This window comes from Melopsittacus undulatus, chromosome 4, assembly GCF_012275295.1.
Source record: "Melopsittacus undulatus isolate bMelUnd1 chromosome 4, bMelUnd1.mat.Z, whole genome shotgun sequence".
NCBI classification, from domain to species: Eukaryota; Metazoa; Chordata; class Aves; order Psittaciformes; family Psittaculidae; genus Melopsittacus; species Melopsittacus undulatus.
The window spans coordinates 80,722,576-81,010,933 of NC_047530.1; the positions used below are offsets into that span (position 1 = coordinate 80,722,576).

The following is a 288,358-nucleotide window of genomic DNA, read 5'->3' on the forward strand; positions in this document are numbered from 1 at the left end:
GCTATCTTTAGTTTTTGTGTACATGAGTACTTTTGAGTCTTAAGATAATCACATCTTGCCAGAACATCAATATTCTCCTTAATTCTCCTAGTGTTTCTGCTAGACTGGAAAAAGAGTACAGTATTTTTACTTCTGAAACTTTGTTAGAAACTAGCTGTGAAAGATTGTGAATATAAGATGAAAAGGTTTCACAGCTTCAAAATACTGAGTCTCAATGAAGTTGCTGCAAAAGTTCTCCATGACATTATACTTCTTCATAGAAGTCTTACATTCAACTCAGCTCCCCAAAGCCAAAGGAATTCCCTTGACTGATGTAGTTTGTCTCTACATCATGACTGTTTTTTATTTCAAATATTAACCAGTTTGTTATTTTATCCAAGTCTCCCTCTGCCCCAGCTACTCAACTGTCCTTGTGGCAGTATTTTCCATGACCTGCATTTTACATATTTTTTCATTATTTTATACCATGGTAGTCTGATTTTTTTTTTCCCCCCGCTTTGCTTTCCTATGCTGGAAATGTGAATATTATTGTATTTGTAAAAAAGGTGGATGGCCAGATATTTTGACTTGTGCATGTGCCATGCTGTTTTGATCTGTTGTGCCGATTCCTGCTTCTGTGTTTACTACATGTATAAGCAATGACCAAAATATTAAACTAATCTACCGTGATTAGACCTTGAACAGGAATTTTGCTTTAGTAGTTAGGCTTTTACTTGTTTGTCTAGTGTAATAGCTAGCTCATTGTGTTTGAGTAATGTTATAAGGTATGCTGCAAAAGGTTTGGAAGATGTGAAATGCATCCTAATGATAGCCATAATACATTAAATAGGGTCCATAAATTTATCTGATCCTTTTTTTGTGAGTAGTTGGAACTAAGGGTGTTGACAAAACTTTTCTAAAATACTAAGAATTACCAAAATTCGGTTCATGAATGGCACTTGCAGGTCCAGGAAAAAATGCTCAAATCTGAATGAAGGCACAATGTGTTTTACAGGGTTAAGAAAATACATAACTAGTGTGGGTGATTAACACTTCTCAGAATGATTTGTTATATATATGCACATTTATTCTTTTAGTTTCTTTTTACTGAGACAGGGGTGGGTTTTCGTTTATTTGTTTTGGATTGGCTGTTTTTTTTTTCTTTTTTTTTTTTTTTTCAGTTTGGCTCTTTAAAAGAATGGCTTTCTCTTACCAGCACAGCCCAGGGAAATAAAAATATTAAGACAGATTGGTCCCATATCCAAATCCAAATCCCGCACCTGTTCTAAGCAGGATAATTGCTAACAAGCTGCTCTCTTTTTAAAATGCCTGTTACCCACAGAGCTGACTGAGATTCATGCATTCCCATGGAAGTGGCATTTTATAAGGACTCTGAAAAGAAGCACCAACATTTTGATGAATAGAGATGTTGACCAGGAAAAGTAATTGTATGACCATAATCATTCAGACAAGGACTGGAGCAAAAGGATCTTATAACATGGCATATTTTAAAGAGAGTATGAGGGATGAAAATGATGGGTACTTATGCAAATTGCAAATGGATTATAACTGTCCTGTGCCACTTTGTGGATCAGTCTTTTAGTATCTCTGATATCTAGGCCATGGGATTACTCAAAAACAGCTGGGAAGGAATGGACACAGTCATTTAATCACAAATTGTAAATACTTGATGCAGTAATTTTCCTGCAAATAGTACACAACATAATCAAGGCAGTTAGTATTTAATACTAGTTGGAGGATGAGCTGTGTAACAAACTCTGGAAAGACTGCATTGTTTTTATTATAAGTATTCTCGGCCTGTCTTTTAAAACACCTGAAATACAACATGAAACTGTTTGTCTTTTTATGTTTATCACCTTCATGTTTGAGGAATGCAAATGGTAGAGTTTAATGGAGTAGACGCTGGAGGAGTCATTAAGTGATATTGTCTTGATTACATCTTAGCTACAGAGTGATTCTCATTCTCATTCCTATTGCAGAGCAGATTGCATTTGCTTTTCCTACACAAATGCACTTTGCCCCTGAAATTCTTGCCAAAATGAGGGGAGGATGTGATTCTTCATAGAGCTTTCCTGTAGGTTTTGTGCTGGTGACAGTACAGGAACAGTTTAAAAAAACAAAACAAAACAACCCCAAAACTAGCCAAAAGAAAAAAGGCAATTCATTCGAGGTTCAGAAGATGCTGTCAGAAACTGCTGCAGACCATGTCTCCTCTAGCTAAGATCCTTCATCTGCCCTTAATGCCTCAACACAAAACCAGGCAATCCACAGTCACTGCTGTGACTCAGTGCTGATGGGTTTCAGTTATAGATACTCACAGTCTAGGTATACACACCAATGTGTCTCTGCATGCTTGTAACAGTGAGCATGTCAGACTGGTAAAGTTTACTCTGGACGGCAGAAAGAATGGCAGCATCTCTGCTTTTGCTTTACCCAGCTTTACCCAGCAGAAAGAGTCAAGACCAGTGGAGTTTGTGTTCTTAATTTTTACAGATAAATGGATATTTTCTATATTTGGCTCATTGCAGCATTTATCAGCTAGGTTGATTGCAGTATGGGGAGGTATTTCTATGAGAAAAAGAAGTTTTAATTAAATGCCAGCTCACAGGGTTAGTTTGTCTTTAAAAGTCTGGCTTTAATTTCTTGGCCCAAAGGGAATGATACATTTTAGCTAACCCACCTCCTCTAGAAGAACCTGGCAGAGGCACTTTTTAGGCCTCAGGCTGTATCCAGTGCTCTTCAGTATGCCTGCTTGCACCAGGCTTCTCTTATTATTTCCATGGTAGAAATTGCATTGTCATTTACATAAATAATTTTCCAAGACATAAGAAAAATGCTATTAAGATGATTCAGGTCCCTGACTTATGAATGCAGCACATCACAGCAGTATTTTCTGACCTTTGGTTGTCTCTTTAGTTGCACACACTTGCTGAAATAAATATGTCTTAAGGGCTTTATATCCTCATTGATTAACAATAAAACTGTGATAAAACACTGCAACTTGATAAATTTTAGGAAGGAAGCTGTGAGGTTTGTTTTGTGGTTTTTTGTTGTTTTTTGTTGTTTTGTTTTTTTTATTTGCTTTTTGTTTTCCTGCTTTTGCTTCTTACAGGAAAGATTGTAAGTTTATTCAGGTAAAAATATGGAAATATTTGAGGGGTTTTATTTTTTTTTAAGGTACTACATCTATTACTTTTAAGTGATTCTTTTCCCCAAATTGATGTCACCAATATCTTAAATATATATACTTATATATTACAATCTATAAAAGCAATGCAATACTTAAATATTACAATACTTAAAAGGAATACAGTACTTAAAGCCATCACTCTTAAATTGAAGCAGTTGCATTTCAATGTCAAGGGATAAAAGATTTTTCTATATGAAATAAATTTAATGGAAATCAGTTTAATGTTATTTCTATTGTAATAGGAACTTGGGTTATATCTTGTTACATTCAGGTGTAACACAGCCATTATGGAGGTAATTTTATAGGTTTGTTTATTTTCAAAATGAAACATCCACATTAGACTCTGCATTTCATTCAAAAATAGAGAAAAGCTCCTCAGAACTGCTGGATGAGTTTACACACTGTAGACTGTGAAATTCAAAGCCATGTCCTACTAGTGCTTTAAAAATTTTCATGCTTGTAGTGAATCAATTCATCATAGGTCTGTAAATTGTGCTTGGAGGGGGCATATATATTTAGAAATCAGCCTAGAAAAGGAGAGAGGAAAATGCTTCAGCATATTTGATTTGTATTTGCTTGTGTATTTGCTGGGTATAGTTTTTTGGCATCTCCATCTAAAATTTCTTGTTTTGCAGTGGTGAATGAGATTTAGCATAGAGGGATGCAGAAGGGTGGAAATGACTCATGTTCCCCTTTGACAGCCTCAAGCTGTATTTTTTTTATGTCCAGTTTCTCCAGAATTTTGTTTTAGCCTTTATTTTCATTACTATTGCAAAATTTTGGTGTGATCACTTAAGTACCCCATTTGGAACCTCTGTAATGCCATATAATGCCTTGTAATACCATATAAAACTAGGAAAGCCAGACTTGACAGCAAGTTATGCTTTTTTTTAAATTTATTTAGGGGACTTTTCAACAAAGACTAAATTCAGACAATCACAGAGCAGAAAGTCTCTAGCTTCTAGGCTAGAATCTCCCTTTAATTGCATACATTGTGTTCACTGATGGTAGTGATTAAACACTCATGGTAAATGTGGTCTTTAACATTTGGCAGGAGAGGCCAAAAGCATTAGGTTCTATAACATTGGTGCACCGTTTTTTGTGTATGCAGTATAATGATTTTTTCTCTTTGTAGTTGTGTTTTAGGTATTACTCAATCACAAATTCTCTTCAAAAATATATATTACTTAAGATCTGGTTTTGGCAGTGATGCAGATAAATGATTTGTGAAAAGGTACTTTAAATAATGAGAAAACTTGGGATTGTTATGCTTTGAGCAGCCATTTTCTGATTCATTACAGCTAGACTGTAAAATCTAAAATAACATTATAGGTAGTATTAAATGTATCAAAAGTTTATATTCTTTCAAACCACATTAATAGAAAAACCTACTTTGAAGATTAGATCCTTAAATCTCTATCTGCGTGTTCCTTGTTATATAGAATCATAGAATCGTAGAATAGTTAGGGTTGGAAAGGACTTTAAGATCATCTACTTCCGACCCCCCTGCATGGGCAGGGACACCTCACACTAAACCATGCCACACAAGGCTTCATCCAACCTGGCTTTGAACACTACCATGGATGGAGCATTCACAACTCCCTTGGGCAACCCATTCCAGTACCTCACCAACCTTACAGTAAAGAACTTCTTCCTTATATCCAATCTGAACTTCCCCTGTTTAACATTTTATCCATTCCCCTTGTCCTATCACTACAGTCCTTAATGAATAGTCCCTCCCCAGCATCCTTATAGGCCCCCTTCAGATACTGGAAGGCTGCTGTGAGGTCTCCACGCAGTCTTCTCCAGGCTGAACAGCCCCAACTTTCTCAGCCTGTCTTCATATGGAAGGTGCTCCAGTCCCCTGAACATCCTCGTGGCCTCCTCTGGACTTGTTCCAACAGTTCCATGTCCTTTTTATGTTGAGGACACCAGAACTGCACACAATACTCCAAGTGAGGTCACACGAGAGCAGAATAGAGGGGCAGGATCACCTCCTTTGACCTGCTGGTCACGCTCCTTTTGATGCAGCCCAGGATACGGTTGGCTTTCTGGGCTGTGAGAGCACACTGAAGCTGGTTCATGTTCATTTTCTCATTGACCAACGACCCCAAGTCCTTTTCCACAGGGCTGCTCTGAATCTCTTCTCTGCCCAACCTGTAGCTGTGCCTGGGATTGCTCTGACCCAGGTGTAGGACCTTGCACTTGGCCTGGTTAAACTTCATGAGGTTGGCATCAGCCCACCTCACAAGCGTGTCAAGGTCCCTCTGGATGGCATTCCTTCCCTCCAGCGTACCAACCAAACCACACAGCTTGGTGTCATCAGCAAACTTGCTGAGGGCGCACTCAATCCCACTGTTTGTGACACCAACAAAGATGTTGAACAAGACCGGTCCCAACACCAATCCCTGAGGCACAGCACTCATTACTGGTCTCCAGCTGGATATTGAACCGTTGACCACAACTCTTTGCGTGTGGCCATCCAGCCAGTTTTTTATCCACATATGCTAGTTATCAGTTAGATACGGGGAAACTATAGGATGTCAAAAGTTTCTTATTGTACTGCTGTCTATGATGTTTCCTCTTGAATGCCCCAAAAGTGACAGCTTCTGTCTTGATAGTGATATATGGTCTAAAAACCTGTTTAACTGCCTTTTGCTTATTACCATTTTGAAAAGCAGTGCAAGACTAAAAATGTTATTGTGAATGAACAGCAGCTTACTCTATTCTAAAATTTGTAAGTTATAGTCCAAGATTTGCATTGATTAGCATCACAAAAGTTAATTTGAGATGTCCTTGACAATACTGATTGTGCTATGAATTCACCTTATTATAGGAATTTTCTAATATTTCATCAAATCTTTTTCATTACTGCATATTAAGTCCACAAATGTCTTAACAGAATGTTGTCACTCAATATCAGAACATCCTAATGACCTTTGAATAATTTCTAATCTATTAATTTGGAGCAACTCTTAAATTTTATCAAAATATTAAAACCAAATACTTTATTCTAAGTCAGAGACCAGTCCTCCTTTTTATGCCAGTCTTCCAAGATTTTCAGCTATCTGGAAGCCTGCATCTTTCTCACTATGGGTACCAGTGAGCTCTGTATGCTCAGAGCTCACGTTCATCCTTTTGATATTCTTCTTGCAGAAATTTGCAGAAGTGTTTAAAATGGAATTTTATTTTTAGAAATTGAACAATATTCATGTCTGCAGAGAATAACCTTCTGAATAACGAGAACCTGCTAGTTTTTTAGTATATTCATCAAGTTATTCAGCTTTTGTCATTTGAAGTCAATTCTTTGAAATTAGGGTTTCATGATTTTCTGAGTGTAACTAACTGTTTTCTCACTGCCACTTGCTTGTATGAGCTGCTAGGTCTTCTATTACAATTGAACTCAGTTAAGTGTCATATGAGTAAGACTTACACTGTTATGTTTAGAATATGTTTATATTTTCTAATCTGTGCTTTTAATATTAAAAGAATTCTTACTTAAGGGAAAATAATAGCGTGGACCTTAGTTTATGTGGAGGATGTGAAAGTTTTGTATTTCTGTGAAAAGGCTGGGGATCCTTGCAATATCACTAGCCAGGGCTGTCCAGAAAGAATTGAACTACACAATCCTCATGTCCTAGGGAGCACCAAAGGGGCTTGTGAAGTTGTTATGCAGACCAACTGTCTCTAAGGATAATCATGAAGTTGCTATGGTAATTAGTATTTAATGAGGTGGGAGTCAGCCACAAGGAGCTGAAGGAAATGAGGAGAGCAGTCAAGTTTGCAAGGCATTGGGAAATATGGGTGGTGAGATGGGAAAGGAAGGTGGATATAGGAGTTTCTGCTTAGACCATGTTTTTTCACCCTGCCTGTGGCAGACAGGAGCCCTGAAGTTTAGTAAAAATAATATGGGCATCAAAGATGTATTGTTGGTTATGGTAATCAGGCTTCTCCTACATGGTGATGCCTAGAAAAGCTGCACAGGTTTCAGTCTGAAAGGGTCTGTCTGCTAACACTGAGCTGCAGCTGTCTTTAGTAATTTCCTTCTGTGTGCTATAATTGAACATCATTCATTATCTGCTGTTCAATCAGTATCAACACCAGAGAGGAGATTTGTGTAATAATAGAAAAGTACAATTACTCTTACAGCCAGCAGTGCTGAGAGCAGTCCAGGCTGGCTGGTGCCCATTTACCACTAATGGCTGGCCTCAGCTGTGGGGAGGGGAACGCTAACACTGATCAGGTGAGGGAGCTGATCCTGTGAAGACCAGCTATGGTCTAGGGTTTAAACTGAGTAAATAAAGCCGGTGCTTCTCCCATCTGGTGAGGCTAAAAACCTCTGAAATGAGCAAGCTCGGGCAGGCCCAGGCCAGGCAGGAGGATGGGGCCCAGTGGGCAGCAGCTATGTTAGGGCAATGTGTGTCTCCTTGCTGGGAGCTGTGATTGACTGACTTCTCTTGTGGGATTGCTTAGTGACTCTGTAGCGGAATTCCTCTTATGTTTCCTGGAAAAAGAGTACTGGGAAGAGAAACTGGCTTTCATGGGTAGAAACGAACAAGTGAGGTGTCAAAAAAAAAGTTAAAAATTGAAGGCACTGTTAGACATGCTTGTTTGGGTAATGTATGGTATTGTTGTGGTGTACACTAGCCAATTCGACATAAGAACATTGTCATTTTCTGTTGTTAAGGCGTCTCCATTTTGTACTCATTTGTAATTCAGAAAACTTAAAATGAAGGAACGTGTATGTGAAGAAATACTAATATGCCTTTGGAAACTTATAAGACATAGCAGGAGGTACCTTCCTGCACCTGCTGAGGTGGCAGATCTGTCATGTCTCTCTGCCTTTTTGTCCAGCAGAAAGGGGAAAGATAAAAGAATATTCTTGCTGTGTACATGCAAGATAAACAAACTCAGGATCTCAGATCAAATAGGAAAGACTTCAACTAATCTCTCCTGTCACATTTGCTCATTCGCTGGAGAAGCAGCCTTGTAGTGCTCTGCTCGTGCATGTTGTGGCGTCAGGTCCTGGGGAGGGGAAGTTTTTGGGTGGTATTGTCTTAAAGTGCAAGTTTTTTGCCTCACCTGCTATTTAGTTGAAGCTTAGTGGGAGCTTGTGTTCTTTGCTCTGAAGCTGTACACAGATGATGTATTGCTGCTATCTGAATGGCATCTGGCTGTAGTCAATAGGAGTTAAACATGTAACTACAGAGCACGTAACTGGTAGTTACAGAAGCATTCATTTAACATTTGTTATAGACCACTGTTTTTTTATTCATAAATAATATGGGAGCAGTTTACAGTTGAAGTACTGTATAGACAAGAAGAACTGTGTAGCCTCAGATGGAATACTTGGAGCTTCAGGCAGTTTTGTAAATGTATTCTGTTACAAATAAGTTTAATAGTGTGCATTAGAAAGGAAGTGTATTTAAAACTTTATGATCCATACCATGTTAGGTGGAATTACAGTGAATTGCTACATTTCATTTCTGTGATTGTCTCATAATCTGCTAGTTGGCATTGTCCTGAAATCTGTGTTCAGCACATTTTAACACGAGTTGTATTTTGGACAGCTTGTATAAGCTCTTTTGATTATCTCTTATGGGTATATGTACATATATGTGTTTAAAATAAAAAGAGAGTTCTCTATTAAAAAAATTCAACACCTTTGGGATGACTCTGTGTACACTTGAGAGGGTTGAGAGGGGAGGGATCACGATCACCTCCCATGCAGTGATTATGAGTATACACAGAGTAATTTTCCTATTGCTAATAGTTCTAGAAATATATGATTATGAAACATGGTCTTTTCCTTTTATTTTATTTTATTTTTTTCCATTCCTGTAGGAACTTGGAAGTAACAGCCCTCCACAGAGGAACTGGAAGGGAATTGCGATTGCGCTCCTGGTGATTCTAGTTGTTTGTTCACTCATCACTATGTCTGTCATTCTTTTAACCCCAGGTAACCTGCTTCTTTATTTATCTTACTGAAAGTGTATGATTCATAATGCAGTTATTTAAATTGCATATAAATGTTAAAGTATCCTTAAGTGTGTTTAACTTCTGGCTACTATAAATTTGGTTCCTGTAGGGACTTGAATTACAGGAGGCCTTGTGGAGCAGAAGCATTTGACTTTGGCAGCAAGGTCCTCAGGATTGTTGCAGTCTCGAAATGGCTACAAGCAATCCTTATTAGCCTTAGCAGGTGTAACCTGACTTTAAGATGTTGTCACTTGGTGCAATTTCAAATTCACAGATGATCTAAGAGAAAGCTGTATGTCATGGAAAACTAATGCTGAGAATGCAACTTTTCACTGAATCAGAAGCATGCATCTTCCATATGTACTCGCACAAGCTTCTTATCTTTTTCTTCTCTCAAAAACAAAGAGGAGTTACTTAATGGTTCAGTTACAGAAAAAAGCAGGATGAAAGGCAAGTAGTAGACAAAAAAACATAAAATAGTTAAGCTTTTTTTTTTTTTTTTTGTTGTTGTCTGATTTGATCCAGGTTATTTTTCTAAAGGTTTTCTTTTTACTGTTGGGGCAGCAACCATTTAGCTGTGGCTAGAAACCTAAGAGAAGGCAAAACTACACAAGTTTAAAAGAAAAATACCTTCGATTTTTTTTCTCAGATTTAAAGTTATTATTTAAAGTACTTGATTGGATGTGTAGATAGTCAATATTGCTGTGCAGATATTCTGCCATGCAAATGCCCAGTTTGTGTAACTAAAAAGGTTAATGAAGTGGTTTTTAGTTGAGTAATGGTTCCAGACAATTTGGCCACTGGATGAAATCATCAAGTGAAGCTGCTTGGGTCTGTGCATAAGGAAGTATAGTGTTTGACTGCTGCTGCTTGAAAGGAAGGTGGTGAGACTGAATACAAAAGCATCAGAAAGCTTTGCTTGTTAGAGGGAATGAGGCAGCTGGAGAGAGTATGTAGGAATACTATGGAATATTCTGTTTTCTGTTTTGTATAAGTATCTATTATATATGCATGGTGCCATCCAAGGAATGATAAAGAGATGACTGTGCTTATTTCTACTTAGAACATTTTGAGAACAATGAAAGCAAAGCTACATTGCTGTGTAGACTCATCATATCAGAGCTTCTTCATGGAATCATAAAAATGGATGTTGAGGGCAAATGATGGCCTTGTGGTCCTGATACATTTTAAGACAGAAAACTGTTTTTCTTTTCAGGGAGAGGTAACATTTTTTTTTAAAGCTTGTAAAATCTCAAAAGTGTTATGCTGGAATCCAGAATAATAAAAACCAGTTCTGCCTCTAATTTCTATATATAATTATTAATGATGTAAAAACATAAATCAAAGTCTTTGAAGGCACTTGTGAAAAAAAGAATAAACAGCCTAGGGAGATTTAATTTATTTTATTTTATTTTTTTTATTCTATGTTAAAAAAGCTCAGAGAATTACAACATCTCAAAATCCAGAGAGCGTGCTTGAAAATTGAATGTAAGCTGGGACCTACATTTCAGTTCAAGTCATGCGAGTGAAACTAGTTCTGTCAGCTCAGATGTTCTGAGATATCCTATAGGGACTCTAAAGCTTTATATAAATAAAAACCTTTTTCCTAAGATGGTCTAGGTCTGTAAAACTGAAGTTTCTTGCAGATCAGAAATGCTTTCCAAAAAAAACTGTGGAGCTGTCTTGATTCTAGTCAGTGCTGTTCCCCTTCACTTTTCATGATTAATTAGTTGTTTTTTTTTTTAATTTTAAAAATATTCTGGTACCCTGCCGGTTTGCTGACAGGTACTAGGCACTGTAGCTGAGGTTACATGGTCTTCAATATATGTAAGTTCACCTTGGGATGTCTAGCATTCAAGGGGCGGGAAAACTTTCTTGCAGGTCTGGCTATTGTGAGGTGCTCAGTTCTAAGGTGCAACCAATCTGTTGTTATAAGTACTTGGTTTTGAAAACTCTTCTCATAAAATATAATATTTGTGAATTAGGATGTTCAGTGCAATAATGTGAATTGTCCTATACTACCTTGGGATAGTTCAGAGGGCATTGCTTATTATTTCTAATACTGTTTTGAGCATCAGAGACTTCTTTCCCAGTTTAGTTCTGCCTGTACTGATGGATCCCTTTTAGATTTCATGTAAATTCCCCTAAAGACTGTACATCATGCTATTTCTTTTTGTGGAGATGATAAGAATTTCAGATGGTGGTTGCTCAGAAGTCTAATTGTTTTGTTGAAAGTTTTGCAGAGTAAAAAGTGTATTTACTGATATGCCAAATCCAATGGAAATTCTCTTTTTTGCCTGCAATTATTTATACATTGTCCACAATATAAGAAACTCTCAGGTCCCTGTGGACTTTAATAATTGTCATTTGACCTCACTCAAACTCTGAACAATAGCTTTCATGCCTCTTATGATGAAGGGATCAAGGCTTCCATATAGAATAACAAGCTTTTAAAGGAAAACCTGAGTTACATGCAGAAGGCATCAAAGAAGCTTTAGGTTCTACTAAAGTTACAAGTGAAATTAAAAGCAAACAGAAATTCTTTATTTCCATTTTTAGTGGTTTTCATTAGGTGAAATACAGCATGAGTATACAACACTAAGCTGGAACTGTTTTGAAATAAGAGATGTATTTTCACCCACTAATATTTTAGCTTAAGATATGGAATATCTGTATGGCAATTCTGTTTGCGGGTTTAGTAAGTTGTGCCAACAATATTAATAATATTTTGGTCCCTTTATATTGCTTTCTTGTCTTTGATAATACTCAGAAACTTTATAAATGTATTAGTGTTATGAACAAAGAGATGTAAAAATGGAAGACTAAACCATTCAGCAATGGAAGGGATTAGTGGCAGAGTCTCAATGGACTCCCAGTCCTGTAACCTCTTACTGTGGCTCAACAGCTGTCTGTGAACCTCTGTGGACTAAGTAGTAAAATAAAAAAAACAAACATTGCACCCACTGAGTACAAAATACTATGCTGCTCTGTAGCCAGAAGTAGAAGGCTTGCAGGCAAATATCCTTGCTAGTTTTGTGCAATGATAAACTGCATGAAGATACCGAATAATGAGGTTACTCTTGTTAATGAAATAGACTAGAGCATGGAAAAACTTTAGGGGATTCAGGAGCCTGTTTGTTCTCTGGGAAAATTTAATTATGCATCTAGTGATTTTTGGGTATTAATAGATGGTTACTGGAGAAGTATTAAAGAGAGAACAAAAGAAGAAAATACTGTGGAATAAATACATAAAGTTTCTTTATATTGGGAAATATAAATTTTTGAGATGCCATCATTTGGATTATATGTCAGCATAACATGGGTATCTTTCTTGTTCTGCTTTTATTCTATTTAATGTTTTTGAAATTTCATCACATAACAGCACATAGTGAAATATTCATAGATAGATTTTCTGAGATCAGTGCCTCACTCCTGTCTTTAAATCAGCATAGTTTTGTGCTTTGCATCATGACAGTGCATTCCACATTGTAGGAATTACCTGAAGACTTACCTGATCGACACTGCTGATCTGTATTTCAAAACTGAGAAATGCTCAATTGGAAGTACTAGCAGCTGAAAGCCTGTATATGAAAAATGACCTAAGAACAGCCTAAGAATTGTACAGACATTGCCACCCCTGTACAGGTATTTTACTGCCACCCTTGAGGCTGTTTTTCATTTTGGAATGACGGCAGTTCTACTTCCGTGTTAACTTACAGTTTCTGAAAGTGAGAGAGGCAGACTCCAATGCTCTATGTGAAACTCCTTTACTAGGATGTTGATATTAACATTTAAACCATGCATGCTGATATACAGTAATTACCATTGAGCAAAATGGCATGTAACTATAATCATAGGCTCAGAGCAAATTCAGAGTTTACTATCTTGATGAGAGGAAAAAAAAAAAAAAGGACAGTTCTGCAGAAAAAAAAATGCTTCAAGGAATATTTATGTCATCCAAACTGACAGAAACTGCTTTTTTGTAATTGTTTTGAGTAAAATCAGGCTCGAGAAAATGGGTCCATTTGGATCATATCCAGCAGATAAATCTGTTTAGAACAGGGTTGGGATTGACCCCTCCCCACCATCTCTCATGCTATTCTTACAGTCATAGAGAGCAAACTAAAAAATATTTTTTCTGAAGTGGAGATTCATTACCAGAAGATTCAGGGTTCTGTTAAATGCTGCATAGGCTCCCTATACCTACTATAAATTGGCAAAAAGGGTTTGATATCTGAATACTTTATGGCAAGTTGGTTTTCTATTTTGATGCAAATATAATACAAACTATACTAATAGTTCATATACTAATTCCTGATTTCTGATAGAGCTGTTACCTTGCATACAGTTTACTACTGTTTTGTTTGGGTTTTTTTCCCCATTTAATTTAATTTCCAGATTGTTAAATGCCATGTCAGATGGCATTTAACATCAAGCTTTTATTGTAATTTCCAATGTTTGTTCCACAGAAAAGCCAGTAAGGAGTTTGAGTTTGTAATATGCTACACTACATCATTATTAGTTTTATTTGCTAAGGTAGAAGGTAAATTTTATGAGGTGTATAGACTACATTTAACCTGAAAAAATAATATCCTATAAACTCATGAAAGGTAATGAGGCTATTAATTTCTAGTTTTGCAGTCTTACAGTTTCAGAAGCACAAACAGGTCTGTCATTTTGAATAAATACACAACAGTTGTTGAACTGTTGTTAGTTTCATGTATAGTTCAGAAGTATCAATTCAGGTTTTAATATTTGATTTTGTTTATATCTTCTGTTATCTGTGTTCACTTTCTATACGTAATATATATAATTTCACACCAGTGTCTATAAATCTGTGGGAAATAGTGTGAAGACAGGGGAAATATGGTTCCTTCAAGGAAACATTCAGCAAATTTAAAATGGAAATGAAAAAAAAGATAGTAGATGATTTGGTAATTTGGGAATAAAGTGCATTATTTAAAATAGAACAAGTTCTTCATAGAATCATAGAATGTTTTGGCTTCGAAGGAACCTTAAAGATCATATAGCTTCAACCCCCCTGCCCTGGACAGGGATACCTTCCACTAGAGCAGGTTGCTCAAAGTCCCATCCAGCCTGCCCTTGAAAACTGCCAGGGACTGAGCAGTTACAACTTCCCTGGGCAACCTTTTCAGTGCCTCACCACCCTTAAAGGGAGGGATTTCTTTCAATGTCCAATCTAAATCTATTATCTTCCAGTTTAAGGCCATGTCCCCTTTTCCTGTAGCTACAAGCCCTTGTAAAAAATCCCTCTCCAGCTTTCTTGTAAGCCCCTTTAGGTACTAGAAGGCTGTTCTAAGGTCTCCCTGGAGACTTCTCCAGGCTGAACAAACCCAGCACTCAGCCTGTCTTCATATGAGATGTGCTCAAGCCCCCTGATCATCCTCGTGTCTCTCCTCTGGACTTCTTCCAACAGTTCCACATCTTTTATGTTGAGGACACCAGAACTGCACACAGTACTCCAAGTGGGGTCTCACAAGAGCCAAGTAGAGGGGCAGGATCACCTCCTTCGACCTGCTGGTCACGCTGCTTTTGATGCAGCCCAGCATACGGTTGGCTTTCTAGGCTGCAAGCACACACTGCTGGGTCATTTTGAGCTTCTCATCAACCATCACACCCAAGTTTTTCCCTTGAGGTCTAGTCTCACTCCATTTTCTGCCCAGCCTGTATTTTTGCTTCTGATTGTGCCTACCCAAATGCAAGACCTTGCAGTTGGCCTTGTTAATCTTCAGTAGGTTTGCATTGGCCCACCTCTCCAGCCTGTCAAGGTCCCTCTGGATGGCATTCGTTCCCTCCAGCAGGTTGACTGCCCCACACAGCTTGGTGTCATCAGCAAACCTGCTGAAGGTTCACTCAGCCCCACTGTCCACGTTGCTGACAAATATGTTAAACAGTGCCAGTCCCAGTACTGACCCCTGAGGAACACCAGTTGTCACGGGTCTCCACTTGGACATTGAGCTGTTGTTCACAGCTCTTTGCATGCAACCAATTCCTTATATAGCAAATGGTCCATGTGTCAAATCTATGCCTCTCTACTTTACAGACAAGGATGTCATGAGGGACAATTTCAAATCAGAATGGTTTGGGTTGGAAAGGACCTTAACATCATCTAGTTCCAAGCCCCTGCACAGGGAGGGACACCTCAGACTAGACCATGTCACCCAGGGCTCTGTCCAACGCAGCCTTGAAAACTGCCAGGTATGGAGAATTTACCACTTCTTTGGGCAACCCATTCCAGTGCCTCACCACCCTAACAGTAAAGAACTTCTTCCTTTCATCTAACAACTGCACCTTCTTCAGTTTAAACCCATTATCCATTGTCCTATCACTACAGTCCCCTATGAAAAGCCCCTCTCCAGCATCACTGTAGGCTCCCTTCAGATACTGGAAGACTGCTATGAGGTCTACGTGCTTCTCTTCTCCAGATTGAATGGCCCTAATTTTTTTCAGCCTGTCTTCATATGAGAGATGCTCAATCCCCCTGATCATCCTCGTGTCTCTCCTCTGGACTTCTTCCAACAGTTCCACATCTTTTTTTTATGTTGAGGACACCAGAACTGCACACAGTACTCCAAGTGGAGTCTCACAAGAGCCAAGTAGAGGGGCAGGATCACCTCCTTCGACTTGCTGGTCACGCTGCTTTTGATGCAGCCCTAGAACAATAGTTGCTTTCTGGGCTGTGAGTGCTCATGTTAATTTTCTCATAGTCCAACACCCTCAAGTCCTTCTCTGCAGGGCTGCTTTGAATAACTTCTCTGCCCAACTTGTAGCAGTGCCTAGGATTACCCCAACTCAGGTGTAGGACCTTGCACTTGGCATGGTTAAACTTCATGAGGTTGGCATCAGCTCACCTCACAAGCATGTCAAGGTTCCTCTGGATGGCATTCCTTCCCTCCAGCGTATCAACCAAACTGCACAGCTTGGTGTCATTGGCAAACTTGCTGAGGGTGAATAAATACCACTGTCCATGTCACCGAGAAAGATGTTAAACAGATTTGTCCCAACACTGATCCCTGAGGGACACCACTTGTCACCAATCTCCATTTGGACATTGAGCCATTGACTGCAACTCTGTGTGTAGCCATCCAGACAGTTCTTTATCCACTGAGTGATCCATCCATCAAGTTTTATGTCTCTCCAGTTTAGAGACAAGGATGTCATGTGGGACAGTGTTGAATGCTTTGCACAAGTCCAGGTAGATGACGTCAACTTCTTTCCACCTATGCAACATTTCCTGCTATATATATAGCCCTGCTATAGAATGCCACCAAATTGATCAGTCAGGATTTCCCCTTAGTGAAGCCATGCTGGCTGTCACCAATCACCTAGTTGCTTTTCATGTGCCTTAGCATGCTTTCCAGGATTATATTCTCCATGATTCATTCTTGAAAATGGGTGTTATATTTCCCTTTTCCCCATTGTCAAATGTTTTGCACATGTCCAGGTAGATGATGAGAGTCATCCCTTAGCCACCAGGCAGCAAGGTGAGACAGACTGGCCTGTAGTTCCCTGGGTCTTGTTTTTTGTGTTAGTTTTTTTTTTCTTTTTAAAAATGGGGTTATATTTCCCCTTTTCCAGTCAGCAGGAACTTCACTGGACTGCCAGAGTTTCACAAGTATGACGGATAATAGCTTGACAACTTCATGAGCGAGTTCCCTTGGGGCTCATGAATGCATCTGCTCAGGTCCCATGGGCTTGCACAACTTCAGGTTCCATAAATGGCCTTGAACCTGGTCTACTCTTACATCAGTTCTTCATTCTCCCACTGGCTGCTTTTCCCTGCCACAACTTGGGCAGTGTGGCTGGAATAGTTGGTGGTGAAGATTGAGGCAAAAGAGTTGTTGAGTAACACAGCCTTTTCCTTATCCCAGTAACCAGGTCTCCTGTTTCCTTCCAAAGAGGTCCTGTATTTTTCCTTAGTCTACCTTTCATGGCCAGCATACCTAGAGAAGTTTTAATTGTTGCCCTTGACATCCCTGAACAGATTTAATTTTATCAGGGCAATAGCTTTCCTAACCTGATCCCTGGCTGCTCAGATAATTTCTCTGTGTTCCTCCTAGGTGACCTCTCCGTGCTGCCGCCTTCCGTAGGCTTCTTTTGTACTGGAGTTTCTCCAGGAGCTCCTTGTGATTTAGATAAAAGGCAGAGAGCAGAGCTGGTATAACTTACTATTTTGACAGCCTTTCTGTACGCAGTTGATATATTTAGTGATTTTTATTAAAACGGTTAATAAAAAAACAAACAAAACCTGTGAAAACTAAACTGGTTTTGACAAGACAATTTTTGGCAACATAACTGTTTGTGTTAGCCTGATTGATAGTGGCAAACTGACAGAATATAAGGGGTCACAATAAACAGAGATAGACTTAGTAGAAGTTAGAAGCAGAATCTTTTTGAGATCATAAACTGCATCAGGAGCAAGGTGTGTTGAATCAAAATAGATGATGGCAAGCAGCTTGTTGAGGGTCAGTAGTCAGCAAGGTTATGGAGGAAGGGGAAAATGACTATATGAAGAGCCCAGTATTTGGTGCTGTTAGCTGTTCTGAAGACAGAGAATGTATTTGTGGAGCTGAGTAGAGCATATGTAACAACATGTGCTTACATTGAAGATAAAAACAGTGTGTGGCAGGAGCAAGAGCTAATAAGGTCTCATGATGTGTGAACACAGGGATTAAGTATAAATCAAGAGAGATAATGTTACTCTGCTGTAAATCTCTAGAAAGATTGGCATATTGTGTCCTGTTGGCATACTGTGTCCTGTGCTGGACTTGGAGACTAAAAAAAATCAACCCAAACAGGTTAGTTTGATTCCTGAAACGTAGGAAGAGGGAAAGCAGATTATTTAAGGATTAGGATGTTTGTCCTATGTGAGAATATTTGAACAATTTTGCATGCTTAACCTCATAGGATGTCAAGTGAAGGGACAGTTGATTATAGTCAGTAAATGCTTATTGGGGCCCTGCTGAGACCTGTAAGTGAGGTACACGCAAAAAAGCAGCAGCTGTGTGGAATGAGCAGCTGTGAGGGCCTTGTGTCTATCATAAATTTACAATGTGCATTAAAAAGGCGTTTCTCTTCAATACAGTAAGGATGCACCTTATTAATAGTAGCTGAAGAACTGAAATGTCTGCACCAGGCAGTGCTGACATAGAATCATAGAACAGCTGGGGTTGGAAAGGACCTTAAGATCATCTAGTTCCAACCCCCCTGCCATGGGCAGAGACACCTCACACTAAAGCATGCCACGCAAGGCTCTGTCCAAGCTGACCTTGAACACTGCCAGGGATGGAGCATTCACAACCTCCCTGAGAAAACCATTCCAGTACCTCACCACCATAACAGTAAAGAATTTCTTCCTTATACCCAATCTAAACCTCCCCTGTTTAAGTTTTAACCCATTACCCCTTGTCCTGTCACTACAGTTCCTAATGAAGAGTCCCTCCCCAACACCCCTGTAAGCCCCCTTCAAACACCGGAAGGTTGCTATGAGGTCTCCATGCAGCCTTCTCTTCTTCAGGCTGAACAGCCCCAACTTTCTTGGCCTGTCTTCATATGGGAGGTGCTCCAGTCCCCTGATCATCCTTGTGGCCCTCTTCTGGACTTGTTCCAACAGTTCCATATCCTTTTTATGTTGAGGACACCAGAACTGCACACAATACTCCAAGTGAGGTCTCACAAGAGCAGAGGGGCAGGATCACCTCCTTCAACCTGCTGGTCATGCACCTTTTGATGCAGCCCTGCATACAGTTGGCTTTCTGAGCTGTGAGTGCACACTGAAATGGCCTATGTTCATTTTCTCATCAATCAACACCCCCAAGTCCTTTTCCACAGGGTTGCTCTGAATTTCCTTTTTGCCCAACCTGTAGCTGTGCCTGGGATTGCTCCGACCCATGTGTAGGACCTTGCACTTGTCATAGTTAAACTTCATAAGGTTGGCATCAGCCCACCTCCCAAGCGTGTCAAGGTCCCTCTGGATGGCATTCCTTCCCTCCAGCGTATCATCCGAACCACACAGCTTGGTGTCATTGGCAAACTTGCTGAGGGCGCACTCAATCCCACTGTTTGTGTCACCAACAAAGATGTTGAACAAGACCGGTCCCAACACCAATCCCTGAGGCACACCACTCATTACTGGTCTCCAGCTGGACATTGAACCGTTGACCACAACTCTCTGCGTGTGGCCATCCAGACAGTTTTGTATCCACTGAGTGGTCCACCTATCTAACTGATGTCTCTCCAATTTAGACAAGGATGTCATGTGGGGCAGTGTCAAACGCTTTGCACAAGTCCAGGCCGATGACATTGACTGCTCTACCCCTGTCCATCAGTTCCGTAGCCCTATCATAGAAGGCCACCAAATTGATCAGGCAGGATTTCCCCTTAGTGAAGCCATGCTGGCTCTCACCAAGCACCTTGTTGTTTTTCATGTGCCCTAGAATGCCTTCCAGGAGAATCTGCTCCAAGGTTTTGCCAGGCACAGTGGTGAGACTGACTGCTCTGTGATTCCCTGGGTCTTCCATTTTCCCCTTCTTGAAAATGGGGGTTATATTTCCCTTTTTGCAGTCATTGGGAACTTCACCTGGCTGCCATGATTTTTCAAATATGATGGCCAGTGGCTTAGCAGTTTCATTCGCCAGCTCCTTCAGGACCTGTGGATGGATTTCATCAGGTTCCATGGACTTGTGTACGTTCAGGTTCTTAAGACGGTCTCGAACCAGATCCTTTCGTACAGTGGGCCTAAGGTCTTAATTCTCGCAGTCCCTGCATCCGCCTTCCAAGCCATATGAAAGCAAAAAATATCATATTGTTGTTTATTCCAGTAAGCTTTCAGCTGAGCCTGTAAATGAGAAATTTGGCTGAATAAAGACCTATAAAGAAACTATGATGGACTTTATTCACTGTGAAGGAGTCACATTTTCATCTGAAATGTATTACAGGATATGACATTTACAAAGCACATTTCTTTGTTAAAAATATGCTCATAGTTTATTGGGTTGACATAAAGATAACAACATTACTTCTTAACTGCTGTGATTCTAGATAGTCGTTTTCTATAGGTCATCAGCAGCACTATTTAATATCAGCAATCTTTAAGGACAAACTGACTAACAAAAAGATCCTCTTGTAGAGAAGAAGGATGCCTAGAACACTGTAAGGGAAAGCTCATAGAGCAGAGAGATACTGCAGTAATCCGTGGCAAACCTGCCCAATAACAGTAAAATGATTAAAAGATCTGACTGGGCATCTCTCTCTTTAATTATGTTAGAAAGTTCATAGGTGCATATTTTTGCTAGCGCATAGTCAACATGTACTGCAGCTTTTGTCAGCTGCTGTTCCAAATAGCCTAAAACAGGTGCAGCGCATAGCTGCCATCAGTGAATGTTCATTGGAAGCCTTCTGTTTTGACAGCAGAACTTTTGCTTTAAAAGTATTTCTGATTTCACATGTTAGTGTGACTGTTCACTATTGAATCTCAGTTACTTATGATTTCTTTAACCTACAGAACAAGTATAATTTAGCAGAGCTTCTTTTTCCTTTCCTGAACCATGGAAATTATTTTAGGAGCTGACAACTTACTATTTTGTTTAGAAAATCAGTGTTGGCTAGTGTTCAGAAGCGCAATATTCCTGGGTTCTATCATGTTTGGGAAAACACAAGGCTTTTAGCCAATATTATGTTGTGCTTGTCACTAGAGAGTAAGTGCAGATTAGTAAATGTGCACATAAATATATATAAACATTTTAATTTATAGAATAGAGTGAAATTGGTTCCAAATTTACTTACAGGAGTATCTTACTTAGTTTCTGTCTGTGTAAGGTGATCAATTCACCTACATTCTTTGAGTGTTAGGAAATTTTTGTACTGGTTTGTAATAGAACTTCTCTTCTGTTATAAGGCTGTGGGAGGAAGGACCTTTGCCACTTAGAGTTCTGGTATAATATAGTGCCAAGCACATTCTTCAGATGTCCCAGTCTGAGGTATCAATGCTTTGTTCTCTGAAGCTCTACTAAAGAAAAATAAAATGTTTTCTTGAAGTGAAAAAAAACAAAAAACAAGGAAGGTGTTGGTTATTGATTTTATCAGGACATTGTGTTCTGTTTCTATAATTCCAGTGTTTTCGAAATTACACTGGATATATTGGTTTTAATAACTATCTAAAATGATGTTGTTACGTTTATTTTAGATGAACTTGCAAATTCATCAGAAACCCGATTGTCCTTGGAAGATCTCTTCAGAAAAGAGTTCATTGTTCATAATCCAGAAGCTAAATGGATTAATGGTAGGTGTATAATCTTTCACGTAATTTGCAACTAGGTAATAGTTTTGAGTGTTGAATATCCTGGCTCTGAGATAGAGTCAGTTAAAATTTCAAACTCTCTTGAAATTGGCCAGTGTCCCAGTTTTCCTTGTAGTTCTAAATCGTATCTACTTCATTAATTTTTGAAGTAGCTTTCTAATTTTAGAGCTCCATCTAGTAGAAACTCACTAAAGTTTTCTGTTTATGCTACTGACTCACTTTGAACCAGAGTTGAATTGTTTTTAAGAACTGGGTCTTGTTTGTGGATTCACAAAAAGATCTATTCATAAAATAAAATTGTTGTACTAGTATCAGAGCTTTGTGGTTCTTTGCATCTGGTGTGGATTCTTAAATATTTATGTGTATTTGTGCAGCTGTATTTTATTTACTTTATGTAATTGTATTTAATATTCTACTTTATTCAGTGATTTATAAATGGTATGCAGATTACCAAAGAATTTGTGTAACAGTTTTAATATAAGAAAAGAAAACAAATTTGAAGTACTTGTTTCAACTGATTGAGCTTTTCTCTTGATCACATGGGTTGTTCACATTCTTTCTTTTTGCAAGAAATGCAGAAGTAACATAACAGCAACCATCTGTTTTCTGTCCTTATAGTTGGATCCTTTGTATTACTCCAGGTGTTAATAAAAGGAATAACAACAGGCTTTGTGCAAAATAGAGTATTGTTAAGAGGTGCTGTATGGAAGGTAGGAGTTTGGAAATTTGGTGACTGCATATGTAAATCCAGAATAACTTTACACAGGAAGTAAAAATTCAGCTGTGGTCTTAAGTGATAACTAGGTGGTTTTCATTTGTAGGAAGCTATATGATTAATTCAATTATTGCTTTCTGAAATAAATTTCAAAGAATGAAATGGTTCTAACAAGAGTAAGTGCATTTAAAAAAAAAGGCTAAAAGGGAGAAAAGTAAATAAAACATGGAGTTTATTGTATTTTTAACTCTATTCTACAGCTTGTAATAAGATAAAAGCTTCCTTTAAGAATTTTCCAGGTGTGGTAAAAAGAAATGTGGAATTTGGTGCTAAACTCCTGCATGGATACAGGTTTCTTTTGTACTCTTCAAAATCCGTGTTAGGAAACTCATACTGGGGAAGATAATTTTACCTGTATCATGCAAAAAACAGAGGTCATAAGCAGTCTACTCTAAAACCTGTGGGACTGTGCAGTTATGACCTTTTCCATTTATTGAAAATAATATTAGAAATGCTGTTTAATAAGGAAAGGCGTTGTGTTATATTGACAGTACAGTTGTACTAATATCCAGGCTTTCTGCAGAGCTGTTTTTCTCAGCCAATATGAAAACTCTTAAGCTTGCAGTTGCGTGTTTTCCTGTGTTTATTTGTGAAAGAAGCAATAAAGTCCAGGGGTACAAAAAAAAAGGAAGAATGGACATTTCCCAATTAGAGTGTGTGTGTGGAGACTGAGAAAAAAGTGGTGATAATGGAGGATTTTACTAATCATTTAGTATGTTTGATAAACATAGAAAAATATGTATAAATATTTTGGTGGTGGGTTTTTGGTATTTTTTTCTTTCTGCATTTATTTTGAAAATTCCCAGTGTGGTCAATGAAAACAGTATCTTGGATAGTAAACAAAATGAGGGGGAGTCTTGCAAAGCAACATTTCTGCTTCCTCCTTCTAGTTTTATTTTTAAGATCTAGGATTAAGATTATTTTTTTTTCCTGTCATGGTAACATTTCAGTGGTGGCATTATATGCATGGAGAATGAAATATATAACTTAGGATTTAGCATTAAATATTGTGGTGCTGCAGGGAAGCATTTGGCACTTTCTTTGGATATTGGCAGAGTAAATGGATGCTACTCTGTACAGGAAGATTTTAGCCAAAAATAAGTAGCTACTTACTACTACTTTTTGCTCCTCTTGGGATAGCATAATTTGTATCCAGCTTAAAGTTTTATCATCTTGACTTCCTGGTAAGGGAGGGGAATAGAGACTGAGAAAGTGAGTCATGCTGTAAGCACTTTCTTCAGGGTCTAGAGAATAGTTTGTGGAAAAAATCACTGATTTAAGGATTTCAAGTGCTAAATGAATCACTGTGTTCTTAGGTAAGGTGTAGTGTTCAACCTCTGCCATTTAATTAAATTTTCTATGCTGATGCTTGAATTTCTTAGACATTTCTCAAACACAATCTTTTTTCTTCCTTGTTTGCAGGTTCCTCCACCACAAAAATTGTCCCCACATAGTTATTTCTAGTCTACTCTTTAATAAGAAAAGCTCTTACATACAGATGTCTTTACAGTCCATTTCCTTTTCTGCTTGAAACTGAGTCCACAATATTATGTGCTTGCCACCAAAGTTAATAACTGCTGAGGAAATATTGTCCTTTATCTGAGATAATCAGCTGTTTCCAAAGAAAATAAAATAAAAATGTTGAGCTAATTTTAAAAGTGACAAAATGTATTCACAATTAATGTAATTGGAAGATGTATCTACACAGCTATCTTTCAGATTTCTTTTCCCCTTTTTTTCTTTTTTTTTTGTGGGGATTTTTTTGCTTTGTTTTTTGTTTTATTTCAAAGATAGGTTTGTGGGTTTGTTCTTGTTTGGTTGGGCTTTTTTGTGTTTTTTATTTAAACCTTGGATTTTTTACTTTATTTTTTTGTAAAATTTGCAAAGAAAAGAAAATACAGATGATGGCTAGTATATTTCGTGAAAATAATAACTTTGTAGCTTACTAAACTTTTTCAATTATAAATCTGAGCACTTCAACTGTATTTAAATGTCATGGTGGAGACTATACACAACCATTAATTATTTTAATCCATGTCAGTCTGAAAGTGGTTTCAGGATGCCTTCCAGTTCCTTGGCATAGTTTTGAAGATGTTAAATGAGAGAACATCTTCCCTTAGCATTATTGATCTTCAGGTTTTCTAACAGGAGGTGGGAATTTAAAATGCTGCTAGTGAACAATAAAAGTACTTAAATCTGACAGCACATTACTACTGATAAGGGCTTTGCATTAGGTGGTAAAATGGCTTGGTTTACTTAAGTACAAAACTACAATGTATTTTAACATATCCAGAGTAATTAAGCTTAACAGAGTTAAACTTCCCCTATGCTTTCCTTTGCCAAAAAAACTTTTTAAGAGACTTAACATATCTCATATTGTTCCTGTCTTGGATTCTGGCCATTTTTCAACAAGGACCAATCTCTGCTTCAGGTCGAGCACAACATCTCATGTCATGATCACACTTTGCTTTAGGACCATGTTGCATGCATGCTAGTACAGTGCATTTAATGGAAGATGACAATAAATGTATCATTGTATTAGTTGTTCATAAACAGTGACAATATGAGCAGTCTGAAGCTGGATCTTTGAATCATACTGAAGCATTTTTTCAGGATGTTTTCTTAATTTCTATTAAATTACTTGAAAATATGTATGCTGGCCTGTGAGAAATGCTGAGGGCTCAGAAGGTTTGTAAATCTAATCCCTAGATCTTTGGTAGTGTGCTTGTGTGTCTTATTACCAGGGACTCTGGCTGTTAACGACAATGAAATTCAGAATCTTTGCCTATATTCCTTTGGTGAATATGGCTGTTACTGTTGGAAAATCTTTGCTAACCTTTACTATATGTGTAGAGTGTATTGACTCCTTGTTTGTATTCTGTTAGATAGGTATATAGTCAATACAATTATAAAAATTTTCACAGATTTGAATGAAAAGGTATTGGAGAATGACCTGAAGTCTGAATGATGGCCTGCAGCAGGCTGTGCCCTGGTATCCTGTCTTGTGCTAAAGCGCAGCAAATCACCGGAGTAGGTATATGTGTTCTTCATGGGACCATGAAGGATGTAGGCATCTGCTGAGGGTTGTAAAGTGCTTTCCTGAGATTGTGAGAAAATTAAATATTTCTCTCTGTCTTGCGTGCCACTTGTTTGTTACTGTATTCAGTTACCCTTGCAACACCATGTCACAGGAAAAGTGTAGGGTAACATGTATGGCTAGGCAGAATCACATCTCTTCAGGCAAACACAGTCCTGCTGATGCAATAGCTAAAGATTTTGGAGCAGTGAGGGAGACTGGGAAGGTGGCAGGTGCCAGTGCAGGGTAAAAGGCTTCCAGTAGCACTTTAGGGAGGAGAGTGATCTTTGAGAGGGCAAGAGTGGATAGCAGAGATTTTCTTATCCCGTATGAATCTACAAAACAAGCTCATCTCACAAGCAACAGCCTTGTCTGCCTTTTGGAGGAAGAGAGAAAATAAGGAAGTCATTGGGAAGTCAGAAGCAGGAGGGAAGGAAGACTTTGACCTTTGTGTCAAGGGGAAGGGCTTGGAGGGGATAAGGTGGAAACTTGTGTTTCGAGAAGGGTTTCCTGTCTCATACGGAAGCTGCATTTTCTCTAAATATCAGTCCTTTTCCTGCCTCCCTGTGACATGTCAGACAAGAGCTGCTAATCCATACTCTGTGTCTCGAGCAGGTGGCTGCTGGGGCAGGCTGCTGTCCCTGGCAAACTGCCACCCTGCCGCCTGCCAAACTGGTGGCTGCTGCTGGAGGTGGATGTCTGCTGCCCTGCCCATGGAGGAATTGCAGCTCCCTGCTAAAGCAGGACTGTGTATGTGTGTGGAGGGAAGGCAGATGCAGGGAGGCAATTGGCAATCTGCATCCTCTGCTGCAGATGGCACAGAGAACCCTCAAATAGTTGGGGGTAGGTTTGTCCCTTGAAGTCACCCTGGTGCGCACAATTCTATTCTTTGATTAATCAGAGGAAGTATAAATGCACCATTTTGATGAGAGAATTCTGGAGAAAATGTACATTTGTGCCTATTTCTTTTGTAGAAGCCTATTTTTGGAATGAGGTTTATAAACTTATGCAGCAAAAAATCTTAGATTGTGCTGGCAGTCTCAGCAGGTATAACATTTTAGGATTTAATTTCTAAAAGCAAATAATTTTTCATGCAGGTATGTTTTCAAGCCAAAAACTTCAATACCTTTTATTTTCCCCCTTTTTACAGTTTTAATGTGTTTTTTTTTTTTTTTGTAGATCATAATAAAATACTCTATCTCAAGTCAGAAATATTTTCACTCTTGAGAGTGGCACCTTGAGAACAGCATCAAAGCAAAAGATGTCTGGTTTCATTTTAACTCAGGTTGTTGTATTTACTTGTTTTATTTTTGTTCTTATATTGCACCTAGATTTCCTGTATTAGCTTCAGCTTTTGTTTTCTGAGTAATATTTACTAGTTCTGATGTGAGCATCTTTATTTCATATTTAGATTCACGCGTCAGTTTTATCGGCATGGATTTAAAAAGAATGGGTGATGCCTGCCCTTTTGAAAATCAGTGAAACCAAGGCACTGGTTTATGGAGAAAATCCCTCTTCCCCCTTCACATTTTATTTTTCAAACATTTATTGTGTTTAGTAGTGTAGTGGGGTTTTGTGGTTTTCTTTTTTCTTTCATTATATTATATATATTATATTTTATTATTTTACTTTTTTATTAAGGAAATATTAAACCATTTTTGCTTTGCAGTTGAACAGTCAGTCACTTCACTGCAATAGACTATGTATTAGCTTGGAAAATATTACCTGGCTGAAAAAGTATTATTAGTTCTCACGACATGTTTGGTTTCCTTAAAGAGCAAATGAGATGGTTTGCTCTTTAAGACAAAAAGAGACAGTGGCTTCACGTAGATTTAATTGTGGTTGTCCCTAGCACCTTTCACACACTGTACACTTCCTTTACCACCTGAAATGTGTAAACAGTGGCCTTTTCTTGAGCTTATGTTTTCCTTGAGTCTGTGTTGCCTCTTGTCTATTCTGAAAATTAAATAAAAAACCAAAAAGATTCTGGGAAACCTGGATTAAAGATGTTAGAAAGTGGTTTAAAAATTGTGGATGATAAAAATGGAACTGGTTTGGAAGCACAGCACACAGCACCACATGTGCCCATTTCGTGCACGAAACCATTGTTTAAAACATTTGACAGTTTTTAAAGGAAGCTTTTCCTGTGCAAATGTGGCAAATACGAACTTTATTTATCAAAGCTGAACATATAATGTTTGCCAGAAGATATGGGCCAAGTTTAAGAAGTCAGTCCATCACTGATATAAAAGAAAGCAGATTCTGCTCCAGAAAGTTGTTGCTGAGTTGGAATCAATAAACAGGGAAATATCTCTATTTGAATTGCATACCTATATATGTTGGCATTACTCGTGACATTTATGGTGGATATTAAGAGTGAAGTCTTTTTTTTTTTTTCCCCATCCCTTAATGAGATGAGAGTCTGAAGTGGTAAGACTGGAGTGCAGCCATTGTGTACAAGTGCATTTTCAGTGTACCAGGACTTACTTGTATGTATATGGTGCTCAGAATTTAGGTTGTAATAAGATGCATTAATGCTCTGTCAGGGACTTGGTAAGAAGTGAAGAGAGGTGTATTCAATGGTGCTCTTGCCATCTCTGCATATAGCTTTCATTATTTATCTGAATCTGTAGCTCTGCAGAGCCTGAAGCTGAAAGCCAGTCCAGGGAGTATTTTTGTTGCCAGTGGTTCAGTGTGACGGGCTCATTTCTGAAGGGCAACAGAGGGTGGTTGAACTTTGATTCCCTGTGCAGGGAAAAACAGCACATAGAATAGCAAGTAAAAAATCCTAGATAGTGCTCTAATTTTTGGAGGCTTTTAGCTAAAAATCATCTATCATAAAAGTCTAGCAGTGCTGTGAATTACACACCCAGTTTTTGCCAAGTCTAAAGACTGCATTTTGGAAAATCCCCAGAACATTTGGAAAGATATATTGAGTGTCTCTAGGCTGGCTGAAATTTCTCTCACAAACTGCTAAAAAGGGAAATAAAAGTTTTGATTGGTACTGTTCCACTGATTTATTAAATAATTTGTTAAATAATTTAATGTTGTGGAATGGATGGAATGATTTAATTCTCTCATTAGGGAATTGCAAGTATAGGAGTTTGAGGCTGTACCTGCAATGATTCTGAAGACTTCCCTACAAGCCAGCTGGGTAATTGGTCATTCAGGCTAAGGTTGTGAGGTAGCCAGGTTTGATACCAGGCATGATGTGACTTCTTGGGTCTTTTGGTGCAGGAACTGTGGCTTCTCAAACAATGGCCAAACTTTTTGGTTTAGGAAGAATTTTGATTTTCTTGTTTGGTTTGTTTTGGTTTGTGTTTTTTGTTTTTTTTTCTGTGTTTTTTTTTTTTTTGGGGGGGTTTTTTTTGGTTGCTTGGTTGGTTGGTTTTGGTTTTGGGTGCTTTTTTTTGGGGGGGAGAGGGCGTTAAGTTTAAGTACAGTAGGTCTCTGGTTTTGTTTTCTTTGCATTTCTCTTGTTAAATAATGATTTTTTTTAAATATTGCATATGAAGAATGCATATAAAGCAGAAGATAAATACTGTGAGGTGCATAAAGCTACAAAAGTGTTAGATTGAACATGAAAGAGAAACTGAAGAAAAAATTTTTATGAAGCATTTTAACTAGGATTGCAAATAAGAAAACATGAAATAATTTGGGTTGCAGCTGTGCATGAATGTATACACACCCTTAAAAACCAGGATGGGAAAAAGCCTGCATTTTTTGTCTGCATGAAAGTGGAGATTTCATCCAAGTTCTCTGAAGGATTTATCAGGAAAAAAAAGATGGTCTTTTTCATCAATAATCATTATCACAAAGCAATGCTAACGTTCTTCCATGGAGCAGAGGTTGTGCCTCAGAGTGCCTCAGATTCAGAGACTTGTTCGGATGAGTGGATCTCACCAGTACAAGTGTTGTGTCCTAGCCTCTGTGGGACACTTACTAGGATTGCTGTGGAGCTCTCCCCTGTGAGCAGAAGGCCAGAGGATTACTGTTCCTTTGATCCTCTGACTCTCCACCCTGGTGGAATGAGCAGTTAGATAGCCTGCCACTCAGGAAGGTGTTTTGTTCTCCTCATTAAAATTCTTTGTTTCGTCGGCTGTAACACAGTAGAATTTTTCCCTCAGTTATTTTTTCTTCTAGACTGTATGCAGACTAGCCTTTAAATAATGCTACTTAGTGGCTATTTTAACTGATGTACCCTGCTTGTCCACACTATTAGAATAAGCTGCATGCATTATACTTTCTGCTCTAATATTGATGTCTCTAAGGTACCACATGACTTGCTTAGAAGTAGTCTTGGGTAATTTCTTCTCAGATCAACTATGTTAAGGCCCCATTGCCGCATCGACACTGGTGCCAGTGTTAATGACTCTTAACAAGTACTAAATTAACTTGTGTCACCACAGTATTTTGTAAGTTACTTCCTAATGCACATTCACCAATATCCTTTGTACATTAATACAATATTGAATTAGTTGTGACCTCTACACTGTCTTGTGCATTACCATTATTGGTTGCAGAACTTTTGGGTCTGGTGTTTTTGGTGTTTTTCACTAGACATTTTGTACTTCCTCCATAGAGTACCTGATTTTTTATTTTTTTTTTTTTTGTGTAGGATGAAATCCACATATTAGTATATAAGTTAAAAAAAAATCAAGTATTCTAACCTAGTGGAAGATCGAACTACCTATTGCTACCTTTAGTCAAAAATACAGCTAATTATTGCAATGCTTCTTAAAATATGTCCATATTGATTTTTTTTTACTTATTCCACATTCCAAAACATTAAGATTTAACAAAGATAACAATATACTTACACTCTGTCTGTGTAAATATTGTCTATGTATCTGTTGCATAAGGTGTTGTATTTTGAAAGAGGTTGGTAGAATGTTTTGCATTTTCCAAGCCATATTTATAGATACTAGCCTAATGCTGAAGGGTTAAGTACACCAGTTCAGTATGCAAACCTCTGGGAAAGTGGACCAGACAATAAATCTTAGCTCTCCCTGTTTGTTGAAGCAGACGTCTCCTGAGTGTAGTGCATGTACTAAGGTTATTATGCCGGTTACCATAGCAATGTCCATGAAGGAGTGAGACCTTTTCTCAGTAATACGTTTTTGACTAAGAAAGCAATCCCTTAATATGATGAACAAGTGTAAACTGCACATGCTACATCATTACTCTTAGGATGCTATCCTACTACATAAGCAAATCTGAACAGTGGATTGTGAGTTTTCGAACGGTAATGGATGGTGGGTGCTATACAACAGATTTGTGAGTTCACCTCCAGAATGCCACACTTTTTCGTGTTATACATAAAGACTTCAGAGATGTAAGTGTTCATGCATCACCAAGTTTATATATGCATCAAAACTATGCTTTTCATCCTGTGTCTCCTTGTTTTGTTTTCCCTACGTATCAGCACTGCTCCTGAGCAGAAGGGCACCTGTTGCCCAGCTGGAGCTGTAGTCCTTTCATCATGGGTTGGATTTGTAGACCTGTTAACTTTTCCTTTGGAAGCTGTTGTTTATACTTGCAGCTGGTTTTATGGTCCTTCTTACAGGCTCATTTAAGTCAACTCTGATTTGCTCATCAGCAATTTCATTCTCTTCAAAGGAGTGCTGTGCAGGAGGGGGATATACTTTCAGTTGTATCTGTATGCAGCAGTGTTGTAGGACGATTCTGCCTGGTTTCCATTTACCTAAACCAAATCCTTTTAATTTCCTTCAGTTTTCTTACTTATTTGTCTAAATACACAGTCCTTTAACAAATGCTCAGTTGTGTTTTGTGGCAGATTAGTAAACTGTATGGTGTTTAAAACAGTAATCTTTAAACCCCAAACCTTTACATTTCTTATCTTTTGTTGTCTGTTAGGGGTTTTTTATCCTGAATTAATAGGTAGTAAAAGCAGTGCTTTTCTGTATTGCTCAAATGCTTATGTAATGGATCCATAAAAATTGCATTTTTAAAGCATACATGTATCTGTGGGCATACTTTTATGTTTATTTCCTTTTACTCTTTTTTTTTGACTCTTGAATTTATTCCATTGTGTATTCTCTGATTTTTCTTTTCTTTTTCAAATGGCAGATTTCAGAAACACTCACTCTTATTTGCCGTTCATTAGTTTGTTTCCCTGGTTTATTTTGTTTTCCGTGCCATGTGTTATTTTTATTGAACGTATGAACTGATCCGCTGCCTCTGGAGTGTCAAGACAGTTCAGACACACAGAAATGAGTACCAGGCCAAGATTATTCTTCATGTGAAAATGTAGTTGGTACTTCAGCAAATCTGCTTGATATCTCTCTCAGTGTGATGCAAAAGGACTTTTGGTTTTAGTATGTTTGGGAAAGTGGATATTTCTATCTATACTTAGGTCATATGTTTAGAATTGTGTTCAGTGTATCAGTTCTGTTAAATTCTCCCACGAACTGCTTGTGTTGAGCAGGAGGAGATGACCCAGGTATTACAGTTTTGATTCAAATGGCAACCCGTTGAGTTTTAGACCTATTCCTTTTATGTATGTCAGGATTAGTGGGGAAAAGCAGTGGAGGGAGAAGTCTATAGAGTAAAAGCATAAAACAAGTAACAAGAAAAATTTAATGAGAATAAAAGAAAACAATTGGGTACAGAGAAAGAAGGGGCAGGAGCAGGAAAGAGAAATGAAGGGACAGTCCAGTAGTGAGCACAGAGGCCTGTGTTAGTGCTCTGTCAATGCCACAGGACATATGTGTTTCCCATTAAGGACATCTTTATTCTGTAACTCCAGGTAGCTTCTGGGAGGTGTCCTGGGTTCAGCAGTAGCAGTCATTTTTCTCCTTCTTAGTAGCTGGTGCAATGCTGTGTTTTTGACTTTTGGCCTGGGAACAGCACTGATAATACCAATGGTTTTCATTCCTGCTCCAATGTTTAGTCTGACCAAGGACTTTGTGAGTCTCATGTTCTTCCAGGGAGGAGGGGAAGCCAGAAGGAAGCAGAGACAGGACCCCTGACCCAAAATAGCCAAAGATGTATTCCATACCACAGCATGTCATGCCCAGGATGTAACTGAGAGTTACCCAGAAGGGTTGGATCACTGCCAGGGTTGGGCTGGGTATTATCGGTCAGCGGGTGGTATTGTATTCTGTTGCCTTGTTATTTCCTTTATCATTATCATTATTGATGGTAGCAGTAGTGGTTTGTGTTATACCTTAGTTAGTGGACTGTTCTTATCTCAACCCATGGGAGTTACATTCTTTCAATTCTCCTTCCCGTCCCTCTGGGACCAGGGGGAGAAAGGGTGAGGGGGAGTAGACTGCATGGTTCTGATTTATGGCCTGGGTTTAAACCATGACAGAGGACAAGCAGAGGCAGTGAAAATTTCCACTTAGTCATAGTGTTTTGGATCTTTGAGAGACAACAGCTGGCCTTAGTGATGAGCAGGAGATGTGAAGCTGGTTCTAAAGGCACTCATGTGACGTCACTCATGTGGGTAGTCCCAGAACTGGACAAAAGCCAGACTGTTGTTCTAACCTTGCTCATACAGTGGTTGAAGAGCAGCCGGTGGCATGACCTGCCTGGCCATTTTGACCATTCTGTCTGGCCAGAAGTTATGCTTTACAATTTTACCTATGTCTTTAGAATCATAGAAACATAGAATAGTTTGGGTTAGAAGGGACCTTCAAAGGTCATCTAATCCAACCCCCCTTGCAATGATCAGGGAGATCCTCAACTAGATCTTGTTGCCCAGAACCACATCTAGCCTGGTTTTGATATGTCCTAGAATATCCTGGAAAGGATGGCACATCTGACACCTCTCTGGGCGACTTGTTCCAGTATTTTACGACCCTAATTGTAAAATTTCTTTCCTCACATTGATGTGTAAACTTTGGTGAGAAGAAAAGTGCTGTTAACTTTAAATTACTATATTTTTTTCAGTCTGATTTAATTGCAATTTTAATTTATTGTTGCAGAAATCAAATGTGGCCCCACACTGTCTGTACGAGACTGTAGAATTGAAATGAACCAGAGGCAACTTGATATTTGCTTGTTTATCCAATCTGACAAAGTTTCTAGGCAATTAGTGTGAGATATTTGCCAACTAGTAAGCATCATAGCAACCATGTATTGTTTTGCCAAGTCAGTAAAAGTAGATTGATTTTGATCTGTTAATAGGCTATACAAACCCATAGCCTCACTAGTGGTATAATTAAATCCAGAAATTTTTGTTAAAATAAGATTAACACAGGACTGGGAGAAGCAATCAGGTTTTTGAAAGAATTTAGATATTGGCCTCCAATGTTCAGAGTGATTTAACTTTAATGCAGTTTTTGCTGAGATTTTCCATGATATTTTTATTCTCGGGGGGGGAAAAATCACCTCTTCAGTTTTGAGAGGGTTTTTTATACATAGCTGAGAGCTTACTCATAAATGAAGACTACCTAATTTAACAAGTACTTCAAAGGGACATGTGGAGTGTGCTTTCTGTACTGGCAGCCTACCCTAGGCATATGACTGATAAAATTTCTGCATATGGAATATTGATTGTTTTGTTCAGCCTGCAGATCTGTGAATTGCAATTTCAAAGTGAAAATTGAAAGTTCTTGAAAAACTTTAAAAATGAGGCCATGAAAACTCAGGAGTTTATAGTCCTCCTTTTAAGTAATAACAAAATAAACATTAGGCAGGTAATCAAATCTCTTTTGTTACAGGACAGACACTACATGAGGATTATTTGTAATAGCTTCAAAAGTAATAGTTATTGACCCCATCCTAGAGCACCCACCTCTAGGATAAGAAAGCATCTCCTTTTATTTTAATTCTTAGGTACGGAGTTTTGTCTAAAATCTTGTCTTCCAACATGGATCTGTTAATTCTGTAATGATGATTCAGATATTTATGTATTTGTTCCTGGGATCTCAATTGAGACAGCTCATCTGGTCACTGAGCTGCTCTCAGGTCATGATGAACTTTTCAGGTACTGTGGGCAAAAGTTAAATTCGGAGTGACAGTTATGGTTGGCTGAAGATATTTTTGTCAGATCTGACGATTTCTTTTTTATAGTCCTCACTTGCAAGTTTTGTATGAAGCAGTGTTTCTATAGAAGTTTTGTGAGAAAGGTTTAAATAGTTTACTTCAGCTTTTGGATAATGTGATTTTATTTCATTCTTATTTTTTTAGCTTAAATGTTGAAATATTTAGGGTAATAATTTCATGTTGACATTTTGCTATTTTTTTAATGGATTCTCTATTAGTTGTGCACACTATTTGGTGTTATCAGAATAAACAGTTTAGCATTTAAAACCAAGTATTTACATGTAATATATTTGAAATTCTGAGGAATCTTTTCTTAAAAACGAAAAAACCCCAAATAAATAAAATGACAAAGAAACACAAAACATCCTCCACCCACTCTCCCCCCCCCCCCCCCAGTAACAAACAAAACCAATTCCAGATAAGTTTTTCTCTTTAACTTGGAATAAAAATTCTTGCAGTCTCAAATATTTTGTTTTCTGGTAATCTGTGTGGGCAATTTAGAGCAGGAGGCTCTAAGCCATATTACTGATTACAGCTCCAAACCACCATATAAATTACCCAAACTTTGGTGTCATGTTCCATTCATGGAAATCAATTGCATAGTGAAAATTACAACCTGCAGCATTTCCATTGATTTCTGATGGATTCCAGATGTATATAGTTGTGGAAATTACTCCTGTTACAAGATATTACAATGGCAGATGCTAGTTATGTGTTTTCTGGGTAACTGCACTTGTAATGAAATTTATATAAGTTTTGAATTCTTATCTTTTCTTCCGTTTTCATATACAGTATTGTACCTTGTCCTCCTAGAGGCAAGGACTTACTGTTCTTGCAAGTTAGTCCTTTTTTTTAGCAGTTTGAAATGATCATAGAAATTTAGAACATTACATAAATGGTCCTCTCTGTTTTAATACTCTGTTCTGTTTTCCAGCCATTTCTTGTGCTCCCATTGTGGTAAATTGTTAGCTGAAAACAATTTGGCTTCAAAGCTCTAATTTTGAAGACCTTAATTAGCCCCACGCCTGTTACTGTAATGGAAATAATAACAATAGTTCTCCCATATTATTTCAGTAGAAGATATAAGCTTAAATTATATTTTTAACTCCTTAGCTAATGTCTGAGGGCAAAAAGTATTGAGAAATTGCTGAAAGTGAAGATGCACAATTTTTTACTTCAGGTACTGTTATATAGTCATCTCCACTTCCTCCCACTGTTTGGAATATTGCATATGGAAGCAGAGGCAGACAATCATAGAATCATAGAATAGTTGGGGTTGGAAAGGACCTTAAGATCATCTAGTTCCAAACCCCCTGCATGGGCAGGGACACCTCACACTAAACCATGTCACTCAAGGCTCTATCCAAACTGGCCTTCAACACCACCAGGGATAGAGCATTCACAAATTCCCTGGGCTACCCATTCCGATACCTCACCACCTTTACAGTAAAAAACTTCTTCCTAATATCCAATCTAAACCTCCCCTGTTTAAGTTTTAATCCATTACCCCTTGTCCTATCACTACAATCCCTAGTGAAGAGTCCCTCTCCAGCATCCTTATAGGCACCCTTCAGATACTGGAAGGCTTCTATGAGGTCTCCACACAGCCTTCTCCTCCTGGGGCCAAACAGCCCCAACTTTCTTGGCCTGTCTTCATATGGAAGGTGCTCCAGCCCCCTGATCATCCTTGTGGCCCTCCTGTGGACTTGTTCCAACAGTTCCATGTCCTTTCTATGTTGAGGACACCAGAACTGCACACAATACTCCAGGTTAGGTCTCACGAGAGCAGAGTAGAGGGGCAGGATCACCTCCTTCGACCTGCTGGTCATGCACCTTTTGATGCAGCCCTGCATACAGTTGGCTTTCTGGGCTGTGAGAGCACACTGAAGCTGGTTCATGTTCATTTTCTCATTGACCAACGACCCCAAGTCCTTTTCCACAGGGCTGCTCTGAATCTCTTCTCTGCCCAACCTGTAGCTGTGCCTCGGATTGCTCCTACCCAGGTGTAGGACTTTGCACTTGTCATGGTTAAACTTCATGAGGTTGGCATCAGCCCACCTCACAGGTGTGTCAAGGTCCCTCTGGATGGCATTCCTTCCCTCCAGCGTATCATCCGAACCACACAGCTTGGTGTCATTGGCAAACTTGCTGAGGGTGCACTCAATCCCACTGTTTGTGTCACCAACAAAGATGTTGAACAAGACCGGTCCCAACACCGATCCCTGAGGGACACCACTTGTTACTGGTCTCCAGCCCAACATTGAGCCATTGACCACAACTCCTTGCGTGCGGCCATTCAGCCAGTTCTTTATCCACTGCGTGGTCCACCTATCTAACTGATGTCTCTCCAATTTAGAGACAAGTATGTCATGTGGGACAGTGTCAAACTTATGTTTTTCAGGACTATGTGCTTTCGGAGTTTTTTTACTATCCTCAGAACAATCTTTTGCTAATTTCAGCTAAATATTTTTTGTAGTATAGGATGTGTCTCTCCTTAGTACTGCAACACACAGCTGTCTAATGCCTTGTACCAGCTTAAAATATGCTCTGAATTAACAGTGTCTAATATTCTGTTCCTTGTTATGAAAATGAACAAGTCTTAGATTACAGTAAATTACATTTTTTGTTGTGAATGCTTGGTGTTTGGTTTCGGTTGTTGTTTGGGGTTGGGTTTTTTTTTGTTTGTTTTTTTTAAATTAGCTAAGTCTGAACTCTGAGGAAATAAAATTACATTTGAAATATAGTTTGTTTGTATCTGAGTGCAAGATGTTCCAGAGATGAGAGCAAGAAAACAGTATTGTTAATAGCCTGACTTCTGGCTGGTTTGTGGGAGTTTCTGCATGCTATTGAAAACCATGGAATTTCCTAATTCCCAACACTGATAATGTGTTGGATGAAAATATTTTTTAATTTAGTTCTAGGATATTTGTGGAGATTGATTTAGTATTTTGTACTCTGCTTCTTCTTTTTGTTTGATGAGGATGGAAAGCTCAGAGCAAAACTTCTCAAACAGTTGTAGTCAGGACTTGAACTGTAGCTACTCCGTGAATACCTATTCTTTTAGTACCTGGGTTATTGAATATCAATACGTATAATATTTTTAAATTATTATGGAGATTCAGAAAAGGATATTTCAGTTTAAATAAAGTAGGATTATATGGATATTAATTTTGTATTAATATTTCAAAAAGGCTTGGGAGTTTTTGGTGTTTCTGTTTAATGCTTCTGAATAACAGAACATGTTCTATTTGTGAATAGAAAAAATAAATACTTCTATAGTAACGTAAAACTTGATTTTTTGTCAGCGCTGAGCACCCACAGCTTACTGTGATGCTCTCATGTATGCTAATTTAAACATAAGACTTTGCAAAATAGCATTTTTTGTTTTTTGGGTATAAAAGAATTTGGGTAGTTCCTTGTTTGGGAGTTACCTAAGTATGTGTTAGATGATGTTTAAACAAGTGTGAAGAGTTCTAGGAAATGGTCAATCTGATATGGAGAAAGTAACAGCCACTGACCAACAGTGGTACTGAGTGTACAGTGCTGAGCCCAGGGAGACTCTGGTTTGATACGTCAGGCAAAGACGGTTTATTGCATGCCTTTTCAGGAAGGTTTTTTTGCTACGTTTTGTTGTGTTCTTTTTCTTAAACAGTGTCGAAGCTTGTGTGTTATTAAGGACTGGATTCTAATCTTTTTTGGGGTGGTTGGTCTTAATGAACAAATGGCCTCAGAAGAGAGATAGGTATCTATGACTTCTTGTGTTTTCCTTGAGAGTATATCATGGTGTCCCTCTTCCTCACTCCTCAAGAAGGGATAATGTTTACTGCTTTGTCAGTGCATTTACAGAATAAAAAAAAAAGAAACAACTTGTTTTTTATTGTAGAAATGCCATGAGTTCACCATCTTTATGAAGACATGAGTAACTGCGTGTTCGTATAATCATAGCATGGTTTGGGCTGGAAGGGACCTATAAAGGTCATCTAGACCAACCCCACTGCAATGAGGGGCATCTTCAGTTAGATCAGGTTGCTTGGTGCCCTGTCCAACCTGACCATGAATGCTTCCAGGGATGGGGATTCTGCCTCCTCTCTGGGCAACCTGTGGCAGTGCCTCATCAGCCTTATACTAAAAAATTTCTTCCTTATCTGTATACTGAATCTACAAAGTCATTATCACCTGTCCTATTGCTGCAGGGTCTACTAAGAAGTCTGTCTCCAAATAGATAATTTAGATATACCAAACCAGTTTCCTGATGGACAAAATCATAGCAATTTCTTGGGAGAATATTAAATAAAGGACAATAGAAATGAATCACTTGATTACATCTTTACCAGAACAACAGTGAAAAGTTGCTTCAATAATGGGATTTTTAAGAGCATTTTACAATGACAACCTTTAATTATAAGGGTAGTTATTTTTATTGCATTTGCAATTTATTTTTTTAACATAATAGCAAACTGATTTCCTGTATTCAGTCCTACCAGTGAAGGAAAAATCTTTTCTAAGTGCATAATTTGAATTTATATGAATGCAAACCTTTGTGCCCAGTTTGCATAGCATGCGAGTGATAAGTAAAGAAAAATACAGCTTTGTGACACACTGATTACTTTAGTAAAGGTAGAAGTGTATTCTTCCTTTGATTAGTATGTCTAACTTCCAGTAATGCTAATGGGAGTTATGCATTTATGCTTTGAAGAGTCTACACTCCAATTAATTCTAACACTTTAGAGAAAATGTGAGATGCTATTGAGAGATTCTTCGGTGTTGAAAAGTTTTTTTCTGAATTTCTATCCTGCTCCTTCTCCTGTGAATGCTTTGCCATTGACTGATATATTGTAATGAAATCTTGTATATACTAGTATCATGTTTAGCTGAAATTACATTGTGACATATTGACAATTAAAGTCATCTCGCATCTAGTTCTTAAATATCTAACCTACCTCCTGTCAGTCTCTTTCCCCCCCACTTACCTTTAGCTAACAGATGAATGAGTGTTCCATTAAGTTACCAGTTCCAAGGTTAACATCACATCAGACTTTACCCAATTAAAGGAGAGAGTGATGAGTGAGTGGTGTTCCTTGTGCCTTTCCTTAATTTTCCTGTTGTGAGCAGAAACCAGTGAGCAGTGGAAGACGGATAAATTATCCCTAGATCAGACTGTGCTTCAAATCTGATTGCAAACAGGAAACAGAACTTGAGAAAAACTGAATAGCTTTAAGGAAAAATAAGGGTAAGTTGTTGCTAGCAGTCACTCATATTGAAGGTGATGCAGATGCAATAGGCTCATCTGAAAACTAAAGCAGTTAAGCAATTTACTCTTTAAACAGATAGGTAAATGTAGGAGATTAGGACAAAGTGAAAGATGTGTCAGTCTGACCTCAGAGTACTATTTTTTTCTTTTTCCCCAAAGTAGCTTATTAATATTAGTCTCTGTTGCTTCTCCCAAGTGTATGACTTTTAGAGCTGCCCAGCCATCTGACAAATCCACTGTAAGACTGAACTCTCCCTATGAACCACAGAAATTACATGGGGTGGAGGAATAAAAATTGCATTCAAGCTCTGATTCATGGATCTCAGAGCTGAGCAAGATCTGTGTAACGATACCTTTTGTATGTATTCTTATTCACCCACAATATAAAATTTGCAGCTGAATTTTGTCATAAGCTGGAGTTGAGTTCTCAGAAGTCTTTTTACTCTTGGCCTGAGAGACTTGGTGGCAGATGCATCACCTAGAGTATCTGCTGGAAAGAGAGAGCAGGTTTATGGTGTCTGCGCAGCAGAAGGCTAACTGTTGAGTCCAGAATATAAAAATAGACAGAGGATGTACAAAGAGATGCAGAGAAGAAAGTAGACCTTCTCCTATGGTGAGAGAAAGAGATATAAGGCTTTGTTGGCAAAGCCATAGCAGCTTCAAATCAAACCACACCAAACCCACAACTCTAAAATGTGCAGGAGACCGGAAGTTCAAAACCAGAAAAACCCACATACTTCTCATGCTTTCTTTTGGTGGAGAATACACATTACCATCCACCTTCTAGTTGTTGTAGTTGTTTCAATGCAGCTTTCATTGAGCAGTGAAACAAAATTTATGGGTCTAGACTACTCAAAGGCTGTCAGAATTCAGCTTATTTGCTAGCTACTAGAGGGAGCAGTCACTGCTTCCACTGATATGTGAAAGGAAAAGAAGAAAATGCACACACCAGAAGCATCTAACAGCAGTCTTGGGAAAAGAGTGCACCACTAAGGTTAGATGGGACATATACATCATTATTTCTTTATGCGAAGTACATGAAACAAGAAAGTTACTGGTTGCACAGGAGGTATTTACTCTGTGTATAGTTTCCTACCTACTTTTCATTGTGAATATGGCAGCTCACAGCAGGTAAATGAGGAGTCATCATAGACAGACTTGGGTATGAGGATTATGAAACTGCCAGACTGTAAAGGCATTTTTTGATGCAAGGGCAAAAATCCTCAACCTGTAGAAATGCAACTGCAAGGAGCCACCAGAATAATCTCCATGTCTGACCAAACCTCTGACCAAAACCGGCAGGTCTGATGTTTATCTTAGTTGTATTACATGTCTAGAACCACAGTATTTTATATGTGCTGCTGTTGACTGTTGTTTATGCTTGCTTTATATTTAATGCTTAATACTTCTACAAGGGTAGAAGGGGTACAACGGGTAGAGCAGTTGATGTCATCTACCTGTACTTGTGCAAAATGTTTGACACTGTCCCACATGACATCCTTATCTCTAAATTGGAGAGACATCAGTTAGATAGGTGGACCACTCAGTGGATAAAGAACTGGCTGAATGGCCGCACGCAAGGAGTTGCGATCAATGGCTCAATGTTGGGCTGGAGACCAGTAACAAGTGGTGTCCCTCAGGGATCGGTGTTGGGACCGGTCTTGTTCAACATCTTTGTTGGTGACATGGACAGTGGGATTGAGTGCGCCCTCAGCAAGTTTGCCAATGACACCAAGCTTTGTGTTTTGGTTGATACGCTGGAGGGAAGGAATGCCATCCAGAGGGACCTTGACACACCTGTGAGGTGGGCTGATGCCAACCTCATGAAGTTTAACCATGTCAAGTGCAAGGTCCTACACCTGGGTAGGAGCAATCGCAGGCACAAGTTGGGCAGAGAAGAGATTCAGAGCAGCCCTGTGGAGAAGGACTTGAGGATGTTAGTCAATGAGAAAATGAACATGAGTCGGATTCAGTGTGCACTCACATCCCAGAAAGCCAACTGTATGCAGGGCTGCATCAAAAGGAGCGTGACCAGGAGGTCAAAGGAGGTGATCCTGCCCCTCTACTCTGCTCTCGTGAGACCTAACCTGGAGCATTGTGTGCAGTTCTGGTGTCCTCAACATAAAAAGGACACGGAACTGCTGGAACAAGTGCAGAGGAGGGCCACGAGGACGATCAGGGGGCTGGAGTGCCTTCCATATGAAGACAGGCCAAGAAAGTTGGGGCTGTTGAGCCTGGAGAAGAGAAGGCTGTGTGGAGACCTCATAGCAACCTTCCGGTGTTTGAAGGGGGCTTACAGGGGTGCTGGGGAGGGACTCTTCATTAGGAACTGTAGTGATAGGACAAGGGGTAATGGCTTAAAACTTAAACACGGGAAGTTTAGACTAGATATAAGGAAGCAGTTTTTTACTGTAAAGGTGGTGAGGTATCAGAATGGGTAGCCCAGGGAATTTGTGAATGCTCTATCCCTGGTGGTGTTGAAGGCCAGTTTGGATAGAGCCTTGAGTGACATGGTTTAGTGTGAAGTGTCCCTGCGCATGGCAAGGGGTTTGGAACTAGATGATCTTAAGGTCCTTTCCAACCCTGACTATTCTATGATTCTACAATACCAGTTTTCTAAGGAGAGTTTGGGCTGAATTCATGACACTTCACAGTTAAATTAATTCCAGTTGTTTATTCTAACACTGAATGAAGACTACATTTAGTATGAGATGTTTTGTCTTTTCCTGACATTTTGAACTCCATTTATGGATAACTATTCTATGATTCTATGATACTGTTTCTTTTTGTTTCTAGTTTCTTATTATCTACTACCTGTTTGTTTTTTTTTTTTTTTTTTACATTTAGAGAGATGTCTTTTACATGTGTGTATTGAGTTTCATGAGAGAAATATTTTCTTTTTCTGGCTTATGTCGGCCTTTTGCTTGACTATAGAGTTGGTGAAAATCCTGACATCCTTAACCACACAGAATGAATATGCTGATATGATAGTTTAGTTTGAAAACCTGTAATTGTGGTAATGGCAAAAGTGCAAGTCTCTATGGGGATTTAGATTTCCTTGCATAATGCAAACAAAAGACACTCTCAAAATGTAAGTTCTGTTGTTTCATCTGTTCTAGTGGGCAATTAATCAAGATGCAGTAAGAAAACTGTGCTGATAATGGTAAAAGCTGGCACATACTTTTCTAATTTGTATTACAACAAATTGAGGGATGTAATCACAACAGAGGAGGATGTTTAAATAAAATTAGAGCTGCAATATGAAATGACAAAGGGAAGAAACTGAGAGTTGAAGATGACAGTTTGTCTTATTTTAAAGCAGCCGTTAAATGGAAAGTGACCATCTCAGTTGCATGAGTTCTGAAACAGATGAGCTGTCAGCCCTAACTACATATTTCTGGCTTGGTATTTGATTATAACTTATCAATTGCAGTAACAGGATATAGTTTGGTCTGTGATTTTCTTGCTTTATATTGCTTCAACAGAACTGGAGAATGGATTAAAATGTTTTTATTTAAAATGGGAACAAGTTGGCAAAGCTTATTTTCTAACCTGCATTGAGATTGATTTATTTAATATACATTTTTGGGTTTTGTAGCAGAATCCAAAATTACTGCCTATGGTTACGGGTCTATTAGAGCTATAACATAAACAGAAATAACCTTTTCTTCTGAAAAATTGAGTGTCATACCTGAGTTTAGAGATGACAGCTTTTTTTCCTGTGCATATAAACTAAAACTTTCTGTTAAAAGAATGAAGTGTGATGTAAACCTTTGTCTCTTCATTGAGTACCATATGCTACTATAATCCCTAGTCTTTAAAGAGCGTTTGGGTATTATAGTGCATGTTTTCATTTAAAAAAAAATTCCTTTGTGAAGCAAAATTTGTGTGAACTAGTGAGGTATTACCTAGTAGTAGGCTGTAGTTCTTCCTTTTGCATCAGTGTAAGAAGAGCTGCTTCCATTGAGCAGGAGTCTCTTATTTCTGGAACCATGGAAATAATGACCTCAGTGAAGAGATGCATCATCCCAGTAGCACATTTTCCTCCATAGATACTCATGATATTCATGTGCTTTATCAGTAAGAAGGGCAATCACTATCCCTGGTCTGACATGAGGGAATTAAGGCATAGCACTGAAGAAGTGAAAATGGTTGTTGAAGAACAAGAAAATCATATACTCTCTTTCCAGGGTTGAGATGGCAAGAGATGGTCTATTCAGGCTGTGTTTGTGTTAGCAGGTAGCCTGGGCCTGTAGGTGAAGATTTTCAAAGTGAGCCAGCTTCCACTGTTTATGCTAATAGGGATGTTTTATTTCTGACCAGCTGTGGTTTGGTCCCATAAATGGAAGGGAACTGCTGCTGAAATGCAGCAGGTGCACTTCTGCAGATGTTTTGTTTAACTGTGCAGGGCTCTTGTGTGCTCCCAAGATTGTGATGTGAAACAAAGTATGGTTGAAGGGAGAAAAATCAGGTGATGAGATCTCTGCAGGCTGGTTCTAAGCAGGACAGGAGAAGTTGCAGGAGTTGGGTATCAGGGGATTGAACTTTGAGGGAGGGGAATAAATGCTTTCATGATGTCTTTTCTGGTCTATCTTCACTGGTTTTTAAGTTCAAAGGTTTTTCCTAGTATCACAGGTGAAGAGAGCATTCCTGGGAAGTGAACGCAGCCTTCTTCACTCCTTTTCCTGTGTTTTCATTATTTTGGGACATACCTCTTGCATATGACAGTGATGACAAACTTGCAGTACAGAACTCCGAGAGATATTCCTGATACCCTGATATTCTGATATTCCATGGTTTAGAAACTTTCCCACAAAAATAATAGGATGACTAAAGCTCTTGGGTAGCAATTAAAGGTAAAGTTTAATTAAAACAAACAAAAAAAAATCTGCTGATGTACTTTACATAATATGTATATTAAATCCCAAAGGATATGCCTGCACTGCCGGTTTGTTTTAATTGGATTTAATTGATTACCAAGAGTAACTCACAAATGTTTGTGGTACTTGTAGACTAACCTTTACAGTTGTGTGCTTAACTAATTGTAATGGCTACTTAATTAATTGGAATGAAAAGGAGAACTTGTGCTGAATTGTCTCTTCCCATTTCATCTCATGATGGCTCCATGGTGCTAAGGTCTATAATCTGAAGCCATGCAGTTAATCACACAGCCACTCAGGATGGATGACTTTCATAAAGTGAGATGAAAACTCTGTGCTGTATAACTTCCCTGATAATGCCCAAATATTTTGAATTGCATTACATACTGCAAAACATATTACTCTCTGCTGTTTTATTCAGGATTGGATGCAAATGGCTTAATGTCAATTGTATGCTTTCAGGTTTTATTTTTTAGGAACTAAACACTATGTACTTTTTTAATGCATGTAACCAACACTGCCCATGAAACTGATTTTTATTTAATAAGGTTATTGATTTAAGCCAACAATTAAGTTATATTTTAAAGTACATAGTAACTGATAGACATTTTAAACTTGAATTTCTTGAAGAGTGCTGATTATCATGATGCTTTTACAAAGAAGGTATGCGTGCACTCATGTCTCTATAGACATTAAATACACATTACTGGAACAGAGGCACTTCTTACCCTAGCCTCAATACATAGTAATTTCATTGTTATATGGCATGTTTAAATAAGCAGTACCAAAAAAAAACTAAAAGGAAAAAATTCAAGTCACTATTAAGAAAAAAAATAAATAATGGCATCTTTGAATAATAATATTTTACAGCCCTTTCTAGACCTACAGTTCTTTTCTGGTATGAAAATATCTTTTCAAATGCATGTCAGTGTCTAAATGCTAGTATTTAGCACTTGATGCAAAAAAAAAAGTGACTGTGCTCTAACCAATAGCAAAAATCCTGAGGGAATTCAAATCAAGCTGCTTGAAGGGAGTTGCTGTAAAAAATGAATTTCAGTAGCTTTATTGAGCCTCCATATTTTTCCCTGCCCCAGTGTGCTGCCTTGTAAGTGAATGGTGAAGTTTAGATCAAGCATAAAGAAATATGCCAAAGCTGGGCAAATCTATAAAAGCCACAGGAGTTTGGAATCCTTGTGTGTTATTCAAGAAAGGGGGTTTCTTTGTGAAATCTTGATGTTTCCATACACATCAGCACCCAGTGTTTCAGAACAGCTGCTAAAACAAACCAAAAAATATGTAGAATCATGTCAGATTCCTCAGTCCATGTGCCCTGCTCCCTACTGCACTTGCCAAGGAAAGCACTGTTTCCATGAAATGTGTTAAATCTTGAAATGATTCTGTAAAATAATTCCAAGATAATTGCTCTGCAGAAAATGCCACTTGCCCACAAAGACCTAGTACGAGGTAAACTCCCTTACTCTGTAGCTGGTAAGGGATCACAAATTTAAAGCAATCTGATTTTAGATAACAGTGCTTACAGAAACAACAGCAAATTTGAAACCCAGGGGTAAAATATTTGAAATTGGAGTTTCTTCTATTTTAAAACTCTGTTAAACAACTCTGTTGACAGATTTTGGGGATGTGTATGTTTTGAGTCACTCATGCTTGTTTAAGCAGTCTTCAGGGATTTCAGGTGTTACTTTGTTGTTTTCTGTAGCAGTAAACTTGGACTGAAATAACTCTTGGTCTACAGGCTCCCTCTTGCCTGTTGGTGTAACAGTGAGCCTAACCAAGGCAGACTAGCATTTTTTAATTACAAACCTATGTGAAGACGTTAAAAACTCAGGACAGAGTCCTTTATTCCACCATGCAGTTGAATTTCCTTTCTCCAGCAGCGTAAGTGTTAAGAATTTAGATTCTTAGAAACTGTTACCTTATGAAATGGGAAGAAAAGCACAGTTTCATGAATACTGACTTCTTCAAGCACACAGTAATTATGGAAATGACCAAAATCCTATTTTCTGCAAAGAGAATCCAATTTCTTTTCTTCTAGGAAGCTTGTGTGACGTCTAACTGAAACTTGTGTATAAATCTTCTTCCTTAGTTTTGGCTTTTGTTAAGTTTTCTGTAGGGAAAAGCCTCTTCTGCTTTGCTCAAGGGTACCCAAAATGTGGTAGATGAAAATTCTTGTTAGTTGTGTAGAGCTGCAGTGTAAGAACTGTGTTTTAGTGCAAGCAGGTCAAAGAGATGAGAGAGGTCAGCCCTTATAGCTCTTGTGACTCATTCCGAGAAGCTTGACTCTTTTCCTCAAAGCATAATAAGACATGGTATATGCTTGCCTCTTGAAAAGTACTGCCTTGACAGCCTCACTCCATCATATTTAATGTGGCAGGGATAAGTGCAGAAAACCCTTAGGTGAGTATCCTGTTCAGATAAAGGATTAGTGATGTTTTTCATGGTAGGTGATTCTCCCAGAGGTTATTTGGTTTTTAGGCTTACTCTTTACAATGGGAATCTTTAAATATTAGTTTGCTAGGGAAGTAATATTATTTTCTGAGAGAAGTCAGAAAAGTCGTTGATTAAATGGCTAGAGTAAAACTGTTAGTAGTAAATTTTTTATTCAGAAATTCATGTGTGCCGCATATGGCATGGCACTGTAGAGGTTTTGGACTCTGATACTCAGGTAAGCCATCTTATTTATGTGTCAGTGTTGTAGGCTGTTGGTCATAGCTGGAAAAGAAATTATCGTAAATCAAATTACAAAAATGCATTTATATTGATTAACTTACTTTTCCCCATCAGATGAAGTAAAAAGAGGTGGGTGTAATCTTTGGTTTGTAATAATCTGAGAACAAAGGATGAGCACCTCCTTATGAAACTGGAAAATTTGTGGACTTGAATGTTCATATAGTGTAATTAACATCAGCTACATGATTGAATCCAAAACCAGTAGGCACCTTACCAATCAGGGGTTTAAAAAAAAAGCAATTTCTTTTTTTCTTCCTGCAGGGTAGTTTTTAGTGAAAATGTCTAATGCTAATGCTTATTTTTATAGGACCTGTAATGGGTAGTGCCTTGTAGGGATACGTGCAAAACCAGACTTTTCATGAAAGCTTTGCAGCCTAAATTTAGGTGAAGGTCAGAAGTGATTGATCTCAGGAGCACTAATGAATACGACACATGGTTACTTAGGCAGTTGGAATTAGGAGGGAGAATATTAGGTTGTGCAAAGAAAAATAGCAGTAAACAAGTCTACACTTGTGAGTTACATCAGTCTGAGCATAGGTAGAAATTTGGCAGTTTGTACATGTTGTTTTTCTGAACATACTGCTCAATTTTCTGTGGAAGTGCAGCTTTCCTTATTAAGAACAGGTCCTCTGTGATGTGAGGTGTAGCAAATGACTGATAGTGTTTCTTTGCAGATTTTAAAGTAGTATTTCAGCTCTCCATGAACAGGTTATTGAAGGACTTCCAGGCAAGCATATTTCTATTTCCTCTAAAAGTCTGATGATTATCTAATAAGGCATTTGTTAGAATCCACTCATAAGTCAGAGTCCTACAAAAGCATTTCTAGCTTTTGTCAGGATACCTCAGACTTAAAAGTTATTGGTTTTAGTCCACACTAAAATCTTCAGTGAAACCTAAGGAGAACTTAGTTCTAGACACTCAAAGCACATTGTTTTGCATGAACAGTCAATACTGTAAAAGCCATTATTAAGCAGTTACATTTTATTTGGTTAAAAATGGATATACATAGTACATGGTAGTAGGTAAGAAGTGCATGTGTAATATATAGTATAAATTATTATATAATGCATCATATAAGTAGGTTCATGGATTCTGTTGCGTCACTGGTACTCCCAATACAAAAGATTGACGGTTGTAAGAAGGAAAAGCAGGAGTCTTTGTCCTTTCCCCCCTAGATACAGACTTACTGTATTTATTCCCAGTTGAGTAGAGGATGCTGACAATGAAGCTAGTGGGTGTCCTGCCTCATTTCACCGTACAGGTGTAACGGAAGGATGAGCTTTTCCAGAGCTGGATCGTGTAATCTTTGTCATTATGGCCTTTCCAAAAGACAAATATTTAAAAAATGTTCAAAGTGCATGCCAGCTTAAAACAAACAAATGAGCAAACTGAAAACCCCCATAATTAAATTTATAGACAGTATGAAGGTAGGTGTCTAGTAGTCTGACCTACCAGAAATCCAAAACTAGGTAAGCTTCCCTGTTCCTGGGATATACAGTTTCAGTCTAATCCTGTGATTGTGAGACTATTAGGATAGTATGTTTACAATTGGCGGGACTTCTGCCATTTTACTTGGGATTGTGCTTCAACCATAAATCTAACTTTGTGCTGTCAAAGCTTTGCTCAGTCTAATTGCCAGTTGCCTCAAGATCTCCCATGACAGCAAGATCAAAATGTTCATGATATGTTCTGAGAAAATCTTTAATCTATCCATATTATGTCTCCATTTTAATGTAATCAAGGAAGCACTTCTTTTACAGAGAAGTAAACCAATATAAATGTTGTTTGTTATTGTACTTATTCTATCAACTTTTATTTCTGAATTGTGTATATTGTTTGTAAATGTTTTTAGAAATGGAAATTTGTATTTCTAATGGTATTCTTCTGCTTTCCATGGATTCTTTTGCACCATGGTTATAGAAAATTAATTGAAGATGTACCTTTATGAAATGGATATGTTTTTAATATGTCTTTTTAGCACCTCTCTTTTCCTTATGTGGTTTGATTGTTACAGTCAGATCCTGTACTACATTGAAAACACAATATATCTCTTTTTTTTCTGTTTAATTTTCGTAAGAAATTGCAGTTAATTAAAAACTCACTTTTTAAAACAAATTCTTTAAAATGTTCTTCCCAGTGTATGCTCACTTGTTTTTGTCTCTGCCAATAGCATTTTATTCCTCTTTTTGTGGGCTATTGTGCCTTACAGGAAAGTAGTAGGGGGAAGTGTTGAAAGACACTGTGAATGTTGTAACATAATCTGTGGTCTGGACAGAAGTGTCAGGTGGTGGGGTATAAAGTTCATCTTCTCAACACAAGCTTGGACTCATATCTGTGGTTCTTCCTGAAGATCAAGCCCAAGCCCACTTCTGGAATGGTCCCCATTTAAAACAGAAAGATGCTGTGATTTTTCCAAAGCTGCTGTAAGAATTGTAGGCAGCAGCAGTTGTGAACTGAAATTGTCTACTTACTGCCTGGTACCTACTTATTTTCTCATACATTCCCTTCAACTATAGATTAGTTCCAACACTATTTTGGAGGCACCCATACTTCTTTGTTTGTCTCTACTTTGCTCATTTTTTTCTCCAAGCTGTTGAACTGTTCTTCCAGTCACGCTGGGGGAAGAGGCTTACTCTAGTGTAGTCAATTAAATGATGTATTGTTTTCATGCTAAATGCCCTTCTGATTTTCCTGATGCTTTCCTGGTAGGCCTCTTGCTGGTGGGGTGACAAACGATCTAATATTGCCTCCTTGGCTCCGCTGCCACTGATGCTTCTGGCAAACACATCTTTTATTGGTACACATGAACTTCAGTTAAGGCATCACAGAGGCTTATCATCTCCAAAGCATACACTTTTGGCTGTGTGGGAAGGAACCGCACTTACGATGGAGTTTGGGGAGTGGATTCAGGCAACTTCTATCTTACAGCAGAAGAAATAGTTGAGAAATGGGGGTTGAGATAAGGGTAGTAAACAGAGAAGTAAAGTGAGGTAAGTCTTCATGTCATCATCTGTAGACAGCCACTTCCCCTGTGCATAACACTTAGATGATCTGGCACTAAGAAGGAAAACCTTTTATTATTAAAAAATCCAAATGAAATGCAGTCAGCCCTGTGGATACTGCTGATTGTCTTAAATCCCGAGTGAACAAAGACAAGGGAATTCTGAAAGCCTGATAGGATTTTCCTTATGCTAAACTAATTCAGATTGATACTAAACATTGCAGTGATGAGCAGAGATGCAAAACTCATAAACACCTGAATTAAAATTTCACAAATTATATATCTGGGTAAAAAAACAAGATTCAAGAAATCTAGGCTCTGTTCTTGAACTTAATGTTGATTTTATTTAATTACTAAAATAATCAATATTACAGGTGGTGAAGTGCTGTAATGGTGATGATGGACTATCACCTTGGTTCATCCATCATTAGTCCTTGGAGTTTGACTTTTAAAAATGAACTGTTGTCAGTGGTTAAGTCTGCATAAATATAGTTTGCTAAAGATTGTAGTCCTAAAAGACCTGAATTAACAAATATAGGATGGTCACTTCACTATGGTTGTGAAGGTCAGTCCCATCTTTTTCATTATATTAACTTTTATATCTATGTGCTACTGTAGCTGCTTCATTATTTTGTTTTGGCAATGTCAGATCTATAACTCTTCCCAAATACTTTGGATAAATAATTATTATGCTGCAGAATTCAAGAAAAAAAGCAGAGAGTCCTGAATCGTTCAGCATCCTGTGTCCAAGACCTTGCAAATAATTTCCATTCATTGTCATTAACGTTAAAACTCTGAATTTCTTCCAATCTTTCTCAGCCCTTACTTCCAGCCATTTGTGAGGAGGAAGTAGCAGGAGCTTTTGATTAACATTCAGATGACTCCGCTTTTGTTTTATTGATAGCCTTTACAGTCATTCACCCTCATCACTTTTGCATAGGCCCAATATCTTGCCCTTCTTTAGGGACTGTAAAATCAATTTGATTCAAAGCTGCATCTAGCGCTATGCTGTCCGGAGGTGGAACACTTGCTCAGCATGCAATATTTAATGAAAATTTCAACCTCTAAAATTTCATAGAGTTTCTTTTGAATAATCAGATAGCCAAGGAACATCAGTTTTTCCTGGGATTTGAAACTGACTTTTGTTTCCCAGGTAATTGATGAAAGTACCACCCTCTGGTATGTTCTGGAGCAGAGATTTTTCAGTCCTTTATGCTGCAGTGGCTTCATTTTGGATAGAATAATTAAATATTCATTGGTTATGGCTGCTGCACAGATTATAGCAAAGTACTTGGCTAGGAGTAGGGTATTTGACTCCCAAATTGGATGTCAAAAGTCTGCAGTACATTTTATGCAATCTGCTGCTGGATAGCCCACAGTTATGTAACTACAGAATTTCAGCAGGGATCCCAAGACCATTTATTTGGTCATCTGAAATAACAATTCAGTAAGAATGGATAAGAAGGGATCTTTGAGAGTTTTTGAATATATTGAGAATGATAATGAAGGCGAGCCCAAGTTCCTGTTTGTTTCCACATTTCAGACAAGTGACATAACAAAATGCTGTTGATCTGAAAGGAAAACAGGAGGAAAAAAAAAAGTAATACAAAAATATTGAAAAAACCATCTTCATGACTGAGGTTCTGAAAAATACTCTTTTCTAGTTTCCCTAGTTTCTAGTTAGGTAAGTGCCTGCATGCTGGAGTAGGAAGTGATAAGTAAGAAGCTTTTATGGTATTTTATAAAAAAGACAGCAGTACAGTGCTGAAGTAGAAAAAGCTTCCAAGGTTTCTTTTTGCAGGAATGTCTGATTGCAGAACTATTGTATAGTATAATCACACTGTTATTACAGGTACGTGAAATGCCCTGTGTGTGATAATACAGTTCTTTCATACAACTTAATTTCTGTTCTAAAATGGCTTCTGTTTTGTAAAGCTCTTTAATACCTATTCTGTTTTCAGACTAAAAGTTTCAAAGGTGGGCTGCTTGACTTACTGCATGGTTCCCACTGAATTCATTTTTTTTCCAAGGCAAATGCCGACATCTAGTCATAAGAACTTAAAACTTATTTTTAATGTTGCTGATAGATGAATGGTGAGTAGCTGCAGTTGTTAGTTCTTTTCAGTTAGCTATTTCTATAAATTTATGGGATGCATGTCGTAAATTGATGACAAGAATGTTATTTCAGTTTCTTCATGTAGACAAGGTTGTGCTAGATGCTCCCAAAATAGTCTTAAGAGGTGGCTTTTATTGCTTTCAGTGTTAAAGTATCACAATATGGTATGTCAGGGAGTTGTACAAAGGAGAAAGAAGGATTGTCTTAGAAACTGATGTTGAAAGTGTTGAGATTAATTGCTTTAGCTTTGTGCTTTCTGCTCACATGAAAAAAAGGAGGCTAGTCCTATGATCTGGGATACTCTGAGCTGGCTACTGAAGGAGCTCATTTGGTTTTCATTTCACATGGTGTCTTGGGACATAAACACTCGTGCATTAAAAATATGGTTTTAGATAGCTTCTTAAATCTTTTGGTGTGTCTCTGATTCATAAGCACAAATTTTAAGTTTTTAGCTTTTCCAGTCTGATGCTAGGAAAAGGAGGCATAGCAAATCTGAGTTAGTGTGCTTTGGAGAGAGGCTTTGTGCCTGATTTGTATTGAATATAGCCGGAGCTGAGAGAACCTGTGAGAGATCAATCTACTTTCTGCTTTTCAACAGACCACTTGCAGCACTAATGTATCAGAATCCCAAGACTGAACTGTGAGAGGAAGTTGCAACACCAAAGTGTAATGTCTTGATTTCCTTTGGCAGATCTCCACAACTGCAGGGTATCTAATGGCAAAAAAAAAAAAGCTGTACACCCCAATCAGCCTAGTCCCAGACTATTTTTCATTTGTATCTACTTATTTGCAACAGCTGAGAGTCTGTATGCTTTTTTTTAGTCTAATTTGGTATTTTTATTTTATCCCTTTATCAGCTATATTCTTTGAATGGTTGCACGTAAGCCAATGTGAGCAGTAGTAAAATTAATAAAAGTATTCAGTGGGGGAAAATATTCTACAGGTTGAAACACCTCTAAAACTTTGCTTAGGGAATATGTTTCTCAGTGTCTGCTGTACTGTTTGAGTCCTGAATAATCTAATGTAGTCAAATGTTAACTAACTGTACATCAAGATGTACAAGTAAGATCTACAGGCAAGATGGGCCGATAAGCAGAGAGCAGTGGATGTTATCTACTTTGTCTTCAGCAAAGCTTTTGACACTTGTCTCCCGTAACATCCTCATAGATAAGCTTAGGAAATGTGGATTAGACAAATGGACAATGAGGTGCATATATACCTCGCTGAATGGCAGAGATCAGAGGGTCTTGATCAGTGGAGTAGAATTCAGTGAGAAGCCTGTCTTACTCAACTTGTTTATCAGTGACCTGGATGAAGGGCTAGAGTGTACCCTCAGCAAGTTTACTGATGATACAAAGCTGGGAGAGTGGATGATACACCTGAAGACTGTGCTGTCATCAGTGGGACCTTGATAGGCTGGAGAATCAGCTGGAGAGAAACCTAATGAGGTTAATTAAAGGCAAGTGCAGGGGGCCTGGGGAGGAAGAACTCAAGTACCAGTAGAGGTTGGGGACTGACCTACTAGAGAGCAGTTTGGCTGAGAAGGACCAGAGATCATTGGTGGATTGCAAGTGGATTACGAGCCAGTGGTGCGCCCTTTCAGTCAGGAGGGCAAGTAGTATCCTGAAGTGCATCTGGAGAAGTGCAGCCAGCACGTCAAGTAAGGTGATTCTTCCCCTCTTTTTGACCCTGGTGAGGCCATATCTTGAGTACTGTGTCCAGTTCTGAGCTCCTCAGTACACGAAGGGCAAGGAGCTACTGGAAAGGGTCCAGCAGAGGGCCACAAAGATGATCAGGGATCTGGACCATCTGTTTTATGAGGAGAGATGGTGGGAGCTGGGTCTGTTTAGTCTAGAGAAGACTGAGAGGGGATCTCATGAATGCATATAAATATCTCAAAGGCAGGTGCAAAGAGGAAGGTGCTGGACTCTTTTCAGTGGTGACCAACAACAGGACAAGGGTCATAAACTAAAACACAAGAGATTCCACCTCAACTTGAGGAAGAAATTATTTATGTTTAGGGTGGCAGAGCACTGGAATAGGCTGCCCAGGGAGGTGGTGGAGTCTTCCTCTCTGGAGACATTCAAAACCCGCCTGGGTGCGTTCCTGTGTAACCTGCTCTAGGAGCCCTGCCTTGGCAGGGGAGGTTGGACAAGCTGATCTCCAGAGAATCTTTCCAACCCTAACAGTTCTCTGATTCTGTGATTTTGGTGTACAAAAATTTTATTACTTTAGTTCATCAGAATTTTTCTCTAAGGTTGTATGGCAATTTCTTAGTAGTTGGAAGAATAAATGATTCTGTGTCATGGTTTAAGCCCAGCCAGTAACTCAGAAACACACAGCCGCTCATTCACTCACATCTCTTCTTACCTCCTGCTCCCAAAGGGATGGGAGGAGACTTTAAAGCATGTGAATCCCTTAGGTTGAGATAAGAACAGTCCAGTAACTAAAGTATAATACAAAACTACTACTACTGCTACTAATAATAATAGTGATAAGGGAAATAACAAGGGGAGAGAATACAATTGTTCATCACACACTGACTGACACCCAGCCCAACCTGAGCAGGGATCTGGTCCTTCTAGGTAACTCCCCCCAGTTTATATGCTAGGCATGATGTGCTGTGGTATGGAATATTCCTTTGGTTAGTTTGGGTCAGGTGTCCTGTCTCTTCTTCCTCCCAGCTTCCCCTCCTCCCTGCCAGAACATGAGACTGAAAAGTCCTTAATCAGAGTAAGCATTACTTAGCAACAACTAAAAACATTGATGTGTTATCAGCATTGTTCTCAGGCTAAAGTGAAACTGTGTCCTGGATTCAGCAGTAGCAGTCATTTTTCCTCTTCCCTGTAGCTGGTGCAGTGCTAACATGTGAGATTTATTGGGAAAAAAGTGATGGTCCTAAGGCATCAGTTCAGATTTTACACAGGAGTTTTGGTATTGGAATGTTTATTTTGGCTCTGAATTAAAGACTTGATCATGTTGTGTTGTAATACTTTAGTTGTGGCTTGTAATTCAACTGATAGAATCCTCCTTAGATTTTTCTTAGGATTTAAAAGCGTTTATTATCTATTAATCTAGCAATTTAACTTATTTGCTTATTTGACTAAAACACATTATTCAAGCCAGTTTTCTGGTTGGATCTTGATTTCATTCCCATGCTGCTTTATTAATGTACAGTTATTGATAGTAGTTCTTGTTTTTTTTTTTTTTTTTGTGGTCCTCTACTGGTTTGTTGTTTTTTTTTTTTTTCTCAAAAGAAAATTACTGAAGAGAAAATGAATAATATTCATGTATTTATATATGATAATGGTTACCTGTACCATAGAAGTATACAGGAATTTAATGTCAAAGATTAAGAGAAAACTAACTGTAGCAAAGAAACATGTTATAAATATAAACTTATTTTTAATGTAAAAAAAGAAAAAGTTCAATTTTCCTTCCTGAAACAAATAAAAGATTGCAAAGTGCTCTGGTTACTTCCTTTTAGATCTGTTTTATTTTCACCAATTACAATTTAGAGAAATTATACTTCATGAGCATCCTTCCTTTCTGACCTTTTTCCCTTTTTTTTTTTTAAAGTTTTTCCCTGTCCCAGAAAGTGTGACTGAAATAACCCAGATTTTGTGATTTTAAGCATCTATTGTGCTTTCTACTAGCAACCTTTTGTTTGCCTTTAGTAAAATAGCACCTTTGCACATGGTCACCAGCATGGAAATAGTACACTTGTTAAAAGAAAAGTCTAGCCTTTTGGTCAGAACAAAAATATAAAGAACAGATCCTTTTGGTAACATTTAAAATATTATTCATTGTAAAATTATTCATGTTTAGCTTGAAAAAGCCCTTACCCTTTCAAATTCCACACCCCCAAGTATTTTTCTAGCCTGAATTTGTCCTTGTTGTACATTATCATGGCAAAAATTAAAAAGTAATTTCATTTTTTTCCTCCTCTGATTCTAACAATCGCCATAAATTTATTAGGCAAATACTGGAGAGTTCTGTATCAGGCTATCTTTGTATATATCTAATGGGATCTGGTTAATTTCCTCATCCTACAGGAATTCTAGGAAGTATCAGACAGTGTAGCATTGCATCATTGGCATTTTGACTAAGAAGGAGTTACAATGAAGGAATTTACCTGTATCCATGGGATCAGAAGCACAGAATGGCCTTGGGATGCATTAATTGCTGCAGAAGCTAAAGTAATACTTGTTTTACACTATCCTTTCTAATAATCTAACACTGTTAACCTGACAGTGCTTGGATATCTAATTTCCATATAATCTTGCTGTGTTCAGTTGTGTTTGTGACTCTGTTGCTGCACCATGTCTGTGTTCATTCCAAGAGGGCAGGATTTTGCTCAAAAAATACGATTGTGGTGCAGCCCTGTTCATAAAGGGGGGAAATAATCTACTGTTTCTTACATCATGCTGTTAAGCTTTTCTGAGCATTTTAGTATTCACTATGGCATTGAAAATGGATGAGGAATACTCGGGTCAAGAGGAGAAATTTTACAGCCAACTCTGTTCCTAAATCCAGAAGAATCCAGCAAAAGGAATAATTTGCTGAACAGTTTTCTGCATTGAGTATCTGTAATACAACGTTTCTTCCCTCTGCCCCACAGAGGAAGGTTTAGAGGAGTGTGATCCTAGCTGAAATGGCATTATGTCAATGACTTCCTTCCTATTGCTTGTGCAGTGGATCTTAGAAGAGATTGGATAGAGACTTGGGTGACACACTTTAGTGTGAGGTGTCCCTGCAATTGGCAGGCAGTTGGAACTAGATGATCTTAAGGTCCTTTCCAACCTTAACTATTCTATGATTCTGTGATTCTAAATTATACGCAGCCCTCACTGAAATGGCCCAGAATAAATAACTGCTTCACCAAAGAAAACATTTTAGGGTTGAATATTTGAGTGTGTGATGCTAAAATCTCGTCAATGTTTTTTCTTTGAGAGACAGTATTTGTTTACAACTGCTAATGACAATGAGTTATAAATACTTTTTAGTCATAGCTCAGTCTTTGGCTGGAGGTGTGGACTTCTTTGATGTGTTGGGAGCTTCATGATTGTTAGCTTGAAGATCACATGTCCTAACAGCAGTAGAAAAATATTGACATATAGATTGAGAGAATTTTGGAAGGCTTGGATGAAATGTTTTGTTCTCAGGTTCTTCTTCATCCTAGTAATGATTATTTTCTGAGTGAAACAAGCATTTATGATTAAGTAGTGTTTTGTACTACTGTATTTTATTATGTGGCTTCTTTGCAAGCAAGGCAGCTGAAAATTGAACTTTTGTTAAAGGAGGGTATCTGAAGGGTAATGGAGATTTTGTTCTCTTAAAGCTTGTCTTTTTCTTTCTTTTGTTTTTTGTTGTTGGTTTTTTGTTTGTTTTTTTTTTTTATTTTGTTTTGTTTTTTCCAGCTGTAACAAAGGTCTAATGAAAGATGCTCTTTCTTGGTATAGAAATTGTTTTATACTCTTTCACTATTATGCCTACAGCTATAGGACACTGACTTCAACACAAAAAATAACACTGTGATTGAGTTTATTTAGTACTTTTAGAGGTTCAGGCAACCTAGGCAGACAGAAGGGACTAAAAAGTTTGTAAGAGCCATCTCTAGGGTGTAATTGTGTTGAATATCATGGCTATAGAGGGGTTTAATCCAGGGGTGAAAGACCAGGCTGGCTGTTCTGTTTTTTTTGTGCTTTAGCCTTCCCACAGAGCTTGCACAGGGAGAACCGTAGCAAAATTTTTATCATGTTTTTTCTGCCTAGAAAGAACATGGCTCCTCTACACTGATCTGTGGAGTTGTGCCTATCTGGAGGAGTAGTTAAGGGGGTGTCAGGAAGTGTCACTTTTTGTTTTGCATGTGTGAGAAGACGCCAGTTGCACAGATTTTCCTTTGTTTCTGTTTCCTGATTCAATGAAGTACAGTACCACAAATAAATATTTTTAGATTTCATTTTTCTTGTTCACTTTTTTCCAGATTACAAGTGATTTAAATTAATTAAAGAAACCTTCAAAAAAGACCTCCAGGATAAAGAAAAAATAACGAAAAAACACTCTTGGAGCCCATCAGTAACAATAGGAAATACAAACTGCATGCATTTGGAGGCATATTTTATGGTTAATTTGTTTCTAAGCATACATTTTCTAAGAAATTACAAGTATTGCCTTCCCAGTCCTTACATAAAATCATTTATGCAATAGTACACAAGGCAGCTCCTTAGAGGTCAGGAGAAAATCAGCCTGCCTTATCTTCATAGAGCTTTTGAGTGTCCAGTATTTCATGTTCAGGGCTATTGAAGCCTCCAGGAGCACAGTTTCTTCTCAGCCTCTCTGTCAAGGATGTCTAATTCTGGGCTGCCATTTGGCCACATACTGTTATTTTTCATTTCAAAGAGCTTTTCCAACCATCCTGTTTTGCTCTGTTTCACACATTTCTGTAACCTTGTACTTGAGATGGAGGATTTTGACTTAGAGTTTACTTCCAAGGAAGGAAGACACAAACTTTTGTTAGCTTTAAAGGCTTGTTGTCTTCTAAGACATGTTTTTAAAAGCTTCAATTCCACTTATTTTCTGGATGCTAGTCTGTTCTGTAGTGGAAAAAGATGCGAATGGGAGACTTGGGACTGTGACTACTTTTCAATAAAATATTGTAGTTTAGAATTGTGCAAGTTATTTTACCTAACACATTAAATATAATGGAAGTAGAGGATAGCAGTAGGGTGCATTTTAAATGGATTAAGAATTGGCTGATTGACAGATTGAAAATGTGGGAAGTTGTGATGTCATGAGGATGGTTTGAATCAAGTTCCCCATGGTGACCTGTGGGTTTCACACTAGCAGGTATGTTCATTAGTGAACTCAAAGTAAATCAGTGCTGCTAAAATTTTCTGTAAATAATGCTAAGATACTCACAAGAGTAAGCTGTATGTCTTATGTCATATACAGCGACAGTATGAGCCCATGTGAACTCAAGATTACTTATGTTTCTTTTAAGACAACAAGATACATGAAAGAAAAAAAAAATCCCAATCCATGTACTCCTAGGGAAAAAAATACTGTGGTAATCATACCACTGTTGTGTTACAGTTGTATTTTAAATAAGGGGACCCTGAGAAGCTTTTAGCTGTCATGATAAGCAAGGATGTGTGAGTTCCGAGTGTGATGTTCTAGTATAAATATGGTTGGGTGAAGTGGTACTGTCACACAGTTCCCACAACTGTTAAAGCAGGAGTAGAAGCAGAGATGACTTTTAGCTAAGGACATAGAATTGGCAGAATCAGTACAGGAATACTGTTTCTGGTTAGAGTTCCCAAGTTTTGAAAGCATGCTGCAAAATTTTAGATGATGAAGGCAGAAGCCACACATACATTTGAAAGACTTGAGAAAATGCTTCGGGTAGTTAGAGATGTAGAGGAACCTGTGTTGGGCAGCTTTTGGTTAAAAAACATTATCTTTGCTTCAGTCTCTTCTCTGAGGAATCTCACATTCTTAGGTGAAAGTCTGAACTAAGCTGCAGAACTGGTCCCCTGTTAGTCCTGCTCACTTATGTAATGAATCATTATTTATTTTATCTGATTTCAGTAAAGAAGGAGGAATGTACTTCCTAAATAAAAATAATCTGAAGCCTGATGTATTGACAGCATTTTTGAGGGGGAGATAGGTGATGGAATGTAACAATTTTTAGAAGAAGACGGGTTAAAAAAAGGTTTTTTCATATCCTGGCTGAATATCTATCAGTCAGTTGCTAGATACAAAATGTTTCCACCAAACTAATGTGAACAAAAGCACCTGCTACTCAATTTGGAAGGATCCCAGTACTGATCCTGTTTGTTTTCAAATGCCTCGATTGAGACCCATGGAGAACTTCAGTTGTGGGACAAATCTATTGATTTGGACTGGGGCTTGAACGCAGATAGGCACCATGGTGCTTACTTCTGGTTGTGTAACGAATTCATAGAAGCAGAAGTTAAAGCACCTGGAGAAAGGTGACATTAAAAGGTAAAGTTCTTTGCTGTCTAGTAGTCCTTGTGTTTAGGTAGTAACTGTGGGCTTTCAGGATCACAGTTTTGGCTTCAGGCCCTCAGGAACTTAGCACATTTCATCTGGAAGACTGAAGACTCAGTGCTTCATTCTGATGACCCAGACAAGTTGATTATATGCTCCTGATTATTACAGAATCACAGAATCCCGAGGGTTGGAAGGGACCTCAAAAGAACATCTAGTCCAACCCCCCTGCAGAGCAGGGAAACCTAGAGTACATCACACAGGAACTTGTCCAGGCGGGCCTTGAATATCTCCAACGTAGGAGACTCCACAACCTCCCTGGGCAACCTGTTCCAGTGCTCTGTTACTCTCACAGTAAAGAAGTTCTTCCTGATGTTAACGTGGAACCTCCTATGCTCCAGTTTACACCCATTGCCTCTTGTCCTATCACTGGATATCACTAAAAAAAGCCTAGCTCCATCATCCTGGCACTCACCCTTTACATATTTGTAAACACTGATGAGGTCACCCCTCAGTCTCCTCTTCTCCAAGCTAAAGAGACCCAGCTCCCTCAGCCTCTCCTCAGAAGGGAGGTGTTCCACTCCCTTCATCATCTTTGTGGCTCTGCGCTGGACTCTTTCAAGCAATTCTCTGTCCTTCTTGAACTGAGAGGCCCAGAACTGGATGCAATATTCCAGATGCGGCCTCACCAAGGCAGAGTAGAGGGGGAGGAGAACCTCTCTTGCCCTACTAACCACACCCCTTGTAATGCACCCTAGGATGCCATTTGCCTTCTTGGCCACAAGGGCACATTGTGGGCTCATGGTCATCCTCCTGTCCACCAGGATGCCCAGGTCCCTTTCCCCTTCCCTCCTTTCCAGCAGGTCAACCCCCAACCTGTACTGGTACATGGGGTTGTTCTTCCCCAGGTGCAAGACTCTACACTTGCCCTTGTTGAATTTCATCAAGTTTCTCCCTGCCCAACTCTCCAGCCTGTCCAGGTCTTGCTGAATGGCAACACAGCCTTCTGGTGTGTCAGCCACTCCTCCCAGTTTAGTGTCATCAGCGAACTTGCTGAGGGTACGCTCAGTTCCCTCATCATTTATTCATCCATATCTGTCTTTTTTATTGCATTATTGTGTCACATTTTGACAACTAAATAATTGTGAACGCTGTTCTCCCAGAGAAGTAGAAAGTGTTTCAGAATGTTTGGCACCTCTCTATCTGGTAATTGTAGAGCATATTTAAAATGATAGATGACTTTTCCACAAGCTGCAGAAAGTGGGAGGTTCATTCAAGGAATTTGGCCAGTAGCTCAATGCGGTGAAAGACCAAAGTCTTATATGTGCTTTGCAGCTAGTCAAGCTGTTCAGGACCTCAGATACCTAGCCTATGTGATCTGCCACAGACTTCGTATTCTTGAAGGGTGGGAGGGGGAAAAAAAAAGAGCAAGCAATTGTGTATGTGAATTGTGTGGTCATTATTGATATCATTCACATGCTGTTTGTTTCTTCAAATTCACTAAAAGAATCATAGGTTAGCATGGAATGTGTAAGTACCGAGATGCATTGTGGGGTTGTCAGAATACGTTTCATTCATTTTACATGTTTATTGTGCCCATGCTTATGCAAGGCTCATGCAGTAAATGTATCTTCTCTGAAGAGTCCACGTGAATGAATGAAGGAGAATGAGAAGCTTGTAATCGGAGTTTATATTCAGGTTCTTCAGAGAATCATAGAATAGTTAGAGTTGGAAAGGACCTTAAGATCATCTAGTTCCAACATACCTGTGAACGTTATTTTTAAGGCAAGTAACAGTTGAGTTGTTTATATTTTCTTTGAACCTTGGCTACTTTTAGCCGAAAATTTAAACTTGTTTTTTTTTGTTACTGAAAGATCTGTGCTGTTGAATAGCTGTCAGGCTTGCTTGTATCCTATTACATGTTCTTAGGGAGTTGAAGGTGCAATTTGACATTTGCCTGGGGGAAGCCTTAAACTTCACTCTCAAGTGTTTTTCTTTCTCTTTAATATTTCCAGAATGACTTTTTTTTTTTTTCTTAAACTATAGCAGCTATATAAAGTGTATTTCTGTTTAGGCCCAATCTCTATTATATTTGTGTGCTGAAGTATTGCAGTGATAGTAAGCAGTCAGTCTAAAGGTGGCTGTGGACACCAGTGAAACCACAAAAAAAAAAGTGTGGTCATTGGAACTCTTTCAGTGAGCACACTGGAACTCTTTTGTCTTGTTGGCTGAGAGATCATGTGATTGCTCCTAACACTGCTGGGGGAAACTAACTTTTCTTCTTGCATTTTTGCAGACATTATGTTTATCCTCATGGGTCTTTTCATTTTGTCAATTAACCTTTCAAGCCAGTGCACTGCTGAGAGCTGGAAATGCAGCAGGACTTAGCAGTACTTTCTTGAAGACTGTAGGTTTCTAAAGAAATTAGAAAAGAAACCCAAACACATCTGCAGCAGACTGTGGTGTTATACTGGCACATAGAAATATTCCTTCAAACTAACCTTAGTGCTGGACTTTAAAGATGAGAGTGGACAATTTAGCAGAGATCAAGAATTCCCACAGATGGTATAATAAGTCATTTAAAATCACAACTGAGTTCTAATATCAGACTGCAATATACAGAGATCAGGCTGAAATGTTACTATTAGAAATTTCCTGGTTGCAGAACTATAGACAGGGCTATATAGGCTTGCCTCTTGGAAGGAATTAACACTTGTCAAAGACAAGCAATACCGATAGGTATGACCAAGCTAAGACATAAGTAAGCAGCACTGCTTAGAAAACGTTCTGCTCTAAAGAATAAAATTCACTTTTAGGGAAGTTAGGCAGCCAACAAAAACATTGCTTCAGCTGTATTTAAAAGATGCTTATAAATTCTGCATGGCATTTCTGCCAGCACTTAGCATACAGGTAAACATCACCTGTATTCCAAAGGAAAGTACTGGCAATTTTTCACCAGTTTCTTTTTTTAAAGTACATTTTGTAGTTTTGATAAATTAAACACACTCAAACTGCAGAATTTATTCTGGCATGGTTGCTCTTTGTATCTTTGAAATAAAAAGCCTATAAATAAAAGGTATTTCCAGAGGTAATGTAAATTTGCATAGTGTCAAGTTAATGATAGCATTATAATGAATTATCTCATTGATCTAATTCTGTAATTTATTTTTATCTTTGTACCTTTTTTAAGTTGTCAGAGGGAGGGATTTTTTTTTTAAACTATGATTGGAAAAGTTCTTAAATGTCATTGGAACTAATAACATCAGCTAATCATCACAGACTTTTATATATGACAAAATCTAGAGCCCTAAACATGCCAGATATGGAAATCTTGGAAGCAAACATGTTCAGACTTAGCATTTAAAAATCCAGTCAAATCAATAGTTACATTGAGCTTCAGTTTGAATCAGTCTTTGTTGATTTATTGAAATTACCATAGCACTGAAACCAATTCCAAATGCCAAAAACTTGTTTCATTCTTCTGTTGGTTGCTGTTATAAGTCTGTTTCAATGACTTCTGTCAGAATCGAAGAATATCACCACTAGTGATGATAAAGTAGATTTCACTGCCAGTGAGAGACCAAGTGATTAATATTTAGTAGTGAAGCATGCTCTGATAGATCATGCCTTTTCCCTTTTCAAGCTTGGAATGCATCATCTGGGGGGGAACTGAAACAGAATGAGGCATAAAATTGCAGGAGAGATACATATTGAGAAGAAATGAATTTGCTGTACATTTTTTTTTTTGAGCCTCTGGAGCTGATAACAAAATTATTTATTATTCATGACAATTCTGCAAACAAAACTGACAGCAATAAAATATGTGATTAATAGACTGTTCTTTAAGAAGATTACTAATACAAACAGATAATGCCTAGGTAGTATTCCCTATCTGCTCATATGTATTAAATATTATTGAAAATTACTATTTTCTTTGTCTGTGCTTTGATTGCATCTCAAATAATAAAATTTAGCCCTCAGCTTGAGTTTCCTCCTCAAATTTTCCTATTTCTATATGTACACTTGATCACTAATACTGATGATATTGCTTGATACTGAGCTTTGTGTAATTGACCTCAGCCCACTTACTCCTATTGATCAGAGTGAAGAGGGTTTTAATTGTGATCAGAATACTTGTATTTCCTCTCAGTTTAGGATTTTATGCACATTTGACTTACATAGTTGCATTATGCAATCACACTGTGATTCATTCATGGATGGATCATAATGAGTTTGCATCTTAGTTTTGTAACATAGAACTAGTAGGGAGAAACATAACAAGAGTAGTCATTGTGAGCAACTACTGTGCTCTTCTGGAAACAAATAGCATGGTTCCTTACTCTTACATGTTACAACACGAGAATAAATCACTGCAGTGATTGGGATAATTGCTGGTATTCATGATGGTCCAAACCTACTCCCATTATGAGTACCTGAGGTTTCAAGTCTCCTGCTGCATTTTAGAAGATAAAGATAACTCTGCACATAACTCAGAAAATGTATTGTTCCCTGCTTGTTCTGGTAGCTGAACCTGCTTGTGATAATTATACTTAAGAATGCATGCGTAAAGCTATGTTACCTTTTTTATGTCCTAAAATTGTCTGTTTTCATAACTATGAGCTTGTAACAGTTTTTTGCAGCTCTATTGCAGCTAGCATGCTGTAGGATACAACAGAACTGTATTATCTCATATAGGAAAATCTTTTTTCAGGATTGAAGTATGTCCTGGGTTCAGCTGTAGCAGTTATTTTTCTTTTTCCTAGTAGCTGGTGCAGTGCTATGTTTTTGACTTTAGTCTTAGAACAATGCTGATAACACACCAGTGTTTTTAGTTCTTGCTAACTAATGCTTACTCTGACCAAGGACTTTCCAGTCTCATACTCTGCCAGTGAGGAGGGGCATGGAAGCCAGGAGGAAGCAGGGACAGGACACCTGACCCAAACTAGCCAAAGGGGTATTCCATGCCATAGCACGTCATGCCCAGTATATAAACTGGGGGGAGATACCCAGAAGGTCCAGATTGCAGATTGGGCTGGGTATCAGTTGGTGGGTGGTGAGAATTCTATTGCACATCACTTGTGTTTATTGTTTTCTTCTCCTTTTCCCCTTGTAGTTTTATATTCTCTCCCCTTGTTATTTCCCTTATCATTATTATTATTGGTGGTAGTAGTAGTAATTTAGTATTTGAGAAGAGCATCAGTGCTTCTAAACTGTATCCTTGCAGAATATAAGAGGTAAGTGTATATACAGGAGACTATTCTTAACAAAACATCAGTTCAAATCTTTATGTGCTCTTCATTATAGCAGGACTGTCCTTGGAACTACTGAGTGTTCAGTTTTCACTCTCCACTCAAAGACATATTCCATCATTTGTGGTGATTGTGTATCTAAAACAGTTACTAACTTTACTTTTCAAAGCTCATGGCCTTTTTTATACATTATAGCTGAAACTATGTCTGAAAAGCTCTGTCATTATGAATTCTTTCTTATTTATACTCAAAAAAGGTAATGATCACTACTAGTAGTGGAATTAAGGGCTGTACTTTCAGATGGCAGAGCCTGAAAGTCCAGGGAAAGAGCCCACCCTCCCATGCAGCCAGCATTTCTGAGAATGCACTATTGCTAGAAACATAAGTAGCATGAATTATTTACTGAGAAATATTATACTAGCTTGAGAACACTGCTGGAAGTAGAGGGAATTCTGGGCCTTGTGAATCATTCATGAAGCTTTATTCAAGACAGATTTTTTTTTTTGCCTTCACAGACCAGCAAATTGTATATTATAACTTTTAGAATGTTTCTGTGTGTTTCATCCTGTTCATTAATAGGTGGGTTTTTTCAATGCCTTCTAAGGAACTGCTGATCAGTAAAGTTATAATTTTATATAGACTTATAGAATCATAGACTAGTTAGGGTTGGAAAGGACCTTAAGATCATCTTGTTTCAACCCCCCTACCATGGGTAGGGACACCTCACACTAAAGTATACCACACAAGGCTCTGTCCAAATCCAGCCTTGAGCACTGCCAGAGATGAGCATTCACAACTTCACTGGGCAACCCATTCCAGTACCACACCACCCTAACAGTAAAGAACTTCTTCCTTACATACAATCTAAACTTCCCCTGTTTAAGCTTTAACCTGTTACCCCTTGTCTTATCACTAAATTCCTTAATGAAGAATCTCTCTCCAGCATCCTTATAGCCCCCCTTCAGATACTGGAAGGCTGCTAGGAGTTCTCCATGTGGTATTCTCTTCTCCAGGGTGAACAGCCCCAACTTTCTCAGCCTGTCTTCATACAGGAGGTGCCCCAGTCCCCTGATCATCCTCGTAGGCCTCCCCTTGACTTGTTTCAACAGTTCCATGTCCTTTTTCTGCTGAGGACACCAGAACTGCACACAGTATTCCAAGTGAGGTCTCACGAGAGCAGAGTAGAGGGGCAGGATCACCTCCTTTGACCTGCTGGTCACGCTTCTTTTGATGAAGCCCAGGATACGGTTGGCTTTCTGGGCTGCAACTGCACACTGAAGCCGGCTCATGTTCATTTTCTCATCGATCAACACCCGCAAGTCCTTTTCCACAGAGCTGCTCTGAATATCTTCTCTGCCCAACCTGTAGCTGTGCTTGGGATTGCTCTGACCCAGGTGTATGACCTTGCACTTGGCATAGTTAAACTTCATGAGGTTGGCATCAGCCCACCTCTCAAGCATGTCGAAGTCCCTCTAGATGGCATCACTTCCCTCCAGCGTATCAACCGAACCACATAGCTTGGTGTCATCGGCAAACTTGCTGAGTGTGCACTCAATCCCACTGTCCATGTCACCAACAAAGATGTTGAACAAGACCGGTCCCAACACCGATCCCTGAGGGATACCACTCGTTACAGGTCTCCAGCTGGACATTGAGCCTTTGACCACAACTCCATGCATACAGCCATCCAGCCAGTTCTTTATCCACCAAGTGCTCCACCTATTAATATGATGTCTCTCCAATTTAGAGACAACAATGTCATGTGGGACTCCTGTCCATCAGTTATGTAGCTCCATCATAGAATGCCACCAAGTTAGTCTGGCAGGATTTCCCCTTAGTGAAGCCATGCTGGCTGTCACCAACCACCTTGTTGTTTTTCATGTGCCTTAGCATGCCTTCTAGGAGAATCTGCTCCAAGATTTTGTCAGGCACGGAGGTGAGACTGACTGCTCTGTAATTCCCTGGGTCATTCATTTTTCCCTTCTTGAAAATGGGGGTTATATTTCCCTTTTTGCAGTTGTTGGGAACTTCACCTGACTGCCATGTTTTTTTCAAATATGATGGCCAGTGGCTTAGCAACTTTGTTTGCCAGCTCCTTCAGGACCTGTGGATGGATTTCATCAGATCCCATGGACTTGTGTACGTTCAGGTTCTTAAGATGGTCTCGAACCAGATCCTCTCCGTCAGTGGGCCGAAGGTCTTAATTATCACAGTCCCTGTGTCTACCTTCCAAGACTTGGATGGTATGGTCAGAGCATTTGCCAGTGAAGACCAAGGCAATTAAGTCATTCAGAACCTCAGCCTTCTCCAAGTCCTGCGTAGCCAGTTCTCCTGATAGGTTCTCTAGGGAGCATACGTTGTCCGTAGTCTGTCTTTTATTTGCAGTGTACCTATAGAATCCCCTCCTGTTATCCTTAACATCCCTAGCCAAGTTTAATTCTGGTGTGCCTTAGCTTTCCTAACTTGGTCCCTAACTACCCGGACAACATCCCTGTATTCATCCCAGGCCACCTGTCCTTGCTTCCACCTTTTATAAGCCTCTTTTTTCATTTAAATTTTCCTCAGCAGCTCCTTATCCACCCACGGAGGTCTCCTGGCCCTCCTGCTGCACTTCCTTCTAGTCGGGATGAAACACTCCTGAGCTCATAGCAGATTATCCTTCAATATTAACCAAGAGTCTTGGGCCCCTTTGCCCTCTAGGGCTACGTCCCATGGAAGTAATCAGGGTCGTGAAGAGGCCAAAGTCTGCTTTCTTGAAGTCCATGGCAGTGAGCTTGCTGTACGCTCTTCTCACTGTCCTGAGGATCTTGAAATCAACCATCTCATGATTGCTGCATCCTGGGCTGCCCTGGAGTGTAACATTTCCTACCAGTCCTTCCCTGTTTTGGTGAGCATGAGGTCAAGCACGGCACATCTCTTTGTCGGCTCTTCTGTTATTTGCAGAAGGAAGTTGTTTTCCACATGATCGAGGAATCTCCTTGATTGCTTTTGCTGGGCCGTACCTTCCCTCTGACAGATATCAGAGTGGTTGAAGTCCCCCATGAGGGCAAGGTCTTGTGAGCTTGAGGCTGTTCCTATGTGTCTGTAGAGTGTGTTATCTTCAGATTCCTCTTGGTAAGGTGCTCTGTAACAGATCCCCACTGTAATGTCTCCCATCACTGTTTTCCCTTTAACCCTGACCGACAAAGTTTCTGTTGACTTCTCGCCTGTCCCCAGACGGAGTTCCATACTCTCCAGCCTATCCCTAACATAAATAGCAACTCCCTTGCCCCACCTGCTGGGCCTGTCCTTTCTAAAGAACCTGTAACCTTCCATTCCAACACTCCAGTCATAGGAGCCATCCCACCATATTTCTGTGATACCTATTATATCATAGTCCTATAGACGTGCACACAACTCGTAATTCCTCTTGTTTGTTCCCCATGCTATGGGCGTTTGTGTAGAGGCATTTGAGCCGAGCTCCAAATGAAGTTTGCTCATGGGCTGGAGTGGCTGGAGTATCTCTACATTGCTCCAAGCACTTATTATAGGTGCTGGCAACTGACTGGGTGTGTTGGAATGGAATGATGTCCCCCTCCCTCAACACATCTAGTTTACTGCTGAGTACCTGTTTTCTTTTTTCACAAGTAAGGAGATACGAGGCAAAATGATGTAAAGGAAGAGAAGGTGTGTTATAATTTCTGTTTGATCATATGCCTTGTCCCTTTTTAGTGGGTACTGGAAGCTGTGGTACTGCAGTAACATAATCCATGGATAGTATGGTCTTTATCTCCTTCTGAGGTTTGCACAGCAGCTCCCACAAGTAGATAATTGTCTTCTCTGCTTTCTTTTCACAATTCTAATACGAAGTTACTATTTATGTATAAGGATTTTATTATGTAGCCCTTAAAACCTATCTCATCTCCTTCAGTGACAGTGAAAAGCTATTTGTGTCAACAGTCTTTCCTTTTATCAGACCATTCCATAGGTCATCCCAAACAGGGATGAGGACTATTGCACACTCAGGACATTAAAATTTTAGGGCTAGTGGTACTCTATTTTCTTCTAAATAACATGTCCTGGACTGCATAAATACTTTCTTAGATGATGTGTTGAAACATCTTATTTTTGTGATGGGGCTTGATCTATGTCTCCAAACAAGAAGAGTCCATTAATTTATACACAATCCAGATTAAACTTTTAGGACCATGTTCGCACCACTACTTTTATTTATATGAAGACATTAGAACTACTGACATGAAAAATGTTGCAGGCTAGTCCTCAGTCATTATTATGAAAAAAAAAATGCAAATCAAACCACCCTAAACGGCTCTAATGTTTACTTATTTGTCAGGAGATTTTATTAAATATACTGTTTAGCGTGACCAGAAATCTGTTTTCTTAAGTGTGAATATTTACACTGTTAACATTTGGAATTTTAACATTAACATTAACACCATCAGCTACTACTGATTTGGTGAAATTCAAATGTGAGCTTCTAATAATCTATTTGGGACTTTTAAATACTTAATAGTTTCAAAGTCTGAAGGTTATACGATGTAAGGATAAAAGGAAAAACAATGAGTTGCTTTGGAACCCCAATGCAAACACTTGATTCTTCATGTGGTATCACTGGGGGCAGTCGGTCTTTTACTTGTAAATCAGTGCTCCCTTCAGGAATGTTGTTTGTACTGGTATGTTCCAGCAGGTATTCAGCCTCTGGCTTTCCTTACTAAGGAGACGCAAGTGAGGGTCTGTGAGACTGAGTCAAAGACCACTAAGGTCTCTGGAAGTACTTCTGAAGGCTGTGCTGGTGTCTCCATGGCTCCCAGAGATACTGTCAATGTCTGCTTTTATGTATGTAAGCCTATGAGGCCTGCAGGCTAAGATAACACCCTATCTCATAATGTTTGTTTGACTGTGATTATAAATCAAAGTATGATGCTATTTCATTTACATTAATAGTGATTCTCTTGTTATACTCTTCTAAAGGAACTATGATAATATAAATAATAAAAAAAGGAATCATAGCTTGATTTGAGGAAAAGAAGAAAAATACTAGATACATTATAACCATCAATTTCCATTAAAAGTACTCCCCCTTATTAAAAAACAGTTTTGACTTCTATTTCCATGAGAGGCAGAGGTAGTATAGATCATACTGACATCCTTAGTCTTCCTTATGGACATATGGTATAGATGAAAAGACGCACACTGAAAAACCACTTGCATATATCTAAAGGTAGTCTAATTTCAGAAGAGCTCATCCTGTGGTAAACACACAGTCCAGCAGATATGATTACAGCATCTTTACATTGTGTTTTCTTGTAAAAGCTGTGGTGGTAAGACAGATTTTTGAGGACTATTGCTCTTTTCAAATATACATTTAATAAGAAGCCTGCAACAACTAACATCTGTTGACGATTGTCAGATAATTTACCTGTTTGTAGAACAGGTCTGATAATATTTATAATTAATCTGACTTCTTGGTGCTGGAAATTACATATTTGTAAAGAAAATTTCAACTAATGAATCAAGTGGATTTTTCTCCTGAGTAGGTTTTTTTCTATTTTGTGGCTAAGAATTTTCCACCCCATGTAAAGACAAGTAAATAATTATGGGTTATAGGAAGAGGAGAACAGAAAAAGTGACCTGTAGTCCCTGCATCCCAGTGAGAGAATGGAAAAAATCTCAACAGTAATTAATTTCTTTTGATATTTCTCCCATGAGGACCCTCAACAGCAGTGAGAAAAGAGTGGCACTTCATTCTCTTCTGCTTAGGCAGTTGTTCTTCCTTAGGTTTGTCAAGGCAAATGTCACTCAAGCTTTTAATCATCCAAATTAGCAAGAGGATATACTCACCTATATAATGCCCTCTAACAGAAATTTGATAGTATTAGTGTTGTGGTTTAAGGCCAGCCAGCAACCCAGAACCATGCAGCTGCTTGCTCACTCCCCCACCTTCCTCCCCCATCGCTCACAGAGGGATGGGAAGGAGAATCATAAAAATGTAACTCCCATGGGTTGTGATAAGAACAGTCCAGTAACTAAGGTATAACACAAACCACTGCTGCTACCACCAATAATAATAATGATAAGGGAAATAACAAGGGAAGAAAATATAACTGCTCACCACCCATCAACCGATACCCAACCCAACCTGAGCAGTGATCTAGCCCTTCTGGGTAACTGCCCCCAGTTTATATACTGGGCATGATGTGCTGTGGTATGGAATACCCCTTTGATTAGTTTGGGTCAGGTGTCCTGTCTCTGCTTCCTCCTGGCTTCCCCTCCTCCCTGGCAGAGCCTGAGACTCAGGAATACTTGATCAGAGTAAGCATGATTTAGCAACAACTAAAAACATCGGTGTTATCAACACTGTTCTCAGGCTGAAAGTCAAAAACACAGCACTGCACCAGCTACTAAGAAGAATAAAAACTTCTACTGCTGAACCCAGAAAAATCAAGTATATATACAATACCATATGTATTTCTGATGCCTATGGAAATACTCTGGCTTTATCCTAAGCCTAGTATTAGTCTCCACCTTAGGTTTTGTTTCAGTGCATCTCCAGGGAAGCATTTACTTTGTATTTTAGTATCCACTGTATGTATGGTGATGCCATCTCTAAGAATTAATTATTCATCTTGAATAAAATTGAGAAAATTAGGGTGAGAAGTATGATTCCTCCAGCACCTGTATGACTGGAACCTGTCTGGAAGTCCTTTCCAATTCTCTTTTCATAGGACTGATGGACTCAAGGCATAATAGCAGTTCTCAGTTCTTTTTCATAAGTATGCAGTTAAAGCAAGGTTTTATTGTTGTGGATGCTGAAGTGATTGTGTTTTGTCCACTGTGATATTAGTACAAAAGTTGCTCATTTTTAGCTGAAAACCTGAGTGCACTGAATGAATGTGCTGCTGTAGCAGATGAACTGAAGAGGGACAGAGGGATATGTGTGTGTGTGAATGTAAAATGCTGATCATGGATCAAATCAAAGATCAAGATACTTAAGGGTTTTCATCAAAAGGAAAACTTTATTTGAGGTAAACGAGGCTTTTAGTTATTTTGAACAAATATTCACAGGATAGCATGTGAATGGTGTGCAAATCACAGTATACGATCTGCAGAGAGTAAAACTTGATTCTTTGGATCGCTAGAAGGTTTCAGGTAATGTCCTCAGCATTTTGGAATGCTAAAGCTGAATTGCAAGCTATAAGCACTTTGTCTCTTTTGGACTACCACTGTTACCTGCAGGTGTTGTTACATGGACACTTAGTTAAGGTGGAATTTTTGTGTCAAAGCAAGTTTAATCTCAATGTGATGTGTCTTCTACTTAAATTCTATGCTGCTACCTTACATCAATGCTGGGGTAATCTGTGCTAAGAAATATATGGCAGTTAAGAAATTAACACAAAGTGATAAAGACATGTATTAAAACTCTCCAAATAGCTTTATTTAATAGGAAGTCTGCCTGGTGATATTATACACCATATTAAATTGATTACTATGTAGCTTTAAAAGTCAAAAATACAATGGAGATATAACATGTAGCACTATATAAACAGCTGTGTATAGAAAATAAAGAGTTTCAAGTCATTGCAAGGTTACAACGAGCCAGTGATCAAAGTCACATAATTGATGTGGTGTTGTTTCCATGGGAAAAGCACATTTTCCTTTTCTAGCCTTAGCAGCACAGAAGCCACCAGGCTTCCCTTTCCTGTTGTATGCCATTGTAATTCTATCGAAGTGACTGTTACATGATCCAAGAGAGAACATTGCTCCCACACAATTTATTTATATTCCACATACAAATATTGGCCTTGTGCAGCCACCTGCTATAATATGTGTATGACTTAGGTCGTTGATTTTGCATGCAGACTCCAACACCTTGAACTTTGCCAAAGGTTTGCTGGGATCTGTTCCAGGATCTCTCCAGGTGACTGTCTAGGGGAGCAATTCGGGTATCTTTTCTGTCTGTTGAAAAATAGCAGTACAAGAAAGGTTTGTCAGCTCACTTTGTCTCCTTTAGATTTGAAGAGACTGTATGATGTTTGCTTGTAAGTATGTATTTGCTTTTGAAAACTGAACTGCCTTTTTACTTTAGTGCCTTCTATTTGCAGTTGGTGAGTTTCCTATAACACAAACATTTCCTGCATGGATCATCCATGAATAGCAATAACTCTTAATATTGATTAAATTAAAAACTTAAGTGTTACATTATATGGTAATGTTTTGAATTCATGTGTCTCTCTGTGTTACAGGAAACACCAGTTGTTGAACTGAAGCAACTTTACACCTTCTGTAATGAGAAGAAAATTCTCTTTTAGTGTTAGTAGTTTCCTGTGAAGGGGGGAAGATTTATTTAAGGAATTCACTGGTGAACTTTGCAACCAAATATATGCAAGAGTTTTGCCACGTTGTTTATATAAGCAACTAGATATGAAGTAAATGCCAAATTTTTTTTTTTTTTTAATCTAGATAGTAAAAGTCCATTCTGGTTGTGTCATAGGCAATGCTAGTTATCTTCTGCAGCATAGTTGCCAGTCTTTTCCAGTCTCCATATAAATAAGAGTTCATCTATTGCTGCCTGTAGAAGATGCTTCGTACCAAGATGAAACACATTTAGAAATGCTTTTTGTGCACTGAATGTCCTTCAGTTTAAGGGCATGTCCTTCTTTTTTTCTTCTATGTTATGGTTGTATAACATGACACAGCTATTGATTCTTTTTTTTTGTTTGTTTGCTTTGGGTTTTATTTTTGTTTGTCTGTAATTCATTTCCTCCCAGCTGTAAACTTTAGAGATAAATTTCAGACTTCCTCAGATTCTTCCTTTATTACTATACCTAGCAAAACATGATTTTGTTTTCTTAATTGGGTATTGTGTCATCTTTAATGAGTTCATATGAACTTCTAAAAAAAAAAAGTATTTACTAATACCTTCATAGTATTAATGAGGTACTGGGGTATAGAAACATGCACACCTTTTATTACTGTTCAACATGTTCCTTTGAGGTACTTTTTGCTTTGCATATATATGTCTTCTTTCTTGGTACAGCTTTTTAGAAGAATTTCTGTCTTTTGGTAGTTTATTTTATTAATATGATGTGTAAGAGGTCTGGCTAAGTGACTTTAACAGTCTGTTTTGGCACCAGTTAAGTGTCTCTTGTCTCTGGCTATATGAGTTGCCCTGGTTCAGGTAACCGATTCGGTAACGTTTTGTTACCCATTTAGCTTCTAGCCTTCAGCTTAGCTGGAAAAAGTTCACTGGAAATAGAAGCAAACCTGAAAAAAAAAAGCCCAAACAAACCAAAAGAATTTAAAAAACGTGATCCAAGGATTAGTCTAATACTAAATGCTTTAACTTTCTGCTTGAAACATAGGGCTATTAGAAAGCACATCTCTTAGAGCAAAAATGTCTGTGGAAGGAAAACTAGGAGATGTTTTCCTGTGCATTCTTCTAGACTTGACAACAATTTTTCCCATGAAATGCAATGCAGAATCCCTCTTCTAGTGCCCATTTCTTAGGAATGAATGACTCTCTCAACTGGCTATCTGAGCTCATAGTATTTTTTATGTATCAGTTCAATCTTTATTGCAGTACATTACTAATGTTGGGATGTAGAGGCATAAATAAATCTATCATAATAACTGAATTAGAAATATTGGTCATCTTATTTGCTGTCCAAATGAAAGACATTACTTGTTTTAATCCTTCTGCCCACCAGAAATTTTACTACCATCTCATGAAGACTGCATTTCCATCACTGCCAATAGCACCACAAGCAATCATAGAATGAAGTACTATGTACAGAGCTGTTTCTCTACTCAAGCTGTGAAGGGGAATTTTTTTGTAACTTAAAGGATACAAAGCTTGGCAGCGTGCTTTTATAGCTGAAGTTGGTCTGGGTGACAGACAAAATATGCTGGATGTGAGTGGAGTATAACTCATATAGCAAGTACAGCACTGTCTGTGTTGGGGTTTACCTTCACTATTTTTGTTTCTATGATTTATCAGTCAGAAGTTGTCCTGATATAGTAAGCTTTTAAATAGTTTAATTTTTTTTACAAACTCACAGATTATTGAAACGATTCATTTAACATTGACAAACAAATCATCGAAGTATAATTATGAGAGAAAAACAAAAAATTTTGCACTTTCTGAAGCATCTTGTCAGTTATAGAGATTAATTATGTATTAGTTTGGCCAGCAACCCTGATGCACAAGTAAATCCATCTGAATTCACAATCCAGATTAAATGACTGGTGCATAACATGGCCCTGGCTTCTTTTGCATGAGAATAATGATTTTAGTAGGAATTGCATTTTTTAACTGCTACTTAAAAGAGAATTATTTAGAATTAGTCATAGAATTATAGAACACCAGGTTGGAAGGGACTTCATATTTACTTCGCGTTTGTGTTATGTGAACTATATTTTTTAAGTAACCTGTATATGAAGTTGTGGAATTTGTATTATTTTCTTGATATGTGATGTATACTCACATTATTGTGATGTGATTGATGTTAATTTGGCATATTGAGTAAAGTGTATGAGTACTATCTTAACAGGAGGACAATACAAGAACTTCACAACAGGATGAGTAACCTGCTAAAGAGGATGAGTATTACATTACCTCTTCTACAACATAGGAAATCCTGGTGTGGTCTACATGGTGTAGCTAATATTTATCTTTTGATAATTATTTCTAGGACATTTTTATTGAATTTATAATAATATGTGTAAATTGTCTCATGAAAAATATAAAAAATATATTGTATAGTGTTAGGTGCCACATCACTTTAATATTTAACTGTTAGGATGTGCTAGCATTGTGCTGTTTACTCCTACTCTGCCCCCTCTCTCCCCCCTCAACCCCCCCAAGGTATATGTATATCCTGCCATCTATTTTACAAGCAAAAAATAAATGCAGTAGAATCTCGGATACTAATTAAAAGTAGTACCTAGAAACCCAGTACCTGGAGATAACTCTGTGCTGAAAGACTTCAAGGGCTTTTTGTCTTAAAAAGCTAGCATTTTAGAAAAACACAAATTGCAAGTTATTTATTACATTACATTTTTTTTCCATTTCCTTGTGGTATTTCAGAAGAAAAAGTTTAATTGGCTATAAGACTGAGGATATTAGCTTTTTCCCTGTTTTTTTTCATAGCTAAAAACAAAATCATGTTTCATAGGTACTCTTGTAATTATTGCGTATTTGCTGAAAATAATGAATATATTTTTCTTTCCATTATTTGGTGTGTGCTCCCAATATTTTCCCTAGAAGCAGAAAGAACAGTGATTAAGTCCTGAAGTAAGAGCCAGAGCCAGACTGTGCCAAGCTTTGTCAGTGATGAGTTTTAAATATTTTGAAAGTTACAGTTTTCTCCCAGCTGCTTTCCATGTTGTAGGGAATAAGTAACCTGCTCTTGCCAAGAGACAGCTACATTTTTCTTCCTTTTTTTTTCTTTTTAGTTTTATAGTTTTTTTCTTTTTCTTTTTATTTTCTATTGAGAATTAAGGCACTTCTCTCATCTCCCCCAAACCAAGTATGCCAAGCATGTGCTCATCACTGAGCACAGAATCATAGTGCTCATATTTCACTCCAGGGAGCTTGGAAGCTTTCTTCCCTTCTGCTGAGTAATAAATGTAAAAAGTCTTTCTTAGAGTAATTGGTAGCAGGCCAAGGGATCTTGGCCCAAACTAGGCATCTGCTTGGAACAAGACTATTCATCCTCAAATGTAGTAGCTATTTTCTTCCTAGGAAGTAGTTTCCATCCTAAGAAACTCCATTTGTGGGTTCTTTTCTTGGAGGAAAAAAGTGGCAGCACAGGGCTGTGCCTTTAAAACTGATCCAATGCTTTTTTTGTCTGAGCTGAAAATAAATAACAATAATGTTGCCACTGTTTATTGGATTTCATATTTAGGTATAATGCCACTGTAGAAAAAGGCATGTTGGTGTTCTGTACTGTTGGAGTATGTGTTTTTACATGGCATAGAAACTTATGTGCACATCTTCATTAAATTAAGTAACAGAAAGTGAATAGGTTTAGCCTTGAAAACTTAAATAGTGTCACTAAATGGAGCCATACTAGGAGGTACAGCCCCTAAAAATGTGAAGGGCTAAAAAAGAATGTTGAGAAACTAAATTTGAGTTTACAGCTTATGCTTCCCTTTATTTTTGTCTCTACATGGAGAAAAATTTTCAATATGTCACGAAAACCTGTTCTTTGCATTGTGCATGTTTATGCCTTTGGCACAGATCCGATTAAAAAAGTGTAGTGTGATTATTTTAATATAGAATACAAAATATTCTTGAAGTCTGATCTCCAGTGGTGGAGGAAGCCTCTCCATCCTACCTGTAGGAGGTTTGATGTGAGGCATGAGGCAATAAAGAACTGCTGGTCTTCTTTTATTTTTAACTTTCCTTTTATTTGTAGGCAGTTAATATTTTTATGCCATCCCTTGCAGCCTCCCCAGCTCTGTGCTATGCAGCTGTGAGACATAATCTGCCCTACAGATGGTTACAAAACCGTCTCATAGCTGTGGGCAGGGTATGAACAGAAGAGCATGCATGTCTCTGTTGTCATTGCTGGGTGGAGACTTCTAAAGAAAATTTGCTTCCATAATTGTTTTAACTGTATTCCTCTAAGCCCTTTACTATTTTGGAAAGCACAGATCCTGATGAACTTGCAAATATAACCATTTGCTTCTTCATATGTGTAATATGTAAGAGAAACTGGATGGGACACTGAGCAACATGGTCTAGTGGAAGGTGTCCCTGCCCATGGCAGAGGGTTGGAATCAGATGATCTTTAAGGTCCCTTCCAATCCAAACCACTCTGTGATTCTGTGAAATATGCTTCCAAAGCCATCATTTTCAAAGGGCAGTATTTGAGGCTGTTTCCTCAAATGGGTGACGGGGAGATAGTTGAGGCAGTTGTGCTATGACCTTGAATGGCAAAGTGCTGAAGCAGAAGTGTAGGACTAGTCCCATAGGCCCCACAAACATATTTGCAGTATGTTGGATAATTTTAGATAGAACATTGTATTTTTACCCTTTTAGTGAATTGTTTCAGTGTCACAAACTGGAATCAGACAGTAGAAGAGATGCATTCCACAGAACAGAATAGGCTCCAAATTCTAGCATTTGCTTAACTCTAAAATTGATAGTTCCCCCAAGCAATATTATAGTGAAAGGTTTTTCTTTGGGTAATGTGTTAATGGCATCATGGTAGGACTTGTTTTTCTTGTTTGTTAATTCATATTTATCATATCAAGAGATATAGTGGACTCTGCATTAAAATGTTTAAAGCGAGCCTGCATGCTTTTTATAAAAGAAAAAAACACAGGAAATTATAGGCCTGGTGCCAGAATTGCAGGTCAAAACTCTGTAATCTCTGCTCTGAAAGAATTCAGGAGAGAAGGCCATAATGGGTCCTTTAGGCCTTCAAATCGCTGAATCTACTGTGTATAATGAATGCAGTTTATTCTATCTGCATCAGCTGACTGTCCAGCCATTATGTAGTTAGAATGTACAATTTGGTAGTCAAAATCCACCTCATATACTGTGTATGAGTACATGGAACTGCTAAGTAGGTTCCCTGCACTGACTTCAATTTCAACCTATAAACCAGAATAAAATTCATGTTTACAACTAATAAAAGTGATCTGCATATGGAAAAAAAATGGGTCATTTCTGTCTGTGTTCCAGTTTGGTGCATGAATGGTTTTTTTAATTGCACAGAAAATGAAAATCATAGAGCAAAATCTGTTTGACAAATCAGGAAATTGTTTAATAAAGATGATAAAAATGAATAAATGTAGACACATTTAAGATCTTTCATTTACTGAGGTATTTGATATTCTTTCAAAGCAAAATGCCTAGATTTGAAAATATGGATGGTGTGCTAAAGGCACAATTACACCAAAAAGAAATTCATTCCTGTTAATATTTGCAGATCAGTCCTTCTTACATGGCCTGTAACAGAACCTTGCTAATGGAGTAGAAGAGAAAGAGCAAGGAAGTTTCTGTTCAGGGTTTTCTCATGACATAATGGTGCTTATTCTAAATGCATTTATTTTAATAATTATAGATTATGAGTGCTGGGTGTATATTTTTCACCATTCATCCTGTAGCTTATTCAGTCCTTCCCGCTATTTTCCTGAGTTTTTTTCAGTGCAAAAATAAAAAATCTCCAAACATGTGTGTTGAACTTTTAATAGAATATTTTCTAGGTGTCTAAAGCAGCTACTGAGCAAGTATAGATTTGCTAATGAAGTTAGCATTTCAGTGTGAAAATGACACCTTTACTTGGGGCAAATAAGAAATTACACTCCAGTGACAATCTTAATCCGAAAGGGGAAGATGATTCCAATGGGAAATAGATGGTGAATACCTTGAATTATGCTATCAGAAGTAGGTAGGCAGTGTAATTGCTTGGAATAACCAATAGGATAAATTTGGAACCATAATTTAAAGAATTATTCTTTGTAATGAATGTATGACTAATGTATAGAGAAAAGTTCTATTGTTTCACTTGCACATCACACCTGGAGCAGATCTGTGCTCCTCCTTTTGTGGGTAACTCACCTTCAAATTATCACTAGATGTTCATACTATTAAAGAACAGTTGTTGGCTTTCAAAGAGTGCCATTGTTCAACCTTTCCTTGATTATCTTCTTGTTGTAATATTGCCATTCAGCTACATTTTATTTTAAATTAATTGCATAGATGAGCTGCACAAAATGTCCCTAAGTAATGTTTCAGCTTTGTAATTTTGAGAAAGGTAAAGCAAAGCACTTGAAGATGTTAAGATAGAAACTTAGTTTCTTATTTCTCTTTCCATTTGGAACTAAGACTTCATCTTTGCACCAAATAAAATCTATTGGTGAGTGCTCCAAAATACAATCAGAATCCTTCCCAGGTGTCATGGGTTCAGCAGTAGCAGTCATTTTTTCTCCTTCTTGGTAACTGGTGTGGCGCTGTGTTTTGACTTTCGGGCTGGGAACGGTGCTGATAGCAGCGATGTCTTTTAGTTACTGCTCAAATGTTTGGTCTGATCAAGGACTTTGTGAGTCTCATGCTCTGCCAGGGAAGGAGGGAGGCCGGGAGGAGGGAGAGATAGGGTGCCTGGCCTGGGCTAGTCGGGGAGGTATTCCATACCACAGCACGTCATGCTTGGGGAGGTAACTGGAAGTTGGCCGGAAGGGGGTGATTTAGCTCTCTTCCGGGTTGGGCTCGTTTCGGCGGGTGGTATTGTATTCTCTCTCCTTGTTTATTTCCTCTATCATTGATTTATTAGTGGTAGCAGTAGTGATTTGTGTTATACCTTAATTGCTGGATTGTTTTTTATCTCCATCTGTGGAAGTTATATTCCTCCGGTTCTCCTCCCCTTCCCTCTGGGAGTGGGGAACCGGGGGGGGGAAAGGGGTGTGTGGTACTGCGGGAGACTGAGGTGGAGTTTTAAACCATGACACCAGGCCAGTTGGTCTATCAGAAGGGTTGCTTGTCTGAGTTTGAGCAAACATCTGAGTTTTATCTTTGCACCCTGGCTAAGACTGTTTCCTAAATTATTTCATCCTCTAGACCTGCTTCCTGCTCTTATGGAGCTCACACTGTGTGTGCCGTGCAGGTCAGGATTCGCTGAATAAAGATAAGCACTGTTATGGTGATCCTACACAGTTGCTTGCACTGCCTGTCTAATTCCCCATACTTCAACATAGCAGTGGAAACGAATGAATGCCAAAGGAAAATATGCCAGTGTTTTCAAATATATGTGCCAAATTTGTGTTTCCTTATCTATGTTGATTAGATACCTACACACTCACCATTTAATTTTCAAATTAACTAGCATGGATATTTCCAAGAACTGCAGAAGTATGGTAGGAAATTAACACCTGCCACAGCAAGACATCTTAAGAGCTTTCATTTAATGAGTTAGATTTAGATACACACGATTTAGTACTTCTTGGCAGAAATTCTAATGACACATGTGACTTGACTGTCTAATTTCTGTCAAAAGTATAGATGATGGATCCATAGAAATTAGTATTAGACCAGTATCTTAGGTTCATAAAAGGATACAAACAAAATCACAAAACAGTGCCTTGATGTGATTTATATATTACTGGTTGCATGGTAAGCTAATGATCTTCATTTAATCAATGAATTTGCCTTTTAAATCAGAATGAGACATCTGGTATTTTGGAAAAGCAGGTTAAATAATTGTGAAAATTGCCTACCTTTTTATTTTTATAATAACTTATTTTGTTTAGTCTTTAGCAGTATAAAATTAAAAAAAAAAGTCCTGTTAGTCATGTAGTTCTATGACATTTAGCTGCACCTGCTAAATTGTGGGTCCACTACACTGTGAAACAAAACTCATAATCTCCAATACTGTCAGGATTTTAACAAAGATGTCTAAATTCTAGCAAAGCTGTTGGATTCAGTGCAGTGAAAATGAAGCACATGGTAAATATCTTGCTGAAAAGGGCTGAGGCTAAATACACTAGTGGCTTATTGAAGTTTTTGAACCAAGTGTGATAATGAAGAATATTTATTAAAATAGGAAGCATCTCTATTGCACACAGATACTTTATTATTCAGCATAATTTTAAATTTAATTTAATTTTCAGTGGCCACAAATTGTTCTCTGCAAAATGTCTCATTGCTATCTACAAGTCAGAATTTCAGAGTAGATTTGAACTACGTATTTAAGATCACAAAATTTGAGCTGTCGCCTCTCAGTAGTGAACAGATATGCACTCCCAGACCTACACACAAAGTAATAAAAATAGAGGGAATTGGTTTTCGCAGATAATTAGCAACTGTTCTAACATGTTTCACAACTCAAATAGAGTACGTTATCACTGTCCAGCTGATGATGAAATAGCTATTTTTAGAGGTAGAGGCTCAGACTTTGTGTTGTGGACATAGCTTGTTCACTCCTAGCCAAAAAAGCAGCTGTTTTGACATGTGTTTACACCAAGTGGCAGTATATTTGTGGCACTGGAGGAGGCTTGCATTCACTTGTGCAGAGCCTCAAGGAAGAAACCATGTGCATATAAATGAGACATCCCTATTTTTTCTTAACATTTTTTCATATTGGTAAATGAATAAAATTTTATTTATTTATTTTCTTTTGAATATTTGCCTGGTTTTGATGAGGACTTGATTAAGTACCATTTGTGAATAAGGATTCACTCTGTGGTATACTAGACATGGAAAAGGCAGTAGAGAGCTGTCCCGGGTTCAGCAGTAGCAGCCATTTTTTCTCCTTCTTGGTAGCTGGTGCAGTGCTGTGTTTTGTCTTTTGGCTTGGGAACAGTACTGATAGCACCTACATTTTTAGTTACTGCTCAAATGTTTGGTTTGGCCAAGGTGTTTCTGAGCCTCATGCTCTGCCAGGGAGGAAGGGAAGCTGGGAGGAAGCAGAGACAGGACACCTGATCCAAACTAGCCAAGGAGGTATTCCATACCACAGCACATCATGCCCAGGATGTAATGGAGAGTTACCCAGAAGGGCTAGTGCTCTGGGAGATCAGAGGAGGTATCGTCGGTGCTCAGTCAGGCGAGGTGGGGGTGAGTTATCGGTCAGTGGTTGGTGAGGCGTTGTATTCTCTTCCCTTGTTATTTCCTTTATCATTATTATTATTATTGGTAGTAGCAGTAGTGATTTGTGTTATACCTTAGTTATTAAACTGTTCTTATCTCAACCCATGGGAGCTACATTCTTTTGATTTTCCTCCCCAACTCTCTGTGATTTGGAGGAGGAAGGGGGGGAGTGAGTGAACGAGCTGTGTGGCTGGGTTTAAACCATGACAGAAGCCATTTAAGTTAGGATAGATATAATTAAATATTCTCTTGCTCATTAAATATAAAGACATACTCTAAGTAATCAACATGCTTTTCATTGTTAGATTATTCTCTCCTGGTACTGACTGTGGGCCAAGTTCATTACAGAGGAGAGTTTGCTTTTGTAGTGGTTAATGAGGTAATTGTTTTGTGTGTGTGATGCAGTCTTGTAATAGCAATGCCAGGCAGGGTAAATTTGGTGCTTGTCATTTTCATGACAATTGAAAGTTTATTCTGAAGAAATGAGTAGTCCTTAAAAATTAAGGAAAATGGAGCACTGAATGGGATTGTTATTTGCCACTTTAGGTATTTAATGGGATAGATATGCATATTTTATTTTGGGATATAATATATTGTCCTCTGATTGCATTGACTAACGTTGGAGAGTTAGGATATGTTAGTAGAAGGTATCACCATCCTGAGTGAAAACTATTATGAGATCTGGGTAAAGCTAATTTTATGGTACAGACATTTATTTCACTTTTCAAGTGCCTGTGAATACTAATTTTTCACAAAACTATCTGCATGTTTTGTCACTAGCAAATAATCTGACTCTAGACTACCCTTGCTCTCACTGGGGGTTTAGATACTACATTGCATAATCATGTTCTCTGTATCCTCTGTTTTGATTGTCATTTCTTCAAAATGAAGTCTGCTATAGCCTGTACTGGATTTACCAAAATTTCCATTTACTACAGAAGTTAGCTGGAGACTGGTAAATAATAAGCAGCAGCATTGCCAGTGTAAACCTGGAAATCCTATGCCATGACCTCATTTGCCTTTGACTTGCTCTGCTGGGAATGCCTCATTCTCCAGAGCTGCATTACACATCTAGTTAAGGACAACCCTGAGGTCACATTGATGCTGCACTTGTGATCTTTTTAGTGCACGCCCTCAGCCTGAGCATAATGGTAAGCACTGAGCCATCAGCTCTGGTTGAATCAGCTTCCTGAAACACCTTCATGTGGACCTAAAGGGGTGAGTAAACTCCTTGGACTCCAGATCCAAGTCATCAAGGGTTTGCAATTTAACTTACCAGTTAATAAATAGGTAAACTTGTAGGAAAAACTTAGACATGCCTAAATTTTAACAGCTTTGTGTTGTCATGGCAGTATACAGATGTCAAATGTATCTTTCAAAAACTCGGGTGTGAGGTTAAGTTTTGCTGAGAAAACTAAGCTGACAATATACCTGGATTCCACAGAACTTCTGGGTAGAGCCCCAGTATAGTCACTAGAACTTTATTCAGCTACATTCTCTGTGGTTATGTGCATTTCAGTCTATCTAGCTATATCTTTATTGTCTTTTGATGTAGTTCAGCAACTTATCTTGCATTTACATCTTTCTAGCATGTACAGAAGTGGCTTGCTCAGGCAGCAGACAGTCAGGTTCTTCCACTCAAGCTCATGACAGGCATTATTACCTGTGGCTAATGGTCACTGTTCACCTTATTGCTTTTAGTACCTTTGCAGTGAATATTTATTCATCTGCTTCAGTTGAGAATAAGGCTTCATTTAACTGTGGTATATATATGTCACTATGGTATTTTTTTCTTTTAAGTCAATTTCCCAGTGGTTTTCTTAATATTCAAGAGCTGTCTGTTTCCTCTGTCCCGTCTGAAGTGCTGGCATGTGGATATCAGGAATTTTGGAGTTTTATTAATGAGACATCATCTTGCGCAGTTGCATGATAGGGAAGAAGTCTGCAATTTTATAAATGAATATTGGCTGTTGAGAAGAGCTGAAGATTTCCGTATGTTGATATAATAAAGTAATGGGAACCACTGAAAATTGGCATAGGTTGAGCATGACTTGGTATGATAGCCATGACGAGATTAGGAAAAGAGGAAGTTACACTGATTATGGATGAAGACTTGAATTTTCCAAGACCAATACAGCATGCCTGATCACTTTATTCTGGAGTTGAAGAAAGGAGGAGGATAGGTTTTTTGCAAATGCCTGCACTCCCAGTTTGTGCTACTTACCTCTTTTTGCACAAGTATACAACATGCAATAAACATAATTAAAATAAATAAAATTCAGATTGTTTTTATTAGTCTGATTAATTCATCAATATCAGCATAACACTCAAGATTTGCTTTTCTGGGTTCTGTCTTCCCATTCATGTAGTTCTTTTTAATAATTGAGAAACCTACATCCTCAGCAGACCTAATTTCCGTGTGTCCAGCGGGATGCTACTATGACTGTGCTGCTTTCATTTCTGTAGATACTGTGCTGTAAGATTTTCACCTGGTTTTTGGTTACTTTATGTGGGTATAGAATAGAAAGGGAAGTAGAAGACCTGTAGAAGTCAGAAAGAACAGGAATTACCTGTGTCTACCACTTTGAGTAAGGAATCCTCTATATAATGAAATATTGTCTAGAAGAGTCACAGTTTACATTGTAACAAGTGGTGTCCTTCAGGGATCGGTGTTGGGACCAGTCTTGTTTAACATCTTTGTCAGTGACATGGACAGTGGGATTGAGTGCTCCCTCAGCAAGTTTGCCAATGACACCAAGCTGTGTGGTTCGGTTGATACGCTGGAGGGAAGGAATGCCATCCAGAGGGACCTTGACACGCTTGAGAGGTGGGCTGATGCCAACCTCATGAAGTTTAACCATGCCAAGTGCAAGGTCCTACACCTGGGTCAGAGCAATCCCAAGCACTGCTACAGGTTGGGCAGAGAAGAGATTCAGAGCAGCCCTGCAGAGAAGGACTTGGGGATGTTGTTCAATGAGAAAATGAACATGAGCCGGCTTCAGTGTGTGCTCACAGCCCAGAATTGAAAGTACTACTAACAAGACTAAACTTTCAGAAAAAAACAGTGGAAATCATACTCAGCTGACATGTGACTTATCTGGCATATTGAAATTTGGTCTGTATCTGTAATATCTTTGTAAATGACTATTTTATTTAATTAGCAAACACTTAATTAGACAAAGAGTTGTCTAGCACCTCCTGTTCATTAAATCAGAAATCATTCTCTATTTTAATTAGCATGACATTTTCTATAATCAATTTAATGAAATGCCATCTGCAGTTCTAATAATACCGTGTGCATCAGGGGCTGAATGACATATTTGCTGACAGCAAGGTATCAACCTTCTCTTACGTTTGTATTTTTTAAAAAAAAGAAATTATAAGGAAAAGGAGGATGCTTACTAATGCTGCTGTTTGTGCTGCAAAGCAGAATTTTATCTAAATAAATAAAACTTAGTAAATATTTTGAATGGGGAAATAAAGCATTTGCAATCTTCAGGTTAACATTATTAGTATTTGTGAAAACTGCCCTGAAGATTTCTTACTGTGGAGATTTTCAGCATTGCTTGCATGGCTCTCCTCTTTCCTCCACTTTTTTGCATGCTGTTTATACTCTCAAGACTGGTAGATTGCCTTAATATCTGATGGATTCTATACAAAAAACTGCCTGAGTATTGCTGCTGCTCTATCCCCAGAAAACTCTTTGGGCCCTGCCCTTAAAAATGAGACCCAGGGCTCATCAGCTGGGCCTTCTTTGACCAAGTGGAGGGCAGACTTTCCTAGAGGGATGGGGGGATGAATCTGCTCCTCTTGCTGGATAGGGAAAAGCCCCAGATTTGGGTCCCTGTTCTGTGTTCTCATGAGACCAGGGAAAATAGTGAAACTCAGAGGTTAGGTTTAGATTAGATATTAGGGAGAAGTTCTTTACTGTGATAGTGGCTAGGCACTGGAGGAGGTTGACCAGAGAAGCTGTGGCTGCCCCATCCCTGGAATTCTTTGAGGCCTGTTTGGTCGGGGCTTTGAGCAACCTGTTCTAGTGGAAGGTGTCTTTACCTATGGAAGGGCTGTTGGAACGAAATAATCCTTAAGGCCTCTTCCAACCCAAACCATTCTATGAATCTGTGACTCTATGAAAGTGGACAGAAGCCCATCAGATGTCTGTAATATTTATTGTTTGTAAGTGAGGGAAGGTTAGGATGTGAATACTTAAGAGTGTCAGTGCCTAGTACTTCTGGGCTGCTTTAGGCAACTAGCTTAGGCTAAGATTTACAGTGCTATGAGCATATTAGCAAGCAATTAGCTGTGTATGCTCTCTGTGCCTTCTGTATAAATCAGTTTTTTATTCAAACTACTCAGTATTAGTAAATTCTAAAACACTACTGAGTCGCATCCTAGCAAGTTGAACTTGGCATGTCTCCTTGAAATTGATGGACAAGTTTATCACATGAGTTACCATGAAATAAACCTTGTTATAAAAAATAATTCAAATCTAGCAAATATTCTACTAAAGTGCTTTTGTTTTGCAGACAAAACTGACATTAACAGTCTTGTGAATTTAGTAGGAATTAGATTTTTTTCCTCCCAGAGGTGTACTATTGATTCTGTTACTCTTTGTCACTATTAGCATCTGCAGAGATTATTCAAGTTCATCCTAGTGAACATGACAATGTAGATTTACAAGCTAGGCAGCTTTCTATAATATGTTTGGATTGCTATGATAACTGTTAAAGGCTAGAGGAAAACCACAATGTGTATTCAAACCTTAACATTCACAGCTTAAGAACTCTGTGGATAGACTAGAATAATACTCCAGAAAATAAATGCACTCATAGAAACACTACTCTAGCATGGCTAAGATGAAGCTTAAAGAATATTGGATGCTCTGATTCAGGAATCTTCTTATTCCTGTGTGCTTTGTGAGGCTAACCTGCCTTGTTAAGTTTTTATAAATTCTCAAAGAGTCCATGCAGGGCAGGGTTCCTGCTTTTATGCTTTATCACCAAACACCACTTGTTCCTGAAGATGCTAGGTCTTTTGAAGTCCAGCATTGATGACCCTTAAGACTTAGTTGACTGATCATACCTTATATCTCTGTTGGTCTGTGATCTCTTGTAATATATCCTAGATGTAGAGACCTATAGAAATGAAAAAAGCATTTTGCATCACCTTTGTTCATTCACATGTAGGATATGACTAGCTTTCTCTTGACTTGTACAGCTTAAATACTCAGTCAATAAGTGTCAACAGTTTAAGGCACACAGAGAGTCTCTTGGAGAGACTCTGTGGTAGAAAAAAAATTATACGATAGGTAGCCTGGAGCTTTTGTGTCATGTACAGGTCTGAATATGCAGATGCCACCAATGAAAGAAGAAAACTTCCAAGTACTAAGAAAATTGGATCAGTATTGAGGTGAAAATGAAAAGGATACTGGACTAAAAATCAAGAGACTTAAGTTCCTCAACATGCTATTGATGGGCTGTGTGATCTTTGGCAAATCACTTCAGCTCTTTGTGTATCTTCTTTTTTAGTGTCTTTTATATTGTCATTTATAATTCTTTGGAGCAGCAAACTGATGATATGCAATAAGGTTTCTAACAGGACAGACTTGTGCATCTAAACAAGGAAAAGGTTGGTTTCTAAGGAAATACTTGCCCTACTTAATTATAATCTTGTGAGGTAAGGTGTAATCATTGTCTGTAAGTAAATCTTGTTTTTCAAGTTGGTGAAGGAGCACTAGTGAAAGAGTAAAGAAAACAGCTCCACGGACTAACACTGAATAACTGTTGTTTGAAATAATTATGTGATTTATTTGCAAAACAGTTGCCAAATCTTGATACACTTCCCAAAGCATTGCTTACAGATACTGTAATTTTGAGTAAAGGTAATAGAGGCTAGCTCTAAAAAATAGTAAGTTTTTAAGTGTTTGTAACGTGTAAGTTCAATAACAATTTAGGTTTTCTTTAAAGTATACAGTAACTTACCCTTTCAATCCAGTCTGTGTAGTTTCAATTACAGGATGAGTTACTTAATTTCATTGACATGTGAAATCAGAGTAGATATTAATCAAATAAACAACCACCATTCAGTGTCCTAATTTCAGAAAATTAGACAATTAAAGGCCATGTAGACCCTGAGTCAAATTCTTGCACTAGCAAAATCTAGGGCTTGATTTTCAGGATGGTGGTTAGTCTGCTTTTTCCCCCAAGTAATACATGAGTTTCCATTCAAATTTAAAAGGCCTGGGATTTTTCCAATAATTTGAACATTTATGTGAAGCAAGTTGGAACAGTAAGTGCTGAAAATGAATTTTGTAGCATTTAAGACATGGCAGAGTATTGTCAATTCAGTAAATGAGGGCAAATTCAATAAATGAGGGTAAAGAAATTATTGCGGAATTGAAGGGGGTGAAGCTGCTTATCAAATAAAAAAGTTTTGTATTGATTTTTTTGCATTTTGTGATAGTTTGCCTGTACTTTGACATTCCCCATAAGAATAGATATTAGGCCAGGCAGAGTATAGAGCTGCATCTCCTGCCAACAACAAATACCCTGATCTTGAGCAGAACCTTTACTATATTTGAACCTAAACTGGGAACAATAGCCTTAGTAAAACTCTTTATATGAAATACTGCTTTCACTTTAAAAATATCTGAGATTATGATGCTACTGTATTTGCACAATATTTGCATCACTGAGGGCTATGTTTATGGTATTGATATATTTCCAAACTATTATTTAAATTGTGTGGATCAGTCATTTCAGCAGAAAATGTTTTTCATTTCTTTGCCTAGACATTGAGCACATAATGAAAAGATATACTTTTAAAACAATGGCATAAGAATTTAGATATTTAACTTCACAATGATAAAATAAATTATTGTTGGTTCTGCAGTTAGTGTAATTCTGTAAGAAGAGTAATATGTTGCTGACTCAGGTGAAATTACTACTCTGCAATAATTACAGAAGAGCTTTGTTTTTAGTTTGCTTTCATTTAATGTTTTATTTAATGTTGTGTTCTTTATGAAAGCCAAATAAGTTGCAGATAACCTGTTCAGCAGCAGGTTTGGCTTACAGAGGTGTATGTCCGCTAGGGAGCCTCTCACAATCTGCTTTAGAAATAAGCTCAGAACCAGAGGTGGAATAAATTCCTCCCAATGAGAGTTATCTATAATAAAAGCTGAGCCTACCATACCTTTTTCTGTATATTATCAGTGACTGATGAATCACCAAGTATGTTACTTTATTCAGACAAGCATCAAGTTTGTCTTCTAAAAACCTAATGAGTTTAATTAAACTAAATGCTGCAGTTCTGGTGAAAAACCTTCCATATGCAACACAGAGAACAAGAAGTCTATGACAGTCATTGTTGAAACCCATGCACAAATCAAGCAAATCAGTTTGGTAAGACAAACCAGAACCATCTCAGCAAGTAAACTAAACCACCTGTTTCACGGTTAGGCAATGGAGGGGAGAAAGAGTGGTAATCCATTTTATCTGCCTGGGAAAATTTTTTCTTTTGAGATCTGTGGGATTTGCATGAGCATCATATCAGCCATCTGTCCATGCAGATTCTCTGAACGGACCTGCGTCACTAACCAACCCCAGTATCCCATCTTCAGCTGAGAGCAATGGTTGATAATGTGTAGGAAAGTGGAATAGAACTTACAAGCAGGACACGAATAATGTGTCAGGAAAAAAAAGGAAAAAATCCCTTGATATTTATCAAGGATCCCTTGCCATAGGCAGCCAGCTAAAAAAAAACCCAAGGGTTGAGATTTTTATTAAAATTGTCTTAGCACACAGCTACAAATACGAGTTTTATTGTTCAGACAATCCTGTATTTCCAAAGATTTGTTGCAGAAGGGGATGGGAAAAATCAATAGAGGGAGTTAAATCCACAGATTACAGGTCAGAAGAGATTGCTACAGCCATCCAGTCTCACCCTTTATACTTTTTACTCAACTTCAGACTAAACTATTTCTTGAAATAAAGATCTAAACCATATCTTTAAGAAAAAATGTCTCAGGGCTGCACTTTCGATCATCTCCTTTGCTGAATTCTTCCACACATCCCAGCGTCCATAACTGTTGTCAACTTTTCCCTAGATATATATATATGACTTAGATGTCTTTAAACTTTCTCTTTGTTAACCTGAATAATTTTAGCCATTTTAACCTTGCATTTTTATGTTTGTTTTCTGATCCAGATTTACACTGAGTTTTTTAGCATTTCTCTTTACACATTTCCTATTCTTGCATTGTGTGTTCCAGGAACTGGCCATTTTACAATAGTCCCAATCTCACCAGTGGTGTAAGCAGAGGCAAGATCACCCTAGGGCATTTACTTGTGATCCACTTATACTGAAGAATTGTATTAACTCTTTTTGTCATGATAGTGCATTAAGAACTAGTTGTACAGCATTTATCTGTATGAGCCCATAAGCTTTTCTTTTCATAACTGCTCTTCAGTTCCAGTCTCCCATCTACAACAATGACCATTTAACCAGGTGAGACAGATCTCTTGGGAGGAGTCCCCTGTCTTCCTCTTTATTTTAATTAGTGATGCTATTTTTAATCCTCCTGTTGTGTTTCCCTGTTAATTCCATTTAATGTAAGCTTTCCAATCATGTCATAAAATAAATTGAATGTCACAAATAAAATCCAATACACATTTTCAGCATAGTTGCCTCTATCAAACATAGCCTTGTCAAACTTTAAGAAGGTCTGTGTTCCATAAAATGTTATCAGATGTTAATTATATTGCTGGCCAGTATTTTGTAGGAAGGATCCTGGACTTATTGGGCCACTATTTTATTTGGGACTGATGTCAAGGTAACATATACAGATGTTTAGTTGACTGTCCTCACCTTTCAGTAGCAGAGAATAAATTTATCAGTCATCCAGTGATCTGGAGTTTCCAGAGTTTTCAGAAATTTGAGAACTATCTCAAATAGGAATTTTTCAGTTATTTGTTTTAAAATCTGTTTTGTGTACATAGAATCATAGAATAGTTAGGGTTGGAAAGGACCTTAAGATCATCTAGTTCCAACCCCCCTGCCACAGGCAGGCACACCTCACACTAAAGCATGCCATGCAAGGCTTTGTCCAACCTGGCCTTGAACACTTCCAGGGATGGAGCATTCACAGCTTCCCTGGGCGACCCATACCAGTGCTCACCACCCTAACAGTAAAGAATTTCTTCCTTATAGCCAATCTAAACTTCCTCTGTTTAATTTTTAACCCTTTACCCCTTGTCCTGTCACTACAGTCCTTAATGAATAGTCCCTCCCCAGCATCCCTATAGGGCCCCTTCAAATACTGGAAGGCTTCTATGAGGTCTCCACGCAGCCTTCTCTTCTCCAGGCTAAACAGCCCCAACTTTCTCAGCCTGTCTTCATATGGGAGGTGCTCCAGTCCCTTGATCATCCTCGTGGCCCTCCTCTGGACTTGTTCCAACAGTTCCATGTCCTTTTTATGTTGAGAACACCAGAACTGCACACAATACTCCAAGTGAGGTCTCACGAGAGCAGAGTAGAGGGGCAGGATCACCTCCTTCAACCTGCTGGTCATGCTCCTTTTGATGCAGCCCAGGATATGGTTGGCTTTCTGGACTGATGACTTGATAGCACATGTTCTTTACAGAGGTTTCCTCACATTCTCCTTTGCTTAAGGCAGAATGCTTTCTACTTTGGTGAGAACCTTAGGTAGACTAGGTGACTCTTCAGTGCTGCAATTTGTGCCCAGCCGAGAGTTTTTTACGTAATACTACTCTTTCTTTAAAATTAAACAAGAATTTCTCTGAAGTAGGAACTCTACTTCTCTGAATAATTGTGTGAAGAGTCAGGGACTTCTCTGTGGTGAAGACACCAAGATAATAAACAAAATAAATAAATCAGTTGTGTAAGTGGACGGTATTAAGGACTAGGTATTATTTTCTTCTGTGAACGTTTTTACTCTCGGTAACAAGAATTTCAAAACAAGTGTACGTTTATGGCTCTTTACTTACTTTTGAGCCATCAGTGAAAAAATCATCATTATGTTGTGTGACCATCAAAACCTCAATCTATAGATTGGAATGAGACTTCCTTATTAATTAATATGATTACTTGTGAAGACTGTTCATGCTCAATGCATACATTATATTTTGATATAATTTTGTATCTGAGAATCTCCATGTATTTTGCAAACGTTCATTTAATTTATGCACTTCAGAAGTTAACTACTGAGTCCAATACAGAGATGAAAGCCCAAGTTCAGTGAGAGGTATAATTACTGGACAGTAAAGCCTGCTTTTTGAAAAGGACTGGCTCACCTTTCTGGTCTAATAATTGAATAAATTTTCTTCTAACTTGAGAACAAAGGCTTTAATTTATGTCATTCATAGTATTTCATATTCTAAATGCCATTTCACCCTGTGTGTATGACTTGCAGGAAGAGCCCTAGGACTGTATATTTTACTCAGGGTCTTTTCAGCAATTTTAAGGGACAATTCTTAATTTGGGTGAAATGTTCTTGGTAAGATTAGTTAATGAGGCATGATGCTATAAATCCTATTGGCCAAATGTACACGGCATGTAGAAAAGCAGGTAACTGAGAAGGAGTTACATTCTAATACTGTTGTTTGGATTTGGGTGGCATATTAGTCTCACCTATGGACCAAAAATGCATTGTTCAGATCACTGTCCAAGCAGGAGGAATGAACATGGCTAGTTGTTGGCAGGAGTTAAATGTCTCTGAGTTATATATGTGCTGGTTATCACATTATGGTTTGCTTGTAACTGGGGACAGCTCTTTAGCCAGACAGCCTAATTTTTACTATAGTATTGCTTAGCTCCCTGGTACAACATCACTGAGGATTTGTGTTAAGTACCTGAAAGGATACAGGCACAAAACCCTACAAGAAGTTCCAAAAACTTTAATGTTCTGTACTAACCAGTAACCTAAAAACCAAAATATCTTTCTACAAAGTGTTACTTCTTTTTATTCAAAGCGAGTATTTGAAATCTTTTTTGTTATAAGATGGTGCTATTAATTCCACACTTAACCATCTAATTTTCTTCCTAAACAAAAGCTTTGATAATACTGTCCTAAACTCCATCAATCCCACCCCATTTCTCAGCCCTGATCCTAAAATAGCTTAGCAAGCTCTTCAAATGAGGCTTTATGAATTTTAGAGAACATACTAGGGGACATTCAGGAGTGCTGTAGATCTAGAGTTTCTGTGGAGTCCATTAAAATACAGCTACGTTTTTCTGGAAACATGAAGCACATTTTTATGATAGCATAACCTTTTCCTCTAGCCATGTTTACTTCCCACTTCATAAAATTCAGGGATCTGTAATGAATTTTTTGGATATTACTAAGGATTAGTAAAGTTCTTTTGTGTTTCATTTAGGCTTTAATTTAGAACTTTCCTTATGCCTTTTACATTTTTATAACAAAATAGTTTCATTTGATTTAATATCAATTGCATGGCTTTAAAAAAACAGAAAAGAGTTAGCACTCAATCTGTTCAATCTCATATTAGAAATAGTAGGAAATTTGGAACCAGTTTTCTTGATTTTTAAATCAAGACTTATGTAGTTGTCGCCTATTTCTTGGTAATTTCACAGGTATTGATACAAACAGATTGAAAGCCTTTTTAATAGGAGCCACAATCAGTTTTGTAATTATTTTTTTCCTTAGTTCAGGTGGATTCAATGTTTTTCTTATAGAAGCTTACAAATGCAGTAAGTGGTAGAAGGAAAAAATTATGATGGTTCATCCCACAGCATTCTAAATGTTCTACAAATGGACATAGCTTTAATCCTTCTTTGACAACGTTCAGTTTATGTGACAACCTGGTATTCTGTGGCCCAGCAATAATCACACAGGACATGGACTGTTGTAAGATATAGTGCATGTCTTTATCAGACCAGTTATCAGAGATACGGAACAGTACAGAAGTTTTGTTAAGAATCATATCGATATGTGAATATGGTGTCCACCAGCAAAAGCTTTTTTCGTTGCATTATGTAACTTTGGTATTATGGCACTTTTCATAGTGGATATGGGTGGACACTAAAGTGTCAAAGTGACAGTGATACCAATCTGTCAGATCGACAGTGAGAGAAGTTTTACATTCAAGATGTTACTTTGCTCACAGCAATCCCATTGGGTACGTTTTTGCCACACAAAATGTTTCAATTCAAATCAAATAATATTTTTGAGTGAGGTGATAAAGCTGTAGGATGTAAATTGCTATCTTTGAAGCTCATGAGGCAAATCAAGAAAACTAGATATTCTGACTGCAATTCTCTCAATCTTGTTTGTGTATTATAATAAAGATATTCTGGTTAATATGCTGGTTTTCTCTACAGATGTATTAAACACTGAATTTGTTTGCTAACTGTTAATACCTTTGTTGTTGCAGATACAGCAGTGGTGTATAAAAATAGGAATGGACATGTTGTTGAACTGAATATAGAAACAAATACGACAACATTATTATTGGAAAATACAACTTTTGTAAGTAATATATATTATTTACTGATTTCTTCGTGGAAGTCTGCTGACATTTTTTTCTACAATAGGAGTGAGAGATCATATATAAAGGTTAAGGAAAATATATTTATATATTATATATAAATGGAAAGTATAATACTTTCCTCTGTCAGTGCACAATTTCTGGCTGAAGTTGTTACTTTATTCAACCTATGTATAAATAACTAAGAATTTGGAGGATATGTTGTTGGCTGTAGTCTGTCCTTTGCTTAGGCCATTTAAAGGATCATGGCTGGTGTGTGTCCTGGTGAATTTATCTGATGTCTAATATAATAAAAGATTTCATAAAATGGAGGAATGCTACTCAGAATGTTTAGAGCTTTTCACTATTATAAAAGGGAAGAGTGTTCAAAAATCATGTAAAGATATTCCTTTATGGAATTAAATATGGAAAGAAAAATATATTTCCTAGTCATGTTAATCTCTGATTTACTTGTTCCTCTGTTGTAATGGCAAGCTAGATGATTGGGGACTATTCCTCTTGACCAGTAAATAATCTATACCTGAGTGATTTGCATAGTTTTCTGACTAGCTGTAATTGCTGTGAGATGCTTTAATGCCTTAATTTACATTTTTTTTAGCTTTGCTTGATGCTGTATTCTCAGTGATACCAATATCCTACCCTGTAATTCTAGTTTATCAGGTTTTTGCAGCAAAAACACATGGCTTGTCAATCTTTACTTATAAATTCTCTGTACAGACCACTGGCTGTTATTGTTAATCCCTTTATTTTTAATTTAGTAAAATGTTTTGCACCTGCAGACCCAAAAGGATGACTGATTTTCATCAGTGGTGTTTGGCAAACGCTGATTTTATTCCTGATCTGTTCCTTGCCTTTGCTGGTACAGATTCCTTCTTTCAAAGCATAAAACCCCGGTGACCTTTTCTTCTAAGTCCTCAAACTAGGAAGAAGTTAGGAGAAAGAACGTGACACTGACTTCCTAGGTCAGTGTAAAGATGAAGGAGAAAGGAGGAGAGAATTGTACTTTAATGGTTTATGTATGTGAGGTTCCCTTTCTGTAAGCTGCACCCTTCCATATGCTGGGATGTGCCTCAGGGTACCACTTAATGCCAAAAAAGCTAGCAGGCGCAATTAAAAGTAGGTGAAAAGGTGAATTCCTGTAAAGTGCAAACCACAAAGTACTGAAAAAGCATTTTCCATGTTATCTGTATGTCTGCGTGAGCACTTGCCTAGTTAAGTAGAGAATAAACTGTGTCAAGCATATATATTGCCTCTAGCATATAACCTGAGTGCAAGCAGCTGCTTGGGCATCCCTGGCTGTAAAACTTGACTGTAGTGATAAGATTTGTGTTTCCTCACAGATTTAATTCATACACTTTTGGATGCAAGTATTTGGCTCATAATGTCAAGTGCAGTGCCAGCGTAACAAGCTATTCAGGTCACTATGCTAAACCAGTCTTGCCAAGTAATGATGGATGAGTATGGAAGAGCCTGCTTCACACTGCGAACATCCCCTCTTCTCACAATGTTGCTCTACTTTCTGCTTTTTATGGAATTGATTTATCCTGAAGTCATGCAGGCTGAGAGAGTTCTAGACACTCAATAGCTATGCTTAATTATAAATGTGGGAAACTGGTGCAAAAAGGGTTAATATTCAAGCAACCATCCAACAATTATGTATTAAACAGAGACAAATAAAAACATGCATATCTTCCTTCAAAGTTTCTTTCTTAGTCAGAACCTAAGAGTGTTAGAGGTAAATAAAGTGAATTCCAGCGGTGATTATTCATAGGGAATTAGCATAAAAAGCGGAACACAGAGCAGAAGATTAGACAAATTTCTTGATAGACATTTGGCAGAGAGCAATGGCCAATGTTGCTGTGCTGAGTTGTCTATTGACAAGGTGGCCAGTGATCCTAACAGATCATAACATTACAGAGGTAGACAGTATGGCTGAAATAAAAAGCTGTCCCATTCTTCTAAGCTTCACTGTCCCCAGATTCACACTGCTAAATGTAATCTTCCAAAGTTAGACAGACACCTTGATCATTAATCAACATTTTCCTTGCTCAGTGCCACATCTGCTTAATCGCTGGTGCATAATTAGAATGGTGCTGTTTTAATGACTCTGCAGAGATGACTCGTGTTAATACAAAATACAGCACAAATCCTACATAGGCAATGGCAATACAAGTTCCCTCATTCCTCCATATCAAAGGGTTTTAGTCATGGAAGAGTCACCTTTTGATGGGAGTTTGTATGCTTTCAAGCTGCATTCTCTCTCCTGTTTGCTTCTCTGCTCAAGCAACCTGCAGAAGTGGCAGGTTTTTGTATGCTTTCAATCTGCATTCTCTCTCCTGTTTGCCTCTCTGCTCAAGCAACCTGCAGAAGTGGCAGGTTTTTCTTAGTAACATTCATAATTGTCTACTGAAAATTGAACTGCCATGATAAACTCATTGTGAGAAGGCAAGGGGCTAGTAATGACTCTTTGTCACTACTGATTGGGCTGTATATGAACCAGCAGCCCAGAAGAGGTTTTCTGTTTTCCTCAGCCCTAATCCCCTGAAGCAGTCTTCCATTGTGCATGGATTGCTGGCTCTTCTTTTGTGCCTTAGAGACTGACATTTTTGTGCAAAGTACATTTTTGTGCAAAGTACATTTCTTTTCTCCATCATTGTGTTCCTTAGTGTCTAAAAGTCAGATAGACCTACTAATGAGCTGCTATGCATACTATGCATGTGTATCAGCAAAAAAAGCAAACTGCCTTTTTTATTTTTTTAAACTATTTACAGGTATAAAAGATTTTAAAAAAACAACAAACCTTTAAAAATAGTCATGCATCTGGAAGGAAGAAAGGTTAGTATTTGATTGTTCTAAGATGCCCATTTCTCTTCCATAGGGAAGTATCTGTCCACAGTTGCTAAATTAAAGGGTTTTTTTTCCAGTTTCGTTGGGTTTCATTCAGAAGCAGAAGAAATCATTGCACTTCATTCATGCTTTTCAAATGGAGTCCTTTTTTATAATCAATATATTAATAAAACAATCTGGCTTGTATTTAATTAAACTATCAGCAAAGCAATATTATGGATAGCAAATACAGTGATGTAAGTGAAAATAGTAATTTGTAAAGCACAAAGAATATTAACATATTTACATAGCATAACGTAAAGACATTTTTTAATACATGCTTGTCCTCTCAGTGTATACATGTACTGCATCCTGTTTAAGCTGTCTAATAAACAGTTAATACTCAGAGCCAGCGGCATATAAATGTTAACAGCTGGAGGCTGGGCAAGTCTTCTATTAAATGGAGCCAAAAAAGGCCCTAGACATGAATCACTGTGTGGCATCCTGATGTTTACGATGCTGCCTCGATATGCAGTTACAATATGTTCCCTGTCATCTATCCAAGGTGCCTATCACCATGATCATGACATGCCTACCAGTTTTTCAGCATTTAGCAATACTTTATTAAGTTACAGTTCCAAAGTAAGTAACATGATGCCACATTTATCTAAGCAATTTCATCTGGTTAACTGAAGTTAACAAGCAGTTTATTTATTCTTTTGCCATCAGCTGTTACACAAAGTCACTAGGAGCAGGTTACCAGCTAACACAGAACACAGCCACAAGACCTGGCTAAACTGGAGATGAAAGCATGGATGAGCATGTAGATTCTTTTGCCTAGGGGGGGTTGTCTGTCTGGTCCCTTATGTTTCTAGCTCAGCCTCTATATTCTGTTACAGTTCTTAAACCCAAACCAAAAGGAAGGGAACACAGAGATGAAAGAAAATGTGTAGGAACTGTGTGTTCTCTAATAGTACTTTCCAAATGTTTTGGATCCATTGAAAGAAATATTTAGAAATTTTGCCTTCAATTTCCCTTCTTAAAAAAAAAGCCGTAGTAACTACGGAAGTGGTAACACTTTTTTTTTAGCCCTTACTTTTGTGGTGAATGTATGCAAAATTATTCAGATACCATGCATACACCCTGACAAACACTCAGTCCAGGATTCTGGGTCAAAAATGGATCTAGTGTGCCTGTGTAAATGATGGGATATATTTTGACTCATCAAATAGAAGGCTATCAATTTGTTTGCGATGCCTAACTATACAAGTAGAATTGTTTTCAGTTTTGAAACTCTAATACAGGGTCTTGTATTTACAACAGCTTCTCTGCATCTGTATGCTTTTGACTCTTCTAAAACCCAGCAATTCTAACTTGCTTTCACCCTTGATTTTGATGCCTTCCCGCAACTCTTCAATCTCATGGGGAAACTGCATCCTGCTACATAGCAAACTGATATTACTGAGCTGCAGATCTTTTCCCAGGGGCTTGCAGGGAGTATGCCTTATGATATGTTGTAATGTCATATTACTGTGGACCATCTTTTACGCAAGGATGGGGAGAGAAGGATTACTTTTTGCTGCTTGCTAATCAGGGGATGGTATCAGAAGGGTGGAGCAGAGCAGGAGTAGCCTTGGCTCATGAATCATGATTAAGCTGTGGCAGCCCAGCTGTGAAAACCCAGTGGAGGCCTTACAGCCAAAAGCAGAGAATGCAAGTTTTAGTCTGAACAGAGCTTTTGGCAGGGACTGTTTTGTGGTGTTTCATAGATCACTGTTTATAAATACCCTTTCTTTTTGATATTTGTCTTCCTTTTGATATTTTTGTTTGCTTGTTTTGTGTTCCCCACCACCAACCACACCCCTTTCCTCTTTTGATGAGAAACTCAGTGCAGGATCTCAATGCTGTTATAGTTTCTTTGTTCATAGGACAAGGGGTAACGGGTTCAAACTTAAACAAGGGAAGTTTAGATTTGATATAAGGAGGAAATTCTTTACTGTTAGGCTGGTGAGGTACTGGAATGGGTTGCCCAGGGAGGTTGTGAATGCTCCATCCCTGGCAGTGTTCAAGGCCAGGTTGGACAGATCCTTGGGTGACATGATTTAGTGTGAGGTGTCCCTGCCCATGGCAGGCAGGTTGAATCTAGATGATCATCAGGTCCTTTCCATCCATAGCTATTCTATGATTCTATTCTATGATTCTGTGATTCTATGATTAATGTAGATATAATTGCAAGAGTAGTTTACATGCTTGTATTTTAAGACCCTTGTGTAAGAGGTTAATGAAAGGGTGAAAAATGATAAATACATTAAACAAGATTATATAACCACATAAATATTAGTAATTGTTGCAACACTGGACATTTTAATGACCCACACATGTTGTAAATAGGTGGTTATGAACATTGTAAAATTATCTCTGCTCTCTCACGCTCCTCTAAATGTTAAATAACCCCTTCAGCAAAACCCTTTCAGTAGAGGAGTTTTTATGGGGTAGACTTTATTGTTACAGTGCACCACTGTGCATAGAGATGGGAAAGCCTGACAGATGGAAGGGTTTGCAGTTGTGGTTTGGTGGTGGTCATTGTCTTTTAACCAAATGGAAGTTTCAACATGCAAAATGCAGGGGACAGTACTCTGAATTGTCAGGTTAGGGTAGCTTCGTGGGGAATCTCTCTAAATAACAGTCCTGATGAGATCATTCCTTGATACAGAAAATAGTTAAGGGTTATATCAAAGATGGGGAATGGGAGGAAGAAAATTCTGTGATTTACAATTTAGAGGTGATTTTTCTGCTAGAGGGGCAATGGTGTGAGCTGCAAAGTTCTGTTCATGTCTTTTTTATGTTCTACATGTGTGAAAATATCTTGGGACTACATGAAGAGTTTCACTTGAGTCTGGGGAATTTGATTTGTGTTTTTGAGAAGCACTCTTCCAGGGTAGTCCCCATCCATAGAGTAGAGTTCAGCTTAGATCATGTTTTAAGGCACAATAATCTTTTACACTGTGTAGGAAAACCAAGTGTTAACAAATACGACACATAGTATTGCAAGGTTTTTGGATCTAGATTAAGTGCTCAGGTAACACAAGAAATACTGCAATAAGAAATGTAACCTTGGAAACCCAAGTTTTTCAACATTCTAATAACTGCATTTTCCTAATTGCAACCTGACTCTCTTCTCAGAGGTACCCTGCTTTTACTGCTACAAGGCTTGCTCTCCTGCTGGGCTCCACTCTCAGCTGTTCTCTCATATAACCTCCGGGTGGTCCATCTTCACCTTTCAGTCACAGCAATCCCATTGTTTCCTTGATTGCTGGTGCCACCCCAGGAAACAGCTACATGCCAAATGCTTTCTCATTTTGCAGCTAGTGTAATTTTGTCCCATCTGATTCCTCTTGTGCATTGCCATTTGGTCAATGCCTGTCTGATAAATTGAGCTGAATACCTATGAATGCTCATGAACTGATAAGTTGATAAGTTGAGCTGAATACCTGTGAATGCTCATGAACTCCCATACATCGATGTTCAGTCATAGCATTAAGTTAAAATTGTGATACAGATGTAGATATGTGATACGGAGATATGAATGATGTCCTAAGTAGTGGTATTGCCCCCAGTTTTCAAACTAACATTCTGGAGGTTTACAATATTTTATTCTGGATTAATAAAAAAAAACATAATAATTAAGCCTAGATGTGTGTAAAGTGAGCACTAAGTAATGATTGTGGAAGGATAATAATAGGAATATGGAAGATGTAAGTTGATGGGAAAAGTAGGAGTACAACAAACTGAAACAGGAGGGCTGAAATTAAAGGAGAGAAACAACAACAATGAAGTAAACTCCACTAAAGTGAAAATTTCCTCTAATTGGTTTTAACTGTGGTGTATTATTTAGCTTAAAACTATTCAACTGAAAGGATGACAAAAGAGTACTGTAAAGTGTTTGACAGATGTTAAAGCTACATTCTTACAGCTCTGTTCTGGATTATGTTATAGGTAACTTCCATCTGCTGTATAGCATATTTTTGAAAGACCATGAATAAGGCATTGGTTTAAATGTTATAGCAGTTAAAATTCATAAAAATAGGAAAACTAACATTTTATAGTAGGTGAAAGAATAGAGCAAAGATGAAGTACATCAATAACCAGGCTATAAGAAAGCTGAAGAAATAAAAAATGAGGTTATACTGAAGGGCCCTTGCATAACCTAGCCTAAAACTTCTCTTAAACACAGTCATAACAGGCATTTCTGTTTTGAGTAAAACACACATAAAATGCAAACTTAAAAAAAAAAAAGTCATTAATGCAAAATATTGACATTGGAAATGTCAAACAAATGTGGGAATATAGTTCATTGGAAATTTGTTTTCCATTTTAATAATCCATATGGAAAGGGGAAGAAAAGATAGTTGCCTGTGGGTGGTGGTGGTGATGGGATGTCCCTTGTATTTATTTGTTGCAGAATCATTTTTTCCTTTGCTTTCACTCTTTACTGTCTCAAGCTGTTCTCATCTTTCTTTCCATGCCAAAATATGTTCCAAATTTGGAATGTGTATGAGAGAAGTAAGCTGGAAAGCTGAAGGGTGAAATACTCTTTAGAGGCACTGTGATTTTTTGCCTCCATTAGGCTTTTATCATTTCATTCTGTGGTGAAAGTGAGACTAGCAGTCACTGCTTGTCCATGGGATCATCACATCATGCATCCCTGTCAGTGAACTCATGTCAAATTCAGCAATATTGGAAAAATGGATGACAGATTGCTGAATTAAGAAGGGAAGGTAATGTATAGGTAATTAAAAAGTTTTATTTTTTATTTTTTCCTTAGAATTATGCAACATTGTGAAATGTCAGTAATATAGGGATTCCAGCAATTTACCTAGTCAAAGTGTTTTATGTTTGCCATAGAGCTAGTGTTTTTTATAAGGCTGTTAAATCTTGATGTGGCTAGGTAGAACTGACAAATGTTAGGGAAATTATCTTCCCCTATTTCTTCTCCCTTTCATTGGCTGTGGTTTGGAAAGGGCATAAGGATATATGTAGAATGCACAGTGCAGCACTGTGTTGACTTACCCTCAGTCTCCTAACTAGCTGATGCTGTGCAGTGATGCAGAGGGAAACTAGCCCTGCTTCTGCATCCAGGGACCGTCCTAATTAGCCAGCTTCATTTCTCCCTGTTTCAGGGCTTTGTTGTCCAGAGCTACATTTCTTAGAGATCAAGCGAAGTGTCATAGTAATAAGGTGCAGCATTTATGTCTGTCTTTCTAAATAAAGGCTAACTAGCACCTGACAAACTGAGAAGCTTGAAAAGTTACAGATATGCAGACATGATAGCAGAACAACCATCCTCCGTTTTTTTGATAACAAGATACACAAGGTTTTTTTTTTCATTTCCAATGTGTCCAATATGATATTTTCCCAACACTTTCTTTACAACTCAAAAACATGTTAATAAAAAATATATATCTATTATATTCATAGATAAATATTTATATTTAAGGATAATTTAAAGAAACTAGCGTTGCAATTAGCTGGCAATGAATGCATAATTTCTGCTGGTCTTTTACTTTCTTGTTTCTCATGTGAAACATTAAAAATTATGAAACAGCTTTACTCACCTTTTAACAAGAATAATGCCATTACAACAACAAAAGTAAAATTATTTGCCAAAACATTACTTGTTTTGTTGCCAGGAATAGTTTTGGCAAATCTATTTGTCAAGCTATAATCTTTTGGTCGACAGGATTTTATAGTTTGTTGTCATTGCTTTTACACCATATGTATGAAGCACTTCAGGAGGCAAACCAAATTTTGCAGGCGAATGCAAGCTGAACAAGCAAGGTCATATTCAGTAGGATTTAAATGATTTTAAATCCCAAACCCACAAGACTCTATACTTGGATATAGAATATGTGAGTTTCTCTTGCTGGTGTTGCCTCAAACTGCCAGTAGTTTGCAGCTGAGGTACTCAGGTGTTTGCATTAAGTGCATCATTACTTTTGTGGTGGCATAATCAGTGACTGAAGATTCTTACTAAATGCATGAAATAACAAGCGCCACACTCCCTGAGAATGAATTTGGAAAGCTGCCTGTGTTTTATATTGCTGAAGACTGAGGTAATGGGGGAATAATTAATAAACTGCTAGAAAGCAGGGAAATTTCACACCTAAAATTGTTTTCAGTGTGTGCCAAGAAAAGGGAACATAACCATAGACTGACATTAACATAGTCTCTGCTTAAAGGTGGTTAACTCATAAAAGCTAGTTTAAGCACAGTAGAAATCTGTTCTGAATGCTTTGTAAGTAAAAAAAGGAAGTTTGTAGCTTTTTTTTGTTGTTGTTTTTTTTTCTCTTTTTTACTCAAGGCTGCAGATTCATCTTCTAACTTCTGATATTGTTATGCTCTTGTATCACACTAATGCAGTTTCAGTTCAAAACTGTTTTTTTCATTTTGTTGTCTTTGGATAGCTTGAGACAAATTATACTACCTAGTAACCTGAGTTACTACATTAACTAGTAAATCTAGTTAACCTGAGTGTAATCTGTATATCAAAACACAGCATCTTCTCAGTTTATTTAGCCTTTTTTATTATCATTAGGATAGTACCTTAGCTGCTCTGACTATATGAGTTTGTGACTTCTGATTTGGGTTCCTTAAACACCTGTTGAATTCATTAGTTTAGTAGTGGGATTAGGCTAAATAGAACAGGATGCTTAAGAAGTAAAAAAAAAAAAAAAAAGGAAAAGCCTTCCTTTGAATATTGGATAGCTCCTGTTCTATGTAACTATTTATTTATTTTCATCTTGTACCTTTGTGATTCTGTTATTTTTTCTGTCTGACTCGTAGTCTTACCTGCATTTTTCACTACTCTCTTTTCCTTTAATTCTGCAAATAGATGTCTTGAGATTAATTTATTTTTTATTCCTTCAGTGTCTTTTAAAGCACGTTCTTAGTTTCCACATACATTAGATGCATTAAATTCTTTCTGACATAATATTATTCCTTGATTAAATTACAGTCCTAAAAAGTAATCTTGGATAGATGTAAAGTAATTATTAGTTTTATAGTGCTAAGTTTCACTTTGCTCTACACTAAGCATTTTCTTTCTTATAGGAAAGAGTTTTTGTTTAGTGCAGGTTGTCTTGCAAAATGGTTATGCGTGTGATGTTTAAAGGGAAAGCAATAGAGACATAGCACACACTTACTCTTTTTCTTGTATGGTATCTTTAAACCTAACCTATTGATGAATCTCCCTTGTAATCATCCCTGAAGTACACGCCAAACAAAGTGTGTTCCTTCATTGTCTGTAAATGAATTTGTCATAGTTGTTATCCTCAAGCTTAGTGCTTGCTATCGTGATGAAAAACTCTTCAGCTTCTTAACTGAAATTTAAAGCTGAAGCCAGATTAATCTGTTGTCATTGTACAGATACCAGCAAATTAGAGTAAGAATTATTTGAGTCCTTCTTTGATGAAAACTGCACTGGTGTTCTAGACCAGATCTCTGTCTTATAAATGGGAAGCTCTTAAATGAACTATAAGAAAAATTGGGGGAAAAAATTATCCTTTTTATTGCAAACTTACTTTTATTGCTGCTTCATTTTAGGTAACGTTCAAAGCATCAAGATACTCTGTTTCACCAGACTTAAGATTTGTTCTTCTTGCATATGATGTTAAACAGGTAAGACAACTATTCGTAATTGAAGAGCCTCTACATCCAAACTCTGACACCCTTGTTTTGTATATTTCATTTGTGATTCCACATTAGATGATTCATATACTTGATTTCTCTTCCCAAAACCTTCCGATGCAATTATGGTGAAGTGTGTATTTAAGTATGTACAGAAATGCGCCAAGATTATCAGTAAACTGCTGTGGCTCCTCTGAAGGGTCATGCTGGTTTTTGTAGTAGAGTTTTAATAACCCTTAAGCTGGTTATGTGAAAGCCTGTCTTTTGATATCTCTTCTGTTTTAGGCAGCTGTACATGTCATTTATGGATTTCACTAGAAAAAGAGTGATAATCTAGCCTGATTCATGTAATGAAGTTTTATTTGTTGTCTTCAGTAGTCTGAAACCTAAGAGTCTGAAAGTCTCTTGGACTATATAATGCACTGTATTCTTTGTTTCTCAGTATTTAGTGATTTTGTGAGCTATTATGTTGTCAAAAACTGTTTCAATCAATAATACTACATAGAGTTTTCAAAAATAAATCTTTGAACACAAACAAAAATGAAAGTGTTTTTATAAATTTCCTCTGTGCATATTGGTGTTTGTATAAAAAGTGCTATTTAAATATTAACTGTTCTTCACTACAGAATAGTTCAGGATTGAGAGATTCAGTGGTTATTCAAACAAGTTTGAGTTGTTTTGGTTTATTTTTTAATTTTGGAACAGTAAAAATTTACAAATACCTGTTAATATCCATGACCTTATTATCACCTTAACATGACCTTCACAAAGATTGCTGTTGTTTATCACGTTATACTACAGTATAGTAATTTACTTACTGTTTCATATTGGTAACTGATAACACAATAGCTGTATGTTGTGGATTTAAATTGTTAGAACAATAAATATTCATTTCTAAGTTAGTATACAAATTTTTCTGTCCCCCTGGTAACATTGCTGTATTGATCTGTATACCAGCAGCTGTGCCTGCAAACTAGAAAATGTGCTGAAAGCTCATCTGAAATATTCTAAAGGTGTTGATGTAAAATTATTCATTTACTTGGTACTAAATCCATGTAGAGTTTTCTTTAGTAAATGTAGTGGATCCTGGATTAAGCCCTTTTACAATATGCATGTATTAATAAACCAGAAATGAACTGCTGTTGTTCAGTTCACTGTTTTTTTGTTAAGTGTTCCAGTTTGATTCCTGTCTGAAAAATAAGTGCTCCTTGCTGTTTTCTTTCTTGATTGCTTCTTATTGTGTGAGAGAGGAATAATCGCTCATACTGACTTAATTTTCTCATTTGATCTATTCAGATTTTCATTTTGGATTGGTTTTCATAGTAGTAGCATATATAACTGATAGAGAAAAATAAGGAAAATATCCTTCACACTTTATTATATGTAAATGTAGTAACATCAAGGAGGAATCCCTGCACCACAATATAGATGGTCCATTGACATGCAAATTGCTCTCAGTGCATGTTGAATATACCCTTTGTGGTAGCATTCCTTTTCCATATTTAGTTCTTGGTTCCGTTGCAAAAGAAACTTGTTCTTCCATTTATAATCCAGTTGCTGATTGTTACTTAGAGGGATGAGGCTTGCAGCATTTATGCTTTGCACTTAGCCATTTCCTTTTTTCAAGTATATTAACAAGAAGTAATTAAAATGAGAAATGAGGAGGTTTACCAAGCAATTTGTGGTGGTAGTATGGGTGGCTTTGCATGAGGCTTGTGATGCTTATGCTTGAATGCTCATAGCTTTCAAACCAAAAACATGCTGCAATTGTATCCTCTAGAAGTGGTGGTGCTGGTGCTGAAATTGTGTAATAGCTGGATGTTGTTAGTCAGATATAAACAATAATAATAATGCCATTGAAGTTTGTTAACTCCTGAGAAGAATCTGTTGCTTACAGTGGAAGGGTTAAAAAAAAACAAAACCGAAAAGAGTTTAAGGTGATTTTTTTCAGAAGTTACAAAGATATATTACTGTGAATATATAGAAAAAAAGCATTTTTTCCCTCCAAATTTACTGATTCTTGGGATATTTGTTAGGCTGGTGAGGCACTTTTCTCAAGATCTGTTGGGAAAAAGGTATGCACTGCTTTGGAAAGCCTCTTTATTTCTGCATGACTTGTGCTTCCAAATAATGCAAAGGGTTAAGATAGCGTTCATCATATTCTTATTCTTTCTTTTTTTTTTTTTTTTTCCTCTCTGTCAGAGGCAGATCTATTGTGTCTGGATGAGAGAAAATCCACCTGTATTCCTTAATCCCCCCCGCCCCCCACTGTTAACAATAAATTATTAAAGTTGTTTCCTAAAAGGTGAAAATATTAAACAGCAAACTTAATTGTAGATTTTCAAAATCAGTTTCAGTAGAATCAGGCCAATCTCCTTTGAGTGTAACTTTTCATGAAACTAAGGATCTTCCTATTGTCACATTTTACAATGCATGATTGAGTGTTCAACAATAGCCAGTTCAAGGAACTGCAAGTAACTTACAGTAAGCATTTAACTGATTTCACCAACTTCTATAAATTGTCATAGACCCTTGGACCTTTATACCTTTGTTGCCTCCTTTTTTTTCTTCTTTGCTACGATTTAAGTGTATAATTGGACTGTAATACATTTGATGCGAGTTCTGCTTTTGCCGACAGTCATGACTTTGAGGTTTTAAAATTATAATAGTTGTTTACATACATTAATCTGTGTTGTTTGTAACATACAGTCATACAACTGGAACGGATTTATTAATCAGTTTTATAAATAAGCTAGCATGCTTCAGCTGAACAGATTGGAGAAAAATAGACAAATGTTTCTTCAAGACATTTTCTCATGAAATTGTAATTAGAAATGAGGTTATTTTGATGTTTGGATTAAAAATAAATGTTGAGTTAAATAGTTGAATATTTATTTTACTGTTGTCAGCATTTTCTTTAATCTATTTTATGCTTGGAATGGCAAACTTTAATTAAATTTGCAGTTCTTTCAGCACAATTAAGAATGTACTTATGCATAACGGGACATAAATCTGCATGAAAATAAGCCATCTTTGAATACAAAAGTAATAATTAAATGAATATTTAAATCATGCTTAATAGAATGAACAGAACCATTTCATGTGGCATAGCAGCTGTTTTGGTATAGCTCTATAAAACTCACATGGAAGAAAATTCCTTTGCTAAGGAATTCAAAGAGTTGTAAATTGATTTCTGGACAACAGATTCCCTCCATCTGTCTGGCTTTTTATTTTTTGACAGAAGGCTGTGGCAATTTCAGAGGTGCTTTCTGTGTGTTCTTTGCTGTAGTACTTCATAGTTCAAACTTCCTAAATGCTTTCATAAATTCTCGAAGTTTTTTTACTTTGCCAAAACTGTATGGATCAACTGTGTGTAGTTCAGACTTTCTGTCACTCACCATAATTTGGTTGGCATTACTGAAAAACTCTCATTTTGCAAGGCAGCAGATCAGTAAGTAGGAACTAATTTGAGAAATGAGCACATATTCTTGCTGAATGTCCTGCCATCCTGATTCTTCTGGGACAGTGGGAACACAGCAGCAGGGAAACCATTGTAAGTATTGTATGAAGAGAGGGATCAGTTTTGCAGTGCTACATCTTTTTGATTTTCCTTTGAAGATTTTCAAGGGTATGAGTAAAGAATATGAAACTCTGAGAGGCAGAGCATCTAAGCCAGTTGAGCTTTCCGGAGGAAAGGATATTTCACTATTGCTTTTAATAAGGACGGTGTTAAAATGTCACTTAAAATTTTTCTCACTCTGCTGGTGGTGGCATTCACAACTACCAGAACCTGATTTATACTTTGATTAGAAAATGGAAATTAGACACTCTGCTCTTAATGGTAAAGAATGGGGCAGTAAATTTGCAATTTGCAGTGCAGTGAGCACTGACAGTCTAAGAAATTCTTTACCATTGGGGAACTTCAGTGTCTATCAGCAAAAGGTTATGCCTTGCGAGTTATTCCTGGAGTTCACGTGAAATAAAAATAAGTTTTATTCTGGATATCTGTTGGGTTTTTCTGAGATATCGTAGGCATGTTCTCCTCATACTCCTACTAGAATATAATATACCACAGAAGTATATGTAATCAGTTCATCTCTTTCTTTGCAAGTTCCTTTTTTTCTTCACTTATTTAATAATCCCTTCCTACAAATTGTCCTTTCCTTCTGCCTGCTTTCAAATTCGTTTTGAATTCCAGCTTTTAGGATTTTTTTCCAATCTTATTCTCTACTATTACAAATTAATCCTTTTCTGCTTTCAATGCAAGATGAGTTATGTAGGGAGTTTTAGCTCTTGGTTCAGAAATGTGCTTTAAAAACCTATTAAAGTTTAGCTCTAGTTTAGAAGCATAAGCATTTATACACTGTCTAAAAAGGTAATGTTTTCCTGAATTAGGATTTCAAAATGTCATATTTTTAGCTACAGCATTTAATGAAACAATGTGTTTAGCTTAAAGCACTGTGAAAATAGCTTTTAATAATTTTGATCATAAGATCAGGATGAAGAATAATCAAATCCTCTTCAGAAAGTTAGGAGAAAAAATAGTTTTAGATCTAAACATCACTCAGTAGAAAATAAAAATATTTCAAAAGCATTTCTACATATTTCTAGTTTGATGTATTGAAGATGAAAGTTCAACAGAGTGCCTGAAGCAAAGAAACCCCAAGAGAATGAAGTTACTGCTTAGAGCTGATGCCTGTCATCACTTTGCTGCTATAATATCTATTTTTGGAAGATAATGATAGGGAGTACTGACTATAGTCTACAGCAAATGAGGGTGAACAGCAACATGTAACATGTTCATCAAGCTTTTAGAGATTGTCTTTTGTCCTGCCTTACTTGAATGCACTGAAAAGATCTCCAGGAGTTTGTCTGCAGATTAGAAGAATCCATGAGGGGAAAAACTCAATGAAGTCTTGAATTATGATTATTTGTCCTCATTAGGAGATTATCTTTCTACCAATTAGGTGGAAAGTAAATGTTCAGTTGTCTGCAATTTTCTTGGTCAGTGAAATTAATTATTGATTTTTTTTTTTTAATGCAAAAAAGAAAGGATAAAGAAATTACCTTACGTTATGTCTCATTTTTAACCAAGACACTCTTTGGTGTTATATTTAGCAGGTCTTTTCAACAAGGTAGCTTATACAGTGCTTATGAAAATCTGAGTATGAAGAGCATTATCTGAAGTACCAGGTAATAGTTAGAATCAAATACAACAAAGATGAAAGATGTCTTTTACCACATGGAAACAATATTTTCTCAACTAGATTATTCCATACGAAAGAATAACAGAAGACTTCCTAAACCAGCATTGATCTGGAAAACATTTTATCTAGTGCTGTATATGAAGTAAAGTTCTGATATAAAATTCATGCTATCAAATTTTTCCTCCAGAAGTGCATCCTTCTTTAGATAAATCTGTTTTTCATGTGTATTTCCTTAGGTCCTCAGCCTGATCTTCATCTTTAATTTGTTCATTTTGAGATAAGTGCAGAAGCAAATCATGCATGTGCATACTCTGGAACTTATGAGATCATAAATAGAAATATGATCCAGTCACGACTTCCCCATTTATCTTTATGTCTTGTTAAGAACAAAAATTACTATTTTTTTATCAGTTTCAGGGCAGTGACAAAAAAATAAGTCAGATCCACCCCCAAAATTTGAAGTTATTTTATGAAAATATTTTTGTGATATATTTTATTCCTCTTTTAATTATAACACAATTAGGTATTCATAAAAGTCAGATATTGAGCAATTAATGGAAGTTAGCTGCTCAAATTTTCAGCTCTTAAATGCTGCTGTTTGAGTTGAAGGTTTAGCTGGACAGATTAGAATTTGTTAACATAATAGCTAGGCTGCAGGTGATCTTGGCAGGTTGCCCATCTATTACATATTTGAGTTTATTTTATATAGTTCCACAGATATGCAAGGCATTTTAAAGGTATAAAAACACAAGGTCTTTGCCTGAGGACATAATGATCTTTGTAGTAAAAACTGGCTAAATGAATTTGATGATACTATGTGCTATCATGAATTATCCCATAGGAGTGAGTGTTCATATAGAAACAGATAATCATAGAATGGTTAGGGTTGGAAAGGACCTTAAGATCATCTAGTTCCAACCCCCCTGCCATGGGCAGGGACACCACACACTAAACCATGTCACCCAAGGCTCCGTTCAAACTGGCCTTGAACACTGCCAGGGATGGAGCATTCACAGCTTCCCTGGGCAACCCATTCCAGTACCTCACCACCCTAACAGTAAATAATTTCTTCCTTATATCAAATCTAAACCTCTGCAGTTTAAGTTTCAACCCATTACCCCTTGTCCTATCACTACAGTCCCTAATGAAGAGTCCCTCCCCAGCATCCTTATATTTATATATATATTTTTATATATATTTAAATATTTAAATATTTAAATACAAAAATGTATAATAGATCGCATTCAAATTTTCATAGGAGAAAACATGAGACAAGATGTTCCTGCTTTTCAAATAACTTACTGGCTCTCTGTGTGTCATTTGTACTTGCAGAATTGCTGTTCAATCTCAAGTTTTATAAGTAAACAAAATAAGTAACGCTAATTTAGGCAGAAGATGGCTCTTTTTCTCATTCAGAATTGCCAGAGTTGAAAAAAATCACAATTCATGCTTTCAACTTCTTGTTCAAAGACAGTATTGAAAAAAAAAAATTGCTTTGCTGTTGTTCAGTAAAAGTGGATTCTAGGGCATTTAGCTTCCCGAAGAAAATGATTATTGACAGAAAAGTATTTATTTTCAACATATTGTCATTCTTATCAAGTATGAATACTGTTGTTTCAGGAAGACTTTGGTAGTGTCCAGCTATGTTTAGAAATCCAGCAGTTTAGAAACTCAGTCTTAATATAACTCTGATTTTCACATTGTCGTATTCCAACATCACATAATAATCCATGGGGACTGGAATCTCTGTGTGCTAATGTTATATAAATAGGCAATATTACACTATCTGTCATCAGTTCTTTGGACAATTTATTATATATAGTGTAAATTTTGGCTTTCATTGTGAAACTATCAGCCCTATCACATCCCCCTTTATTTCTCTTTTGTACATTGATAATACACAGAAATGTCCCAGATATGTCCATTGTAAGTGAAAGGTTTGTCCACTGCAGCCTGTACATAAAAAAGCTCTGTGTTTAAAAGGTGGAGGTTTTTTTATATTCCACTTATCTCTTGATACAGTCTGTTGTGTGTAGTAATGACGTTATTAGAAATAGTTAACAAATGATAGCTAGTTTTACACTTATATTGTACTTTATGCATTTCTTTAAAAAGTGAGATTCTAGTGATATTTTTATCAAATATCTGTGTGAATAAGTCTAACTCAGCAATGCTGAAAGAAAAAGAATATCAACCCAAAACCAAACCCAAGGTTTTGTTTTGTTGTTTGTTTTGTTGGTTTGGGGTTTTTTTTATAATAAAATAAAAGGACAACCTGAGTAAACAACAGGGCAAGAACTGTTAGGAATCCTAATTGGAGACTGTGCTAGTTAGCTGTTAGAGGATGGGAAAGCTGAAAAGAGCTTCAATTTGGATTAAGACCTGTCAGAGTTCACCACAAGCAGCTACTCATCTGATACACCCATCTGTTTTAAGAACTTTTTTGTTTCGTGCTCCTAAGAAATAATAATTCCCTTTCTTGCTACCTGGAGAATGTGTCCTAAAAGGATATTTTACGCATCTGAGTTTTGACAGATTTTACCCTGAACATGAATCACTCATTGTTAGTTCAACTGTTAAACTTATTGATTTCTCAGATACAAGATCTGGGTCATGTAAAATACAGTGAATAAATGACTTCTGAGGAGCAAAATCACTTCATGGTTATGACTGACCCATTATGTTAAAATATTTTACTGAAAACACTATATATGGTTTTTATGATAAAGATTTCAGCATGTTCTGTAATGATTTATTTGAGATCTAACTTAGACATACTCTTTACATATGTACTGAAAATAAACAAGATTGAATTTCCTAAAGGACAACCATCTTAAGAAATGCCTACAGTCCAGTTCATGTGTTCAATGCACTTAGAAAATCCATTTTAAACAATGGGTTTTTTCTTTGCTTTTATTTAATTTTTCATAATATCTTCTATCTGAAATTCAATAATAATGTGTCTTACTGAGAAATGTGATATGCATTATATCTTTCTCATTAAACTTTTAAATAAGATACCATTAGTATTGATGAATGTAATCCCATATGGTCACTTAATCTTAAAATAGTCATTGATCGTACATTCAGGAATTTAGTCTTGTAGCCAAACGAGTATATGTTGTTAGCAGTCATGAATTTTATACCAGAAGGAATTAACATCTTTCTTTGGCTGCAGTGTTATGAATTAGATTTACAAACTAGGGATAACTTAATGAATTTCTGTCCTTTTCTAAATGCAACATTTGTTAAAAAAATCTTCTCAGATGCATTTGATATATGAAATAGAATGCTTAAGCAGTCTAGAAGCCCAAAGCTTTTATCTTTCAAGGTATTTTCTGTTAAAAATAGTTTTTAAAATAGAAGAGGCAGAGTTATTCCACAACATTGACTGGAGTCACATTAATAGTAGAGATATTGGAGGAGGGGTTAATATCTTTCAAAAAGCTAAACCAAATCTCTGTGTAGAGGAGCCCTGCTGGTTTTCACATTTATACATGTATATATTTAAATAAATATAGGTTGAAATATTTATTCTAAAATAACCTAGAATGTAAATAACAATATGGAAAAGTAGAAGTATGTAAAAAAAAAAATTGTCCGTGTTGTCCTATCTCTTTTGACTGAAGTCTGTCAGTGATGCTATCTTGAAGCTAAAATCCCCAAACATTATATATATCTTATTTCATTTGTTAAATGCAATCAAGCGTAATTAACCTTTGCCCAGAGAAGCTGTGCACTTTCAGAACCCAGCTGGACAAAATCCCAGGCCACCTAGTCTTGATTTGGTGTTGATTCTGCTTTGTGCAGATAGTTGGACTAATGACTTCCTAAGATCTGTTCAGCCTGGCTGACTCTGTGCATCAGTATTATCGCATCAGCAGTATTTCCCCCTGAGATAGAGATTCCTGAGATATAAAAAAAAATAAATAATTTAACATTTGAAACAGTTCCCAAGAAAGAAAGTGTCAAATGTCTACCAAAATACCCAGTTTTGTTAAGGGGCAAATAATACATAAATATGCCTTAATCCATTCTCAGTAGTTTTATTCATACTTTTTTTTTTATTCACTTATATTCTTAATTTCCACATGTTTCTATACCTGTCTGTATATGAAAAATCTCATACCCCTGCCTCTCCAGATACATCAATGGATACCATTCTAACTAAAGCAATCAGATTTGGTTGGAAGAAGTTCAGAAATGTTTGTGCTCTGCAAAATGAGAAAATCAGATATAGGAAAAAAACTAAGCTCTGACTGTGTTGTTCACAATTACTTCTTACGGTGATGAAATAGTCACACAGGCTGGCCAGATCTAGAAGCTAAATTCTAAAATGTGAAAGGGGGAAAAAAAGAAAATCTGCTTTTTCAGCTATTCTGCATAATTCTGTCCCTAGCAGCAGCACACATTGAATAATAATTAAATTTTGCTTAAGATAGACAAGTTGGAAAAAAATTAGTGACTTAAACAAAAAAAGATCACAGCAGTGGGTAAGACTTGCAGCTGCTTTTTCGTTCTAAATTGCAAGTTTCTGATCAGAAGAATCTTGATGCAAAAAATGAAAGCATAACTAACATTTTAATAAGTGGGTTCAGTCTTGAAGGCAAAAATTCTTGTATTGTGCATTCAGTCATATTGCTTGGGGGGGTGGCTTTTTTGTTTCTTTCTTTTCATAAGAAAAAAAAAATCAAGTAGGTTGAAATCTGCCTTTTTTTAAACACCTTTCTGAAACAAATTAGTCACTTCAAAGGCAAGTTCAAATGTCAGTGCCTGTGGTAAAGACAACCTGTAACAATGGCAAATTGTCAAGGATATGCACAAACATGTTTGAAAGCTGTCCTATAGAGGATATTTGTTCTTCCTAAATGTCTGCACAAAAATGATCTTGAAAGTGGAGAGTGTTCTGCTGCTCATCACATTTCACAGAAGCAATGCAAATCATAGAATTTGGAAAGGACTTTAAGATCATCCAACCCCCCCTGCAATGGGCAAGGGTGCCTCTCCCTAAACCATGTTGGCCAAGGCTCTGTGCAGCCTGGTCTTGAACACTGCCAGGGATGGTTCATTTACCACTTCTTTGGTCAGCCTGTTCCAGTTCCTCACTACCCTCACTCACAATAAAGAACACAGTAAAGAAGAGAAATGCATCAGAATTTAATCTTCTTCCACAGTCTTTCACTGTGCAGGCAATATCATTAACTTTATTTAGGTAGCAGCCTTTATCTTGCAGATGCCTGAAGTGCCTATCACTTCTGAACTTGATGAAAATGCCATTAAAGTCAGTGGAACATTTCCCATTAACTTGAAAATGGACTTCTGGATCAGCTTTTGTTTACCCATTGCACAAACACAATAAAGTCATTGCCGTATTGTGGCAGTATCAGCCAGGTGGACAATGAATAAGGCACAGTGTGCCACCAGGATTTTCATCAGGATCTTGTAGAGGATAGATTTATCAATGTTTTCAGAGTCTCATCTGGGCTGTAAGTCAGCCTTTAGGTCTGCAGGTTGTTTGCACCTTTGTGAGCATTAGTCATCTTGCTTGCCATGGTGTTCTCTCTCCTTAGGGACTGTCATCATCTTTATTTTCCTTAGCATTTTGGGTTCAATTCCCTTGGTCCTGATGCAGTGTTAATTTTTAATAGCCAGTGCTACTTTATTTTTGTCTCAAGGTGTCTGACTGAGTCAGCAACCCTAACAGTAATGAAAGTTTTGGTACAGCAGTATAATGAAGATTTTAAAGTACATGGTGTTAAATGTGCTTTTATGTCATCAAAATGTCGTTGAGGTTAAGGGCTGATCATTGATGCTGCTGTAACCTTTTTTTGGAGGCTTCTTTCATATAGTAGATTGTGTAAATAATGTACTGTATCGGCTTTACACTTTGTTATGAGGTTTATATTTGTCATATAGTGATGTCTGTGAACCTTGGTCAAAGTTAAAAGAGTATTTTCTTCAAAAACCTGAAAGGAGGTTGTACTGAGGTGGGGGTTGCTTTCTTTTCCCAAGTCATGAGTGATAGGACAAGAGATAACAGCCTCAAGCTGCACCAGGGGAGATTTAGATTGGATATTAGGAAACATTTCTTCATCAGAAGGGTGATCAGGCTGCCCAGAGAAGTGGTGGAATCACCGTCCCTGGAAGTGGTCAAAAACTGTGTTGATGAGGCTGTTAGTGACCTGGTTTAGTAGTGGACTTGGCAGTCCTGGGGTAATGGTTGGACTTGATTTTAAAGGGCTTTTCCAACCTAGTTATTTCTATGATTCTGTAATGATTTTTATGAAGATGTTGTGCTATCTTAACCTGACATTGTACTAGAAAGTCTCAGGCTACCATTATGGTTGAAGAACTTTCTTGAAATAATTTAATTATACTGTAATTAGACTTAAATTAGCAAATCGAAGCGGTACTTACTGTTTTGGTAGGGAGTGTATGGATATTTCTTTGTAATTTTTTTCCTTAACTTAATCTTGTATCTTTTAAGTTAAATAAGGCTTTTGTATGAATGTTAGAGAACTTGGATCAGTCTTACTTTTAAGGTGATGATTCTTTTTTCCATGTGTGTCAGTTTCAACCCATGTGTGAGCCCATAATGCTGTACTTAAGGTTCTGAAGTCTCAATATGAAAAAATGTGTTTCTCTAATCATAGAAATGCTCTGCATAGTAGCTTTCGTTTGGAGATCCCCAAGTGACATGAAAGAGTTCATGAGTCATACCTCTTAAGAGTCCTGCAAAGATGTTTTTAAATTGGAATATGTTATATGTTTATAGACTTCAGTATTTTATACTTTAAATGATGCAGGAAAGTTCTATTTTATCAATATATCTATATTATTTTTTTAATGTTAAAAAGGGTCAGTTGGACAGTTACGTGATTAACTACTAGTCTACTTCATGATGCATTTTTCGGCCTAATTATTCAGCTTGTTGAAAGATTAAGAGCATTTATAGTGGATGGTTGGTAAGACTTCCACATAGGAAGGTTAAAACCAATTAATCTAATACATAGACACATAAAATAAAAATATAGCAAATAAGTCAAAGTTTGGTTTGCAACATCCTGAGACATGTAAAAACTAGAACTCTCCAAAAGCTCAGACTATCAAGCTGAGAAAATTTTTTATTAGTAATATTTCTCAAGAGTGGAATTTCACTCTGAGTCTCAGCTGCAGTATTCATTACAGCAGCCATCTGCTTTGGCAGTCTCATAATTTCTTTTTTCAGTATCTCAGATGAAGTTAAAATCACCATACAGTATGCAGTGGTAGGAAACTAAAAAAAACTAAATATGAGCTTGGTATTAAAGTTATTGTAGCTCGTCCCAATTTATATTCTATTTGCATAGTATTCCAAAAATAGAACAACCATATTAACTGTTCTGAATATTCAAGAAAGGTTGTCTATTTTGGTCTTTGCTTATATTAGTGTTCCACTAATTTTTGCAACCTTACAGTGAAATAGGAGTTTAGAACTTTCTGTTAATGTGACAAGCGAGTGAATGGGGAGAAACACAGAACCAGCCAGGGTCACAATTAGGAAGAGATTGCACTATTACTGTTATCCAATGATATGTCATTCTTAACTTCTTTTTACTATATATCTGAATAGTTTTAAACTTCCAGGTGTTTTAATTTATCCTAGTAATTTGTTGTCCTGCCAGGGAGCATTCCCAAATTCCTACATGTGTGTTCTGTGTATGCTTCCATAATCAGAACCTTTTAATACCAAGGTGTTTGAGAAATCTCACTCCTTCTTTTTTCCCTTTTCCATTTCTGACTTTTCTCTTCTTAGCTCTCTTTCCTCTGCCTTGTCCAGTGTTCACTAAACTAACTTTCTGTTTCTTAACCCCATCCACTCTGAAATATAATTATGCACTCTCTTACTCCCTTCATTTTCTTTTTTCTTTCTGTCTTTCCCTAAGAGAGAAACTTCCCTTTTTAAAATATTTTTTGTGATCTCAAAAAATTCTCAATCCATATTCTGTCTACTTCATTAGTTTACCTCTTCTCACAATTAGTAATACCTACTGTCCTTATTAGTTGTCTTACATTTGATAGCTTTATAGATAAATCAGTCACTTTTGGTAAATGTGAGGTAAGTATGTTTCAGAAAAAAATAGTCTCTGTGCAATTTCTTATAATTTGGTTGCACTGTGAGACTGGAGTTTAGGAAGTGATTAAATGTGAGAAGATACCTGATTCCAGAATATCTTTGCTCATTTTTCGGGTTGTATCTCAGGCTCAGAGGTGTTGTATGATTGAGATTGGATATATTTTCTGATAAACTGAGCAGATGGTCTTGTTCTTGACAAGTGCAGCTAGATGGCATGAACTACAAGGGCAGCCCAGTTTGTTCAAAGTGCTATACAATGCCTCCCTCCATCGTGATGGTTTAATGGAAAAGTCTGAGACTACAAAAAGTTCCCATATATAGAAATGAGTTTAAATAATATGCAGAATAAAAAATGAATACAGTAGGTGACAAATTTTGGCAACTAAATTTAGTCCTCATTTCCACTTTTTTATATCAGATGAAGTATTACAAATGGATAAGTATTATCAATAGTGGCTAGCGTATCTAGCAATCTATACATTTACTTATCTTAAACGATGAAATGAAGGTCTATTCATGAGCTATATCTCTTTCAGAAATGTTTGAGACATTTTTTATTTTCCTTTTTAACCTTGAGATGATATGTATGGTAGTATATTCAATTAACGTAAAATGTTATGATCACTGAGTGATATATGATCACGTGTTCTTTTACAATTCATCAAGAATGAGTGTTAATTGGTTGCCAACATTGATTAAAGAGTTATTGAGTAAATTGGTGATGTAGTTTACTTCACAGATGAAATATCAAATTTCATCTCTATTGTATTTGCAACTGTATTGCTCTAAACTGAAAATATTTCTTGGAAGTATTTCTGAACACAAATAGGGAGCACTTCATATAGTTATTCAGTCAAACTGTGGAAAAAATATTATGTTAAAAGGGATTGTTTAAAAGCATCACATAACATCTCCAAAAGAGATGTCTATGGATGATCTTAGTGAAACTAGATGTTTAGTTGCCATGTCTTTAATTGTGAAGGATCATGGAAAGCACATACTGGTGTCAGGAATCCTATTCATACCATCCTGAACAGCCTTCATTATGCTTACCTATTTTGTGTTAGATATTACCACCAAAATAAAGGAAAACTATCAGAAATGACACACTAATCCTCTGTATGTTTTTAAATAGTTTATAAATAGTTATTTTGTTTTTGTTGATTGAGGAAAATACATAAAACACACTTTAATAGATTCTGAGAGATCTGTGTTTCTGACGTGTTTCTTATTTATTTACATTAGAATTTATTTTCTCTGTTATCCCTACAAGGTATAAATTCGCATATGCCAAAGGAAAAACAGTTCACTGAGAAGTTGGTTTTGTTTTTTTTTTTTGAAAGTATCATCATGTGTTAGAAAGTGTTATCTTTAATATTCTAATTTTTTAGAGTAAAATGCTTTGCCAGCTAGTTTCCTACATACATTAGAACAGCACAGTTGTCTTGAATAACATTTCCCTTGCATTGTTTTTGAGCAGCATATTAAATTACAGCACTGTGCTAGAGGCAGTTTGTTCTGATAACAATCATAGAAACAGTTAAATCAGTCTTCATCCAGAATTACTAGAAAATTATATAGAAGTATCTTAAGAAAGGTGGAAAGAGACAGATTACCTTAAGCTCCTTGCTCTCATCTGCACTAAATCATAATGGCACAAAGATTTGCAAGTCAGTTGTTGTGGCGTTGCACAGCAGGGTGCAGAAATAGTCAAGATCCTGAAAGAAAGGGTTTGTTGTGTCAGTGTGTCTTTCTCCTGACAGTCTCCACTGCATATTTTATACATTGTATGATTTATTTTTCTTTTTTCTAAGCCATTTTGCTCACCTTTGTTCAAGATGTGAAAAGGTAAATTGTGAAAAATCCAAGGAGATTGATGTGCTGTCTCATAAGAAGAGCTAAGAATGCTTGGTTTGTTTTATAAAAGGATGGAATAAAAAAGTGTTGTATATTACTAAAGGACTGTTTTGCCATGAAAACAAATAAATTATTGTAAACTGCAAAATAGAAGAATCAGTAAAAAATGTTAACCCCCAGAGCAGTGGGGTCTAGGGCCAATCTTCCAATAGCAGAGTAGAGGCAAAAAACTGCTCACTTTGGGAGAGAAGTTTTATCAGTCTGTGCAAGAGACTGTGGGCATATGTCGAATACTGAAGTATTGGGGATTCATCTGACAGAGGCGAAGTCTTTTTAAATCTTACTACTCAGCAGCTACAGTGCAGTTTACAACCAGCAGTTCCAGCATTTAAAAAAAAATGTAGAATTTAAAAAAATAGGAGAAGCTGATCATCAAGTACTTTCATAACCAAAGTGAACGTAATTCAAAGGAAAAAAGAACTGCAATGAAGATGGAACAATTCTGTATTATAAAGTAGGTGGAATGGGTGATATATGTGATATATTCCATGTCTAATTGCATTTGATCCCTTTGATCTCTAAACTGTATAGCTCCCTGATGCTTTCCTGCTTTCAACTGACTTTCATTCATTTATTTCCAGACCTACACAAAACACTCTTGCCCATCTCTGCACCGTTCATCTATAATCTTCTTCACCCAGAACCATTCACCATCAAAGTGAGTTAACAAAGAAAAGTTTGTGAGCAAACTTCTGGAATTCTGGTCTAGTGAATTCCTGCTATATCCTGATGTTATCACTGACATACAAGAGAACCTCTCACTTAAAGAGAATTTCAGACAAATGAAAATTCTCCAGTTCTTTTCAACTTGTCCATGTTAAGCAAGGGAAAGGATTTGGTAGCTCAAATAAGTCAAAAGTAAAAAATCATAGGAGCATAGAATGGTATAGGTTGGAAGGCACTTTATAGATCACCTCATTCCACCCCCCCTGCCATGGGCAGGGATGCTTTTGACTAGACCAGGTTGCTCAAAGCTGCATCCAGCTTGGTCTCGAACACTACCAGGGATGGAGCAACCACAGCTCCTCTGAGCTATCTGTTCCAGTGCCTCACCACCCTCACAGTAAAGAACTTCCTAATATCTAATCTAAATCTACTGTCAAATAGCAGTGTGAAGTCTACTAAGGATTTTTTCCTCTGTGTCAAGTTTTGGCAGTGGATGAAAGAGACTATACAAGGGTGAATTGAATCCAGTCAATGTATTGAAAATGCACAAAGATACCTGAGATTAAATAAGTTTAAAATCAAAGCTTAGTAACAAACTTTACACAGTTGTAATGGATGAGAGTTGATTTCCTATCATGACTGAGAGACATAGCAAAGTATGTATGTATCTTTTCATGTTTGTCACAGTGTATTTGGCAGAGTTTTGTCACAGTGTATTTGGCAGAGTATATATATTTTTTTTGTCATGACTGTCAGAAAGAGACAGGAAAACATTGGAGCGCAGCTGCTTTATGACCTTCACACTTGGCAACACCAGGGTGCCTGGCCAATGCTCTCGGCATGGGCAGCAGTGAGATCGTGAGAAACTGCAGGGCTTCACGAATGAACAGTTACAGAGTGGGCATAAAGATGGTTGTTTTTCTAAGGGTATAAAAGCAGGACCCTCTTACGGCCAAATCTGGAGCCTCACCTATGGGTGGATGCACTGCATCAGAGTTTTCCCAATTGCCCGAGACTCCTGGTATTGGCTGCAGTGGGGCTTCCGAACTTGAAGTGTGGGCCTGGATGATGATCCACTGTTGACTGGTGATGTCTATTTGATAAATTACTAATTTTCCCCTGTTCTTTATATGTATATTTCTCTAATTTGCTTTATTATATTTATTTACTATATATAGAGATCTATAGCTGATTCATGTTAGTGTGTTTGTTTGCTTTAGTCTAGATCTTAGATAAGAATAGACATTCATTTACACATATGACTAGAAGTAGGGGGAGTCTCTTCTATTCCAAATATTTAATCACTTATAAAGATTTTCCATAGAGTCTTCCAATTATGAATTTCAAAGTTGTTTTTTGTGTGTTTGTGTCATGATTTTGGTATACCTTTTTTGTTCTCTTTGATAACTGTTCTGTTTCTCTGATATCTTCTTTTATCGTGCTGGTTTGTACCCAGTCTCTGCTTTGGAATAAAGTGAGAAAAATCAGTTGCTGGGAAATGGTAGCTGTGCATGCAGGATAGTGCGTGTCTTGGTGCTTAAATTTAGGGTGGATGTAACCAGTGAAAACTTACTTGGCAGGCAGTGAATGTTATTGTGACCCCTCTGGATTACTACTAGACTTCAGCTCTCTTTGCTCAAGTTAAGGGTGACCTGCAAAATTTCTGTTTCTCTAGCAGTTACTATTATTCTGCTGAGGCATGTAATTAGCTGTGCTTCTGCAACTTGGGCCATGACTTACTGTGCAAAGGCATGTTGGGCAGTGATCCTTGACTGAGCATTGGAAGCAGTAGGGATGTCCAGTGTCATGGCCAAACTATTTCTTGTTTTTCAGGATTAATCACTGGGGTCGGTCTGCATCTTGCACAGGTGGGCTGCCTTAAAGGCTGTCTCCACAAAGGACTGCAATACATTGTGCACCTGCCTAATTCCCCTGCTCCTCTCTCATGTGTTATTAGGCATAATTGCAGGCTTCATTAAGCGTTATTACAAAGTGCTTTAGGTCTTTGGATTGATCAGGCAATGGTGGGGGTTTTTTTTCCATCTTTTCATTTCCTGCTTATTGCTTAACTGTGGTGTCTGTAGTTCCATATATGGTGACTAAAATTTGTAGTGGCATAGTAATTTTAACAATGTAAGAGCTTCTTAATGCACTGATGCACAGAGCTTGTTTTGCCTTTTGTTTGCTTGCTTTGGAGTAGCAAATATAGTATTCTAGAGGACAATATTTTGTATTGATTTTACTTACAAAATCAATAAATAAAAGTAACTCAGCACAAGAGGGATTTCTGTTGCAATCTTCATGGAAATCATTAGAAGCGATAGTATAACCTTAAAATGAAGTAATATGTATAAGTAATCAAACAGTGTTGACTATTACGAATGACAAGCTTATGATATAAAATACTTTCTCACTACTGAAGGTCTGTTTTTATTTGTGACTTTCTTCCTCTTCTCATGAGCATAGAACATAGAAATGATCTGTATTATTTAGAGAAATGTGAGAAAGGTAGGATCTTTCAGTGAAGTCCTAAAATATGATCTTCCTTTCTCTTCCAGTTGTCTTCAGATTCATCTTCTACTCAATATACTTCTCAGCTCTTTCTGATTCAGTGTATGCAGGAAAAAACTATTGTACTGAACTAATTGGCAGTAGGTTTTTCTAGAGCTGGTTTATGGTATTTGGTTTGGGTGAAGCTGCTATTAAATAAGTTAAACCAGCTACTCTACATAGTATTCTGGCAAATAATAAGATCTAGAGGTCTATATTAGCATAATTGAGGAGAGGATTTGGTAAAGAAGGCTACAGCTGGAACAGCTGACTCACTCTAAAGCCATCTGGGAGCTCTTTTGGCCAATGTAGAGGACCAGAAATCAAGAAATCACCTGCAGAATTTTGACTTTTTTTTTTTTTTAACCTCACCCCTCAGTCATTGCTCAGCATGTGTTTATTATAACTGCTTACATAATGAGGAGAACACACTTCTTACTTCTGTATTCCAGACAAAGCAGGAAGATCTTGTTCTTTTGAATGTTCTTCTGTCTCTGAAAGCATGGAAGGTCAATAAACATATGTTGGAAGAATTTAAGGAGAGCATACTATGAAGATCTAGGATCTTCTTTGCGTACCTGTGTACTATGCTCCCTAAATTGTTTCTGGAAGATTAAAATTGCATGTCTCTTGTTTATCATTCTTTAAAAAAGTTAAGTCAGTGAATACATTACATAAATAAAGAATTTGCATTCACTTGAAGATTTTATGGTACACTGAAGTTTTCAGCTTAAGATCTTCATGATTTTGCAGTCAGGCTTCCTGAAAGCTCCTTTTTACTGAAATAGAAGTAGTATTATGGTGGGTAGCACCAGTTTATCATCGACTTGATTTATTTCAGGTTTTTCTGAAGTTCAACATCACTAATGGTGCTCAGAGCTAAAATAAAACCCTTTCAAAACTCAAACCTGGGCTTTGAATAAGGTTTGATGGTGGAAGACTTTTTCAGCAGCTCTCTCCACTAGTCCTAAAGGTCAGTTCAGAATAGATCATGGAGTGAATAAATGAGAAACCTACAAACATATTTTGGGGCTAATTTTCATTGTTTCATTGTATAACAGGATAAATCGCCAAGACACTTCCTGTGGTTGGCAACATGATTTAACTTTCTTTTACCTCTAACAAATATACATCGACCCTGATATTTGAAATGTGCCTATTGGTTACATCAAGAGTGTTTTTCCTTTCTCTTCTTTATGTAAGTTACTAGGCTAATGTATACATAAAGAAAATGCTTTATGTGGGCTCTTATTTTATTCCTGATTGAGGAATAATGTATTGTTTTCCTGTGCATAATAATCTCCCCATTGAGAATCCAGCCATTTTGACAGGAAGGAAAGAAGGGGGGAGATATGTGAAGTGTGGGAATATTGCAGCTTCCAATGCTGAGTCCACACGTCCAGTTTTACAAAGTGTTTTTCTAACTGGATCAAAAGAGCAGGACCAGGCATGCAGAAACAGACAAATAGGGAATGAAAGCATAAAGAAGAATTAAATAATTCAGCATTATACTTTTCATAATATTAGGTACTGTATTGCATACCCTACATATCAAACACAATAATTAGATCCACAGAGATCTTAACCATGTTTATAGTGATTGTATAAAGCTGTCAAAGAGCACAGTCATTTAGGCACACCCTGCTAATGCTTAGTCATAAAAAAACGCAAAATGTAAAAATAAATGCCAAGATTTGCAAAATAAAAGCCAAGACAAAAGACTATGAATTGCTTTTATGTTCCAATCTGGCACTTAAAATGTTGTCCTAACAGTTTAAATGTGCATTTAATGGGTATTTAATGTGTATTTTTTGAAGTGAACCTGCAAATGAAGTGTAAGTTGGTTTTAATATAATGAGTTTTGTTTTTCCTTACCTCTAAATAAAAAGCTAATGAACTTAAAACCTTAAATCTAAGTCTGATCTGGAATATCAACTAATAAGAGTATCCTCTGAAATCTGATCTGTGATCAAGTAGTCAAACTGAGCCTCTGGATTGAAAACACCTTCCTCTTATATGGAAATTGTAACATACAAATCCTTACCAAACTGTTTCTTACCAACCCCTTCAGGAGTGAGTTTCACATAGAAAGGAGTCTTTAAAACTCTTCTTGGTTGTACTGCATAAACCAAATGGGCCTGACTGAACAAATAAAACCGACTAACATTGCTTACACAACCAAAGTCAGGTAGTTTAGGTGAAGCACCAACATTTTGGGACTGTAGTGATAGGACAAGGGGTAATGGGTTAAAACTTAAACAGGGGAAGTTTAGACTGGATATAAGGAATAAGTTCTTTACTGTTAGGGTGGTGAGGCACTGGAATGGGTTGCTCAAGGAAGCTGTGATTGCTCCATCCCTGGCAGTGTTCAAGGCCAGGTTGGATGAAGCCTTGGGTGACATGGTTTAGTGTGAGGTGTCCCTGCCCATGTCAGGGGGGTTGGAACTAGATGATCTTAAGGTCCTTTCCAACCCTAACTATTCTATGATTCTGTGAAATGTGGCGCTTGTTTGAACAGAAAGCAATTGTGAGGACAGATAAATATTTCAGTAAATTGTTAATTGGTTGGGTTAATTGTTTTTCCTGTAAGTAAATTAAATAATCTTTAGAAACATCCAAACTGGGGTCAACAGATGTGGCAACAGTATGTATTTCTGTGTGCATTTACATAAAATGCTAACAAAGAAAAACTGCAAATATCTGCATGACTTCTGTTCAAAAATCTGCACAGCTTTTTGAGGAAAAAGGTGCTGAAAAATTCTCAAGTTCTTACCCAATTAAGAAGCTATATACTTTTTTTTTTTTCTTTTAGGTTATCTACCATGCCAGAAAGACTTTTGTTTGCTTTAATTATAACTGAAATCACACTATCTCTGCTGGCTGCATAGCTTTCAGGAACTGTCACTCTCATTTTCCAATTTATAGATGTGCCAAGAAAGTATCTCCATTTCCCTCTGCTCTCTAAAATTCAGAGCATTATCAGACTTTCACGCAGAGCATACTTTGCTTTTGAACACGGCTGTTCTCCATGGTCGCGTGTTAATTTTCCAAATGCACTTCCACATAACTCTGCAGGAAAATTATGTTAATTAGAAGTAAACCTCAGGAAGATTCAGAGTTTATTTCCAAGGTACATTTAGGCCGTCTTGTGTCTATGGAATAGGTAGGAGATTTCAGGTGCCCGAGGTTTATTTGGTTGTTTTTAAAATATTTTTCACTGCTTTTCCCATTTTACCATCATTTGCAAAGTAATAAGAATTTTCAAGTGTCACAAAATGTCCTTTTTTTTTTTTTCTCAAGAGGAGGTGGTGCTTTTATTCTGTGTCTTTCCTATTAATCCAAATCATATATTTAAAAATAATTTTGCAGTCTTGTGCCTGCCACAAAATGAGCTGTAATATTGACAAGTAGAGGAGAATTAGTGGTGGTAAGAACTGGAAGAATTAAGCTGAACGAAGTGGAAAGAGGGACTATTAGAGCTGTGATAATTTTGCAGTTTTGAGACCTGCATTTATTTCTAGCAGAGACATTCATACTTCAAAGTGCTCTAGACACATAATACTGCTATGAAGGCAAACAGTCAAACTTCTCTGGGTTTGTTGTTCTGGTAACAGAAATGGGTATGTGTTCAAAGTGTTGAGAGGCCTTATTGAGGGGGCTAGTGTGGGAACCTGGGAGCTCTGAGCCCAGTCAACTCTGAGCATGAGACTGAAATGAGAAACTGTGGCAGCTCTCCAGCCTTGTGCTGTACTGGTATACAGTGAATGAAGATGTGGGTAGGTGGGCTTCCGATGGCTTTCATATTTCCTTTTACTACTAAACTGAGCCTGGTTAGGGAGGGCCCCACTAAATTATGTGCACATACCATGTAAGGGTATGCTCTCAGTTCCTACAACCATAGCAAATAATTGTCTTGAGTCCCCTGCTTCTCTTCATCCCCAACTCCAAAGAAACATGTGCAGCAGAGAAGAGAGTTCAAAAGAAAGGAGTAGTGCTAAAAAGTGTTTAATAAACACCAAAATTAGAAGAAAAAGAGTAGGTAGTAAAAATGTATTGATTTGGTTTTAGGGTAGGCTAATTACACGTTTACGTCAGTGGTGCTTACACGGTTATCTGTTCAACAGAATACACATGTTGCTATGGCAATCATTTTGTTTGTCAAATGTTAAGTAAACCTAAAAAAACCTAAAACATAAAAAAAAAACAAACAACCCTTGAAATGTTTTCTTGGTGCTGGTTTTGTTTTTTTTTGGGGGGGGGGGGTTTGTTGTTTGGGTTTTTTTTGTTGTTCTTGTCACTGGTTCCGGGTTTTTTTTATTTGTTTCTTTCTTTGTGGGTTTTGTTGTTGTTGTGTTGCATTTTTTTTTTTCTGTGGCTAGTATCTCCACCCCACATACAGCTGTTCTAAAACAGCTAATAGTCTCCAGAATACAGGATTCATGTTCTAATATGGAAGTACCATCACAGCTGTCAGAGATTATCTCTGCATTGCTAGGTAGCTATAGGCTTGTCTGCAAACACAAAGCAGACAAAACACCTTCCTCCACCCAGACTGTTTTGCCACATGTTAGGCAGCACTTGCTCCTGCTGCATGGCACTTGCTTGCCTCATTTCTTAATGCCTGACATACCCAAGATCCCTTTAAGAGCCCTGTGGGATAATTTACTTTTCCTTATGGCCTCAATGAAAAGGGTGTTCTAGTCTGTCGTCATATACAGCCACGGAAAAAGTGTAGTTTTGTGAATTTATGGTTCAGAGATGAAAGTGTAATTTCTTTGGAGAAGCTCCTATTGCCTGGCTCAGCTGTTTTGCACAGTAGGGTGGGTGTTCAGGTTGATGTATTGCCTATGCTCCCCTCCAGGAGTGGAGGAACCCTGATAAGATCCATGAGTGCTGCTCACTTGTAGCCATTACTGGCATCATTTCTCCTCAGAGAGCTACTACAGTGGGAAGAGATGAAAACTAATTCTTTGCACTTTGCCTGCTATTTTCTCGGAACCTGTGAATACTAGTGGCATGGATTTTTTTTTTTCCCTTGCTATCCAGGGCAAAGGTTTGCAAGACACAGCTGATAAATGCTGTCCATGGGAAGGGCAGTCTTTTTCAGAGAAAATATTGCAGCTCCATTTTTATGAGTGTTCTCTTAAATTTTCACCTGTGAACAGCATGCTTTTATAATCTGTGACAAGAGTTGAGAGCAACGCACACTTCTGACTATTTGTAAGAACTGCTGGTAGACATTTAACAATGACAGCACAGCTAACTACATTTGCCTTTTTCAAATTCATGCGTTTGCATACTATTCATTGTTTCTTCTGCATCACAGCTGTTTTCAGATGTGTGATTGTGGTAGTATTTTAAGAAGGAGCACAAATCTGTTATATTGATTCTGCCCTTAATGGATCATATCTAGAATCCTCCTTAATTTGATGACTACCTGGAAAACGCTTCATTACTTTTGCTCCCTTAAAAATAATAGCAGCCACTTCCACAATTACTTGATTACATCACCATTTTTGACACTTCTGTCTCCATGACTGTGCCCATAATGTCACAGCTGACTAAATTCTTTGGGAGGTGAAAGCTTTGTCTCACACACAGGATGGATCCTGCCAAGAAGTGGATTAATTGCAAAAAGAGAAGTTCGTGTGTCTTACTTTAGGCATAACTTAGACACCTGCCTCTTTTCCTGAAGATTGCAGTCCTTATTCCATACTGCCAGAACTGCGCAGAGAGCAGCTGTTACTTGGATCTTGCGTCTCTGTGAAATACCACCTTTGCTGGGTTTCCTGCAAAACCTGAGAGTGCAGCCTGAAGCCAAAAGGGATGATGCTCATAGCCAGGAATAGCTGCTGAGGAAAGTGAGGGTTAAGCGCAAGGACAGATATTGCTTTTAAACTGCAGGAAGACTAAAGAGGAGGCAGATAGAAAGGCAGGAAGGCACAAAAAAGAATAGAAGTAGAAAATCTTCTATGTTTGGTTTCCACAACTCCAATTTGTGTTTTAACTTCACTTCATGGAGATGAAGTGATTGAGGTGAGCAGAAACAGAACAGGAACAGAGCTGCCAGCTTTGACAAAAATGATGTATGTTTTGTGTGGGTGCTGGAGTTGTATGGGCAGGTATTCATATTCAAATATCTTGAAGTTTAGGCTTATTATAAAGATTTTTTTAATATGTAATTTTAAGAGGAGGTTATCTTGGGATAAGAAAGGTTGCACTGAAGGAGACTTAATTGATGTGTTGGTAAGAAAAAAAGTTAAATGCATTTACAGCATATGTATGAGAAGTGAAGAAAATTGTATTGACCAAAAAAAGTAGGAATTATCTCCATTTTCTTCCATCTTCCCTCAGGAAGATGAATTTGGAAAAGTGTGTTCTGTGTTGCCCTCTAAAGAAGAAATGCAAATAGTTTGATAGGAAAAGGAAAAATCACAGGATTTATATATGGTGAGAATTAGCAAACTCTCAACCCTATAATTTCCAATCATGTCAGTATTTTCTGCAAGTCAAAGAGAAAACAGAAGAGGTGAGAGCTTTGCTTTAGCTGGGCATAGCTAGTTTTTGGCCTATACCTACTGAAATCTCAATCTTACTCAATCAAAATACCATATATTTCAATAAGGTGATCATTTAACTTCTAAAGCTTTGAATATAAAGGCTGGTCTAATGTGTGTCTTGACTTTGTGTAGGGCAAAAAAACACCAAAACCATCCCAAGTGTCAAGCGTTCTTGGGTTCATTTTACCAAGGAGATCATGCTGGATGGAATCGCAACTGAGGTAGTTACCTAGCTTTCATGGTCACAGACAAGTACAGATTTTTTTCTGTTGTCAGCATGGACGTGACATGTTTGTGTTAGAGAGGGAAGCGGTTGTTGACTGGCTGCTGCTCAGGGCAGTAGAAGAGCCTTTTTATGGTGGCTTATTTCTCAGAGTTCTGATTCAGGCTTCAATAAGATTAACAACAAGATTCCTTTGGCGCCAAAGCAAAGGCAATTCAAGAATTTTATGACATTAAGCAGGCAGCTGAGGTTCCAAGACACTCTAGGTAGTCGTATCACATTTGCAAATCCAATGGAAAGCAAAAATAGTTGTTAGCAGATCACCTGCAGTTTCTGGGCTTGCCGAGATGAAATTAGTACAGAGCAACTTTCGTATTACTCACATCAGCAGTGTTGACTAAGTGAACTGCAGACAGGTCAAAACTTTGTGTCTGCTGCAGTTTGAAGATGGTTGCCCTTCATCTTCTTCTTTCCTCTCCCCCTTCATTCCAAGAAATCCCGCCAGGAAGACTACAATATGTTGACAGTGAGGGTTTGAATTAAATGTATTTCTCTGATCCATTAATAATTCAGTTTACTTTAAACATATCATTTTAGTTTGGGAGCCTGAAACTTTTATAAACAGCAACTGAAATCCTCTTTTATAGGACAGGGAATAAGAACAACAGTGAAAAAAGAAATAAAAGTCATAGGTTTAGTGTTCCTTAATGTTTGTATGGCACTCTGTGTTTTACTGAAAGTTGGTGGCTCTGGGTTTGGTGTATGCTTTCTGAAACACATTTTTCATAAGGTTTAATGAAAACAAAATAAATCAGAAGCACACTGTCATTATGAGAACTGTCCTTTCCTCCCCTCAAAACACTCTCTCTGCTTCTAAGCTCTAAATGAACACAGTGGCTGTACTTCAAAGAGAAATACTGTCTCCCTTTGGCCAGACCAACTGCTGCCTTCAGACACGAGAAATATTGCAGTGACTTTCAAGTTTCATAACTTCAGATGCTGAACTGGAATTGCTTCTGACTAGTTCTCAATTTAAATATAACTTCATTTTCCTTTTTTTTTCTTTTTTTTTCTGATTTTTATCTTTTTTTGAGCAAAGACTTCAGACTAATTTCTAAAGCATGGTTGCATACAAGTGAGGCAGACCTGTTGAGAAAAAAAAAAGCTCATTAGGAAATGTGACTTGGGAGTGTATTTGCCAAAACCTCAAATATATGATAAACATAAACTTGGTTTTGGTACTACAAAATACATCTTAGAACATTTTTTAATGATTTTTTCATCCAACCCATTTATGCCTTTTTATACCATGATATATATAGAAGGGAAATGGACTGATGACACATGACCTCCTTTTAATCTGAACATGCAACAGCAATATGACTGTGACAGCATGTGTTTACTCTGAGTAGTGCAGCAGACTGCAGGTATAACAGACTGACAGAGACCACATATGGGTCCTTCTCCTCCCTGTTACATTTAAACTAGCAGCATTATTGTATTCACTTGGGGGGCTGTTATTCTTAGGTCATCTTGTTTTGTTTTGGTTTTGTTCTGCAGTAACATTGCAGGTTTGTTTGGTACTTAACATAACTGGCAGAATTTCATATATCATATAGGAGGCTTTATTAGATGTGCTATTATGGATGAAATTGAATGCACATTATGTGCACAAATAAATGGAGGCTAAAAGAAGAAAGATGTCTGTATGAAAGGATGGGTGCAGCGTGTTTCAGCTGTTTATGTGTGAATACAGCTTGTACTTAGCAAAGCTTTTATTTCTTTCACTACTATTTCCCAATAATGACCGTCAACTCCAATACAGCAATGCAGGAAAGCTTTTTACATTTATTTTCTGAACTAACTCATGGATATTTCCAACCTGCTAATAGGTAGCATTCGTTCTTATGCATAATATTTGCAAGTGTGGTGGGTGCATTGTAACACAAAACACTATTCTGTCTAGCTCAACCCTTGCTCACAGAGTACCTTTATTAAGAGTAGGCTGAGTGTAGACTACAGCACAGCAAGCTATGTATATTATACACATTAGTGTACTAATCTTTTAAAGGTTGTAACTTGTTAGAAGGCTCCCAATTGGATGAAACTGGTGTGTGCTGGGAGATGGGCTTGAAGGTGACACAAAGAAAATCTGTTCTGCATTGTTGAGCTAGTTGTCAGTGGTCTGTATTTCTTTAACGATCTTCTAATCAGGTTTTCTTTTTTTGGCATAAAAATTGCTATTCATCTGCTGTTTCTTTTTTAAATTGGTACCTGCATAACCTGCTGTGGATGGTGGACTCTGGCTTTCAGGGAAAAATATGATATAAATGTCTTTGACTTGAGCAGAGATTATTATTCTCAGTGCCTTGTCCAGTTCCACACTGTGATGATACCCTTGAAATCTGGGAGTGTTTTGGTGCTTGACTTCCTAGCTTCTAAACTCTTAAAAAATAATGTGATTGAGAGCTGGCTTTTGATTCCATTGACTTCATTGACTTGATTCAGTGGTCTTTAAACCCATTAATTCTACTTAGTTAATGGGGATCATTCTAAGACTAAAATTTCTTGAGGGGAAGCTTGATAGACAAGTAAGAATCTGAAGAAAGTCAAATAGGAATAACTAACAAACCTGCTAATATAGCAAGTTAGAAAATGTCGTTAATACTCCAGTCTGCTCTGAAAATGCTTTGGAGCCAGCTTGCATGTTACAAATTACTATATGAGATGAAAATAATTTTATTTAAAGTGATGCTGGTGCTGCTTATAATCTGTCTTCTTCCACTGCAATAGCAAATTTTGGAGAGCTGTTGGATTCCTAAATTTCACCCAACTGATACCATACATGGTCTTCTACTGCATGGAGGACCTGGCAAGAGCGGAATATGTGAGTGTTGCCATCCAGATGATTTGGGAATCCACATTTCCTATGCACTGTAGAAATATGTCATACAACAATGAGATATTGTAAAGGCTGAGCACAGAAGATTTTATGTACTAGAGTAACATGGGTAGTTGCAGGGGAAAAAAAATAAATCTATTAAATGGTTTTCATCAGAAGTTTGTTCTCATGGGACCTGTTGCTTTCATTTCTAGGGTACTGGAGGCTTTTTACATAACAAAGAATCTTAAATGAAATCTTAATTTGAAAGCCAGAACCTCAGTTTATCATCTAGTAATAAATGCAGGTCATCAAAGTTAAGATGTTAGCTATTTTTGGAGAGCTGAATGCTCAAATCCTGGTATTTCTACAGGCAATTCTTTTAAGTTAACTATGGAACAGATACTGCATATACTGATCAATATGTAAGAACTTTAAAACATGATAAGGTTTTATAATGAAAGCCTTGTGTTAGCATGATTCATCAGGTTCCTTGAGGGATCTGTCCTGACTCCCAAAAGCAGGTGTTGACAAAATGGAATAAATAAATACAATTAATCAAGATGTCTAGGTGTTACTCTTCATTTTGATTAACAGTGCTCTGTGGCATAAATAAATGTTGATAATTATTTACTTTAAAATTATGTAGTTTATAACTTAACAAAATCAAAATATCTAAGGTGGGTAAAGTGTAAATTATTATAAAACTTACTGTACTGAACTTCACTCATGGTCTCGTTAAATATGAACAAGTAGCTCAGATAAATTGGCTTTCACAAGGTCCTTGTTGCAGGGCTGCTCTGAAGTAAAAGATTGAGGTGTATCTGCCATGCTTGCATCTTCCTCCCTTCTGAGGAGCTTCCCTTCATGCTTCCCTTCTTTTTCTTAAATTCTCCAGACTGTAATTTCCAAGGAAATTGTGGGTTTTAATGAAGGAAAGTGTTTTGGAGATTATAAGGCTGGACTTCTAAAAAGGCAAAACAAACGTTTTCCCTTTTTCTGCCTAAAAATGTGTAACGAAAGAAATCACACTGATGAATGGAAATGAGCAGGACAAGAGGAAGACATTTCAGTAGAGGTCTGGAAAGGATCTTAATCCACAGTTCAGATGTATAAAATAGAAGAATTGCTTCTCTGGTGTCTCACTGTTTTCTCTGAAAAAGGAAAATCTTCGACAGGGGTGATTCAGAGCAGAAGCTCAATCTAGAATGGTAGGCTAGTAAAGTTAGACTTTGGGATACCTTCAGGTATTGATTTAAAAAAAAATAAATAAATAAAAAATTGTAATTATAAATGCTTAAAGAGATCATTCCAGTTTTGTCAGGCTCTTTACTTGAGAAAATTGAGTGTTGATTATTAACAGGTTAATGTGAGATTAACAGAACACAATGTCAGATGCAGGTTTTTTACTTGGAAACTGCTTGGTTTTTTTGTTGGTTTTTTTTTGTTGTGGTTTTGGGGGTTTTGGGGTTTGGTTTGGTTTGGTTTTTTTTTCCTCTTTTTTTTTTCTGTTGCTTTTAAGATCAAGTTGAACAGCATGATAAAGGACTGTAGAGCATTTTCAGACTTCACTCAGTTTGAATATTCAACCAGATTTCAAATGCTTGAAGGACTTTATATAACAGGAATTGTCTGGGATTTCTTAAGAATTTTACCTGGATGCATACCTCATCCTGCATTAGACAGTTCACAACATTTTAGCTGTAAATGCTTCATTGTAATAATTAAAGCTGAATGTGAATCTGCTTACTTGTACTATTCTGTAAATTCCTCAGGGGAGGTCAGTTATCTTTTTCATGCAGTGACTTAGTAGTTCTGTACAACTCCATGAACACTCGAAACAATACACCTCAGAAATTATAATTATAGTTCTTATTTTCTTGGCAATGGCTTGTAATCATATGGCAGTTGTCTTTTCTTCCTGTCTTTTTTTTTAGTATTTCTGTGATACTGTGTTCTGTTGTTTCTTTTCATCCTTCCGTCCTTTTTTTTTCTTATCTAGTGTTACTAAAAACAACTGCAATCTTCATGAAATGTTTTATAGTCATTTCACCTGTTTCCTTTTTTCCTGCTGAAAATCAAAAGCTTATCAAAGTGGACAACATTTCAGTTTTTTAGACTGGTTTCTTAAAATAATAATGTTCCTGGGAGTTGACAGTCAGTTATTTTTCCTCCTCCTCTCCTATCTCTCATCAAAACTTTAGCATTTCTTACACAGCTTTTATGAGATAAAATTAAGAAGTGTTGAAGTTTCAAGGTACATGTATTCTTCAAGTTTTCCTCTGCTTGTCTTCTCGTTTTTACCAAGGAATCCAAATGATGTGTGATAGAAAATCTTGCCATAAAGAAACTGTGGGGAAAAAATTTTTTGAGAGGTTAAATCAAAATCTAAAAGTGGTGAGTCTCTTCTAATTCTGGGGAATCACAAACTGGCACCTTTTCTATATTTAACTTTCTTCGCTTTCCTAATCCTCAAGAGTTTGCAGGATTCATGTGATTCCCATTGTCTGTGCTTGGTCATCCTCTCCAACCTCTCCACTTTCTCACACTGTTTCCAGGATGCACTTCAGGTTTTTTATGGAATTAGCAAGCCACCATTACTAAGTATAATGTGTTCATGAATACCGTCATCAGACATGATGAGAGGCCATTATATGATTACAGGTTTTACATGCAGTACAGTTGCCAATTCAACCTTTTGTGTTCTTTCACACAGGGTTTCTTTTCAAGCACTGTTTTATAACAGTAGCTCCCAGCTTTCTCACCATCTGTTGCCAAATCATTTTTTCCCTGTTTTTCTGTATGTAACAAGTATTCTTTCTTTTACTTTAGCTTCTTACCTGTGTTTTGTTCACCTGCCACCTTGATCAACATATTTGAATTGTACTTGTGTATTTCTTAGGAAGCTGTCTGTGCTGAAGGCAGATGTTATTTAGTGATGCAGAACTGATTCATCATAAGACAATGGACATGGGGTTTATTTACTCAGTCAATTTAACATTGTATCTCTGGTATAAATTGCAGCATAGACAAGATACAGAAGATATGCAATCCCACAGTGGGCAGAAGAGGTTATTTTTTTAATTATTTCTTTAGTTAACTAAAGTTAGTTTATCTGACTTAGCATGAATCAGCCTTAGAAACCTGCAGACCTGCCCTGCCCTTTAAGTGCAGAGGGTAAAAAAGACAGAATCTCTTTTAAGATGAATTTGACCTAACAACCTTGACATTATCCTATTAAGCCAGGAATCTCATTTATTTATTTTTCCTAGGTTACGGGTGGTTGTAACTGACTGTTCGCAGTTTCCTAAATGCCTGGCTTTTTTTCGTGCATTCATTTTATAGTTCACTGAACTAACCCTACAAGTTCATCATCTTTGGTGCTACTGTAGTATTCTTCAGCTATTTGTGTGTATGTTAAGCAGTCAGTGTTGGCTTTGATGTTTGTTAGGAATTATGTCCCGTAGTAAAGACTGTGACCTATTAGACTTTTGTAAATAGTTCATACTATTAATAGTAAATGCATCTGCAAACTAATGATAAAGTTGCATTAATTTGTAAGGTTCTATTAAGATACACACTACTTTATAAAATACATAAGTCCAAGAGCAAGGTCCTTTGGGTTAAAATTTTAGAGTCATTGAGGACATATCATAAAACAAATATGTTCTGCTGCAGTAGTAATTGTACCTTGGTTATAGGTATAATTTAGTATAATAAAGTCATGTACCTTGGTTTTCTTGAATGCAGGCTAGAATGCACCTGGATGAATTTACTTCAGTGACAGAATTAAAAATGAAACTCTGGGTGAATTTTAATAGTAATTTTGTACAAGTTCTGTTCTCATTATTCTTTATGAGGTTTATATACTATGGCATTTCTACCTGACTTTTTTTTTTCAGTGTTTCTGTATGTTTATGTATTTTTAATATCCTCTGGTTTAAATGTTTCAAATAATCTGTTTCATTGTCACCTGTAATATATGGGAAAAGAATATGTGCTTCCTCAAATTAGAAGTAGAGTTCAACCAAATTTAAATTATTTTGAGAGTCTACAAGCTATAACTATCATGTACAAAGACAGAATTTCTAATTTGTAGGAGGTATTAACTTTGAAGTTGACATTTCTTTTCTCTAGCAATGATTGCAACTACATATTCTGCATAAATGGCATATTACATAAAGTGAAAGTTTAATTATAAGGGGAAACTGAATTGAATATTTCTGTTTGATTAATAATAAAGAAGCAGGAACATCACATTTGATTTTAGACAAGCCATGTAAAGGATGTTGAAATACTGCTGTCAGTGAATTAAACATGGTGCAATGTGAAGACGTGCTTTCTGTCACTGTGTTTCTCATGACAGTGCATAGCTGTGACCTTGCTGCTTTGATTTCTGCTCTATGTGGTACTTAAGAGCATAGTCCAAGTCACACAAGATATAGGTTGCAAGGGTTTTACTACAAATTCTCTCAGTTGGCTGTCGAGATGCTATCTTCAGTTTAGTCAGTGTAACACTATTGCCTAAAGGAGCAATACAACAGCTTTATTTAACTAAGTGAAAGCATACCGAAATTGTGAAAAGGCTGAATGTAGTCCTTTCCTCAAGCTACCCGAAGAATAAAGACCCAGAAATTTCAATGGGCCTAATTCACATCTAATAAAAAATAATGTGAATCCAAAATAATGACAGAGAGCTCAGTGAAATCGCTCCATGAGGAAGCACCAATAAGAAAAGATGATGAGCAAAATTGTGATTTTTTTTTAATTTTTTTAAATATATCAGATTTTCAGCTTTCTTTGTTTAAAATCAAAGGCACCTAAGGCTTTTTTTTTTTTTTTTTCCTGTTGGTCATTACAGATTATTGAAATCTGACCATGTTCTTTCAGCTGCAGTGACATCTCCAATGCTAGACACACATCCTTTTCTCTGGGCAGACAGTTTTAGGCATGTAGCTCCCAGATGATTATTGCATCGCTCAGCAAGCTGTTCCTGAACACACATTTAGTGCCTCTACAGGACATTTTTACCAGCAAAGGTATTTTACATAATATTTGATGTATAGGAATTAAAGCAAAAAATGCTACTGAAAATTCAAATGGATGTTAGTGGATAAAATATGCTTAGTAGTTACTTCACTGAGCAAGGAACTTAAACCTCCTTCTAACAAAACTGTGCTCTCTAACTTGTAACTGGGAATAATCAGTGTCAGGCTTTGTGTTGTATAAGATGTGGATCTCCAAAAAGTGGTGTGTTTTACAACATTGTTGTGGGGTATTATTTCAATAATTAAAATCTTTATGAGTAACCAATAGCACTTTTAAGAAGTGCTTCAGTTTTCCTTAGAAGTTTCTGTCCATATGAGAGGCACAGTAGATAATTGCCTTTGATTTTTGAAATATTATTCAGCTTCACAGGCTGGTGCTTGTCAATGGATACCAGTTGTCTTACAAAGTTTAAGTATTTTTGGAAATAACCGTATTTAGTAGAGCATTAGCACTGCTTGATATTTGATAAATGAAACTGCCCTCATGATGATGCTTTTCAATCTTCACCTTATGAAACTTGTACTTGCTAGCATATCTGCACTATACCTTTTTGCTATAAAAATTGAAATAGAAGCCTCATAATTTATCTGAAATGTATGTCAGGACTCCCAGTGCATAAGAATAGCCCGATGGTGCTGCATGTGAAGGAGGAAAAGCTTCTGAACTTTTCAGTAGAGGACTGAATGTATATTATAGCAAATAGATAATTTTAAATTAGGGTTCTGTACATGCAGTGTAGAGTGTATTTTTACTTATATGCATAATCTGCCTCCCAACACAATTCAAAAGCTTAATTTTAGGCTTAGCAATGAACATTTAAAAAAAAATAAATTAGTATCTTCACAGAGAAGAAATATATTTTATTATAGAATCACCTACTGTTGCCACTGTAATTATGGCTTTGTCAGTATTTCTGTAAAAACTCTATTTTTAAGGGGTTTAGGAAAAATCCTTTTTCATAATTAGATGTAGCACAGCCTGCAGCTTAGTAGGCAGTGTCTCGGCCTGAGGTATGTCATGCCTTTAGTGCTCTGAAGAGACAAGTTTGACCTTTCTCCTGTGGAAAGTCACACAGGAGTTGTCAGGAGATTCCCAGAGATGCTGGCTTGTCTTCTCAAGCAGCATTTTTATTATCTTAAGCAGGAACCATCATGCCTTAGATATTTTTAACAGAAATCTTTTCTTGCCAACAGTATCAGTCACTGGAATCCAGGTCATGCCTGTTCTTTCAGGGCTGGTGGTGGCAGAACAGAGGGAGAACTGGCCTCCCCTCATGGTGTCCAGCCACAGTGATGGAAGCTTTGCAGACCTCTGCAAGTGTTTCATATGACAGTGACCCTAAAGCAGGGTCTGCTCACTACGGAGTATGGCTGCTCATATGTACATCTCATACATACAGAGCTTTCTAGCTGGAGTTTGTATCTTGCATGTGTTAATGCAAATTCTCAGCTGTTTCCATGTCTAAGAACTCTAATTTCAAGACTGGCCTTGACATCTGTGTGAAACAATACAGAAAAAGGGCCCTTGAAAATGCTACCTGTGTACTATTAGGCTACTACATTAATAAGGAAAAGTAGAGTTTTCCATGAAAACCATGCTGTGTGCTGAATATGAGCTGGCAATGTGCCCAGATGGCCAAGAAGGCCAAAAGTGTCATGGCTAGTATCAGAAATAGTGTGTCCAGCAGGACCAGGGCAGTGATTGTCCCCTGTACTCAGCACTGGTGAGGCTGCACCTCAAATATTGCATTCAGTTTAGGGCCCCTTACTACAAAAAGAAACAACATTGAGGTTGTTTAATCCATAGAAAAGGATGCTGAGGGGAGACCTTATTGCTCTATGTAACTACCTGAAAGGAGGCTGTAGAGAGACTGGGGTTGGTCTCTTCTCCCAAGTTACAATGTGATAGTCCAAGAGGAAATGGCCTCAAGTTTCTCCAGGGAAGGTTTAGATTAGATATTAGAAAAAAAGTCCTTGCTGAAAGGGTTGTCAAGCACTGAAACAGGCTGCCCAGGGAAGGGGTGGAGTCACCATTCCTGAAGGTATTTAAAAGACATGTAGATGTGGCACTTAGGGTCATGGTTTACTGGTGGACTTGGCAGTTTGGGGTTAATGGTTGTAGTTGATCTTACAGGTCTTTTCCAGCCTAGAGGATTCTACTATTTCATTGTTTTCCTTACAATAAACAAAATACGGCATATCTGCAGTTAGCTATGTATTGCTGTTTTAGCTTAAAATCTACAAACTGTTGCTGTATCCACTGGCACAGGTAACATACATTATTCAGTCTAAATATTTTCTTCTACAAAAGTGCATACATATTACAACAGTAGTATCTGATCCTGTAAAATACAAAATTTAATTTAATTCAGATTTCAAAGTTATCTATTGGTCCAAGAGATGATATAAGTTTGTGAGAAAATTTGAAAGTATTAAGTGGATGTTATTTGACGACATAGACTTTGTGCTTTAAAACAATTACTTTAATTTTCATCTCTTCTTCAGCTGGAGATCTTTGTAGTCTGTAACCGCCTTGTGGTTCTTAAGAAGCATTTGTGAAACTAATAGGTTGAGAACTGGAATAAAAGTGAAGTTTAAAAATGAGATGGAAAACCAGACCCACTCCAAGTAAGATTACAGTGGAATTATTGATAAACACATAGTTAGTGTCAATGCCCTGATGTCTCACAATATTATTGTAATGTGAACAAAATTAAAAGCAGGGAAATAATAATTAGAAATTTAAGAAAAAACATTGATCCTTACTACTTAAATTTGCTTGCCTGATTGCAGATTATAGTGAGCCAAGAGTGTTTGTCAGGAAAACATATGTGCAGATTAAAAATTTTATTGACTGTAGTATTTGTAAAAAGCAAAAGTCATTCAGGGAATTCTGAATAATCAACTAATCGAAATGTTATTTTACTTGGTTTTATAATTGCAAAACCTGCTCCTGTTTCTGGGATTTGGACTCACTGAAGGGCCTATACTAAATGAGAAAATAGTATAAAGCTGTTCTTCATGCTTAATAGATAGTTTTCATTTGTGTGGTCTTATAAGTAGGTAGAATTATGTGTGTTTCCTGCCACTCATTTGGAGCGAAGGTCTAGGAAATTCTAACACATAATGGAATTTTTTCATCCTCACCCATACTTCTGTATCCTTGTTAATTTTCTCACAATTTCTACATTGGCCAAATATTGTGTGGGATCATCTTGGTGATAAGATGCCAAGTTAAAGATACCAGGACATTTTATCTTGTTTCCTGGGAAATCATGCTCTGATTACTGTGAGCAAAACAGAGTACCTGAATTTGAAAGATGTTACCCACAGGCTTGTGCAGAAAGGAGGCTGAGCTGAGTAAGCTCAGAAATTTCTAGAAATTGTTTTCCACTCTCAGCAGGCCTGTGTTTCGGTGCAGAAGAAACCTACTTTCTGTAGAAACTGCTAAAGAAAGAAAAAGGAAGGAAAGAGTTAGGAGGAAGGAAAAATAAGAGGGAAAAGGTGCAGCAAGCATCATCTTCCTATAGGCAGTGACTAAGAGAAAAAAGAAAGATAAAACCAAGAGAAAGAAAAAAAGACAAAAGGAAACTAAACATGAGAAACCAAGATAAGTACAAACAGTGGAACTATGAAAGGATAGGGCATAGAAATAAAAAGGATAAGGCACAGAAAAAAAAATCAGAGACTCTTAAAAATGTAATCAATGAACTTAATATCAAAGTCATGTAATTTAGTAGAATTTACAATGAGGCAATCAGACTGCAGCACCTTGGAGCTATCATCATGATGTGCATTTTGTTCTAACTGCAATACTAATATGAGTGCATAGGGTAATAGAGAAGACTGCCTTCAGTGTTTCTCCTTATGGTTACTGAATGACTTCAAAACAGCAATTTCAACATAACAGAATGGCCATAACTACATTATTGTTTGATGAGTTTAATCCCCAATGAGATAGGCATTTCAGGCAAGATCCATGACCCACTCAGTCCCTCCACAACTGGCTACATGCTCGGTGGTGGTACAGAGGGCCTGCAGGTCCTCTCCAGGAGGCTTCATCCTCAAAGCCAATGCAAATCCTGGGGTAACTAGTTGATGGGGTGGTTCAGTGTCTGGAAGAGTCTCTCAGAAGAAATAAGCTTAAAAAATAAGATTATTGTTTGTTTATTTTAAATTTAGTTTTCTTTGTAATTGTACATTTGTTTCTACAAAATCCAAGAAAGGCTTCATGTTAGTGTACAGCAAAGCAGCAGGGAGGAAAAGGAAGATGCAGAGTTGCTTTCGGAGCAGACACACTCCATCATGTTCCAGGGTCAGATGGCTGGGGCATGGAGAAGTGCCTCTTCTGCTTTTGTGAGCTTTGGTTCAAGGGGTGAAGAAAGAGGAATTAAAGTTCTTCCATTTCTCCATCAGGGATCATTGTATGTCAGACATTCCAATAAAACAGTTCTTTCTTTCTGGAGAGCTAAATATGAAGTTATAAAGACATTCACAAGTACAGTTTTTCTCCTTGATTGATAATGGCATTTGAGTCTTACTAAAAAGAGTATTAATGAGTGGTTAAAAATTAGCACAATTTAGTTTTTTAAAGCCCACTCACTGTTCACAATTTGTAGCATGTATTTAGATATTAGTAAAATAATCAAATTATGAGGAAAGGATCTTAACTAGGAAGAAAGAAAATCCTAAAGGGAACTATTCAAAACAGAGAAGCGAACTTACTTGCTTTATTTTAGTGATTGCCTAAACAAGACAGTATTTACTGGTGCTGTATCTCTGGCTATAAGAAGAAGATGAGCTGACTCTAGATTATGACAGTGAGTGACTTGATGGTTTCCTTAAAGGGATTTTCAAAGCATACAGAAATTATGGATGTGATGTGTCAATCACTGCCATTAGCACGAGGTTGGCAAGCTCATGTTATATGATTATAATGGTCACTTTTGGCCTTAGGAAAAAGAAAAGTATAATACTGTTCTCTGTAATTAATTTCTGGTGCAGAAACTCTAATTTCTGATCCCTGTTTAGTACTCTGAAATGCCAGAAACTGGATACCTTTTCCAGTTCTGTTTATGTCCTGTGAAGAAGTGTGTTTTCTTAGAAGTACATCTTGAGATCACAAATAATCAGTTTGTACAGTTTATCTTTACTTCTAATCCTTAAATTACACTTTCACTCTAATTAAAATCACTGAAAGTGGCTTTCCTGAATACAGGAGGACACAGCTCTGTAAAATGGCATTGCAATTTGTGAAGAAAGCACTTGGAAGAGAAAATGTATACTGAAATTGGCCAGTGCTACTTCCATGTTCTGTATATCTTGAGGAGTCTATTTATTCTCTGGTAATGCCAGCTAAATAAGCAGAATTAGTAGTTGATTAAGATACTGTTAAATGTAAGTAAGGGTGCCATAGCCTGAACTTGTAATAGAATAAATGAAAGACAGAAATGTTGGTTGAAAATGTAACATTAAAACTTCCAGGGCTAGTACTTCAGTGTTTAATAGCTTGTTCTTTCTTTTGTCATAGATTAAAATCCCCAGCTAAATAACAGCATTTCATACTAATTTTCATGAGGTAAGGCATTTTTAGTAATCCAGCCCTAATAAAAACTACAAGTTTTTTAATAACATTGCCCAATACTTTCCTAATTTTCAAAGTAGTTCACATCACTGAAATCATTGCCATGAACTTGCTGGTGTTGGCAATTATGTATAGACTATTGGTAAATATTTCAACAAAAAAGTATTTTAGGGCAGCTCACAGATGGCACAGGAGGCATGCTTTTTTCAAAACAACCTTAACTCAGGTTCTATTTTGATCCCAAGTCTGCCACTGAGAAGAATTGAACAGGTGTCCTGGATTCAGCAGTAGCAGTCATTTTTCTCCTTCTTAGTAGCTGGTGCAGTGCTGTGGTTTTGACTGTCAGCCTGGGAACAGCACTGGTAACTTAGTTCTTTCTATGTAATGTTTACTCTGACCAAGGACTTTCTGGGTCTCAGGCTCTACCAGGGAGGAGGGGAAGCTGGGAGGAAGCAGAGACAGGACACCTGACCCAAAGTAGCCAAAGGGGTATTCCATACCGCAGCATGTCATGCTCAGGATGTAGAACTGGGGACAGTTACCTGGAAGGGTGAGATCACTGCTCAGGTCTGGCTGGGTGTCGGACGGCAGGTGGTGAGGTGTTGTATTCTCTTCCCTTGTTTTTTCCCTTATCATTATTATTATTGGTGATAGCAGTAGTGGGTTTGTATTATACCTTAGTTACTGGACTGTTCTTATCTCAGCCTGTGGGAGTTACATTCTTTCAGTTCTCCTCCCTTTCCCTCTGGGAGCCAGGGGAAGAAGCAGATGGGGATTAAGCGAGCGGCTGCGTGGTTCTGAGTTACCAGCTGGGCTTAAACCAACTTCAATAGGTTATGTGCAGCAGTGGGCATGTGTAAAGGGGTATATCTGGCACAACATAGGAGGTATGAAGTATGTGCTACTGTTTTCCCTATTCCTGCTGCAGGGGAGAGTCGGGCCATACCTGAGATTCTCTTCTTCCAAGAGTTCATTATTGCATTTAAGTTACTTAATTTCCCAGGAAAGGCAAACAAGTGTCTTGGACATGGTTACCACAGTAATCCTTGAAAACTCAGAATGACATTTGCATTTTTTGCATAGTCCTTTCATCTTCTACAAAATGGGGTGTATGCTATGTAACTGTGAGTACCTGTGACAATTTCACATCTTTCTCTTTGATTTCCTAAGATCATAAGAGTATTTGCAGACTGTTTTTTATAATGGTTAACTTAGTGAGTACGGTGTCATCAAAGATAAACCTTCAATTTCAATTTCTCTACAGCTACTAATGTTTCATTCTTTGAAGATGGAACATTAAATATATATACATACTCATTTTTCTTTTTTTTGTTTCTTCTTTTATAACTGTTTGTATCATTATTTTCAGATGTGCCCAAAATGAAATGGAAGCTTTTAAAAAGAAATTACTGCAGTAAATGTTGCCTAACCAGTTTGCATCTGATTGTGTCTGGTGAAGGACTGCAGAACGTGTGATGACATGAGTGTATGTATATACATATGTAGGGAGCTCTGCTCTCTCCACTTTGTCCTGTCCTTGAGAAGAGAATTCATAAACAGTGTTCCTTCTTGCCTCTGTGGAAAAGATGAGTTCTTTACTCCAACCCAGCAAATCTCAGGATGATTTTGTTAGGCTCTGAGCCATGGGCTCGTAGAAGTGTGCAGACTTTTAATAGTGATTCAGCTAATCCCAAGGAACCAGTGCTGCTGCTAGTGCTTTGAGAAGTCTTTTGCTTCTGTGCCACATGCTGTCAGCTGTCTTCCCTGTCTGCCTCAGCAAGTTTCCTAGGTTTGTTCTCAGAAATAGCAGAACTGTTTTTCTTGAAGACAGTAATAAGGAAAAGCAAATACAGTTTGCTGGAAGCCTCCTGTACTAAAAAGAAAAGTCAATGAAAATACTGGTGTTCAAGGTCTGACAGTCCTAAGCATGCAAAGCAATGTTTCAAGAGGTACCAACAAACTGTACATATGGGCAAATGTATAAAACAAGTTCTATACCTTTGTAAAATATGTTTGAAATTAAGTTCTTCCTCAAAGTCATAGAATAAGTTTTGAACATATCTGCTTTACTTAATTTTTTAAGTTTGAAAGGTCTTTTAATTTTAAATCAGGTGCAGATTGTTTCTTGTGTCAGCATAAAGTTTACAAAAAAAAAATCAAATGTGGGCAAACCCATAGACCTTATCCCGTTCTTGGAGTGTTTTCTCCGCCTGCCTTTCAGCTCTTTGTATAAAATCTTACACACTGACTAGACTTAATTCTGGAAAGCTATCAATCAACTTTACTGTGTAGTTGTAGATGTTTCTGTAAAGGTCAGGTGTTATCAGAGCACAGCACATTTAGAACTCGGACTGTATAACCCCAAGGTTATATGTATTAAAATCTGACTTCATTATACAAGACAGAATATCTTTCTGAAAAGGTCTGTGATTTCTTTTTCCTTATAAGTTGCTATGCTTTAAAATCAGTAGAAAAAAAAAAAAACCACCTTAAATGCAGAGCCATGAGGGCCAGAGCTGCACAAAGCATTGATATTGTATGTGTTTATGTAACAGTGAGATACAATACTGTGTTATCCATTATGCCAAAAAATACCTCTTCAAGAAAAGACTTATTTCTTTTCTGGTAAGACTGACAAAACAAGAATTAGTTATTTATTAATATAAAATCTTCCCATTTAGTATTGCATGTCACCTGGCTTGGAAGTCAATATGTACAGAAAGATGTCCCTCTGAGTCCAATTTAGAATTACTTGGATCTTTGAAATGTCCCTGAAGTGGCTGAGGAAGCTCTCCTGAGGTTGGCTTTGAAACGAGGGAGAGCAAAACTCAAAACAGGTTAGAGGAGGCATATCTGAACCATATATCCGATGCCCAGACTGATTGTTGCATGAGCTGTTCCCACCGGCAGTCTCCAGCTGAGGCCCCCACTTTATGCTCTGTCTTTTCCAGCAGCTGGCTGTGAACCACAGTGGGAATCCTTGAAGTTTTTTTCCTGTGGAGTGTGTGAGCAGTGGTCTCTGGGGGTGGGCAGGTCTCTGGTGCAGCACATCTTCAGATATCAGTGGGCACGGAGAGTCTGCTGGAGGCAGGGAGAAACACCCCTTCCTGGACACCCAGGTGCTTGTGACAGCTGGAAGGTATGGCACCATGGCTGCTGCCTTTTGAGGAGCATTTGAAAGGGCAGCAGTGATTGCTGTGGCATGGCATGTGTAGGTGCGGTAGGTCTGAGTGTCTTCAATAGAGGAGAGCAGAAGTTCAGCTGTTATTTTGTGTGTGATAGCAGAGCAATTTAGCACCTGTTTCAAAACAGTGATTTTTTTTTTTCCTCTCCATATGAGAAATTTATTGTAAAAAGGACACCTCTAGGAGTAGTCAATAACTGAGTTTCTTCCAGTGATTCTTTTTCCCCACGGCTTCAATACTGGGTTGCAGCCTACATTTTGCCTATGATCAACTTTGCAAACCTGAGTGCTGTTTTACATCTGGCTCTTAAATGATAGTGAAAAAGACATGCTGTATTCACATAGGATTCGAGCTGTTAATGAAATTCCAGAAATTAATGAAATTTGGTCACATGATGCAGTTAAACATTTAACTTCTATCAGAATTGTGATGCACAGGTGCTTGGCTGAGCCACAGCACATGCAGCACAGTTGCTATAAGCTGCCAGGTCTATAATTGCAGAACAATATCTGGTTCTTTTTGTCCTCTTATTCTTTTATTTGCAGTTTATTTGAGCAGTTGCTAGAAATCAATCTATTTTGTATTTTCAAATATCACCTTCTTTATTTGCTTTTGCGTGAGCCTTGCTGGAAGTTTGGAGAAAATGTATGACCCAAAGAAAGAAACAAATGCCCTATGCTGAACTTCATGCAGAAATAGAATCATGGAAACAAGTAGACAAAATCAAATGCCATAGGTTAGAGTTTGAAAGGTGTGTATTAATTGCACTGCAGATTGTGGGTAGAGGATGCTTGGGAGATCACTCTGCCTCCCCACCTGGCACCATGGCCATCTCTCCACAGTGCATGTTCAAGTACAAGAGAGAAAGAAGAGAAGGAACAAGGAAGTTGTTCACTTTGGTTTTATGTCATTGTGTAGTTATGGCATGGCCAGGACATACAGTAGCTAGCATCTGTGAAGTCCCCTGCAGTGACTGAGTAATAGTAAAGAGGCATTCACTATAATGAAAAGAAAAATAAAGAAAAAGTCAATCTTTATGACAGAGAGGGAAGGAACTGCTAGTAACAGTGAAGGCTGAAGTGTTGTCTCTTCTTCAGAGCTCACAAGCAAGGTTAGCCATGACCTGATAGCTAACACATTTAATGTCAGCAACAAATGGGTAAGAACTTAGCATAAGATAGTGAAATAAAAGGTTAGAATTGTGTCTTGGTCCTGATAAATACTGCTGTAGGGAAGTACCTGAGGTAACTGTGATTGTTTTTTATTTGTGAAGACACATGGAAGATAGACAAGATCCATAAAACCAAAAAACAGTTGTCTTCCCCTAAAAGAAACCAAACAGGAGGTTCTGGGGAAATTTTGTGGAGAGACAGAGTCAGATTGATTTTTAGGGAGGAGTTATAGTTAAATGGCTTGAAAGTATCTAGAAGTTAACAAGGCAGTAGGTAACTGCCAACATCCATCTGTAAAGTTCAAATTGTAACAAATCATAATACCATAGAATGGTTTGGGTTGGAAGGGACCTTCAAAGATCGTCTAGTTTAACCCCTGTGCAATGGGCAGGGATCAGTCAAATTTCTCTCTGTAATTCTATAAAAAGCCTGGTGAGTAGAAAAGGAGCAGCCATGGCATTGCCATCAGGGAGCTGAGGTAATGTGGTCTAAATGGAGCCACTGTAGGTAAAAGTACTTGGAGTACTTGGAGTGAATGCTGGCAAAAAAATGGTTTACTGTCAAAAAAGGTGGATTTATGGTTTGTAAGACTCTGGCCAGAGACCAGTGATATTCCAGTGATTTTCCTTAATGATTTGTACTAGAACAAGGAGTAAATTTATTTACATCTGCAGATTATTTTGTGATCAATGGCTCAATGTCTGTCTGGAGACCAGTAACGAGGGTGTCCCTCAGGGATCGTTGTTGGGACCAGTCTTGTTTAACATCTTTGTTGGTGACATGGACAGTGGGATTGAGTGCATCCTCAGCAAGTTTGCCGATGACACAAAGCTGTGTGGTTTGGTTGATACGCTGGAGGGAAGGAATGCCATCCAGAGGGACCCTGACACGCTTGTGAGGTGGGCTGATGCCAACCTCATGAAGTTTAACTATGCCAAGTGCAAGGTCCTAGACCTGGGTCAGAGCAATCCCAGGCACTGCTACAGGTTGGGCAGAGAAGAGATTCAGAGCAGCCCTGTGGAGAAGAACCTGGGGGTGTTGGTCGATGAGAAAATGAACATGAGCCGGCTTCAGTGTGTGCTTACAGCCCAGAAAGCCAACTGTATTCTGGGCTACATCAAAAGAAGTGTGACCAGCAGATCAAAGGAGGTGATCCTGCCCCTCTACTCTGCTCTTGTGAGACCCCACTTGGAGTATTGCGTACAGTTCTGGTGTCCTCAGCCTAAAAAGGACACAGAACTGTTAGAACAAGTGCAGAGGAGGGTTACGAGGACGATCAGAGGACTGGAGCACCTCCGGTATGAAGACAGGCTGAGAAAGTTGGGGCTGTTCAGCCTGGAAAAGAGAAGGCTGCGTGGAGATCTCATAGCAGCCTTCCAGTATCTGAAGGGGGCTTATAAGGAATTCTGGGGATGGACTCTTCATTAGGGACTATAGTGACAGGACAAGGGGTAATGGGTTGAAACTTAAACAGCAGAGGTTTAGATTGGATCTAAGGAAGAAATTCTTTCCTGTTAGGGTGGTGAGGTACTGGAATGGGTTGCCCAGGGAGGTTGTGAATGCTCCATCCCTGGCAGTGTTCAAGGCCGGGTTGGATGAAGCCTTGGGTGATATGGTTTAGTGTGAGGTGTCCCTGCCCATGGCAGGGGGGTTGGAACTAGATGATCTTAAGGTGCTTTCCAACCCTAACTATTCCATGATTCTATGATTATATCAAACTAGGTTACTGGCAGCAAGGTTAAAATTGAAAGCTATATGAAAAAATTGGAGAAGTGCTTTGAATATGTGGAATGTGATTCGTTAGCAACAAAGGCAAACTCTTGCACTTAATTGGGAATAACTGTAGTAAAAAATACTGTTTGTTTACTAGATTATATATATGTATACAAGTGTATGATAAACAGTAATATTGTAGAAAGCAATATGGGGATATGGGGCAGGTCACAGGCTGAACATACAAAAATGATGTCTTAATATTTGGGAGGGCAGGGGGGAAATACCACACTTCAGTTTAAGCATGGAATTTTGAAAACAGTAATTTCAGTTAATAAAGCATTGTATTTCCTTACCCTCAATAAGAGAAGGCTGGAGATGTAGGTCTTCAGATTTGTAAATGGTTCTTGTAAATAGTGAGATGATAAACATTTTTTCTTTTATATGCTTTTGTGGTAGGAGAAGTAATAGGATTAACTTGTAGCTAAGGAGGTTTAGGTTGAAATTAAGAGAAAACTTTCTAATTGTAAGGAGAGTTAAAAACTGAAATAAATTCCTTAGAAGGCTTGTAGAGTTTCCACTTTTTTTGTAATCTGGTTATACCAGTATCTTCTGTATGCTTTAGGGGCAGCTCATTCTCTCTTGAGGTGAGATATGGCTGCACCTCAGATTTTTCTATCATTTTTGTATGAAGCATTCATATTGTGGATACTTAATCTCATACTGCTTAGTATTACAGTCCCCTGCTCACTCTGTTTCAGTGCAGAGGATAATCCAGTAACAGAGAAAGTCTGTCTACACACATCTTTGAGACTTAACAAATTCACTTTTCCTATTGATTGCAAAACCTGTTTAAGTATGATCAGAATATTTATCAGCTCTTCTGCAGATAGGACTGTGAGATTCTATTTTCTTTACCTCACTGAGCTTCCTTCTTACAATAGCATGTTAGAAAAACAGATATTAAGTCATCTGATGCATCATGAAGGAAAAACCACATCATGATTGGGAAAATTAAGTTAATAGGAGGAATTAAAAAATGGCCAAAAGAAGTAATTCAGAAGATCATGATATAACTGCTATTTTCCTTCTGCCATAAATGGAAAACTGAGTTTAGAGCTAAAATTCAGTAACAACAGTTCTTAAATTTATTGGTGCCTATCCTACTGAAAAGTAATGTGCTGTGGTTTAAGCCCTGCCAGTAGCTGAGAACCATGCAGCCACGCACTCACTCCCCCTCTTCTTCCCTCCCACTCCTGGAGGGATGAGGAGGAGAATTAAAAGAATGTAAATACCGCAGGTTGAGAAAAGAGCATTCCATTAACTAAATTATAATACAAAATTGCTACTGCTACCACCAATAATAATGATAATGATAAGGGAAATAATGGGGGAAGAGAATATAAAACTCAAAGGGGAAAGGAAAAAAAAACACAACAATAAACACAAATGATGCATGATACAATTACTCACTGCCCACTGACCAGTACGTGTTGTGGTGTGGAATACCTCTTTGGGTAGTTTGGGTCAGGTGTCCTGTCTTCCGGCGACCTGTGCCCTTCCTCACTGGCAGGCATGAGTCTCGAAAGTCCTTGATCAGAGTAAACATTTACTTAGCAACAACGAAATACATCGGTGTTATCACCGTTATTCTCAGACTGAAGTCAAAAACACAGCACTGCACCAGCTACTACAAAGGAGAAAAATGACTGCTGCTGCTGAACCCAGGACGTAAAGTAGTTTGTTATGTTGATATAACATTTGTTATTTGTGAATTGTGATGTTAGTTTTAGGTGGCTCTTATTTTTTTACTAGCAAATATTTAGTTAAAGTAAAATGAAGCTGCATGTGGAAAGTCCACGAAAGAATGTCAAGTTCCACACTTTTTTTTTTTCCAAAAAAAAATGTATTTTTGAACTCTTCATTAGGAACTGTAGTGGCAGAACAAGGGGTAACAGGTTCAAACTTAAACAGGAAAGTTAGGTGAGATGTAAGGAAGAAGTTCTTTACTGTGAAGGTGGTGAGGTACTGGAATGGGTTGCCCAAGGAAGTTGTGAATGCTCCATCCATGGCAGTGTTAAAGGCCAGGCTGGACAGAGCCTTGTGTGACATGGTTTAGTGTGAGGCGTCTCTCCCCATGGGAGGGGGGTTGGAACTAGATGATCTTAAGGTCCTTTCCAACCCTTACTATTCTATGGTTCTGTGGTTGGTTTGTTGGTTGTTTTTTTTTTTTTTTAGTTAGCACACAGCACTTTAATACTCAAGTAATTTTATGCTAATTTAGTTAGACAAGGAATCTTCTGTCAGTGTTAAAAAGTTAATAACAGCTTGTAACTTACTGCTGAAATCCTGTGGACATAGCTCTCTACACTTAAACCATTTCTTATAATGTATTTATGGACTATAATGCAACACTTTGCTGTGTGGTAAAAATCTTTGAGAAGGTGTTAAAAAATTAAATGTGTTATTAGTATGAAATAAAATTGATAGCCTTGCTAGGTACAGTCTTGCTGTACACAGCATTGCAATGTCTTTGTCTCACCTTTGTATTTCAGCGTTTCAGTCACCAGAAAGGTAGTTATTTGAGAAGCAGTGTGGACAGATTAGGTGCAGTGCCCACAATGGGAAGACTAGAGAATTCTACTGTTACATTTTACAACTAATGGTGGTCTAATATAGATTCATTCAAGTAGGAGTTATGCCATAAATGCAAATGGAATTTTAAAAGGATCTGCTTGAGGATACTGGAAAATGCAGGTTCTTCTAGATAAGAATAGTAATGGGCTTCTGGGTGTGAGTTCAGTTAGATCGGCTCTACCAGAATAATGCGTCTTTAAAGAAAGCAGGTGACTGTAGGAAGCCCCATCAGTTAATAACTGGAATGGATGATAAGAGTTAAAATTTCTTCTGTCAAAGCAGTTCTTTAGCTGCCTAACTTTGATAGGAAAGTGTCTGCTAGAGAAAGAACTTGGTAGCATTTAGTTACATATAACTTAGCTGTCTGATATCACTGACCCAATTTGAACAAATAAAAAAGAGAAAAAAAGACATATCTAATAAGTAATAAAGTTCTTAATAGAACCTCACAAATTCCTAAACCCCTAAATGAATATGCAATTAATCATATAGCTTGCACCCAAATATAAACTAGCAGTAGCCCACAGAGATCTGTAGGTATCTGTAGGCAGATCTGTCAGTAATGCTGAGAGAACAATGAACTTTTTAACAAGTACTGATTGTTAGGGTTACATTTAATCTCATTCCCAAAGCATTCGCATGTAATCCATAGATGTCTGTGCTCATTTAATATTAGCTGGAATTGGAATAGTGCATAGTAAGGTCATTCTGTAGACTTTTACTAAACATTTCTTTGTTTAATGGCAAACTGAGGTCTACACCTGAAATAGATGCCTGAAATGTCTCTGTATGTTCATGAGGATAGCTGGGCTCTGTACCACTGAGGACCATGAAATTTTGTTACTGAATTCAGTCACAGAAGTTCCAGACTAAGAGTGCCAAAGAGGTTACACTGCTCAGTCTCAGGCCATAGAACTGGATGGAGAATATATCTGCACACTATGAGAGGGTGGAATCGTATCCTTCCGTATCACCATATCGAAAGCTTGGCTGCTTGTATTGTGTGCATGTCTGCACACATGGTTATTATCTTTGAGAGAAGTCTGAATCATCATATATGTTTGTGGTTTGTTTTCTTTTTTCTTTTTTCCTTTTATTTATTCTTTTCTTTTTTCTTTTTTCTTTTTTCTTTTTCTCTTTTCTTTTTTTTTTCTTTCCTTTTCTTTTTTTAATCTCAGCTTCCATATTGAATGTATAGATCTTAGAAGGAAAAATTAATTAAAGGAAGTAAAAGTCATGTCAACTGCTGCAACATTGTTAGTAATTATTAGTTTGCAAAACTGATGATAAATTTCTGTAAGGGAGGAGATGCTTTGAAGTAACTTGATGGTCAAGATACAAAACAAACAAATTGTTGTTCTCCCTCTTGAGCCTATGTGTCACATATCCCCTCTTGGCCTGTGTATCACATAGCTCTTATGACAAATAAACAGCATTAAAAACAAAACAAAAAAAAACAATGCCATGAAAAAAAGAAATCAAATATTATAAAAGAGGATATAGATGTTCAAAATGGACACAGCTCAATATAATCCAAAGAGTTAGAAAACAGTACAGCAACTTCAGATTTGGCCAGTGGATTACACTGAAATAGCCACTGCTTACTTTGAAATCTTAAGAGGTTTAATTTTATTAAAGTCCCATTATTATTTTTAAAAGGACACAAATGTGAATTTTACTAGGTAGTTCTTCATATTAAAGGTTCTTAAACGTTTTTATAACCCCCACTACTGAAATTAGAAAAAGGATTGATCTGTTTTTACTCATTATGTAACCACTTTAGGTTTAATCATTTAATTCTGCCCATTGAATTACAAGGAAGATGAATAAATGTCAAATAAGCAGTAGTAGTACAGAATTTGCTTCACTTGAGTATGTGAGAGGAATATAAGCAATTTACACCAGGTTTTTAATGTCAAATCACCTGGCAGTGTTCAAGGCCAAGCTGGACAGTGCCTTGAACAGCCTGATCCAGTAGGAGGTGTCCCTGCTCACAGCAGAGGGGTGGAACTAGGTGATCTTAAGGTGCTTTCTAACCCAAACCATTCTATGATTCTGTGATCTGATGGTGGCTTTAGCATGCATAGAATGGGTAAAGGTAGCAATTTCCAAGGGTTTACATGTCAGATTTACAGAGGTATTCAAATGCTTAAAATGTAGATAAGCACCAAAGATGATCTTTAAGAATCATGATAGAAGTATGCATCTCACTGATTTATTGGCATTTCATTGACTTCACCTGACACCTAAATGCAGGATTGAAAATGATGTGAAATATGGCCATGAGAGAACTGTTATTATTGTCCCTACAAAAGTGCTCCAACAGAATAGTCGGTTGAAGTTATAACCTCTCCCCCTGGCTTGCTGATTTTTATCTCCGTGAACAAATAACTATAGGATTTCACTGTGCAAATAACTGAAAATCTCCAGTTATCAATTCTTTTGTCGGTATCTATCTCTCTCTCTTTTTATATATATATATATACTACCGTCAATTAAATAGTAGTGCAAACCTCAGTTTACTGCTTATTTGTTTCTGGATACAAAGTGCATTTAAATGAACACAGCAAAGTTTACAGAGATCAATACAAATGTTTCTTTTTCAAGAAATACAATATTCTTGTCAGAGATTCAAGTTTCATGTAACCATCTCTATTCAGGTACATTCATGTCACAGGTGGGAGTGGTTAAGAGGATCCAAGAGTAAACTATTTTTGTCAATATCTAGATTTGAAAGGCCCAAAGTGTGGATAGGCTTCCATAACATAAGATTTCTTCTGTCAAGGATATTACCCTTCTGCTTTTCTTTGTCAGTTGATCTGCCAAGATCAGAATTTAGATTATTTGCTTCAAAATATAACCTGAAACATTTATGTAGGGTTTAACAAATGTATTTGAATTCAGTTGTCATAGGGTGGCTGTTGAGCTTGTTAATCTTTACTGTAGCAACCCCCATCAGAACTTTTACTTCTTTCTTGAACTATATTCCTTTTATTTGGGGTTGGCAGAGGATGTATGTACAATTTAACATGTCTATTTATACAAGTTTCATCCAAAGGTCACAGTTCCTATGTACTACAGGAAGTTCATAGGCAGAGCTTTTTTAAAAAATAGTTTTGGTCACTAGAGCAGTCTCACAAATGAAAAAAAAAATCCCTTTGAAGATCACATTCATTGTCATGTTCAGCTCAAAAAATACATTTATAAGTGCACTTGAAATCAAGCATATTTTCCAGAAAAGCTTTGCAAAAAGAATGTTCCATGTAATGAAGATCTGGTTTGTTTATCAATTTTTTTATTTAGCTTAAATCACTAGCTTTCTCACAAACTATTTTTTTTTAATCAGAATAGAAGCTCAGAAAACGCTCAGCTTACCTGTTTTGAAAATTGACCTGTAGCCCATGCAATGGTGATAAAAAAAGTAAATCCAGCTGAGTTGTTCACTTTGTGTAGTGAAGCTGGATCATGAAAATGTTTAATCTATGTGCAAGAAAATATGTGGTGTTGATACTTGCTTAGCTGGTGTCTGATATGAAAGTTTTGAGCACACTTACTGTAGCTTTTGCTCAGAGATTATTAGAAAAATGCATTTAATCACTGGTGCAGCTTTATACCTAAGATAGCCACCCGAGGTTGCATCTTATAGTGAAATGTGCCTGGAACATCTTGAAGCTGGGAACTGTTCACTCTTCACATGCTTAGCAACCACCACAAAATGCAGTCAGTTTGTAAGCATGATGCACTACCTTGTAAATCTTGGTTGCACAGACTGTCAGAACAGGGGTTTAATGAAATACTTGGAAGTGATGTCTCTGGATGGAAATAGGGATACTAGTGAGTTGACAGATTGGGAAATCTATAAACATGATCAACAAAATTATTAAATGTTGAAAGAGAGGGAGGAAAGGTCTACATCACATCATCACAAAAAATTTAATTCTCAGGGGAACCATATTAATATAAGCAATAACATCTGTACTATCAGTTAAGCAGAAATATCTGTGACCTGTACTTTTGGTATGTTTTGTACCAGCCAACACAGATGAATAAAATATAGAGAGTTTTTCTATTCTACTTGGATTCATACTTGAAGTTGCCTTTCAATGTTTTAACAAGGCAGTAGTTGAAGATGACGAATGGCATAGTTGCAGGGCCCTTTTAAATGTCTTGGCAAAAGCACAGTGTCAAACAGGAAGCAAACTGTACTGCACTGTATCAGATGTATTAACACAAGATGAGTCAAAGCCATGTTACATGGAGGTAATGGAAGGAAGATGTGTGGCATTAATGAAGAAATTTTGCCAGTAGCCATTGCTAGGTACACCATTCATGGCAATCGCATCTGAAAGTACTTGATAAATAAACCGGTTTTGGTATTCCTTAACAAGAGGCAATATCTGATGCAATTTAGCAAGTGGTCTAATGAGTTCTGTGACTGCAGTCAGAGCAGAAAATAGTTTTCTAGGAAATATTTAACATCAAGAAAAAATGAAGTAGTTATTGTTTTTAAAATAGAACAAAAATGTAGTAAGAACAATCTATGAACTAAAAGGATGCAAATAGATTTCTTTAAAATGAAAAGAAACCCACCACCACTTTACCAGTCACTTCCTCAAAGAACAAAAAACCTAAAGAAATAAGGCATTGAAGTATCAAGCTGGCTTCTTTATCCCTGGAATCTGGAATTTCCTACTTCATTGAAGCAAGGACAAGTAACTTTCATGGAAAGCCTGTGTCTAGTAATACAGAATTTCTTAGGGTGAAGGAGAAGGACCCAGGTCATTGCTTAAAAAATGCTGTGGACAGAGCTTCCTTTCACTAATAACACCATTGCAACAACATTATTGAATCCATGATGCAAGTGGATATAAATGGAGATTGCTGGCACTGCTTTGGCCTTTAAGAAGTAATACATAATTCTGTAATTGAAAACTTTGTCCCAGACTAATGCCCAAAGACAAAACAAGTCTGTGTGGTTTTCAAACATTTTAACTATCCTGTCTCAGAATTCACTTCCTGTAGGTCATTCTCTGGCAGGGGTATCTTGCATCTACATTATACGGGAGGAACTCATCCCATCTTTCTCAGAAGAAGCATTGGCTGCATTCCTGGCTCCTTGATCAAAGAAAAATTGGCTGGCTGTCTCTTCTCTGAGTAAGCCAACAGGTCAGTCAGGAAAGCAGATTAATCTACTGGCATTTGCATCTCTCAACAGTGTTGAAAGGAGGAGTGTTGAATACGTGAATTCCTACAAAATGAGAGTTAGCAGTTACTTTGGTACAGAGAGAATGAGAGATCTTTTAAATTGCATACACAGTCAGAGTTGAAATACCTTGAAGTAGATGGCAAAGACTAGACCTTTATGTAACTCTCAGAGAAATGTTTTAAGCACATCTTTGCAAAGCTGTCTTTGCACATCATGCTTTAAACCAGGCTTCAGTCTCATGCTCTGAGGAACACTGATAGTGTGACAGACCTAACAGATCAAATGGTTGGGTCCACTTTTTAGTGAAGTATCAAGATGTGTCCCTTTATTATCCAATTTTTGTCTTCTTTTTAAGTAAAGACAAGTCTTTTTGGGTATTTGAGCATGAAAGGTTGTTAGCCTGGGGCCTTAGGCAATAAATTGATGTTTCAGTGAAGGCAGTCAACCACCTGCACAAATTTAACCTTTTTAATTCTATTTATTGTCTGAAAATATAGCACCAGATTAGATGTTTCCTGGAGAGCCGAGTTTGGTGTGAGGTATTCACTTTGTTACAGCTTCTTTGAGATCACTGTGAAGTAGTTCCCTGTGCTAAATGAATAGCTCTCTTATCATGACCTTTTAATCGCTTCATCATGAAGAGGTCTTTTATTTGCTACAAGAGTCTACTTCATGTTACCCCTGTCAAAGGAACTGTAATATCATAAAATGGCCACAACAGAAACTAATACAGAAATATGGTACAATAAGAGAAAATTAGTGAAGGTCAGCCTAGTTGACTACAAACAGCATCATGGCCTGCTAATGGGAAGTGCTGGAGTGGATAACTAGCTGTGAGCTCAATTGTTGGAAACTTCATATAGAGGTGATATTTTGCTTGGTTTTGTAACAAGGTAGTGGAACAGAAGGGAACAATATAAGCCAGCTAGCAGGACCAGCAGCACTAAAGAAATCACAGAGATAAGGGAGATGAATCGGTCATGATCAAAAAGGAAATTTAAAACTAAAGATTAAATTTAGCCATAATGGTACTTTGGGAACTCACCCCTATGGTCAAGATATACTTTTCATGCTGTCTTGACACAGGTGTAGTTTATTGAACATACTGGAGTTCACACACCGGTGCAGAACTGATGTAAGAAGGGGAGAAATCCAAATTGCAGCATTTATATTGTTTGAAGAGTTTAAAGAGGTTATGTAGAGAATGGTTTGGAGGGATGGAGTCCTGGCCATGTTGACTGCCTGAGTCATAAGGCTTTGGTTGCAGTACACGAGTGTTTAACCACATAGATTTCAAAAGTATTTGGGAAACCGGTTCATAGCTCAACTTACAGCCAGATAAATACACAAAGTCAAGACAGACAGACAGTCATTTTCTTATTAAAAAAAATAAAATAAAATCCCACCACAAAGTAGCATACAAGAAGTCCCCTGGACAGTCTAGCACCCAGAAATACCATTAAAGATGTCTTGATATCACTGTGGGAGAATCCCAGAGAAGATGACCTACACATGAGAACCCACCTACACATGAGAACCCACTACATTCTTGCTTTTCCATATGGCATATCCACACTAAGCAATTAATGATGATGGTAAGCAAGGTAGAGAAAGGCAGAAAGTTCATGTATTCAGGTTCTTTGATTGTATGTCAGATTCCTCAGAAAAAGAAGGCAGCTCTAAATGCAACTCTGTCCTGCATAATTTTCCTTCATCAGTCCCAAGAGCCACCATGCCCACACAGTGCAGATCTGCTTACTGCTTTCCCTCCCTACTGCCTATTCTCTTTTTGACACAATTCTCTTCATATTCAGCCCTGTAAGGGACTCTGTTCTGGTTCACTATGAACTTGTTCTGTCTTTTTATTATTTCTCTTTTTTCCTGTCCCGATATTTTTAGCCCTTTCTGTCTTCTCCAATCTGGCATGCTTGCTTGTTTACCCGTCTGCTTTCCCCAGCCCAGTTTATTTTCCATTTTCCCTTTGCATTTTTTCAGATCCACAGCCATTTATCTCATTGCTTGTCCTTTCTCCAGCTCCACAGGGTCTTTTCATCTCCTTATGTCACTTGTAAGCAAAAAGCAGAGGAACACCTGGTATCTGCTTTCTTACTGCTGCCTGAGTAAGTCAGATTGCCTGGAGAAGAAAAGACATAATGAGACTTAGTTTTTACTTCAAAATCAGCCCATTGTATAGCTTGATTTTCTTTTGTATCATCATCATTTTGGGGGCACCTTCAGTTCAATTTTGTGCTCAGAACCTGGACATTTCATTTTATATAGAATGTGATTTTAGAAAATATACTTTCTCGACATCTTTTTTTATCCGTTTCTTTACACATAATTTTTCACTTGAATCACCTTATGTACATTTTTGTAAATATCACCACATGTTGAAGTGTGTCTCTTCAAAACAAGGTGTTACCTTTTCTGCATTAGCCTATTTTATCTTTAGCAATCTATATGAATAAACACAATATGCGAGGAACATATTACCTTGGAAAAGCTGAGAAGAAAACCAAGTCTTGGCTTGATTCTTTCTTCTACAGTATCAGAAGAGCAAACTAAATTAAACTGTCACTAAAACCTAAGGAGACTTGATGAAACTGCCTTCAAGAATCTGTGATTTAAAATATATTTTGGTTTCAATTAACAGTTTTAATATGTGTGAATGTACTCAATCCAAGTTTCCCATAAAGGATGACTGTTGTGCAGGATTTGAGTTCTACTGGAAGAACCCTGCAAAGAGATCAGACTGTTTAAATGATCAGGAAGTATTACTTAAATACATATTTTTCAAAGACAGATTTATTATCCTCAGCTGGAGTGATGAGCAGCAAGAACTCTTAGCAGCCTCATATTTTTATGGAAGTTCTAGCTGTGTTAGAATTGATATCTTCTGTTTCCCCTTAATGCTAGTCCAGATTGAAGTACACATGAACATTGTGAAGCTGCCTGCAAATCAGTTCAGGGAAAACCAAGTTTCTACAAATCCAGAAATAATCATCAAGTCTAAATTTAAATCATACTGAATATGAGTGTGAGCATACACGTAAGAATGATATGCATATGCATGTGTATCAATATAAAAAAAATTACATATTAGGCTTGAGGCTTGAGATTTACCAGTTTTGCTGTCATGTAGCAATGATTTCAGTGAAGTCATACATGGTCTTTAATGCTTAAAGTAAATAAGCCAGAAAAAAAAATCATGTAAGGTTTTGTCATATAAGTTATCTCATACAAGACTCAAGAAACATATTTTACGTGATAGTATAACTAATAGAATTTCAAATGACAGTGATATATGAGCTTTCAGAAGTAGCAATGTAGAACATTCTTTTTTGAATAATTCACTCATATCTGAAGTTAGTTGCATATTCAAAAATGATTGAGTTGCATATCCAAATATAGGGTGGTCTATCTCAGCTGTTGATGTAGAAGAAAAAGAAGTTTCAGCAGTTATTCTGAACAGTGGTTTGTATCACATTACTGTTTGTTAGAAGAACTGAGTTTAACTGACTGTGAATTAATTAACAGTCTGCAGTGGATGTCTTTTTCTTGAGATAATTAATCTTATTGAGAAATTATATGTGGAACAGTTGCAGCTTTAGCATATTTTTTAGAGGTGCTTTTGTGTTTAGGCTTCCATGGCAGCTTTTTCTCTTATAGATAAATTATATGTCTAGAAATATCTTGCCTTTATATTTATTTGATTTGGCTGCATATCATTGTTACAGCTGGCAATATTTCATATCTCAAAGTATTAATGCTAACCGTAAATTATTATCAGTGAAATTCAATGGTTCCTATCAGTCATGACAAGTAATTGATGTTGATTGAAACAAATAAATATGATGCTTTGCAAAGTTATAACCTTGTCATTTAACTTCAGTGCTCAAATGCATCCAGCTGTCTTAAATTAACTCTTTGCAATTAGATACAGAGCTTTCAGAAATGAGATATTCCACCTATGAAGGCCAAATATTGAAAAAAAAAATAGAGAGATTTAGACATCAATATTGGCAAAGTTTGCCTCTAGTTTTTTGGTTCCACAACTGGGTAGAAGCAATAGGATTCAAAGATGTGTGGGAATTTGTCGTCTCATTATTATAGACACTTCGGTCATTTCTCTGAGTTTACTCTGAAATCCATTGAAAAACACATTGGGAATCTCTGTGTATGGTATTATTTAAAATGAGAAGTTCCATAAGCTTTGTTTCAGATGTAGGAAGTCAAGGCAGTACTTTATTCAAGCACAATGATCATAGCAGTCCTTCCTAGCTGTAGGAACTATGAATTAATGTATCATTAGCTTCAGTTTAAAATTAAGGTAAACCGAAAAGTTTTACTGGATTGTGGTGCAAATCTACAATTCATGAAGGAGTTAAATTCTGTGCCTCTCTCTACTCCATATATAATCCATATTAAAGTAGTCATTAACGCATGTTAAATTCTTGCTGAATCTGGGACCAGGAAAATAACAGCCAAACACTACACCTTCCAAGAACAAAAATTACAACATTACTAGAGCATGGTGTGAACCATTTTTGGTGTATACCCTTAAGTGAGTTGAACTTTGGTACCAATACACAGTCTGAGGTTTCACTGTATTTGTTGCTGTGGCATGAAACCAACAGAAATCCAATCTTTAACCAATATTATTTTCATAAATATGCAGAGTCAGTTCATATTATGCATGTTTTATTCAAACTCTTAATTTGTAATGTCAGTGTTATATAGTGGATTTATATGTCTGTGGCTCAGAAGTTAATGCTGCAGAGGTCTTTCTTTACTGTTAAAACACTGAAGCAGTGAATTACCTGAAACCCAAACATGGCTGAGCCATATTTAGTTGTTTAATCCCCTTTAGAAGCAGGTCCTGTGCTGGAGAACACAGAGTCTAGACAGGCAAGTGGGGAACATTTGAAGTGAATGATAATAGAGTGTTAAAGAAAGATGGATTTAACCTGGTAATGTTATTGATAACATTGACATTAACAATTTATTTAGCACATAAATTGCAAAATAGATGGAAGATTCATCCAGCAGCTGTAGTCTTGCTACAGCCTTTGGCAGTAGTCATCATGCTCCTGCTGATTTTATCTTATTAACTCCATCACAGGTTTTACTAACAATGGTGTCACAAATCTCACAATCTAAAGGAAAGAAAAAGAATGTGTAACTCATTTGCTTTCAGCAGACTAGCACAAAGGACAAAATTTGGCCACAAATAATTCGATGTTCTCCAAATGTGTAGCAGAATAGAGAGTTTGTATATGACATTAATGACCCACTTGAAATCTTTTCCCATTTTCATTACTGAAAATTAGAATTTGTATAATTTTGTGTAACTTGTGTAGGCTGTGATTTTTGTATAGAGAGTGATCTTGAATGTATAGTAACTCAACTTAGTAAAAATATGTAACACATTTATTTTAGCTGCCTCATTTCATGCTACCTAAAAATTAAGTAACAAGTCAGATCCCTGCCATACAGCAGAACATTATAGAGCACTCCAGCTTCCTTTCATCCTTGATTTTTATGTTGTTACACTCTGTGTAGATACTAATTGCTGTTTGAAAATGCTGTGGCTGGATCAATGCAGTGCTTGAGGAGCTGTGCCAAAGCCCTGTGTGTGAGCAATGTGGACTCATGCACAACTAGCTCAGTATTGCACTACATTGCACTCCCAGTTGACTGGGGTTTGATCACGTGGAATTAGATGGATTGTGTGCATTTTATCCAACGTCAGCAACACAATCTCATTTTGTCTCCTGATCACTTGCTTTTGATGTGACTATGTTGCAAGCATGGTGTATTAATTTCAGTAATCCTTCAAAAAGTCTCAGTAACAATTCTGTGCATCTGTATTTCATTCTGTGTCATCATGTGAGAGTACTTTTTTGCGTGAATGTTTGGTTACCTTTTAACTCGGCCTTGTAATCGTTTTACTATGGCAAAGTCTTTTGCTCTGGTTTTGAGCATAAGCAGATTTTTCAGTAATTCTTAATTCTGCTTAATTCAATTGTGGAAAAGAGGATGAAGGCTAAATTCTACTCATGTTGCCGTTCTTCAGACTGCATACAACAGCCAGTAGCTCCTGTGTCTGGCACTCACCAAGAAGTTTAAAAACATGCTGAATCATTTCACTAATGTATTATGAAAGATCTTAAAAGTGAGAAGGGCCATGGGTGAATGAAAAAGTGAGTGTTCTTGGCAAGATATCTTCCTGTTTATTTCTGTGATTCAGTGTAACCTCTCCCTTGATTTCTTTGTTCACACGTGTTTCGTGATATAAAGTGTAACACAGGTTATTAAATAGGAAGGATAAATTTAGTTTCAGGTAGACCTTTTTTTCAGCTGGGCTCAGGAATGTTTGCTTCTCAGTAAAACTGCTGTTATAGATGTGATGGCCTGAAGAGAAAAGTAAGACAAGATTTGTGGGAAGAGGTAATACCTTTTATTAGACCAGTTGATGTAGTTGGAAAAAATAGAAAAGCTTTCAAGCGCACAAAACCTTTTCCATGTCAGGTTCTCTAAGCTTTCAACTGCATAATAACTGACTCATACCTATGAAGCAATAAAAGCAGCTTCTTTTTCTTTTTATAAAGAACACTGTCTGACGATTATCCATTTTTGGACAAGCATCCAGTATTGCAGCAGTTAAAACTTTCCACACCTAAGTTTGATTATCATAGAATTATAGAATGGTTTGTGTTGGAATGGACCCTATGATAAACTTGTTCCACCCCCCCCACACCCCCCACCCTGCTTTGTCTGCTGTGTCACTTGCTTTAATTCTAATTAAATCCTTTAATTTGTAGAACAAAGATCTAATATTTTTTCACTCAGAGTAGTAGTCTCTTAAAATACTAGACTTTGTTTTCCATGTGATCAGAAGTGTAAACTAACACATAAAAGATCTGATATCACACTGATGAAGTGTAGCAATCTGTATGGTCGTGAACTTTATCTGAGAAACTGCCTCTCTTTCCAAGTCAGTGTGCGTGTTTTCAGATGAGTGGAATGGCATGATGGCATAGACTACAATTTTAGTTATTTTATGGTAGGGGAATGGTAGGATATAGAAGAGGAAAATGGATGATTCAGGGAACTACAGAGCAGTCAGTCTCACCTCTGTGCCTGGCAAAATCTTGGAGCAGAATCTCCTGGAAGGCATGCTAACGAACAGGAAAAACAACAAGGTGGTTGGTGACAGCCAGCATGGTTTCACTAAGGGGAAATCCTGCCTGACCAATTTGGTGGCCTTCTGTGATGGGGCTATGGAACTAATGGACAGGGGTAGAGCAGCTGATGTGCTCTACCTGGACTTGTGCAAAGCATTTGACACTGTCCCACACAACATCCTTGTCTCTAAATTGGAGAGACATCAGTTTGATAGGTGGACCACTTGGTGAATAAAGAACTGTCTGGATGGCCACATGCAGAGTGTTGTAGTCAATGGCTCAATGTCCATCTGGAAACCAGAAACAAGTAGTGTCCCTCAAGGATCAATGTTGGGACTGGTCTTGTTTAACATCTTTGTCAGTGACATGGACAATGGGATTGAGTGCACCCTCAGCAAGTTTGCCGATGACACCAAGCTGTGTGGTTCAGTTGATACACTGGAGGGAAGGAATGCCATCGACCTTGACACACTTGTGAGGTGGGCTGATGCCAGCCTTATGAAGTTTAGTCATGGAAAGTGCAAAATCCTACACCTGGGTCGGAGCAATACCAGGCACAGCCACAGGTTCGGCAGAGAAGAGATTCAGAGCAGCCCTGTGGAAAAGGACATGGGCATGCTGGTCGAGAAGAAACTGAACAGGAGCCGGCTCCAGTGTGCGCTCGCAGCCCAGAAAGCCAACCATATCCGGGCTGCATCCAAGGAAGTGTGACCAGCAGATCAAAGGAGGTGATCCTGCCCCTCTACTCTGCTCTCACGAGACCTCACTTACAATATTGTATGCAGTTCTGATGTCCTCAACATAAAAAGGACATGGAACTGTTGGAACAAGTCCAGAGGAGGGCCACGAGGATGATCAGGGGACTGGAGCACTTCCCATATGAAGACAGGCTGAGAAAGTTGGGGCTGTTCAGCCTGGAAAAGAGAAGGATGCATGGAGATCTCATAGCAGCCTTCCAGTATCTGAAGGGATCCTATAGGAATGCTGGGGAGGGACTCTTCATTAGGAACCGTCATAACAGAACAAGGGGTAATGGGTTCAAACTTAAACAGAGGAAGTTTAGATTGGATTTAAGGAAGAAATTCTTTACTGTTAGGGTGGTGAGGCACTTGAATGGGTTGCCCAGGGAAGTTGTGAATGTTCCATCCCTGGCAGTTTTCAAGGCCAGTTTGGACAGAGCCTTGGGTGATATGGTTTAGTGTGAGGTGTCCCTGCCCATGGCAGGGGGGTTGGAACTAGATGATCTTAAGGTCCTTTCCAACCCTAACTATTCTATGAATCGATGGTACTCTACTGCTTTTTTTATTATTATTATTATTAGTGGGAAGGGTATATATTTTAAATAGTCTGTTATTTGCTAGGAACAATACAAATAAATAGATACCTGCCTTAGGGATATTGCGTGTGAGATATATACCCCATTTTGCTGATAAACTTTGGAATAACTGAAAATATTATTGTAAATGCTAAAATTTTCAGTGTATTTCATATACTGTCACTTTTTATCGTTCTTGCTCAGACTGAGTTTTGTTATGCCCTCTGAGAAGTCTTTATTGAACCTGAAAGTAGAATTTACAGAGTTACAGCAGCACTGAGAACTGCAAAGATGAGTTCAGAGTATTTGTGTCAGCATGGGTAAAAAAGAAAATATAGGACAGTCAGTTTAGTACTTTTCAAAAAGCTTTGCCAGCCAGGAGGCATCATTATTGCTCTAAGTAAGTAACACATAAAAGAATGTAATTGGTTAATAATAAAGGAATTTGATAAAGGATGTCAGAGTATTTTCTGATTATATCTCTGTGAGGTTCTAATGCCATCATATCCCCTCTATTTCCCTGGAGCTGAGGGCCTTCATCCTGTAAAAAAAACCCCAAACTGCTAGTGAGGTTTTCTTGGCTGCTTTTTAGCACAAACATTATTCTGCTGAGGGATGATTTCCAAATTACCCAGGACAGACGAATATTTCCTGGAGTATATTACAGAATTAGTATATTTGGCTAAATATATAGGGCTCATTGCTTTTCTGAATTTTGCTGGCCTATGCATCAAGTTCCATGATAGTATTTCATTTTAAGAAACCTTAGAAAGACATTCCTTGAAAGGTAGAAAATAAAGAACATATAAACCCCAAAACACTATGTCATCAAAAAGTTCAGGTCATGATTGATAAGTGTGGATTTTTTTTATTGTTGACTGTTAGCTGAATAATAGATTGTTATTTCAGTAAGTTTTGACTGGAACAATTTGTCTTGAAATACTTGTTTCACCTTTTTCTTTTAGGCTCTTTGTAATACAGTGTTTTGGGTTTTTTTCATATACAAATGCAGCTAACTTTTACAGTGTTGAGCAGCATCACATGAAAGCTAGTCTTCCATTTGTAAATTGATAAAAGCCTGAATTTGGAAGAAATATGTTTCAAAACATTTCAGAATAGTAATGATAACACTTTGGATTTGAATGGCAAAGACAGTGATTGTAATGTTGGTCTCCTCTGGTTGTGGACCTCTTTCAAAGGCATTAATACTTTTAACACAAAGATACTAATACTTCTACATAAATATTCCAATAGCATTTTTACTGCAAAGCAAGAAGAGAGTTTCTATGTAAAATATGATTATTCTTGTTATAGTATATTTTGCATTAAAACAACAAAAATACTTATTATTTTAGCATTTCTTGTTGAAATATTTTCTTTTTTTTTTAAATAGTTCTTTTTTAAATACTTATCAGTCCTCTACATGTTATCTGTAACATCCTTTTCCCTTTTCCTCAAAGGGCAAGACCCATTCCTCTTTGCTGTAACTGGCTATATGAGACTTGCCCTTTAACAGCTTCTGGCAGGCACCCTTCTGGATAACCTCCGGCAGTGTACACCCTGTGCAGGAACCACCATCATTTAACTGTTTATGTTCCTTTGCTTTGCCATCTCTTACCTCTCTAGCAACATAAAACTTATAAAAGAAAGAAGGAGCTTTGAAGCCAGTGGTTTGTCTCATTGTCTTACCAGCAGTACTTGAGTAATTGTCTTGATACGCTCTCAATCACGTTATTTACCAAGTTATTTTTTTTTCCCAGAAACCCCACTGATCTTTAAACATTATGGTGTGTAAGCAAGTAGTCTACTTCTACTGTATATATGATTAGATGTGTATGTATATATTGTGTAGAGACATGATAGTAGATATGTTTATCGTAGTTATTTAGGGAAAACAGATCAAATTACATAGAATGTTTTTTCTTGGTGTCTTTGTAACTTCTACAGCAATCCTAATACTATCATTTGTTTCTATTTCTGTCACAGTACTTCTCAGACCTTACATGGCCAAACATTTTATCATAACCTGTAAAATAAAAACCCCTTAAATTTGGTGCATTATTGTTAATACATCTGTGATTCTTCTCATTGAAGCAATACTTGATGTTAGTCATCATAGATGTTGGAAGTGATTCTTGTCTTAAAGGGAAATTTCATAAAAGGAACATTCAACAGTTGCATGAAGTGCAGTTACTAATCTTACAGACATTTGTAGGCTTCCTGTGGCATCACCCAGCAAGGATTTAGGACATGCTAAATACTTTGTGTGTGTTGGCCAGAAACTAATAATGGAAACAGAGTCAGTGGAAGGATGTTTTAGATGGTTCTGTTACTGAATGATGTCCAGACATGATAATAACCTCTGAAACCCCTCTTATATGTGATAGCAACAAATTCCGATGCGTGATTTTCATGCGTGATTCTCCTTTGTCTCTTCTCTTTGGAAGAGATAATGAAATATTCCTAGTGCAGATAACAAACTGAAATGTTCTGAACCCATATACCTATATCAAGGTTTAAGCTTTACAGCTGTATCTGTTTTCCATCTAACTGGAACTAGCCTGACAGTGCCTAGACATATGTCCTTCATGTGCCAGGCATAGTTACTGTAACTCGATAGACATGAAGCTACAGCAACTCTAGTGTGTGTCACCCTGTGTTTCTTTCTGTCAGTAGTTTACAGTTAAAAAAAAAAAAGCTTCTGTTAGTCATAATTAATTACCAATATCTTTTATATTCCAAGACCACAAATTAATTAAAATTCATAATAAAACTAATTACTATTATGGAATTATGCTATTTTCATAATGTGAGACATAGTGATAAAGAAACAAGCTAGGTAAAACCAATCATCCAAGCCTGAAAGACAGCAAAATGTCTGTTATTCATTACTTGTGTATAGACTGATATTTGACTGTAGAGAAAATAGTTTGATTTTATTTCAGGTTTTCGGTGTGGTGGTGCATCACATTATACACTGTACCATGCTGTTCCCCACCATGGATCTTCTGGGTCTGCATACATCAGGCCTTGATATTTTGCACTTAAATGGCAATTCGGTTGAGTTCAGTTTACTTCAACAAAATTTTCAACAAATAAAGATGGCAGCATAAGACTGTGCAGTATATTTACTTTTCTTTCCCAAACAAAACAACAACTTTACCTGAATTTCAAAGAAAGTCAGTCAAATCACACTGAAAAACGATTAAGGAAAACTACAACCAACAGGGCCCAAAGAAGCACTCAGTTTGTTCTGGTCTGTGAGCCATAGCCCAGAAGGTTATTCAGGCTATAGATAGCGTGGAGTCAGAAAAATACCATATGACCTTGCATTTCAAGTAAAATAACTGTGATGCCTGTACAATCATTTTGACCATAACTTGATGAAGTGATTTATTTTCCTAATGTACATTATTGGAGTTTTCTTTTGGGTTTGCTCTGCTTTTTAAAATCCTTGTCTTAAACAGGAGCACAGATTTTTCTGACAGGAACATTCTCTGCGCAGTTGTTGTACAGGTTAAGTATCTGGTTAACTTAACAGATGAGTATGTGTGTCTTACAACATTCAAATCCTGGTTCCAGTCTATTGGTTATAATTTAGTAAAATCTTTCACTAGTAACGATACCGATGATCACAGGAATTGAAAGACTGGCTAGTGTAGTGGTAGTCTGTATGTAATCTAGTATTTGTTTTTGTAATTCTTATGTTTTCTTTTTTTGTCACAGGTTTTTCATTATTCTTATACAGCTTCATATGTGATTTATAACATACACACAAGGTAGGTCATGTTGTTTTTTCAATATGATGTCATTCTCAGTGGTTCTATACATAAGATGATGCCAGTGTGTTCAAGTAAAAATGTGTACATTTTTTCAAGGGAAGTTTGGGAGTTAAACCCTCCAGAAGTAGAGGATTCAGTTTTGCAGTATGCAGCGTGGGGCATCCAAGGACAGCAACTGGTAAGCACAGACATTAAAAATGCTTTGGCTTAATAATGTATTTGCTCCAGACAGATTGAAGTAATAAAAAAATATAAAGCTTTAAAATAAGTCTTGTTATATATTTCTGCATGATGCTAGTATGATCCTGTTGCACCCTTTTGGGGATCTATTTATTTATTTTTATTAAAAACGTGTAAGCATGCTTTTCCAGTCTAATCCCAATAAGCAAATTGTACAATTGTTAAAGGAATAACATATCTAAATATACACTCAAGTAATTTTCATAATAACCATCTTGATGACTACTGCTGTGAAAGAAGGAAAGTTAAAGGTGAAGGATTTTTTCAAACACAAGATCAGGGAAAGCTGTGGGTAAAAGAAAAAGCTTGCCATCCAAAAGTGGATGTGATGGATTAAATGAAAAGTGGTGTTTTGATTTCAGTATTAAAATCATTGCCGAGGCTAGTTGTGCTACATTGAACTCATAGTAATAAAACCAGAAATGCTATGCTTCATGTATTGCTTTGTACCAAGAGTTTTGCCACTTGTTAAGAGCATAAATCATCCATAAATCATCTAAGTACCATGACCAGTCTCAGTATGAGAATAAAACAATTGTGGGTTTAGAACAACAGTGGTTTTAAACTGACCTGGCTTGGTAGTTAAAGGCAAGAGACTTTAGAAAACCTTCAACTATCTGAATAGGGCAGGTAATCCTTGTTACATTATTCTGATAAGCTTATTAATGCTCACAGGCATGATTCAGAAGCCTCTTTGCACATCTGACTTGTTCATGCAGAGAACATGTTTAGAGAACATACCCTGTTGTTTATATAATTCATCAAGATGGTGCAAATGTAAAAATGTTTCTGGTTAGAAGGTACTGCATTAAGCAAGTGAAGGCAGGAGGGAAAAAGTAATTGGAACATGCTTGTTGTGTTAATAATTAACTATATTATTTATTAATAATGAGAGCATGGTGACAGGATTAATAGCAACAAATACAAGTTATTTACCAGGCATTATTATGGAAGCTGGCAACCTATGTAGGCTGTGGCAGAAAGGTGATGCATTTGCAAAATTGAACAGAATTTTAAAATAATTTAAATAAAATTTCAGTTCAAAAGATTCCTGTGCTCTGATTCTTACTAGTAATCTAAAGTACAACTAAAATTACATGCAAGTGCATTTTTTGTTTTCCTGAGATATATCTTAAGAGCAGCGACAGACTTACCAGTCATAACCTTCAGAAAAATAATAAATCACAATAATGCTATCTTTATCAGTCTTGCCCAGATTATCATTCTGGAACTACGTATGAATACCTTAAGATATGGGCACAGGTGGACTCCTATTAAGTCTCAGAACTTGAAAAAAAAGGTAGTTGTTTTAGTTACAACCTGACTCATCCAAAACGTTTGCATAATTAATACCTCAGTGAAGATAACATTACTCATCTTTGTTAATGTTCCTAGTAAAGTTAATGCCATGCTTTAAAAATATCTGCTCTACTGTTTTATGGTGCCATATGGTCTGCAGAATTAGGAAATAATAACTTTGATTAAAACACAAAATCTTTTGTACACTCTAAATGATACCAAGTATTGCCATATAGATATACACCTGCAATGACAGTATACTGAAGGTCACTTCTATAAGAATTGCCAATAAGAAGGTTGTCCTTATGAAGCTGCTTATGTGGTAAAAGGAGGTTTCTAAAGCGACAGAAGTGCCTTGCCACATTACCTCCCGCTTCAGCAGCAAGCCAAAACTGTAGAAGCATGAATGAGTAAAAGTTGTTGTGAATAATGGTTGTTGCCACTGTCCAAAGGAACAGCTTCCTCTAGCAGAAACAAGACAGTCGAATTCATTCCAGCAGAATAGGTTCAGTAGAGAAATGATGTCTTTTCCATGAAAAAAGGAAATAGTAAGTATTTTCTATAAGCAAAAAAAAGCAGTGGAACAATTGCTCCAAACAAGGTGATTGTAGTCTATTCATTACAATTTAAGAATAGGTGGAGAACAAATTGTATACAAAGTTTTCATCTAGAAAGACCCATGACACATACCCTGTGGCCATCATATTAAAAAATTATATGTGGATCTCTAAAATGAGGAGGAATAACACCCTTCCAGGTGCAGTAGAGAGGAGAATAGCAATACTACAGCCATGACTGGTCAGCAAAAATAGCACAACATGTAAACTGCAAGGCACAGGTATGTCTGACTGCGCCAAAGATCCTGACTTTACATTGCACCTGTTTGGAAGGCTCTGGATTAAATCCAAGGGATAGGGGATAACACATGCACTTGCATCAACTATTTTCAATAAATGAGGTATGGTGTAAAATGTTTCCAATCATTAGTTCTGCAGAAGACCTAGTAACAGTGTAGCCTACACAGGAATCTTCATTTGAGTTCTTCTAATGAAGGATAATTGTCAAGGCTTCCAAATAGATAATATAAGAAGATGAAAAGAAAAGGCCCAGAAATAAAGTGTTTGAGCAGGAAAATATGTATCAAGCTGTGAACTTCTTATTGCACATAGGGAATATGGCTGCAGTAAAAACAAGCATACAATAATTCTTTACATCCTTGTGAAAATCATGTATCAGTGTAAATTATCTACTGTTATTAATAATTTCTAGGGCTGTTTACTGGGACAGAAAGCCACATGTGCCTAGTGAAGAACAACAGAATTAGGTTTATATCAGACACCACATGACTGGGCCATAATACTATTGTTTTGAAGCTACCATACTGGTTGCAAGTTATTTCAGTTTCTCGCTATTTACCTAGAGTGGAGGATTTTGTAAAGATTAAGCGAAAAGCTCAGAGAAACATCTGCTGTTTGAGTCATGGCATTTTGGTGGTGAAATAGAAAATGTTTGCTGTTGGGGGAAGAAACTTTTATCTAATGAATTAATGTCTTTTAAGGTCACAAAGCTGTTATTTTTGAGAACTGTTTTCAAGGTCACACTCTTTTAAATTGCTGTCTTTTAACTGTGTTAGAACTGTGTCAGATCTAAAATACCATTTCTGTGTGACTTGGTACGTTAGGAAACGGTTTTTGTATTTGCTAAATATTTCTCATATTTGATTTACATTTTAAAAGAGATTGTTTATCTTTTTATCTCACTTCTATAGAATCCATTACCACAGCATTAAGTTTTTCTGGGGAAAACAAACCAGCAAAGCTAATTGCTTTTATCACATATTTTCTGCCTCCAGTTTACTTGATTAGAGACCCCATTACATGTTTCAGAGTTATCAGATACCTTGTAGGAAAGCTTTACTGAGGAGGAGAATGCCTTGTAGGGTTTTGAAGGACCTCTGGTGTTGAAATACCCAATTTTTATTCAGTGTTCTCTCTTCTTTGGCCTTATCTTCTCCGCTAGTAGCAAAGGTTTTCATGGTTTTGTGCTAGACCTAGCTTGTATCTGATAGGACAGATCCCCTTTTCTGTTTGGATCTATCTATGGAGATGTGCCATTGTAGAACCCTGAATATGAAAACTGACCTCAGGTGTATGCAGAGTTTTCTGTGGAAGATGTAGTGTTGCTTCCCAGTGGTTCTTGTGATACAGATAGTTCTTCTGATTAGTTATTGGATGGATTACTTTAGGTAGCACCCAGTGAAGCGCGTTTAGAAGTTGTTCAGTTTGACACAGATCTTTCTTAAAAGTTTTACATAAAGTTTCTTATGCCTGGGTGGTAAAATGTTTTTTTTTTGTAAAGTACTTTTATTTTCACTTTATTCTGTGAACATATATCCATGCAAGTCACTTTGTGTTTATAATAAAATGAAATTTTGTGTTATTTATTGCTTTGAGCTCATTTTTATTTTGATATATTAAGTGTTTTAGAAGGGAACTTGAGTCATAGATTTGGAAGATCAGCATAAATAATGATCCATTGACTTACATATGAATATTTATGCATAAGTAAATGCATATTTTAACAAACCAGAAATCAAGAATATAGTAAAAAAAAAAAAAAAGATAATTTTGTGTAAGTTTGATGACTCTCCTTGTCAAAATTTGATACCATCAAGAAACATAACATTATCAAATTGTAATGCTGAAGATGAGCTTTTGCTATGCTTTAATGTCATTCAGGTCATCGTTGTGTAGAATTACCTCTTGTCCTGTATGAACAAGGAACAGTTTGTTGTGTGTAGCTGAATTGTGGATTCAGGATGATCTCAACAAAGTTTAGAAAATATTTTAAATATTAGGAAACAAGAAATTGCCCTCTTGTTCCACAGAATAAAACATAAAAAGACACAGGCAATAGTGGCTTTACAAAAGCCCTGAAGCTTTTTCAAAAAAAACGGGGGGGAAGGGGAAGGAATCCAGTGAAAAGGACCTCACCTTGTATTAAAACTACCTAAAAGTAAGCATACAAACAGAAACCCTGGACAAAAAGCAGAGGGGTACCTGCTTTAATTATTATTAATAAATGTGCCAGGTAAGAACTTCCTACCCCTCTGCTAAGTGGCCTTTATCCTGGTTGTCTTGTTTTGAGGTTAATTTTGCCTTCACCCCAACATCAACACCTGTTGCCCCACAGAAATGCATATATCAATCACACTGTTGAATTGCCTTTTTTTTTTTTTCTCTAAGGCTTTCAAGTACTGTTTTGGATAACAGAAATACTGCAGCAGAGGAGTTCTTTGATGTTATTTGCCAAGTACCCAGATAAGCGCTAGACTTAATAAATGGGAAATTAGTAGGACATACCTTGCTCAACAGATGCTTTAACAGCCATTAGTTGCTGAAAGCTTCTCTCAAGGTTCAAAGTACAACTACTATAAAAATTGGTAACTTATCTTTCTATAAAATATCTGCCATGTGTTTTCTTTTTGCATAATTAATGGTGTGGGTACTTGGCACCCTCTCCTGGCAAAATCACTTCCATTTTCAAATGAAGAAAAGCGGGATCTCTCAGGGTTCATAAGCCAAATCAAAGCTTAATTAATGCTAATGAAGTAAGTCCTAAATAAATATATTTAATCTGCTGGGTTTTTTTTAAGTCTTTTGCTCTTTTCAATCACTGAGTAACTTAAAATCACATATGGAAATGTCAAGGCCTCATTTGAGCTTTCCTTCTAATCATGATGCTAATGTGGCAAATGGCAGAAAACAGAGGAAATTGTCTGCTTGAATTTATTCTGAAACCCAGAAATAAACAAGAACATTTTAATGTGACGTTAATCTCAGGTATGATTTCTTATTTTAAATGTATGATGGGTTCCTTACAGATTCTGTAATTCAGAGCATATTTGGAGGTCCTTTGGGTTCATGAGGGTGTTTCTGTGAAGAAAAGGAAAACTCTGTGGTTAAGCATAGCCCCCCTAGTTAAATCTTTAAGGGCTTGAACCACAATTCGAGCAAATGCTGAAGTCATGTCTTTCTGAAGAGAATTAGAAATGAAGGAGACTACTAAAGCTTTTTTATTTTCACTTCCAAAATTTTTTATTGCATTTCTAGATTCCGGCTGGGAAACTCACTGTGTCAGAGGATTTGAATGAAAAAGTGGAAAAAAAAAAAAAAAAAAGTCTTTACAATAGGAACTTTTGACCAGCAACTAAAGTTAAATTATGGATTGTTTTGCAAGACTGGGCATTCTGGTTTTTGGGGGTTTTTTGTTTGGATTCTTTTTGTGTTAGGTGAAATTTGTTAGATGGTCAGTCCTGTTATAAATTATATCAAAGCCTAGCATTCTTGCAAAGGCTTTCCACTGCTTTATTTTTGATATAAGAACTGCTTTTTGTCAGGGTCATGGTGAGCATGGGCAATATAATATTTTTCTTATCATAAAAATCAGAGTTAACTTAAAGTCCTAGATAAAACTGTACTCCTCTTAAGCTGCTACTACATTGTGTATTTTCTCTTTGATGTCTCAAACTAGGGTTGTAAATTGTACGCATTTTTTGCATTTCCCTCTAAATAATCAGATTCAAACTATTCTTCAAATAAAAAAAAATATATCCAGAAGAGAATATAGCCAGAAAATATAGGTGATTTTGGAAAACAGAGAAAACTAAATTTTGCATATCGAGGTTGGATATATTCAGTAACAGTTTTGTGAGCCCTAAAGAGCAGAAACTTATGCAAGTAGAAGCAAGGCTAAGTTGAGTACAGAAGAATCACAGAATCATAGAATAGTTAGGGTTGGAAAGACCTTAAGGTCACATAGTTACAACCCACCTGCCATGGACAGGGACACCACACACTAAACCATGTCACCCAAAGAGAAGTTGCTTCATCATTTGCTTAGTGAAATGCAATGAATGTTTCCTGGTATCAAAGGTAACTTAAAAGTATTAAATATTGAGATTAGCTATTACTAGCCCTTTGTGAGAAGAGGTACTTGGCTGTACCTAAAAGATGTGAAGAAATAATGAGAAAATCATATGTTTTATAGTAGCATTATTTTTCTACTGCTGTTTTTCATGTGAAACAATAAAAGGCCTCACAGCTTTATAATGAATAATTTGAGAGGGCAGATAAAAGATGTTTCCTTTCCTATTTCCTTGATTCTTATTCTGTTATCACTGCTCTAGTGTGCAGCTAGTGTTTGAATTAGTATGCCAGCCGTGCACACAGGTAGTGTGTTTTTCTATACAGTCTCATATCAATAACTATTTGTAAGCAAGTATATTGAAAATTTGATATATTATTGTGCTAGAGAGCACTATTTTTTCTCATGGAGATTGGTGTGCATATATATATGTGTGTATATATATATACACACAGTTCCACAAAGACATCCAAGCAGTCATAGACACACATTTGATAGGAGCAATCAGCAGGACTTTTCTGTGCAGCAGCATGCAGAGAAAGATAAAAATAGCAACACGTACCTTAGACTATCATGTTGTTCAGCATGTGTATGTGTAACAAAGCATATCTGAATATTCACACTTCTGTCTGTTAGCTAATATTAACTGCAAGTCCAATGACTCATAAAATAGGACTGCTGTGCTTCTTGCATGAAAATTGCGTAGCTTTATATAATGCAGAAACAAGAAAATTATACTTAAGAAGTCTAAAATTCTGTGGAAATAGCCACGCGTGCAAACTAAATACATGGTTAATGAAAAGAGAGGTCAAAATCTGATTGAACTTTTTGCTAAAACAGATTTGGGAAAGACTAGGTAAGAAGCTTTATATGAACTGTATTTTCATTTAACTCCAAAATCCAAAAGCATTGCAGACTTACCTGTGTCCATGGATCATATAATCACTTGGAAAATTCCTAGAGAAATACAATCACTAGAGAAAATTCCATCTCCAGCGCCCAGCCCAGGCAGTTATCCTAGATATTTTCCCAACTCCCAACATAGTCTTTTTTTCCTCCAGAATAAGTACATTGAAAAATTTAATTTTAGCTTCTGTTATGGATTGATCGGCCTAGACACAATTGAATGCTTGATATGAGTGTGAGATGAGTCTTTGAAATACCAGAGATAATTTTAAAAGATTCTATTATAAGGGCAGATTGTGATTTTATTGTAAGTCTGTAGGAGCAACCCAAGCATGTAAGAGTGACATTTCTGTCCATGGTCTTCAATGCCGGTTCATTAGTCAGAAGTTATCAGTAAATGCGAGGAACAAGGAGTGAGAGTTCCTGAGCATACACTGTTTATCGGTAAGTCTCTTATACACATAACTTACATAGGCGAAGACCAAAGGGCTAAGCAGTCCAATCCTTCAAAGACATTTTGTACAGTGCTGCAGCCGGTATAGTTCTTCAGGCAGCTCCACAGAGTGGAAGCAGTAGATCCAGATGATCAGCTTGGCAGTCTTACTGTGATCTTCTGTGCAATCACAAAGATTTATAAAGTAGCTTTTGTATGGGTCATAGTTCAGATATTAAATGTGATTGTGTTTACACAGCATACAGCACAGCATTTGCACTGATGAGTACAAGGATTCGACAGGGTGTGAATGTAATGATTGTCATGATCCAATATCATTGGAAAGGCAACATAATTAATGTGTGTTTAAATAAAAGAGGGCAATGCTTCCTCACTTTTATTGGAAATCAAGGACATAAACATCAGAGTTATCATGGAGTTGCTGATACTCTGTTCATGGCCTGGTTTATTTCATGACATTAGTAACTGATCTTACAGATGCATTATGAGTGCATCCTCGCTATTGTTTACAGTAGATTTATAAACTATCTAAATAGCAATTAAATATAATAGCCTTGTAGATTGTTTGCAGTTGTTCGGAAGCAATTGTGCTAACACATTGCTGTGATGCTGTGACATTAATCTAGACAGCAGAAAAGTGGTGCTTCAGTTGTTCATTCTATGTCTGGCAGCATGACTGCAAATATAAAATTAACATATTGTAACTGAGATTAAAAAAAGGCAGCAATATGACATTGGGATATATGCATTTTGAGGTCTCCATGTTTCACTCTGATCAACAACTACTTCCTCTCCACCTTATTTACAACATAATCGAAAGGTTTGAAAGCTTCCTCTGGGAAAATGCATGTCTAGTTCAATCACAATCTTTAGAAAATTGGTACCTTTAAGAGTGAATATAGTTATTACTGCTTACAATTATAATAATTTTGTTATTATCTATTATTTGTTTCTTGCCTCATTTGCAATGTGTCTGATGATTTTGAAACATAGATCATATAAGGGTAGATTTTTGTCTACTGTTGTGCTTTGCTTTGGTAGCTGATGGTACCAGCTGTGCCTAATAGCTGCATGATTTAGTGGTCTGTGGAACTATGGGGTAAGAGCTGGAGCAAGTCAGAGCTGAACAGCTCTGAAAATTTTATGGCAGTATAGACTGACCTGCAAAGAAAAAAAATCTGCAGAGAGGAGATCAGAGCCATTCTGCACTACTGGAGACTTGCAAAGCAGCTGTATTGCAAGCTGTACCAGACATTTTAGTCTGCAGACCCTGTTTGTGGGAGCTCACAATATAAATAGACTATAGATATAATATAGAGGAAAGGGATATAAACCTGCTTTGCAATACAGTTCCATAAAACTTTCCTTGAAGTAGTCATGCTGTAAGGTACGTGATCTGGATAGAAAATTTGTAAGATTTTTTTGGGGGGTAGGGGGGAAGGGAAAGGACTTTGAAAAAAGTCTGCCTAATTATAACTGAGAGAGCCAGTAGTGAATATTCCAACCATCCAAAATTCACACTTATAAAGGGTTTATAAGCCTTTCCTGTTTTATGTAAAACTTTCCTGGTTTATATTACCCAAATTTAGTAATTCTCTTTGGTTCTGGAGATTGCTGCAGGACATGTAAGAAAGACATCAGCAGAACAATCAGTCACACCAGTGAAATGCATTATAACTGTTTGGGTAATAGTTCACATTTGCATTTTACTTGCCTCTCAGTGTGTGAGTGTCCCACTTCATTACCATGGAAAATCTTCCACAGCTTAGTGCTGTGGGCAAGAATGGCAGATACTGACCATTTATCTTGCTACTTTTCCAACATGTGCAGTGTCCCCTAGAAAGCTGGATGCCCCAGGTGATTTTGTATACAACGGATCTCACTTTCACATGTATGGAACAATAAATTGACACCTAACTTGGAAGCACCAGCATATAGACCATTGTCACGGGAAAGCTGGTGGTGTACACATTATCCTTACCATGCATGCAGCCTATGAACAGTTTGAGTGATGATTGTGCCAGCACTTTGTTCAGTACAGTTATGCTGAAGATGGGTGTTGAGCCTCAAGCTGTAGGTAGAAACACCAGCTCATCACAGAATACAGGAAAAGCCACCTCTTTTCTGCAGTCAAATAGAGACCTGAAGGATTTCTGTGGCTCACTGCAGCATGTGCCCTCTGGCTCTTGGCCATAGAGGAGCTCTGATATGGACCAGGAGGTTTGGATTGCCATCATGGAACTTCTAACTGTGTATAATAAACAGCTGTTCCTATATAATGCCATATGCCCGGTTCTTCTGGATGACATTAGAAAGTGCTTTCTTCCCAAAAGGAGCATTTATTTTTTTTTTTTTAGCGTAGGAGGAAAAAAACAGCAGTTATACTTTTGTTGCATTGATGCACACAGCACGTAATCTTCAGTACACCTTGTTCTTCAGTGGGAAGCTGCTTCAACTAAATAAGATTTTGGCAAGGGAAAAGGGCAGAAAGGGGTGCTCATTTTCTGTAGCAGTGGGCAATCTCAGTGTAAGTCTATAATTCCCAGGGGTATAGTAACTAACATCACAAACGGCAAGAAAATATTTGTTCAGTTTGGACTGTAATAAGATAACATATTATTACACTGTGACTATGAATAACGTAATCGGTAGCTCTGTTAGAAAAAATGTGTCTTTTGGAGCTTTGGATGACACTGAACAGTGGTGCAGGAGATGCCAACCAGCTATTTATTTGTAATGGTAATGCATTGACAAATACTGTGGCTGATTTGCAATATTTTTTAAATTGGTGAAAACTAATTGTAAGTTTCTGAAGCAGATCTATTTGTATGTTTTCTCAGATCTATGAACCAGAAAGTGTTAACAAATATGCTAAGTATGTAAATGAAAAACAAACTTCTGTGATTCTGTGATTCTTATCTTGACAACAAATGTTGAAAAACCACAAGCAAATAGTTGCCATGTGGATGCAGGGATTTGAATTTAATTTTTTCCTGTAATCCAAAGTTAGTTCCAATATTATTTACAAATCAAAAGATGTCTGCATTTTCCATAATTTTGGTGAAAGCAGCAGTAGGAATTAAAAAGACTTTTTTTTTTTCCTAAAAATCACTTAAAAATAATTCTAAACTTATTTAAGATACTGCTTTTTTACGTGTTTATTTAAGATCACTTGTGTTGAACTTTGCAAATGGAGCAGCATGTTGGTCAAGAAGCAAAGAACATTGACTCTTCAGTTATATAAAATATATATGTATGCATAGGTGTAATCATGCAATATAAGCATTGTGAATCGAGTTTTGATCAATCTATTCAATTTCAGGCTAATTTTTCCTTTTATCATTTAAGTGTGAGGTCTCTGTGCCATTATTCTTCAACTCTGTGTTTTAACTGCTAGTTAACTGCTGGTTAAACTGGATATATGAAAACTATTTAAACTGTACTTACATATCGCACTCCTTTAGCTGTTGTCTAGGTAGCATAACAAGTTATTTTCATTCTTAGGGACATGGTTTAGTGGTGCACTTTGCAGTGTTGGGTTAACAGTTGGACTCAATGATCTTAAGGGTCTCCTCCAACCTAAGTGATTTTGTGTTTCTGTGATTCCCCCATTGCTGTGTGTTTGTTCCACCACATGCCCCATCATGGGAGAAATGCAGCTGCTGCATATGGGATCTTCTTTGTCTTCCCAGTATGATGTTAAACTGCAAAATAGTGTGGTGCCAACTTAGTATTGTACCTGAAACTGAAGAAAACATGGTTTCATCTCTGAAGACCAAAGTACAACATCTGCTGAGCCACTAAGACAACGTTCTTTATTTGACTTTGTTCTATCTAATAAATAGCTGATATTATTTCTGTTAATAGTTTTAGCAATAAAACATGTTTCATCTGGAAATTTTAGTAACTGATCTAAGGGCGGTTGAATTTGGCCCTGGTTAATATATGGCAAGGCAGGAGATAGAACAAATGGTAAGAGGCAAGCCCAGATGGAAAAACATCTTGAAGCTCTTGAAGAATTAATTATCCAACTAATTAGCTGGCAGTCTCACAAAAAGAAGGGCTGAAATTTTGCCGTATGCTTAGGAAGTGAAGTCTGATAGCTCTTATGCTAAGATGTAGCTTTCAGCCATGATGATGGTGGAGTTAGCAGGTTATCCAGACTGTCTGAGACACAAAACGACACCTATTTCTGCATGAGTGAAAATACTTACCCCTCTGCATAGTGCAAAAAGTGTGGCTGAGTGGGCTGTTAAGTAGAATGTTGGGTTCTGAAGGCATCTATGCTAGTCCAAAGAGCAATGAACTGTATGTCCTTGTCAAGGTCACACAGGAATATAGCCAGAGGTGGGCTGCCTGAAGATTGTTTAGGTTGATATCTTTAGCACTGTCATTAGCAACTGCCAGGTTTCTGCAGCAGAAGCATTTCCTGAATGCCTGAAGGTCTCCCGGGCATAATCAGAAATTGCTTAGTCTTGTCATGGTTTATATTGTCTGTGTGAAAGCTAAGGAAGACTGTTGTGTTCCCTGGAGTATTATGTGGGAGTGCTGAAGTTATTCCAAGTTGGAATACTTATTTATCTGAATGTTGGTCAGATAATCTGTGGAAGAATCTTATGTTTTCCTTGGTTCAGATATAGGACACTTACCTGTACAGGAAGAGGCCAGTGCTTCTTGTACAGACATTATTTTATTTTAACCAAAGGCACATAGATATAGATGCCTTACTTCCTTTCCAGCTATACCTGTTAAGTAGCTTCAGAGTTTGGTTGGCACTTTCCTTAAAATAGTTCTTTGTCCTGATGAATCCCTGTAATAACAAATCATGCCATTAGTTACACCCTGCCATTTCTCTTCAAGACAAAATGCTGGATTCATAGAATCAGATGAATAACACAATGGTCTGAGTTGGAAGGGACCTTAAAGATCATCTAGTTCCAGCCCACCTGCTGTGGGCAGTGACACGTGCCACAGCACCAGGTTGCTTAAAGCCCCCTTTAGGTACTGAAGGACTGGGTATTAAGTTTTTATCTTGAAAAGTTAATTTCAGGAGCTGTTGAAACCTGCATAAGGGTAAATCATGGCTGCATTTGGTGTTACATCTTTCTAGTATTATTGATGGCAAAATATATTTGTGCTGATGGTGTCAATTAGGAAGTCAAATAAATCTGCCATACTCAAACTCTGGAGGAGAAATTATAAATGTTTTCTCATTAAGTTAGGAAAATAAGTCCCAGGTATATTAACTATATACCTTCAGCTTGCACAAAGCATGACACGAGTGAGTAATGTTTCTAGAACCAAGATGGTGCCTTCTCATATTGGGGAACAGCAGTGGCAATATGTTATACCTACTTGATTAGTGTTTGTATAATCTATTTTAAGAAGTTGTTGCATGGTAAGCTACCTTATCATATTCATATAAATATAAGTTTGTTCTTGAGTAAGCTAGAGGAAGGAGTAATGCTAGATTGTTAAGTGTACCTCATTAATGTCATTTTTGAGAGAAATTTCCCTCTCTGTTTGATAGGTTTTCTCTGCAATTGAGACTGATAATTGGTTCCAGGGAAGGATATAGGTTTTGCCAGCAAGGGACGCATCTCTGTTTCTCTTCCACCTGAAGAGAACTAGGCTTTCAGATATAAGTACAAGTCTGAACTCTGATGTCTGGATGAATTTCTGGAACACATGCAAATATCTGATAGTGATTCGCCCAACTGCCTGGGCTAACTGGCTGCTGGCAGCCTCTGCTAGAGCCCCCTGCTTTGATAGAGAGCTCAAAGTCCCCCTTTTGGCACAGTCACTGCTTCTGCGCAGGGGTAAGTGATTGAATGGTGACCCCCATACAGCTCCAGGCAAACTTATGATGATACCTAACTGGTGAGTAAAAAGCTTGTCCTGTTGCTGATAGTCTACCCTGCAATCAGAGGAGTGATTAAGTGTGGATATACCCATGCAGAAGGCTTCAGTGGAGTACCTAAAGGGAAAAAGTGGAGTATTTTTCTCTAATTTAACAGCTTATCTCTGCCTGTAATGCTGAGAATTATTAAAGACACACAGGGGGACTTTCCAGCTGTTGGCACTGGGTTTGCCATTCAGCTATGGGATTAGATGTCTCTATGTTTTCACAGCTGTCTGCCATCTGGAACTAACTGCTCAGGGTGAGTGCTCTGCTTAAGACCTCAGCCTGAAATAAAGTCATGTAATTGTGAAACAAGTTGCAAACAATAAATAAGTGTTTTGGAATAAATTAATTTCGAAGGTTTATGAAAAAAAATAGTTGAAAGGCTGACAGATGTGGAAAAAAGAGAAGGATTAGTGCTGTAGGTAGAACATTAAACAAAGCAGAGCCTCAAATTCTTCACAGTAAGTTGAAATAAATGTGATCTATGAAGGGGCTACAAAGATAATGGATAGGGGTGGAGCAGTTGACGTCATTTACCTGGACTTGTGCAAAGCATTTGACACTGTCCCACACAACATCCTTGTCTCTAAATTGGAGAGACATCAGTTTGATAGGTGGACCACTTGGTGGATAAAGAACTGGTGGATGGCCGCACGCAAAGGTCACGCTCCTTTTGATGCAGGTCACGCTCCTTTTGATGCAGCCCAGAATACAGTTGGCTTTCTGGGCTGTAAGCGCACACTGAAGCTGGCGCATATTCATTTTCTCATTGACCAACACCCCCAAGTCCTTCACCACAGGGCTGCACTGAATTTCCTTTTTGCCCAACCTGTAGCTGTGCCTGGGATTGCTCCAACTCAGGTGTAGGACCTTGCACTACAGTACAGCATTGCTGTACTGCAGCTAAGTAGTAGCAGCAGCTGCCACTGAAAATATAAAAATTTCGACCTAATCTTTGTGTTTTTTGAAAGAAAAGCTTGGGAATGTATTTCAGTGCAGCATAAAGTTGAACTGTTAGGAGTTTTCTACAGATAGTGTTTTCATGAGAAAACATGGATGGCAGTGGTTAAACTGAGCAAGAAGGCGAAAAATGTATGACCTAAAGAAAAGGTACTTAGGCAATTTTTCTGGGAGGGAAGAGCTTGACATTTTAAGGAATTTGTCTGCTTCTTGGGCCTGGTGAAGGATTTTTTGCATGTTTAGCTAAGGAATAGTTCAATTTCTACTTTGAATTGGTGGACTTGTGATAATCCGTATAAAATAAAACCAGTATGAGTTTTTCTCCTACAGTCACTTCACATTTGATGCCACTTTTTGCAGCAGGTGAAGTATGGAATGGTGTTGTGGCTGCAGCAGGCAAACAGGAGCCAAGGAATAAGCAGGAGAAAAAGGCCATTGCACTGCTTGCTGGTAAAACCATAGCCGTACACAGGCTTATTCTAGTCATAGTTATTTCAGAGGGATGTGAAGCCCACAAACTTAGTTTGCTGATCATTGTTGTATGTGCAAACACTAGACAAAACCAAGCAATATTGTGAACAAAATTAATTTCAAATTGTGATCTATTAAAATTTCAGTGTTTTTAGAGTTATATACGAGGTACACTTGCACCATATAAATATTATACTGGGAAGAAAATTTACAATGGGTATGCCTTTTAGAAATGTCTTTCTTCGCTGCATTGTTCTGGCAGTGATGTCAGATTGGAGGCTGTTTTTTGTGGCTATACAAAGTACTTGTGCTTAATTAATTTCAATGCCTGGATTTGGAGGGGAGTGAAGTAAAGAGCCTCTCAGGCCACTACTTGCAGCCTTCACATTATAGTTGTCACTCCTATTAAAACTCTGCTGCCTGTTTTGCTATGGAAATCAACATTTTAGCCCCCACACCTTTATTTCCCTTAGATAACTACAGATGAGCACTTTGGCACATTCAGGAATGGGAGAGAATGCAGTCCTGAGTGCAGGGGGGTAGGCAGCATCATTGTTGGAAGCATGCATGAAACCATTCCTATTGATGGAAGCAGCAGTTTGCAGGTTTCATGTGGAAAATGGCACCTCTTGAAATGTAACGAACATTCAAAATTACAAATGACATTAAATGACTAACCATAATAGTGAATCTTTCTAAGATGTTTTTAGAGGCTCAAACATGGGGATATTGATCTTTCAAAATGCTGCAGGCCATGCAGAGAAATATTTGACAGCGTGCCAACCCTAAATCATCAGTGTGCATTTACATGCTGTTTAGTTATGTGGAGGAACATGAGTATTTGTATTTCATAAACATTTTGCAAAGTAACATAAATAGATAATTTTTATTGATTAACATTATTCAAGCAACGAGCATGAGGCATTTATGTGTTCAAGGCTTGCTAGGGAGGGAGCCACTGGGTGGCTTTGAAGTTTATCAAGAACTTTAAAATGTCCCAGTCCATATGTTCAAGAAAAGTTGTTCTTTGGGTAGATTCCAAAGTTGAAAGAACACGTGTCATGAGTGATGGATAGAAAAGGTAAACTCTGGGTGATAGAGTAGACTAAGAGGATTGTGGGGGTGTTCAGAAGGGACTGAGAACAGTTTGAGGATGAAGACAAAGCTGCTTTATGAAGTAAATGGGGAATAAAGCTTAGAAAGCCAGCAATCAGTGGCACAACAATGAGTATTCCTTCAGAGATACTTGCTTATCTAAAATGTGTCAAATGGAATTAACAATGCTGCTAACTAGTAATAACAGAATTAAAGACCTTTTCATGGTTCAGTCATAAAACAAGTATTTCTTAATCCTGTACTTTGGTTGGCAGTGATGGCTTTAAATGAAAGTCTTTCCAAACATTGCAGAGATGAGTCATTAAGGGTATCTTCACTGTTAAAAACGCAAATGGCCTGAAAAGGGTGGAGGGAATAAAAAATGATACTTCTGATCTTCAAAAGTTACTTAGCTTGAGCTCATTTAATTAAATAAGTTTAAGCAAAATAGAATCATTTGATCAAGGAGGCTTTTTTTTTTTTTTTGGTAATCTCCTGAAAGCAGTTATTTATTTCATAGAATACTTAGGGTTGGAAAGGACCTTAAGATCATCTGGTTCCAACAGCCCTGCCATGAGCAGGGGACACCTCCAACTAAACCATGTCACCCAAGTGTCCATCTAGCCTGGCCTTATAAGGAAAGATTGTCATATGTAAGATGTCGCTCCTTGCTAAGCAGCAGGCAATAGAGTGTTTCTCACCTGTAGTCTGTTAGAAATGTTTTTAGCTTACTTAATTAACAATTACTTGGCTAAATTATTTTGTATTTCTTGATTCATCAATTAACCATGCCTTTTTTTATTAATTGTATTTATTTATTTTACCTTAGAAAAAAAATGTACATTTTTCCTGTGTAAATATATATTACAATAAGTGTTTGTTGATATTTTTTAAAAGCTTGATATGTCCAATGTTCTCTAATCCTTGTTTTCTTCTGGTGTTAATGCTGTAGAATACATCAGCTTCCCATAAATTCTCAGTGTATCAAATATTATTGATATAACTGTAAACACAAGTACTGGTTGGTACTTGTTGTATTATTCAGACTGGATGAACTATTTTTCTTCAGTTTTGAGCTTACTGCTGAATCTTGAATTTCTGACCATAAAGAATTGTGTTCCAAGTCACCCCTGATTTCCAGTTATGGCTAAAATCTTTGTATTGCTCATGGTATGAAAAAAAAGTAGTTTTATTGAATTCTGGAGCAGACATTTGAAGTGTCTACTGTTAAAAATTAAGAAATGCCATTAGTTTGGGGACTCATTGGGAAATCTATTTCAGATGGTAATTTAGAAACAATCAGAAGCAATAGTGGTAATAATAATTTGCCTTCTGGTTAGTATTTTCTCTTAAGTTGATTATCATAGAAGTGTGAGAATGATAAATGACTAGGATTTTTAAAAGGTCTTGGTTGGAAATATATTTATTGCATGTTAGCAGTCTCAGGGACTCCATACATCAGTGTACATTGAGGTAATAATGTAACAAAAATTTCTGTTGTGTGTTGTTCTCTAGTGCTGTTAGATGAATTTTCTTAGTGTGAATCAAGATGGTGCGTAATAGTGACACTAGTTTGATTCTATTGTTAAACTGTGCAAGCACACACGTGGCCATTGTTAACAAAAAAAATAAAGAAAAAACCTACAACTCTGAGATTATTGTAGCTGAAATACGAGGCATTGACAACTCAGGAAAATGAGGAATGTAGGAGTAGACAAAAAGGATGAAGAGTACTGTTAGAGGAAATGTGAGTAGCTCTCCTTTTTTATACCCATCTGTAGCTTTTGGCTTGTTAGTATCTCAAATGTTTTTTTCTTATTAACCAGGGCTGGGAAAGATAGGGACAATGAAGAAGTCAGGGACAAGCTTGTACCTAAATTGTGCTGCAGTGAAGTGCTTAAAGGTCTCCTGGCTTATAAAGGCAGATAGTCAGCGTGTCGTGACATACAGCTGAGTACGTAAGAATTTCCATGTCATAAACCTTCCTCATCATCACTGTATTTGTCTCCTGCCCTTTTTACCATCCCTCCGGGGCCATAGTTTGTTGTGTTTTTTTTGGCCTTTATCTTTCTTTTATTGACTTTGTCATGGAGCCTGAAGCTCAGTCTCTGGAAATAAGAGAACCTGAAGTCCTTTGCAACAAAGCAAGCAAGAAAAAAAAAAAAAAACAGATAAGGCTGAGAAGTGGCAGAGAAGGAGGAAAGGGTTGTCTGTCTAGTCTGTTATTTACAGAAAAAGGAAGAGGAGTCTAGACTTGAAAATAGAAGGAATCCATATAGCACACTTGAGGTAAAATGTTTGTGTCAGAGCCAGAAATAGAGTTAGCAAGCTGAGAAGAGTTAACAGGGATCTGCTGTTTATTTTTGCTTTTCCAGTATGCTCTCACATCATGATATGAAATCATAGAATTGTTAGAATGCTAGAATCATAGCATAGGTTAGGGATGGGAAGGACTTTAAGATCATCTAGTTCCAAGTCCCCTGCCATGGGCAGGGATGTCTCTCCCTAGACCATGTCACCAGCAGCTCTGTCCAGTCTGGCCTTGAACACTGCCAGGGATGGAACATTTACCATACCTTTGGGCAACCTGTTCCACTGCCTCACCACCCTCAAAGCTGTAACTTACATTTATGATGTATGTACTGTGCCGTATGTACTTGCAGAAGTGTGTCTAATTTCACTGCTAGAAAAATATTATTTTATTAGATAGAATGGAATTAACGGAAAATTTATTTATCCAACTGTTATAAAACTTGTTTCCTGTATGATTCTGAGGAATGTAATAATATTTCTTACAGTATATAGAAACATTTCAACAGGTAATACAATCTCAAAGAATTTGCCTTGGCATAAGTAATAAAAGTGTGCTCTAGTTTGTCCAAATTGATAATAAAAGTAAATGTGAAGCCACTGTTGGTGAAAACTTATACTGAATTATTCAGTACACTGTTCTGAGCCTGAGGAAATTATTCATTGCTGAACATTCATTTATATCTGCCAAAATGTTCTTTTTTCTCTCCATCCTTCTTGCCACATCCAGATTTATATTTTTGAAAATAACATCTACTACCAGCCTGATGTAAAGAGTAGCTCATTGCGCCTGACATCTTCAGGAAAAGAAGGAATTATTTTTAATGGAATTGCAGACTGGTTATACGAAGGTAAGCCGGACAAATATATCTGTTTATTAAAACAGATGAGAGATTCTTATATAGAGCAAACAGCACAAATCTATTAATTTCAGAAAATGCTGTCTAAGGTTGGTTTTTTGCTACTTTGCCTTCTCATTTTCTTTCAAGATTGTATGTGTTCATATTTTTTATTGACTATTGTTTTGCATGTAACAGTATTTTCTCAGAAAAAGGAATTTCAACCCAAATATATCAAATGGATTATGAACACTAGGTGGTATGTAAAAATGCTGTAGTAGTGAAATCTTGATGTGGGATTTTACTGCCAACTTCAGTGGGGCTAGCATTTCAAATAGAGGGATTCAAATAAAACTAAACATCCTGTGTGTTTTGCTTGTTTAGAATAACTCCATTCATACCTTCAGAGCTGTTCAGGGTTTACAACACAAGTGAAGAGGGAAAGGAGTCAGTCTGTTGCCTGTCTGAACAGCAGTGCTGATCTGTTTACAGTTAAAACATTCTAATAGAAGAAGTTACAGAATTCAAGCATAGAAGCAGAATCGGTTTAGGAGGATACACAGCAAAAAGTGGCCAAAGATGATGCTGCCTGGTGCCTCCCTTCTTTATCATTTTGTTTTCTTCAGCCTCTGTGGTGGTTAGTGTGCTGTGTGTTAGCATGACTCACAAGAGACTCCAGCCCCTCAAGCCAGTCAGTATCATGCTTGACTTTTAAGAACATGTTTCAATCCAATCTGAGGATTTTGACAAGGTCTAAAAGTGTCATATTGTTACCTCAACAGTGGCTGCTACTTTTGCTTACATCAGCCTGGACTAGCCTCTTGGAAAACTTGCTGTTGCTTGCAAGCAGTGCCAAAATGGAGTGGAAAACTCAATCTGTGATATCATCTGGCTTCAGAAGCCATCTTCAGCATAGTACCACAGAATGTTTCTCTGCTTTTAACATAATAATAAGTGAAAAAAAAAAAAGAAGAAGTAGATTATCCATCTTGGTACAGGAGCTTAAAATCAATACACATTTCAGTTATTTTCTATGGGACTCATTAATTTTATAGGTAAATAGCTCAGTGTTAAATATTCCTTTACTTGAAGTACGTAACTTCTCATATGTAGAGTTTTGCAGGGCAGAGTGGTTTTTAGGAATGGTGTTACATCACAAAGTAAGGAACTTAAGTGTAGCCCTTGGAAATTCATACCACTTGGGCATTTCACTAGTTAGTAACAGATAGAACACATCATGAATTCATAAGATCTCTGATCAAGTAAACTCTGCAATTAGAATGATAGTTTACATCCCATTGCCATATAAATGTGTGTGTGTGATAGTTACCCATTTCCAAGGTTTTTAATGATGTTTTGCACTGCTTTAATGTAGCAGCATATTTCAAAACTTAAGGGCAAAGGATGTCTTTGGAATAGAATACTTTTATATGCATTCCATATTCTTCAAACCTCATATGACTGCAAGCAAATTGAAGAATGTAAGCATATATAGCTCACTAAAGTTGATACAGTATATCCAGTTTTTGCTGAAATAAAGTGAAATTAATAAAAGTCACAGTCACAGATAAAACAAGCCAATTCTGGCTTCATTTCTGCAAGCATTTTGAGGACACCTGTTTGGAAGAGGGAAGTTTGTGTTTCAAGAGAAGACTGGGGTAGAGCTGGGTGCAGCGTGGCCCTGCAGTTAACATATAATGAAGGATTATTATACAGCCCTAGTGCACAGAACAAAATGTAACACAAGATTCTTTAAAAGTCTGCTAAAGATCATAAGGATATCATAGGATAATTTAAGCTGGAAGGGACCACAAAAGGTTACCTAATGCAACTGATATTACCTAATGCAACTGATATATTACTGGTATTTACCAGGCATTTTATTTGAGCTGTTTGGGAGGGATGGAGTAGTACATCTAAGAATTATAAAGTTAGAAGTTTAAGACATATTTTAATGGAAGAAATTTGGGACAGTTAGTATGATTTGGACCTCTGTTCATGAGAGCTACCTTTAAGAACTAAAAAGAAACAAAACTAATCTCTTTTATTTGAAACATGCCAGAATGCTTTTTTAATTTATATGTTAGCTTACCTATTTATCTCAGTATCTGAAAGAGTATTATGTGGATTTTTTGTATCTTTGTTTTAAAGATCAACAAAACTGTTGATAAAACAAATGATTGTTCCTTTAAGCTGTAAATATCTCATGATGATAAAAAAAAGAGAATAGTAACTTGGAAAGAACAAGTGCCACTAGCACAGAAGTGGCAATGGTGCTTGTCTGAGGGTATGTTCCTGCTTCCCCGTGTGTGTCCATTGTTCCTGCAGACACATTTTATTAATGAATATTTGAGGACTGAAAAACTTTAAAGCTTCACAGGACTTCTTTAGCTGACAACAAAACACAGATGTGTTCATATATGCTGTTGGTGATTTATTTTTACTGTAAATGTATGGATACGTAAGTCTCATACCTGGCTGATTTTCAAAAAGGTCGTGCACCTGCTTCTCCTTTTTTTTGAAAAGGAAGCCAGGTAAATTCATCCAAATATCTTATACCTCCTTGTCAGTTACCACCCCAGTTTGTTCTTGTTTCCTGTCTCTACAGTTATACCCATACCCTTGTCTTGAGAAGGAAAAGTAAAAGTTGTCTATTCTGGAACTAGAAAGTTTCCGAAATGGTGTGGGAAGTGATACGCATCTCCAGTCGTTTCTCGTAGTGCATATCCTAAAGCCTTCCTCTCCAAGTTTCTTCATCCTGAGCCCAAACAGCCATTGCATTTCCTGGCTTATGGAGAACTCTTTGGGTTGCCAAGGATGCAGGCAAGCAGTGGGCTCTTCTCCACAATACACGTAATGAAAATAAGTATAAAAGGGAATTCTGTCTTTACACATTGGAGAACCACAGTCCATGTCTGCAGGCATAAATCAATGTACTGCTTCTTTCCCATTAACCATTGGTTATCTTAGAGCAGTCCTCTGCTGTCAGTAGTGGTTTTAATAGCATCAGAATCTGAGAATGCTGAATATTGTCCAGATGAAGTTAAGAGATTTTCCATTGAACTGGAAACTGTTTCTTCTTTTGACCTCACTTGTTTACTTTTATCATTTGCATAAATTCGTTATTAGCATTTTACATTACAAAGCATTTGGGAATCATGTTTTCTCTGTGTGAATAACCTCGTTTGAATGCAAACAGTAATATTTTCAAACAAACAGAACTGTGATTTTTGCTATCTGATATTCACCATTCATTCTCTGCTGTTGTCTTGTGTAAAAGGTTTTATTTAACCAGCCAGGAAGAGAAGCATGGCCCAGAATATGTGACTTTGAATATAGGTCCCAGCTTCATTGCACCTAATTTGAGATAATACAAACTATTAAGCCGCTTCAGAACTTTTAGGATCTGATTAGCATCTTGAAGTGTCTTCATTGACACTTTAAGTAGTTTTGTAGGTAGGGTCTTTATTAGATATATAGTCAGGCCGTTCTTCCCCTTAATATATATTGTTAATTAGTTCTGCAGCCAGATTGTTCAAAGTTAAATACAAAATACTCAGCAAATGAGTCAACATATCAAATACATAATGGAAAAAACTCCAAGTCTTTTCATAAATGGAAGGCAGAAGACCTGTGCAAGGTGAATTTGGAATTGGTCTGGAGCTGTTTTACTGAGATTCCAGTTTAGGTGCTGCTTCTATGGTTATTTCTGGTTTGTTTCTTTTGAATACGAAATACAATGAAATAAATGTAATAAAACATTGCATAACATTTTTGAGGATTATTTTAATTTGGAAATCAAGTAAAATTTGACTAAGAAGTTTTGTTTGGATTTTCAAAAAAAGTTATGTTGTAGAAAGTGACTTTTCTAAGAATTAAAATTGAGTATTAAACTGAGACAAAAAAGGCAAAATATTATAGTTCAGGAATGATTACAAAGATGTATCACTTTGTGAGGATCCACGTGTTGCCAGGTGCCACAGCTCAGAGAAATCATGTACGCTAAAGGTTTTTATTAAAAGAAAAAAAAATCCTAAAAATACTTTCCTATTAAAATGGTGCAAATAATTTAAAAACTAATTAAACACATCTGATGGAATGCAATAGAACTAAGCATATGGCAGTTAAAATCATCTTTCACATTTAAATGATTTATTGATGTCAATAGAAGTATTCATTTGAGGAAAATGTTTAAAGTTTGGCTTTTCAATACACCTTGTTATCCAAACATTCAACCCAGGATAATGTGGAATTAATGAAATTACAACAGATGCATTTGAAGTGGGCACAGAAAGAACAAATCAGTGCCAACTGAATGAGGTGGAAACTATGTGGTAGTTGTTTTTATGGATCCTAAGGAAATCTGATTTTGCAGAGGAACTTCTTCATTCTCACATTGCCCACTGGTGGTCTCCAGATGGTGAAAGACTGGCATTTCTGACCATAAATGACTCTTTGGTACCAAACATGGTTATTCCCCAATTTACTGGTGGTCTGTATCCAAAAGGAAAGCAGTATCCGTATCCTAAGGTAAGATGAATATAATTGTAGTACTTACCTCCCCTTTGTTGTTCAGTGATAATATTCAATCACATGGAAGCAGTGTTTCTAGACAGCAACAGAGACTAATTTTATTTATGTTGCTTTTCAGGAAATACCTTTTTTTTTTTTTTTGCAGACTGTAACACCTTTTGCTGGAAATAAACTGGGTGAGGGAACAGCAGATAAAGTAATTCATAGTAATTTCATCATTGGTGCAGCTTGGTAAAATCAATTCACCACTTCTGAGAGAAGGGTAGTATGTTTGAAGGACTGCACAAAAAAAAAGATGCTTTCACAACTGCACTGGAGTCATACATGCAGCATGTTCCATTTCACTAATGTAATCCAGATATGGAATTCCAGATCTCAGGAAATGATGCTGTTATTAATAAATGTGACAGACTGACCTTGAATAAGATAAGCCACAGTAAAATCTTTTCCTGGTCATCATAATCAGGAAGAGGAGGGAGGGAAGGGGGAAATATTAGAACTGTCACCGAGTTTCAGAAGATCTAGAGGAGGAGGTTTAGATTCAAGTTGGAAAGTTAAAGAACAGCCCAGACAGGGATAATGTCTGAAATTATTAATTTTTTGGGGGTTTCCCAATTAGGTGATTCTCTAGCTGTCCTTTTTGTGCTGAGCTCCAGCACTGGTATTATATTCCAGCTTACCAATTTATCCACCACTTGCGTGCAATTTCGAAGTGTCTGAGTTCGTTTCTGATAGGATATGTAGGATATATAGGTCCATGTATGTGGTACTCCTGTGACATTTTGAGGGAAGTTCATTTAGAGCTTTAGAAAATATTAATGTTACCCTATTCCTTGTACTGTTTGTTTAGTGATGACCCTTTATTTTTGATGGGTGGACAGTTAGACTGTACCAAGTACTATGAAATAATATTATGTGTGATTTAATGTATTTTGCTATTAAATAGTACTCTAAAATAATTAAGTAATATTTTCAGAGGTGGTTTATATACTTGCTTTGTCAAAAGGCTTGAATGACAGCAAGGAAAAAAATAAGGAATACTTTTAAAAGTCAGCTTTGTAAACAAGAAATGAGTAATTCCATTTCATTAGCAGTTCAGCATAAAAGTGATACATAATAGTACTTCAGTAATCTCATTAATGAAAAAAACATTATCTTTTTTTAATGTCTCAATTTAATGCTGATTTAGCTACCATTAAACATCATTAATTGGTAATGAAGCTTGTGGTATAGCAAAAGAGATGAAAAAAATGTTATCATAGAATGAAAACTTTAGAGAAAATTATATTTATGATTTAAAAATTAAAGGAAACCCACAGGCAATTGTGGATACTGGAACATGTGTATCTGTGTACATGCCTAATGCACACTGTATTAAAAAATATGAAAAGGGAAGTTTAAATTCTGTTACACAGCTAGAGAACAAAGTAATATTTCAATGTAAAGAGTTCTTGCACTACTGAACATATGTGAGAATTATACAAAATTTGTGCTATTTAAATTGTCATGAGGAGGCCCAGAGTGGTAGAGGAGTTGAGGCTGTTTGCTGTTGAAGGAGAGATGTGGATGTGAGAGTTTTCTGCTCAGATAGAAAAACCACATTCAGCTGCCCATGTCCACTGCAGGCTTAAGGAGAGCTCAGTGTTCACCCCACTGACCCCAGCACCTCCCCAGCTGTAGAGACCTAGTATTGAATTGCATTGAACTACAGATATTTGTAGCCACAGATATTCGTAGCAGAGACAGTATGTTGGGGCAGTACAGCCCTGCATGGAGGACCAGCCCAGGCTGGCAGGTTTTTACCTTGCCCTCCCACTATTAAACAGGAGTCAAGCCCACTGAGAGACTTGCTTTTCATTCTCTGTATCCCAAATACAGTGTATAGTGTTTGTTGGATGACTCCTGTGACTTACATGAAAAAGAAGCTTAGATGTGATATGGTTTGGACAGCGATGTAGGACTTACAGCATCTCCTTGCAGCCCTGCAGAGCCTTCCTTTCTATGGCCAGTTCTTTCTTTTCATCTTAGGAACATGACTCAGAAACAAGCCAAGTTACAGGAAGAAGGATAAATCCTTCCTCCCTGTAGATCCTCAGGATTTGTCAGCCTCGTCCCAGTAGATATATATCAAACTGTCATTTTATTCCCCTTTAGAAAAAAAGAAGCATTTTGTCTCTCTTAGAGCTGTCCTGCCAAAGCAGCTGAGTCCTAAACAGACCCAAAAAATACAGATTTCCAGCTAAGCAAACCAAGGAAGGAAGTCCAGGAGAAAATTGTAAAGAAAGAGAAGGAAGAGGAGGAATGCTACCCCAGATATAGGTAGTGCAGCTTTTAGAAGAAGGAACAATAGTGTCTGGAAAAGACTTTGCTGGAGGTTGTATTTAACTGCTGGTTTAGGAACTGACTTTTTGCAGCTGACTTTACTGAAAGAGGCCAAGCCACTCCTAGCATTGGTCACTTGCTCTGCACAGGAAGGTCATGGAAAGTAAAGGGCAGTGAGAGCATTATTCAATTAATGCTTCATACTTTTATTTGTGTAATTCATATGTCTGTGAAATTAATTTTTAAAATTTAAGATTTTAAAATTTTAATAATTTCTCAGTATGATAAAGCTGCTGAACGAGTGAGTCTATTTAGCTGTCACTGATTCAGTGCTTCTAAAGCTCCTATTATTTTTCTTTTTTCAAAGGCAGGTCAAACAAACCCAACAGTAAAGCTGTTTGTAGTTAATCTGTATGGACCAGCACATACACTGGAACTGATGCCACCTGACAGCTTTAAATCAAGGTATATAATTTCATTGTTTTGAAATTCATGTTTAATTTAACCTGACTGTCTCTTAGGCTAATTGCCTTTTTACATCAGCACAACACTTATCTTTGGCTGGAATGCACTTGATCCCTGTCCCTGTGGCTGAACATAATGATAATAACATAAAATACAGCTCTACTGGATTCATGCTGCTCTTAAAAATCACAGGGATCTAGGATCTGCTGATAATCAATGTCCCGAGAAGCTCCAATTTACTTGAAATGTATGAAATTAGGAATTGTAAGCTACGATCAAGGAGCTGAACACTCTGCTGCTTCTGAGGTCATTGCAGTCACTCCCAGAATTCCCTTGCTGTGTGCCAGCTTTATTCTTTCAGTTTCTGATATTAGACTGCAGAGCATAGAAGTGTCTTACTAATGCACAGAACACATAATCAGGGTGTTCCGTCATTTAGAGAGAATTGTTTTGAACTTTTCAAATCCCATAGGTTACAGAAAATGTCATTTCTCATCACAGCAGATAGATGCAGTGAGGTGACAGCTGAGAGGCAATGCCACCAGATCACATAAGAGTACATCACACACTAAGAAGGACAGTGCTGTGTTTTTCAGGACAAACTGCTTCAGAACTGCTGAGCTAATTTAATAGTCACTTTGACCTGGAAGCTGAAGTTATAAGGTCTGGCTGCAACTGGTGACTTTCCTGCTAAAGTTACTACCTTAAGCTAAGCTCCCAATTACCTGTCCTTGCTTGAGGTGCCGTGAAACTTTTGTTAAAGAGCAAAGAAATTTTTATCCTTTCCCATGTGTGTTGCAGTGATCTTGATTAAATTCCTATTGTAGTTTCAGTGCATATACTAATGATCTTCTAAAGTGTTACATAATAAAGGTAATAGTAATAATAACAACAGTTACTACAGTGCAGATGTAACTGCAGTCTGACAGCCAGGGAAGTGCCACTTCACTCAGGGCTTTTTCAGGTGGAGAATGGCATGAAAAAGGATTGGCATGCATAAAGATGAAAAACAAAAACAAACCACTTTTGGTTTTGCAGTTCCTACAAACCCCAAAAGACTTTATTGTCATTGTTCCCCAGTCAGGATGTTAACAGTGAGCACTGATTTACAACCATTGCAACCAATTTCAAGCTTGTGTAGCTCTCGTCTGCACAAATTGAGGTACCCTAATTTAGTGCTGGAATAATTTAATAGTGAATTTTGCCTTGCAATTATTTGTGTCAACTGTAATGCTCACTGACTGTGTTAGTCAAAGGAGTTATTCCTAATGAGTTCCACTTTTTTGAACTATTTTTTTTCTGTTGCTGGACCACTACTGAAAGCCGTAATAAACTCTCCCACTACTTGCTAACCCTTCATTAATTTAAGTAGCAGTATAAGATCTGAAAGAGATTCCTTGCCATCATGATTAACATCTCACTCTCTTAAACATAATTAAAATTGTCATTTGAATGTCAGAAAGTACAAAGACATTAAAGGAGAAATGTGTAAATCCCTAAGAAAAAAAAAACAAAACCTTGAAAATGTTTTTCAGATGTTATGGTTTCACTCTAGATTTTTCAGATTGAGTCCTTCTAGATTTTTCAGATTCATTCTTCCTCCCCAGTAGACTGAAAACAAAAGTGGAATCTAATTATGAATACTGCATCTTGAAGCTGTGGGGTAGCAGTAGCTCAATTTCTGGAATTTCTTTTGTGAGCCTTAACAGGTATCTTTGCCAGATTTTTGAGTCCTTAATGAAGACATTGTTGCTGTTTAATAGAAATAATAGTCACGTTTAAAATTGTATATTGCTACTCTATCAGAAGACTGAGTGAAACTATTTGTACCTAGGAAAAAAAGTTAGTTTCGTCTTAATTTTAGCTATTAAGTTAAAATGTCTGTGCTGCAAAATTTAGTAAAATCGTATAGTTTTGAGCCAAGTATACTGTAAATCTTGCATTCTGACTCTGGATTTCAGCAGCAGTCAGTCATCACACTGGTCATCAATCCATATGTATCTCCATATATCAATATATATACAGGTATGAAGAAAGAGTTTTTAAAAGGCCTTTCCAGAGTGGAAATCTGTGGAATTTGTGGTGGCTGGGAATTTTTGCTTTCAAGTATTAACTTTTTTAATAAAAGTAGTAGCTTTTAATGGTCAATTTTTTTTTCTGTACCTTTCTAATCTATTCATTATGAAGTCATTTAGTAAATAGGTCATGGGAGTCTTTCAGAACTAAGTGGTATGGGACACCATGAGATATAGTTATATGGATCTTTCAGAGCAGAAACATTCAGAAATACAAATTGTGCAAGTCATAACCAGCTGCTGTTATGGGAAAGATTCGCTCCTACACAGAAAAACCACACAAATAGATAGGGAAGGGGGCTTCTGTTACTTTTAGCCATCGAAAGTAGCATTCAGATTCTCCACTCTCCCCAGCTTTTCTCTGATTTTTAGGGCATCTGGGAACTTGTTGTAAAATTGAGTAAATTGTATGTTCTGCCTTCATTTACTTCTTGCAGTGACTCTGTAAAAGTGCTTGGTAGTATTTCCCAAGTCTTGTTCAGGTTATTCTAATATAAAGATAGCAATAACATGTATAAATTTACTCCTGAAAGTTTTAATATATGGAAAAATTTACCTTCTACTATTGTTAATGCCACAGAAAGGCTGTCAGTCTTCCTTTTGAACATATGGTTGGTTTCTGTTCAATTGTTTTAATTTTGAAATAATTTCCAAAAACTTGGTGTTTCCATTCTATGTGTACAACTATATTCTGTTTCCTTCAGTGGTAAACATGATTTTGTACTGCAGGATTTTCTTCTCATTAGTCACAGAAAGCAAATATACATGTAAGATAAAATAAGTTTATTAGTTCACTGCTAGCTGCTGAAATTCCAATTGGAAAGCTAATGCTTCCTGCTGCAAACCTTAAAAAAAGCAATATGGTGTACAAGTTGTCAGTTCAAACCGCTGTGCCTTAGGACACCTGAAGACTTCTTGTAACTGGTGATATTTAGATATAAGGTATTAATATCATATTAAGAAATTCTGTAGGCTGATTTTTCAAACCCCATGCTTGCATTTAGACATGTCAAAAAAAAAATTATTTCCTTCCAAGGTGGAAATCTCTAACACAGACAGAGAAGAAGTGAAATAACACGTGAAAGAAGATACAGTTTTGTTATTAGAGCTGTGTTCCATACATGATGAAAAGATTTTTTCTTCTAGAACAACGTACCAGCTCTTGAAAGTCTCAGTGTGAGGGTCATCCACTTTTTGCTTTCCCCATTCTCAACCATAGTGAGCAGGCTGCATTGACTCTGCACTATTCCCAGATGCTGCTGACCAAGTAGTTCTAAAATGCACTATAAGAAAATAAGTCAGCACTTTTTCTTACTTTTTCAAATAGCATTTAAATGCTTGGAAAAAAAATGCTAGACGTCCACATTCTCATTTCATATATGTCTGCTTTTAAAGAAACTGAAATGCACAGTAAGACCCTTCTGACATTAACTAAAAATTTGGATTATTGTAAGGATTTTAACTATTTTTTTGTAATGGAACTGGAAGCACTTAAGAAATTGAGTTTGCATAAATTCAGATAATGCTCTTGCAAGCTTCACCATTTTTTTTATTATCCAAATCATCAGAATCATTTGGTTATATATGTACTTCTAGTTTGAGATCACCTCTTGAATCTAGAAAGTTTAGTTTTATACCTCTGGCAGCTGATTTATCTGAGCCTCGCTTTGGAATATAAAGTTTATTTGATTCTAACTGGAAATGGAGGGAGGGGGGTGCAATTTGGTATTAAGAAAACTAGGATTTACTTTCACCTTTCCTTATGCTATGTCTGTTCTCTTCTTCCAAGCTTCTGCCCCTTCCCTCTTATGTAACTTCTCAATACTAATCGCTACCTCGCAAGGTTAATATAAAGGATTAATTTATTATCATACCGTATAGCAAATGACTGTAATCTATTCAGCCTACAGGATGAAAATATATTCACATACTTTATTGAAGCTTTCACACACAATGCCAAGGAATTTATTGATTACTCCCTGCCCTGTTCAATGGAAAGAAATGCAAGCTCTGCTCCTTTGCCAGGACAAGCTTCTGGTCAGCTGGGGCTGGGACCTAGCAGCCTGCCCAACCATCCTGCCAAGGCAGCTGTGCTTGGGGCTGAATAGGGGACAAAAAGTGAATGCTTTTTCTCACCTAGGCTGGACCACTCTAGGAGGAGTGTGGCCAACAGACTAAAGGAGGTTGCTCTGTCATCACCCATAAAGGCAGAGCATCACCCATACCAATCTGGTTCAAGGGGAAAAATCAGTTCATCAGCTGGCTACCAAGGTGCTTGTGGCCAGGTCCTATGGTTGTGAGGAAATGGGGAGCAGAGCATGTTAGCCTGACTGTGATGCTGCCCACGAACTCCCCTCTAATAGGGAGGGGAGCTAGAAAATCTACTTCTAGCCAAATACTTGTGGCTTAGTCAAAGAAGAAAACTGCAGTTCATCCATTAATGTATGCATAGATAAAGTTGTGTAGTATACCAAAATAATAACAAACTGTGCCTACCTTGTAGGTCATAGAATCAACTAGAATCATTAAATCAAATAGGTTGGAAAAGACTTTCAAGATCAAGTCCAACTGTCATGTCTCAATTTGTGTTTTTTTCCATACACATTTCTGAGAATTACATTTTCTGTTAGTATCTGTAAATTATCATATGCTTTTCAATACACAACAATATAAATAATTTAAAAACATAGTAAATATTCTAAAGCATTATGCATGTGCCAAGTTTCTGTTGTTTAGCTTCTTAGATAACAACCTGCCAGTAAACTAGTAGAGCATAATAGGTCGGCTTTCTTTAGATGAACCCTGTTGCATTTTTTATCAAAATCCAAATCTATTAAAACTATCAACCAAAGTAAGGTTCCTTTTTCCATTGACATAAATGTTAAATGTCTTTCAGCTATTCTTATGAGCAGATTTATTTCATAATCAGCTCATTGATTCAAAGTTAGAGCAGATTTCTTCATTATAGTGATTGGTATGAAGTTGCAAAGTTTGACTTCTTTGAGCAGGTTCTTAATATTGTGAGTTGTTTTCCTATAATGTTAGTCCATTTCAAATCTCAGTATTTAATGTTCAAATTCAATTATGATTGTAACTATGCTTCCAGTGTAATGCAGTGTAAATCCCTTTCCTTTATTCAGTTTACTGTCCCTGTTGACTTTGCTAAGCTCTTACAATCACAGCCAGCAAGGTACACATATGTATCTTTCTAGTCATGAACATCCCCAAACTTACAAGTGAAACAAGACATGCTGGACATTCTTGAATGATGATAAATGTATTAGCAAACTGTTAAACTACCTCCATAGAACTGTCTATCAATTGAGATAATAAAAATAAAGGAAAACATTCTATAAGAAATAAAGGTTTTAAAAATTGTGCCTTCAAGCATGGTGGAGGATAATAGCACCTTCGATATTTAACATGTTTTTATCAGCAATGAAGAATTAATCCAGATTTCATCAAGTTACAAGTCTTTGGAAAAAAATGAATTGCCATATACTCAGGAAAGACTGCTTTCTTAATACCTACAGTTAGATATTTTTTCTCACTGAATACCCTCCATCTGACTCAGGCCCTAAAGTCTGATCTTTCTTGGTGTACAGCTCCTCCTCAGCATACGTGAGATATTCCAGCTCCTACTGTTCAGCTGAGTGCATACATGTCATTTTCCTGGCTCACTGACCTAGGGGAAAGCTATACCTTCTTTATACTCATTATCTTATCTAACTGCCCTTAGGTCGATTTGAAGCCAAGCAGCAGATTTACGTGGAATAAATGTGGAATCAGAATTAGATCTCGACAAGGAGCTTGAAGCTCTTGGTTTTATGCATTGCCCAGTTCAATCCGGCTTAGAATAAAATGAGCCATGTACAAGCTCCTTTAATATTGACTGATCATGGGGTTCTGTAGAAGCAGACTCCCTTTTCTGTGTTTTGTACCTGTGAGTAAAGAGGAAAGCTCTCTTTGGAATTCAGAAAGAAAACAATCCTAGGGCAGAATGTGAGGGAAGAGACTCTAAAAAGTCTGAGATGAAAACTTGGCTAGAACATGAAATGTGGACTGGCTAAAAAACAAAATGGCAGGTCTGTGAGGCAGGGATTGAATGATATTTTCTTGACAATCAGGGATTTGAATGGGAATCCTGACAGCAGGTGAGATGGTGGAGACAGAGGAAGTGGGTGTCAAAAACCAAATTTTGTTTCCCATGATTGTCTTACAGTGGTCCTGCTGTGAGAAAGGGGATCAATAAGAAAAACCTTGGAACTGGCTAAACAAAGTATAGGAAAAAATCAGGAGTGAGGTGAGGAGATGCAGCTTGAATAAAACAAGCCATATCAAGGGAGAAAAGTCTGGTTGTTAGGCCAGTTGAATGCTAAAACTTGATTGAGTCTATGCCATGCAGCCCCTGTGTGATGCAGTGAGTTTAAACTAACATTACACATGCAATCAGTAACTGTGTTTGTTACTCTTTGGACATGCCATAAATTAATCCACAGTCTGATTTAAGAAATATTCCCAAGAAAAATGAAAGTTGTTCTCTGAACGTGCAAAGTGTTGGGTAGTATCTAAAATAATATTTTGCTTTAGTCCTTTGTCCAGAAAGCAATTGTAGTCTTTCCTCTTTAAAGTGATGTTGTGAGGAAACTTGTATGAACAGATGCAGAGGGTCCGGTAATCCCAGTACATTTGTGGGTTTGGTTCTGGAGGGAAAAAGAGAGCACTTATTTGCACTACTGTTACAATACATTAATGGCAAAAATGCCTGATATTTTGGAGAAAAAAACTGATAGCAGCTTCCTCAGAATTAGAACAAATTTTGCCCTTCAGTCTTCTTTGGTTTTATTCAACTGTATCAGCCAATCTAACAAAACATACATTTTTCTTCTACAAACTTTGACTTGGTCATATCTGTTGACTGCAACAATATTACTACCCTGTATGTGTCTATGCATACTGTATATTTGAAACACTAGATAAACTGCAAAACTGTGATTTACAAAGGAACATTACCTGGAGACAGTATTTAATTTCAGAAGGGTATGCATTACTGCATGTACATATTTATTTATATATACACATTATACTACACTCTTGATAAACAAGTAATAATGTAGTGAAATTTGAACATATTTTTATGCATAGTTGATGGAGAGGGTTAAAACCAGGGAATTTTTAAATTATCTTTTGCTTTCATTTCAGTAATCAAGGAGTTTGTGTCAGTGATGGGAAAGCATGTTATGGTTTGACTTGGACTATTAATTACTGTATCAGCTGGATTCTGAATGGTTAAATATTCTGTTTTCATCCCTCACTGAAGACTTTTTCAAATTGTAGAATTTGTCTGGGGGATAAATTAGGCTTTGTTGTCAGTGGATGTTTCTTACCTTGGTGTTCAAGTACTGGTAGAGGAAGGCAGTCCTCATTTATATACATTTTGAATATGTCTTTTTGGCTGTCTTCTGGTTTCTGTATGCACAGTTGCAATGTTTTTGAATGGCCTTATGAACTGCAGAGGGAGAAGTTTTCAGCTCTTGTTTCTTGAGTTCTGGTATGGGGAACCAGTTAACTGAGATTGTTGGATCATTACTTTGTTGATTGTGTCACCTGGTCTTGTGTTAGATCTTTTGTTACTTTTGGCATATATTTTTGCTCCTCGTTAAGTTAAAAGGCTTTTTTAAACCATAAACCATACATATTAGACTCAGCATATACCTGAAGTCACCATTTCTAGTCATTATTCTGGTATCCACATGCGAAAATTTCTGTTTCACTAAAAGTCAAACGTGAAACATATTGGGTTGTTCAGCTGTGTTCTTCAAAGATACGACCAGACTGAGGCTGGGTGAAGCTGTAGTGAACTGCTGCATCTCCTCTGTGGAACATCAGAGTTATATGCAACTTTGATTTTGACACTGCTTAGCATCTTTGATCTAGTAAGAAGTCTTTTGAATGTATAATTAAATGTATTGTCAAAGAATAATGAGATCTCCATCAGCATTAAATTAAAAACCTAATTATATGCAAGCTAAGACCCTTATTTTAAAGGGGGGATGAGTTTCCAGGCAAGTTCACTCCACTGTTGTGCATAACTCAGCTGGACTGTGAAAGCTGCCAGCTGCCACGAATAGAGAAGTGAAGCAAATAGCCTGACAGGGATGGCAAGCTGCAACAGGTCTTCCTCTATAGCATCACCAATCTGACAGCCTATTAGGATTCCAGGAAGGCAGATACTTCATACTATGAGTCTGTGCCTCGGAAATGTCCCTCACTCAGCCAGGGTTAAGAGACAATTTGACCAATATTATGACCTATTTGTTAAAATAGAAGATGGCACACACTGATGCTGAGTATGACTTCCCTTTTATACAGAAGTCCCATTATAAAATACTTGTTATTTTATAACAAGTGACATTTTAAAGTGGTCTTGTCTGCACTCTGACATTACAGACTTACAGACCTGGGTTTTTTTGTTTGGCAGTAGGGCTGGATTGTTTTGCAAAAATATGTGTCTTTTGAAGGGATTTAGTATAGGAAAATACTGGCTTTGTTGGAATTTAGTTTTTGCTTTTAAGCTGGCGGGCAAATACATGATTCATGTGTATTTGCAAATGTATGCTTCACAAGTATTATGTTTCAGAGTTGGTAAAGTTTATATATTCCAAATGACTGAGGAGGAGGAACTAACAGAGTACAAATTTCCCAGGGGGACAACGCACTAGAACTGATCCTTCCCACTTGTAGGAACAGAAATGCTGGGCATTTGGTGTTATTTTCTCCATCCCTCAATAATTATAATGTCATGTGGTACAAAGCCAACATTTGATGAAATGGACATTCCTGAATGATTTTTTTTTTTCCCAGAAAAGTTTAATCTGAAATAGGAATGATTTGAACATTGTGTTTTCAAATGTTTACTTAGGGAATATTACATTACCATGGTGAAATGGGTAAGCAATACTAAGGCTGTGGTGAGATGGTTAAACAGACCTCAGAATCACTCCATCCTTACTGTTTGTGAAACCACAACTGGAGCTTGCAGCAAGGTAAGTTGGATTCTTCCTATGCTTTCTATGATCTTTTTTCAAGGTTTCTCCCTGCATTTTGTCTTCATATTCAGAAAAAGATTTTCGGAAATCAGTTTGCAAATGCAGTAGTTGCAAGCTGAATATAATTAGTCAACAGGGAGGAAACGGATGTAAGAAAATTCCAAATCTGGTGAATTTTTTTCATGTAATTAGCAACTTTGAGTGACTTCTCCAGAATTACTAAGCTTTGTCCATTCATTAACTTCAGTGGAAACTGCAGTTGCTGAACATCATGTACTTTGGATACAGCTAGTGCAGTGACAAGTTTGTCTTCCATCAGATATTTTTAGCTGCCTGGTTTTTCCTCTCTCCCCCTACAGACTTTCATTTCAGATCTTTCTGTCTCTCACAGCCTAAATATGTTTTAGGGAAAGGTGTACAATTCCAGTAATTCCTGCAAATTTCATGGTAGAATTAAATAACTTCTGGAAAAACAATTATTAAAAAAAATTGAAAGGCAACAGGCATATTATATTCTGAATGTAAGCCAAGCTAAAATACATTTTTTTATTTGAATTCAGCCACATCCCATCCCTTGACCCAGACTTTGACTTCTAGCACTTTTGCATTACATCTCTCCATTTTCACAGTCAATCTCGCATCTTGAATGCAGTTGGCCACTTTCCCATTCTGAGTCACGATCTCTTCCCAGAATGAGCTGAAAGTATAAATATTTTCTATACATGTTAATATCAGTACCAGCAGATGCTCCAAAGTAGAGGGTATAATTTGGCAGTAGAAATGGTTATGAGTGATTAATGTAGGTCTAAGTTTGGCCTCTGAGTCAAAAGGTTCCCATCAGTGTCTGCTACTGAAGTCAGTCATGTTAAAGTATTAGGGATTATTTCTGAGCTTGTCTGCTTCTTTTGGTGCATAGTGCAAGTTGCTTTTCCTGATGCAGAAACCGTATGTAAGTCCCTAAACCATAGGTTAGGATTGTGAACATGGAGATTTGTTGATTTACTTGCTTTTTATCTGGTTCCTCTAAGCTTTGTGCCTTTTTATTAAGAAAGTCAGTCGTGAACCACTGTGAGCAGTTGCTTCTGGAAGGAGACCATTACCTGCTTCAAGGTCCTGTAATCCAGGGCATAATATAAGGGCACGAGAATAAGTCCTGCTCCAGAAAAATTGAAGGATCTTTATAGGTGTGTGAGGAAGGGTAGCGATACAGTATCACTGTAGTGAGTGCAGCTCAGACCCAGCTCATACTTGTAACCCTGATGGTTCCTACATTGCATCCAATAGAACAAGGTGATGTTCTTTAATTCAGTAACGGATGACAAAAGAGGCTTTGTTGTGAGAATTTGATGTTGTATCACACCATTTGAATTCAACTGTTGACCTTTTCTTTTTTTCCCCTAGCATTTTTGTTCTCAATTCCTAAAAGTACTGTATAAAACCAGCTGCTCTAATAGCTACAGGTTTTTAATTTTTCAGGCTGTATATGTACAGATGCTTCTATAGCTAATAAGTTTTGATTACTTTAGTGTGACTGTGGCAATTTACAGCAGTTGATGTATTTTTTTCCAGCAATGCATGCACAGTATCTGGTTGGGGTTTGGGTTTTTTGGGTTTTTTTACATGGCATGACGTAAAATATAAGTGACCAGTAAAAAGCAATCATTTATTTTTTTTTTTCTCTTCACTTATGCCACAGTACAGCCCATTAAAGCAAGGGATGGTGATTTGAGGTCTCACAATTTGAGCTTGATGCTGGCTGTTTGCGTGGTGTTGATGAAGGACCTAAAATATCCAGTTGTCAAATGATGCCTAGAGGCAGAAAACTAATAGAACTGCCTGTGTAAAGCTTCTTGATAGCTAATCAGAAAGGACTGAAAAAGGCATTCTTAGGTCCCCATGGTGTTCTACCCAAAGCTCTGGATAAAGCAGCTGACTTTGTAATTATCGTTTATTTCAATGTAAGTGTCAATGAAGAGATGTGAAGATTGTAACACAGTAGAAGAAAACCCCACGAAATAGCTAGAGACCTTTATTATTAAGAATGTGGGAAGTGCTTTGTGTCTATAGTTGTTCCATAAAAGTATTTTTTTCTTCTTTTTTTTTTTTAGAAATATGAAATGCAGTCAGACCTCTGGCTTCCTAAACAGGTATAGTATAAATGCTATTTCTGTGTGTATGAGTAAGTGATTTGCTTTATTTAATAACATTTTAATAATTTTTATTTAACCATATTACTTATATTTATTACATAAATTTCTGTTTCATTATATGTTATTTTATAAGCTATTAAAATCCATTCCTTTTAAAACTTAATAATTTCTAGGATCCTAAATTAATTTAACAGCTGAGGAGTATAGCAGTGTCTGTCTAAACAATCAAATGGCAGCTTGTTTCTCTGGTAGTGAGAATCCCACCACTTATCATCAAACGGAGGACATTTTGCTATCTAGCTGACCGTGTCAGTTGTGGAAAGAGATATGTACTTCCAGCGAGCAATTCAGCCCTTTGAACTGAGACACCTGTCTCGGTTTCATGGGCAATATTCCCTTCAGTTTCCAATCTCTGCATTCAGTTAAGTAAGCACTTACGTGACTGCTGATTAACTACCTACCTAACTCTTGGATGGTTAAAGACAGATCAGACAAATTCCATTTCAGGCATTTCCTATATACTGTGCTGATTTTTTTTTTTTCATTAAAAAATAATCTCACCAAATTAAGCCCCAAGGAGATCGAAGATTAGAGGTTATAACTTCTATAATTGGAATGCATGAGAATAATATTTCTAAATTCATACCCAAAACAATATGTTGATTGAATATGTCAGCAAATTATTCCATTTCCATAGTTTCGGAAGAGCTGTCCAATAAATGAGTGAAACACATTCTATTTAAAATATGTTTCAGGCTTCATTTTGCAACGTGCAAATGAGAAATGTTTTTTTTTCTTAGATATGCTTTTATAGCAAGCCATTTTCCTTTAATAATTCAAATGAGAAATCATTTTTAAAACACTGTGCTTTTATAGCAAACCCGTTTCCTTTCATACTTCTGTATAAAGTTAGACATGGAGAGATAGTCTCACATCAGGCTACAATTTGTGGTAAGACCGTGATTCAGAATATCACTTCAGTATGATTATTTTTGCCATACAACTTTATCAAAATCAGTGAGCCTTAAGCGTGTACTTAGTAACGTTTTTTCTGAGTCCAGGCCATGGAAACATTTATACTCTGCAGTAGCAGGACTTACCTCTGTCATTAATTGTATGTCTGCAAACAAATGTATCCTGTAAAGTCCTGCTGTATTAGAGACTTCCGGACCTTTCACTGGGATGGGGAGTTTTGCAAGGGCTGCAATCCATGCTTCCAGACAAGATTGTGCAATGGTAACTACTGGCATAAACACTATTTAGCTTTAGCCAACACGTTTCTGTTAATCTTTGCAGAATATATTGAGAAGCTAAGGATTTTTCTCCAATTTTCTTATGAACACAGCAACTACCAGATCCTAGAAGACAAAAAGTAGTAGTTTAATTAAGTAGTTTAATGAAAGTGTGACATACTAATGCAATCTTACATTTATAGAATGAAGAACCAGTTTTCTCCAAGGATGGCAGTAAGTTCTTCATGACTGTCCCAGTGAAGCAGGGAGGCAGGGGTGAATTTCACCACATCGCCATGTTTATTGTTCAGGTAAGATTTTGGTTCAGGCTATTTTCAATATCGTCCTCTAGGACTTCTATCAAGGACGCATGAGCCAAGCAAAGGCTTGCACTTCAGTAGATTCTGAACACTTGTGTTGTGGTCATTTGTCCTGTCCAGGTTGTCTTTTGGTGCACACAGGCATATTTGTAACATCTTACAGAACAAGTGGTATTTCTTCTCTTTTCTTAGACCTGTGCTGTGGTGGCATGTAAGGCCTGCAAATTAAAAGTACTTCCAAAGTACTCTCTCTGGAATATTTCATGTTTTCTTTGTACTTCTGTAGTCAAGCAGAGATGTTTTCTTGTAGAATGTTGCTGTCAATAATGTTTTGTAGCCACAGAAATTCAAGTGACCTGCAAAACCACTCATTTTAACCTCTTATATACACTATATCTGCATACATATAATTTTAAATGTCAATTCAGAATATTCAAGATCTAGTCTTATACACAGCAGTAAAGGGAGGCAATACCCAAATCTTGAAATTTTGTGAAACCTAGGACTGTTTATTACCCTTTGCAACATTTTCCAGTGGCTTCCATTTCCCAGGGTCATTACTTTTTCCAAAGAAGAATCTGAAAGAAGATAAATTTCCACTATGACTTTGAAGGTCACCAGTATGAAGTAGTGATGAACTAATAAAGGAAATTATGCCCTGGAACAGAACACTCCAAGGCATCTATTTAAATCAGCAGAGCATTAATCCAGGTACTTTAGAAGAGCCGTATGATGAGGAAGGATTATTAAGGTACCCAAAACATCAAAATAGCAGACCTGGCACCAGGCAATTCTATTATCTCCCTTTATGACAGTGTTCTGGTATGAACATTATTAAGTCTGAAATATATTCACAGTGATCTTCAGACAGAACAAGAGCAAAAGGACTTTAATGAAAATTTAACCTGAAGAAGCAAGAACAAGATACTCATTCACTAGAGTAAATATATCAAGAAACAATCAGAAAAAATAAGAATCAAAGACATGTCAAAATTTATCTTTTAATGAAAACAGTAACTCAGATGACAAGCTGGTAAATGTATATTAATATAGTAACCACAGAAAAATTCACCCTGGAGAAAAAAACATTTATTCAATCAAGTCTTATTTTGGTTTCTTCCCCAATATGAATAAGTATCTTTAAAACACATGAAATTATAGTGATGTAGATCTGAAAATTAACTTGCAGCATGCACAAGGATGTTAGAGATTCACTCGAATTTGCCTTAAATCTATAGAGTCTTTGCTAAAGAGCCCAGAAAACTTGATCCTAATTCAGGAAAAATTTTCAGCAAAAGATTAAGCTCACTCAGTAAGATAGTTAAATATATACCTTGTTGTGGTTTAAACCCAGTCAGCCATAAATCATGCAGTCTCTCTCTTACACCCCTCCCCCTTCTTCCCCTCCCCCTGCTCCTGGAGGGATAGGAACGAGAATCAAAAGAATGCAACTCCCGCTGGTTGAGATAAGAACAGTCCACTAACTAAGGTATAACACAAATCACTACTGCTACCACCAATAATAATAATGATAAAGGAAATAACAAGGGAAGAGAATACAACACCTCACCACCCACTGACAGATAACTCACCCCACCCAGCCCAACTGAGCATCGACCGATACCTAGTCCAACCCCGCAGTCAACTAGCCCTTCCAGGTAGCTCTGTTACATCCTGGGCATGACATGCTGTGGTATGGAATACCTCTTTGGCTAGTTTGGGTCAGGTGTCCTGTCTCCACTTCCTCCTGGCCTCTCCTCCTCCCTGGCAGAGCATGAGACTCACAAAGTCCTTGGTCAGACTAAAACATCTGAGCAGTAACCAAAACCATCAGTGTTATCAGTGCTGTTTCCAGGCCAAAAGTCAAAACACGTCACTGCACCAGCTACTAAGAAAGAGAAAAAAATGACTGCTGCTGCTGAAACCAGGGCAACCTACTTTTAAATACGTTTTAATCCCTCCAGAGTAATGTTTAAATTCAAGCTTATGATTAAGAGTTTAGTTTTCTGTCCAGTTTATGCCAAATAAGAGCCCTGAGTACTGTACAGCTCCAAAAAGCAAAAGTACTTCTAGTTTAACCACCATTACCATGAATAAACAAATCCAAATGGTATCACCAATGACATATTTGACTTTAAGTGTGAGAAGAGAAAATGTGGTATCCAGTGGATCAACCATTATTCATCGACAAGCAACATTCTGTGTGGTAATGTGGCTTATACAGAGCAATAAAGGACAGGAGATAGGTTTATATGATGTGTTTTATACAGTGCATTAATCTGATTGTCCATTATTTCTAAAGCAAACATGGAGGCATAAAAATTATATTAACCATAGCCCATAAAGTGTTTTGTCCCATCAGATGTTTGTTATACCTTATGAGAGCCACAGCAGCATAACATGTGTCCTGCAGAATTCAAAGCAGTCATCAGGTCGCTGGTACCCAAATGGTCACAGTTTCTCATGATAGAGCTCAAATAACAACGGAATCTGGCATTCAGATTCTCATTACTTCTCTGTACTTCAGTATAGTTATTAGCTCATTAAGAGAAATCAGCCTCCATGTGCAGGAAAGTTAAAACACAGGGGGTTACAGGGGTCTGAGTTATGAACATAGTAAATTTTAAGGGCCTGATTTAGATTAATCACTGAGGATTATTTGCTAGTCTTAGAACAAGTGCTGACAAATGATGGTCTTTCTTGGACTGCATTTCTTTGACTTTACTTTAGAAAAGCATGTGTCACTGGTACAACAGAAGCAGGTTAGCAGAACCATCTAATTAAATTTTGCAAGGGAAGGTTACTGCTTAAAAGTCTGTTATCTATTCTGTTATTTACTGTCTGAATGTAGAGAGCTAGATGTGTGTTTTATTGTTCTCAAATGCTTTTAATAAATTCTGAAATATTTAAAAGAAACTAATCTCAAAATGGGATTGGCTCGTACTATGTATCTAGAAATTTCTTACGTGGGGTTTTCAACTCTAGAAAGTCTCTTTTTTTTCAACCACAAAATAAGAATTATACAGTCACTTTAATGGATCAAGGCAAGAACTTCCTGCAAGCTTTATAAATTATGTATTATGGCTGTAACCTTGAAAAATAACCATGTTTATTAACGCTTGGCTGGTCTTTTTATTTCTGTTTCTTGTTAGATTCTGTGATCTCAATACTTAAATATCTCTTTCAATAGTTGCAGCTTCTCTCTCTCTGGATAACAAATACTTCTAATAAATCACTAATTTGTATTTTAATCATTCTTGGAGACAGCATTAACTATAAGAATCTCATGAAAAAGGGAATAGTCATCAGAAACATGTGTAGAGCACCTAGCACAATGGTACTGGCAAGACTTGTCACAGAGGCTTGTTTCTTCCAGATATGTCTCATCGATGTCCTTGAGCATTTTCTGCTTTCTAGTGACTGCTGCTCTTGATGTAGAGCTCAGAGTTTACAGCATACAGTTCAGAAATACGGGGATTAAAGAAAAACTTTTTGCCTTTATGACTTTCCATGGGCCACATAACTGCTGAGGCCACAGTGATTAGGTGTGCTCTGCTGCTTTGGATTTACAGGGCGTGAGGTCAGAAAGCACCGTTGCATCCCCATCGGACCTAATTTGTAATTCTTGCAGCTCAATTTCGCCCCCTAAAGCAGAGACATAAGCCAAAGTATCACCTTTATCCTTTAGAAAGTTTGTCTTGAATTTGAAAACTACAAGTTTTTATATATAGGCCAAGCATCATAAGCCTTGTATACAGAAAAAACAGTTTAAGTATGTTCACACTGTATTATAGTGAGGGTTTAACTTCTAATCTTCAATAGCCTAAGCCACAATTTTACTTTTGCACTTGGAAGTAATCTCAAATGAGCTTCTCATTCTTCGGTATCCATTGTTTTTAATGTGTGTCAGATGAGGAGTCTACTGCATCTTACAAGCAAAGAGTAGGGTTTTGCCTGGAGGTAGATACCCATTGCATCCTGATGTTTCCTAATTCAGTTCCTGGTGCACTGGTTGAGGACAAAACTGCCATCATGCTCTTTGAGAGAGGTTTTGAATTTCACCTAGTAGCAGTTATTTTCCTAGGCTCACACTGGGACAGAAATAATTTATGAGAAGGAGAAAAGGGTGCTCCCCAACTTGTAAGCATTTGGTTCAGCTGCTAAAATTTGGAGCTACTCTTAGACTCTTCTTATAGATCCTGGATAAAGAGAGACTTCTCCAGAATGCATGGTGGAGCAGGAGCTTCAACTAGAGAACTGAGTGGTGCATTTCTCGTAGAGGTTTGCCTGCTGCTTTGTATGACTGTGGTGTTCATGACCTGTCTTGTCCCAGCGTCTTTGCAGTATTCTGGGCTCAGTAGAAGCACGATAAATGTGAAAACCTGGTGTGCTCACTCTGGTGCAGAGTTCTGGTTACAGGGGTCTGAGTCAGATTCCCTGCTATGCCACTGTGAAGGAAAAGTAACACTAAGAGAAACAAAATATGTGTAATGACAAGGTCCTTACCTTGAAGTATGCAACTTCTACTTTTTGCTGGCATATGACAAAAAAAATTGTGATGAAAACTGAGATGGTTTTAATGTCTTTGAAAGGTTTATATGTGGAAGGGAAAGGATCAGGCCTGTCAAAAATGTCAGATTTGTACTTTAAACATGTTTGTTGCATATTAAAGTTTAAAAAGATGTAATTAGTAGTGATATGTGAAGACAATTCCACTAGGCAAAGAAAAAGGTACCAAGTAAGGTGAAAGTTAATGTTTTCCATCTCTATCCAGGCTAAAAGTGAACAAATCAGTGTGAGACACCTGACATCAGGAAACTGGGAAGTTATCAGAATCCTGGCATATGATGAAAATACTCAAAAGATGTAAGCACTATTCTCTTTGTTTATGAAAATAACTGTTAATAAAGCAGAACCAACTTAACTGGAAATAGCATATATAAAATTAACCAGCAATGTTTCTTTCATTTTTGAGCTTTGCTATAAATTTGACATTCTTGAGTACATAAACTGCAGTTGTAAGACAATTTGTCTGCCAGTTTTTATGCAGAGGGAAAAGGAGTGTACCGTGACCTCAGTTGACTCAATGGATTTTTTAAAATAAAACAAGTCAACACACAAAGCAGCAATAACAACATTTTGGTGACAAAGTCACAGTACTTGATAAAACCCAAAATCTTCAGGGTATATGCTTACTTGGTTAATGTATGAGGTTTCTGGACATTGGGGATCTGATTCAACCTCATAAATTAATTATACAGAGAGGTTATCCAAACCCCTGATTCTTACCCAATTTAGTCAGGGATGAATCTTTCTGCAACCCATCTTAGTGTTATAGCTGGAGTGAAATTCATCATATACTTGGTGATTTTTTAGAGCAGTACAGAACTGACAAAACATCTGAAGGCTCCATATGACTTAGTGGATATTCATTAATCTTCACATATATATGCACATGGCAAAAATAAATAGCAGTGTCTACTTCTGATTTTCTTTAAAAGGTACTTCAGCAAGGACCTTTTTGAGGTTGCAACAATGCCTGTCATCTCCACTGGAACTGGAGAAACAGCCTTTCTGATGACTTATAGAATCATAGAATAGTTAGGGTTGGAAAGGACCTTAAGATCATCTAGTTCCACCCCCCCTGCTGTGGGAAGGGACACCTCACACTAAACCATTTCACACAAGGCTCTGTCCAGCCTGGCCTTGGACACTGCCAGGGATGCAGCATTCACAACTTCCCTGGGCAACCCATTCCAGTGCCTCACCACCCTATCAGGAAAGAATTTCTTCCTTATACCCAATCTAAACTTCCCCTGTTGAAGTTTTAACCCATTGTCCCTTGTTCTATCACTACAGTCCCTAATGAAGAGTCCCTCCCCGGCATCTCTATAGCCCTTCATATACTGGAAGGCTGCTAGGAGGTCTCCATGCAGCCTTCTCTTCTCCAGGCTGAACAGCCCCTACTTTCTTAGCTTGTCTTCATATGGGAGGTGCTCCAGTCCCCTGATCATCCTTGTGGCCCTCCTCTGGACTTGTTCTAACAGTACCATATCCTTTTTATACTGAGGACACCAGAACTGCACACAATACTCCAGGTGAGGTCTCAGTAGAGCAGAGTAGAGGGGCAGGATCACCTCCTTCCACGATTTTTGCCATAATTTCTTGATACTTTTGTGGTGGCAGACTGCATGTGGGTTATCTCAGCCACTTGAGAGGACTTCCTTACCCTCCTTCTGTCTCTCAAGCAGAAACATTGCTGGGATTTCAGCTTTCGCATACAAGGTACTTGTCCTGATTTTCTTGCAGCAGCTCTACTAAGCCTTTTTATACCCACAAAACTTTGCTTGGAAAACAGCCTAGGGTGTTAGCTTCTATCCTGAAGTAGAAGAAGTTGTTCTACAGTTCAAAATGACTTTTGGGTATCATAAAACTATAATTTCATTATGACCTTTTTCTACTCCTTGGATTAATATTGCAAACTTCTACAGTGAAAGAAAAACTATCTCTTCTGTGTTTATAATATGCAGAAAGAGGTCCTTGCAGATGCTGGAGCTCCTAGGCATTACAGGAATTAAACAGAAACCATGAAATAACGTGTTCATCATTTTTTAATATGAAATTCTGTATCATCTGAAATAACTACTCTGTATACTGGGTCTAAGTTTATTCTTGGATCTTAGGTTTATATATAAAGTATTTGCTTTTCATGTATATTGGGGAATTTTTACTTTTTAAAAAAATGTTATAATGTCTCCCACTTCTCTAAACACCACCCAAATCAGACAGTTTACCAAACTGAGTTTAACTTTGTTCATCTTTTGGGCACAGTTATTTCTTAAGCACAGAAGAATCCCCAAGAGGAAGACAGCTACATAGGTAAGGAGTCCATGGGGCTGTGTTAACAATGTCTGCATCTCAAGCTGTAAGTGCTGTGATGATGTTCTGTGAGCTTAATGGATGCTTTGCGGTTTGGGTAATCATTTATATCATGTAAAAATTTGTACACTTACACTGTAACAAGGAAAGACTAACAGTTTTTCAAAACTAAGAATGCTCATTGTATTTTACATATTTTAAAGAAAGAGAAAATATTTTAACACAAAATGCTTTTGCCATTCATGTATTAGGCCTTTATAAGGATCTAAAAAGTTAAACTTAATTATAAGCATGTAATATGACTGTGTTTTCAAAAGTAGTGAAAACCTTTTAAATAGAAACAATGTTTAAGGGATTTAATCATATAATATAAAGTGCATTGGCAAAGTACCTCATCCTTACACAAAGTTAATGAGGCTTTTCATTGTGTCCTACTAACACTGTTATCCCACAGCAGTGCCGGTTATTGGAACCCCAGTCCTGCTTTGGGCAGATTTTGCATCCTGTCCGCATTACTCAGTGTACAGAACAGTAGTCTTCTGAGTCATCTGAAAACAGTTTACATCAGGCACTAAATAGGAGAGTGATATTTTGGCAAGTTTAGAGATTAAAACAAATGTTATCACTTTGTGGAGCTAATTTTTGGTTTATTACATATTATTCCAGCAGAAAATGTTTCTGATCAATTTTCCCTCCCCAGTGTATCAACAGTGGGATCATTGAATCGTCAGTGTCTCTCATGTAACTTCTTGAAAGACCAGTGCACATACTTCAGTGCAAAGTTTAGCCCCATGAATAGGCATTTTTTACTGCACTGTAAAGGTAAGTCAAATGTACAGTGTGTAATAGTACTGTGTTTACTTCTGAATTAATGTATCCCCTTGAGAAGTCCATTAGGCGGAAGTCTGTAGTGGATTACTCAAAAATTCTGTACAGAGCTTATTGCAAGACTGTAAGTAAAGATGTTCTGTGTAAAAGGTAAATAACAAGTGATATCAGAAAGCTGCTCCAGTCCTAACCCTCAGTCCTGGAAAAAAACACTGACTTTTAAATTTACCTAAATAAAAATCTTTCACCAAAATAAATGGAATTTCTAGTGATGGTGCTGTGGTTCATAACAACTTCATTATATTATGTATTGGGATTGATCTTGTGCAACTATACCTGGTTAAAAAATGAGAGCTTGTTTTCTGTAACAGTGTCTCTCTGTGTGTATACATATATATGTACAGTATATCTATACACACTCACCCCCATATGTATGTGTATGTGTTTTTTTACCAAAAAACAGGTATGGTTTAATCCACATGGGCAGATCCTCTTTATCAATGTGATTGCAAAAATAACATTAAACATCTGTTTATTGTTAGCTGCATTCCAGTACCAGTTGGGTTCAGAGTTTCTGCACAAAAAAAAACCTAGGATTATCCCACAATGAGAAATTTATAACATACACTCAGCAAATAAACACTGATAAATAAGTAAGATTTTAAAACAGGTACAGAAACACATGAGACAATCAATAAAGTGTGTAGCTAGACCTGTTGACCTTGATTGAAACTTGCAATATTTCGCAGACGACATTCTTCCAGTATCTTTGCTCAACTAGCATCAGGTTGAAAAGAGTAGAACACAATTCTTCTGAAATACATGTGAAGAGCCCATTCTATTTGCATGCATTTTTTTCTATTTCTTTTGCAACTACTTTTTTTTGGTTGTTTTATTTGGGTGTGTTTTTTTTCCCACAAAAATAAAATATCTGCCGGCTTCAGAATTGAATCCGTTCAAACAAACTATGAATATATATTGGGTAAAATAGTTTCTTTGGGTTTTTTTTTGTGTGTGTGTGTGGAAGTACACCATAAATACATACCTGATTAGAAAAAAAATACACATTAATGTATGGTTTATACCTGGTTATATATATTCTGTGGCAGAAGTTATGGATTTAATCCTGAGTTCCTTATCTAAGTAAAGACTGCAATAGTAATGAGCTCCTTGTGCTTGATATAGTCGTTATGAGGAAAGTCTCAGATTTCTGCAAGAGGGAGGGTTGGTAAATTGGAAAGAGCTTTTTACCCTGAATCAGCAATATTCTATGGCCCCAAGACACAGCTTCTTGTTATTTTAGCAAAGTATATTCAGCCTGTAATTTTTAATCTGAATTTTTAATCTAAATTTTAATCTGTAGATGCCAGTAGGAGGTTGCACATTAAATTTCTCACAAGCTCATGACTTTCAGTGGCTTTTCAGATGGCATTTCTCTGAGCTGAAAGGACTGTAGATTTTCCTCCCAGGATTAAACCTACACTCCACTGCGATGAAATCAGTAGACTGCCCTAAACTGCAGGTATTGGGCAGAGATGATAAAACAATGTCATTAAATTTTTGCTGCCTCTAACATTAATATATAGTTGCCAATTTTGGGTTATTTAACGTCTTCTCTTGTGTTTTGTCAGAGCTTGATAATTACAATAGTATTGTGGCCCACATGTACTGCCACAGCTCTGCAAAGTGCCTGTGGTGGGTTGGGTGTTTGACAATATAAAAGTTGATGGCAACATCACCGTAGAGCAGGCATTAAAACTCTTCTGTGGGGAGCTGCTTGTAAGAGTACAGAGTAAACTGCTCTGAGGAGACAAATGACACCAAATCTATCTACATACACACTTGTTTGCCCACAACAAAGAGCCTGACTGAATTGTTACAAAAGCAGTTTGCCCATAAATGTCGTTTGAGTACTCTAGGCTGGTTTGATCTATACAACTTTCAATTCTTTCACCTCCTGTTAACCCATGGCTCCCTTATTAGGGTTTTTCTATCTTAGTTACCCTCAGCTAAGAGATCTGTCTCAGTAGACCATCTGTATCCATCTGCAGAGATGACGCTGAGTGAGGAGTTACTTCTAGCCTGGTAGATGGAGGACTGGCTCTATAGCTTCTCAGTTTTGGCAAGCACAACCTTTACATTTATTTTCCACACTGCTTGTGGATTTTTCCATTAATAGATGTTAGTCTCTCCGCTCAAATAAGGTATTTCATAAAGGCAGTAATTTTTTTTTTTCCAATTTTATACAGCAGGAAATAAGTTGTGGATTCAGTGTTAGTAATAGGAGGTCAATGGGAAATCCAAGTGCTGTGTGTAGTTCTGATGTGCTGTAATGCAATACCTGTAATGCAAGTCTGTCTTTTCTGATCATCTTTTTAATCTACTGTAATCTCCCTTTTTCAAAATCTGTCATCATCCTTCTATCTTTTAGTAAAACAAATAGAGCTAGCCTGGAAAACACCGTTGCTTTCCCCTCAAAAAATGGTCTTTCTTAAATCAAAATTCAAAGCAAAATGACAAATTCAGAAGTAGTAAAAAGAGCTGGAAAAAAAAACAAAACAAAAAAGACAGCTGGATAAATTATCTTCTTGAAGAGCTAAGGCAGAAAGCTTTGATTTGTCAGCAATCTACCTGTAAGATTTTTGTCAATAATCTCCCTTGAGGCAGAGAATGAAACTGATAAAAATCTTCAGTGGAGGCTGTCAGAGACTTTGAACAGCCTTGTGCTATTTATTTCAGGTGTTTAAGTTTCCCTAGGCTCATGCCATAATTAATTGAGAGAGACAACCTCTCAAGATAACTCAAAACACATAAATTAAGCTCTGCCACTGAGCTGCTCTCAAAGGAATCTTTTTTTTTTCTCCAAAAAAGAGGAGTCTTAACTCCTAATTTCAGAGGGTCTATGCCTTCATCTGCCATGGGATCCTGAGGGACTTCAGCTTTTCAGCATCATCTTTCCTAGCCCAGTAGTGACTGCATGTAATTTAAACTTTTGTCTCACCAAGATAAAATTAAGTTTCCCATCCACAAATTTGTTGTTGGGTGTGGGAAAGCAACATTCTATTTTGCAAGTTTACACCTGGGGGATCCTCAGAGCAGGGACAGCAAACTCGCTATACAACTGAGTATAATGAATGTTTGGTCACCCCAGTTTCACACACTATCTTAAGCATTTGCACAGTACCTGTTGACATGGAGAATTATTCCTGGTGTTTTTAATTCCTTAGTTGTACAGGGAAAATATAGTATCTGACATTACCATGTAAGAAGGTTAGATAACATTACACCTAGATTTAACCATGATGCTGATAGTTTTGCAGAGCTGGTGTACCAAAGGAACTTCTTAAACAGATTTTTTTAACACCTTTGTAGCCTTTCCATAGAAAATATATCTGAATATTATCATTAACATACTTCCCAGTCAAGCTAAGTTACTGTTTCTGAATGTCAAACTGCTGTATTTTAGACAGTGCCATTAAGTGCCTCTGTAATTTTTAACTCCTTCACTTACAACTAAAACATGGAGATTATAAAAAAAAAATCTCCTTCTGGATGCAGGAGTCTAGACTGCTTGCTGAACAGGCAAGTCTAGGCACCTCTGTTTCACTCTTTGTTGGTACAACAGCCAAATCCGTGTCCTTCCCAAGAGACACCAGTGGAGTTACTGCTGTATTTGAAATGTAGCATGTATATGCGTCTTCCAGAATCCAGTCGTGTGTGGTAACCAGTGTTCTCATTCTTTGTTACTGAAATGCTGAGTACTAGCTACCTCACACTTCCTCTTCTCTCCTTAAAACAGGGCCAGGTGTTCCAGTTGTTAGCGTGCACAGTACAAGTAATAATGCAAGTGAGTATTCCTTATGGAATAGGTATATTCTATTATTGTCCTTGATTGTTTTAGGGAGGTTTGGGAGGGGAAAGGCAGTTACAAGTAAATGAAAATTAATATATAGCTCACTCATATAAAGTTATATTAATTAACTTTTAGCAACATCCACATTTGCAAATGAGAAAGAAAGATAAGTTAATCAAATGATTAAAACTTTCCTAGGCTTTTGAATATGTTTTATGCTAAGTGCATCTCATTCATCTTCTATTTACACTTGAGTTAATTAGATGGCAGGTTGGTCTGCATCCTTCTCATTTTCTATGTAAATTATGCTACCATTACGATAGACCTTCTGTATTTGTAGAGGTGATTTTAAAGTTACTGTCCAATTATCTTGAACTAAGGTATTGCCCTTGGATGATTGATCATACAATCTGGCCTACGTACAATGGACTTAGTCGTTCTAATATTTCTCAAATCAGAGCAACTCCACTCATATTTTCCATGATAGAAAAATTTAGGAATAAAGGCTTTTTAGGAGTATTTTTCAAATTTTACTCGCTGTTTTCTGTATATTGATGCTAAATCTGTTGCTGTTGTCTGGCTGCTCGAGGTGCTTTGTAATGGAAGACTATCTTTCAGCAACAGAATTTTCCTCAGGTGTTTCTCTTGTACAGTAGAAGTAACAACTCTGCTACCTGCAGCTCCACTGTGATGACACATAGCATGAAAGCGTGGGTTAGAGGAAAGGGAACACCTTTTTCATTCAAAACCACTAAACTAATCCTTACATATCCTCATTTCATTCATTAGATTATCCCCAGGATTTTTTCTGCATCCAATAGTCCTGAGCTGTACTTGTCTGCATCCGATTTGTCATGGGCCAGCCACTATTTGCCATAACAGTGAACCTAATCTTGCATGTTGAAGTAGCATACTGTTCAATAGTATCCTATGAAGTGTTAATTAATGTCTGTACTTCGGCTTCTTTTTTTCTTGTTTTAATGTCTCTGTTAGTATTTGCAAAGCTCAGGGCCAGAGCACATGAAGGCAAGGGAGTTTTATCAAACTCAAAGGATAGCTACTGGGCCAAGTAAATTCACTGACTTGTGTAGAGCTACTCAGTTCTGTGAAGGTAGACTTGTGCTCTTTATTTTTGTATTTAAAATGCTGTTGATAGTGTGTTATTGTAAAAGAGATTCAAATACAAGCTCTTAGAGGAAAACCAGGCAAGTCAGGATAAAGGGACATTGTTTGTTGTAACAAGAAAGCACATAATAGGAGAGATAATTTACTATTAATGTTTCCATGCAAGATTAGATTATCCTCTTCAATTCATAAAAAAATTATTAAAGATTACTTCAATTATTCGATCCTCAGACTGTAATCATACCATGTTGGTTGACTGCCCAGAACAAACATTCTCCTTAGATTATCCATTTTATCCCTAAGTAGAGGGCTTATTGTTTAATAAAAGAATATAAAGTTTGGAAGCAATATTGGTAATTTGAGTAAAAAAGAAAAGAAAAAAAACCCAACTAATTAATCATTCCTTCATGTGCAAAAGGATTGCTTCGAATCTGTCTGCAGCTTTAAACCAAAGCGAAGTCTTGCTCTTGGATAAAGTGCAGAAGACAAAGAAGAACATGAAGCACTTAATTGTGCTGGCTAAATATTAACTTGAATATGTAGCTTGAAAAGGATGCCTGCTTGAGGCTTAAGATACTGCCCAGCAGACTAGTCTTTTGCTGTAACAGCTGTTGTTAGTAATTGTCAGGGATACTGGTATTCGTTTTGTTCATCAGCAATTTCATTGTTAGTGATAGATGAAAACAAAGCCAACTGAAGCCAGAAAATGGAATAGATGTATATGGTTGGAATTAAGCTGATTACTGGGTTCCTGAATTGTAAAGTAGTTGCATTATAAAAACATATTTACAGAAGGAATTCATTTACAAGATTTATCATTGCACATTTTCTCTTTTAAAAAAAAAAAATTAATTTATCTCTGATGTGATGATTCTCCACACCTTCCAACTTGCTTTTTCTTCCTTCTTTCTGCAGAGTTCTACATTTTGGAAAATAATGCTGTATTAAAAGAAGCTGTTTTAAAAAAAAAGAATTCCAGGACTGAAATTAAAATGCTTCACATTGAGGATTACGGTAAATTTAGCAAAATGTTATTTTACCAAACAAAAAACTTTCTTAAAATGTTACTATTTTTTATCTGTGTAACTACCAGCCTTTAATGTTTTGCTCTTTTCTTAAAAGAACTCCCTTTACAGTTGTCACTGCCAAAGGATTTCACAGATCGAAACCAGTACGCCCTTCTATTAATAATGTAAGTATCTCTGTAGAATCACTCAAAATAATAAAAAAGTAGTTCATAGAAAATATTTAACGCTGAAATTAGAGTTTTTTTGTTTTGTTTTGTTTTTTTTTACCTTCTTTAGGAAAATTGCCTCATGGATTTGAGTTGATAAAGCTAAAAGCTTTTTCTCAGGAAGATTTTGTTGTAAGTGCTGTCTGGTAGAGATGCCTGGGATTTTTTGAGCTTGTCAAACCTAGCCCTGTTTTATTGTACTTTTATGTACATGAGGCAGTGGTCCTGCTGATAGTGTAGCTGTGGGTAGTTCTGCAGTCTTTCCTGGACCCATACTGATCCCTACCCACAGAGGATCTCATTCAGAGCACACGCTCCTTTTTATCCTTGATAGAAATGGGTAGAGCTTCTAAGAAGGGCTCAGTTAAGATGCATGAGGCAAAACTGCTTTTAGGAACACTGGAAAGGAGAAAAAAAATATTTCTGAGCGTCAGTGACTGAAGGCATTATAGGCATGATCCAAAGTCTGTTGGCCTTTGTAGAAAACGTCTATGGGAGTAAGGAGGTATTCCCTGGCTCTCTTTTAAAAATAAATATGTGTGTATGTATTTCAGAGACAGTCAGCCTTTAAGCTGTCCATCTACAGAAAGTATAGCAGAGGAAGAGAGCAGAGTCACGAGCATACCTGCAGCCTACTTAGGAAAACCAGTTAGGGCCAGCTCAGGGCATCATTTGTTACTACTATTTGTCCACCTTAGCTCAGCATGCGTCTGCCATAGGTGTAGAGGGCTTTCATGTTCATGCAGATCTTATTCCAGTCCAGCTTAGACGCAATTGATGTGAATTTCATTAACACAGGTGTAGGTGTGTACTGCTACATTCATGAAAATACCATGAGCTGTATCACCTGGAGTAGACCTCCCTTTAGTGACAGCAGAGATCCTTATTGTATGTGAGGTCAAATTTACAGGCTTGATCTGCTGAGTGATCCCAAATGCCTCTACTCATATCAGGTCTTAAATAATAAGAAAGAGAAGCATAAAATTGCTTATTCCTAAGCCCATTTTGTATTTAAATCTCAGGTTTTTCAGTTGTATTTATCTGCAGTTACGAAAGCTCTGTACTTTAAGTGGCTCATGAAAATTGTTTTCTTGTGGAGAAAGAGGACACATGGTTTATTTTATCTCTGCAGTATTGGCTAGCTTGATTTTGGAAGCATGATTATATTTTAAGCAGCGCTTCTGAGTGTGCCTAAGGCAAACTGACTCTGTGAATAGACACCAGCAGCATTCCAGGGAGTTGCAAATGTGCTTACTGTTTGTGCTTACTAGTTTTTTTTTTTTTGAAAGCAGGGAAACAATGTGTTATCAGTGTAACACTTTCCTTCTTAAATATCCCAGTAAATATGTAATCTGCCATACACAGTTATGGTAGAATACAGGTTATACACTCATGTAGACTCTAGAGAAGACAGAAGGGAAATATCAGAAACCTGGAGAAGGCCAAGGCCAGAAGTTACAAGAAAAGAAAAAAATTATAATTATGATGAAATGTTTTTACATATCAAGAGTTGAAATGCTGAGAACAGTATTGAGGTAAGGTTTAAATTTAAACTTACCGAAGCTGTCAGTACACAGTGAGCAAATAATATAGCCAAGTCATCACGTATGGATATGTTTCATAATCATCTTAATTTTTTATGATTTTTAAGGAAATTCATCAAATTCTGAATACAGGTTGTGGTATCTGTATTTATAATACAGAGATTTTGTTGCTTTTTGGTCAAATCCCTACCTTTGAAATACTAAATTCTTAACATTAGGTTTAACAGGAGTTATTTTTAGAAAACCCTATTCACTCATACAAATGGAACTGAAAATTTAAAATCCATCCTGGCTCTTGTAACGTTGCATGTTTCGTGTCCCACTCTTCCCTAGGAGAGAATGAAGTTATATTTCTGCAGCAGCTTTTTACAGAATTTAAACTAAGGTTTCTAGCAATCCTTTTTTTAGTTAAGGGTGTCCCCAGATGAGATATAAAACTGAAAACTGTCACTGAAGTTGTGGGAAGTTCCCTTGTGGGATGATTTTTGAGCCTAATAAATTCTGTCTAGCTCTCAAGAAAAAAAATGGAAATGTGTGTGCATGCAGAACATAATTTCTTGACCCACACATCTCCACATTGACACCTCGCAGTTCATCTAATTATGAGAAGTACTACTTTAAAAAAAAAATCAGGTCTGAGAAGAACATGTAGCTTTTACAGGAAACACTGATTAATTTTATATATGGTATCATTTCCCAGATATCTGACTTTCCTGAGTCCCAGAACAGTACTGTTGGGACTGACTGAGGAACATCCCGTTTCTACTGCTAGAAGTGTTAGACAAGAACTATATTAGTGGCTGATAACAAGCACTGCCTTTCATATTGTTCAGTTACAGCTACTTCCTTGTGTACTTTCTGAGACATGATACAATTATCATTGCATTCCAACTATTGGAAGTTTGAAAAAGAATGCTTACCAATGTCCTTGGTAAGAATGTTGGTTTTAATTGTATATCCATTTTTTTGGAAAAGAGATGCTATATAACAACATTTGATCCAGGCAACGTACACTTGTATATAAAGAGAAGATACATATCTGGAAAAGTGGAGTATTAGCAGATTTCCAGAGTGTCTGTTGAAGTGGCTTTTGCTTTCTATCTCAGTAGCGGTGCAATTTATTAAGGGCTTAAGGAAAATAGAAGGGAGGCAGGCAGGAAGGAAGTCAGGCAGGAAGGCAGGCAGGAAATCACTTAGTGTGTTTCTGTAGTGCAAATTAAATGCCTAGTTAAGTGCATATATGCTTCTAAGTGCATATAGGCTTTGTACCCTAAGATGGAGAATGAATATGGCATATGAGATCTAAGAAGCTCTGTTTGGCTGCAATCATTGCTTCAGAATCACATCAAGCCTCTGGTGAAGATTCATCTTCCATGTGTCTTAAATTTACCAGATTCTGGCTTGCCTGTGTGGTCTCATCTCTGCAGAATTTTTGTGCTGATGGCTGGTTTCACTGGCTCAGAATAAAGTCAGGTTTTGATAACTGAGGCTCATAATTTTCCTGTAAATTTTCATGAGCATCAACTGCTTCTGTGTGTTGTTAATGCGCTCTTTGGATCCATAGTGTTACAATTATGATAACAGAATTTGGAAATAGATAAAGGGGAGAATGCCATTTCAAAGGTGTATGACTGTAATAAGGCTCCTGTATTCATGCAAGGATGCCTGCAGATAAATTTCCAGCACATGGCACCCAGGTGTCTGAGTGTTAAGGCTGAATCCTGGAAGGGAGCCTGTACAAGTGGATTCTGGTCCTGATGTGAAACCTGGGCGTGAAATCAGTACAGCTCCAGGTAAACACAAGTGTAAGGACCAGGCCCTGGATATCCTGTAATCTTCATCATAATGAAAGGCCAGGTTGGATGGAGTCTTGGGTGACATGATTTAGTGTGTGGTGTCCCTGCCCATGGCAGTGAGGTTGGAAGTAGATGATCTTAAGGTCCTTTCCAGCCCTAACTATTCTATGATTATATAAAGATTTTGTGAAGATTTATCCATTAGAGGTTGCAAAGTATGCTGCAATGCTCAAATAGAAGATCATTCTATTGGTATGTTAAAGTTTACATCCATCTTTATGGATGGACTACTTAATGGATAGGTTTCATGTAGAAACCAGTTGTCAGCTAGCACTGTTTTTCATTCCAGAATTGTGATGCATAATCCATAAAATGCTATACAGATTATATGACTCTCCTTTCTTCCATTTGTTCTCCTAAATCACTAATACATTTCACACTTAGTTTCCTTCTGTTATAATACATACAGTGTAACTATAGATTAGAGTGCTGTACAGTAATTGCCTGAAAGAGTGATTATCATCTCTTTTCTCTATAATTAAGACCAAAGCTTAAATTTCAGATCCTTGATTTTCTCATTATGGTTCACCTTACTCATTAAAAAAGCTGGAAGATACACTCCTTGGTAACACACAGGAAATGAATAAGTAAAGACTGGCATTTAATCTGGGTAATATAATGAGAGGTGATAATCATTCTTTATATTTTCTTGAACATAATTAACCTCATTACTTCAAAATCTGTAGATAATGTATCTTAAATGTCAGCATTTATTATTTAATGCCATTTAAAATTGTCCAATATGTAAGTGGATATTGTAAAACTAAGTCAGCGGAGAGATTGTTCTGTTCTTTGAGGGGAAAGAAAACAACAGGTATCCTCCAAAGGAACAATGAATTGTCTCCAAGAGGTTTCTGTTTGTTTGGTTTCTTGTTTTCTTATAGTTTGGTAATAAACAGGAATCACTTCACCTGTTACTGAAATGATGAAAGTTTTAGGCCTTGCACAGGCAATCATACCTGTTTATGCCTCCAATGAAAGCACTGTTAGAACTGATAACAAGATAAGACAGCAGGGTTGAAAGTGAAGAATATTTTTACATCTTTGGGAATAACTCATTAAAGGACTAGAAGAAATGTAGAGAGGCATAAAGAAAGTATTGGAAAATATTTGATAGCTGAAGTTGAATCAAACCTGACTTTACCTACTTTAATAGCTATTTTGCATGCCTTTCATTTGTTGTACTCATTACAACAATGTACATATTACTCATTTTACCTGGCAGCTGTTTCAAGTGAAGGTGAAGTCTAAAAATACATGGTGGATTCCACTGCTTCAACTGTAATATGTTTGCAGGGCTAAAATTCCTGAAGGCTGTTTTGTTTGGCCCATTCTTCATCTCTAAAACAGCTGCAAAGTTTACCTTTTTACATATCTCTAAGTCCTGTGAATGATTCACTAATTGCCTTGCAAGCCATCCATTTCATGTCTGTATTCATCCTGCCTTTGACAAGTGTGGCAGTATTTCACTGCTCTATTGTGTTTCTGTTGCATCAAAGTATTTGATAGAGAGGCTTTTCTTTTTTACTCTAGATTTTCTTACCCATTCTTTTAATTTTGTAATATTTCTCAGGGCATAGAGGGAATTTATTTAGCTTGGGCTAAACAAGCGATAGATTAGAGGCTCACTTCAGCTGTTTTATTTGCAGTAGCGGTCCTGATGCTATGGGCAGTGACAGATCAACTCACTCCCTTTCTTTTCAGCCTTGTCCCCACAAAAGGCTTGAGTTATCGTTGAGCTAAGATACAGCCTCTCTCAACCTCCCCTACTCCCACTTACCCCACAGCAGTTACTGTGTGAATAAAATGCTCATTTAATCTTCCTTAGAAAAAGATGAGATTCAAAATTTCACGTCTTTTTCTTATGACAAAAATGCATTTGTAAAGTCTTCAGTCTCAAAGATTTCAGCAAGATATTTAAACAATAATAAATTTTATTTTTTGTACTATGCTGCCTGCGTCAGTCCTATCACATGATTCTACCCTAGTAATGGAATAATTTCTTGCTAGTGATATGTTTTGTTTGGCCATATTTGCAGGGAGGAGTTGTTAACACACTATCTGTTTTTAGTAGTTGCAGTCTGCTATATCTAAACAGGGTAAATGAACAAATAATAAATATTTGGGAATTTTTCTCCTCTATGTTTGAGGCTATTCAGGTTCCCTGGTTTTTGACCAGTAATGATAAGTATGCTTGAAAGTTGATGCTTGTGAAAGGAATGTTTATGAAATCTGAAAACAAAATGGATTTTTCTGTTACTCTAGTTTTGCAAAAAAATCCTTCCCACTCAATTTCACCATAAGGAAAATATGACTTTTATCAATAGTGTTTCTTGCATAGACTTTATCCTCTGAGTTGTAGCCTTTCTCAAATATTTGCTATCATGTTAACTTTCCCATATGCAGCGTCAAATCCACTGTTTTGAAGAAATACAGGTGTCCTGGAAATTAAACAGTGATGATAGCAATTGCTTGCCATACCTTTCAAAGTTATCTTCCCCCCTACCCCTTGGTCAGTCCTATAACTTCAGAAATTCCTGTTTAAAATTTTAGTTTTTCAGTGGTACAAAACCTGGAACAAATTTTGCTGCAGTCATGAGGGCAGAGTAGCAGAGGAGTATTGCTCAGAGTAGAGCAGCCACAGCCTCTCTGGTAACACTATATTATTTCCTGTATGCTATAACTCAAGTCATGAAGAGAGTTCAGTTTAAGCTTTTGATTATAGAATCTGAAAGATCATATTCTTCTCTTTTCAGCAGTATATGAGCTTACAATGAGCTGCCCTTTTTTCCAGATGGTCTGAGACGTATTTGTATGCCTTGCAAGAGGCATACAAATTATGCACGGAGGTCAAAGATATTGGTATATTATTGGCAGCTTCTGTTTGTTTAAATGATACCTCAGTGATGAGCTTCAGCAGTATGTCTGCCATGGTGGACTCCATGTGTAGTCACTGTCAAAGGCACTGGGCACAAGGCAGTTCTGAACCTTGAAAGTCAGAATCAAAGCTAAAAAAAAGGAAAGTTTAAGTGCTGTCACAAGAAAAATATAATTAGGAAAAAATTAGCCATAGTCTTTATCTGAATCATTCTGCTCTTCTTTGACTCTGGAGAAGATGCTCCTTAAGGAACCTTCAAGGGATGTTGAAGAGCCTGAAAAGCCTGTAAGCTTCCAGGCTTACTGGTAGGGGTCAAAAAATAATTCTGTGAAGAGAATACTTCTGAACAGTAGCTAGTTATGATTAGCCTGTAAGCAGTGAAGAGCATAAAGCAAAAACTGACCTTTGAGGTAGCTGTAATCCCAGGACAAACTTCACAAATCAGGCAATGCATCTATTTTTGCCCTGTAGTAACAAACTTGCTTTGTTACAGAGCCCTCAGGATGATATTCAGACTTGCATAAAGGATTAATACCTTGCAGAAGCCCTATTCAAAAGGTTAAAAATGGGGCTAAAGTGGTGAATAGAATATATGCTGTCTGTCTGTGAAGGAGAGAAGCATACCTTAGATAATCAGTATCATTTTATAGTAGCAACTGAAGAGTAAAGACACATTTTGATGGTAATGGGAATTTTGGAAAATGACTTTAAATGCCTGTCACAGTCTGCTTATACAGACATTCTTGAAATAAATTAGCCACTGGAAAATTGCTTCCAAAAGCAGTATGTCAAACAACCCATCATGCAGCAGCAAAAAATATGTAGTCTTTAGAGTCTGAGCCTAAAAGTAGCCCAGCTATGCCCTCTGAGAAGGAGCTTGAGAAAACATCACTATCAGTTCTCACCCACTGAGAATCTTGCTGAGATTCTGTCTATTTTTCCTTTTTAATAGGAGAAATGATCTGGGGGCAACATCTTTCATTTAAAACCTCTTTTGGTTTTAAGCATTTTCTGGTATAGAGAAATGCTTGCAAATGTAATGGTTCTTCTCTTGTTCCCAGACATCTAGATATATAATATATATAGCCACACACACAAATATATATATGTATAACCTAGATATATAACATGCATAAAACAAATGCGAACACTGTAATTGTTTTGTTCTTATATTAGGTGGGAGGGAAGCAGGCTGACACATTTTGACTTATGTGGGGTGTATTACACTGTTGGAAAGATACCTAGCTAAACAAGGATACTTCTGACATCTTATTGTTGAAGTATGGAAGAACTTAAAAAATCATTACTGCTGGTCTGAGGCTGTTGGAAGTTGTGGTAAAAACTCTGTGAAAACATCTATGTCAATGTAGATGCTGAGAAAACCTCATTCTGTACAATAAAAAGAAATTGAAAGAATAATTCTGTCCTGCTCTTACTGTGGATAATAATAATGTGCTTCTGAATTGTGTGTTTTCTGAGAGCATACTTGACAGTCAGTATTTCCAAATTTATTGCTCTGTATTGTTATCAGTTAGCGTAATCACAACTGAATTGGTTAAACAAACAAAAAAATTGCCTTTCCTTTCTTTTTAGAAAGCAAAGTATAAACTTGATGCACAAGATAATGATAAATCAAGCATAACATGTTGTGCCTGAATCTATAACAAAGTAATCCTGATTTCAGTGCATGATATAGCAACTATGTAGGTAATTCTGACTGAATTAGAGAACTTATGTATTTATCATGCGCTTGTTAATTGAGCGGTTACCCTGAAGATGATCTATGTTATCCACAGCCAAAACCAAGTACTGAATCAGCACATTATTGTATATATAGGACTACTTATTGTAGGAGTTTTTTATATCTCTTTCCTCCCCCCCAATTTATGTAAGTCTCTTTGGCAAAATAATAATTTCTTTCTTCATCTTTCTTTCACCTTAGACAGGATATTCCCACAGACACTGTCCAATTTAATTTCCATACAGCCATCACAGACACTTTTACATTTTAATTTGCATTCAATTGGCAGATGTAGCCTGCATAGAAGGACGTTGCATTTTATACAGCTTCATGGTAGCATACTCTCTTATTCTGTGTTTATGTTGGGGGGAAAATAATGACAAGCTTCCCTTTTAAAACTGACTCTTTATTTTCCTTTCAACGAAAATAGTATTTTTGGCTTCACTGGGAAATTTTATTGTTCCTCTAGAAACTGCATTCTCCCATTTTATTCCACCTTTTCTGCTGTAAACCACTTTTTTTAAAGTCATAAAATAAATTTACCACTCCTGCCTGCATCCATTTCTTGCTATGAATTTGAATGCAGAAAATATATTTTTTCCAGTGTGTACTTTAGTCATTCTACTCCATTTCAAAATATCCATTCAATAATGCCACTATTTTTGTTTTCTAAGATTATATCTCTCTTAATAGTATTATGCATCTTATAAAATTATAATCAGGTTATTGAATGAATTTTCATTTTTTTCCTATTACTGTGACTTAACAAATTCTACATGAGCTTCTTAGAACTGAGAAGTTAGTTTGGAGGGTGGGTTTTTTTTTTTACTTTATTAACCCCCAAACAGTACTATGTGTTTTAGTTTTCTATTTCTTTCTATAAAGTATATTTAGGTATTGGTGATACTACAACACAGTTGTTATAGAGATAGAGAAATTGTTTTGCTTACTACTGCTGCAGGGATACCATCACTAGCTAATGGGATGGTATCAATGGAAGTGATAATAATTCAACAGGATTGCATAACTGACTGAACTCTGCCATCTAGGGTAAATAAAATATCAGAGAATGGCAAAGTGCATCACATTGTCAATAGTCCTCGTTTGTGTCTGGTGTGTTGGTATTTGCAGTGATGAAGCTCCAGGCAGCCAGTTGGTTACAGATAAGTTTCACATTGACTGGGACTCAGTGCTTGTCAACTCTGATAATGTCATCGTAGCTCGATTTGATGGCAGAGGGAGTGGATTTCAAGGCCTTAAGATTCTACAGGAGGTCCACCGACGCTTAGGATCAGTAGAAGTGAAGGACCAAATAGCAGCTGTAGAGTACGTATGTGCAAACTTTTCTTCTCTTTACCCTGCTTCCACCTTGCTGAATGAGCATATTTAACTGGGACTGCCCAGAATGTTTTCTCTGCATAGCGACTACTGATAATGTTTATCTCTAATGCAGTTGCAAATTTGAAGCAATAATCTTGTAATTACAAACAGCAAATAAAAGATCAAAAAGGCGCTTGATTTTTGTGTTGCTGGATCTCTTTTGATAAAGCTGACTTTCCCTGTGTAATCTAACTATTGCATTTGATCTAATTAATATTTGTCTATATTTCTTAGGAAAATGTCTTGCAGTGCACAGGTTGAAATTTAACTGTATTTGTGTTGCAATATTTTAGGCCTGTACAATAGGATACTGCTCTCATTTCCACCACAGAGTTCTGGAGTGATCATACAAAGCAAATGGAGTTATAATGGTTTAAATAAGGGGAAATTTTGGGTAAATGGACTGTTATTTCTCATTGCATTATCAGTTTCAGACTAATATAAATCCATCAGCTGTAGAAAAGAGTAATTTCTGTCTGTGGAGTAATCACACATGGCTTTGACAACATTCTTTAATCAGGATGCACATGTTAAAATGGCTAATATCAAGGTCTGGATGGACTTTTTCTAGGGATTCTCAAGGAAATTCCACGTAACCCTTTCTCAAGGAAATTCCAGGTAACCCTTGTGAAAGGGCAGTTGGAAGCAGACCATGCGTTGTGCTCTGAGAGCTGAGTTCTCCACTCATACTAAGATATTTTAGGCTAAATTACATCTGTCTTCCTTTTGGATGCAGTGCATGGGAAAAGCAAAGTGTGGCCTTGGTTGAAACTGCAGCTGGTATTGTCTCCTCAAAAGCAGCTGGATTTTGCCCTTAGATTATTCTGTCTTTTCTGTATAAAATTCACCATTTCCAATGAATTGCCTTGAGACAATTCATTATTTGGAATTTTATCTAAATTCAGGAAGTTTCATTCATCTTACTTTCCTTTGGCTGTCAAAAAACTAGGCACCAGGTCAAAGACAGTCATTTAAGCTCTAGTTGGTGGGAAATCCTGGCATTTCTGGAGGCTGATTCTCCCCAGACAGAGAGATTTCCAGGATGGGTGGGAAGAGAGTGTCTCTCTTCTCTCCTTGAACTGAAAAGCAGATCTTAATAGGCAATTTAGATGACATGTTCAAATTCAGATATCCAAATTAGGTGAGTTGAGCTCAAAAGCAACCATTTGCCATATAGAGAAGGAATTAGAAAGCAAATCACATTAATACTTTTATGGATGTACTTTGTCTTTCTACCTGATCTACATGTATGACAGTTTCTTACTGTACAAATAATTTTCTTTATGTACTAGATTCAAGTAAAATTCACCATTTTACAATGTAAAAAAAACCTTTTTTTCTTTCAGATGGATATTGAAACAGCCCTTTGTTGATCCTAAGAGACTGAGTGTATTTGGAAAGGTAATGTGCAAAAATAGCAGGATGTGTCATCATGATTCATTAAGAAAATGCTATCGATTAATAAATATATTTACCTATTTTCCTAAGATAATTTCAGTTATTAAAAGAGAAAAGCACCTTCCCTAATTTACTGTATGTTCTGTATATTTTTTTTTCTTAGACACAGTATTTGAGATCAATCAGATCACTTTTATAGTACCACAGTATTTGTGGTGCAAAGAGAAAGTATTTGTTAAAAAAACATCTGCGTTCCTTAGAGCATGGAGACTGAGGAATGAGAAGCAAAAATGCGAGAAAGCAAAGAGCAAAAACTGGGAAATTTGATAAGCTTTAAATTCAGGGAAATTTGCCCTTTCCAAGTTAACCTCTCAGGGTTGTTTCCTACTGTCAAAGAAAAATTCATAAAATTCAAAATTCAGTTTTAAAGTTAGAAATTAAAACCAATTTATTTAAAAGCTTCCTAGGGTTAATTATTTCCTCCACTCTGCTTATTTATGAGTCAATTATAAAAATTTCTTTAGATCTAATTTCCTTTTTACTATGTACAATGTGATAGGAAAAATATATTTTTTTTTCATTCTATGCATTAAATTTGGCTTACTAATGGGAATGGAATATGCACCTTGCTTGAAAACAAGGTAGCTTTGGAATTGCTTAATGCTGATCTCATAAAGTTGGAGACATGCACACTGTTAGGGAGCTCTTTAAGAGGTTTTAGACATACACAGAAATAAAATTCTTGTCACAGTCACTAATGTAAACTAGGCACAAGAGCAAAAAGACTGTCCAGAAGAGCAATCTGCCAATGCCACCTTGCTCATCTCTGAGGGGGTACAAGCCCAAGTGATGCACCATCTGAGGGCTTTTTTGAACTGTTAAACAGCAAACTGTGTTTCCATGTAGTTTGAATTTTTATTCATGGAAGTAGAAAGCTTTAAAATTAGTTGCAACTTCACAGCCAAGCAGCTTCTTGAAAATAATAATTGGGTTGTAACCACAGAAATCCAGATGACGAGTGAGGCACCTTGCATCAGGACATAGGAAGTATTTTCTTCATTGTCATTGCAACGTGCTTCTAAAAATGTGATCTCACTGTGTAATGTTTTTGACCTGGAAAGCCTGGCTGGAAGCAAGGGCATAAGCACAAAAGAAAGAAATTCCCAGGAGAAGTAAACTGAGCTCTTAATGAATACATGACATAAATAATAAATAACCTGGCAATAGCTGTCCTAGGATTAAAATTGCGCTGTGGAGCTACTGGGAAAGACACAAAGAGAATATTAAACAAAAGCAAAAGTAGAGAACCCAGAGGCAGAGGAAAGCTGCTATTCTTCTAAACTCTTTGAATTATATGTTACCAGTGCCCACTCAGAAAGCCTTTCTTAGGTGAAATCTACTGCACATTGGCAATTCTGGGCAGCTCTTGGCCTTCTGGGCTGGAATTTCTATGGGAAAGGAATAACTCAGTTCCTTACACTCCCTTGAAAATCCAACTCTTATTCTGTATTTCTTTTAGAGTTTTCTTTCATTTGGGGGTTGTTTTTTTTCTGATTTTGAAATCTTTTACTAACTATAGGCTAGTCTGCTATGATGGAATTCTGGAGCTTAAACTGAAATATACTCATTATTAATTGTATAGTTTAAAGATTATGACCAGGTCTAATAAGATCTTTATTCACTCTTAATTATAGGTTTACATTTCCTTTAAAAGCGATTCTTGCAGATATAAATACATACTGTAAAACAATCCCATCAGGTTAGCGCAGTGGCCTTTAACTTTATTGTTCAAAAGAAATGAAACAAAAATCTCAAGATAATTTCCATTATTAGGGATACGGTGGCTACATTACATCAATGATCCTGAAATCCAGTGAACGGCTCTTCAAGTGTGGAGCTGTGGTGGCACCAGTTACAGATATGAAGTTGTACGGTAAGTATTCCCTGCTCTACAGCTGCATAACAGTCTATTCAAAATATCTTTTATTTATGGAGGTAGTACTCATTTTAATTAAGAGCAGGTAATGTAACAATATCAACTAGATTTCACATATCTTGTTCTCTTCTTTGAATGAAAGGGTAGAGCTAGCACTAAGTTTACCAAAACACGCAACAGTTATAAGGTTATTAACACCACTGATTTTTGCAAAGGAGTTGTGTTTCCCATTTCCAACTGAAATTCAGTCAGGTAACCCATTTCCTAAGAATCCTTTAGTTAGATCAGCCTAAATCAAGACTTCCTTATATTAAGAATGAGTCTTTGAAGGTTAGTGGTGAATTCCTTACAATATCAATCATGTCATTCACTCACAGGGTATTTTATTCTGTATATGAAGTTTTGGTCACAGGCTATGGACTGTGGACTGTGGTACACAGGAAATTAGACCAGGTTACTTTAATGGTCTGTTAGTCTTTGTGTTCTGTTGCTTGTTTTTGTTTCTTTGGGGGTTTGGGGGGGTTGTTTTTTGGGGGGCTTGGGGTTTCTGTTTTGAGGGGATTGGGTATTTGTTGTTTGGTTTTTGTTTGGGTTTTTTAACTATTTAAATGTGGTGTTAAGTTATACATTTAAATAGCATGTTCTAGTTTTAAATTAACATCTCTTTGTTGATTTAATGGCTTAAAGAGCTTTTGACTCTAGGTCAGAACTGATGAGTTTTAAAACAGAAGCAATTTTGATGAATTCACAAGTTTTTGTTTTTACTTTCACAGCATCAGCTTTTTCAGAAAGATACCTTGGTATTCCATCAAAAGAGGAAAATGCCTATCAGGTAACTCAGCATAAACAAGTGACTTAAAAATTACTGATTTACTCCTAAAATGCAATTCAGTTACACACTGTGTGTGTTTGTTTACTAGGCATCCAGTGTATTACACAATCTTCATGGTTTAAAAGAAGAAAATTTGCTAATAGTTCATGGGACAGCTGACGGTAAGTATTTACAGATGCAATTACATTTGGAGTCAGAGGTTCTAATAGGCAGGTATTCAAAGGCTGATTAGGCACACACTTTGCAACTACATTTTTAAGTTTCATTATCTCTCCAGTAGGATTTTTTATTTCAGTTGTCACTTCTAACTCTAAACTGATGACACTTTGCTGAGTCTTTCTACCTTTTAGGTACTGTATGTTCTAATTTGTTTAAAACTTGGAAACCACCATACTGCTGGTGAAAGGTATTATATGAATTACTAATAGAACAACATACATTTCTAATGGTATTTGAAATTCATAGAGATTCTGCAATTGAAGAAGGCATTATCAGGATGCTTGGTAAAGTACAGCACCAAATGGGAAGTTAAACTTTTCATCCAATAAATCAATAGTGCCAAAGCATCTGAAGCTGACACAAAAGGAACTTTTTAATAGCACTTACACTTTTATCAGCAGTTTAAGGCAGAAAATGAGTAAAACAAAGTTCTAGTACTTTAAGCAGAATCATAACATGTCACTCAATATAATTTGTAATTACAGATTTAAATTTGACTGTAGTATATTTTTCTGAACTTCCCTAACTGATGTAGGTTTAAAGAGCAAGCTTTGGTGCTAGCAGAAAGGGAGGGACGAAGATAATACTGTGTGACTAAACAGGCATGAGGGTCTCAGACTTTGATGATCATAAAAGGCAGCAGCAATTTCTACTCCTCTGAACTCAGCAATAGATGAAATTAGGAGTCTGATAGATGTCTAAGCAATACTGTGTGTTCAGGACAAGGACTTTGATTGCTTGCTGCCCTTGCTTAATATCACACCTAGTGACAACACCCAGCCCACTTGCAGCTTGAGCTCTGCAGCATTAGGACATGGTAATAAAGTTGTCGTTTTTTACCTCACAAAGATTAAGTTTTTGCTATGTTGCAGATGGAAAAGTCCATTGCCTAAAGAATGGTGGGCTTTAACAATACTGAGCAAGCAGTAGAAAATCCAATGTGCTTTCCTTTAACACAGTTATAAACTGTCATGATGTTCAAACAGAATGGTTTTACACACCTCTAAACTCTTGCAGTATGTGTAAATCAAGGGTAGAGAGGAGTCCTCACAGAATGTCTGGAAGTCATGGCTTCCCTTGGAGTTTCCAGCTCCTTCTCCAAAACCTCCACTGTTACACCCTGCATCGCTGTAACTGGTGGGGCTGTGCAGTTCTCACCAGAAAGATAGTCAGCTTCAGATCCAGTAATTACAGAGGTTGGAAACATTTTCAGTCAAAGCTGTTTAACAGAAATAACTATTTCATATTAGCCTATCTTTTTCTAATACTATCCAAATGTTGTTATCTTGCAGCTAAAGTCCACTTCCAGCATTCAGCAGAACTAATTAAACATCTAATAAAAGCTGGACTTAATTACACTATGCAGGTATGTGCAGCTGTGACATTTCTTATAAACACAGGTCAGCATTTAGCCTCATATTACCTTTTCTTCCCTGGGAAGGAATGTCTCTACAACAGTGCAACCAGTATAACTTCAATTTACAGTTAAAACTCCATTTAATACCATTTTCCTTACTGTTAGTATGGCCATCAAGAGCTGTATCTTCTTGTCATTCTTCTGGCTCTTTCTCCTCTCTCGTCTTTTTCCCACCTGTTTATTCTACAATGCTGTATAAAGTGCTTTAGAGTCCATATGCAGTTTAGTCCCTTTTTGACTAAAAAAGTATTGGGTCATATGAAACTAATTTCCCCTTAGTTTCAACATTAGAAAACATTAAAAGGCAGCTAAAAGGGAAGAGTGCTGATCTCTCTCTATATAGCTATGCAGAGGATGAGGGTGCTGTAAGAGACAGGCTGGGGAGAGGGCAGGGCGTGCTGCTGATGTACAGACATGCATGAGACCCACTACAGCGTGCATAGATGTTACTGGCCAAGGGCTCTGATTGCATTAAATCTTCTTGAATATTAGATTATGTGGGTTTGGGTCACTCCTGCAAATATCTCAGATGTTACAAACCTTGACCTTACTGAACCTTAAGTGAACTGTAGTTTCCACTGAAGTGTGTGAGTTTACATCAGGGAGAACATGGTGACAAGGTGATTAGCATCCCTTATAAAGGAATAAGGACTTTATGTGTAAAATCTGAGTGGGGTAGGATATGTTCCAGCTATCACTGTGAAGAAGCAAGAAGAAGCAAGAAAGACAGGACTCTTGAAAGAGCCCTGTTGAATGCTTCTCATGCAACATATCATGAGTTTGAGGAAGCAATTGAAACTTTTTGCCTCAGGCCACTGCAATTCTCTAGTCCTAAACCCTGTGGCCTGGATTTCTTCATTCAGCCTGCAAATTTTTGTTCAACCTCACTTGGGAGAAATTTCTAGTGGAATTTGACTTAAGAGATTAAAATGCCCATATCTACTCTCGGAGAGATGATGGGCTTTAGATAAGATAGGTAAATAGTTTAAAATATGTATAAAAAGGTTTTCCACTGAACATTTAGAAGCTCAGTTATTCAGAGGTTCCTAAAAGCATGAGGTAATTAATCCTTATTGATGTTAATGGGATTTGGATGCCTCAACACTATTGAAAATGCCAACTAAGTAAACTGTTGTAAGTACAATGACTGAGAATATAAATTTTTTTCTCTTCTGCAGATCCCACTGCAATGGTTTTTTTATGTAAGTTCAAATTCCAAGAGAATGAGTTTTACTTAGAGTTTTATTAGCTTTCCTTGATGCCATAAAACTAATGTTATCATCCTGGTGTCATCTAAAGCATTTTGAAGATCCCAGAAAGAAAATAGAAAGAAAATTAGAGCCCTAAATATTTGAAAAGCCTTTAAAAAACTATTTACTTTTTTCCTTTCTCCTCTGCTAGATCTACCCGGATGAAGGTCATAATGTTGCTTCTGAGAAAAGCAAATATCACCTTTACAGCACAATCCTTGGGTTTTTTAATGCTTGTTTAAAGGAGGAGACACCAATTTTACCACAGGAACCTGAAGAGGATGAATAAGGAAGCCTGTTTGTGTAGTACTGAAGGGGACTTACTTTTAAGCTCAATAAAACCTTAAATAAAAGTGACTGTAAGATTGCAGATTCTGGAAAAGCTCAAGGGCAGCTAAAGGATATCACAGTGGAACAGCACATTTACAGACAATGAGCTAATAAACTGGAATTCAACTAAAAAGTCCAAACATATTACCAAGGGACGAAACCTTTACTTTTGTGGAAGGTCAACAGTTGGTTACAGTTTCCTGGAAGAACTTAGTTTCGCATAAGTGTAGGGTTAGTGCATGTTTGTTATGTTAAGCCTCACTGTTGGTTCTGTAAGTGGTTGCTCGTTTTTTAATTTAAATGCACATCTTTATTCATCTTTGCATAATGCACAACCTATCATAAGTATTATGGCCACTAATATTTTAAAAGGTGAGCTGCAATCTAACACTCTACTGTAACATTAAAATAAGTGCAATTTTTTTGCTGTCTATTACACGTAAGAAACCACAGAGATAATAAAGGGCACGATATTTTCTCTAGTTTCTGCTCAAAGGGGATATATTGTCTAATGCATCATATAACATTGATACTGAAAATTATTTTTTCCCCCAATTTCAGCATTTACTATTATTACTGTACCAATAAGTGACCAATAAGGGACTTTCTGGTAGTGTACTCTTGGTCTTTATGAATATACCCAGGACTTGCTAAGCAGAAAATCTTTTTGAGCTTGAAGAATTTTTTCCAGACATAAGTAACAGCTGTATTTAAAACAGTATCTGCCATGGAAATATTTCCCCAGGCCAAAACGTATCTATTGTTTCTTTAAAATATGTTTGAGTTGTGTTTTGGTATTGTTTATAGTAGTTAATAGTTTTCTGGTTACACTCTAATTTTAGAATATGCTACTTTGTCAGATGGAAATTAGATACATAAATATTAAATTATAGTTTCAGATAAAGAAAATTTATTAACAGTGTACAGCACCACTAAGTAATTACTTCACTCCTCAAATGAAGACATATTTTGTATAGTGAATTTTCATTTTCTTCCTTCTTGTCTCCAATGTAATTCTAATGTTCATCAAGGTGGCCATGTTGCTGGAACATACCCAGTAGTTTTCATTCCAGAGCTGCTCATTAAGTCGCAGCAGGATTCAGCTTCAACAGCATCACAAAGAAACAAAATGTTTTTTCATTCAAGGCAGTGGAAGCTCCTGACAAGATAAATTCTATTATTTATTCAGAAGTGAATTACAGCAGTAGAAATTGAAACTATGAAATAAATAAGGCAGCCAGTTTGGGTTTGCAGGGTGTTAACTCCGATCAGTGAAATCAAGTACAGTGTTGACTTAATTTGAGGTATCTTCCTGAAGGTATGTGAAATATGCTGTGCCACTTACGTGAGAATAAGATAGGTTTTCTTCTTTCTGGATATATTCTAAATACTTTCCTACCCAGTTAAGGTTTCATTTCTTGCAAGATTAAAAAGAAAGTAATTTTTTGAAGGTAACTATACTATTTAAGATGTAAAGTTCTGCATATTTTATGAAAAATGGGAATTGGTTTTAATATAATCAAAAATTACCTGAAGCTTTTTACTCGTTACTTTCTTTTGGAATATTTTATTTCACAGTTAGCATTTTTTATGATGCAAATAATTAAGTTGTCTGAAAGGTGGTGTTTTATGGAACACTCGAAAATCTCTGTCTCTTAATGTTTAGTATTTATCTTGTTTTATTAGCAATGTTTAACTATTTTTTCAATTATTTTAATACAATTTTAATGTGCAATGATATCTTGTTTGGGTCGCAGTGTCACCACAAAGTATGGCTTTGCTTTGTGGTATTTATAGTACATATAGAGTATATATACTTATATAGTATAGGTACATTATGTATGTATGGAGACTGTTAGATGAACTACAATAACACCATACAAAACAACAAAAATGTAAGAGAAGAATTCAAGGAAGGTTTTGAAAATTCTGTTTTATGTAGAGGAGCAACATTTTAAAGTCTTCTAGTGACTGGGACTTCTAGATTGTGATTTTAAAACCACAAGATGTGTGCACACATTGACATGAAAAGGCTAACTCTTCTCAATATGAACTGGCTGTTTCTCTGCAAGATAGCAACTATGTCCTTATATTTACTACTTTTCATACATATATAGCTTTAAGTTACCTGCAAAAAAAAAAAAAAACAACTCTTGTGTCTCATCAATAGGATTATGCATGTGCTCAGGAAGTACGTTATCCCAGATCTGTGGAACCCACAACCTGTCTCTTCCTTTCCCTATATCTCTCTGTTTCAAACCCCTGTTCCCTACTCTTTCTACCACATCATTCCACCTCCACCTACAATTTTGATCAATTTATCTGAATATTAAGGTAGCATGAGGACATGGTTTCTATAAGAATGCTTTTTGCCAGGACCAGAATGTTTAAAAAGTGTTATCTGAAATGTGGGTTATCTGTGTGGAAATGTGATATGCTTTTAATGTTTTTAATATTTCTCACACTGTGCTACAAATACAGGTATTTTTATATAAATGTGTATACAGAGGTGATCATCAGACCCAGATTAAGTTGTTTTACTGAAATTTTTATATATTCATTCAATTCAGATATTACAGATGGAATCACTGATTCTGGTTAGACTAAAGAGTTTGGTTCAAGGGGTATCTCTACTCTTCTAACATGTTCAGATATTTCTTCCATTTGCAGCACAACTTAATATTATCTATCATTCTACATGCATAACTAATGGCAATCACTCATTAATTAGTCTGTGATCTGTAGTATTGATCAAGAATTAGTGCACACTGCACAGAAATGGCATGAAAAGTGTAGGGGTTTTGTAGCTTATCCATTGTTAAGCAGTGTTAAGCACAATATTATAGGTCTGAAAAGTTAGTGTTTGATTCAGCTGCCATTAAAATATTTAATTTACTAGACTAGACCTATTAATTTATGGAAACCTAGGGCATCAGCATATCTGTTTACTGCTTGCTAGAGCTTATTTCCACCTTCTTGATTTCCTCTCTTCTTTTTCTTCTATATAAGGACTTGAAAAATCCGTAAAACCTGTAGGTTATATTGAAACTGTATTACAAAATCTGGAGTAACAGCTTGTCCGTTGGAAGTTTTTTTCCAGATTGTTGAGTACAAAGAAAGGATGATTATTTTTAAATTTATTTTTTCAATCTTTTTGCAGTGAAGATAAAATTATTTATGACCTGGTTTCATCAACATCTGCTAAGATTTGCTATAACCAACTGTTCATTGTTCCTATGTTTCTGGCATATGTAGATCTACTCATGTCTGAAAATGAAGATGGTAGCCTCTGTTCTCTCAGCTCTGACACTTACTTTGAGTATGAAGTCAGTTAAATTCATTTAGTTGAGAAATTATGCTTTTAAGACAGAAGAGCTTGTATTTGATCTGAAGCCAAAGATTTTCCATGGAAACCTGGGAGTGTTGAGTGTTCCTTTTAATAAAATGCAGAGGATACAAGGTATCTCTCTTTGCAGGTTTATTAGATGTTACTAAAGAAATTACAGCAAGAGGAAGACTTGCCCAAAGAGACTGAATACCAGTTTCTTTTGCACAGTCTAAAAACACGTAGGCAAGGTGCGGTGGTCCTAGCATTTTATATTTACTACAAATAACTCCTGCTGTCAAGTCGGTTGCCTCTGGGGAAGGAAGAAGCTCACCAGTATTGATTACCAGTGCATCTTCTGCAAAACATCTTTCAGTACTGTTAAGATCCTTTTTTCCTTTGAACAATTTCAAGAGTGCTTCAGAGAATGGAGAGCTCATGCGATGTGGCTAAGGAGAGTCACAACTTCTGAGGTGCCTGGAGCCTTGAAAAGAAATAATTTAGTTAAATATCTATCTATCTATCTATCTATCTATCTATCTATCGCGTTTCATATGTGAAAGTCAAGGAGCCTGGCTTCAAGGAGGTAGGTGGATGACAGATGTTGGTAATTCTGTCACCAGGGACCTAATGCAACACATTTCCCACAAACAGTGTACCAAAGCATGCAGTGGTAAGTAAAATAAATTACTGTTTTCCAGTGCTTGTTAGATCAAGTTGATCAGGTGTTTGGATAGAATTAAGGAAATTACACCACCTGAGTGTATGGAGTCCAGAGTTTCCATTAAACTTGGAACCAGAGTTCTTGCTTGCGTAATTAGTTCAGAAATCCAATATCCTACTTTCACATAAGTCTAACTCAACAACAACAAAATTGATTTAATAATGGCTATATCCCATGAGGACATGAATGATAGGTACAACTCTTTTTGATTAAAATATCCCAGAAAGTGCTAACAGCCCCTGTCTTGACCAAAGGAAAAAATAGGGGTGGGGAAAGACTCTGCAGAGGGAATATAATTGATAGAAAGATATTCAGGAAATATTTCCCTAAGCAAAGTGATAAGAAAAATGTTTCTGCTAAAAAATGTTTCTGTTAAAATATATTTTGTATCATAAGTGAGCTGAGAGTACAACTGTCAGGGGTGCTTCTAAGAGGATTTAGGTGTTTACATACAGCTGATGTTAAGGGAGCAGGTTCCTATACAGGCAGATGGTCTCATCGTCCACCCAGTACAGAGTATTCACAGCTCTCTGTGAAGGAGAATTGTAGTCTGTGAGCTTAGTCTGTCAAGGCCCCTTCTGGATCAGTCAGGGATGGGGCACTGGGATAAGATGCGATTGATAGGCAAAGACATGAAATGGTTACATCAGGAAAAGCAAAAATCTGCTTTAAAAATGTCATTTGGCTATTCTCCAGTTAGTCGAAGGTGAGGGTGGGAAGCTTGGTCAGGGCGCTCGGCAATCAACTCAAACACACTCCAGTTTAGAGACCAGCTGGCAGAAATTAACAGCTCCCGCAGTGCCTGCAAATGCTCTAACATCACTGTGGAGAAAAGGAAAGGGAATGTATGCATGGACACAGTATTTTGTCTCTGTTACTGCTATGGAAGAGTTGCATTAATAAAATGGGCAGATCCTTCCAAAATCTTAACAAAGAGCAGAAGCCTGAAAGAGCACACTGGTGGTTCCAGCAGCAGCACCTCCCAGCCTTTTCCTGGTATATGTTTGACAAAATGATGTGTAGGATCAATTTTTGAGAAGGTTTTCAGTGTCATTGGGAGAGGTAAGACTTGTGAGGAGATGTTTTATTGCAATATGTTGCTCTATTCAGAGCTCTTGCTCTAAAATAAAGTGGTGTAGTACCATGTACCATGAAACTTGGTAACCTTAGAGACAAATACAGCTGAAGCTTGATTCAGTAAACTTTCAACTAAAGCAGGAGAGCCAGGACATTCAGTTATTTTCACAAAAGAATGATGAATTACATGGTTTCTCACGGACTTGTAGTCCTGTGTTTAAGTTTCATTTATATTGTACATGTCAGTCATTATAGGAATATAATTCCACATTTGAAATAAGCAATTACAGGGAAATACTTTGTTTTGCAAAACTGCACTTTGTTACAATTTAAGGCTATTTCCATTTGCAAGTTAACTGTTCTTCCTTTTGGGTTGTAGTAGATGCTACATTTATTGGGCTGCTTGGTAGATGATTTTTTTTTTTATTTTAATGGAAATTGTACTAAAGTTGGACAAGGGGGGCTTAGCTGTTCTTGTAAGAATTGCCTCTGGAAATACAGTGCATCTGAGTACCAGGGAAATACTTGAAGGAGATTTTATAGAACATCATATCAAAAATATACGTTATACTAGGAAGCAGAGAGCCACAAATGAAGGAACAAGTACGATCATTTCAAAGTGCAAAGTGGAATTAAGTATGTCAAAAGAAACAGCAGTGTGGAAAAATAGTTTGGAAAGAACTTTCAGGCTTAAAAGGAGGTCTGTGAGAGAGCGTATAATTTTTTTTTTTAGATTTGATTTGTCCTGCAATTTTTAGTTCAAGAACTCGTTTCTGAGGTGGGGTTGAAAGCAAGATTATGATCAGATTTTTTCAATAAAGAGCCTGAATTGACTATCAGTACACGTTTTCACTAAAAAAAAAAAAAAAAAAAAAAAAAAAGCTTTTTACTAAAAAAAAAGAAAACGAGCTTAGCAATAACAAATTGGAAGAGCAGGAGATTGAGCTAATTGCATCAAGTGGCACAGTGGGAAAACAAAGCAAGGTGCCATTTACCCTGAGTGAAGAAATGAGGTTCACAGACAGCATTAGGATGAGACTGTTTTACTATGATGTAATGAGAATAGGATGAGGAGGTTTAATTCCTTTGGTATGCAAACTAGCATTTATTAATTACAGCAGAGACCAAACTTTTGAGGCTGAGTGCTAAATGTATCTGGTTCTTTGTGGATGCACAAGAAGACTACGTCAGCCTTCTCATAATGGTTGGTTTGCTTTCCTATGCCACTAGAGAAGAGTTAAAGAGCACCCGTGGGGACTGGGAGCAGCCTAAATGCCATCTTGGGAAAGGGAGCTTCATGGTTGAAAGGAGAGCATCAGCCACAGAAAGCTGTGTAAAGTAGGACAGGATGTTCATTACCCAATATAGGAACAAATAGAGCTGATCAGAAGGAGGAAGCTTACAAATTTCCAGTAAAGAAGACTGAATCTTCCTTTTATTCCAAATATGGCATAACTGAAGGAGGGAATAAATGAACAAACTCAAGAAACCTTCAAAGTCTGATTTTAATAAGATTTTAAATACCAAAAAATCAAGCTAAAATAAAAATGCTCCTGGAAAAAAAAAAAAAGGGGGGGGGGGGAATGTGTTGTTTCAACCCCCAACTTTCCCGACACTTGTTTTAAAACAGAAAGAGAACAGCAATCTGTTGTCCAGCTGGTTTACGACAAATCCAACCTGCTTTGCTTTGGCAGTTTATGAAAGAATGCTTTGGTAAGGAAAGGAGCACAGTCCTCAAATGAAAGATGTCATGGATGGACTAAGCAAAAGTGAGTTCTCAATAAGGAGCCTTTGTGTGGAATATCTGAAAAGTTTAAAACATCAAAAACCCTACTTGAAGGGTGGTAAAAGAACTGCAGCTGAACTGAGCTATCCTTAAAGAAAAAGGTTCCCCCTGCTTTCTTTAAAAAACAAAGGAAACCTTTGATTGAGGTATTTGACAACTAGATCCCTGTTCAGACATAAGGACATAAATTGTGAGTCAGGGTTGCTCATGGAAGACATTTTCAGGTCACTACTATTCTACAGTTAACTGTTAATATTATTATGCTCACCGTAGGTAGTGAGTAGAGGCAGCTGGTATTTTTACTCTTGCTATCTAACAGGGATGCATTGCAGCCTTGGGTGCCAGCACCTGTATGTTACTGTTTAAACTGCAGCTGATGACATATGAAGTGCTAGAGACAACACTTCAGAGTTGTGACCTAGTTCTTAGATGTTTTTTTCCTTTGTATAACCATTATGCAAATGGATTCTGGATCTGGCGGTGGGAGAGGGTATGATAGGGAAGGTCCATGCCATGGTCTTCTGTAGAGATGAGCAGATCACTTAAACACTGGCTGAAGGCCCTCCTTTCTTCTCTATAAAACCTGCTGCCAGGCTCACAAGGGTAGGCAATAGGCAGCTCAAAAATTTATATAAGCCTGTTTTGAAGTATGATGATGTTAAGGCAGAGAAAAGTGTGGAGCATCTTTTACACATCATACTTAAGACAGCAGAACTGTCTGAGCCAAACATGTTTTGAAATAACAGCTTCCATGCTTAAATGGCATATGGCACTTTGACACTGCTGTGGATAAATCTCATAAATATCGTGTAGTTTAGAAATGTTTCAGGTTTATAAATGATAACTTTTCTGTTAAGGATTGGTTTCTTATCATATTCAAAGTCTGTGTACATACTGTTATGGATAGGCTCTCCATCTTCCCAAAGAAACCCTACTGCTGCTGTGCTCAAAATACTGTGTGCAAGGAGGAAACACCCTATACACGGAGACACAAATTTATTGTTAGTATGCCAGTAATACTTTCTCCTGATGACAACTCGTATTTTAAGCATTTGTGACTGTAGCATCCTCACCTGGGTACAACCAGAGCTGAAGCAAATCTTGCTTGTAGGGACAACATCCCAGGGGTAAAAGGGGGTGCAATGATGGGGCTAGGGCTGGATCAGCAGGTGATGCTGCCAGGAGCGGGAAGCCAAGGAGAGAACGTGCTCTTGCCTCTCCTTCCTTGGGGTCCCACAGCACCTCCTCAAGCGTCCCACAGATTTTACCCATTCCCCACCTGCTCCAACCACAAACTTTCTGCTCTCCTGAGCTTTGTGTGCAATGCCTGCCTCTTGTGCTGCATTGTGGGATCTTCTCCTGGGGCAGAGCCTCTGCTGGGACTTTCAAAGGCTCAGCAAAGCCCCAGGCTGTCAAACACCCGGGATTTATGCCATGTGCATGCCTGCCATGAGCTTTTGAAATGTCTTTGCTATACATAGGGTGAATCTCTGTTGCTCTCACTACTTCTGCAGGCAGACACTTGAGCTATGTCTACAGATTAATCACTATAAGTAATGCCTTCCTGTCTATATAACACTTACCTTCCCTGGCACAGCTCATTGTATTTTTCCTGAATTGAATTTGTAAACTTTCTGGGGTGGTTTGCACACAAACACAAGGTGTTGCTACACCTCACTTAATTTGAGAAGGGATGTCTGAAAAGAGTCGAATCAGGTTTCCCATTCTTTTCCCCTTCTTCATGCTGGTACAGGCTGTTTATTATGGATGCTGCACTGCATTTGTGTTTTGAACCAATTAACCTGCCACCTTCCCTAACTGAAGCTTGTACAAATGTTGCTGTGCATGATCACCAAATGTCACTGCAGCTCAGCACACTCAACAGAGTTAGCTGATTTATGTTTCATTATAGTATTAAATTGATTATTTATACATTGATTATTAGAGCAAGATCAATTTAATGCTGTAATAAACTTGGTACTGAGCATAGTTTAAGGCATGTCAAAGTATAAAAATATGCATATGGCTGGACATTTCTGAATTGCAGGAATATTAATTTTACAGAGAGCAAAAAATGAAAGCTGTTTGCAACATTTAATGACCATATTAACATCCCTAATAGTACATGACCAGGTAATTAAGGTGGAAAAAAATTCCCAGCAAAAGTGGTGTAGGCAATTACCATAATGTCATGAAAGTAAAAGAATGCATACAACTTGAGAAGGGGGGATTATTCATATTCTTAATGTCTCATTTAAGTATTTTTAGCTGTACTGTGTAACATAAGAACTGGTACGCAGGACCATTTTAAGAGATGCTGAGAATTATAAACTCCATTGGTTAATGCAGAAATATATCTAGAGATGATACATGTACCATGGGTACAGACTAGATTAACATGGATGAGGAAAATAAAAAGGAATGAAGCTTTGTATGATTACTGCTCTGTGGGAAATCTGTGCGGGACCCAGATTACTAGAGGATCTAAACCCAGACTAAGGGTGCAGATAGTTATGTGCAGAGAGGAAGATTATACTTGATGTAATAATACATTTATAAGAACTGTCAGTTTGCAGTACAAAAGGTTGAATTATTTTATAGCAAAGTTGATTGATAAGAAAACAGATACATGGAAATATAGTTCTGCTACAGTTTTGTGATATCTTTAGATAAAAAACATAGAGAAACTCCCATGTCACAGTATCTGCTGTATATGCATGTGCCTCCTCTGTATCTTGGTTTTCCAGGTAATTCTGTGCATAAAATATCCCTGTGATGTAGATATACAGGACATAACGTGTTCAGATACCAGGGACAGGATGATGAGACAGAGGAAGTGAAACTGGAAAGGTACAATTTTTTTAAGTACTAAAGCCTCGTCTTGTGCAAAAATGGTTAAAACAAAAAAAAAAAAGCAAAGCTTCTGGAGGAGACTCTGACAACATCAGCACTTCTTCTTTCAGAGCATGGGACACATCTGTGTGCAGTTCTGTGCATCTCTAATCACTCTTTGCAAAGGAAAGAAAAATGGTAAGACCTGCTTTTTGTTTCCAAGGGACCAAACCCCAAAATAAACAGTTTTACTATGGGTTTATTTTAGGCTTCCAGCCATTACATTTCTGCCTGAAAAGGAGAAAGTCTATGCTTACACTAAGTAGAGCTGAAATGCTGGTACTAAAAATGGGTTTGTGGACTGAAGGTAAGTGATGTAATGAATTTTGGGTGAGCTACAATGCTTTGACTATCAGAAAGAAGGATTCCAAATCTGGTGTTCACACCTGAATGAAACAGTCAAGTGGACAGACCTAATATATAAATAATATACGGCTATGCCACCTGTTTTCAGATTCTGTAGCTCAGCTTTCAAATGGCAAGCTGTTGAAAAGCTGCAGGAAAAACAGCAAGTCAGCTGAAATCAAAGATACTGTTCAGTGCTGTAGGCATTTGAAACTGCAGCATGGGTGCCCAAGACATCTTGATTTCTTGATTTAAAGTGGGCCCTGAGCCAGGGGACCAGAAGCAGCATAAACCTCAGCTAATTAAATGAGGAGCAAGTCTGCAAGCCAGGAGGCTTTTCTTACAATTTTGTGTCATTTCTAAAAAAAAACCAACAAACAAACAAACAAACAAAACAAACAAAAACACCCCCACAAAAACAGAAAACCCCACAACAATATGGTTCCCCACAGAATCAGAGGGACTTGGTTTCTACATCACTTAAAGGTTGCAGTGTAGAGGCTTATTTCTGTAGTTAACATTGGTACCGCAGGGCTAGCATACATCCTGCCCTTGGCCCCCTTAAGTTTATGTATTGTACTTGGACAGATTCTGTGATAGTCCTTTCTGTACCAAGAAAAATGCTACTTCAGCCCATAGGAAACAACCTCATGGTAGGGACCAAAGATCTGACAGTTTCCTGCATTCTTCACAGATGTTCTGTTTATCCAAACCACCCTGGTGCATCTTCTTGAATTCCTCTGTGAAAATGTGCTAATACTTGTCTTATGTGCTTTTGCTTTGGAGCTGGAACAAGATTATCTCTTGCTAAATAGCTGAAAAAATACTTAGGAGTTGTCTGTCCCACCCACCTCCCTGGTACTCCCCCTTCTCAGGTGGTTTTTTTTTCCTATATTTTAATTATCCTGTTATCTGACATCTGTGTTTTTCCTTCACATGCATCCTACTCCTTTTCAAGAATACAGAAGCTGAACTCTTATATTTATGGATGAAAGCATTTTCACAAAGTTTTTCAAAAGAACTGGCTAAAACAACTTATAACTCTCTCCAGGTGAATGCAGTAACACTTTATTACTCAAAATGCCTACAACAAAATTCTGCTGGAGATCATAAACAATAAACACCCTACTTTTATGGCAAAGTACAGTTCCCAAAGGAAAATACGGAGAGAACTGGCCTCTGTTCCTTTTCCCTCCCAGCACATGTTTGTTCCTTTTGTCCTTCAGAATCAAGATGGCTCTGATATAAGCTCCTTATCCTGTTACAATGCAAGAAATATAGCCCAAAGGCTTTTTATGGATAGCTCAGGAAAGAGATAATCTTGCAACTTATTTCTATAGCAATTAGTAAATTTTTTTCTCAATATTATTGTGCTTAAAACACATTCAAGCAAAAGATTATTCTGCCTGACTGTCTTGACATCTTTGCAGTCAGATTTCTGCATGTTAATAATAGCCAGGTTACCTTTCTAAGCCTGTCATTCAGCATGACAAATTTAAAGCAGCTAATGGTAGGAGTATGGAAATTTCCCTCTTGCTCCCCCTCTGTTAACCTTACTTTGTGCTGTGCTTGTGCTTTCTGCTGGGACAGTCAGCCTTGCTGCACCCCACCATCAGCTCTGCAGCCGAGAGCTCTGTTGTGGTGTTTTAGCAAGCATAAACTCTAGTATGCTTGAGGCATGTGGCTTCATAAGAAGTGTTGTAACATCATCAGTGATTCTCAAAGGGTTGCATGCAAAGGCTGATGAAGTCAGCAGGTATCTTTCAGTTGCTTTCAATGGGTTTGGATCAGACCTGTCTTGCCCTCTTGCCCTGATCTCTCTAACCTAGTCTGGTGCAGATTGTACAGGGACAACACAGAAGGAACCACACTGGTCCTATTACAAAATACTGAGCAAATGCTACAGAGTTCTTTTGTTTCCTTTGAGAGAATAAAATCACCTATTGTTTTCTAAGGTACTTTTCTCTGCATCTGAATGTGCTAGAGGAAACCAGAGGTTCAGTATTTGTGAGCTGCACTTGAATGAAACCAGTGCAAACTTTGTGTATTGATAGACACAGTCTTGTTCTGTCACTTCAGATACTTTATGTGAGACAATAACTTCCTATGTGCCTTATTCTGTCCAGGGGAGATCTCTTTTGCTCTATCCTGTGTGAATGCTCTTTCTACCAGAATGAAAATACAAAGCATAGGAATCCAAGTCTTGCTGAACTATTTGTAAATAACCTCTCTAAAGAGGAATGATAAGGGTTATTAGGGTTTGAGCCAATCTTGTTTGACAGTCTTCCTAATCCATTTCTGGCCACGGTGAAGCACAGCTCTTCCAACCTGAAAGACCAAAATATCCAGTGTCTAGTGAAAACTCCAAAGATAACTCTGTTCTTCCAAGCTAAGTTTATGACATAGATTTCCAAATGCATCACAGATTTACTTCTGACATTTTACATTGTAACACAATTAGAACACCTAACTACTAGGACTTCTGTTTCCCCATATGTGAAGCAGATGTGTGAAAAAGCACAAAAAATGAATGATTTATTACCTTAAATACTTAACTCTAATGTATTGGCACACTACTTATGCTGAACCAACAGAGGCTTTGTAGGGGTGAGGGCAAGGCAAAGAGATTAAGCAAAATAAACCGTTTGTATTATATAGTCCAGTTAAATAATTATTTGTATTGATTCTTAGGATTTATGTTTAGCAAAAGTGCAGTGCATTGCCACTCTTGATTGCACTCTGTTTTATTGGAAAGTGGGAGTAAAAACCAAGAGAAACTTAGCACTGCCTTCCCACACCCAGGTAAGCATTTCCTCCTGGGCGTTTAGTAAGACTGGAATACAGGATGGAAGCTAAACACACTGTGACTTGGGCTTCTTCCGATCAATCGCCATCCTCGCGGATGGTAAAGTTGAGTGCCATGTGGAATGGTAAATGTTTAGCAGAAGGAAGAATAAACAACTATCATGGTAGTTAAGTGGCCCAGAGAAAACTTGCCAGGCAAATTGTCCTTCTCCTTCAGTGACTGTCATGTCTTATCCCATGGTTGTTGCCTTTTTTGTTCCTCTTTATTTTAGCATAGTTTTGAAATTTTGCCATAGAGTCACTGGAAAAAAAAAAAAAAAAACCTGTTACCCTTCTTCCCTGCATGTTCCCTGCATGTTGTCTGCATTTTCCCCCCTCCTGTTTACTAGGCGTAAAGTCAGGTTCTTTATATTTCTCTTTACATTTTATCTTTTATATCCTGACAAGAAATCACAGAATCAGAATAATTTGGGTGTGAAAGGAACTTCAAAGGTTATCTAGTCAAACCTCCCTGCAATGAGCAGAGACACTTCAAGTAGATAAGGTGGCTAGAACTACATCCAGCCTGACCTTGTATGTCTCCAGGGATGGCGCATCTACCACTTCTCTGGACAACCTGTTCCGGTATTTTACCACCCTTGTTGTAGCAAGTGAGGGAGGTAGGACCTGGCTAACTCACGGTGCAAGCTTCTGGGTAGCTGCTTTGATTTTTCCATCATCCAACCCCTTATTTTGTTTGTGACAGACTGTACTTGCCAGCTATCATAGGTGGGAGATGACCAGGAAGAATAATCAGAAGGGAAAATGCCTAAATGCTGTGGGAAAACCTGCTTCTGCACTCTTATTGCCCACGGACAGAACTGACTTCCAGGTGATGTCTCCAATGTCAAATTGCATAGGCTGTTTAAATTAATCCATTTTGAAGGCTACCTGTAGCAGCACCACTGCAACATAAGTGGAGAATTTGGCTCCTTCTGCCATGTGTAATCAAGTGACTACTTTTAAACAGTCTCAATGGAACTGAGCTATCCTCCCCCTTGACAGTGGTAGGGCTGCTGGCACCTACCTGGTGCTGAAAGTTGTGCATGATCCAGAGGTGAAACATCCCTGAGTGGGATGTCTTGTACGTACTGCACTTAAAGTGTGGCTGTCATTGTGCATCAGGCTTCCGACTTGAAAAATAAACATTGAATCTGGTCTCAAGTTGCTGTAGAAAAAGGTTGTTTCTGACCTGGCAGAGAAATTATCAGAGTTAATCTGTTTTATCTTGGTTTCGTAAAGTACCTTTCATTTTCTGTGTAAGCAGAGGCTTTAGTTGGTGTTTCTGAGAACATTTCTTCAGGATTCATTCTGGATTCATTAGGATAAACTGGTGCTTCATCTCCAAACTCCAGAAAACCCTTCCTTGATGCTTATGTGGATAGTTGTGCCAGTGTAAGAGATTGAAATGCTTTTTCTTCAAGAGATTGGAGGCCTCTGTGACCAGTAATCGGTAGTATAAAAAAATGTAGTATGGCTTTCAGTACCCATTCATTCTTAAGCTTCTCTCAGTGACACCTCTGCTGTCTCTTTAGGAAGCATCTCTTGATGAGCACGTTTTTTTCCTGCTGATGTTGACAGCTCTTTCCTGCTAGAATTTTATTTTCAGAAAACATATTTGTCTAATATTTTGAGCTCTTTATCTTAGTGAAAACTAATGAGATATACTGATATTCCCTCACTTGTATCTGATGGGCATTCGAAAACTGTAGCCTACAGCTGTATTCATGTATAGTCTTGCCAGCAACCAATGCCATGAGCCAAATTCTGTTGGAATTATGGCCATTTTGTACTGTCCTTCTACCACAACCTTGTCCTAAAGTCTGCTTAACTTTGGTAGATCAGCTGCATTGATTTATCAGAGCTATAGGGGCCCAGGGTAATCCATCTTTCTTCGCTGGTCTATGACACTGGTCTATCCAGGAAAGCAAAATAGCCAGGGTATCAGTGGGGTCATATTGATTATCAGCCATTCTGGGAACCCCTCCGGGGCTCTGTGTTCTCCTGCCTTAGAGAGATGTCCTCAGAGAGGCAGCAGAGGGAGGACAGTAACAGGATTTCTTCTGCCTGAAATGGCTTTGAGAGGAGATAATTGCAGACACTCCGGTTTGCAGGTTAATTTAGAATTGGCCTACTGTTTTAATGGCTTAGCCTTATACTCATAGGACCACAGGTGCTCACAAGTGAATGTGGTCTTATGTACAATAGGAATGGTAATTACAGGTTGGTAAAAGTTATGGTGAAAAAGAATATAAAATAACGAGTCAGTATTTATTTTAATAACAAAAGTTGCAGAGGCCCTTGGGGGCAAATTCACCCACTCTTGTTTGAATGATCAATTTGCCGGCTTTCTATATCTCCTTCGTTCCGCATCTGCTGTGCACTCTATGCTTTGTACACAGGTTCTTCTTATCTATCTCATTGATGAGGGCTTGATAGAAAAGGGGATAACAGGCTTGCTCCTAGGAAAATTAGTAACAGCCCTATGGATTTCTTTAGATTCCCTCTTCTCATAGTCTCAGTCGGTGTCTTGCATAGATATGCATCGGCACTATAGCCAGCAAATAAGGAAGGCATATTCACATGCACAGGCCAGCTGCTCCTGCACATGCTGTCCTCTACACTGCAACAGCCCCTTCACAGCTGTTTTACAAGGTGCAATTGCCTAAATTCTACTTGCAGGTATGGTTATGGTATGAGTCTTGAGAAGATAGCCTGTTATTACTGCATAAGTAAAAAGGCTAACCATGTGTTACGCTCAGTTATGCTGATTGATAAAGTGACATAAATCTTGTTACTCACAGTCAATAGCATGGATGTTATGGCCCTGAGATGAATTCTCTGCTTTCTACCATCTGCTGTAGATATTTCAGGATGCAAAATCGTGAAAGCAGAAACTGCTTCACCCAGAACATCTACAATGCTTTGGTGGTTCTGTGTTATAATCTGCAGGAATCTCAGTTATCTTCAGATAGAATATGTAGGAAATTTCCCCCAAAAGCAGAATTCTTTCCAGTACCACATGATAATCACTGGTTTAGGGTGCATTTATGAATTCAGGCTGCTAAAAACTAATGTGTATGTGTAAAATACTGATTCTGTTACTAGTGTGCCTAATGTGATTTTTCCACTTATTTCCTTTGTTTATACAATGCAAAATTACTATCCTTTGTAAATTTGGTCCTGGATTTCTTGAACAAGACTTTCATTGTAGGATATGAAATACAGATCTGCATTTTTGCAGAAAAGTAGGTTTTGCTTTCCTGAATAAGTCTTCAGGAGCACAGCAGCCTGCATGACACTTCAGCAAGCAATATAGATTCTCAAGGCTTAATGTAGGAAGAAGCATTAATCTAGCCTTTTTTTTTATTGTTTGTTCCCATTCCTTATCTTACATCCATTTACCAAATAAATAGACTTTAATCCAAATAATTTGTGGTTATTTAAATGATAAGATTGTGTAGAGAATATGCTTCTGGAAGGACATCAGTCTTATTTGCAGGGATCAGGAGATACTTTCTGTTTTACTTTTCCCAAGCAAAGAGGATAAATACCATATAGTGTTTGGTGAAGAGGTGACATTTTTAGAGATGTTAATGCTTATTTCTTGCATCAAGTAATCAGGGAAGCTGAAGGAGGAAAATCATCCTATGATTTAGTTGTGAGTAGTTTATTGATCCTTGCATATGATTGAGCTGTAGAGGAGTCAGTCTGTATCAGTGAACATACTACTTTTCTGTTTAACATCCTCAGCAATGGAAAACACACACACCAAAAATCCAGTGTGGTAGCTTTTATCTTATTGTTATTCCCCTTATTGTTATTAGGGGAAATTTAAATGTTTATTTAATGTTATTAATAAAAGCATTAAACAAAGAAAAACAATTAAAAGAGCAGCTTTTAGGGGCTTAGAGGTTGTTTAAAGATGCTTTATTAGATGCTAGGAGTAAATGCAAATACTGGGTAAAACATAAAGTAAAAAAATGCTTATTTAGAAGTAAAAAAAAAAACCAACCCAGCCGCCCAGGTAGAACAGCAGTCTAAAAGATGCTATCAGGAGTAATAAAGACATCCTTTAAAACATGAATAATATGTAAGAATAGGGAAAGTAAATAAACACTTAAGTTCTGGTATCTGAGATGCATAACCACAGCAGATTGATCAGAAAAGGTTTCAAGCTATGGCTTCCTGAAGGCCTAAAAACTGATTATAGAAAACTTCACAAAACCTGGCAATGCAGAGGGCGTGTGGAGCTGAGGTAGAGGTGGAGGAAGGGGTGTAGAGGAACACTGTGGGCAGGTGCAAGAAATCTCTGCACAAGAGTTCGTGGTGGGGCCCATGCTGGGCTGAGTCTGAAGAACCATCCCGAGTCGAGATCTCAGTATAAATGTTTTTAAAGCAAATCTATAAAATTTACAGTTGCAAATTGGCAGGACCAGATGCTTGTGCAGTAAAGCTCTCTGTAGATCTTAAGTGTAGAACTGATGAACTATTACTGGCAATACGTAGCTCTAAAATATATCTGGGTTGCTGCAGAAATGGACTTCATCGGAGATTAATGCTATCAGACAAAAGCCATTTATTACAAAGCATCTATCCTTTTTATACTGTTGTCTTCATCTGCTTGCAATAACTTGGTGTATTATAATTGGATACATATACAATAACTCGCTGTATTAAGATTGGATACATATTCAATAGTTCTCTGTATTATGATTGGATGCATATTCTTGTAGCACACAGCAACTAGTTTACAATTGATCAAATAAGAGCATGAGAACCTAACCTTTAAAGCTTGCTAACAGTTCACTACTTTGTATCTTAGCACATTCCAGTTTCTTCTTATCTTGCTTGCACTGTTACTCTTGCTTCCTTACCCATATCCTTCTTCATTCTCAGTTCAGGTTGAACTCCACATAGGCACTTGCTGGCTTGGGAATGTGGCCATTCTTTGCTAAAAATCCATCCACACTTGCTGGCAGAGGGGAAAGTGGCAAACAATGCCAATCTTTAAAATCCCATAAGAAGTGGTGGATGCCTTTCAGGAAGCCTGATTTCTGCATCCAGCATGGAAAAAGGAGCTATAGAAAGAATGGGATTGAAAGACACATGGATAGGAATGATACAGTGGGAAAAAGATGCCATGAATTTTGAGGAAATCTGTACTACAGTAAGAGCCAAGATATGTGCATAGAGCTGGGTTAACTTCACATGCAGTGTTTTTTAGTGAGGTCCTTTGCAATTTTTTCTTGCTGTCTTGAAGTTTTGTGTCACAGAAGAGTAATAAAGCTAGCAAAAAAACCCCAAAAAACAAAACAAACAAAAAAGGGAAGCAAAGATGGGGATAAAATATCAGGTTGTAGTTTTCCCAAGAGAAAACTGTTTGGATCTGTTCTACTCAAGGTATTCATAAATTATCAGAAAATGAGACAGAAAAATTAAGCCAAGAAAACAACTAGGCTGATGACACAAAATTGGTTTGTTCTGGCAAATACAAAGCTGACTGCCAACATATGTAGAAAGATCCTGCAGTCCTGAATGACTGAGCAATAAAATTGGAGATGAAAATCAATATCAATAATGCAAAGTAATTCATAGAAGGGGAAAATTGTTCTATTTCTGTTCATGATAGGCTCTGATTGCACTATTACTATGCAAGATAGAGATCATGGAGCTATTCTCGATTGTTTTCTGGATACTGCATGAAGTGCAACAGAAAGAAGGGCAAGTAAAGCACTGGGGATTATAGAGAAAGCATAAAGAATAGGAAAGAAAACATTATACAGTTGTAGAAATCAGGTTTTTAGAAAGACATCCAGAAATCTTGAATACCATGTGTATTGTTATCCTCCCTTGAAAAGGAAGTGGTAAAAAAGTGCACTGACACTTAGAATTTTTTAACACTTTATAAATATAATGCACAAAGCAAATAAATACATATGTTGTCAGCATCTGAATCTTGAGATCATAGTCAGCAAATATTTCCCAGAAAGCATAGCCATCAGAATTGGCCAACACAGCAAGTAAATAAAAAAGGTAAACACAGTTTAGTAACTGACTGTTACTAAACTAAGTGGAAATTTGGGGAAATTTGGTCTAATAGTGTTGATTATTGTTACAGATAGAGTTCATGCATTTTTAGCCAAAATATATTGGTTTGTGTATTTGTATCCAAAATTTTATACCAAACAGGCATGAAGGAGCTGCTGTGTGAGAGGTCATACATGACAGATAAATGGAGAGATCTGACATAGCTAAAACTTTGGGTAATGATGAAAAACTTGTTTTGAGAGATGTTGTAACCTACCATGGGATTTTTGCATTGCTTTTTAATGGTCTGGCACTGCTCTCCTTGCTGTTTATTTCCACAAATACTGTCTTTCGACTCCTGATATGTCAGGCTCATGCCAAGTGATACTGCTCCCTGAAGTGTCACTGGTAGAGGATCTATTCCCTTGTGTAACATCACAGTAAATGTCAAACTACTTCAGTGACATCTAAGGATTTTCCCAGTGCTTTATATTCTCATGTAATTTCCATACCTTTCAGCATTTTATTGTGCAAAATTCTGACTTTTATATCAAATATAAACCAAAACTATAAAAGAGCAGCAGAGTAGTCATTTTACTAAACAATGGCAGATAAGCTAACTGATTAAACTTGATTAAAGTTTATGTAGCCAATAAAAATCTAAGTTATGAAACATTGTTTAATACCACAATTTGTTTGACTTAATTTTATTGATTTGCATGATGTAATTTATAAGGAATCCCCAGTCCTGGCATGGAGTCATATGATAAATCACAGCTAGATGAGGCAAAGTGGAAGTTAATACAACATTAAATAATTGGAAATGTTTTCCATTCCATAAAAATAGAATGGGAAAATGCTAAAGCATGCTCTAAACTTTTCATCATACTGTTACACAGTGTTAATACATTATTAAAGTGGTAATCTTTCAAGTACATTACTGAATGGCACCTATCTGTTATGGAGCAATAGATGAATTGAGGAAAATGAGATACAGAAGCAAAGACTTTTCAAATGAACAGGAAAAGGTCAGTTTATACTGCAAGTAAAAGTATAATAGACATGGTCTGTGGCATTTGGACAAAATATATACACCTAGAAATGTGAAATGTCATTAATTTGCTAGGACTTTTGAACTGAAGCCATGCTGACACAGAAGTAAGAATTTCTATTCAGAAAAGATAGACCAAGCTACTTAAAATCCTTGAAGGAAATGTCTCAAACCAGGTGCCCTCATAGCTAGATGACAGGTACAACTCTCAACCTCAGCAGCTCAGTAAATCCTGACAAAGAGGTTATTTATACTCCACAGTTTAGGATCAGAGTATCTTAAATATATTTAACACTTATATATATATATAAAATATATTATATATATATTTACATATTTTTAGTTAACTCTTAAAGTAATGAGTTACTTGAAGTTTTCTAGACACCACAGGCATGGCTATCATTTCAGCTCAGTCGCTGCTTATATAGTGTGCAGGAGTTTGTCTGTTTTCCTAGTGATATCTCTCTGATACATGGCTTGGAGAGATATAGCAAGATGGGACTCATCTAGATGTGCAACATGGGTCAGAATTGGGCTACAAAGCACTGCATGACATAATTTATTTCTTATTCCTGCTGAAATGAGGGAGAGATGCCCAGTTTACCCTTTACATCCTAAGAAAGTGAAAAAAATTGCTGAAGATGAGAGAAAAAGAAAGCAACTTCAGAGTTTTACTTGTACATATGCTGAAAAACAACTAAGCTTTGAAAGGCTTTGCTCTTGAAACGAGGTATCTTTTTTACCATACCCTATGCTTTTTCAGAGATAAAAAGTAACTATATTTTTGGCTTGGATCATTTTCTGAAGACTAAACTGATCAAGAAAAAGTTATTTGAAAACTTTTTAGAAAAGGGTTTAGCTTTGGCATAGGTGAAGGCAGTTCTACAAAAAAAAGTTCTACAAAAAAAAGTGCTCCTAACGTTGTTCTCAATGAAATAATGACGAAAGAAGGTGCTCAGGAATACAGATCATTATTCACAGGTACTTTAGACCCAACTAAAATTGTGGGTGCTGTACAGCAGAAAGAGCTTGTAGCAGCAGAAGGCTGTGGGGATAATTCTGTCCTGGCAAAGTTCACTTAGCCTTATCTTGTGAGCACTTTGGCCAACTCTGCAGTGGGTTTACAGCTCCACTGTGAGACAACCAGTGCATATGATGCTCTCTGAAGCAGCAGCAGGCCTAAATTAACATGTCTCAGCTATCAAATTGGTTTGCAACTTACAGTTACACTATACCTAGCATGTTGTCCTTTGCCTGAGATTCACAAGAAAGAACCAGCCTCCTTTGTGCTGAAAACACCTTAATGGTTGTTTAATTAAAGATGACAAGCTAAAGCTGCAGAGAAAATGCATCTTGTATATGTGTTCTCCTTCTGACTTGTACTGAAGGACAAGGCAGACAAGGCAGGACTGAAACCTACATTATAGTACAGAAAGACTCCTTTAGGTGAGTGGGTAACTTAAAAAGCCTACACAAAAGGATGCTGTGAAATTACTACCTTTAGATATGTATTTATATGTAAAAAAAAAAGAAAGAAATGCATTTTATGAGAGGTACTTTAAGGAAAATGGAGTTTGGTATCATGTAGCCTTTAAAACAGAAACATGTCAGGTAGTGTTATTACTACTAGATACGTGATAATAGATCAAGGATTTTTATTAATGAACCAAAAGTGAAAAATATACCCTGTATCAAGACATTTAAATAAATAAATAAAATGGAAAAGTCTTACCATTTTGTAACAATGGGAGAATTGTTCTAGTTTCTTAGTGTCTGTACCATTAGAAAATTCTATAGCTTATTGCAGAAATTGAAGGCATGATTACAAAACTCTTGATTTTTGTCCTCTCCTCAGCTTCTCAGGGAAAGGCCTAGCTATAAAAGCAGTGAAAATCACCATGTTTTGTTATTGGCATCCTATCTTACAACAGTTTGGTGGTTGAGATTATGCTGTTTGAAGAATCACCACAGCTCAAGATCTGTGCAAATAATTGACAGTTGCATCTTTCACTCCCCAACCTAGTATAAAAGTCTTTGATTATGTAAAATTTTAGGAGTCGGGCAGACTTGTGACACATAGTGAAATGCTTGTGCTTCAAAAACCCCTCCCTCCTTAAAAGGCAGTTAAGGAAATTCTGTAGCCTGCTTGCTCTGTGCTAAAGTCAGGAATGTTCAAGTAAATTAAACATTGCATTTTGCAAGAGTAACTCAAGGATTTGGTTAAGGGATAAATCTGAGCTTCCCTAAAAAAATTAGAAAGTGAGAGCAATAGAAGCAATTGAACCTCAAAAAGATGATGCAGATACGATAAATTGTTCAAACCTCTGGCTTTCTGTATAGATAAAACTATCCTCAGAGATCTATGCCTCAGCCTGCATCTAACACAAGTAACAAAACCAAATCCCAGTAAATAAGATTTTAATTTTTAAACGGTTTCTAGATACCCTTAGGAATCTTTGTAAGAATAAAGTTTGTATGTGAAAAATCAGATTCTGTCCTCAGTAGTATGTCTCTGGTCCCTAGTACATCCAGTTCCTGCACATTTTTACATATGAACCCTCAGGGAGGATTCCAGTGCAGAAACTGCAAAAACTTGTGAGTTAGAATATTTTCTTTATTCTCATGCTCATTTAAAATATTCTCTCTAGCAGTTAATAATGTTTCTTTGGGTTTGGTTTGATTATTAAAGTTTTAACACTTTAGAGAATGGGTAAAGCTGTTTTCTCAGTGCAGTGAATAATGAAAACAGCATAAGTTGAGATATGGAAAGTTTGTTTTTTGTTTTATGAAATACTTCAATTGCAATAGCTGAATTAGCTCATTTTTGTGTGTTGATAGAATGTCTTATTCAATCTTGGAAACCACGTGCAGTCCATTTTTTTCTTTGTTAGAGCTGTTGCGTGCAGTACACAGCATTTATTTGAGTGGAAAATGATTTGTCAAAGGGAAAGGTCCAGGGACAGATGCTGATTTAGCTTTGCTTTCCATTTATATATTTGTACACAGCCGTCTATGGAATTACTCTGTATTTTTGCTATAATTCATAAAGTCATACTGCAGTCAATCTAGTTGCTGATTTCATATGAATTTGTGAATACCTCACTGAATGATTCTTATGTATGTAAGTGATGCAGTTCACTATCTGGCCCATCATGCTCTACTCTTATTTTGCACCAGATTGTACTGTTAGGACTATATTCCTACCCAGGATCCTCTACAAATATGCTTCTTTACATTTCCGTTAAGCTTGACTGACAATCATTGCAAAGGTATGCAAAATTCTAGTTCTGGGTGTTTGAAGTGTCTCTGAGGATTGTGATGTAGTAAACTTTCTTAAAAATTAAAACACAAAATTACTTCATTAAATAAGTAGCATGTTCGACCTAGTTGTGTTGTCAGGTTATGTAGGGGTTTTTATATCTCTATATACCTATCTCTCTCTATCTGCATATCTCCTATATATAATTGTGGTATATCTGTCTATATATATATGTTATTTGATCTAGTTAGTGGTGTTATCTGTGTTCATTGTTATCAGTGTGGACAATTGTAGTTAAGGATGTAGCAAAATATTTTATAGTTTTCTTGATGTCCTTTTTCTTTAGTTTTTGCTTATTTGTCTTGGGAATTTTGTTATCCTTTCTGGTATGTTGACACAAAATTGACAGCCTATATAAAGGAAAAGTTGATGGATAACATGAATAGGAGGAGTAAGTTTGATGGATGGCTTGGATCTCATAAGTCTGTGATCAGTCCCGCTATCCTTCTTGTCCACTGTTTTCATTATTCAGAATTCACATTATTCCTTTCATTTTCTCTTAACTAATATACCAGATGCACAAGAACAAATGTGCATTCAGGTAGTGTGCTGAATGGCCTGCTAGAATGTGGTGCTGGGGATATGTCATGGGTAAAAAAGGGTGTCCTTTTCAGGTTTTAATCTCCAGCATTATGCTTCCCTTTTTGGTCTTTTATAGTTGTCACAGGCATTTTAGACAGGCATTCAAGACAAATCCTGTGTGCCACTACTCTTTCTAGAGGGCAGTTCTGATGGAGGCTTGTGCTATTTCTAACAGGAATACTTATGAAATCCTTTTTTTTTAATGCAATTTTATTCTAATTTTGCTGGTTTAAATATCTAAATCAACCACTCAATAATTTCAAGAAAGCAGCATGAGGGAACAAAAGCTGTTATTTCTGTCTTTCTGATGGGTCTCCCCTCACCAAGTGTATGGCATCTTCCTCCTTATTCACCTGTCTTTCCCATTGACTCTTAAATTATTTTTGTCTGTTGGTGTAACTTTATAGTAGTACCTGGGTTTGTTCACATGGATGACCCCTGCAGCTGGACACACAGGGCATTGTGATAAGTCAGGGAGGGAAGAGGTGCATCTCTGACTGCCCAGGGGGCTTCTAAAGTGACTGATAAATCTCAGGGTGTGAGACTGAGGCCTGGCGTGCAAGCTTCCAGGTTTGGTTCAGCAGCAGGTTTTACTGGATAATTCTCTTTCAGATTCTAGTAGACACAAAAGTGCTGCAAAGTTTCTTTTATCAGTATTCAGGCAAATCTGCCATTTTATTTGCTGCACTAGAGTTTGCCTAAGAAGAAATTTCAGGAATTGGCACATATTAATGCAGCTGGCATTTATCAGTACAATTTGGATATAGTGTAGCTTGCTTTGCATAAACACTAGTGCATGGTTTGTTTAGTTTTGTTGTTTTGTTTTGTTTTGTTTTAAATGGTCACAGATTTCTGAAAACTTCTTAATCTTTAATTTATCGTAGAAGATCTTAGGGTTATGTTGTTTCAAGCCTAATGTGCAGTGGGATATTTATTTTTTAAATATTCCTAGATCATATTAGCTCACAAAGCAGCCAAATGAGGAGAAGATTCTCAAAAAAAAAGCAAGAAAAAAGTTAAAGTATCTTCTTTCTTCTTGTTGGTGCTTGCTCTAAGTGTTATAGCTATGCATATTGTGTAACATGGTCTATAATCTACCTAATGGTGACTAATAGTTGGGGACTGTATAAGTGAATAAGATACAGGAATAAGTGACCCAGAAGAATATAAAGTCTGTGTACTTAGGAAGATGCAAATGTAGAACACAGTCTTTTAACCAGGGTTGGGTTTTTTCCCGCCATGAGTGGTTAATGGATATGAAAGAAAATCCAGGTACAGTGCTCAGCTGTGAACACTGAAATAAGTTCTCAGTCACTGACCAGAGGAATGTGAAAAGATACCAGGCGAAGGGATTTGGCCAAGTACAAAAGTGGGAGATCTTGGCTATAAGAGGGAGGACACTGGTACTCTACGGGGCAGCTCAGGCTATAGGACAGATGCTAGAAACACTTCACAGTAGGTAAATCCAGGCTTAGGACAATGGTGGTGAAAAGCTGCAAGGACAATAATATTGTGTGAGGGACAGTACTGCCCAGCTCTGCTGGGCTTACAGGTAGCATGAAACTTTGCCCACTATATCTAAAAGTATCCAACTAGTGAAACAGACCTGTGGCAGCATGAAAGCAAGCCACCAGTGCTCACCAACCAGCATTATTGATATACATGTAACTAAGGTGTGCTGTGGCCTTTCTGGTATGTGGGGGTATACAAGGAGATGTTTGAGGTGGAAAGAATTCACCTGGTCATGGCGGAGTTCCTACAGCTCTGGGTTGCTTGTGCTTGGGTGGTGCTCAAGTTCGTGTTCGAGACGTCTTATGCCTCTTGCCTTCTAGATGGTAAGCATTGTGAGACTAAAGGGGCTGATTAGTGATGTTTGTACAGAACATCAGGCTCTTGCATGAAAGCTAAATATAGTGGGTTTTGCATATGTTAAAGAAATAAAAATTCCTGCCTTAGCTTTATGGAAATTTATTTATGCTGAAAATAAGAGCACATCTGTTGCCTGGGCATGGTTCAGATCTCTAGGAACATAGGACAAATTAAAATACTATGTTGCCATAAGGTATCCAGAAAAACCAGGCTGGAAGGGGAAGGGTAAAGGCAGGAGAAGGGGGTGTGCAAGTTAAAGCTCCTTCTCTAACTGAAAACCGCCAGTTCTCACCCCAGAAATTCACCGTGCGTCTTCCTGACCCTCCTGACAAGTAAGAGAGTGCTCTGTGCAAATCTATTATTGCCTCCAACACAACCAGCATGAACTGAATGGAATTCTTTCCCCACTTCTTTCCCCAGAGCAAGAATTCGCCATCCAAACACTCTTTCTCTGCACTCAAGCCTGTCCTTGCACTCAGTGACCCAAATCCTTGCAGCCTGTAGCTCCTCTGCTGATGGGGGTCTGAGCTCAAGAAGTACACTCATGAAATGGCCTACTTCATCCGAGAGCTGTCATGCAGCCAGGAAAGTACCAGGAGCTTTGTGATCTTCAGTATTGCTTACAGTAAATGACAGCAACAAAAGTAAGTGCCATCACTTGCACCTAGATTCTTCTGCAGTAAGATCCAAATGTATTCCCTGGGGGTCTAGTGTAGTACTCTATCTGTTACCAAGGCCACTTACACTTCTTTTCCTGAAATGTCCCTCAACACCCTGTTTACCTGAATACAATCAATGAGCCTGGCTCTGTGGTGCCTGTTCTCTTTCCAGTTAGAAAAGAAATACTTGATGATGGGGCTGGATGATATCCTGTTATCTTCTTCCCTTGGGATAATGATGAGCCTGCTCAACCACACCAACTGAGGCAGCAAGAAACATGAAGAATGCTTCTTTCATTTTTTCTCCTTCCTTTGCCCTCCTCCCTTGTCTGTGGCACCCATGCTCATCTGGGATGAAAAGGACTAATTTTAGGATGTTTTGTGCAAAGGGTAGGCTGCAAGATGTAGTAAGACCACTGAGGTATTCTCTGGTCATGACCGTGCCAGTCACACTAGAGGAAAATAGGGGAAACCCAGGTTCAAGAGTCAAAAAGTTATTTCACAAGATTCTTTAGCCTGCATGATAGAAATATGATAGGAAAGACAAGAATGTGGTGGACACATGCAGCCTTTCTTCTAGGCCTATGTGAAGTCATTGCTGAATCTGGGGAGTGATTAGTGAATTCAAAGTGCTATCCACTATATGAGAGCAAGAGTGCAGGGCTCTGTGCCAAGCAAAGTGCTCTGGGTGGTAACTGAGGATAGGCTGAGGTTTCTGTGATGTGAGATGGATATACAGGAATTCAGACTTTACTGGTATACAGTTCTACCCCTCTTCATAATTCAACCTGTGCTTTCTGTGTTCAAAATAAAATTCTCTCTCTCTTAAAAATATAATAACAAAGTCATTGTTATTTCCATTCATTCAAAGGCAGATAATTAATGCAATGGTGAAAATAAGACTAAGTTAACAAGCTGACACCCTCTGCTGTTATACCATACTTGAGAGTGGAGGAGTGTGAGCACTACTGTTGTTCAGTTTGCTGTGAACCCTTCTCAAATCAAAAGTCATGCCAGGAGCTCAGGAGTTGAACTTTAGTTCTGGGGTTTTTTTTTTTAGACCCTTACTATTGGTAGCTCAAAATGAATCACCTTCCGCCACTGCACCATTTATGATAGTGGCACAGGATCCCAGAAAATCACTTTCTGCTATAAAACTGACCCAAGAAATTTAATAGAAAAAGGGAAACAGTATTAGTCCCACAGCTACATTCTCTCTTTTCTTTTCCTCTTTCTGAACAATGACAACAAATGCTCATGATGTTTTTTCTCTGTCTCCCTTCACCTGACTTTGTCTTACAGGTTTAAAGATACAGCCACACTCAGAATCTGGCTTACTTAGGCTAAATGCAGAAACCACACCTGTAATTGTAAACGGTCATTCTGATAAGCCTGTCAAGGAATATACTTTCAAAGATACAATTCCATTTTTTGGTCCTTCCCACCTACACCTTTTTTAAAAACAGAAATATTACAGGTCAGCAGCTGAAGCCTATCTTAACCAGCTTCCCTAAACCCCAAAGTCTTAGGTGGCCCTCAGGCCCTAAAATATGTTTAAAAATAGAGATGTGAAACACTAATACAGCCTTTGAAATACACTTGCTGACAATAAGCCAACAGTTAATCTTGATGTAAGTTTTGCAAGTTTTTATGCTCTTTGAATTGACTTACTAATGGGTAAAATATATTAACTGGAAAATGTGGGGTAGGTGATTGGAAACAGTAACAGATGCTAAAGAGCTGGTGGAGTCTCTGTGCCTGGAGATGCTTAAGACTTGATTGGAGAAGGCCACAAGCAAGCTGCTCAGCTGGTCCTGCTTCAGGTAGGAAAACTTCCAGGTGTCACTTACAGCTACAGTTATTCTGTGCTTGTGCTTGTGTCAGGTCTAAGAGCTGTAAGGTGAAGAAGTTGTAAAAATTTTTTGTTTCATTCATCCCCTTAAACAGGTCTGTGTGTATCTGGAGCCAAGAGATGACAAACCAAGACAAATACTGTGGCAGTTCCACTGTGATTTAATGAGTTACTTTAAGCCCACTGATAAAAATACAGTACTTCTTTCTGGTTTCCCTGTGAGGAGGAGCAAGCAAAAATGTTATCATATCTGTGACTTGGAGAACACTGTTTTAGCAACAAAGGGGCAGCAAAGAGGTTGTTTATGGCGATTTTGCAAAACTATTCTCAAAGAGCAGACAAAAAGCTGCTGTCTGAAAATAATTTAACTTCATGGCTCTATTGGCATTGATGATGATTTGGGTCACTTCTGCCACCAGGACCTTAGTTTTTCAAGTGTGAAATGTGGTGGATAATATTCTATGCTCATCTGTAAAGAATGCTAATGTCTAGAAGACAAACAAAAAAGTAGTCAAAGAAAGAAAACGCATGTGATCAATATGAGGTCGCAAGTTTCTCTGCAGGCAAAACAAGCAATCTGTGTTCTTTTGCAGAAATACAGAAATTAGTTCAAACTGCACAGGTTTTGGATTGAGGCTTCTCCAGTGAGTGCTGTGTTTGACTGGAGGGTGTAATTTAGAAGAAAGGATGCTATAAATATTTTTAAAACGAACATAATTCTATCTCTGAGTATCCAGGTCTTTCTGCCTCACAAACTAGATATATAAATGTATGTCCTTAAGAGACAGTAAGTAAAGTAGTGGTAAAGATCTTATCTCTCCTAACCATAAAATACGATGACAAAAATAAGGGTTATTCGCATAATGTTTTACAAATGAAAAATGGAGGGGCACTTAAAATGATGCCATGAAAGATACACATCCTCTCTGCCAAAATTATGAAATTAAATTTGACACTTTTTTTTGATTGCTAATTTACTCGATCAGATGTAATGTTTAAGTGGTTTTGTTGATAGATGTGATGAATGACATTTTTCAAAGGTTGGTTCATTAACATTAAACATGTTCTCACTTAGTATCTTTGAGTAAACTACTTGTGCTTTATGATAGTGAGGTGAGTCTGTCCCAGACAGCTTTATCATCCTAGAGCTTCTGAATTAGGCAATGGATGCTCACATGATGAAAAACAGAGCTTGCCAGGGAAATTATATTATAATTTACTGTATGAACAACCACAGTCATTTGCTCTCACAGGGCTCCTGCTTACTGATTCTTGCCGAAAATCATCTCACCACTTTTGGACTATTATACAACTTGTCTGAAAGGGTCAGTCCAAAGAATGAGATCACATGAATGTAAGCTTGCCTTTCATAAACAGAACTGACAGCTGTTGGGCAGTATTAGGCTAGTTTGTTATGAACCTCAAAAAGCCCACTGCGGCTAACCTGTTACTCACCACCAGATGGTCTGCGTATGGTATAGTCCCCCCTGATAAAAGATTAAGGAAGACCAATAGATTTCACCAATTGAAATTTAATGAGGAGTGAAAAGAACTAGGTACAGATTTGAAAAATGCTTGCCTGATTTTTTTCCATTTTCAAAATGACCTTGAATTTTTAATGGCTGTAGATTAACAGCAGTTATGAATCCCAAGTGTCTAATGCACATATAGGCTGGGTTCAGAAAACATTAAGGGATACCTAGGAGGAGTCATAGGTTTTAGATAGAGTAATGATCTTCAGGCAAAAAAAAAGTTAATTATTTAGGGGAAAACAGAAATGTTCTCATTCTCAAGGTTAAGGAAAACGAAACAGAAATGGTTGCTTTCTGCAATTGCTTGTTTTGGGATAAGAAACGTGAGATAGTTTTAATGATAAAACATGGAAGGGCTTTGAACCTGCATCAATGCTCATGAAATTCAATGACTGCTGGCTTATGCTCTAATGACTCACAAGTTGCCTTAGTTACATTTTATAGCAAACGCCTGTTGGAGGGCTTATGTCCTTTAGAGAATTAATGGGGAATACTGAATTGTTAATTTGGAAACAGAGACGTGTTTGTTGTGAAGAAACACTACTCTTCAAGCTCTGCTGAACAAAATACTTTAATTTCAGAGGAGGAAGAGATAGATGTGGGAGAGAAACCACCTGTTGGTACATGTGAGTACAGCTGTTTGAGGAGTTTCCCCCAGCCCAGAGGGAGCTGTAACTCCAGCATCTCAGTCTTGGTCTGTCACTTAACTTACAAAGCTGTGACAGCTGCAAAACATTTCTGACATCTTCTTACAACAAATGAGTGGTGCCTTGTAGGCTAATAAAGGAAATGAACTGAAGCTTTGGAAGACCTATTTGCTTGCAGCTACTTTTATCCTTCTCCTTGTTCTTGCCCCTTTTTAAATCAGACATTGACCCTGAAAATTGTCCTGCTTGGAGGCAGTTACATATACATATGCTTTTCAGACCAAATCCTACAAAATGCTGAGTAACAGAGCTAGTGGAGGCTAGGAAATTCTCAGGATTTGATGTCAACTGAAACAGACATGAGTTAAAACACAGCTGTTCACGAGAAGCTCTATTTGAATGTGCTTATACCCAACAAAGTGAGATGGAAGGGTGATCATTAGAATTGACATCCTTAACAGGAAACACAGTCAAGCCAAATGAGGACAGAAGTAGTAACTAAAAGGAAAATAGTCATAAAGCAGTTTAGAAGCATTGGGAAGTGTGACTCAAGGAATATTTTTTCAAATTCAGAAGAAATATTCTTTAGAAGGCCAAAAATAACTGTTTGGAACAAACAAGTTTAAAGAAACATAAATCATGTTGCTGTGAAAATTACAGACGGATTATAAGAAAGCTGCAAAGAGAGAGAATAGCAAAATGTAATATGATTAGAACATATTTGACTAGCAAATACTTGACGTACCACCTTGTGGCTTTAGTAACTTATTAAAAGTAAAATATTTCAGGAAATGCTGTATTTTTAATGAAATCATATATTCTATCCATAAGTGAAAGTAAAATAATGTTCTTCTTTAGCCAAATTTTGAAAAATATGAATAATCATGGGTAAGGCTGATCCTATCTACACCTGCTGAGAACCGAGTCTCCTGTCGCTAAACAAGTAAGAGTTGCATGCCTCGGGAAGTTTGTTATGCAATGGTTTCATAGAATCACAGAACAATAGAATAGTTAGGGTTGGAAAGGACCTTAAGATCATCTAGTTCCAACCCCCCCCCATGGGCAGGGACACCTAACACTAAGCCATGCCACACAAGGCTTTGTCCAACCTGGCCTTGAACACCATCAGGGATGCAGCATTAACAGCCTCCCTGGGCAACCCATTCCAGTACCTCACCACCCTAACAGTAAAGAATTTCTTCCTTATATCCAATCTAAACTTCCACTGTTTAACTTTTAATCTATTCCCCTTGTCCTTTCACTACAGTCCCTAATGAAGAGCCCCTATTGTCCCCCTTCAGATACTGGAAGGTTGCTAGGAGGTCTCCATGCAGCCTTCTCCAGGCTGAACAGTGAAACAAGGGGAACACAAAATCACAAAATGGAATATATAAACCTTTAGAATTAGTTTTAAGCAATGTTAAGTTGGCTTTGTAGCAGTAGCAGTGGAAAATTACTGAGGTGCATAATACATAGAAAAAAATAGAGTACAGATAGAGAACATACTGGCACAAGATAAGTTGTTATAGTTGATGTAGTCTTAAGAAAAACAATCTAGAAAAACAGGACACAGGGATAAGGAGTATCTGGGAATAGCAGGTGTCCAGGATAGGCTACGGGTAAACTAACTGATAAGCAGGAGGATAGGAGGGTTATTATGTCTCTGGTGCTAACGAACCAATTAAACTGGTACAAGCATCTACTGCGCGTGCTTCAAAGGCTGCCAGAGGTGATGAAGATTGTTGGAAGAAGTGAACACCCCTCAGAGACCACCACCACAATTCTGTACCCATGCGGGGAGCTTTCTGGAAAGTGATGTAATCCATACGTAGCCTCATGAATATATACGTATGCCTAGGGACTATATAAGGATGGCTTGTGTAGTAATAGAGGGACACACGTTAGGAGGAGTTATCCCCTGTGTCTCCCGGCGGCGCAATAAAGAATACCTGCTTGTCAGCTTGAAAACTTTGTTGGCAAGTTTGTTCCTGGAGTTTTCTCCGAATCAACAGCCCCAACTTTCTCAGCCTGTCTTCATACAGGAGGTGCTCCAATCCCCTGATCATCCTCGTGGCCCTCCTCTGGACTTGTTCCAACAGTTCCATCTCCTTTTTGTGTTGAGGACACCAGAACTGCACACAATGCTGCAGGTGAGGTCTCACGAGAGCAGAGTAGAGGGGCAGGATCACCTCCTTCAACCTGCTGGTCACACTTCTTTTGATGCAGCCTAGGATACGGTTGGCTTTCTGGGTTGTAAGCACACACTGAAGCTGGCTCATGTTCATTTTCTCATCAATCAACACCCCCAAGTCCTTCTCCACAGGGCTGCTCTGAATCTCTTCTCTGCCCAACCTGTAGCTGTGCTTGGGATTGCTCTGACTCAGGTGTAGGACCTTGCACTTGGCACGGTTAAATTTCTTAAGGTTGTCATAAGCCCACTTTACAAGCATGTCAAGGTACCTCTGGATGGCTCCTTCCCTCCAGTGTATCAACCGAACCACACAGCTTGGTGTCATTGGCAAACTTGCTGAGTGTGCACTCAATCCCACTGTCCATGTCACCGACAAAGATGTTGAACATGACTGGTTCCAACACCAGTCCCTGAGGGACACCACTCGTTTCTGGTTTCCAGACGGACATTGAGCCATTGACCACAACTCTTCGCATGTGGCCATCCAGCCAGTTCTTTATCCACTGAGTGGTCTAGCTATCAAATTGATGTCTCTACTATATAGAGACAAGGATGTTGTGTGGGACAGTGTCGAACGCTTTGCCCAAGTCCAGGTAGATGACGTTAACTGCTCCACCCCTGTCCATCCCTTTTGTAGCCCCGTCACAGAAGGCCACCAAATTGGTCAGGCAGGATTTCCCCTTAGTGAAGCCATGCTGGCTGTCACCAAGCAGCTTTCTCTTTTTCATGTGCCTTAGAATGTCTTCCAAGAGAATCTGCTCCCAGATTTTGCTAGGCACAGAGGTGAGACTGACTGCTCTGTAATTCCCCGGGTCATCCATTTTCCCCTTCTTGAAAATGGGGGTTATATTTCCCTTTTTCCAGTCATCAGGAACTTTACCTGTCTGCCGTGATTTTTCCAATATGATGGCCAGTAGCTTTGCAACTTCATTCACCAGCTCCTTCAGGACCTGCAGATGGATTTCATCAGGTCCCATGGACTTGTGTACGTTCGGGATTTTAAGAAGATCTTGAACCAGATCCTCTCCTGCAGTGGGCCCAAGGTCTTCATTCTCACAGTCCCTGTGTCCGCATTCCAAGACTTGGGTGGTGTGGTCAGAGCCTTTGACAGTGAAGACTGAGGCAAAGAAGTCATTCAGAACCTCAGCCTTCTCCAAGTCCTGTGTAGCCAGTTCACCCAGAAGCTTCTGGAGTGGGCCCATGTTTTCCCTACTCTGTTTTTTATCCTCTACATACCTATAGAATCCCTTCCTGTTATCTTTAACATCCCTAACCAAGTTTAATACTAACTGGGCCTCAGCTTTCCTAAACTGGTCCCTAACTTCCTGGACAACATCCCTGTATTCATCCCAGGCTGCCTGTCCTTGTTTCCACCTTTTATAAGCCTCTTTTTTCCTTTGAATTTTTCTCAGCAGCTTCTTATCCATCCAAGGAAGTCTCCTGGCCCTCCTGCTGCACTTCCTTCTAGTTGGGATGCAACACTCCTGAGCTTGTAGGAGGTGATCCTTGAATATTAACCAAGAGTCTTGGGCCCCCCTGCCCTCTAGGGCTATATCCCATGGAACCTTACTAAGCAGGTTCCTAAAGAGGCCAACATCTGCTCTCTTGATGTCCAGGGCAGTGAGCTTGCTGCACGCTCTTCTCACTGTCCTGAGGATCTTGAACTCAACCATCTCATGGTCGCTGCAACCAAGGCTACCCTGGAGCCTCACATTTCCAGCCAGCCCTTCCCTATTGGTGAGCACAAGGTCAAGCAGGGCACCTCTCCTCATCGGTTCCTCTATTATTTGCAGAAGGAAGTTGTCTTCCACGCAATCAAGGAACCTCCTGGATTGCTTGTGCCTGGCTGTACCGTTGCTCCAACAGATATCAGGGTGGTTGAAGTCTCCCACAAGAACAAGGGCCTGCAAGCGTGAGGCTGTTCCTGTCTGTAGAGTGCCTCATCCACGGGTTCCTCTTGATGGGGCATCTGTAACAGATTGTTTGAAACAATGTTTCAAAACATTAGTGTTGAAAAATTTTTTGTATAAAGTCTTGGAGCAGATACAAAATATTCCTTGAAGTACCATATAACCAATGTGTTTTTACATAGTCTGAGGCTTCTTAAGCTTCAATTAGGGCTGCTAGTCAAGCAGGGAGTGCTGTGAGGAGCAGTCAAACTGGGATGAAAGATGACTGAAACAGGACTCTGCCTCTAAAGGGATTTCTTCTGCATGCCTCAAAGCCATAAGGATCTGAATTTTTATTTTTAATTTTTTGTCCTTTGGTAGCTTTGGCTTCTCTGTGCTCTGGGAGACGGAGTTTATTCTTGGCAAGTCTCTCAGCCCTACACAGTCTGGGAAGACGAGGTGACATCAAAAGTGATCTCAAGGCTGTGTATGCTGGTTTCTGTTTCCTGAAGTACCAGGTCTGAGGAAGAGAGTGGCTGGGAGAAGGTGCGGGGCCAGGTCCCACAGCATCCCAGGCTGATCAGTGCATTGCCACCACCTGCACATATCATTTCTATAAGCTGAAGAGACAAAAGGTATGTTTCTACTAGGTCAAGGATTTTTAGTTACAATACATTCAATGTTAACTCAACCCCATTCATCTTCCCATTAAAAGAGGAATCTTTTTCCACTCCCCGGGAAACGCTGTTGTATTTTATGAAGTGTTGTATTCAGGGGTTGTCTGTGGTCTGGTTTAAAGCACCACAGAAGTTCTTGTGGGGCATTACTGCAGTTTCTGTGGGGCTGGTGGTGAGACCAGACATGTACCTCTGGGGAAAGTAAAAATGTGACTTTTGGCTGGAAATAACTTTCATGCTGCTGGGACCAGTAATTAGGCAGGAAAAACCCTATATTTATTGCTATGTGCTGCAATGGTATAGCAAATATGGCAATAAAACAGTCAATTCTGCAATTAACTTAAAAAAATATGAAGTGCAAATTTCAGATTTATTGTGCAAAAAATCAGAGATGTCTTTATCTAGAAAATAAACTCTTTCAGTCTGTACAAACTCAAAGTGAGAAGAAACTTGCTACCCATTGAAGGTGAGGCTCTTGCAGAGTTAATATGAGCAAAGAGAGCTTGAACTAGTTTAAAAGCAGGCTTTGATCAGTGTATGAAAAGAGATTATAGAGTGTGCATTTATATGATAACTAAAGACCAGGCATGGGGCCCAAGGATGATTTTCTAATCCAGTCCCTGGGCTAAACCTCACCTGGGCACGGAAGAGATTTGGAGAGACTGCAGATTTACCAGAATTCAAAGGTGGCATGGGAGATCAACACTGGAAAGTCCATTTTGTGCTAGCAAAGCACTTAATTACACAGCATTAACAGCTGTGCTTTGTTACAGAGGTGAAATAATTGAGCAACTTTTCTTCATCTTTATTAGATGTGTTGGGAAACTTCATTCCAACAGTGTGCTGTTGTTTGCACGTTGGTTAACGTTAACTGAAAGCTGGAACGTGCTGCTGCTCTCGCTGGTCTCTATTCTGCTAGGTTGGGAAATTGTTCAGTAACTGGGATCTTCATACTTGTCCTGGTTTCAGATGGAATAGAGTTAATTTTCTTCCTAATAAATGGTGCAGTGCTGAGTTTTGGCTTTAGCCTGAGAACAGTGCTGATAACACACTGATGTTTTAGTTGTTGCTGAGTAGTACAGACCTTGATCAACAAATTTTCAGTCTCTCATGTTCTGCAGTGAGGAGTGGCACAAGAATAGGAGGGAGCAGAGACAGGATGCCTGACCAAAACTAGCCAAAGGGGTATTCTATACCATAGAATGTCACATGTGGTATACAGACTGGGGGGACTTACCCGGAAGGCACCAATCACTGCTAGGGTCAGGCTGGGTATCTGCCAGCAAGTGGTGAACAATGGCACTGTTCATCACTTGGGTTTATTGGTTTTTTTCCTTTCCCCTTTTAGTTTTATATTCTATCTCCTTGTTTTCATTATTATTAGTAGTAGTAGTATATTGTACTTCAGTTATTTAAACTGTTCTTATCTCAAGCCGTGGGTTTTAGATTCTTTCAATTCTCCTGCCTATACTGCCTATGGAGGGGGGAAGAGGGAGTGAGTGACCAGCTGTGTGATACTTAGTTGCCAGCTGTGTTTAAACCACAAAAATATTGAACAGCTTATTAATTTTTTTGCTTGCAATCGCTATTTACCTCATTGCCTGTCTACATGTCCTGTTCTGGTACTGACCCAGTTATCAACCAGTTTTCAGGTTAACAGTTGGTCAATATGTTGAAACAGTTCTTGTTCAGACACCTTCATGCTGCAAAAAAAACCTGCAAGCCATGTTCACCCAGAGACTATAGGAGACTGAGATCTGCCAGAGGCTGCAGCCAGTGAGGGACCCTGACCCATATTCTCCAGTCCCTGCAGGGTCTGTCTTCTGCTCCAAGATTATTTTTTCATTCAGGACCTAGGTTCAGACTCTTACCCAAACAAACCTGGAAGCTTTTTTATTCAGAGCTCTGTGTTACATAGCAAATGTACTATGTATATGTGTATAATGCATACATACTCAAAATATGGCAAGTGTCCAACTGGCCCCTCAGAATAGTGTGCCTGACTGTGGCTGAGTGTAAAGATTTCAAACTAGAATTTCACTTCATGTAGATTTAACCATTTTCTTATATATTGTTTCACATCTGTTCATATTGGTTATTACTTTTTATAATTCTTTTTGGGTTGGCAATTTCTTTTTCCATATGGCTCTTGCCACAACCTTAGGCCATGCTTAATACCCATTATGCTGCGTTTGCATGCTTCCCAATCTGTGCATCCTCCTCCATACAGTACCACTTCTGCATCTATAAACCTTCATTAACATTATGGTGGACTTTAACATTTTGTTCTTAGTGTTTAAACTGCTTTTCTGTCTCTGAGTTTCCTTATTACTGCAGTTACACAGCAATAATGGTTAGTTTTGGCATTTTTCAGAGCAATACTTAAGCACAAAGTGATTCTCAAGCAAACTGACATAGGTGATATACTTATTTTTAATTTTTTGTGTGTACTAAAAGAATACATATGAAATTACAATTCTCAGCCACAGGATACTGAACTATATGACTTTCTGGTCTAGCCCAGGAGGACCATTCTTATATATCATTGACATGAAAAGGGATGCAGATGCCTAGTCCCAAACATACATTAATGAAAATTCCATTTTAGCTATCTAGTCTGATCAAGATGGCATGAGTTTGAACTGTCCTTGTACATGATCTTATTTCACTCAAGACACACTAAAACCTGTGTTAGTAACCAGTGGGGTATGTTAGATCAAAACCTTTTAGTGTACGTTTTGGGTATTTTTTTGTCAGCTGCACTTTACACTTGCCTCATCAGTGTCATAAGTGATGAAACGTTACTTCAGATTGTATTCCTAGTACTTGATACTGTTCTCTTTATTTCTCCTGGTACCTTCCCTAAAGATCTGACATCACGCTTTTTTAGCTGAGGCATTGAATAAATAATAACAAGAAAATATCCTAGGACAGGTACAGATAAAAGATTCAGAGACACTAGAATTTTACATAGGCAAAAATAAGTTATTGAGGCTGACATATAAACATATTAGAAAGGGCTCATTTTCTGTCAACTTAATGTAGTAATAGCAGATAATAATGTAGTTTAGATATAGTTCTCAAGTAGAGCAGGAGGTTGTTTATTCTTTTGTGGCAGTCTGTGTCAAGCCTGAGCCAAGGTATATTGCATAAATATTGTTAACATCAAATACATCTCAGAGAAACAGCTAGATGATGAATCATCCAGTTGGAGAAGTCCCAAACCACCATTTATATTTATTTACCTGCAATATTTTTTACAGATATGTGATGCTTTTGCCTCTACAGAGAAAACTCTGTTAGGTGTAATCTGTATTTCATTTTCTTCTTTTTTTTTTTTAATGTATTCACAAGAAAAAAATTTGGCAGAGCTTGAAAAGAGTGTGGCAGACATGGGGAAATAGACTTCTCCAAGACAGAAATTCTGTTCTATAACCAGAGTTACAGAAATTGCAATAATAACAATAACAATAATAATAGTTTAAAACTTGAGTGATAATAATTTATAGTGTGTCTTTCTAGTTTGTTATTTCCTTGTTCAGATCGCAAGAGAGTTTTTTGAGAATTAACTGAATTTGATAACTGTATACAGTTATCAAAATTTATATCAGCATTGCCTGGATAGTTTGATACAAGGCATTGAGAAACACCCTGTTGACAAGGGATGTGATAAATTGCCTAATAGCATGAAGTACCAAATTAAGGCAGGGAAAAATATTTGTCCATAACAAAAACGAGTTTTAATCCCAAATAAGTCATCTTGGATTTATAAAGGGTGACTGGAGATTGGAGGTGGCTCAGTAGGAGGAAGACAGAATTAAATTCACTTCCTCTGTGAATTAGGAGAGCCACTGTGGTCCCCAGGGGTCTGTTTGTGAAGCGAGATGAAATTCATTATGAACAGAAGTACTGCTGTGACTTCTACATGAGCTTGACTTCAAGGATGCAAAATGACATCCCAGAGTAAAAGTGCTCAAAAGCTTGATCATAAAATTAAACTGTTTCTGAGGTAAAAGCTTTAATTGGACTGGTGTTATGGAGAAAAGCCTCTGAAATATTAGTCAAGAAAGCAAATGATAGCTTAAGCTCTACTCATAGTGCTTAACCCTAAATTTAAATAGACTGATTCATCTGAATGACAAAAGACTTGAGACAGGTATGAGTATGGTACTGTAGGTCACATTTAAGAAAGACGCGAAATGGAAGAAAATCCATTTTTTTCAAGAGTTTTGTCTCCTTTTGTGGGACAGAAGTGTTCTCTTGAGAAAATAACCAGATGTTGCCTCTTTGTAGATCAATTCAGTTACTCTGAAAGCAGAGCACATCCTTTTAGAAGCAATTTTAATAAAACTGATTTTTTTTTTTTTCAGCTGACAGCAGTTCATTCCCTTAAGGTACAACTGAAGTTAAGAAAGCCTCTTGTTCTTAGCCCTCAAACTGCAGAAGATATTATCATTAAAATGCAGCACATAATCTTCTAAGTCTGTAATTGTAAGAACATCTGATGTACTAAAAATGAAGTTCTGCTAAATGAAGAAATCTGAGGGGAATTGGCAATAAAATCTCTTAAAAATGCAGAAAGATTGGTCTGTTTTCTGCCTGTTGCTGAAATCCAGAGTAAAGACAGTATTAGCTGAATGCAGTAATGATGATTGATTTAGATTGGGTCCCGAGTTGTGTACATGATTGGTGATGTTCAGGTAGCCATGTGTCAAGCAATTCTGGGCAAAAATCACTCTGATGAAATGAAGTTCAACAACTAAGCAGTAACTTCTCATGTCGCTTTTGGAGTCAGATGTTCAATGACAAAGTTAAGTCCCTTATTCAGTGTAGTGTGTAGAGTCTCATCTCTGTCTTTGTGTGTTTTGATGCATGGAATGAAAACAAATACTTCACAGACTGTGTTAGTGACAGTGTTAAGCTTACTCTATGTCAGAAATTACCTAAAAAAGAAACTGTACTAGAAAGTGAAAAGCTTTCCTCTACTCTTTAAAATTTGGTGAGCCCAATCTTAATAAATAGATAATTTATTAAGATGACTGGTTTTATGTGCAGAAAAATTTGCTATCAGGATTTAAATTTTGTTTTCAGCTTTTGCTAAATGACAAATGACTTTCTATCATTGTATTTAGGTCTTTGTTCCCAACAGATTTACTTGTTGATGCAGTGACTGTTGCATCATCCATTCTTTAGGTATTTATCTCTTGGAGTTGAACACAGAAATCACTTAAGTAGTTGTTTGCCCTCTATATTGCATGTGAGTGACTAAACTCTTCATCATGGGATCTAGAGCCATCAGTGTAAACTGGTGGTGCCATAATAAAACATGCAGGATGCAAAAAAAAGTAAAAGAAGTAGCATTTCCATGTTTTATGGCTTGATTTCCAGAGCTATAGAGACATATAAGTAGTATTTGATTATGTCTGTGGAATGCCATGCAATGTAAGAGAGTGTCTCTAAGCTATCCTCCTTTTCCTAAAGAGTCTTGATGGCTTTACAGTTTTAAGGGCACCTGGGAGACTGCAGTGAATCACAGCATCTGACAGCTGGCCTGGTCACAGCCTTTCTGTCTAAAGAGGTTCAATTTTTGGTATAAACTGCACACACTTCTGCATACAGCACACATTTTTTAAATGCTGCTGAAAAATTGAGAGGTAGCACAGAAAAGGCACAAAACCATTATTTTCAATGTCTGTCAGCAAGAGACAGAAAGAACCCAATCTATTGTACTGACTACCCTTAACTCAGTGCTGAAAGGCAGAAAAAAATCCCTTACCTTTATAGGAGAAAAAATGTTAGATATTAGGGAAAGATAAAATCCCTAGATTAGGCAAAAGGCTGGGGTTTTTTGGGTGTTTACACGGACAGAGGGAGAGAAGAGACAAATCATTTTATGTTTGTAGAGAGATTTAACCATCAGAACAGGCCATTACAGGCAATGGTGGGTACCAGAGCCTTCCCTCCCTTCCGATGACAACTGGATTAACCAAGAATGAGTTATACTTTGATCAAAAGCAAGTTACTGTGTTCAATAAACAGCTGGTATGTAATGTTTAGTCTCACAGAAAAGGTGATCTTTGGTGATTTTATAGAGGCATCAGGCCTCAAATTACTTAAATATATTAATCCTTGAAAAACTTTGCCTCCAGCCTCCCCCCCAATTACTCCCTTGGCAGAAGTGGCTCCTTGCTTCCCCGCCAGCACAGTCTCTTATAGTGGAGTTTCTGCCATGAAGACCCTCTACAAGGATTTCTTCCAGTGAAAGTAAATGCAAAATAAGGTAGAATCCGTGCAAAATAATAATTGATAAAAATTAACTAGCCCTGTATTAAAGATTTAGCACTGTGTATCCGTAATAGGTATCAGAGTATCTGAGTTCAGATCTGGAAATGAAAGATGGCGTACTACTTTCAAATATCCCTGAGGAAAGTAGCCCTCTTTCTGTCTGTAGAAAGATGGTAAGCAAGTAACTATTGTAAATGCAACTAGGTTGCACTCAGGTCTAAAGAGGGAGATAAGTGGAAGGGAATGCAGAAGTTTCCAGCTTCCATCCTCACTTTCCTCTTATTTTTCAGATGTACAAGGCAAAATTACCCTCCATAGATGCTTGAGAGCTCTGGGGCTTGGGCTTTTTACTATGCCCATGAGGGAATCAGTATTTTTTCCTCTATCCAATAGAGCTCTAATGCAACACTAAATACGGAAAAACTGGTCCTAGTTAGCCCAATACTATCAAACCTGAATCACAAAGAAAACTTAGAGAGAGTCACCTTTTATTGTACTGCAACAAAGAAACGTCTGTGCCTGTTCTATGGCCAGGGAGGTCAAAAGATATATTTCTATTGTGTCTTGGAGTTAGAAGACAATTCATACTTCCAGTAAGGTCAGATTCTCTTCAGGTCAGTGAATATAATACAAAGGAAGCTGGAATCAAAGATGCTGCGCAAGCCTTAAGCAGAATAAATATTTTACTTTTCTGTAGAGAGAAAATAAAATCTGTCACCTGGTGTTTCTATAGAACGTACTTTATACATTAGAATCTGTCAGTGTTTGTTATATCTCTTTGACTTGGTCTACACAAACCCTTAAACTAAATATTGACTTCTTACATAAAGTATATGGTGATATACACAGAAGATCAGTCAACAGGCCAAGAAGGAATGCAGTCTGGGCAGTGAATCGATGGTGGGCTTCAGTTCTTCAGGACATAGGATGAAACCAGGCGTTTTGCTTGTGTAATTGTTTGCCTTGCTATTTAGAGAAGCATGGAAATTCACTGTTTTTCTAAATGTGGTTGTCCCATGTGACTCTCTTTGATTCAAATCCTTTAACATCCATTATCCTGGAGTACTGCGCTCAATGAGTTTTAACATCAAAAAAAGGCAGACTAAGGCTTACTCTCCCACATTCCTCCTCCCCAGCAATACTTGTCCTTTATAGCAACTAGATTTCTTGGGGTACATGTCTGCTCACATTCTTGGATCCTTCTCATATTCCCTTTCTAGTCTCTGCTTGGATGATATTGTCATCTTTACTTGCCATGAAATAACTTTATTCAGCTATAGATATGTATGCATACATGCACATACATATATATATATAAACTACCTATTTAAATTTGTGAAAAACACTTAATCCTCTAAATTCCTGCCAAAAATCCTCTAAAATAATATCTTATACTAAAAATCCACTCTGGGTATTTGCCTAAAGTGCTGTAACAATGAAAATATATAAGGATAATGCATTTAAAGAGAGTACTGCTAAAGATCAGTTACAAACCTTTATCATGAGAATAGCAACCTGATGGGTTTTTCTTTGATCTGTCATCGATTTTGACTGAGCTACACAAAATGTATACTGTAAGTCTGTGAGAGTCAGAGCTTTTCACTAGAGTCTAGTCTATAGATTCTTTAATTCTTCGTAACAGCTTTCTCCTCTATCAACCCAAAATCTGTGCCACTTTTTGCTTTCAGGTAGTGAGAAATTTGAGCAAATTTTGTCTCCAATGTGCCTTTCTGGTTTTGCTGCTTAAATGGGTGTCCTGGGTTCAGCAGTAGTAGTAATTTTTCTCCTTCTTAGTAGCTGGTGCAGTGCTGTGTTTTTGACTTTCAGCCTGGGAACAGCGCTGATAACACCAATGTTTTTAGTTCTTCCTACTCAATGTTTACGCCGACCAAGGACTTTCTGAGTCTCAGGCTCTGCCAGGGAGGAGGGGAAGCCAGGAGGAAGCAGAGACAGGACACCTGACCCAACCTAGCCAAAGGGGTACTCCATACCACAGTATATCATGCCCAGTATATAAACTGAGAACAGTTACCCGGAAGGGCTAGTGCAGTGCTCGGGTCGGGCTGGGTATCGGTCGGTGGGTGGTGAGCGGTTATATTTTCTTCCTTTGCTATTCCCCTTGTCATTATTGTTATTGGTGATAGCAATTGTGGGTTTGTGTTATACCTTAGTTACCGGACTGTTCTTATCTCAGCCTGTGGGAGTTATATTCTTAATATTCTCCACTCCATCCGTGTGGGAGCACGGGAAGGAAGAAGGGGTGGGAATGAGCAAGAAGCTATGTGGTTCTGAGTTAGTGTCTGGGTTTAAACCACAACAATGGAAAACAACCCGGTGACATCATGCATTTTAGTTCATCCTACTTTAAAAATCTAAGATAATTGCAAAAGTCAATTCAATTTGTTTATTCTAATGCACTAATGGGAGAATAATAAATGAGTGGCTTTTTCATGAGACAACGTATCTTGAATAGTTTGGATTTTGTGACATAATTTAGGTAGGTATCATGCACACCACTTTCCAGAGCAGATTTTAACAGTTGTCTTCCTAGAGCTCCAAACACTAATTTTCCCCCAGGGATCTGTGAGAAACAGCAGGGTGAAGAAGGAAAAGTAAGACTTGATCTTTTTGCAGGATTTCAGTCCTGCAGCAGCCATGGTGCAAAGCAAACTCTCATACTCTGTGTCTGTGAGTACTTCTGGCTGTGCGCTGCCTGTTTCACAGCGGAGTAATTCCTCCTCTCCCAGAGACAGCAGGAAAGACAGTTACCTGATCATTAAACAAGGTGGCTAAGTGCCCATGTAGTTGCTACAGTGATGTGCACACTTTCACATAAATCACTAGATTTTAACGTTGTGGTCATATACACAAGATATGGCTGAGCAAGCACCCAATGGACAAGAATCTGCATCTTACCACTAGTCTCCAGTAGCACAAGCTTACTTGAAAGAAACTTTCCAGGCTATGTTGATGCTGCTGATTTAGCAATACATGGAGCTTTGCCTGACCCCTGGGCTGCTGAAACCCACATGAGCCTGTGCATGGGCTGGGGGTGGATGCTGGAAGTACCAGGGTGATGAGTAAGCAACTACCTGTTTTTTTTCAAGCTGGGCAGTTTGAGAGGAGCATATGTAACTCTGTGCATTCTGGTATTGCTGGCAGTCCTGGATGTGCCATGGAGGGCAAAGGCACAGCGATAGGAGTGTATGGCACTGGTCACTAGTTCCATAGATGTAGAAAGAGGTTTGAGCTACTGTCACTTGTGGAGGCTAAGGTCCCAAGTGGTGAGGCTGGGAAGTCAGCCTAAAGGCAGTGCGTTAGAGGCAGATATTTCATTACCTTCCAGTCCCCAAAGGCCCTCAGTATTCAGGCTTTATGAATCTATTACTGCTTTCCAATCAGTAATAGGGGAAAATAATTTTTCAGATATGCGCAGCCCAGGGAAGTAATGAAACACTAGCCTCATTTTAATCTATGTGTTTCAGTAACTTTCTTACTCAAAATCATAATAGCCATCGACATATGCAAACTAAGTATTACTGGAGCAGTCATAAGTACAGGAATTGTTATTACAGTCTTTTTTCATAACCACGTGTTGGTGGGTTGATTTTAATTTTGGATTAATTGCTGCCTTGTATCCCACTAATTTTAAATCACCCAACTGTAAATATATGGGAATAATTCTGCAATTGCAAAGTAAATTCACTGTGATTATCCTTGATAACTGATTAAACCAAAGAATTTCTTAACATGGCTTTGTATTTTATATGTATAATTTTTAAGAGTGGGACTCATTATCTATATTTTATTTAAGCTGGGATAATTTTCACTCAGTAGTTAAACTTCTGATTAACTGATTTAGTTAAAATTATAACCATCAAAAAGCATATGTGGTATGATTAGAACCATTCTAGAGTTATTGCAAAGAGAGAGTAGTAAATTATTCTCCATGACCGCTTAGAACAGTATAAGAAATAATGGGCTTAATTTTCAGCAAGTAAGATTTAGGTAAGGTTATAGAAGAATTTTGTAATATTGAGCGTAGTTAACATTTTAAAAAATTCAACAAACCATTCTCCATCACTGGAGATGCCAGGTTCAATAAATATTTGTTCTTAGTAGTTTAGGTATAGCACAGCTCCTCTTAAAGGCTGGCACCTTATATGTCTAGAAATTCCTTTTACTCCCTGTTCAGTGCTTTTCTATTTTTGCTTTGAATTTTCAGTGTAGTTTTCATCTTCGATGCAGCTGTTTTTTAAAGGCATTTGAGGGAAGTTCATTGTGTTTTTACATTATTAAGCATTTTCTCAAAACATGTATTTATAACTAGAGCAAATCCTTGAGAACAGGGCAGGTGATATTTTGGCTTAATTTATATGGAAATTTTGAGACTATATTTTCGGTTGTGCTCCTGCTTAGTGAAAAATGTTTCCTAGAAATGTTATTTTTAATGGAGAGTTTCAGTCTCTTTACCTTGATGATGTGCAAAGATTAGAGAGAGCATTTTTCTCTTAATATAGTTTACATTGTGTTTACTTAGGAACTTTGTACTGACACCAAGAGCTTCAGAGTGAGAGCACTTAAAGAATAATGCAGCAACTTAAACACATACACATCATTAAAAACACTCATGTTCAGAGTATCACTTTTTAGGTTGCTTAATGCCTATTTTCCTCAGGCAGTATTTTTCACAAGTAATAGATTGTCCTATTGTTTCTTTTCTGTTCTCTTAAATGGGTATTATTATAGTGTTAAGGATGTAATTACAGAACAGAAGCAAAAGGGGAAAAAAAAAGGAAGATGAATTTCCACTTAGGTAAATTGTGGTTCTTTAGCAGTTTTCTGAAAGCTTTTTGAGTTTCACATTATGTAAGTAAATCAGGAAAAAACATCACCTGATAAGCTTTCTTTTGTGCAACACTGACAATGCATCTATTAGCTGCAGTTACCAACATCTGCCAAAAATGGTTGCAATAAATAGTTGCCTTCTTGCAAGACAAAATGTAAGAATAAGATTGTATTAATATGCAAAGTGCTTTCCATTTATTCATTATACACTTTTTGAGATTTGTGCCTCTAAGGATTCTTTTGTGTTTAGGCCAGAAGAAACTCAGACACTTAAAAGATATGCAAATTCTTTATGAAGTGGACTCAAAACACCAAATGACTTCCAAAATATTTTGTAGTATATTAGGATCCTCTAAGTATGGGGTTATACTCCATCTATTACAAAAAGTAATGTAGACTTCAAAAAAGAGTATGGTCTTAAAAAAAATAATTATTTCAAAATAGTTTCCCTATAAATAAGCTGTTTATGATTAAGTTTAGAGTCTCCAAG

At 37.4% G+C, this 288,358-nt stretch overlaps 1 protein-coding gene across 1 annotated transcript; it reads left to right on the forward strand.

Moving 5' to 3' along the window:
* Positions 1-7,388: 7,388 nt before the first annotated feature.
* Positions 7,389-242,222, forward strand: DPP10 (dipeptidyl peptidase like 10). Its single transcript, XM_005154047.3, has 26 exons — positions 7,389-7,433; positions 9,035-9,149; positions 21,375-21,470; positions 95,619-95,713; positions 106,161-106,235; positions 171,138-171,190; positions 171,290-171,371; positions 190,490-190,610; positions 194,974-195,128; positions 197,821-197,918; positions 206,916-207,039; positions 209,151-209,189; positions 210,628-210,735; positions 215,519-215,610; positions 217,576-217,623; positions 218,324-218,445; positions 222,251-222,298; positions 224,345-224,443; positions 224,552-224,621; positions 233,814-234,008; positions 235,409-235,463; positions 237,294-237,393; positions 238,170-238,228; positions 238,317-238,389; positions 239,740-239,813; positions 241,266-242,222. The coding sequence occupies exons 1-26, from the start codon at positions 7,389-7,391 to the stop codon at positions 241,401-241,403; spliced, it is 2,379 nt and encodes a 792-aa protein (XP_005154104.1). The 3' UTR covers positions 241,404-242,222.
* Positions 242,223-288,358: the final 46,136 nt, after the last annotated feature.

Bases quoted from the DNA above. Each gene is read 5' to 3' on its own strand.
- DPP10 (XM_005154047.3), top strand. From the start codon at position 7,389: ATGGCTGGCCTCAGCTGTGGGGAGGGGAACGCTAACACTGATCAG. The intron at 197,919-206,915 runs GTATATAATTTC...ATGTTTACTTAG, and splicing joins CCTGACAGCTTTAAATCAAG to GGAATATTACATTACCATGG. The intron at 218,446-222,250 runs GTAAGTCAAATG...TCCTTAAAACAG, and splicing joins TTTTTTACTGCACTGTAAAG to GGCCAGGTGTTCCAGTTGTT.